Below are 215,144 nucleotides of genomic sequence, written 5' to 3'. Positions count from 1 at the left end.
AACTCATACCGACCTGGGGAGTCATAATGCCAGGTCAGTTTTCCTGTATAGGGAATACGGTAAATAATCAAAACCTCAAAAACAAAGAGTGGAATCGCACTTTTGTTTGCAATTTCACAGCACTTGGATTATTTTCCCCATTTTCCGGTATAATATGGGGCAGAATGAATGGTGTCATTCAAAAGTACAACTCATCCCACAAAAAAATAAGCCCTCATGTAGGTATATTGACTGAAAAATTATGGCTCTGGGAAGAAGGGGAGGAAAAAATGAAAAACAAAATAATTACCCAGGGGTGAAAGAGTTAATATGGCTCTTAGCTGCGTGTAGGGAAAGTTGCTGGAGAACGACTCGTTTTGTAATAGAAGCATCTAGGCAGGGGTTATTGCCTTGCAGTCCTTGCTGCTGCAATGTAAACCTATATCTATTCTTTTCCCAATTAATAGCACTCGTAACTGCATTTAGTGTAGAGAGAGTAGCTTTCATGGCAGCTTTCCAGATTAGGTCAGTGACTTCATGTCCACCACCTTGTCTTCGACTTCCACACTGTGGTTGTCCTCCTGACTTGTTGACTAAGGCTACTTTCACACATCAGTTTTTTGCCATCAGGTTCAATCCGGAAAAAAACGGGTAAAACGGATCCGGTACCGCATCCGTTTTTTCCCCATAGACTTGCATTGTTACCGGATTGTACCGGATGGCTTTGCGTTGCATCCGTTTTTTTCCGGATGCGGCAAAATTAGTTAAAGCGGCGGCCGGAGGCAACGTAGCTTGCAACGTTTTTTTGTCCGGCAAAAAAACCGCATCGCGCCGGATCCGGCGTGATACGGCGTGTTTTACAATAGAAGCCTATGGACGCCGGATCCGGCGTAATGCGGTAAAAAACGGATGCGGCCGCCGGATCCGTTTTTCTAAACTGAGCATGCTCCAATGTAATTAACAAAACGGATCCAGCCAAAAAACGGACGAAAAGGATGCAAAAACGGATGCAAACCGTATCCACCGGATCCGTTTTTTAACGGATCCGGCATAACGGATCCGTTAAAAAAACGGATCCGGTGGATACGGTTTTCACTTTTTTTTCAGGATCCGTTGGATCAGGAAAAAAAAGGACTGTGCCTGAATACAGAAAACTGATGTGTGAAAGTAGCCTTAGTAAGATCACTTGATGGCAACTGTGTTTCATCATCATCTACCTCTTGCGACACCAATTGCAGTTCCCCACCACTGTCTTCTGACCATGACTGATTAAATATTTGGGCATCACTACATATAATCTCTTCATGTCCCTCTTGAAACCTGCAGGGAAAGAATCCATCAGAATCAATAAATGGAAATGGACACTCCAAGGAGCTCTTTACAAGTATTGGATTACTTGTCTCCTGGGACTCGCCAAAGTGGGAGGAAGGAGGATCAGAGTGAGGATTATGTGGTCCTGACTCTTGCCTATTGAAACTGGTCCATATGGAAAACAGGGTAGTGCTGAGAAATAGACTGGAAGCATTATCTGCAATCCAACCGATCACCTGTTCACACTGTTCTAGCTTCAAGAGTGGTGTCCTACACCCCTCCTGCAAAGTGGGGTAGGAAGCTATGTCTTATGGATGAGCATATTTGTTGTGCTGCCGCAGCAGGCGCAATTTCCCTGGCACACAACCTTGGCGTCTGCATGCACCATCAGCAGCACGTCCACTTCTCCATCCCTTACCGCACACTTAAGCATTTTAAGTTAGGTGTATGATATAAGCCTGCAAACTTTATAGTATTAATAGGGAAAGGAAAATATGTAGCCCTGAAAATTACTTGTTTTTAGGTTGCAGCAGAGGAAACCTTTCAAAGGACTGTAAGGCACTCAGCCTTGCCTATATGCCTCTAATCCAAAGGTTTCCCACCTAGATCAACTCTCCCTATGAATGGAGTTAACAGACGATGGTATTAAAGCTTATATACAGTCATATGAAAAAGTTTGGGCACCCCTATTAATGTTAACCTTTTTTCTTTATAACAATTTGGGTTTTTGCAACAGCTATTTCAGTTTCATATATCTAATAACTGATGGACTGAGTAATATTTCTGGATTGAAATGAGGTTTATTGTACTAACAGAAAATGTGCAATCCACATTTAAACAAAATTTGATCGGTGCAAAAGTATGGGCACCTCAACATAAAAGTGACATTAGTATTTTATAGATCCTCCTTTTGCAAAAATAACAGCCTCTAGTCGCTTCCTGTAGCTTTTAATGAGTTCCTGGAGCCTGGATGAAGGTATATTTGATCATTCCTGTTTACAAAACAATTCCAGTTCAGTTAAGTTTGATGGTCGCCGACCATGGACAGCACGCTTCAAATCATCCCACAGATGTTCAATGATATTCAGGTCTGGGGACTGGGTTGGCCATTCCAGAACATTGTAATTGTTCCTCTGCATGAATGCCTGAGTAGATTTGGAGCGGTGCTTTGGATCATTGTCTTGCTGAAATATCCATCCCCTGCGTAACTTCAACTTTGTCACTGATTCTTGCACATTATTGTCAAGAATCTGCTGATACTGAGTTGAATCCATGCGATCCTCAACTTTAACAAGATTCCCGGTGCCGGCATTGGTCACACAGCCCCAAAGCATGATGGAACCTCCACCAAATTTTACTGTGGGTAGCAAGTGCTTTTCTTTGAATGCCGTGTTTTTTGCCTCCATGCATAACGCCTTTTTGTATGACCAAACAACTCAATCTTTGTTTCATCAGTCCACAGGACCTTCTTCCAAAATGTAACTGGCTTGTCCAAATGTACTTTTGCATACCTCAGGCAACTCTGTTTGTGGCGTGCTTGTAGAAACGGCTTCTTTCGCATCACTTTCCCATACAGCTTCTCCTTGTGCAAAGTGTGCTGTATTGTTGACCGATGCACATTGACACCATCTGCAGCAAGATGATGCTGCAGGTCTTTGGAGGTGGTCTGTGGATTGTCCTTGACTGTTCTCACCATTCTTCTTCTCTGCCTTTCTGATATTTTTCTTGGCCTGCCACTTCTGGGCTTAACAAGAACTGTACCTGTGTTCTTCCATTTCCTTAGTATGTTCCTCACAGTGGAAACTGACAGTTTAAATCTCTGAGACAACTTTTTGTATCCTTCCCCTGAACAACTATGTTGAATAATCTTTGTTTTCAGATCATTTGAGAGTTGGTTAGAGGAGCCCATGATGCCACTCTTCATAGGAGATTCAAATAGGAGAACAACTTGCAAGTGGCCACCTTAACTACCTTTTCTCGTGATTGGATACACCTGCCTATGAAGTTCAAAGCTTAATCAGGTTACAAAACCAATTTAGTGCTTTAGTAAGTCAATAAAAAGTAGTTAGGAGTGTTCAAATCAAGAGATTGATAAGGGTGCCCATACTTTTGCACCGGTCAAATTTTATTTAAATGCGGATTGCACATTTTCTGTTAGTACAATAAACCTCATTTCAATCCAGAAATATTACTGAGTCCATCAGTTATTAGATATATGAAACTGAAATAGCTGTTGCAAAAGCCCTAATTGTTATAAAGAAAAAAGGTTAACATTAATAGGGGTGCCCAAACTTTTTCATATGACTGTAAGTAAAGCTGCATTTTTCAAATGGATCAAAGGCCTCACATCTCTTGTGCCACAGGATGGGTTGGAGAAGTTTCCCAATTTCATTAGCAAATGTCAGTCCAGGCCTTGTTCATTTTGATGAGTCAGCGTGTCAGCGTTTTCAGTTGACAGGCGGATGTGCCAAACAGTTACTATTTCACCGGCAGGACTAAAAACCTGCTCTGACAAACCACTAGCGCGAAGATAGGCCAACAAGCTCCAAGTCATATAGGGACAGTTCATGCCACGTTTCAAGCTTGGATACCCAATAGTTCTACGGCACAGAGGAATCACGGAGGATGCTGGAACGGTCAGCTAGGTACTCCATCACCATCTTCCAAAACCTTTCTCTACTTGACAGACTACCCTGCATATCAAGGCCTGGGCGATGGGAGGGTCTAATAAAACTATCCCAGACCTATAATATTATTCCCCTGCCTCTGTTAAACCTAGTGTGTGTCTCCCTCATCTCTCCTCCTTGGTTGTCCAAGGAACTAAAACCTCTGCTGCCAGCATTGTCAGATGGGAATTTTTGTATTAATTGTTCGACTATGGCCTTTTGGTATTTCACCATTTTACTAGCCCTCTATGTGCCCACAGGTAAAGTGTCCTGCAGATATATCCGCAGGACATTCCGCAGGAGCTCAAAGAAAACCGCAGCACAACTTTGTCTGTTTTAATGCTGCAGTTGTATTGCTACAGATTTTTCCGCAGGGAAATCCGCATTATTTCCGCTGTGGAAAAAAACGCACCATGGGCACAACACTTCCCAAATGCCACAGAAATGTCTGTGGACTCGCTGTACTGTGGATTTTTGAGAAATCCGTGGAATTTCCGCGAAAAAATCGTGGCAAATTTTCCATAGTGTGGGCACATAGCCTAAGGGGAGATGGAAAATTCTCCCTGTAGTGTGGTTCGAGAAGGGGTGAAGAACCAGTAATCATTGTTGGCCAAAATGCGAATAACATGAGGGTCACGTCAAAGGCAGAAGAACATAAAGTCAGCCATGTTTGCCAGACTCTCAACAAGCAAAACTTCTTTGTCAATTCTCCAATATTCATTTCCAGCAAATGCAACGTTGTGTAGAAATGCAATAAAAAAAGTTTTCACTATGTCACTATATTTGCCATAGTGAGTGTGTGTGTTTTTTTTTTAAATTGGATAATTGCAGACTGTCCTGTCCATACCGATAGTTAGAATTTGAAAAGTTGTTCCACATTTCGGAGGCTCTGCAGCCATAAAGATTATCTTCAATGTATAGCACAAGAGCACTGGCAGACGTCTACAGAGTCTGCACCTGTAGTAGATGTTTTGGGGAAGGGAAAGATCCTCGAAATGTCCTCAACAGGTGCAGACTCTGGATGTTGAATCAACGTCTCTGCCAGAGCTCCTGTGCTATGGAGTGAAGATAATCATTTGCGGTTATTGAGAGTAAACTCAGCCAGAGGAAGAAAAACCACCCAGTCCTCTTGATTAGAAGTAAAACATCTTAGATATTGTTCTAGTTCTTGGTTCATATTCACCATCTGACCAGTAGTCTTCGGATGATAACCTGAAGAGAATGAAAGCTTGATTCTTAACTTGGAGCAAAAGTTAGCCATAAACTGAAGCCCCCTATCGGAAGTTATGTTTTTAGGAACACCATGTGGCTTAACAATGTAGAGATAAACAATGAAGCTAAACTCTTAGCCATAGGCAGTCTTGGTACAAGAACCAAGTGAACCATCTTGGTGACACCACCTACAGTATAGTATTACCACCACCAGAATTAGGCAAATCCATGAAGAAATCCATGGATAAATAAGTCCAAGTTTGAAAGAGAACTTCATTAGGCAAAAGAAACCCTGCCGAGACCTGATGAAAGTCTTTAAACCTGGCGCAAACTCTGCACATACTCATGTTGTCTCTCCAGTAAAGGAGACAAACTCTAGCACAGCGCCACCTATTGGAAGTAGCGATCCTAAAAGTCACAAGTGGATTTTCAATAATCCTTTGCAATATGACTCAGGATATATAAGCCAGATCAGAATCCCAATTTGCAGACACGGTGTTTCGGGGTGCTTGCCCCTCGTCAGTGCAAAGTATGGGGGTGTCTGATCTGGCTCATGAGAAAGCTATGTGGGGACCACGGGGGAACACTATTCTCCTTAAGGAGACTTTGCAAGCCAGTCTGGCTGCCAGGTAAGGGGACTTATAGCTGCAATGCCCCTCTGGGAAATATTCAAATTGTCTCTCCAGTAAAGGAGACAAACTCTAGCACAGCGCCACCTATTGGAAGTAGCGATCCTAAAAGTCACAAGTGGATTTTCAATAATCCTTTGCAATATGACTCAGGATATATAAGCCAGATCAGAATCCCAATTTGCAGACACGGTGTTTCGGGGTGCTTGCCCCTCGTCAGTGCAAAGTATGGGGGTGTCTGATCTGGCTCATGAGAAAGCTATGTGGGGACCACGGGGGAACACTATTCTCCTTAAGGAGACTTTGCAAGCCAGTCTGGCTGCCAGGTAAGGGGACTTATAGCTGCAATGCCCCTCTGGGAAATATTCAAATTGTCTCTCCAGTAAAGGAGACAAACTCTAGCACAGCGCCACCTATTGGAAGTAGCGATCCTAAAAGTCACAAGTGGATTTTCAATAATCCTTTGCAATATGACTCAGGATATATAAGCCAGATCAGAATCCCAATTTGCAGACACGGTGTTTCGGGGTGCTTGCCCCTCGTCAGTGCAAAGTATGGGGGTGTCTGATCTGGCTCATGGCACACATACTCATGAACATCTTTTCAATCACTCTACCACCAAAAAGACTCAGAAACAGTTTTCCAGGGGGTAAGGTGGCAGAGGAACCAGGATGGCAGGCCAACACAGAGCCATACACTTCGTCAAGAAGGTCAGTACGAATAAAGGAAGGCACCAACTGTTAGTCAGGTGGCAAGCTCTCCGGTGCACCAACCTGAGCCTCCAAAATGCGCTGTCTGAGATCAATCCTAAAGCATCCACCATCACCCTTTCACTAAGAATTTTGACTAGATTTTTGTCCCTCAACTCTGGAACAAAATTATGTGATGAAACATTAGCCTTAGCATCCTTAGTTGTATGGAGAGATGTCACAGAAAAATCAAACCAAGCAAAGAAAACGGGCCCACTGGGCCTGTCTAGTATTCAAGTATTTAGTGGCGTCGAAAAACAGTAACCATCCTCCTTTTGTGAAAGTAAGGCACCCATCACCACAGAAAAGGCACCTACCTCAACCACAAAAGGCAAATCAACATCGGCTTGATTGCGGACTGGAGCTTTAGAAAAGCTGTCTTGAGAGTCGCAAAGCCATCAACAGCCTCAGAAGACGAAGAGGAAAAGTCATTCTTGGTAATGGTAACAGGTTTGACTATGACTGGAAGTTCTTAATACACTTACAATAATAATTAGCAAAACCTAAAAACCTCTATAAATCTTTAAGATTAGTAGGTTGAACAAAATAAAAAATGGCCATGGATCCATTTGAAAACCTTTATCAGAAACCAAATGACCTAAAAAACAAAATCTGAAGCACCTCAAATTGATACTTTTCTACTTTGGCACATAAATGGTTGTCACTGAAGCTCCTGCCGAACACATTTCCGAAGCTCCTCACAAGAACCTGAGAAAATCAAGATTTACTCGGGTTCTTAAAACCTGTGCTCAATGACGACATTGGGGGGAGCTACAACAATATAGAGTCAGTATGGGTAAATATACATGGGGAGGGCAATAATGGAAACCTGCTAACTGGAGTTTGCTATAAGCCTCCTAACATAGCTGAACAGGTAGAGGATGAAGTGCTGCAAGAAATGGAAACAGCAGTAAATAATAAAAATAATAATTAATAATAATAATAATAATAATAATAATAATAATCGGGTCCTTATTATGGGGGATTTTCATTACCCAGACATTCAGTGGGACGGAATCTTCGAGTTGTGCTAAAAGCTGTAAGTTGTTATCTACAATTCAAGACATCTTAAGGCCACGTCACACTAAGCAACATCGCTAGCAACATCGCTGCTAAGGAACAACTTTTGTGACGTAGCAGCGATGTTGCTAGCGATGTTGCTGTGTGTGACATCCAGCAACAACCTGGCCCCTGCTGTGAGGTCGTTGGTTGTTGCTGAATGTCCTGGGCCATTTTTTAGTTGTTGCTCTCCCGCTGTGAAGCCCACATTGCTGTGTATGACAGCGACAGAGCAACAACTAAATGTGCAGGCAGCAGGAGCCGGCGTCCGCCGCTCTAACGCTGTCAGTGCCGGGTCCCTGCTCTCTGCACACGTAGCCACAGTACACATCGGGTAATTAACCCGATGTGTACTCTGGCTAGGAGTGCAGGGAACAGGGAGCCAGCACTGGCAGTGTGAGAGCGGCGGACGCTGGTAACGAAGGTAAATATCGGGTAACCAAGGTAAGGGCTTCTTGGTTACTCGATGTTTACCGTGGTTACCAGCGTCCGCAGAAGCTGGCTCCTGCTGCCTGCACACGTAGCAGAGTACACATCGGGTAATTAACCCGATGTGTACTGTGACTAGGTGTGCAGGGAGCCAGCGCTAAGCGGTGTGCGCTGGTAACCAAGGTAAATATCGGGTTGGTTACCCGATATTTACCTTAGTTACCAAGCGCAGCATTGCTTCCACGCGGCGCTGGGGGCTCGTCACTGGTTGCTGGTGAGATCTGCCTGTGTGACAGCTCACCAGCAACCCGTGTAGCGACGCTCCAGCGATCCCTGCCAGGTCAGGTTGCTGGTGGGATCGCTGGAGCGTTGCTTAGTGTGACATCTCACCAGCGACCTCCTAGCAACTTACCAGCGATCCCTATCAGGTTGTATCGTTGTTGGGATCGCTGGTAAGTTGTTTAGTGTGACTGGGCCTTAATTCTCTCAGATGGTAGATAAGCCAACATGGGGAGATAATTTGCTGGATTTGGTCCTGTCAAATAGACCAGATATAATTTCATATAAGATATAGGCAGGCCTTATTGCCTTACACTCTTTTGAAATGTTTACTCTGCTGCAACATAAAAAGCAAAAGTACTTTTCAGGGCTACATATTTTCTTTTCCCCATTAATACCATAAAGTTTGCATGCATGTATCATACAGCTAAATTAAAATGGGTAAGCATGCGGTAAGGTACGGAGAAGTGGACGTGCTGCTGATGGTGCACACAGAGGACAAGGCAGTGGACCAGGAGAAAATATGCCTGCTGCGGCAGCACAACAAACACACTCATCCACAAGACCTACCTTCCTGACACATTTTGCAGAGGGGCACGGAACAGTATTCTTAAAGCCAGGACAGTTCAAACAGGTGGTAGGTTGGAAGGCAGATAATGCTTCCAGTCTATTTCCCAGCTCCAGCCTGTCTTCCACATGGACCAGTTTCAATAGGCAAGCGTCTGGACCACATAATCCTCACCCTGATCCATCTTGCTCCCACTAAGGTAAGTCCCAGGAAACAAGTAATCCCACACTCGGACACTTAGAGGAGCTCTTTACATTTTCATTTTTTAATTCTTCTGGCTTCTTGCCCTGCACATTTCAAGAGGGACATGAGGAGATCATGTGTAGTGATGCCCAAATATTTGAGCAGCCACAGTCAGAAGACCGCAGTGGGGAACTGCAATTAGTGTATCAAGAGGTAAATGATAATGAGACACAGTTGCCAACAAGTGATGTTGGTAGGTCAACAATTGTGGAGGCCAACCAGAGTGCGAGAGTGGAAGACGAGGTGGTGAACGATGAAGTCACAGACCTAACCTGGGAGAGTGCCATGAAGGCATCTCTCCCTACACTAAATGCAGTCAAGAGCAGTAATAGTAGGGAATAGAAAAGATGAAGGCGTTAAAAGGACTTTTGGATTTACGTTGCAGCGTCAAGGACTGTAAGGCAAAATTAGTCCTTCCCCAGCAACTTTCCCTACACTACATAAAGCTAAGCTATTAACCCCTTCACCCCAGGGCGATTTTCCATTTTTTTCTCCACTTCTTGCAAGAGCCGTTATTTCAGTCAATATAGGCATATTGTGGGACGAGGTGTATTTTTGAACAACTCCATTCATTCTGCCCCATATTCTACTGGAAATTGTAAACAATATTACAAGGGCGGGGAAATTACAAAAACAGTGCAATTCCACAATTTGTTTTTCAGGTCTTTTATTTATAGTGTTCCCTACACAGGAAAACTGACCTCGCAATATGATTCCTCACGTTAGTACAAGTTCATAGATACCAAACATGTATAATTTTACTTTTATCTAAGGGGTGAAGAAAAATTCAGAAGATTGTAAAAAAACAGAATGGCGCTTTTGTCACCATTTTCTGACACTTGTAGCGTTCTCATTTTTCGGGATCTGGGGCTCAATGATGGTTTAATTTTTGCACAGACGCGATTGTTTTGATCTCCTATTTTTGCATTTTACGGCAATGTTGAATTTTTTCCTGCTCCGCCGTGTACCGATCAGATTGATTGATTTAATATTATGACATATCGGGCATTTCTAAAAGTGGCGATACCAAATATGTGTATTTTTTATTGTTTTATTTTCAATGGAGCAAAAAGGGGGTGATTTGAACTTTTAAGTTTTTTGGTTTTTTTCATATTTTTTAAAACTTTTTTTTACAATTTTTATTGAATCTACTAGTTTCCCTAGGGGACTTTTTGCTTGCACAGTCCGATCTCTTCTGATCAGAGCGATGCTTCTGCAAAGGACTGAATTACACCGTGACTTTAAGGCTATGTGCACACTGGAAAATGGAATTTTCTCAAGAAAATTACGCAGGCACTGAAAGATTACTGCACCCGCGGTAAAAAACCGCGGCAAACCGCACCCGAAAACCGCATGCGGTTTGCCACGGTTTGCTGCGGTTTTACCGCGGTATTGTTCGCGGTATCGCCGCGGTTTTGCCGCGTGCGGGTTGGTACATGTGCTTTATTGCATTCAATGCAATAAAGCACATTGAAAAAAAAATAAAAAAAAATAATTTCCTTCTTAGATAGATAGATAAAGAGACAGAAGAATAGATAGAGGGATAGATAGACAGATAGATAGATAGATAGAGGACAGATGGCTGCATTTCCCACGGTCGGCAGTGAGTTCACATTACCGGCCGTGGGAAATGACCGGTAATTACCTCTGCTGTCTCGCTGCGAGGCTGCATTCATTCAGCGCTGTGTGTCAGTCGTTGCTGGATGTAAGCAGCGCAGGACCTGTGGATTATGCTGGAGCGGTGGATTACGCCGGAGCTTTGGTGCGGGAGGGGTTAATAAAATGGTGAACGAGGCTTGTTTGTGTTTTATTTAAAATAAAGGATTTTTCTGTGTGTTTTATTCACTACTTACGGGTTGATCATGTCAGCTGTCACATAGACGCTGCCATGATCAAGCCTGGAGTTAATGGCGGTGATCCGCCACCATTAACTCCTTGTATTACCCTGACTGCCACTGCTACACGGCAGCAGGAAGAGCCGGGGACACGCCGGTACTGCCGTATAATGCATGCGACAGTGCCGGGGCAGCTGCGGCTGATATTCTCGGCTGCGGGAGGTGGGAGTGAGGCGGGGGACATTAACCCTGCCCCTCTCCCTCCCCAGCCTGAGAATACCGGGCCGCCGCTGTGTGCTTACCTCGGCTGGACGGTAAATATACGGCGGAGCCCACGTGTTTTGTTTTCTATATTTCCGTTTGCTTTCTATGTGTGTTTTATGTGTCTGTGTTCTGTGTCTATGTGTTCTATGTCTGTGATGTGTCTGTGTCTGTGATGTGTGTGTGTGTTTACTCTCTGCTCTGCTTCCTCTTCCTGTAATGACATCAGTTCCCTGCAAAACCGCCGGCTGCGATGTACATTACCGGAGGTAAACCGCGAAATACCACAAGGAATAACGCAGGAAAACGCAGGGAACCGCACAGAATTTGCTGCCTGCGTTATTCCCTGCGGGATTTCACGATTACATGGCAGTCAATGGAGTGAAATCCCGCAGCGACGTGCGGAAAGAATTGACATGCAATTGTTTTTTCTGCGGGAATCCCGCAGCAAAACATGCAGCTGTCAAATTCCGCCTAGTGCGCACAGGATTTTTTTTGCCCATAGGTTTTGCTGGTGATTCACTGCAGAGATGTTATGAACATTTTCTGCAGCGAAACATGCAGCAAAACCGCAAAAAATCCGCGGCAAAATCCGGTAAGTGCGCACAGGGCCTTAAGAGACAACGCTCTCCTCTGATCTGTGTGCACTTGGATTAGTCCAACCCCCCTGCAGCTTACTGTATGTTGGTTTCGTCCACCTTTTTGTTCTTAAGTGTGGAGCAGGAAGGAAGAAAGAAGTGAGAAGTGGAGCACCCAGCCTGTGCACCTGATTGTGTGTGAGACTGTTCGGACCAGTGGAAGTGGGACTACACCTGCCTAGGACCCGGGAAAGGACGGAGACATTAACCTTAAGGGAGAGGACAACACCGCAAACTCCGCTCCGCTACACCGGGACCAGGCAGCAGTTCCCGCCTTTCTCATCCTCGCTGCAGCGCTGTGAGTATGACCCCGGTGTCCCCTGCGCTCCGGTATAGAGCAGCCCCGTTAGTGCGGTGTAGCAGTGCGTCCCGGTTACAGTAGAGGATTCTGTACACACTGTGTATACATACCTCCCAACTTTTAAAGAACGTAAAGAGGGACAAAGTTCACGCCGCAGCAAATTTTTAGGCCACGCCCATGGCCACGCCTCTTACCACACCCAGTCAGCAATGACAATCATTGTTTTAGAAACAATAATTAAAAAAATATACCGTATTTTTCGGATTATAAGACGCACTTTTCCTCCCAAAAATTTGGCAGGAAAATGAGGGGTGCATCTTAAGATCCAAATACAGCTTACCGGGGTGCTGTTTGTGCGGCGACCGGGTGCGTTCTGGTGGCTGGGTGCCTGTGGCTGCGTGCAGGCAGCCGGGTGCCCATTGGTGCCGTCTGCCTCTCTGTACGTGCGGGCGGGCGGATGTGCGTGCGGGCGGGCAGCCGGGTGCCCGTCGGTGCAGGCTGCCTCTCTATGCGTGCGGGCAGCCGGGTACCCGTCGGTGCCAGCTGCCTCTCTGTACGTGCATGCGGGCGGGCAGGCAGGCGGGTGCCCGTCGGTGCCAGCTGCCCCTCTGTACATACGTGCGGGTGGGCAGCCGGGTGACCGTTGGTGCCGGCTGGCTCTCCGTGCTTGCCGGGCGGCTGTGCGGCAGGTATCCCAGTGTGTCCGCGGTCCCAGTTTCAAATGATGGCACCGGGAGTCAGCGCATGCGCAGATGGATCTCTTGGATGAGCGCTCCATCTGCGCATGTGCTGCTCCAGGCGCCATCATTTGAAGCGGGACCGCGGACACACTGAGACACTTACTTAACCGGCCTGCTCCACCTGTCACCCGCCGCCATGGAGCCGCCGCGGCTCCCACCACGGACGCCGCTGTCACCACGGCCCCACTGCGGCTGACGCTACTAACCCGCTGCAGCTGCCAGCACAACCTCTGCCTCCTGTGACCACGCTTCACCACCACTGCTGGCCCCCTACGGTAAGAAAACACCGGATTATAAGACGGACCCCATTTTTTTACCTTTTTTTAGCTCTAAATTTGGGGTGTGTCTTATAATCCGGTGCGCCTTATAAAACGAAAAATAAGGTACATAGATTTATTTCTAAGTAGTAAATTAAAATATAAATGCAAACTTGGCCGTGTTACTTTTAAACTAGAATATTTTAAACCACAAAATTCTGTTTTAAAGCAGATCTTTCCCCTAAATCTGCCCCATGTACAAAACTGCAGACTTCATGACAGATCCGCTCTATTAGATAAAATATCTGTAATAATACTGTGCTTTTGGTTAATGGAAGGAATTAGTGAATACAGGCAACTTACTGTTCTGATTGTTCCAATTGTGGAGACACGGGGGTCAGTGGGTGCTCTCGTCCGCTGATCCAGCCGCCTTTAGAAAGACAGCATGGCCCAGGGCTCATCCCAACTGAACGCCTGACATCCTTAATCCCTCCCTCTCCTCCTCAGCTGTGATCCGACGAGAGGATAAGATCACAGTGTAAGGCTATGTGCGCATGCTGCGTTTTTTTGACGCTGCGTTTTTGTGCGTTTTTGGCCGCTAAAAACGCACAAAAACGCACCTGCATCAAAAAAACGCATAAAAAAAAGCATGCGTTTTTACCGTGATTTTGTGCGTTTATGGCTGCGTTTTGCTGCGTTTTTGATCTCTGCGTTTTGCTGCGTTTTTCCAATGCATTGAATGGGCGGAAAACGCAGAAAAACGCAGGAAAGAATTGACATGTCCATTTTTTTTTTTCAAGCTAAAAAACGCAGCTTATAAAAACAGTTGTGTGCGGACAGCAAAAATGAAAACTCGTAGACTTTGCTGGGGAAGCAAAGTCATGCAGTTTTGAGGCCAAAAACGCACACCCGAAAAACACGCAAAAACGCTGCGAAAAACGCACTGTGCGCACATAGCCTAATGGCTCACGCTCACAGCACAGCAGGAGCCGAGGGTCATTAGCATATCGCATCACATGTGATATGCCAGTGGGACCTCAGCTTGGTATGTGCACACGTTGCGTTCTGTGCAGTGCGGAAAAGAACACACCCTCTAGCAGACTGGACAAATGTAAACACTGCGTTTTGTAAAAAAAAAAAAATGCACCCAAAACTCATGCATTTTGGATGCATTTTCCATGCGTTTTAGATGCATTTTTGACAGTGCGTTCCCTCGTCAATTCAGCTCTGCTACATGCCCACTGACAGCAGACACAGACAGAGTTGCGAGATGAGAATGAACTCAGATGAACTTCACCCGACTTCATTGTCATCCCGCGGCTCTGTCTGTGTATCGCGTCCTGGTTAGCGGTCACCCTTGAAGGACGCACCGGTGACCGCAAATCCCCTGAGTGACTGAAGTGAGCAGCGCCATCAGCGGTGCCGTCACTCAGGATACCCGCGGCCAGCTGGAGTCCTCCACCTAAGACCGCAACTCACCTGTGACATCATCGCTGATCGCGCAGCTCACTTCAGTCACTCGGGCGACTTGCTGTCACGGAGGATCCAGCATTGGCCGCGGGTAACCTGAGTGATGTCATCGCTGATCGTGCGGCTCAGTTCAGTTGCTACGTGGAGCTGACAGAGAGCAATCGTGGTCTGTGGCCGCACCTGTCAGTTTCATGTAGCAGAGCTGGATGCGTCGCGGGACCTCATGTGGATTACGTCGGACCTGGAGGGGTATTTGGGGGTTTAATAAAATGGTGAAAGAGATTTTTTTTGTCTTTTATCCCAAATAAAGGATTTTTGGGTGTATGTGTTTATTTTCTTTAACTTACAGGTTAATCATGGTAGATATCTCGGGGAGACGCCTGCCATGATTAACCTAGGACTTAGTGGCAGCTATGGGCTGCCATTAATTCCTTATTACCCCGATTGCCACCACACCATGGCAATTCGGGATGAGCTGGGTAGAGTCCCAGGACTGTCGCATCTAATGGATGCGACAATTCCGGCCGGCTGCTGGCTGATATTGTTAGGCTGGGGGGCTCCCCATAACATGGAGCTCCCCATCCTGAGAATACCAGCCTTCAGCCGTGTGGCTTTACCCTGGCTGGTATCAAAATTGGGGGGGACAGTTTTTTTAAGTTTATTTATTTTACTGCATGATATAGACCCGCCCACCGGCGGCTGTGATTGGTTGCAGTGACACAGCTGTCACTTAGTGTGGGGGCATGTCTAACTGCAACCAATCTTAGGCGCTGGTGGGCGAGGAAAGCAGGGAATATGAAATTGAATAATGAGCGGCCGGCATTTTCAAAAGAGGAAAAGCCGCCAGAGCAGTGTGACAGCTGTGCAGCGCCTCGCCGATGATCGGTGAGTATGAGAGAGGGAGAGAGACTGACCGACGGACAGAGAGACAGAGATAGAGACAGAGAGAGATACCGACCGACGGACAGAGAGTGAGAGACAGAGCGACCAACTGACAGAGAAAGAGACCAACCGACAGACAGAGGAAGATTGACCGACATCGACAGAGAGAGACTGAAAAGACCTGCGTTTTGTTTGTCAAAAAAGCATGCGGAACGCAACAAAAATACAGTCCAAGTGCATTTTGGTTGCGTTTTGACCCATATCATTGATTTCAATGGGTGGAGAACGCAGCTACAACGCACAAAAGAAGTGACATGCTGCTTTTTTTTCCGCAGCGATTTTTGGCATCCAAAACGCTGCGTTTCCAAATGCAGCGTGCGCATTGAATTTTCGGACTTCTCATAGACTTTGCTGGGGAAGCAGAACACATGCAATTTGGCACTGAAATGCTGCAGTTCAAAACGCAGCGTTAACGTGGGGAAAAAACGTAATGTGCGCACATAGTTGTAGTTCGCCGATGCATCACGACGAGGAAGGAATCCTTGCGGCGAACTGCAAGACCCAGGAGGCCGGCGATGAAACGGAAGGTAAGGTGAGCATAACATGTGTACCCTCCGTTCCATCGCCGGCCTCCTGGGTCCTGTAGTTCGCCGCTCCAGGCTGTGTATCGGTAACCATCAGCGACAAAGCAGGAACTTCCGCTGTCAGATGCTACTCAAACGCAGCGCGCTGACCAATCAGAGGCTCCTGCCTTTGACGTCAGCGCTCTGGGTGCGGAAGTTCCTCCCTCGTCGTCATGGTTACCCGATACACAGCCCATGCTAGCGAACAGCAAGTCCCAGCAGGCCGGCGATGGAACGGAAGGTAAGGTGAGCATATAATGTGTGCGTGTGCGTGTGTTTGTGTGAGTTTGTGCATGTGTAGAATGGCACAACAGGGGACCAGGATGGGACATTTAACAAGTTGTCAAACAAATTGTCTGCATTGCAATGATTTCCTATACATACACATTACTGGGGCCTGTGGAGCCTACATACTGACAGTGGTGGCCTGTGGGGCATACATACTGGCCCTAGGGATGCTTAGCGCACAGGCTTTGCAGCGGTGGAAGATGCTGAGGGCCCAAGCTGGCAGCACTGAAGGGTGCTTAAGGCATAAGCTGGCAGCACTGCGGGGGAGCGCTGAGGGCACATGCTGGCAGCACTGCGGGGGGCACTGAGGGCACATGCTGGCAGCACTGCGGGGGGCACTGAGGGTACAGGCTGGTGGGGCACTGAGGGCACAGGCTGGCGTGGTGCTGGGGGGCGCTGAGGGCACAGGCTGGCGTGGTGCTGGGGGGCGCTGAGGGCACAGGCTGGCAGCATTGCAGCACCAGAGCCTGAGAGCTCCTCTGGCTGCTTTCTCTGAGTCCCCTGTTTGTCTGCTTTTTCTATTGCAGGCACAGGGGGGACCTGAGAAGACAAGTGCTGGACTCTCCCCTGCTCTCCCCTCCTGCAAGCACACTGCTCTCCCCTCCTGCAAGCACACTGCTCCCCCCTCCTGCAGGCACAGTGCTCTCTCCCTGCTGTAGGCACACTGCTCTCTCCCTGCTGCAGGCACACTGCTCTCTCCCTGCTGCAGGCACACTGCTCTCTCCCTGCTGCAGGCACACTGCTCTCTCCCTGCTGCAGGCACACTGCTCTCTCCCTCCTGCAGGCACACTGCTCTCTCCCTCCTGCAGGCACACTGCTCTCTCCCTCCTGCAGGCACACTGCTCTCTCCCTCTTGCACGCACACTGCTTTCTCCCTGCTGCAGGCATACTGCTCTCTTCCTGCTGCAAGTGTGACGCCCTGGGCAAGCCAGGGGTCACAGGTCATCACACCACCACACCCTACATCCCAGTTAGGAACACCAAAGCTACTAAAATCCTTGTTGCCTTCCTCCAGGGGCTGGTGTTCACACCAGGGGGTGGGCCAGGCGGTTGGCTCCGCCCACCGAGGAGTTCACAGCCCTGGAGGCGGGAGGAACCAGGCAGATAGGGTTTGGACAAGAAGGAGTAAACAGTGGAGTGGTAGAGGAGCTAAGTGAAGTAAAAGTGAAGTAGTAGTGGAGCAAAGAAGAAAAGGAGTAAAAGTGAGAGTAGAAAAGCCTGAAGTTAGTCCAGCTGTGTGCAGGACAGAGTCAGCAAGGTCAGCAACGGCGGTGACAGTCTGGAGGGGGACTGCTCGGAGGTTGCTGGAAGGACCGCGGACGGGTAGTGGCCCGGCGGTCTGGAGCAGTATACGAAGAACAGTCAGTACCAGGGCAGGGGCCTCTCGGACCCCGGCAAGGCTAGGAGTCGCCATAATTTGCCAAATCCGTCAGTGAAGGGGACGTCTGTCTCCAAACAACCAAGTCCCGATTGAAGGCAACAGTCCGACCGTAACGGAGAGACACCGCCACCGCCAGGGCACCAGTCTCTCAGGGCCAGCGCCTGCGGGCAAAGTAGGGCTCCTCCGGCCCATATCCAAGCCGGGGAGCGGGTTACCGGTGGGAACCCATCGCTACCAACAAAGAAACATTAGGTGCAGGACAAAGGGACACCACCGTCACCTACTGGGAGAGCAAGTGCAGCCGTCCGTGGGAACCGTCTTTCCAGCCGTGTGGTTTACCGAAAAACTGTGTCAACATCTCAGGCTGAGTGAGTACCACAGTGCCGCAAGGCACAGCGCTGCCCCCGCGTCCCTGCGCCCACCAAGCCCTGCATCTCCCACCTCATCACTGGGCCCCGGGATCACCAACCCCTACCCACGGAGGGGCAACACAACAACTGGCTGCTCCATACCATCCTTCCCGGGATCCCCATACAGAGCAGCGGTGGTGCCAACAAATCACCACAACCGTGGGTGGCGTCACGGACAATAAACAATCCCCACACCCAACAACCCCCTTTCACTCACGGGCGAGGAGCGCCGCTCGAGTCCCCGGGATCCGGCCCATCGCTCGAGCCACCGAGCAGCGGCAGCAGCAGGCCGCAGCGGCAGCCGGACCCGAGCAGCAGTGGGAGAGTGCGGCGTCCCCTCCTCCGCCCGCGACACAAGCACTCTGCACTCTCCCTGCAGCACGCACACTGCTCTCTCCCTGCAGCACGCACACTGCTCTCTCCCTGCAGCACGCACACTGCACTCTCCCTGCTGCAGGCACACTGCACTCTCCTTGCTGCAGGCACACTGCACTCTCCCTGCTGCAGGCACACTGCACTCTCCCTGCTGCAGGCACACTGCACTCTCCCTGCTGCAGGCACACTGCTCTCTCCCTGCTGCACGCACACTGCTCTCTCCCTGCTGCACGCACACTGCTCTCTCCCTGCTGCACGCACACTGCTCTCTCCCTGCTGCAAGCCAGGACGTCACAAACACTACACTAACACACCCCACACTCCCGGTCAGGCACACCAAAGTCAGACAAAAACCCTTGTTGCCTTCCTCCAGGGGCTGATGTCCACACCAGGGGGTGGGCCAGGCAGTTGGTCCCGCCCACCGAGGAGTTCACAGTCCTGGAGGCGGGAAAAGCAGGCAGTTGAGTTGAGGAGTGGAGAGATTAGGTTTTGAAGTGAAAGTGGAAAGAGGGAAGTGGCAGTAGAGAAGCCTGAAGTTGGTCCGGGTGTGTGGCCCGGATGGATCAGCAAAATTGGCAGACGGTGGTGACCGTCTGCAGGAGTGGCCTATTGGAGCTAGCCGTAAGGACCGTGGACGGGCGGTGGCCCGGCGGTACCGGACCGGTACGTAAAGAGAAGCCAGCACCATCCGGCAGGGGCTTACGGACCCCGACAAGGCTAGGAGTCGCCGTGAATTTGTCAAATCCGTTAGCGAAGGGAACCTCGGGTTTCCCAGCAGCCAAGTCCCGACAGAAGGCAACCGTCCAACCGAGGGAAACACAGTCACCGCCAAGGCTAAAGTTCCCAGGGCCAGAGCCTGCGGGCAAAAGGGGCTCCTTCAGCCCATATCCAAGCTGGGGAGCGGGTTACCGGTGGGAACCCATTGGAACCGTACACACTACATAGGTGCAGGGAAAGGCAGTCACCATCAACCTGCCGGGAGGAGAAACACCGCAGCCGTCTGTGGGACCCGTCCATCCAGCCGTTTGTTTTACCGGAGACTCTGTGTACATCATTGGCTGAGTGAGTACCACCGTGCCGTGCGGCACAGCGCTGCCCCCGCGACCCTGCACCTCGCCAGGCCCCGTAACCCGCCTGCAATCCATCCCTACCCCATCACCGGGCCCCGGGACAACCAACCCCCTACTCACGGAGGGGAGAACTAACATCCAGGCTGCTCCCTGTCATCGCACCCGGGATCCCCGTTCAGAGCAGCGGTGGTGTCACCAATCTCACCACAACTGTGGGTGGCGTCACGGACAATATCAAATCCCTACAATCAAATCCCCCCTTTTCACTCACGGACGAGGAACGCCGCTCGAGTCCCCGGGATCCGGCCCACCGCTCGAGCCACCACCGTGCAGCAGCAGCAGCCGGACCTGAGCAGTGGGAGAGCGCAGCGTCCCCTCCTCCGCCCGCGACACAGGCACACTGCTCTCTCCCTGCTGCAGGCACACTGCTCTCTCCCTCCTGCAGGCACACTGCTCTCTCCCTCCTGCAGGCACACTGCTCTCTCCCTCCTGCAGGCACTCTGCACTCTCCCTGCTGCAGGCACACTGCACTCTCCCTGCTGCAGGCACACTGCTCTCTCCCTGCTGCAGGCACACTGCTCTCTCCCTGCTGCAGGCACACTGCTCTCTCCCTCCTGCAGGCACACTGCTCTCTCCCTCCTGCAGGCACACTGCTCTCTCCCTCCTGCAGGCACTCTGCACTCTCCCTGCTGCAGGCACACTGCACTCTCCCTGCTGCAGGCACACTGCTCTCTCCCTGCTGCAGGCACACTGCTCTCTCCCTGCTGCAGGCACACTGCTCTCTCCCTCCTGCAGGCACACTGCTCTCTCCCTCCTGCAGGCACACTGCTCTCTCCCTCCTGCAGGCACACTGCTCTTTCCCTGCTGCAGGCACACTGCTCTCTCCCTGCTGCTGGTGCACTTACCTGAGTTGCAGAACTGACGGTTTAGAAGCAGCCGCTGTGCAGATGAGTCTGTCACAGTCACATGTGAGCATCCTGGGTAGAGGGGGCAGGCAGAGGGGGCGTGGCCAGCTTCGAGAGCAGCAGGAGGGGTCAAGGAAGGCATCCAGGAGTGTGTGTGTCCAGCATAGAGAGGGGGCGTGGACGACCACAAAGGGGCATGGCCAGGAGCATAGATGCCAAGGAAGGCATCCAGAAAGTGTGGCAGGCATCCGGAGGGGGCGTGGTCGGCAGAGTGCAGGGGCGTGGCAGCTGTGTCTCACTGCACTGCAGGATACAGAGCTTCCCGGGGGTGAGAACGGGACTAAACTATATAATCGGGGCTGTCCCGCTATATCCGGGACGGTTGGGAGGTATGGTGTATACTGTCCGGGCTCAGCGCTTTCTCCAGTATCTGCAGCGCAGCTTGTGTGACCCGTCCCCAGTCTCCTTCCTTATACCTGTTAGGCGCACGCTGCAGTTTTTGTCACGTTTTTGTCTCATTTTTTTGGTGCAGTTTTGTTGTCAGAACGTTCTCACTTTTGATTTCCCAGCAAAGTCTATGAGGAGTCAGATTTGCTGTGCGCACATTGCAGTCTATTTGTCAGCAGTTGTTTTTTATAAAAGTGTGTGACAAAAAAGAAGCTGCATGTTCATTCTTGCACTTTTCTCAACGTTTGTCATCCATTGAAAAACAGATGGCAAAACACATGGTTACAAATTGTTTGCTTACAAACTTATTTCCAGAAAGACAAAATCAATGCTGGAGTGATTTTGGGGTCTCGTCCTCGCTCTATCTAGCTTCTTCTTAGCTGGCATCTGTGATTGGTTACAGACAGAAGCACATCATGCTGCTGAGTGACAGCTGTCTGACTGCAATCAATCACAGACACCGGTGGGCGGGTCTATATCTTACAGTAAAATAAACAATTTAAAAAAAATGGCGTGTGATCCCCCACCACCCAATTTTGATACCCAGACAAGATAAAGCCCCACAGCTGGAGGCTGGTATTCTCGGACTGGGGAGGGCTATGGTTATTAGGCTCTCCCCAGCTAAAAACATCAGCCAGCAGCCATCCGAAATTGCCGCATCCATTAGATGCAACAGTCCTGGCACTTTATTCAGCTGTTCCCGATTGCTCTGGTGTGGTGGCAATCGGGGTAATAAGGAGTTAATGGCAGCCCACAGCAGCCACTAAGTCCTAGATTAGTCATAGCAGGCATCTATGAGACACCCCTCATCACAAATCTGTAGTGAAAGTAAATAAATACAAACACCTAAAAAATCCTTTATTTGAATTAAAAGACAAAAAAGCACCCTCTTTCACCACTTTAGTAACCCCCCCCCATACACCCCTCCAGGTCTGACGTAATCCACATGAGGTCCCACGACGCTTCCAGCATTGCTGCATCTGACGCTCATAGCAAGCTCAATAGAAAAAGACTGCCCGCTGTGAACTCCACGCAGCAAGTGAAGTGAGCCACGTGATAAGTGGAGAAGTCACTCAGGTGATTTCTGGTCACAGCTGGAGTCCTCCACCTGTGACCACAAATCGGGCCGTCACGACTGAAGTGAGCCGCGTGATCAGCGGTCATGTCACTCTGATCAGTGATCCACCTGCGGTTCACTTCAGTCGCGGACTCCCGGACACAAACTCCCAGTGTGACTGCCAATCACCAGAGTGACGTCACCACTTATCGCGCAGCTCACTTCACTTGCTGCGTGAAGCTCACAGCGGGCAGTCCTGTTCTAGGACTCTCGCTGTAACAGGACAGGAATGTAGTTGAGCTGAATCGCCGTGTGACATCGTATGGATTACATTGGACCTGGAGGGGTGTTTAGGGGGGGTTTAATAAAGTGGTGAAAGGGTGTGCTTTTTTGTGTTTTCTATCAAATTAAGGATTTTTTGGGTGTTTGTGTTTATTTACCTTCACTTACAGATTAGTGATGGGGGGTGTCTCATAGATGCCTGTCATCACTAAGCTAGGGCTTAGTAGCAGCTGTGGGCTGTTATTAACTCCTTATTACCCCAATTGTTACCGCACCAGGGCAATGGGAAAAGCCGGTCCCAGCGGCAGATTTGGCATATTCTTATAGATGTGTCACTTGTAAAACATTAAAGATCCCTCATTACTACTGTGCCATCACTGCTTAGGTCCCCCACCAGTCTCTGTATTTCCTGGTCAACTTGGTCAGTATATAACAAACGTGATCTCTGCAGTCTGTCATTGCCTAAAGTATTGATCAAAATAACCAGTGATTGGGAGCGGAGGAGATGCCTAAAGCGGGCTTTACACGCTAAGATATATCTAACGAGATGTTGGCGGGGTCACGTCGTAAGTGACGCACATCCGGCATCGTTAGTGATATCGTAGCGTGTGACAGCTATGAACAAGCAGAAATATTCACCTTCTTGTTCATCGTAGACACGTCGCTCAATTTCTAAAAATCGAACGTCCGGTTGTTCAATGTTCCCGAGGCAGCACACATCGCTCCATGTGACACCCCGGGAACGATGAACTGCAGCTTACCTGCGGCCACCACCAATGCGGAAGGAAGGAGGTGGGCGGGATGTTTACGTCCCGCTCATCTCCACCCCTCCGCTTCTATTGGGCGGCCGCTGTGTGACGTCGCTGTGACGCCGAACGTCCCTCCCCATTCAGGAAGTGGATGTTCGCCGCCCACAGTGAGGTCGTTTGGAAGGTAAGTACATGTGACAGGGGGTTACAGCATTGTGCGACACGGGCAAGAAATTGCCCGTGCCGCACAAACGATGGGGGCAGGTGCGATCGCAAATGCGATTGCACGACATATTGAAATGTGTGTTGTTTAAAGTTTTCCAAAAGCCACCTGTGAGACACACCAAACGTGGAAGAAGGTGCTCTGTTCAGATGAAACCAAATCGAACTTTTTCGGCACAATGCCAAACGATATGTTTGGCGTAAAGCAACACAGCTCATCACCCTGAACACACCATCCCTACTGTCAAATATGGTGGTGGCAGCATCATTATTTGGGCCTGCTTTTCTTCAGCAGGGACAGGGAAGATGGTTAAATTTGATGGGAAGATGGATAGAGCCAAACACAGGACCATTGTTGAAGAAAACCTGTTGGAGTCTGCAAAAGACCCGAGACTGGGACGGAGATTTGTCTTCCAACAAGACAATGATCCCAAACCTAAAGCAGAATCCGCAATGGAATGGTTCACAAATAAACGTATCGAGGTGTTAGAATGGCCAAGCAAGTCAAAGTCCAGACCTGAATCCAATCGAGAATCTGTGTAAAGAGCTGAAAACTACTGTTCACAAACGCTCTCCATCCCACCTCACTCAGCTCAAGCTATTTGCAAAGGAAGAATGGGCAAGAATTTCAGTCTCGCGATGTGCAAAACTGATAGACACATACCCCAATCGACTTGCAGCTGTAATTGCAGCAAAAGGTGGCGCTACAAAGTATTAACTTAAAGGGGATGAATAATATTGCACACCCCAATTTTCAATTATTTATATTTTACAAAAGTTTAAAATAAGCAATACATTTCGTTCAACTTCACAACTGTATCGCACTTGTTGTTGATTCTTCATCATAACATTAAAATTTTTATCTTTATGTTTGAAGCCTGAAATGTGGGAAAAGGTTGAAAAATTCAAGAAAGCCGAATACTTTTGCAAGGCACTGTAGGTGCAATATTGGGCCTTGCGCAAACTGTCCCTAATTTAAGTTATTATTTTTAATTGATCCTTTTTTTTATTTTTTTACACAAAAAAACCCCAACAGACAGTGATGTGTATCAGCGCTCAACGGCTGCAGGATTCAGGCACAGATATGGTAGGAAAGAGAAAATCACGTTATATTCCAACAATAAGTGTCCTTGGAACTGAGCTCAAGTCACAGACATGGGGCTGTAAGGACAAAACTGGATGTGCCAAGACGAAACACAATAATATACATGAGGGTCCACTCCGTACATGTCGTACACACATGGCTCCGCTCTGTTTTAAAATATGTTTATTAAGGATTTTAACATATTTGGGGGGGGGAGAAAATAATGCAAATAGATTAATGCATATAACACTGTATATCATGCAATTATAATAAAATAATCTTGACAAGTTGTATTGATTGAATAGGAAGGTGGGGAAGGGGATAAAAGAAGGGATAAGGGAGAGGAAATTGAGTTCATTTATTTGGATAACTGGAATCAAGGGGAAGGATAAGAAAGGAAGGAGGGAAAAGGAGAACAAAATATTAACTTTTGTCAAATCAGTGAACAAGAAACTAAAATTATGTACATATAAACTTTAACTATTTGAAATGACCAAAAGTAGTTAAATGATAATACACATTTTCAAATGTAACATTTGTTATCATAAAATATGATTTATAAATAATGGACATAGGCGAGCTCTTTTGAGGCACAAGGGTTATCTGTCAGGAGGCTCCCGCTTGAAATGTATCCCAGGGGTACCAAGTTTTGTAATATCGAGTATATTGGTTGTTGACAATGGCATGGTGGTTTTCATAATTCCTAAGGCGACCTTTTCGATGACTTGGGCAATTGTGGGGGGGGGGAATATTTCTCCAGTTTGCTGCTATACTATTCTTAGTTGTAAGAAGTATATGCACTATTATAGGTCTAAAAATCGGATCAATTAATTTAGCGTCTAGGGAAAGAAGAGCCAATTGTGGTGTGATCACAATGTTTCATCAAGAAATTTGCTTGATCAAATTTGATAAACCAATCCATAAGTCTTTCAGAATTGGGCAACCCCAAAAAAGATGTGTGACACCCCTGGACTACTCATGTCGTTACAGGGTACTGCACGTTCTTTTTCTCCAGTGCAGGACTCAACCCCCCATGGTTCTGGGTCCCTATCTTGCAGTACTGCCTCCACCAGCATTCACAAATCCTAGTGACACCTTGCACCACACCCTGTCAGGCACACCAGTGAGCTGCTAAGCTGGACTAAAGCCGCCCACCTAGAGGTCAGGCAGGAAGGTGGGAGGTGAGAAGTCAGTTCAGTGGGAGCCCTCGAGCAGTGAGAAGCTCGAGGAAGCTGGGAGTTGGAGCTCCTAGAGGAGAAGCAGCCTAGGTCGCAGACGGTGGTCTGCACCCGGAGGAGTCGGAGACCCAGTCGTGGGAGATTGTGACAGGGTGCTGGGCTAATCTTGATAGCCAGCAGCCACAGTTCAATAGCCGGGCTGGGACCGAAGGCACATCGGAATACACGGACCCTAGGTCGGGGAGAAGCTTCAAGCAACCCGGCAATTAACCTGCAGAGGAAAGGGCCTATATGGACTGTTAAGCTCAGAGATCGGGAGCACTAGCGCAACGAGGGGGATAGGGCTTTCCAAGCAAAGCAGCCCACTGAAATTCCAAGCGTGGGCTCCAGAGAGCAAGCTCCTTTTGCTAGCCACAGCAGGGAGGGGGGCCCGGAAAGCTCCAGGCTGACTGGCTACAAAGGACAATCTGAAATAAGGTGCCAGGAGTTAGGCCACAGACCAACAGGCAGTGTTGCAGGGGACGGGACCCAGGAGAGCTCCCCTCGGAAGACAGCGGCATTCAGAGTCTTGGTTTACTACGTTGTTAGTGTCTCAGTTCTTCTGAGTGAGTACCTAATTAACCCCTGCAACCGGGGCCCTGCGAGCCCCTGCATTCCCAAGGCACCATCCAGAATCCTGGGGTCATCCCCTACCAGTGGAGGGTCACGTCATCCGGCTGCCCCACTCCATCGCCCCGGGTACTCCCAACGGCAGCGGCGGTACTCCCCATCACGGGTGGCGTCACGAACTACCTAAATTCCTCTGTAAATAACCCCTCAGTTTGTACCGCCACGACCCCGAGCCCCCCCCCCCCGGGTCCGGAGACCCTCGAGCCACCCGAGCGGCGACGTCCGGATATGAGCGGTCTGACTGCTTCTCGGGCGGGACGCGCCCAGAACATAAGAGATCTCCAGAACCACCACAATTTCTCCAGCAGGTTGGAGAAATGGTATGGTTAACTTGGTGAAGCCTTAATGGGGAGAAGTACCATCTCGTAAGAAGTTTGGTATGTGTTTCCAAGAGGGATGAGCAAATACTTGCTGAATGTGACACTTTCAAAGCATCTTGCCATTCCTCTTCTAGGAATTGTTTATTTAGGTATTTTTCCCAATCGAGAAAAGGCTTTGTTTTCTCTAGGCTATAATCTCCTATACTATATATATATATATATATATATATATATATATATATATATATATAATGTGTTAGGTCCAGAAATGTTTAATTTGAAGGTTTGAACAAAAATATATATCTGATAGAAATTGAAGGAATTGTACACATTTCTTTACAAACACTCCACATTTTAGGAGGTCAAAAGTAATTGGACAAATAAACCAAACCCAAACAAAATATTTTTATTTTCAATATTTTGTTGCGAATCCTTTGGAGGCAATCACTGCCTTAAGTCTGGAACCCATGGACATCACCAAACGCTGGGTTTCCTCCTTCTTAATGCTTTGCCAGGCCTTTACAGCCGCAGCCTTCAGGTCTTGCTTGTTTGTGGGTCTTTCCGTCTTATGTCTGGATTTGAGCAAGTGAAATGCATGCTCAATTAGGTTAAGATCTGGTGATTGACTTGGCCATTGCAGAAGGTTCCACTTTTTTGCACTCATGAGCTCCTGGGTAGCTTTGGCTGTATGCTTGGGGTCATTGTCCATCTGTACTATGAAGCGCCGTCCGATCAACTTTGCGGCATTTGGCTGAATCTGGGCTGAAAGTATATCCCGGTACACTTCAGAATTCATCCGGCTACTCTTGTCTGCTCTTATGTCATCAATAAACACAAGTGACCCAGTGCCATTGAAAGCCATGCATGCCCATGCCATCACGTTGCCTCCACCATGTTTTACAGAGGATGTGGTGTGCCTTGGATCATGTGCCGTTCCCTTTCTTCTCCAAACTTTTTTCTTCCCATCATTCTGGTACAGGTTGATCTTTGTCTCATCTGTCCATAGAATACTTTTCCAGAACTGAGCTGGCTTCATGAGGTATTTTTCAGCAAATTTAACTCTGGCCTGTCTATTTTTGGAATTGATGAATGGTTTGCATCTAGATGTGAACCCTTTGTATTTACTTTCATGGAGTCTTCTCTTTACTGTTGACTTAGAAACAGATACACCTACTTCACTGAGAGTGTTCTGGACTTCAGTTGATGTTGTGAACTGGTTCTTCTTCACCAAAGAAAGTATGCGGCGATCATCTACCATTGTTGTCATCCGTGGACGCCCAGGCCTTTTTGAGTTCCCAAGCTCACCAGTCAATTCCTTTTTTCTCAGAATGTACCCGACTGTTGATTTTGCTACTCCAAGCATGTCTGCTATCTCTCTGATGGATTTTTTCTTTTTTTTCAGCCTCAGGATGTTCTGCTTCACCTCAATTGAGAGTTCCTTAGACCACATGTTGTCTGGTCACAGCAACAGCTTCCAAATGCAAAACCACACACCTGTAATCAACCCCAGACCTTTTAACTACTTCATTGATTACAGGTTAACGAGGGAGACGCCTTCAGAGTTAATTGCAGACATTAGAGTCCCTTGTCCAATTACTTTTGGTCCCTTGAAAAAGAGGAGGCTATGCATTACAGAGCTATGATTCCTAAACCCTTTCTCCGATTTGGATGTGAAAACTCTCATATTGCAGCTGGGAGTGTGCACTTTCAGCCCATATTATATATATAATTGTAATTCTGAACATGTTTTTGTAAACAGCTAAAATAACGAAACTTGTGTCACTGTCCAAATATTTCTGGTTCTAACTAATATATATATATTGATATAGCGCTTCACTACTCCAGGCTTTACCATCCTTGGGATTACAGAATAAAGGTTCTATTAGACATGGTAGGGGATTTCTATTAAGTAATTTCCGGATGGAATCTCTGAGGAGGAGTAAAGTTTCGAAGTTTGTGTCAGAGATTTTATGTCTAATTTTCAGTTCCAAAAATGAAATAAAGTCGGAGCCATCATGTAAGTCACTTAACAATCTTCATTTCGAATTTTGCCATGAAACTGGGACTACAATTTTGGACAGAATTGCTACATGGCTCCGCTCCGTACACCTCATACACACACGGCTCCGCTCTGTACACCTCGTACACACGCGGCTTCTCTCCGTACGCCTCATACACACGCGGCTCCGCTATGTACACCTCGTACACACGCGGCTTCTCTCCGTACGCCTCATACACACGCGGCTCCGCTATGTACACCTCGTACACACGCGGCTTCTCTCCGTACGCCTCATACACACACGGCTCCGCTCTGTACACCTCGTACACACGCGGCTTCTCTCCGTACGCCTCATACACACGCGGCTCCGCTATGTACACCTCGTACACACGCGGCTTCTCTCCGTACGCCTCATACACACGCGGCTCCGCTATGTACACCTCGTACACACGCGGCTTCTCTCCGTACGCTTCGTAGACACGCAGCTTTGCTCAGCATGCCTCATACACACGCGGCTCCGCTCGGTGCGCCTCGTACACATACAGCTCCAATACGTATGCCTTGTAGACACACAGCTCTGGTCAGTACACTTTGACCACACATGGCTCCGCTCTGTATACGTTGTACACATATGGCTCCGCTCTCCACAATTCGCACATGTACGAATCCGGCTTTGCTCCCCACACATTGTACAAACACGGTTTAACTCCACACACATTGTATATGTGCCACCCCGGTGTTGATCTGGGATCGTCGTGGCTCGAGGGGTCCGGACCTGGTTTTGCAGACTCTCCGATCCGTAAAAGGGTTTTTTGTGACACCACCTGCGGGTTGCGGTAATGGGAGTACCGCCGCTGCTGGAGAGAGGACCGGGGCAGATGGTGTGAAGCAGCAAGGTGTCAGTCCCTCTGCAGGTAGGGAAGGCCCCGGGCTCAGGGGTTTGGGTAGATTTGGGAGGACAGGGTGCAGGGACCAGGGTACTCACTGTGGATAGTCGTGGTGTTTTTATGAGGTGGAGAAAGGAGACACACACACTGTAGGTAAACCAAAGTCTCTGAGTACAGCTGCCGCTGCCATGAGCTCGTCCAGGTACCCGATCCCACCGGTGTCACTTAGTGATTCGGAGCCTGCCTCCGTGCACAATTTGTTGTCTGTTGATGGTCCCCGTGGCTTGCAGCTGTTGGGGGCCCGGCTTACGATGTGTAGTGTAGCCATGCTCCTAAGGGCTGGCACTTGGGACCTCAGTGGGTTGCTGTGTCTGGAAAAACCCTGTCTCCTTCGTTGTGCTGACGCCCTCAGTCTCTGAGCGTTCAGGGAAGTCCTTGAAGATCCTCTCCCTCTCAGGTGAATTGTCAGGACGTTGAATCGGATCCTGACCTAGGGTCCTGTACCCCGTCGTGCTCGGTACCGGTCAGTTCTGTTGGGCCCTTCTGGTGCCGACAGTCCCTCCAAGACTACGTCCGTCACACCCCTGTCCAACGTCCCTGCAACCGGTCCCCGACTCCTCTGGTCCCGGATCACTGCTTGCGACCCAATCTGTTTTTCTTAGCTCCCAGGAGCTAACTCTCTCAGCTCCTCACTCTCTGGAGCTCACTTCTCCACTCCCCGTTTCTCCACTTTCAGTCTGCCCAGTCCTCCAAGTGGCTGGCCCATTTTCCAGCTAGTCCAACCCCCCTGGTGTGTCTGACAGTAACTGATGTGAGGTGATTGGGTTTTGTGATGCACCCTGGGTAAGGATGCAGTTCCCTGTAACACCCTGATGTATTCAGGGGCGCTACATATACTCATCGTTCCCCTCTGCACAGGGCATACACACACGGCTCTGCTCCGTACACATCATTCACACATGGCTCTGCAATATATACGTCAAACACACGGCTCTGCTCGGTACACATCATTCACACACGGCTCTGCAATATATACGTCATACACACACGGCTCTGCAATATATACGTCATACACACACGGCTCTGCTGCATTCACACTGTAAACCCCTCCTGACCCCACACATAACCTTCCCCTCATCCAGCACCATGACACCCAGCACAGCAGAGTCCTGCATACACTGAGGAGCTGATCATGTGACCCCTGACTCCTCCCCTCCATGTGACATCATCACAGGTCCTGGAAGCACAGAGCAGCCATATATCTAGTGTGCGGCTCTGCAGGTGGAGGTGTGTGGAGATTCCCCATTACTGGGGCAGGCGGCGTTAACCCCTTCAGCTCTGAGACTTTCTTGGTGTTTTTCTCTCGCTGATTTCTATGAATTGTGAGGTTTTTGTTCCTTTTCCTCCGATAGATACAAACGCCCCAACTATGAGAGGCCGGAAGTGAGGAAACCCGTCTGCCCTCAGTCCTCGGCCCCTTTCTGCCCTCAGTCCTCGGCCCCTTTCTGCCCTCAGTCCTCGGCCCCTTTCTGCCCTCAGTCCTCGGCCCCTTTCTGCCCTCAGTCCTCGGCCCCTTTGTGCCCTCAGTCCTCGGCCCCTTTCTGCCCTCGGTCCTCGGCCCCTTTCTGCCCTCGGTCCTCGGCTCCTTTCTGCCCTCGGTCCTCGGCCCCTTTCTGCCCTCAGTCCCCGGCCCCTTTCTGTTCCCCAGAATGTTCTCATCATATGTTTCCCCTTATTCTCTCCAGTAATTGCATTATTACAGTGGATTCTCTAAGATGTTACATCGTCATCTTCTCCCCATTCAGGTCCCTACAATATCGGATCCTCTCAGTGGAGATCTTCTATAGAAGAGAATTCTCCTGATTGCCCCGTGAAGGATGGATATGGACAGGGACAAGATGGCGGAGAGGATATTATACCTCACCCTAGAGATCCTCTTCCGGCTTACTGGAGAGGTGAGAGATTCTGATGACGTCACATTACATCATTCTTATCTATGGGAATAACAGATGGACAGAACTGGAGAGGTGAGGACTCTGGAAATGTCTGGAGTGAGATTTCTTACTGTGTCTCTCCATAACCAGGATTACACAGTAGTGAAGAAGACCTCTAGTGAGCGCTGTCAGGCCCCTGTGTCTGAGGGATGGGGAAGACCCCTGAGCCCAATTACGGGGCCTCCACCTCAACCCCCGATACATGAGGACATCAATGACCAGAAGATCCTAGAACTCGCCTACAAGATGATTGAGCTGCTGACTGGAGAGGTGACACTGCTGGGAATGCTGGGACATTATACAGTAACGCTATGAAGGGATCGGGGGTGACGGTATCATTGTATGTGTCAGGTTCCTATAAGGTGTCAGGACGTCACCGTCTATTTCTCCATGGAGGAGTGGGAGTATTTAGAAGGACATAAAGATCTGTACAAGGACGTCATGTTGGAGGTTCCCCGGCCCCTCACATCACCAGGTAATAGACAGGACTAAATACACACGGCCTATAATTATCTGTATGTAAGGAATGAATTCAGCCCCTGTATGTGTCTCCTCCAGGTCTATCCAGTAAGAGGACAACACCAGAGAGATGTCCCTGTCCTCTTCTCCCACAGGACTGTAAACAAGAAGATCCCGATGTTCCTCAGGATCATCAGGTAGATGGAGAGAAGGTGCCATGAAATCTCCCTATGATGTGTAGACGGCTGTGAAGGTCTTGTGCTCAGTCTTGTTTTATCTTTCAGTATTACAGTTGAAACCGGAGGTTTACGTACAATATCTAAAAAGACACATCTGCATGTTTTTCTCACTATCTGACATGAAATTAGAATAAACCTTTCCCATTTTAGGTCAATTAGGAACCAAAAATATTTATATTTGCCAAATGCTTGAATCATGAGAGAAAGTGACTTTTTTAAGGCATTTTTATTACTTTCTGCAAAGGAAAAGTTTCCATACACTAAGGGGTACTTTGCACACTACGACATCGCAGGTGCGATGTCGGTGGGGTCAAATTGAAAGTGCCGCACATCCGGCATTGCAGGCGACATCGTAGTGTGTAAAGCCTAGATGATACGATTAACGAGCGCAAAAGCGTCGTAATCGTATCATCGGTGTAGCGTCGGCGTAATCCATAATTACGCTGACGCGACGATCCGGTGTTGTTCCTCGCTCCAGCAGCAGCACACATTGCTGTGTGTGAAGCCGCAGGAGCGAGGAACATCTACCGGCGTCACCGCGGCTCCCGTAGGATATGCGGAAGGGAGAAGGTGGGCGGGATGTTTACATCCCGCTCATCTCCGCCCCTCCGCTCCTATTGGCCGCCTGCCGTGTGATGTCGCAGTGACGCCGTACGACCCGCCCCCTTTAATAAGGAGACGGGTCGCCAGCCAGAGCGACGTCCCAGGACAGGTGAGTCAATGTGAAGCTGCCGTAGCGATAATGTTCGCTACGGCAGCTATCACAAGGATATCGCAGCTGCGACGAGGGCGGGGACTATCGCGCTCGGCATCGCAGCATCGGCTTGCGATGTCGCAGCGTGCAAAGTACCCCTTAGAGTACTATGTCTTTAAACAATATGGGACAGCCTATATGATGATGTCATGTCTTTGGAAACTCCTGATAGGTTTTTTGGCAACATCTGAGGTAATTAGAGACACACCTGTGGATGTATTTTAATGCACACTTGAAACACACTGCTTCTTTGTGTACCATAATGGGAAAGTCAAAAGAAATCAGCCAAGATCTCAGGAAGAGAATTGTGGACTTGCACAAGTCTGATTCATCCTTGGGTGCAATTTTCAAATACCTGAAGGTCCCTCGTTCATCTCTACAAACCATTACATACAAGTACAAACAAGATGAGAATGTCCAGCCATCATACCGCTCAGGAAGGAGATGAGTTCTGTGTAACAGAGCTGAACGTGTTTTGGTCAGACATGTGCATATCAACCCAAGAACAAAAGCAAAAGCCCTTGTGAAGATACTGGCGGAAGCTGGTAAGATTGTGTCATTATTCACAGTGAAACGAGTATTGTATCATCATGGGTTGAAAAGCCACTCTGCCAGGAAGAAGCCATTACTCCAAAAGAAACATAAAAAATCCAGATTAATGTTTGCAAATGCACAAAGGAACAAAGACCTTAATTTTTGGAGACCTGTCCTGTAGTCCGACGAAACTAAAAGTGAACTGTTTGGCCATAATGATCATTGTTATATTTGGTGCAAAAAGGGAAAAGCTTTGAAGCCTAAGAACACCATCCCAACTGTGACACACGGGGGTGGCAGCTTCATTTTTTGGGGTTGTTTTTTTGCAGGAGAGACTGATGCACTTCATAAAATTGAGGAAAGAAGATTGAGGCAATACTGAAGCAACATCTCAAGACATCAGCCAGGAACTTAAAGCTTGGGCGGAAACGGGTCTTCCAAATAGACAATAACTTGAAGCATACTGCCAAACTGGTTACAAAGTGTCTTAAGAATAACAAAGTCAATGTTTTGGAGTGGCCATCTAAAGCCCTGATCTCAATGCTATTGAAAATTTATGGGCAAAGCTGAAAAGGCCAGTGCGAGCAAGGCAACCTACAAACATGGCTCATATACCAGCTCTGTCAGGAGGAATGGGATTAAATTCCAACCAACTATTTTGAAAATATTGTGGAAGGAGATCCAAGATGTTTCACCCAAGTCATACCGTGTAAGGGCAATGCCACCAAATACTAATGACATGGAGGAAAACTTCACTTATAGAGAGTGAAGGGAAAAACCTGCAGATGTGTCTTTATAGAGAGCGGAGGGAAACTAAGGGTTTTGATAGAATATGTTTTATACTTGTGTAATGAGAGCGGTGGAGATGGCAGGATTAGAGCTGATCATAGATGTGACTTCTCCATCTTTCTGTGACTTTTACAATATTTGTTTCAGGGTGAAGATCTGACCCATATTAATACTACAGAGACATATGTGAGGGATGAAGAGTGGTTTAAAGTGGAAATTCCTACATATGACTATCCAGGTGAGTAGTGACCACTAAATGCAGAGAAGTCACAGATTTTTCTCAGTCACCAGCTGTGGCTGCTTTATCAGGGTTGTAGTCCGGCCATATCAAATGGTCATCATTCTGCTGCTAGACCCCGACATGCTCTTCCACCCAACACTGTCCCCATTATTTTGGGCATTGGATGCCCTTATGTTGGAGTCAGATCTGTATCAGCCAGATCTTAAGCCTGCTTTACACGCTGCAATATATCTTACAATGTGTCGGTGGGGTCACGTCGTAAGTGACGCATATCCAGCATCGTAAGGTACATTGCAGTGTGTGACAGGTACGTGCGATTGCGATTGAACGTTAAAACGTTCATCGCATACACATCGTACCTGTCTCTAGAATTGCACGTCAGATTGTTCATCGTACCCGGAGTAGCACACATCGCAGTGTGTGACACCCCGGGAACGATGAACAGATCTTACCTACGTCCTGCGGCTCCCGGCCCACAATGCGGAAGGAAGGAGGTGGGCGGGATGTTAACGTCCCGCTCAGCTCCACCCCTCCGCTTCTATTGGCCGGCTGCCGCGTGACGTTGATGTGACGCCGAACGTCCCTCCCACTCCAGGAAGTGGATGTTCGCTGCCCACATCGAGGTCGTATGGACGGGTAAGTACATGTGACGGGGGGTTACTCGTATGTGTGGCACGTTCAACAAATTGAACGTGCCACACATACAATGGGGGCGTTGCAAATCGCATACGCTATCGTATGCGAAATTGCAACGTGTAAAGCAGGCTTAACAGGTAGGATCCACCCTATCCTCTGAAAGTAGAAGAGGTTGACCCTTAGCTGCCCAGATCTCTAATCTGCAAAGCCAATTGACAGCGTATGTAGAATGTGCAGACAACATATAAAATCATGGGAAGAAAAAGCTAATCTGTATGGTGGACCCCTAAGAGAAAGCGGAGGGTAATGATGCTGGTGACCTCCTAGATTCTTAGTTTGGTGCCGTGTTCGCCAGGTGAATAAAGATTGATTGCTCTCAGTGGGAGAAACAAAATAATAATCTTGCAGTTGATGAAGAGACCTTCAGTGCTGGCCAAAAGTATTGGCACCCCTGCAATTCTGTCAGATAATTTTCAGTTTCTTCTTGAAAATGATTGCAATCACAAATTCTTTAGTATTATTATCTTCATTTAATTTATCTTCAATGAAAAAAAGAAAAAAAAAATTGTCATAAAGCCAAATTGGATATAATTCCACACCAAACATAAAAAAGAGGGTGGACAAAAGTATTGGCACTGTTTGAAAAATCATGTGATGCTTCTCTAATTTGTGTAATTAACAGCACCTGTAACTTACCTGTGGCACCTAATAGGTGTTGGCAATAACTAAATCACACTTGCAGCCAGTTGACATAGATTAAAGTTGACTCAACCTCTGTCCTGTGTCCTTTTGTGTACCACATTGAGCATGGAGAAAAGAAAGAAGACCAAAGAACTGTCTGAGGACTTGAGAATCCAAATTGTGAGGAAGCATGAGCAATCTCAAGGCTATAAGTCCATCTCCAAAGACCTGAAAGTTCCTGTGTTTACAGTGCGCAGTGTCATCAAGAAGCTTAAAGCCCATGGCACTGTGGCTAACCTCCCTAGATGTGGAAGGAAAAGAAAAATTGACGAGAGATTTCAACGCAAGATTGTGCGGATGGTGGATAAAGAACCTCGACTAACATCCAAACAAGTTCAAGCTGCCCTGCAGTCCGAGGGTACAACAGTGTCAACCCGTACTATCCGTCGGCGTCTGAATGAAAAGGGACTGTATGGTAGGATACCCAGGAAGACCCCACTTTTTACCCCAAGACCTAAAAAAGCCAGGCTGGAGTTTGCCAAAACTTACCTGAGAAAGCCTAAAACGTTTTGGAAGAATGTTCTCTGGTCAGAGGAGACAAAAGTAGAGCTTTTTGGGAAAAGCCATCAACATAGAGTTTGCAGGAAAAAAAAAAAGAGGCTTTCAAAGAAAAGAACACGGTCCCTACAGTCAAACATGGCAGAGGTTCGCTGATGTTTTGGGGTTGCTTTGCTGCCTCTGGCATTGGACTGCTTGACCGTGTGCATGGCATTATGAAGTCTGAAGACTACCAACAAATTTTGTAGCATAATGTAGGGCCCAGTGTGAGAAAGCTGGGTCTCCCTCAGAGGTCATGGGTCTTCCAGCAGGACAATGACCCAAAATACACTTCAAAAAGCACTAGAAAATGGTTTAATAGAAAGCACTGGAGACTACTAAAGTGGCCAGCAATGAGTCCAGACCTGAACCCCATAGAACACCTGTGGAGAGATCTCAAAATGGCAGTTTGGAGAAGGCACCCTTCAAATCTCAGGGACGTGGAGCAGTTTGCCAAAGAAGAATGGTCTAAAATTCCAGCAGAGCATTGTAAGAAACTGATTGATGGTTACCGGAAGTGGTTGTTCGCAGTTATTTTGGCTAAAGGTTGTGCAACCAAGTATTAGGCTAAAGGCCGCTTTACACACTGCGATATCGGTCCCGATATCGCTAGCGTGGGTACCCGCCCCCATCTGTTGTGCGACACGGGCAAATCGCTGCCCGTGCCGCACTACATCGCCCAGACCCGTCACACATACTTACCTGCTGGGCGACGTCGCTGTGACCGGCGAACCGCCTACTTTCTAAGGGGACGGTCCATGCGGCATCACAGCGACGTCACTGAGCGGCCGCCCAATAGCAGCAGAGGGGCGGAGATGAGCGGGACGTAACATCCTACCCACCTCCTTCCTTCCGCATAGCGGCCGGGAGGCAGGTAAGGAGAGCTTCCTCGTTCCTGCGGCATCACACGTAGCGATGTGTGCTGCCGCAGGAACGAGGAACAACTTCGTTACTGCTGCAGTAACGATATTTGAGAATGGACCCCCATGTCACCGATGAGTGATTTTGCACGTTTTTGCGACGATGTGATAAGGCCTTAATTTAGGTTGATGCCATTCAGTCATGCATCCCTCTTAAACTGTCTGCAGTCCAAATTATGAGTCCCTCGTGGTAGCATGCATTCCACTCTCTTTCACCCACACCAGAGACGTGCTCAGATATGAATAGAAAGTAAGACTGCTTTATTCCGGAAGTTGTACAAATATATATAACCGGGCTTATTGGCTAGGTGCCAAGAATACGTAACACGTCTCCTATTGGATAAAGTAGAACAGCTTATTCTGTGATATACATTTTACTGTAATGTGCTTGGTTCCTCATTTCTATTAAGCAATGTCAGCATGATTCACTTGTCACAAGAATAGCCCAGACTGTCTGAGTCTTATGTCCAAATGCAGAACTAGGTGGGGTACACAGTCTGAGTCTTATGCCAAGAGATATGTGTGGTACAGTTCAAACACCATCTTAAATCCTGTTCTTTATGGATATCTCCATGTAACTCTTATATACTCATAATAATTCATAATCTTGTCCATAACAGTCCCCCCTTTCGAGATAGCCAAAAAGTCTTTCCTTACTTTTCCAGGTCTATTGATCTGTCCTAATGCCGATGGTTACCTCACTCACATACGAGATACCCCATCCCTTGTGGATGAATCTCCCCACCCAACAGACTATGCATAGGAAGCCAGATCCTGACCGTATTCTCTAGACTGTCCTCATGGCTATGTTCCGCTGGCACACGTTATTCAGGAAGGGGGAACGTGTCAGTAGTCCTCTAATTGGCTAATATTTATCAGGGTTGGTTTCTCTGAGTCTCATGCTCCTCAGTCCTCAGGCGGTAATGGTGGGACATCAACGGTGAGATGTACAGTCGTCTTCCGGTCCACATGCTTAGATATCATCGTCCTGGCACAAAGTATCGGGTAGAAGAGGGAAGACAGCCATCTCCTGGTCTCAGGCAGGTCCGACATCTCTTTGTTGTGGAATGCATGGATCTTCGTCCGAAAGAAAAAGAGTGAGAGAAGAGAGAAGAGAGAGCGAGAGAAAAATCTAGATCTGGTTGGATCTGGAGGAGAAAACTCAAAACGTATATTAGGCAAATGTTTAAACAAACAACAACAAGCTTAGTTGAAGTATCTGGGGGTACTTCTAAACAGGATTTCATAGGGTCACAACCTAGTGGTCCCTGCTGGGGTGTGTCTGACACTGAACAATTCAAGGGGAAGACTCTCATGCCCTTGCCTTCTACACTGCCCCATTCTCCCAACCTTCCCTCTATTCTGTGGCTGGTATAGGGTGTGTAGAGTCAGTTCTGTGTCTAAGGCCTGCCATATCTCTTTGGCTGGCAGTGAAAGCAGGTCACTAGCCACTTTCCATGGTCTCCGGGAGCCCACAGCTGCACCCTATCTCAGTCCTCTTCTTCTTCTGAGACTTGCTCTTGTAGGGTCAGGACAATGTTTTCTCAAGACTTTCCATCTATCCTCTTTTCTTCACATCGGGGTCATTCAAAAAGCACAGATTGACTGACTGTTTCTTTGGTGAGTGGTCTTGGGGCTTCTTTGGATGTTCTGTCAGTGAGGGCACTTCTTACTGCTTCCCTTGACTCCTCCAATGTAGGCCTCAACCCTGCTCACCGCGACTGTCTGGCAATAGCAAAGCTTCCATCCGTTCTTCTATGGCCTCATGGCGGTTTACAGTTCCATTGGCAGTGATCAAGTCTCTTGTCCTCCATACAGAGTAGATGCTGGCTGCCATCTTGCAGGCTTCAGCGAGAGCACATACATCTGCTTCTTCACAGACAGGCATGCGGGTAGCGACTGCTCTATCAGCACAGCGTCTTCTGCTACCAGCACCATACCCATGTGGAACCGTCTTCTTGATGCACATCTTGATCCATCCGCAAAGGGGTTAAGTCAGGGTCCAAAGGTGTATCCGTCACTGTATCGTATCCAGAGTTTCAGCTATGCCAGAGTCGACTACCTCTTCCACCAAGGTGTCAGAGGTGGGACACTCCCCCCTTGGAAGAGGGAGAAGTTCAGCAGGATTAAGGACCGCACACCGGGAGTTGGTGACTTTGTCAGGGAGCAGTGATGTCATACGGGCACTGATCTTCAACTGGTGCTTTAGGTAGGTGTTCAATCTGGCTGAGTAGTGTTCAAAGGGCTGCTGTCTTCCTCCATGGCAAACATGTAGAATGACTTCTGGGCTGGAGATAACGTGATGATACTCCTCAGGTGACTGTGACTGTAACTCAGGTGTTACCAGCTGTAGTTGTTTGCATATGGGCTCTCGGAGACCTGATACAAAGGACTATACCTAGGTTTGTAAGAAAGAACAATGAGTGTAACTTGGGGTCAGGAGAACACTGAAATTCTAAAAACTAAGATCCCCTAAAACCCTGGGGATAGAGAAGAGCACAAGAGTGTTTGGAAACTAGCAAGCAGCACCCCCTGACTACATATACACAACTAGGAAAAAACAGTGGAGCTTATCTACTCTACCTCTCCTGTGCTGACCCTGTAACTGGGGGCCCTGCACTCTCCCTCATCCCGACGGTAGACCTGATGGTGGTCAGGGTCGGGCCTCCAGCGTATCCCTCTCTCCTGTCAGACCCTGCAAACTAAGACACAAAGGATTACTGGGTGCTGCCAACGAAAACCCTAATATATGTCAGCTCCTGATGATCAATGTCCCCTTGGGACCACATGAACCTCCACCCTCTCTATCAGGCAGGATAACATACAAGTGAGAATATCTCAAACCAGGCTAAGCATCAACTGCCATAGGCAGAAAAATATTCACTGTCCACCAGGACTAATAGTGAGCAGTCTATATGGTCTACTAAACTGTATACTAGATACAGCAAAAACAAACATGCAAAAGTGAAGGGAAAAGTTTCCACAGGACTATCAGCAATAACCTCTGCTAAGGTTCATGAGTGGGAACACAATGGGGAACAACTGCATATATGACCAAAAACGGAGTGTGTGTTTCAGGTCCCTGTCTCCCCCCTCTGCAGTCCCTGCTATGTCAGCAATAAACAGAGCAGTGGCTGTGGCTGCTGAAACAAAAATGGGGAACTGGGTGTCGGCTGGACTAAAATGGCATCAAAAGATGAACTATGTAGTGTCTGAGTTAAAATGTCCACTGAAAATAATTACCGATAAGAAACAGCCGCTAAAAGAGGAAGTAGGTGTTGGCCAAAAATGGCGTCTGAAGAGTCCTGGGAGGGAGTGACATGTATTATGACATCTACATTCAGGAGGTATTCAATCTGTCACTGGGAATATGGATTATATAGGGACCCCTGGGCTGACCCTGTAACTAGGGACCCTGTGCTTGCCCTCATCTCGACGGTAGACCTAATGGTGGTCAGGGCCGAGCCTCCAGCGTATCCCTATCTCCTGTCAGACCCTGATAACTATCCCCATACCATACCCCACCCAGGGCTGGGCAAAACACTGAGTGACAGAAATCTACATTCAGAACAGGAAATAGTGGGGTGGGCTTACGTGGACACAGTGCTCCACAGACAGCACACAAGTCCACCCTATTATTCAGCTTATGTTTCTTATTTTCACAGACAGGTAAAATACACATAGTGTAGTTGCTAGATTCAGAATTACTCATCAATTCTCATCTAATCTCCCCCCTTGGGACAAATTCTCCATTTCAACCTACGTACATTCACAGGACACTGAAATAGAAACTAACACTTCCCTTTTTTTTTTTTCCTTTCAATTTCAACCCTACGGTGTTATACACCAAAAACTGCGTACATTATACAAAAAACATCTTCCAGTGTCACTTGGGTGATAAGGTACATGCACCCTCACTGTAAACCCGCAAACCTGGCTCCATTACTGGCCAGAAAGAATCCCCAGCTTTAATTTGGGTGAAAACATCTTCCAGGAAAAACTATATATGAGATATTATGTCAGGGAGAGAATTCACGATATACATACACCTCCATGAGAACGGTCTATCGAATACTCAATAATTCCGATTAAGGCCAAAGTTTAGGGGTCTTCCCCAATGTATTCAATTCTAGGTAAGAATACATTGACATCCACTAAAACAAGACCAGTGAGTACGCATACAACGTTCAACTCACTGCTTAGCAGGAAAACCGTACCAGGTAACAGTCTAACAGTTAGGGCTCTTTCACCCACTTTTTCCTTAACACTGCACCTGTACATAGACAACCCCCCCTTTCAAATCTTCTATCCCCGAAGATCAGGTCCAAGGTATCAAACATCAATTATTGATGACACGTCACTCATAGGTGTATATATCTCAGTGTTCCTTCACAAGGACTGCAGCCTCTTGAGGCTTCCATGTCACATATTTAGGGCGTTTTTGTCTGGGACTATCGGAATAATGGTGCGATGCCATGTGTGGCCTGACGTCCTCAAATAAGGACAGCAACTGTGGTTTACCTCTACTAGGGACAGTGTTGGTGGTGGGGTGGACATTGTTAAATCATTGTCATCTTCCTGCCCCCCCTCGGTGTCTTCTGTTGCTCCAGCAACAAATAGGCCAATGGCCTTGGGACTTAAGATGGCTGGAAAAGGGAACTAGGTGCGGCCCGACCTGAAATGGCGTCTGGGCAGGCTAGGGAGGGCGTTTGGTGGGCAGGGGGACAAACTACACAAGTCCAACCCTCTGGGGACGACTTATAAGGAGGGGGGCGTTGCTTCCTAATGGGCTTGGCCACTTCCTGAGGTGCCATTTTCTGATCTGGTGCAATATATAAATATCTACTATCTCCATCCCATTCCTCTTTCCATGCCAATTTTCTAACATCTTTTGACGTTCTATACCATGCCTCAGCATCCATAAGGAGATCTTTACCTTTCAAAATCCCTCGCTTATTTAACAAAACATCTTTCCATTCTTGCTCCTCTAATCTCCCTCGTGATAGTGATCCCTGAAGGAGCAACTTCATGTTTTTAATATACTTTTTACCTTTTTGCTCGCTTACTAATTCATCTACCGTTAACTTGACAGGTGTGGACTGATTAGACCCCATGCTTACAGGGTACACGACCTAAAACTAACACGTCAACCTGGATGTCTGGTCTGTGCCGTAGTGCACTTTCTCTCCTGGACCAGCAACTATACACATCCACAGAATACACAGAATTTCTACCTCAGTCCACAAACCACAACACAAACGGGTTGTCCTACCAGGAAGAAGTGTCACGTGGGTGATAGAAACTAAATTCACCCTCACTATCTCTTACTTCATGTTTTTAGTAACCTCTGTTCACACTATATACACCTTCTTTGAACGGTCCGTCCAGAACATCAATAATACTGTTTAAAACCAAAGTCAAGGGATTCTGCCAATGTTCCTCCTAGGGATTCTGCCAATGTTCCTCCTACCTAGGATCGCGGAGAACACATCAAATTCCACCAGATACAGTCAGGGTCTCACCAATCTGCCAAAACCAATCCCCCTATCGTCTCCTCTCCCTGGAAGACGCACCAGGATACAGTCAGGGTCTTACCATGACTCTGTACCTGGCCTTTAGATTTATCAATTACTGACTGTCGACCGGACACGTCACACACCAGTGTATCTCGTCTATATACATAAACAGTATAAACAGCATACTTTTCCAAGTTTCTCATTCACTCAAAGAAGAAACAGCTTCAATATATCAAAGTACATTCTCGTGACACTACTTCCTCTTTTTCCGTGAACCAGTAAGTACGAACAAAGCACATAGAACTTCCTCTTTTTCAGGCAGCCAGCAAGTACTCCGCTTGCTGCAAATAAACAGACATTTCAACAGGTAAACACAAGTAAACACAATGACATAACAATAAGGACACTATATACACCATCCAGGTGGCTGATCTCACCTGCAGATATAACCATATATATCCATATATCCAGCGTATATAACAACTTCCTCATTTTCCCCTGCAGTTAAGTCAGAGAAAAATAACATAGAACTTCTGCTTTTCTCCAAAGAGCAGACAAAACCGCAAACCACATTACATTTCATGTGAATTACAATTACATTACATTACATTTATATAGACAGCTTAAGGTGAACCTGACCACCTTGGTGTGGGATCTCTTAGGACGGCTTATCTCATGCGAGATGGCGGTCATTAGGTGTCTAGACTGGGACAGCCCAACCCCCCCTTCGAAATGCAAGTACACGCAGGAGGTTTGCAAGGTGAGATCATACAAATTTTCTCACCTGCAGCTGGAGTGTGCATCTCCATCTCCTCGTGCAGTTGCATTCGAATCAAGGTGTTAGCACGGCTGTCCGCCATCCAGAGCTCCGTCCTAAGGTACGTTGGGCGCCAAATAATAAGTCCTTAATTTAGGTTGATGCCATTCAGTCATGCATCCCTCTTAAACTGTCTGCAGTCCAAATTATGAGTCACTCGTGGTAGCATGCATTCCACTCTCTTTCACCCACACCAGAGACGTGCTCAGATATGAATAGAAAGTAAGACTGCTTTATTCCGGAAGTTGTACAAATATATATAACCGGGCTTATTGGCTAGGTGCCAAGAATACGTAACACGTCTCCTATTGGATAAAGTAGAACAGCTTATTCTGTGATATACATTTTACTGTAATGTGCTTGGTTCCTCATTTCTATTAAGCAATGTCAGCATGATTCACTTGTCACAAGAATAGCCCAGACTGTCTGAGTCTTATGTCCAAATGCAGAACTAGGTGGGGTACACAGTCTGAGTCTTATGCCAAGAGATATGTGTGGTACAGTTCAAACACCATCTTAAATCCTGTTCTTTATGGATATCTCAATGTAACTCTTATATACTCATAATAATTCATAATCTTGTCCATAACAGATGCAAAATCGCTCATCGGTGTCACACGCAACAAGATCGCTAATGCGGCTGGATGTGCATCACAAATTCCGTGACCCCAACGACTCTGCATTAGCGATATCGTAGCGTGTAAAGCCCCCTTTTGGGTGCCAATACTTTTGTCTGGCCCATTTTGAAGTTTTGTGTGAAATGATCAATGATTTGATTTTTGTTTCATTCTCTTTTGTGTTTTTTCATTGCAAGCAAAATAAATGAAGATAATACCAAACAATTTGTGATTGCAATCATTTTCAAGAAGAAACTGAGTATTATCTGACAGAATTGCAGGGGTGCCAATTCTTTTGGCCAGCATTGTAAGTAGTCTGGAAAGCTTGCTTTGTAACATCATTTATTTTATCTTTATTCCCCATTAATACCGTATTTTTCCGCTTTATAAGACGCACTTTTCCTCCCAAAAATTTGGGAGGAAAATGGGGGGTGCATCTTATAATCCGAATATAGCAGTACCTGGGGGTCCTGTCCGTGCGGCGATCGGGTGGCCGGGTGCCTGTGGCTGCGTTCAAGCGGTCGGGTACCTGTGCTTGCGTGCGGTGGCAGCCGGGTACCTGTGGCTGCAGGCGGCGGTTGGGTGCTGTGTGCGGCCGGCGGTCGGGTGCTGTGTGCGGGCATCAGTCGGGTCCTGTGTGCGGCCGGCGGTCGGGTGCTGTGTGCGGCCGGAGGTCGGGTGCTGTGTGCGGGCATCAGTCGGGTCATGTGTGCGGCCGGCGATCGGATGCTGTGTGCGGCCGGCGGTCGGGTGCTGTGCGCGGCCGGCGGTCGGGTGCTGTGCGCGGTCGGGTGCTGTGTGCGGGCATCGGCCGGGTGCTGTGTGCGGGCATCGGCCGGGTGCTGTGTGCGGCCGGCGGCTGTGTGCGGCTGGGTGCTGTGTGCGGCCGGCGGTCGGGTGCTGTGTGCGGGCGGCAGACGGCTGCCACCCGCACGCAAGCACAGGTACCCGGCCGCTTGCACGCAGGGTGGGCGGGCAGCCTGCTGGCTGCCACTCTGTGCAGGGCGGGCGGCTGTGCAGCAAGTTACCCAGTTTGTCCGCGGTCCCAGTTTCAAATGATGGCGCCGGGAGCGGGCGCGTGCGCAGATGGAGCTCTTGGATGATAGCTCCATCTGCTCATGCGCCGCTCCAGGAGCCATCATTTGAACCGGGACCGTGGACACTCACTGCACCGACCTGCTGCACGACTCACCCGCCGCCGCCGCTACTGCTGCTGCTGCCACTGGGCCCCGCGGCTCCTGCCACCACTGACCCCCCCCCCCCCGACTCCTGCCACCCCGGAAGCCACGGCACCTGCCACCACGGACGCCACAGCACCTGCCACCACGGACCCCGCTGCCACTGACCCACCGTGCCTGCCAGCACAACCTCTGGCTCCTGTGACCCCGCTTCACCACCACTGCTTCCCCCCTCCGGTAAGAGAACACCGGAGCATAAGACGGACACCATTTTTTTTTTTTACCTTTTTATATGTCTAAGTTTGGGGTGCGTCTTATAATCCGGTGCGTCTTATAAAGCGAAAAATACGGTAAGTATCATAACTACAAGATTCATATTGTTTCTCCCACTGAGAGCAATGAATCCATCTTTCTAGAATCTCGGCATCTTATTGATGGATCTTCCTTCTCTCCCTTCTGCTGAATGTGCTGATAGGGGCGTTTTTATCCAAAGTTCAGCACAGGGTAACTGTAACATATGAGGGAGGTTAGAATTATCTCACAGTGGGTACATGTTTTCCAAAATTTATTAGAAAAAAACCTAGAGTAATTAACACATAAAGTTCTGATATTTTTACCTTCAAGAGCCTGAAAGATATTTTCTCTGAATTCTACAAATGTCCAATTATATAACAACTTGTACTGGAGCCGTTCATTGTGGAGTCCGAGAGGCAGAAAATAAATGTCTAATATTTCTTCAAGAATCTCATCTGACAGAAAATATTGGCCCCTACAATAGTTTGGATTGCCGAGAGCTCCCGAGCCACATACTCTAATTACTCCAGATGTGGTGTCACCTCTAATTACTAAATCACTGACGGTGAAGGCTGTCGGGGTGGAGGGTGATCATTTTACTAGATGTGTTATTGTTTATGTCATGAAACAGCCCTCTGTTTCCCCCTTTATTGTCAGGACAATTACACAATTGAAAGACAAATAAGTAAATGAGGCTGCTGTAATTCTCCTATTATGCCGATAATTGAGGTGCTCCCAGAGAGAGTAACGTGTGTGTGTGTGTATATATCACCGGTTCCAGCTCATGGAATAATATATACTTCGCTATCGTGATGGTCAAGCTACACAAACATACTAGCAAAATACTCGCTTCCGACACTAATTATTTATAGGTACATTGGACACTTGTTACAGATAGTGTAAGGTGTATTCAGGTTCTTTGTTTATATAGCACAAGAGAAGCGAAGCTGTTAAATTTTATATATTTAATCTGAAAGAGCAGGCAGTGTTTATAAAATATACAAGATTTTACAAAGGGGAACAAGACAATTACATAAAATAAAAAGGGTAATCAAGAAACTTACTCAGACTCGTGCCACAGGTAAGAATCCAATCTAAGGCCCGTTTCACTGACGTTTTTCACTGGCGTGGAAAACACGCACATGTCCCTGCGTGTGCCGTGAATCACGGCACACGTGGGTTGTCTAAGTGCAATCCGGGCTCCGTTCTCCGTGGCCCGTGATTGCACTTAGTAATCAACTCACCTGTGCGCGCTCCCGCTCTCCATGGTGCTGATCGCTCTTGCGGTGCAGCATCCGGCCGGCGCTGACCCCCGCAGCAGCTGCTTCCGGGTCGGCTGTGTCACGCATAATGAATATGCGCGACAATAATGAGCCGGCTCAGAAGCAGCAGGGAGAACGGGCTGCAGAGGACATCGCTGGACGCTGGGTGAGTTAAAATGTTTTTTATTTTAAAAGCACGCTTTTTTCTGGCACGTGTTTCACGGACCACACCACTGCGTGGTCCGTGGAACATCAGTGATGCCAGAAAAAAATGGACATGTCTCCGTGCGGCAATCACGCACACGCGGGTACGCCGCACGGAGACACGTGCAGTGAAAAATCACTGACGTGTGAGCAGACCCATTCATTATAATGGGTCTGCGTATGTCAGTGATTCTGGTACGTTTAAAAAAAAAAAAGCACAAACGTACCAGAATCACTGACATGTGAAAGAGGCCTTAGGGACAGAGAGACTTAGAGGAAAAATGGACAGAGCCACAGCATATCTGTGCTTATCTGTGCCCTCCACGAACTGAACAACCCAAATATGTGGCAGTTATCTTGTATTACCTCAGGTCACCAGCTCCTTGATGACCTCATATGGGGATGTCTGTAAGACCTTTAGAAAATTATGGAATTCCAGTTTTTCGGCATATCTTTGCCCCTTGGGTTTAAAAGCGAAGATTATTAGCGTCATGTTTCCGATCATTAATTTACTTGTTCATAGAAAGGAAACATGACATACCTAGCATCACCTAACTGACTAATATTCATTTGCTGGGATTCCAGACATCGCCCAGCTGAGCAAATTAGTGTTTTGCGTTTGCCGTTTCATTAGGATTTCAAAACTATAATTTTCTTATCTTTAACATTAATGCTGTACATAAAATCTTAGTTCATAGTTTTTTACCAAGGAGACCAAAGAGATTTGAATTTCTTGCTCTTATCTACCTCTGGTTGTAAATGCCTCTTTGCCTCATTCCAATGCATCTCAGATGTTGACCAAATAAAGTTTTGGAGTTTCCCTTAACTACAAAGGGGAGGGGGCAGCTATATGTAGTTATAGAATACTAGATTTGGTTTGGTTATGAGACAATTTAACATTTTTCATGACAGTCTATAGCAGGGGTGGCCAATTAATTTTCCCATGGGGCCGCATGAGAAGTTGGGATGGTTTTGGAGGGCCGGACTAATATAATTAACACGGTTCTACACTAATATATATATATATATATATATATATAGATATATATATATATAGATATATATATATATATATATATATATATATATCTCACTATATACTACACCTGTAATAAACTGCACCACTACATCACTATATACTACACCTGTATTATACTACACCCCTATATACACCTGTATTATACTACACCACTATATACTACACCTGTATTATACTACACTCCTATATACTACACCTGTATTATACTACACCACTACACCCCTATATACACCTGTATTATACTACACCCCTATATACACCTGTATTATACTACACCCCTATATACACCTGTATTATACTACACCCCTATATACACCTGTATTATACTACACCCCTATATACACCTGTAATATACTACATCACCATATACTACACCTGTAAGAAACTGCACCACTACATCACTATATACTACACCTGTGATAACCTACATCACTTACACCCCTATATACTACACTTGTATTATACTACACCACTACACCCCTATATACACCTGTATTATAATACACCCATATATACACCTGTATTATACTACACCACTATATACTACACCTGTATTATACTACACTCCTATATACTACATCTGTATTATACAACAGCACTACACCCCTATATACACCTGTATTATACAGGTGTATATAGGGGTGTAGTATAATACAGGTGTATATAGGGGAGTAGTGCTGTAGTATAATACAGGTGTATATAGGGGTGTAGTGGTGTAGTATAATACAGGTGTTCATAGGGGTGTAGTATTATACTACACCACTACACCCCCCCATATACCACACCTGTAAAACTACATTCCCATATACTAAACCACTACACCCCAAATATTTGTCAACAGTTTACCCCCTCCTCCCCCGCAGGTTACTAGTAACCACTCACCTGTCTCTTCTTATTGTCCCCTCCTCAGGCTCCTCCGTACGAGCCCCCCGCTGAGCGGCGTCTCTTTCACATGCCCAGGCTGCGCCAATGCTGTTTTCCTAGGAGCCCCTGCCGCTGCTTCTCTCCGTACAGGCCCTACCGCTGCAGCTTCTTCTCCTGCCGGGCGGGAACTTTTCAAATGACACACGCACGCCATACTGACGATATGAGGGCGCGCGTGTGTCACAGAGAAAAGTGCCGGACAGGGAACAGAGGACAGATTCCTGCGTTCCGCTGCCTGCACTGACTGTGCGGAGCTGCAGGATCTGTTCTCTGTTTCCTACCCGGCACGCAGCGTGTGATGAGGGCAATCTGACCACGGGACTCCTGGAGCCTGGAGCTCCGGACAACAGGTCAGATTGGCCTCATCACTGACCGGCCAGCAAGGACGCCCTGAGACAGGCGGGCCGGTCACAGAGAGTAGGCAGGCCGGATGTGGCCCGCAGGCCGTCCCTTGCCCAGGTCTGGTCTATAGTCACAGTTATTCTCTATAGTAGTTAGTACCAAAGCCGCTCTTATTTCATGGCTTTCCACTGCAGCCAGTTTTCTGCTCCTATCCAGGCCCCATTTCTCCAATCTGACATCTGTCACTTTACATGATGACACCTTTTGTAATGCTTATTCTTATCCCAACATTTCTGAGATTTGTTTCTGTGGCATATTCTACTTTACCTTAGCTGTAAAGTTAGGTTGATTTGTTTTCCGTTTATTTAAAAAAAAAAACAAAAAAAAAAACCTGAACTTCACCAAAAATGTAAAAGAATTAGAAGTGTTCAAACATTTCATTTAGATGATCTTAAAACAAATAGTGATCTAAGCAGTCTCTGGAAATTATTATGGAGTGGATGTTGTAGAGTGAAAATTGCAAATATGCCATTTTAGTGTCCAACACATAGTCATACTAGGATATAGACACAAAGGTAAAAAAGATTTCAGCTCACCCACAGGAAGTCTTTTGTCCAGATCCTATATCATTAGACGGTGCAAGTCCATGTTCAAAGAAGCAGTTCCAATAACAGATAAAAAGGGTTATTCCAGCATCACGTCCCATAAATAAAAAACAACTATTTCTTCATATTAAAAACCCAAAAGATGTTGGTAGGACATCCAAAGGGTTAAAATCTGTGCCTTACGCGTTTCAAACCATATAATGGTTCTTAATAAAAAGTCTAAGGTTTAAGTTGTTTCTTTTTTATTTATGGGACATGATGCTGGAATAACCTTTTTTTTGCTACAGGATATAGACACGTATTGGCACACACAGCACAAGACTCAGTAAATGGAACAGGACCTCACAACTAGCAACAGGTCTCTGAGGATAGACCACGTTGTTTAGGCACCTACCTTAGGGGAAGGATGCCTTAAATACATTGTATCTCTCAGTCATAAGCTGAGAGGCACTTTGGGATTAGAGCACGCAAGCCCTTTAAGAATAGGTGTGCACACACACACGCCTTAGGCCTGTTCCTAGGAAACCTGCGTAACATGTGCAGGCCCTGGGAGACTGCAACAGGGCCCGAGGACACGGAAGCGTCTGTTGGACAGCCGGGAAGGTAAGTGTGCCGGTGTCCCTGCCGGTGAAAATGGGCGGTACAGTGCAGGGACACCGATAACAACGTTACAGTACCCCCCTTATGCCCCTGTTCTCCACACTTGAAAGGAATCTCTGCAGGAGAAGTAATATTCTCCTTGGGCTCCCATGACCTCTCCTCAGGACCAAACCCCATGTAATCGACCAAAAAAGGTGTTTTGCCTTTCACCCTTTTCATGGCTAGAATGTTTTTTACATCGACATCTTCTTAGCTGGCTGGTGAAGGCAGGGTACCAGGATTTCTGAAATATTGGCTCAGGATAACAGGCTTGAGGAGAGACACGTGGAAGGAATCAGGGATCCGAAAGGATGCCCAAAGGTTCAGCTTGTAAGACACAGCGTTGATCTTTTGAAGCACATCGAAGGATTAATAAAATTGAGACCCAACTTGTAGGAGGGCATCTTGGCCTATCTGACCTATCTAGAAGAGAGCCACACTTTAGGTTTGGGATGGAACGTAGGAGAGTTAAGGCTTCTCTTATCCACATGCCTTTGCATCCTGATGGAGAACTGCTGCAGGAAGGCCATGGTCTCCGCTGAGACTTCGGAGAACCCCTTAAAAAGAATATTGGCTGCAGGGTTGCTGGAGACATCGGCAGGTCAGTAAGAAAGTCCATAGATGTGTTGCCAAGGAGCAGAAAGCACAGGTAGAGGTAGCAGCTGCCTAGCCATAATCTTCTTAGGGGTCTTATTGCAGGGACATGAGGGACAGGCTGAGACAAATTCCATGATGTCTTTACACAGTGTTGGCCAAAATTAGTGCTGCGAGATGAGCAGAGTTGCCTTCTTGTAACCGGCCAGCTTAGAGGAATGACCCCACTGCAACACATGCTTGCTGTCCACCTTCACCATGAACATCTTACCGGGTGGTACCCGAGACACGCTTACTGGAGTTACCGTGAGCATCTTGCATGGTTCAATAATGTGTTGAGCCTCTTCCTCATGGTTGGTCCACAGAAAGTACCTGGAGAGTGCATCTGGCTTGACTTTCTTTTCAGCCAGCCCAAAATGTAGAACAATGTCAAACTGGGCGAAGAACAATGATCATCGTCATCGGCGTGCATTCAGCTTCTGAGCCGACTGTTAGTAGGCCAAGTTTTTGAGGTCAGTGTAGAAGACATTAGAATGCACAGGTCCTGCCTGTAGATATTGCCACAACTCCAGAGCCATCTTGATTGCCAAAAATTCTCAGTCGCCAATTGAGTAAATGCGCTGACGAGCAGAGAACACCTTGGAGAAGAAGCAGCAGGTTACCCTCTTACCGGAAGCTGACTTCTCCATGAGGATCTCACCGGCCCCGAAAGACGAAGCATCCACTTCCAAGAAGAACTGTCTGTTAATATCCTGCTTGTAGTGCCAGAGCCGATGAGAAGGCCAGCTTGAGGGCAATAAATGCACTCTGCTTGAGAAGTCCACATCTTGGGAGTTGCCCTTTCCGGGTCAGGGCCGTGATAGGGAGAATTCCTTTATGAATTGAATGTAATAATTGGAAAAACCCAGGAATCGCTGAATCGCCTTCACTCCCTTAGGACAAGGCCACTTCTGCACCACTGACACCTCCAGATCCATCTTCAAACTGGTGTCAGAGTTTACGTAGCCCAGGGAGGGTAGGGAAGTCTGTTCAAAAAGGCAATTCTCGAATTTGGCGTATAAACAATTCTCCCTGACATTCTGTCTGTAGAACCTGTCAAATATTCCTCCTGATCGTTGGCAGATCAGGAGATAATACAAGAATATTCTCCAGGTCATTCATAAATTCCTGGAAACCCGTAAGAGCATTGCTGAGCCCGAGTAGCATTACCCAATACTCAAAGTGGCTGTCATAGGTATTAAATGCAGTCTTCCGTTTGTCACCCGACCATATATGGACAAGGTTGTATGCAGCATGGAGGTCAAGCTTGAAGAAGATCCTGGAACCTCGGAGACGGTCGAACATTTGCGGCATAAATGGATACATATCAAGGGAAGCAGCGGGAACTGCCGATCATGGCACGCTCAGTCTCTGGAAGTAGGAGCAAGGCACAATGATTTCCTCTGATGGCTCACCTCTGTGGAGCGTTCTTGGAACCTGATATTGATGTGGATAGCCAGAAATACCAGGTCATCTAAGCAAAAAGGCACATCACAGCCAGTCAGTTAGTCCTTGATTTTTTGGGACATATACACCCACAATGCATCAATCAGAACTACATAATTCCAACCTAGTTTGGAGGACAAGGTGCAGAAATGGATGACTTACTGGCCTAAGGTGAGAATTCCCTGGCAAAGCCTAAGGAGCAAAGATGCTGCAAAGGAGACTCAACCTGGTTCATTGAATACCTAGCGGAATTACCCCTGGAAGGTTTGCGGGTCCAAGACAATAGGATCACTTCTTTCCCATAATGGATTGATCTAAGCAAGGGACTCGACAGTTGTGTGTGACATCATAAAGGCCACTTTAACCCAGTCCGAAATTAACTGATGAAAAAGCTCAAAGTGCAAGAAGCACTGATTTATGAATCCCCTGTATTGCTTGGGGCCGCTGTCAAACCGCAGAGGAGCAGACAGACGAGGACCAAAGCTTGGAGCTGAATATGCTGCCAGGGTGGTAACTACAGCCGGGACAAGATTGGGTGGAGACATTGGTGTCGAAGCTTGCAAGCGGGTGTCGAGGCTTGCAAGCAGATGTCTACGATTGCAAGTAGGTCAGGATCCGGTCTTGCTATTCCCACTGACACATCATCTCTTGCTGCATACTGGTGAGCTAAGTAGTTCTAGAGCCAGCGGGATCCGTAGCCTGGGCAAACATATGGTCGCGAGCAGGAGTGGGCCCACTCAGCCACAGCACCAGATCAATCAGGAGAGGCGTATCTAAGCGACTTCCTCAACACCACTAGATAGAGCCACTGATGATCAGGATAGCCTTGTACTGGAATGTAGCCACCAGGTGCTACTCCAGGGAGTCCCGGGACTGCAACAGCTGACCCCAGAGGTCATGGATTGGATACTGACGGTCACTCATGTGGTCAGGTGCAGACTGGATAGCTGGTGTAAGAAGGTGCAGTGAACACAGCTGATAAAACAGGTGCAGCAGGTATGGTAAGCACAGCTGGTTTAGATAGATGCAGCAGATACAGTTTGCACAGCAGATACAAGGATACAGACATGTTAGCACACACAGCATAAGACTCAGCAAATCGAACAAGACCTGACAAATAGCAATGCATATCTAAAGATAGACCATGATATGATGCTGGGGGCAAACTGGTGAAGGGCCTTGCAAAATGGGGACACCCAGTTGATTTTTTGGAGCAGGATACTCTTCCAGAGGCGAACCACTACATCCAACATTGGCATTGCTGTACAAGGTGTGGGATAGAAGGAAGGAGTTGCTGGGAATATCAGGAGCGACAGAATACTAGCCCCTATGGAATAATCATGGATTGGCAGAACTGCAGAAACTCCCGAGTTGGAGAATGTGGGCGAGTAGGGGTGTGCACCTGCTGTCTTAGATTCTTCAAAATAATACACTTAAAAGTTTTGACCAGCTTCAAGCTGAGTTTTGGATACTACACAGTTCCTTTTACCAATATTTTCAACTCCGGCATGCCTATGAGACACATCGTATGGACATTAGTATAGAGTGGAATCACACTCTTACTGACTTGCTAACATCTGACCGCTCCCACGGTATTATTTCTAGTTTGTATACAGTGATGTTATCTAGATACCTCGACAAATTTCCCTTGCAGGCTAGAGAAATATGAGAGAGGGACTTAGGCCCTATGACAGAAGAACAATGGGATGAGGTCCTGTCTCAGATTCCAAGCCTTGCTGTGTATGAAGGTCAACGATTGTCACAGTTATTCTTACTGCATAGAGTTTATAGGACACCTAGTCTATTACATAAGATGGAGTTCCAGATGGATGATCGTTGTCGTAGATGTAGGTGGGAGAATGCTAACCTGTTACACATTGAAGACAACTGGAGGGCAGTATAGAGCTGATTGGGCAAGTTTTTAATATTCGTCTACAGGCAAGACCTGTTACATGTATTCTGGGATTACTGGAGGGGGGGTTGACGAGTTCGCCGGTGATGATCGGTATTGCGTGTCTCTTGTATCAGGCCAGGAAACTGTTGGCCTACCGTTAGCTGGATCCAGCTCCCCCAGCCATTGGGGATGTTAGGGAAAGAGTAAATGCTATATTTCGACTGAAGGGGAGAATACCTTAGAAGAAATGAATACTCCGGACCTTCCCTCCTCGGCACTACTGCAAGATAGTGTGGGGGACCAGGTCCTTCTCCTCATAACCGGTTGATAAATTTACTGGGATAGGGTGAACTGCTTGTTGCTAGAACACATATGGTTGCTAACGAAATTGGTTAAATTTATGTTATGGGTAGGGCATTGGGAAATATGTACCTTGTGACTTATAATGTTGTGGGACATGCACTACGGGTGCACTGTTTATTATGTAAGTTGTGTGTTGTTTTTGACTATGGTTGATAAATATAAATGAACCTGATTTAAAAAAAAAAACCAAAACGATAAACCACGTTGCCCAGACACCTCTTGTAGTGGGAGGATGCCTTCAATTCCTAGTGCCTCTCAACCATAATTTGTGAGTGATGCATCACTGCGTTAGGGCACGCTGGCCCTTTAAGAATTGGTGCACACGCTCCCTAAGGACAATCCCAGCAGACCTGCCTGGCGTGCCCAGGTCCTGGGAGACGGCGTAAGCCACCGATGGGTGGCTGGGAGGGTAAGGCTGCCGATGTGCCCACCGGAGAAAGGGTATTACAAGCTATTTTTATAAATTTTATATATCATTTAAAAATTATTTTTTATTCTTGGCAGATAACTGTACCAGGACATTAGAGGCACAACTGACATCTTTAATTTTTAAATCAGATGACCTTGATTTCACACAAGATATAACTGAAACGAATGCCACGATTCCAGAAATACCATCATCTCTTCACATCAAAAATCTATCATCTGATTCTTTTAAACTCGTCTTACCTTTTGATTCATCACAACCTATTAAGAAAAAAAAATGTCACAAAAGAAGCAATAAAAAGCGAAGTGTTCTTACAGTGAAGAGGCCATTTTCAACTTCAGAATATCAAAAAATCCATACAAAATCTCACACAGGAGAGAATACATTTTCTTCAGAGTCTGTTAGTTACCAGAGAACTTATAGAGGGGAGAAGCCTTTTTCATGTTCAGAATGTGGGAAATGTTTTGAACGTAAATCAAATTTTGTTACACATCAAAGAATTCACACGGGGGAGAGACCTTTTTCATGTTCAGAATGTGGGAAATGTTTTAACCAAAAATCACAACTTGTTACACATCAGAGAACTCACACGGAGGAGAAGCCATATTCATGTTCAGAATGTGGAAAATGTTTTAACAGAAAATCATGTCTTGTTATACATCAGAGAACTCACACGGGGGAGAATCCATATCCATGTTCAGAATGTGGAAAATGTTTTAACTATAAATCATGTCTTGTTATACATCAGAGAACTCACACAGGGGAGATGCCATATCCGTGTTCAGAATGCGGGAAATGTTTTAACAAAAAATCACATCGTGATACACATCAGAGAACTCACACGAAGGAGAAGCCATATTCATGTTCAGAATGTGGGAAATGTTTTAACAGAAAATCAAATCTTGCTACACATCAGAGAACTCACAGAGGGGAGAAGCCATTTTTATGTTTAGAATGTGGGAAATGTTTTGAACGTAAATCAAATTTTGTTAAACATCAGAGAATTCACACGGGGGAGAAACCTTTTTCATGTTCAGAATGTGGGAAATGTTTTAACCAAAAATCACATCTTGTTATACATCAGAGAACTCACACAGGGGAGAAGCCAAATCTATGTTCAGAATGTGGAAAATGTTTTAACGAAAAATCACATCTTGTTATACATCAGAGAACTCACACGGGGGAGAAGCCATATCCATGTTCAGAATGTGGAAAATCTTTTAACGAAAAATCACATCGTGTTATACATCAGAGAACTCACACAGGGGAGAAGCCTTTTTCATGTTCAGAATGTGGGAAATGTTTTGCAAGTCATTCAAGTTTCGGTAAACACAAAAGAAGTCACACAGGGGAAAAACCCTTTTTGTGTTCACAATGAGAGAAATATTTTACATACAAACGTCAATCATTTTAAACAAAACTCACAAGGGTAAAAGCCATTATCATTCCAAGAAGATGAGAAATGTTTTACTTGAAAATTGTAAATTGTTGACTAAGAAAAATTCACATTAGGAGAAACCATATATTTCACAAACTGAATGAGAAAACACAAAAGAGAGAGTAAAGGTAAAGGCAAATTAGTAAACAAGAAAGGGAAAGCATGTTAGAAGTTACATTAGAATTAAAATATATACAGTTACTAATAGACGTCTGTTTTCTAAAAATCTAATAAAAGCAATATTCCATATGCATGGAATATTTCATATTGTTTTATATTTATATATTCACTATATGGACAAGAGTATCGCACCCCTCTCCCAAACTGCCCAACATCCTTCTACTTTCTTCTTCCTAACTCCAAGTCTCAGCGATCTGCTATTCATTACGGTTAGGCGGGCTTTGCACGATGCGACATCGGTAACAATGTGTTACCGATGCTGCAGCGATAGTCCCGCCCCCGTCGCACGTGCAATATCTAGTGAAAGCTGCCGTAGCGATTATTATCGCTACGGCAGTTTCACATGCACTTACCTGCCGTGCGACGTCCCTCTGGCCGGCGACCCGCCTCCTTCCTAAGGGGGCGGGTCGTGCGGCGTCACAGCGACGTCACACGGCAGGCAGCCAATTGAAGTGGAGGGGCGGAGATGAGCAGGATGTAAACATCCCGCCCACCTCCGTCCTTCTCATTGCAGCCGGCGGCAGGTAAGGTGAAGTTCCTCGCTCCTGCGGCTTCATACACAGCGATGTGCGCTGCCGCAGGAGCGAGGAACAACATCGCACCTGTCGCTGCACCGGCATTATGGAAATGTCGGAGGCTGCAGCGATGATACGATAACGACGCTTTTGCGCTCGTTCATCGTATCATCTAGGATTTACACACTACGACATCGCAAGTGACGCCGGATGTGCGTCACTTTCGATTTGACCCCACCGACATCGCACCTGCGATGTCGTAGTGTGCAAAGCCGCCCTTACTTTCAGCGCACAATCTCCATGTCTGAACAATGTCTGTAACTTCTCTATACAACAATAATAAACATGTTCATATTACAAATTACTATTTACATCTACGATCCATTTTTTTCTTTGTGGGAACATCTGGTGTGATCGAGTTTTTTTAAATCATTTTCCACTTAGTTTATAAGGTTTTTTTTTCATCATCATTGGGAACTGACTCCCTTCTCTATATCACCCCCCAATACACATATTATAGGTTCTACAGGAATTTGATTTTAAATACTTACTAAATTGTCCCAATAACCTGACACCCAAAACATAGTTTACAATAAAGTCTGAGTATCTAAACTAATGTTCTTCATTTTTTCTTCCTCCATTTCCTTTTTGCTGGAGCAGAGGTCGCCCAACCTGGTCCCTCATTATGGCATTAAATATCTTGGATACAATACTCTTATTCTGCAATTTCTCACTAATAAAGCTTTAACTGTTTGCTAATTTTTCCAATAGTATATCCATTATTCCTCTGTAAGGCCTGACATAACAATTTAAGCTTAGGCTCTTGCCCTTTTTCTTTAGACAATATGAACTTCTCGTCCTTTTCCTTCGTTTCTTAGGCTATTTTCTTCTCCACACGAGGTCCTTGATTACATTTTCCATGATTTTAAATACTTTTTTAAAATACAAATGATTAAACATTTTGGAGCCTCTCCTTTTAGAATAATCAGGCACATCTTTTTCCTAATCACTTTATGTAAAAAAAAATCAAAAGGTTTTCCATCTCTTAAGGCCCTGTCACACACAGAGATAAATCTGCGGCAGATCTGTGGCAGATCTGTGGTTGCAGTGAAATTGTGGACAATCAGTGCCAGGTTTGTGGCTGTGTACAAATGGAACAATAATATGTCCATGATTTCACTGCAACCACAGATCTGCCAAAGATTTATCTCTGTGTGTGACAGGGCCTTTACTCTCCATCCAGCTGTTGACATCTTTGTTAGAATGGTTTCTGCTGACGTTGAAGAATTGAGTAAGCAACCGAACTTGTGCTCAAATATTTCTATATCAGAGAGAGGTTAGCTCTCAAATAATTTCAATCTTGGTAGGAGGTTGTCTGTAAACAGCTAACAAAAAGGGGAATATTGTTTGGTGGCCTAAAGAAATGTGCAAGGAACAAGCGTGCATACTACTCAATGACTAAAAATGTCACAAAGTACTATTATGTAACCCCGTATCTTCCTTCCAACATGAATTCCAGCTCATTTTGAGGAAAAACTTAGAAAATTATATCTGTAAAAAGAACATGGAAGCCTTACTTGAAAAAAATCCTAGGATGCCAACTTTATCTTTTTTCAAAATTACATAAGGACACTAACCCCTTCCCAACCAATGACGTACCTATAAGTCATTGGTTGTGTATTGCCCTTTAAAGGGGGCTAACTTGGCGAGCCCGCATTATTCCCCACACATGTCTGCTGATCAGATCAGGGGACTAGTAAAATCAATCAAAAATGTTAAAAAAAGTTTTAAAATATATAAAAAAAAAAAATTCAAATCATCCCCTTTTTGCCCTATTCAAAATAAAATAAAAACAAATATGTGTACCACTGCGTTCAGAAATATCTGATCTATCAAAATATAAAATGAATTAATCTGATCTTTTCACGGCGTAGCAAGTAAAAAATTCTAAATGCCAAAATCACGTTTTTTTTGGTCCTTACAATATTGCATTAAATTCAATAGCAGGAGATAAAAAGGTTGCATCTACGTAAAAATGGTACAATTATAAAACGCCAGTTCAAGATGCAAAGAATAAGCCATAACTGAGCTCCAGATCCCGAAAAATGAGCACATTACGGGTCTCAGAAAATGGTGCAATAATTATTTTTCACCACTTAGATAAAAGTAAAACTATACAGCTTTGGTATCTACAAACTCGTGCTGACCTGAGGCATCATACTGATGTCAGTTTTTCAAAATAATGAACACTGTAAATAAAAAAAAATATGCAATTGCAGTTTTTTTGCAATTTCACTACACTTGGAAATGTTTTCCCGTTTTACAGTACAATATGGGGCAGAGTGAATGGTGTTTTTCAAAATTACAACTCATCCAGCAAAAAAAAAGCCCTCATATGGCCACATTGATGAAAAAATTAAAAAAGATATGGCTCTAGGAAGAAGGGGAGGAAAAAACGAAACAGAAAATCGCCTGGTGTGAAGGGTTTAACTCCTTCAGGGAGACCAATGGTATCAAGTAATGAAGGCATATACAAATTTATTTGTGCATTTCCAATCTCTGACAATGCTGATGGAACCTGTATCAAGTGATCAGCATGAAGATCTTCTGAACTGACCCATGAATTATCCTCAGTACCTTAACCCTTCAACTTGACCAAATAGTGCATATGGCACCTGATTCGCCTGGATCCCAGAGCTTACTTCACTTCGTACCCCTGATTCAGATCCCCCTAAATAATGTCACAACCACCAGGAGTCCTGATAAATCTCCTCAGTAGGGAAGAATGGAACTAGCTGTTAATCTTGCAAGCTTACAGGGAGTTGAAGCTTATCCCTTACTGGATTTAAAACGTTAGTAATCAAGTAAGGACTTTCAAATTTGGGAGCAAATTTCCTAGAGGCTAGTGTGAGCAGTAAATTTGTGGCGGACAACCACATAATCTCCTCCACCCTAAAGACAGGAGCCATTCTGCATCTGTGGTGTGGTCCTTTTTTGGCTCGATCATTAGCAATGAAAAGAACCCTGGAAAGAAAATTTCACTTCCTCTGGCACAGAGAACGCCAATCCAGAAACATTCCCAAACACTGGATGAAAACCCCTACAATAAAAAAAAAGACAAGGTTCCTGTCACCATAGAAGTACGATTTATTTCAAGCAAATTCAGCAAGGGGCAAAAACTCCACCAAGTCTACCTGATTTGATGAAACAAAACACCTCAAAATATATTGCTCTGTCTCTTAGTACATCCTCTCAGTCTATCCATTAATCTCATGATAGTAGCCCAAGGAAAATGACAACTTAATACCCAACCTGGAGCCAAACCTACGCCAAAAACTAGTCAAGAACTTTACCTCTGTATTGTAATTAATATTTTTGGGAACACCATGTAGACCATGTATATGAGAAATCAATATTGTAGCTAAACTCTTAGCAGTAGGCAACTTAGGAAGTGGGACCAAATGAACCATCTTCCTGAAACAGTCCACCACCACCCATACAACGGTATTGCCACCAAAACTAGGCAAATCACTGAAAAATCTGTGGACAAGTGGGTCCAAGGCTGTCATGTAATCTCGTTAAGCAGGAATTAACCTGCAGGGGACTGATGAGAAGTTTTAACCCTGGCACCCTGCATTTATGAACATTCCCATCCAAATCCTTCTGAGCATTTTACCACCAAAAGGACCTAAAAAGAGATCTCTAAGTGACAGAAGAACCCGAATGCCCAGCCAAAACAGAATTATGAAGAAGAGAAGATGCTCAAGAAGATCCGTGTTAAAAAATGGCGGAACATACAGTTTATTTACAGACATATCCTCTGGCGCACTGTCCTGCGCGTCCTGATACCCAGATAACCCACCACCTTCCCCTATCTAAGAATTTTAACAGGATTTTTGTCTCTCTACTTTGGACAATACTGCGAGGCAAAGAATCAGCATTAATATTTTTAGATTTGGGTAAATAGGTCATTGAGAAATTGTCATGTCCCCACCGGAGTCCGCTCCTGTGACTTCTGCTCCGATCGCCAGGCGATGCCGTGTTCCCACCATGGATAGTGCTGGTGATGGGAGAGGAGTCGGTGCCCGTGGATCTGCTAAGCACAGGCTCCGCTCATCCACTAGGCTGGGTTTCCCTGGAACCTTCAGTACCACTGGCTGACTGTAGGTGGCGTGTGTCTTCCAGCTGAAGTTGCCATCATTCACCTGCAGCCAATGGGAAGACACCACACCCTTCTTATTTCCCCTCCTGTCATGTGACCACTACCAGAGACAGTTTGTATTCCTGGTTCCTGTGCTGTTTGTATTTTGATTCCTGTACGCTGACCTTGCTTGTGTTCTAACTACCCTTCTGCCTGTCGTTTATGTACCTCGCTGCCCCATCCGGATTTGACCTCTGCTTCGTTTGCTGATTACATCCTTGCCTGCCGATTCTGTCCCCGTTCTGCAATTCCTGGTTTGACCCTGCCTGATGACTACTCTCCGGGCTGCAGCCCTCCACAAGTAGTGATCACCTTGGGCCCTGTGTAATACCAAATCCCTGTATAGGGGTTAAAGGGTTTCAGGGTTCTAGGGGTCCTGCTTGGTGAGTGGCTTCCCTCTAGCCTGTCCATTACAGCCTGTCTGAGTCTGTGGATTCAGGCAGGTGTTACAGAAATCAAACCGAGCAAAGAAAAGAGTCTATCGGGCCTGTCTGTTGTTGATATTTAGCAGCATCAATATACAGTAGGTTTTTAATGATTGATAAAGACTGTTACTTTATGCCTAGCCCACTCCAACTAGTGTTTCCATCAAAGGCTCTCTTAACTACCAAAAGCTCATGGTCACCAATAACATAGTTAGATTCGGCTTGACAGAATGTCTGAGAATAAAAAGCACAGGGATGAAGGTAACCATTTTTTTCTGTGAAAGAACTGCCCCATCATTATAGCATTAAAGCGTCAATTTCAATCATAAAAGGCATCTCAATATCAGGTTGACTGAGAACAGGAGCTTTAGATAAGGCTGTCTTGTGGGCAGAAAAGACATTCTCTGCCTCAGCTGACCATAAAGAAAAGTCTGTCCTGTTCTTGGCCATGTCAGTTAAACCCTAGAATGCGCAACCATAGAAATCAACCATAGAAAACCAGTAACCTAGCAGGCCTGCGAGGCCCCAGGTATGCGTTCTAGGGTTAACGGTTTAGCTATGACCAAAAAAATCCTTAATGAACTTCCTGTAATAATGTGCAAAACCTTAAAATCTCTTCAAAGCTTTTAGGTTCATCACTTGAACCCAATCAAGGACAGCAGGCCACCTTAACAGTATCCATTTAAAACCGTGAAGCAGAAACTAAATGACCTAGAAATTGAAACACATTTCTCCAGCTTGGCAAATAACTGCTTGTAACAAAGATACTGAAGGACCTGCAGGACATGTCTCCAGTGTTCCTCCTGAGAACGTGAGTGGAACTCCCATGCCAACGTCCCAGAAATGTACAGCTTCCTGCTCCCAGCAGAGATGCTGCCACACTCACCCGCTCTGCGGTGCCTTAAGTTTTTACATTATCATCAATATTCTCTGAAAAAAGGCCAAGAAAGCAAAAAAATGTGTCGGGTTATGTAAAGATTTGAGCACAACTGTACAAATTGATAGAAAGCATATCCTATACAAATTACAATGAAAAATAAAAAAATAAATTAAAAAAAAATAATATATATATATATATATATATATTTTTTTTTATAAAGTCATATAACACTGAAATTACTACAGAATCTTAGTAACAGACATATACAATAGTGTCCAATTTCATTCTAGCGAGACAGTAAAATATTTTTTAATTCAATAAATATAAGATCTGATTTTATCTCCATGCCAGCCAGATATCTAGTGTCTAATTTCAATATCCACATGGCTTCTCGTCTGTGTAATAATTTTATCCTATCTCAACCTCTTTTTGGTTGGAATACTGTTTCAGGGCTCATTCACATGACCGTTCCGTTTGTCCTGGTCAGTTCCTGTTTTTTTGCGGTCTCATGGACAGGACCATCTTTTTAATGTCTTTTGTGTAGGATCGGATGGCACACGGAAGCACTTCAGTGTGCATCCGATCCTACAAAAAAACACATCGGATGCCGTATGTCCGTTCCATTATTAAGGAACATGTCCTATTCTGTTCCGTAATAACTGACCGTGACTCAATACAAGTCAATGGGCCCGCAAAATCTCCGGAAGCAGCACGGAAGCACTTCCATGTGACCTCCGTCGGGTGCCCCTGCAGTCTATGTCCTGCTCCCGCACCAGCCCCATGGCTGCCCGCACTTCAGTGTCAGCATATGCCCGCACTGCAGTGTCAGCATATGCCCGCACTGCAATATCAGCATCTGCCCGCACTGCAGTGTGTCAGCAGCTGCCTGCACTGCAGTGTGTCAGCAGCTGCCTGCACTGCAGTGTGTCAGCAGCTGCCTGCACAACAGTGTGCGAGCAGCCGTGGGGATGATGAGCGTTGCCGTTAGGAGGTTAGTAAAGTTCATTACATGCGGTGATGAAGTCCTGCACTCCTGACGTCAGCGCTCATCACTGACAGCTGCATTCTCACATCACCTCTCGCGGGCGGCCCGAGACTGTGACTAGCGGTGATGTCATGGGCCACCCGTGAAAGGTGATCTGAGAAGGTGGCGGGCATAGAAATCAGTGATCAGCGCTGACATCAGGAGTGCGGCGGCTTCCATCACCGCATGTATTGTACCTAGCTAACCTCCTGAAGTCAGCGCTCGTCATCCCCTGCAGTTGCCTGGGCTGACCTCTTGATGTTAGCTCAGGTCACTGCACTGCACTCCCAGTCAATGGGGAACATTATGTTCTTCATTGACTGGGACAGTGAGAATGGATCATCATGGGACCCCCTTATTGGATTATTCCGGACCCAGATTTGTTTTTCTTTTCAATAAATTGGTGAAAGAGGGAATGTGTTGGGGAGTTTTCTGCAAGTAAAAATTTGTTTGTCATCTATTTTTTTTTTATTACTGACTGGGTTAGTGATGTCGGGTATCTGATAGACGCCATGACATTAATAACCCCAGGGCTTGATGCCAGGTGACATTACACATCTGGTATCAACCCCATATATTACCCCATTTGCTACCGCACCAGGGCATTGGGATGAGCTGGGACAAAGCACCAGGATAGGCACATCTAATGGACGCGACACTTCTGGGGCGGCTGTGGCCTGCTATTCTTAGACTGGGGAGGGTCCAAGAACCACGGACCTCCCGAGTCTGAGAATACCATACCACAGCTGTCTGCTTTACCTTGGCTGCTGATCCAATTTGGGGGGGGGGGCAAACATTTTTTGTTTTAAATTATTTATGTAATTTTAAAATAACAGCGTGGGGTGCCCTCTGTTTTGGATTACCAGCCAAGATGAAGCTGTCAGCTGTGGTCTGCGAGCTGCAGCCATCTGCTTTATCCGCGCTGGCTACAAAAAATAGGGGGGACCCCATGTCTTTTATTTTAATTATTTATTTATTTTTTGGCTAAATACAAGGCTAAGCACCCTTTAGTGCCACATGAAAGGCACTAAAGGGTGCAAGATTACAAAATGCTGGGGAATGGGACATTATACAGTTAGGTCCAGAAATATTTGGACAGTGACACAAGTTTTGTTATTTTAGCTGTTTACAAAAACATGTTCAGAAATACAATTATATATATAATATGGGCTGAAAGTGCACACTCCCAGCTGCAATATGAGAGTTTTCACATTGAAATCGGAGAAAGGGTTTAGGAATCATAGCTCTGTAATGCATAGCCTCCTCTTTTTCAAGGGACCAAAAGTAATTGGACAAGGGACTCTAAGGGCTGCAATTAACTATGAAGGCGTCTCCCTTGTTAACCTGTAATCAATGAAGTAGTTAAAAGGTCTGGGGTTGATTACAGGTGTGTGGTTTTGCATTTGGAAGCTGTTGCTGTGACCAGACAACATGCGGTCTAAGGAACTCTCAATTGAGGTGAAGCAGAACATCCTGAGGCTGAAAAAAAAGAAAAAATCCATCAGAGAGATAGCAGACATGCTTGGAGTAGCAAAATCAACAGTCGGGTACATTCTGAGAAAAAAGGAATTGACTGGTGAGCTTGGGAACTCAAAAATGCCTGGGCGTCCACGGATGACAACAGTGGTGGATGATTGCCGCATACTTTCTTTGGTGAAGAAGAACCCATTCACAACATCAACTGAAGTCCAGAACACTCTCAGTGAAGTAGGTGTATCTGTCTCTAAGTCAACAGTAAAGAGAAGACTCCATGAAAGTAAATACAAAGGGTTCACATCTAGATGCAAACCATTCATCAATTCCAAAAATAGACAGGCCAGAGTTAAATTTGCTGAAAAACACCTCATGAAGCCAGCTCAGTTCTGGAAAAGTATTCTATGGACAGATGAGACAAAGATCAACCTGTACCAGAATGATGGGAAGAAAAAAGTTTGGAGAAGAAAGGGAACGGCACATGATCCAAGGCACACCACATCCTCTGTAAAACATGGTGGAGGCAACGTGATGGCATGGGCATGCATGGCTTTCAATGGCACTGGGTCACTTGTGTTTATTGATGACATAACAGCAGACAAGAGTAGCCGGATGAATTCTGAAGTGTACCGGGATATACTTTCAGCCCAGATTCAGCCAAATGCCGCAAAGTTGATCGGACGGCGCTTTATAGTACAGATGGACAATGACCCCAAGCATACAGCCAAAGCTACCCAGGAGTTCATGAGTGCAAAAAAGTGGAACATTCTGCAATGGCCAAGTCAATCACCAGATCTTAACCCAATTGAGCATGCATTTCACTTGCTCAAATCCAGACTTAAGACGGAAAGACCCACAAACAAGCAAGACCTGAAGGCTGCGGCTGTAAAGGCCTGGAAAAGCATTAAGAAGGAGGAAACCCAGCGTTTGGTGATGTCCATGGGTTCCAGACTTAAGGCAGTGATTGCCTCCAAAGGATTCGCAACAAAATATTGAAAATAAAAATATTTTTTTGGGGTTTGATTTATTTGTCCAATTACTTTTGACCTCCTAAAATGTGGAGTGTTTGTAAAGAAATGTGTACAATTCCTACAATTTCTATCAGATATTTTTGTTCAAACCTTCAAATTAAACGTTACAATCTGCACTTGAATTCTGTTGTAGAGGTTTCATTTCAAATCCAATGTGGTGGCATGCAGAGCCCAACCCGCGAAAATTGTGTCACTGTCCAAATATTTCTGGACCTAACTGTATGTGTCTTTCTCATCTATTATCTATCTATCTATCTATCCCTCTAGCTATCCCTCTGTCTATTCATTCATTCATTCATTCCTCTATTTATCCCTCTCGCTCTCTGTCTCTCTGTCCCTCTATTCATTCATTCATTCATTCATTCACTCTATTTATCCCTCTATCTCTCTCTCTGTCCCTCTATCTATCCCTCTATCTATCTATCTATCTATCCATCTATCTATCTTTATCTATCCATCTATTTACTGTATCTATCTAGCTGCTTCCGTGTTTTGCGGTCCGCAAAAAAAATGGAAGGCACATGGATGACACACGGATTACACACGGCCCGTATACGGAACGTAACGGATGTCACACGGATGCATCCGTGAAAAAACAGGACCGTTTTTTGTGGACCACAAAAACGGGACAGTCGTGTGAATGTAGCCTCAATCACAACTACTAGCCTACTTGCACAGCACTTGTGTCTCTTCCATATACACTGGTAAAGTGCTGCGATATGCCTGAGGGACTTCTTTTATTGCCGCCATCGTAGATGTGCTCTGCTATGCGCATTCTTAGTGTCCTAGTAGTGCTTCCTGCGTACTGAACATGGCATTTCTTACAGAAAACAAGGTAGGTAACAAATGTGCTAGCACAATCAATGAATGGATTGACAATACATGAATTGTTAATTTTAAAATTAGAAAATATTTTGGTGTTCAAAATAAGACTACACAGACCGCAAAGTTTTGTCTACATTTATGTGTTCCAATAACAGATAGACAGTTTTGAGATCCCATCTTCTTTCTGTTCGTATGGTCAGTAGGTGATAGGATGTTACCAAGAGTAACATCTCTCCTAGGAACAAATATACAGCCCTTGTCCAGTAGTTTTTAATGTTGGGTCTGTTTCAAGTATTGGAAGGCACTTCTGATTTAGTGCATGCTGGACTTTTAAGAGAAGGGAGGCGCGTTCATGGGAGACCTGTGCGGCGTGCACAGACTCCGGGAATCAGTGGCAGGTACAGAAGCCACCGTTAAGAAGGCGGGTGTGGCAGCATCTCTGCCGGGAGCAGGAAGCTGGACATTCCAGGGATGCTGCCATGGGAGTTATGGGGACACACTGATTACAAGCAAACAGGTCACAGGTGAGGATGTTACCTTTATTAGCTATTCAAATCCATTTGTGTCAACTTCTGTGCATGTTATCAGGCCAAAATCACCAGGGTATGTGAACTTTTGATCAGGGTCATTTGGATGTTTTTGGTTGTCATTATAATTTAACCCCTTCAGCCCCCGGGCATTTTGCGTTTTTCCGGGGTTCTTTTTTTCCTCTCTTTCTTCCGAGACCCATAACGTTTTTATTTTTCTGTCAATCTTGTTTTTTGCGGGAAGAGTTGAAGTTTTAAATGGAACCATAAGTAAGTTTTACCATATAATGTACTGGAACAGCAAAAGAATTCCAAGTGCGGAAAAATTGCAAAAAAAGTGTGATCGCACAATAGTTTTTTGGATATTTTATTCACCGTGTTCACTATATGGTACAACTGATATGTTGTTGTGATGCCTGAGGTCGGTGCAAGTTTGTAGATACCAAACATGAATAGGTTTACTTTTATCTAAGGGGTTAAAAAAAATTCACAAGCTTGTCCTAAAAAAGTGGCGCACGTTTTGCACCATTTTCCGAAACCCGTAGCGTTCTCATTTTTTGGGATCTATGGCTCAGTAATTAGCTTATTTTTTGCATCTCGAGATGACGTTTTTACCTGTAGCATTTTTGTGCAGATGCTACATTTTGATCGCCTGTTATTTCATTTTTGCAATTATTGCAAAAAACGTAATTTTAGCGTTTGGAATTTTTTTGCTGCTACGCCATTTACCAATCAGATTCATTGATTTTATATTTTTATAGATCGGCATTTCTGAACGCGGCGATACCAAGTTTGTGTATATTTTTTATTTTTTTAACCCTTTAATTTTCGGGGGGCTGATTTGAACTTTTAGGTTTTATTAAATTTTTTAAAACTTTTTTTAACTTTTTTTAATGTTACTAGTCCCCCTAGGGGGCTATAATGATCAGCAATCTGATCGCTCTGCCATATCTCCAGATCACAGCTACAGAGCTAAGATCTGCAGATATGCTGCTTTACTTTCAATGCCGGCAGTATTCCGGCATTGAGAGTAAATGACTCATGTTAGCTACAGGAGTAATCACATGACCCTGTGCTACCATGGCAACCACCAGAAGTCACGTTATCATGTCATGTGACTTCCAATGGGGGCGGGGTAAGTCAGCATAATGGCGGCGCGCATATACATCTCGCTGCCAGATTTTGGCAGCGAGATGTAAGGGGATAATAGTCGCGGGTGGAAGCGATTCCACCCGCGACTAGCAGGCACACATGTCAGCTGTTGAAAACCTGCGGCCTGACCACGGCAGGGGGCAGGAAATAACCGCACACGATTCATGACGTACCCAGTACATTATGGGTCGCTAAGGGGTTAAAAAGAGAAAACACAGAAGTCTGACAATAAAGGGCTTCACCCAACCACTAACCATGAGTGGAAAAAAAGATTTTGTGTTATCATTCATATTCTCTGTAAAAAGGCCAAGAAAGCAAAAAATCTGTCAGGGTATGTAAACTTTTGAGCACAACTGTATATTGTACAGTACAGTAAAAGTCATAGAAAAAAAATTAAATTGCACATCAGGCCCATTGTTTCAGTACCAGTAAGTTCAGTATGTATCCACAATCCCGCAGTGAGAGAGGGAAGTACAAATAGAAAAAAAATGATGTACCGTAAAAAATATGACAATCTTTATTCTATACAGGAAAAAACACACCCCGGATCTATTCTCCCTAAAATAAGTGCACAACTAAGCCAAAGATGGGTTAGGAATACTGCACAGGCAGATCACAGTACAAGCAATGTGCTGTACTGGATAGCAAAAAGAACACTACAGTACTGTACTGTAGCCACAAATGCAAATTGATAGACATACAGTATAGTATACAGTATATACTAACCTGTACAATGGAATACTGTAATGCATACAGTATACAGTACTTATGGACAGAAAGTTACCTCCAGGTTTACACAGAGCCGGGCCAGGACAGAATACGAAGTGTGTGCAGTGGGCATTTGCTTGTAAACCAGGTTACAAATTCGTAAAAAGCTTTGCTTGTTTTGAAAAATGCTCATAAAATGAGTTACTTGTAATCCACGTTTCCACTGTACTGTGTTGGTGTATCACAAAAAAAATCCAATAAATTACACTTAAGTTTGCGGGTGTAATGTGACAAAAATATGAAAAAGTTTATGGGTGATGAATACTTTTTCAATGCACTGTGTATGTGTGTGTGTGTGTGTGTATATATATATATATATATATATAATGTGTTTGTGTGTGTATATATATATAATTTTATATAATTTGTATATACTTTTCCTAGGCATTACATAAAATGTCTAGGTATTATAAAGAATGACAAGAACTGCTCAGGGCAAAGTCTGATATAATGTCCAGATTGGAAAAGTCTTTAGTAACAAACAGTCAAAAAAACTAATGAAAGAAGAAATCCTAAATGAACAACAGGATATCTTTACTTCACAAAGAAGCAGAAGTGTCATTCCTGACTATTAGTCTTTAGTAACAAACAGTCAAAAACATGAAAGAAGAAATGCAAAATGAACAACAGGATATCTTTGCTGGGAAAAAAAGAAATCAGAAGTGTCATTCCTGACTATTTGTTGCAGCACGGGAGGCTAGAATGGCATTCTAATGCTAAGGGCAACTGAGCCAGTTTCACAGATCTGTTGCTGCCTGCTCTGTCCACCTACTTTTGGATGCTAAGGGCAACTGAGCCCGTTTCACAGATCTGCTGCTGCCTGCTTCCCAGATCTGCTGCTGCCTGCTCTGTCCATCTACTTTTGAGAAGACCTTGGCTATGAATCATTTGTTCAGTATAATAACAAAATGATCTTTCCTTTGAATGCTTTATGTATTGCTTCTCCACATACACCTAAATGAAATATTAACGGAATGTATAACCAAAACAGATTATGCTTAGGGCTAAGTAGAATGTTTTAGTTCATGAATACGTAACTGACATTCATGAATAGAAGAGATACTTATCTGTAGTTTCAAATAGGTAACTAACATTCTTGAATAGAAGAGATGAGTTATCTGTAGTCTCAAATAAGTAACTGACGTTGTTCTATTCATAGACTCTCGTCTATGTCTAGACACACTTAAATGTTTTGCTAACAAATGTTGCTAAGACTGTTCAAACAAGGAATGAACTATGCCCAAGCTAGCTGGTTGGTTATTAGATAATGTGGATGTGCTGAGTAAGCTGTATATATATGTTATGTTTTGAATACAAGGGTTAGAAGAGCACTGTGCTTCTCCCAAATAGAGATACATCTCTGTGTGCTCATGTCACCTGATTCATATACATCTGCGTAGTTCGGATTCAGAATCCTCCTCTGAGACCCTGAGAGTAGGGATGGGCGAATCCGAACTGTAAAGTTTGGGGTCCGTACCGAACACATGGTGTTTGTGCACACAACCCCGGACACGAGCTTTCTGGGATGTTCGTGTTACAGTTCGGGTCCAGGGGCTGTTAAAAAAAGCATGTTATTAAAAAAACATTCTGATCATACTTACAGGTTTCGCGACGCGTCCTGCAGGCTCTGCCTCCCAGCGCTTCTGCTTCCGCATCCAACCGATCATTGCTGTTCCCCCCTGGTAAGCACCTCTGGCTAAAATGACCTGTCGTGACCGTGATTTCTTACCCATGTGACCAATCACGTGTGAATGTTGTATTACCTCATTGGCTACAGACTGGTCATGTGAGTATGACGTCATCAAAGGTCCTGGTGCACCGTGATGTGAGTGTCATCGCATCACGGCGCATAATCTCCCGACGGCAGTGGGTCAGCTGCATGTATTTCCACAGCTGAGGCGCTGCTGTCAGGAGAGTGGGGTGATGCAATGCGAGATGCAAATTCAATCATCCCCTCACTGTCAGCCTGTGCTTTATCGCTCTGTCCAAAGCGGTGTAGCAGATCTGACATGGCTCTCTGTGCTTCTCACTGTGTATAGACTGTGTGCACAGAGTGATGAAGCTGACATGGCTGTCCCTGTGGATTACGTCGTACTAAGGATTTTTTATAATAAAGATGGAATCTCTAAATTGTTTTTTGTTTTATTTCTAATAAAAAAAATTGTCTGTGTTGTGTTTTTTTTTACTGTTTCCTAGAAATTCATGATGGCCATGTCTAATTTGGTGTAACACCATGAATTTCAGGCTTAGTACCATCTGAGAATACAAAGCTGGTATTAACCCCCTTATTACCCAGTGAGCCACCGCCATCACGGCCGCTGGACGAGCCGGGTAAAGTACCTGGAAATGGCGCTAAGAAACAATGCGCCATTTCCAGGGGTGGCTGCGGGCTGCCGAGAATCCCAGCCCCCAGCTGCCTGGCTTTACCTGACTGGCAATCAAAATACAGTGGGAGCCCACGCATTTTTTTTTAAATAATTTTTTTAAATAAAAAAAAATGGGCTTCCCTGTATTTTAATCGCCAACCAAGGTAATGCCAGGCAGATGGGGGTGGCAGCCCCTAGCTGTCTGCTTTATCTGCGCTGAGAATCAAAAATACCGCGGAGCACTACGTTATTTTTTTAATGATTTATTTATTTTTACAGTACTGTGATGTCAGGCAATCAAAATACAGGGAAGCCCATTTTTTTTTAGTTATTTAAATAACTAATTAAAAAAAAATGCGTGGGCTCCCGCTGCATTTTTTGTATTGCTAGCTAAGGGTAATCCAAGCAGCTACTGACTGCTAACCCCCACTGCTTGGTGTTACCTTCACTGGCAATGGAAAATCCAGGGAAGCCTTTTTTTTTCCTTATGCCAAATAACTAAAAAAAAAAAATGACGTGGGCTTCGCCATATTTTTGTATGCTAGCCAGGTACAGCAGGCAGGTACGAGCTGCCCCCAACCTCCAGCTGCCTATTTGTACCCGGCTGGGAACCAAAAATATAGGAAAGCCCTTTTTTTAATTATTTCATGAATTTCATGAAATAATTAAAAAAACAACATGTGCTTCGCCCCATTTTTGTGTCCAGCCAGGTACAACTAGGCAGCTGGGGATTGGATTCCGCAGCACAGGTTGGCCAAAGCTTTTTGCCCCCCCTCGCTGCGAATTTCAGTCCACAGCCAACCCAGAAAATGGCGCGTTTATAGAAGCGCCATCTTCTGGCGCTGTATCCAACTCTCCAGCGGCCCTGATGCCGGATGACATGCTGGGTAATAAGGGGTTAATACCAGCTTTGTTTAACCAGCTAGTATTATGCCAGAGATTCTTAATGTCAGGAAAGTTTGACCTGGCCATTAAGAATCTCCAATAAAGGGTTAAAAAAAAGACACCACACAGAGGAAAAAATACTTTATTAGAAATAAATACACACACACTTTATTAGAAATAAATACACAGACGCACTTAGAGAATCCATCTTTATTACTCCCTCACCCCTCCACGATCCTGGTCTTCTGTCTTTTTTCTTCTTCAACCCATGCAGCTCTGCTATGTCAGACAGCACAGGGGAGGAAGAACGCTTCTGCTCCCCTGTGCTGTGTAATCACTCAATAAGTGAACAGAGGCTGCGGGTTGGTAAGCAATGATGTCACCGCTGCCCCTGTACCGGTGGGTTACTATAGCAACAGTGATCTCTTATCCCCTGATTCCGGTTGCTGCAATTCATTGGCTGTGGCAGCCAATCCCTACATGTGAGCTGACTCTGTAAAAAGTGCCGACATGCAGGGACGGGGAGCCGAGCATGTGCCCGAGCATCTCGCCGGTACACGGCGCTCACCGAGTATACCGAATACTGAGATGCTTTGGCGAGCACCGAGTACCGGCGAGATGCACTGACAGGACCTAGCATGACATCATAGTCATGTGACCAGTCTGCCAATGAGATAATACAAAATTCACACGTGACTGGTCATATGCTATGACATCACGGGAGGTCCTTTGGTTACCGGGCGGCACAGCGATGATCGTACTCAGAAGGAGAAGCGGTGGGAGACAGAGTGCAGGACGCGTCGCGGGACCTGTAAGTATAATGACAATATTTATTATTAACTACATTCTTTATTTTACAGCCCCCCCGCCCCATCACATAACTGTAAAGTCCAAGTTCGGGGTTCGAACGCAAGTTCGCGTTATATCAGAACCCAAACGCGAACTTCACCAAACGTTCGGGCAAGTCTCCCGAACACCGAACATGGGGCGGGTTCGCCCATCCCTACCTGAGAGAGAACCGGAGGTCTCCCCCAACACTTTTGGACGGAACCTGAGGTCCCTCATAAAATGTAAGATCTACAGGGAGGGAAAACAGTATACCTCTTGGAACAGTGTCTGGGAGGCTGTGGTGGCTGCTGCACGCAATGTTGATCGTAAACAGATCAAGCTACTGACAGAATCTATGGATGGTAGGCTGTTGAGTATCATCATAAAGAAAGGTGGCTATATTGGTCACTAATTTTTTGGGGTTTTGTTTTTGCATGTCAGAAATGTTTATTTCTAAATTTTGTGCAGTTATATTGGTTTACCTGGTGAAAATAAACAAGTGAGAAGGGAATATATTTGGTTTTTATTAAGTTGCCTAATAATTCTGCACAGTAATAGTTACCTGCACAAACAGATATCCTCCTAAAAAAGAACCCACTCCAATTTCCAAAAATATTAAGCTTTGATATTTATGAGTCTTTTGGGTTGATTCAGAACATAGCTGTTGATCAATAATAAAAAATCCTCTAAAATACAACTTGCCTAATAATTCTGCACAGTATATTTACGACTTTGGCTTTGTGATCTTTTTTGTTTCTATGGTAACGAATGTTACATCACATGAAAACCGTATGTGTCTAATATATGTTTTCAAAATTTTATGTTTGTTGATTATGACAACAGTGTTCTACACACGCGGAAAAAGAAAATGGCGACGTCTAATGCGATATTCACAGCAACTGAGAGCAGAGAAGTGATAAAATTCTTGTTTCTGCAAGGAACGGCCTCAGAAGACATTCGTGGTGATTTGTCGCAGACACTGGGGTATCAATGCTCTTCATATTCCACAGTTAGGAACTGGGTTGCCAAATTTAAAACGGGCCACTTCAGCACCAATGATGAGGAACGTCCTGGACGACCAAGAGTGGTTGTTGTTCCGGAGATAGTCAATGCTGTGCATAACCTCATACTGGAGAATCCACGAATTTCAGCTAAAGCAATAGCAGACATCATGGAGATTTCCCATGAACGTGTTTGTGTCATTATCCATGAACATTTGGACATGAGGAAGCGATCTGCAAAGTGGGTCCCCCTAATGTTTGACAAGAGATCAGAGAAGCATGCGAGAGAAAACTACCCGATCCATTTGTCATCATTTCCGGACAAATAACAACTTCCTGGATCGACTGGTCACTATGGATGAGACCTGGATTTATTTGTATGACCCTGAAAACAAGAAGCAGTGAAAAGAGTAGAAGCACAGTGGTTCTCCTCATCCAAAGAAGTTCAGGGTGCATAAATCAGCCACTAAGGTGATGGCGTCTGGTTCTGGGATAAGGAGGGCGTGCTGCTAATGGACTACTTTCAAAAGGGTTCTACCATCAATGCAAGGTATTACATTGAACTTTTGGACCTATTGAAGGCATCTCTGAAGGGCAAAAGGTGCGGTAAGCTGTTCAAAGGAATCTTGTTCCTGCAAGACAACGCCTCAGCTCACACTGCTCAAGTGACCACAGTAAAACTGGCAGAGCTGGGCTTCCAGTTGGTTGACCACCCACCTTATTCACCAGATCTAGCTCCCTCTGACTATCATCTGTTTCCAAACCTGAAGAAACACCTCAAGGGTAACAAATTTCACACCATTTCTGATGTCATGGCTGCTACGGATGCCTGGTTTGAGGCAGTAACGAAATCCTTCTTTTACAGAACTTGGAATACCGATGTAAGAAGTGTGTTGACATCACTGGAGAGTATGTGTAATAAATGTAAAGTTTCATCATCCTCTCTCGTTTCTTTCTGGGTAAAGCCAAAGACTTATCAGCCGCCCCTTGTATATATAAAAATGTCGACGGAAATGGGGACGCTGGTACTTGCCAGGCCTCAAACTAAGTAACGTCTGTGATCTAACGAGGGCAGCCACAATGAGTTCAGCATGACCGTCGACATGTATGGGACTGTGCATGTGTATATATACAGTCATATGAAAAAGTTTGGGCACCCCTATTAATGTTAACCTTTTTTCCTTATAACAATTTGGGTTTTGGCAACAGCTATTTCAGTTTCATATATCTAATAACTGACGGACTGAGTAATATTTCTGGATTGAAATGAGGTTTATTGTACTAACAGAAAATGTGCAATCCGCATTTAAACAAAATTTGACCAGTGCAAAAGTATGGGCACCCTTATCAATTTCTTGATTTGAACACTCCTAACTACTTTTTAGTAACTTACTAAAGCACTAAATTGGTTTTGTAACCTCATTGAGCTTTGAACTTCATGTGTATCCAATCATGAGAAAAGGTATTTAAGGTGGCCACTTGCAAGTTGTTCTCCAATTTGAATCTCCTATGAAGAGTGGCATCATGGGCTCCTCAAAACAACTCTCAAATGATCTGAAAACAAAGATTATTCAACATAGTTGTTCGGGGGAAGGATACAAAAAGTTGTCTCAGAGATTTAAACTGTCAGTTTCCACTGTGAGGAACATAGTAAGGAAATGGAAGAACACAGGTACAGTTCTTGTTAAGCCCAGAAGTTGGTATGCCAAGCATAATATCAGAAAGGCAGAGAAGAAGAATGGTGAGAACAGTCAAAGACAATTCACAGACCACCTCCAAAGACCTGCAGCATCATCTTGCTGCAGATGGTGTCAGTGTGCATCGGTCAACAATAGAGTGCACGTTGCACAAGAAGCTGTATGGGAGAGGGATGTGAAAGAAGCCATTTCTGCAAGCACGCCACAAACAGAGTCGCCTGAGGTATGCAAAAGCACATTTGGACAAGCCAGTTATATTTTGGAAGAAGGTCCTGTGGACTGATGAAACAAAGATCGAGTTGTTTGGTCATACAAAAAGGCGCTATGCATGGAGGCAAAAAAACACGGCATTCCAAGAAAAGCACTTGCTACCCACAGTAAAATTTGGAGGAGGTTCCATCATGCTTTGGGGCTGTGTGGCCAATGCCGGCACCGGGAATCTTGTTAAAGTTGAGGGTCGCATGGATTCAACTCAGTATCAGCAGATTCTTGACAATAATGTGCAAGAATCAGTGACTAAGTTGAAGTTACGCAGGGGATGGATATTTCAGCAAGACAATGATCCAAAACACCGCTCCAAATCTACTCAGGCATTCATTAAGAGGAACAATTACAATGTTCTGGAATGGCCATCCCAGTCCCCAGACCTGAAAATCATTGAACATCTGTGGGATGGAGGAGGTTCCATCATGCTTTGGGGCTGTGTGGCCAATGCCGGCACCGGGAATCTTGTTAAAGTTGAGGGTCGCATGGATTCAACTCAGTATCAGCAGATTCTTGACAATAATGTGCAAGAATCAGTGACTAAGTTGAAGTTACGCAGGGGATGGATATTTCAGCAAGACAATGATCCAAAACACCGCTCCAAATCTACTCAGGCATTCATTAAGAGGAACAATTACAATGTTCTGGAATGGCCATCCCAGTCCCCAGACCTGAAAATCATTGAACATCTGTGGGATGATTTGAAGCGGGCTGTCCATGCTCGGCGACCATCAAACTTAACTGAACTGGAATTGGTTTGTAAACAGGAATGGTCAAATATACCTTCATCCAGGATGCAGGAACAACTCATTAAAAGTTACAGGGAGCGACTAGAGGCTGTGATTTTTTGCAAAAGGAGGATCTACAAAATATTAATGTCACTTTTATGTTGAGGTGCCCATACTTTTGCACCGGTCAAATTTTGTTTAAACGCGGATTGCACATTTTCTGTTAGTACAATAAACCTCATTTCAATCCAGAAATATTACTCAGTCCATCAGTTATTAGACATATGAAACTGAAATAGCTGTTGCAAAAACCCAAATTGTTAGAAAGAAAAAAGGTTAACATTAACAGGGGTGCCCAACCTTTTTCATATGACTGTATATATATATATATATATACACATAAACTGTGGAAGGGGAGTCGGAACCATGGCAGGTATCCTTTGGTCAGATCGCGTTTTAACCCAGTCTCATCAAAAGGATTGAATATAGTGAGCGCTTTCCCCGGGCAGTGTGTTGTTCTCCGTGCTTCTGTTGCTTTGATCCTGTAAGGGTGTTTTCACACATCTGGCATTTCACCGGTTTGCCATATCCGACACACTCCAGTACAGTGCAATACAGTACAATGGCATCGCGGCAAGCTCCGGTCACATGCTCCAGTCACATGTCAGCATGTGACTGGAGCTTGCCGCGATGTCATTGTACTGTATTTCACTGTACTGGAGTGTTCCGGATCCTGCTCTCCATGATGTACTGGTCCCGTTAGACCACACCGGATAGCACCTGGGGTAGGAAGATGAAATGAACAAGCAGCTGTCCAGTATCACAGAATCCACAGGACGATTGGTCTCACCGCACCGTTCACTTTTCGGTTTGAATATGTAGTATGCACGCTTGTTCACTGCTGTGAAGCTTGCAATTGCACGCGGAGGGTTGAGGATAATATCCCTAGGGCAGAATGAGGTGGATACCGTCACCACCCAGGGCGTAGGTAAATTTGACCGGAAAATGCGCTGGATTATCCGCTGAATTGAATTAGAATCGGCTCATTTGAATCGTCTTGAGAAGTCGTGTGGATAACGTTGGACCTGAGTTTTTTGAGTTAATAAAGTGGTCAAAGAGGTTTTTTTTTTTAATTATTATTTAAATAAAATATTTTTTGTATTTGTTGTTTTTTTTACAGGGTTGGTAATGGGGGGAGGTCTCAGAGACACCTCTCCATTACCAAACCGGAGCTTGATGGCAGCTGTGATTTTTGACAAATCACAGCTGACATCAAACCCTTATATCACCCGAACATCTAATGGATGCACCAATTGTGGGGCGGATGTGGGCTGCTATTTTTAGACTAGGGAGGGCCCAATAACCATGGACCTTCGTAGCCTGAGTATTCCAGTCCCCAGCTGTTTCCTCCACCTGTGCTGGGTATCACAATTAGGCGGGAGACTGCACGTCATTTCTTTTTTCTTCACTGCGTCTGCCAATGACAGTAAGGCCAGTAGTAAAGATGGAAACAGCATTACAGTGATTGGCAGGCAATCCTCGCATGTTTAGTGGCTGAAAATCAGGCGCCAAATATGTGGAGAGGGAACTCGAAACTCATGAGGTGAATACCAAAAGACTCGATGACTAACGGATAGCCTGAGTACCTTAATAATCATGCGAGTAATGAATAGCGCGGAATATATCCAATCATCACAACTTGACATCTATCATTTATCATTGTAGGACATATGTTACAGACCCGGCATTCCTTCATTGTCAGGAGGTCAAGGCCGTAACACGTCGTACACTTGGTGCTGCGCTCCGTACACACTGTACACGCACGGCGCCATACTGTATATGTCGTACACACGTGGCTCCGCTTCATACATACATACATGGCTGCAGTCATACACGCACTGCTCTGCTCACGGCACACGCACGCAGCTCCGTACACTTCATACAGACACGTCTCCGCTCCGTACACCTCGTACACACACGGCTCCGCTCCGTACACCTAGTACACACACGGCTCCGCTCCGTACACCTTGTACACACACGGCTCCGCTCCGCACACCTCGTACACACACGGCTCCGCTCCGCACACCTCGTACACACACGGCTCCGCTCCGTACACCTCGTACACACACGGCTCCGCTCCGTACACCTCGTACACACACGGCTCCGCTCCGCACACCTCGTACACACACGGCTCCGCTCCGCACACCTCGTACACACACGGCTCCGCTCCGCACACCTCGTACACACACGGCTCCGCTCCGCACACCTCGTACACACACGGCTCCGCTCCGCACACCTCGTACAGACACGGCTCCGCTCCGTACACCTCGTACACACACGGCTCCGCTCCGTACACCATGTACAGACACGGCTCCGCTCCGTACACCTCGTACAGACACGGCTCCGCTCCGTACACCTCGTACAGACACGGCTCCGCTCCGTACACCTCGTACACACACGGCTCCGCTCCGTACACCTCCTACACACACGGCTCCGCTCCGTACACCTCCCACACACACGGCTCCGCTCCGTACACCTCCTACACACACGGCTCCGCTCCGTACACCTCCTACACACACGGCTCCGCTCCGTACACCTCCTACACGCACGGCTCCGCTCCGTACACCTCCTACACACACGGCTCCGCTCCGTACACCTCCTACACACACGGCTCCGCTCCGTACACCTCCTACACACACGGCTCCGCTCCGTACACCTCGTACACACACGGCTCCGCTCTGTACACCTCGTACACACACGGATCCGCTCCGTACACCTCGTACACACACGGATCCGCTCCGTACACCTCGTACACACACGGATCTGCTCCGTACACCTCGTACACACACGGCTCCGCTCCGCACACCTCGTACAGACACGGCTCCTCTCCGCACACCTCGTACACACACGGCTCCGCTCCGCACACCTCGTACAGACACGGCTCCGCTCCGCACACCTCGTACACACACGGCTCCGCTCCGCACACCTCGTACACACACGGCTCCGCTCCGTACACCTCGTACACACACGGCTCCGCTCCATCCACACTGTAACCCCCCCCTGACCCCACACATAAACTTCCCCTCATCCAGCACCATGACAACCAGCACAGCAGAGTCCTGCATACACTGAGGAGCTGATCATGTGACCCCTGACTCCTCCCCTCCATGTGACATCATCACAGGTCCTGGAAGCACAGAGCAGCCATATATCTAGTGTGCGGCTCTGCAGGAGGAGGTGTGTGGAGATTCCCCATTACTGGGCTCAGGCTCCATACACATTAGATGCTGGGGGAGAACAATCGCTCTATAGAAGAGAATTCTCCTGATTGCCCCGTGAAGGATGGATATGGACAGGGACAAGATGGCGGAGAGGATATTACACCTCACCCTAGAGATCCTCTTCCGGCTTACTGGAGAGGTGAGAGATTCTGATGACGTCACATTACACCATTCTTATCTATGGGAATAACAGATGCACAGAACTGGAGAGGTGAGGACTCTGGAAATGTCTGGAGTGAGATTTCTTACTGTGTCTCTCCATAACCAGGATTACACAGTAGTGAAGAAGACCTCTAGTGAGCGCTGTCAGGCCCCTGTGTCTGAGGGAAGACCCCTGAGCCCAATCACGGGGCCTCCACCTCACCCCCCGATACATGAGGACATCAATGACCAGAGGATCCTAGAACTCACCTACAAGATGATTGAGCTGCTGACTGGAGAGGTGACACTGCTGGGAATGCTGGGACATTATACAGTAACGCTATGAAGGGATCGGGGTGACTGTATCATTGTATGTGTCAGGTTCCTATAAGGTGTCAGGACGTCACCGTCTATTTCTCCATGGAGGAATGGGAGTATTTAGAAGGACACAGAGATCTGTACAAGGACGTCATGATGGAGGATCCCCAGCCCCTCACATCACCAGGTAATAGACAGGACTAAATACACACGGCCTATAATTATCTGTATGTAAGGAATGAATTCAGTCCCTGTATGTGTCTCCTCCAGCTCTATCCAGTAAGAGGACAACACCAGAGAGATGTCCCCGTCCTCTTCTTCCACAGGACTGTAAACAAGAAGACCCCGATGTTCCTCAGGATCATCAGGTAGATGAAGAGAAGGGGCCATGAAATCTCCCTATGATGTGTAGACGGCTGTGAAGGTCTTGTGCTCAGTCTTGTTATATCCACCAGTATTACAGTTGAAACCAGAAGTTTCCCTCCGCTCTCTATAAAGACACATCTGCAGGTTTTTCTCACTATCTGACATGAAATCAGAATTAACCTTTCCCATTTTAGGTCAATTAGAAACCAAAATTATTTATATTTGCCAAATGTGAAAATAATGGGGGAGAAAATGTTTTAAGGCATTTTTATTACTTTCTGCAACAGCGAACGTTTCCATACACTACATCTGTACCGATATCGCTAGCGAGCGTACCCGCCCCCGTCGGTTGTGCGTCACGGGCAAATTGCTGCCCGTGGCGCACAACATCGCTCGCCCGTCACACTACGTTCGGCGTCATAGCGAAGTCACTAATCGGCCACCCAAATAGAAGCGGAGGGGCGGAGATGAGCGGGACGAACATCCCACCTCCTTCCTTCCTCATTGTGGGCGGCCACAGGTAAGGTGAGGTTCCTCGTTCCTGCGGTGTCACGCATAGCGATGTCTGCTGCCACAGGAATGACGAACAACCTGCGTCCAGCAGCAGCAACGATATTTGGGAAATGGACAGCGTGTCAGCGATCTACGATAAGGTGAGTATTTTTGATCGTTAGCGGTCGCTAACGAGAACGGATGTGCGTCACGAATTCCGTGAAACCAACGACATCTCGTTAGCGATGTCATTGCGTGTAAAGCGGCCTTAAGAGTACTATGCCTTTAAACAATATGGGACAGCACATATGACGATGTCATGTCTTTGGAAGCTTCCTATAGGTTTACTGGCAACATCTGAGTTAATTAGAGACACACCTGTGGATGTATTTAATTCACACATGAAACACACTGCTTCTTTGTATAGGCATCATGGAAAAATCAAAAGAAATCAGCCAAGATCTAAGTAAGAGAATTGTGGACTTGCACAAGTCTGGTTCAACCTTGGGTGCAATTCCCAGAAACCTGAATGTGCCTCGTTCATCTGTACAAACAATACACAAGTACAAACAAGATGGGAATGTCTAGCCATCATGCCACTCAGGAAGGAGACCGGTTCTGTGTACCAGAGATGAACGTGCTTTGGTCAAACATGCGCATATCCACCCAAGAACAAAAGCAAAAGGCCTTGTGAAGATGCTGGCAGAAGCTGGTAAGATTGTGTCATAATCCATAGTGAAATGAGTAATGTATCATCATGGGCTGAAAGGCCACTCTTTCGGGAGGACGGCATTCAAAAGAAGCATAAAAAAAGCCAGATTAATGTTTGCAGATGCAGACAGGAACAAGGAGCTTACTTTTTGGAGGCGTCCTGTGGTCTGACAAAACTAAAATTGAACTGTTTGGTCATAATGACCATCATTACATATGAAGGAAAAAGGGAAAAGCTTTGAAGCCTAAGAACATCATCCCAACTGTGACACACAGGGGTGGCAGCATCATGTTGCGGGGTTGTTTTGCTGGGACTGAGGCACTTCACAAAATAGATGGCATCATGAGGAAAGAAAACTATGAGGCAATACTGAAGAACATCTCAAGACATCAGCAAGGAACTTAAAGCTTTAGCAGAAATGGGTCTTCCAAATGGATAATGAACCGAACCATACTGCCAAACTGGTTACAAAGTGGCTGAAGGATAACAAAGTCAATGTTTCGGAGTGGCCATCACAAAACCCTGATCGCCGTTGCGAGCGGTGACCTACAAAGATGGCTCAGTTAGACCAGTTCTGTCAGGAGGAATGGGCACAAATTCCTACCAGCTATGATGAGAAGCTTGTGGAAGGAGATTCAAGACGTTTTACCCAAGTCATTCAGTTTAACCCCTTCACCCCCCCGGGCAATGTTTCATTTTCCCATTTTTAGGGGTTTTTTTTGCTCCCCTTTTTCCGAGAGCTGTAACTTTTTATTTTTCCATCAATCTTGCCATATTAGGGCTTATTTTTTGTGGGACGTGTTGTACATTTGAATGAAACCATTAGTTTTACCATATAGTGTACTGGAAAATGCCAAAAAAAGTGCGACTGCCCAATTGTTTTTGGGGTATTTTATTCACTGTGTTCACTATATAGTAAAACTGATGTGTCAGTATGATGCCTGAGTTCCGTGAAAGTTCATAAAAACACCAAACATGTATAGATTTACTTTTATCTAAAGGGCTATAAAAATTCAGAAGTTTGTCCAAAAAAAGGAGCACTTTTTGCGCCATTTTTCGCGATCCACAGCGTTCTAATTTTTCAGGATATAAGGCTCTGTAATAGCTTAGTTTTTGTGTCTCGAGTTGGCATTTTTAACGGTACCATTTTTGTGCAGATGTTATGTTTTGATCGCCTGTTATCGCATCTTGCGCAAAATATGTGGAGACCAAATAATGTAATTTTGGCGTTTGGATTTTTTTGCTGCTACGCCATTTATCAATCAGATTATTAATTTTATGTTTGATAGATCGGGCAATTCTGAACTCTGCGATACCAAATATATGTGTAATTTTTTTTTTTTTAAACTTATAATTTTTATTAATATTGGACAATCACCAAAATTATCACAAAAATTTAGAATGTGCTTTTGATTGCATTATCACATATGGGTGCCTACAATCTTAAACATTAAGCCCCAAAGGGTCCATTAAATCAAGCAACTTTGAATACATTCACTACAAATGCCTCTAGTGCTATTCAGTAAAGACATGTATTCAGCAACCCCCAATGCTTTTACAACTAGCACCGATAGGTCCAGTGGCTTGACTAACCAACCACTGTAATCTGTTTTACCGATTATCAAAATTATCAAAAGGAGAAGAAAAATAACAATCAAACATAAAACAAACATAATATATCATCTTACTGTCTATACGGTACATATACTCACCACCGTCCCACTCCATGTCTACGGTTGTTTACCTTACTTATCACTTACAGGAATACCCAGAATATGCCATCCACTGCCCCCAGTTAACTTCAAATTGTTTCAAAGTTCCCAATCTGCCCGCCACCGTATGTTCGTGTGTATTTTTTTTTTTTTTAACCCTTTAATTTTCAATGGAGCGAATGGGGGTGGGGGGTGATTTGAACTTTTTGGTTTTTATATTTTTTTTTTTTATTTTTTTTATTTTATTTTATTATGCTAGGGGACTATAAGGATCAGCAGTCTGATCGCTTGTTCCTTTCCGTAGATCACAGCTAAACAGCTGAGATCTGCAGAAAAGCTGTTCTCTCACACACGGCCCCCTGCCAGGTAAGTGAATGCTTACCGCGTGCTGTTTCATCTCACTGTCACATTTTGACAGCAAGATGCAAAAGGTTAACAGGTGCGAGTGGGTCCCGGACCCACTCATGCCTCATAGCCGCACATGTCAGCTGTTCAAATCAGCTGACATGGGCATCAATCACTGCCAGACGCCGGCAGGGATTAACCTAACATGATCCATGACATACCCAGTATGTCATGTGTCATGAAGAGGTTGAGGGCAATACCAAATACTAATGAAAACTTTTGACTTTGCAGAAAGTAATTAAAATGTCTTAAAACATTTTCACTCTCTCATTATTCTGGCATGTGGCAAATAGAAATAATTTTGGTTCCTAATTGACCTAAAACGGGACAGGTTTATTCTGATTTCATGTCAGATAGTAAGAAAAACCTGCAGATGTGTCTGTATAGAGAGCGGAGGGAAAAACCTGCAGATGTGTCTGTATAGAGAGTGGAGGGAAACGTCTGGTTTCAATTGAATACATTTTATACTTGTGTAATGAGAGCGGTGGAGATGGCAGGATTAGAGCTGATCATAGATGGGACTTCTCCATCTGTCTGTGACTTTTACAATATTTGTTTCAGGGGGAAGATCTGACCCATATTAATACTACAGAGACACATGTGAGGGGTGATGAGCGGAGTAAAGAGATTCCTACAGATGACCGCCCAGGTGAGTAGTGATCACTAAATGCAGAGAAGTCACAGATTCTTCTCAGTCACCGGCTGTGGCTGCTTTATCAGGGTTGTAGTCCGGCCATATCAAATGGTCACCATTCTGCTGCTAGACCACCACATGCTCCTCCACCCAAAACTGTCCCCATTATTTTGGGCATTGGACGCTCTTTTGTTGGAGTGAGATCTGTTTCAGCCAGATCTTACAGGTAGTATCCAACCTATCCACTGAAATTTGAAGATGTTAACCCTTAGTTGTCCAGATCTCTAATCTGCAAATCCAAATGACAGCGTACGTAGAATGTGCAGACAACTTAGAAAATCATGGGAAGAATAATCTAATCTGTATGGTGGACCCCTAAAAGAAAGTGGAGGGTAAAGATGCTGGTGATGTCCTAGATTCTTAGTTTGGTGCCGTGTTCGCCGGTTGAATAAGGATTAATTGCTCTTAGTGGGAGAAACTAAATAATAATCTTGTAGTTGATGAAGAGACCTCAGTAGTCTGGAAAGCTTGCTTTGTAACATCATTTATTTTATCTTTATTCGCCATTAATAAGTATCATAACTACAAAATTCTCATTGTTTGTACCACTGAGAGCAATGAATCCATCTTCCTAGAATCTCGGCATCTTATTGAGGGATCTTCCTTCTCTCCCTTGTGCTGAATGTGCTGATAGGGGCATTTTTAGCCAAAGTTCGTCACAGGGTAACTGTAACATATGAGGGAGGTTAGAATTACCCCACAGTGGGTACATGGAGGCTGGGCAGCCCACCCACATGATTTCCAAAATTTATTAGAAAAAAAAAAACTATAGTAATTAACACACAAAGTTCTGATATTTTTACCTTCAAGAACCTGAATGATATTTTCTCTGAATTGTACAAATGTCCATTATATAAGAACTTGTACTGGAGGCGTCCATTGTTGAGTCCGAGAGGCAGAAAGTAAATGTCTAATATTTCTTCAAGAAACTCATCTGACAGAAAATATTGGCCCCTACAATAGTTTGGATTGTCGAGAGCCACCGAGCCACATTCTCTAATTACTCCAGATGTGTCACCTCTAGTTACTAAATCACTGACCGTGAAGGCTGTCGGGGCGGAGGGTGATCATTTTACTAGATGTGTTATTGTTTATGTCATGAAACAGCCCTCTGGCGCTCCATTATCGTCAGGACAATTACACAATTGAAAGACATAAGTAACTGATGCTGCGGCTATTCTTCTATGATGCCAATATTTGAGGTGCTCCCAGAGAGAGTAACGTGTGTGTATATATCACTGGTTCCAGCTCATGGAATATATATATACGTCGCTATCGTGATGGTCAAGCTACACAAAAACACAAGCAAAATAGTCACTGCCGCCAGCAATTGTTTATAGGTAGATTGGACACCCGTTACAGATAACATAAGGCGTATTTAGGTTCTTGGTTTATATAGCACAAGAGAAGCGAAGCTGTTAAATTTTTTATATTTAATCCGAAAGAGCAGGCAGTGTTTATAAAATATACAAGATTTTACAAAAGGGAACAAAACAATTACATAAAATAAAAAGGATAATCAAGAAACTTACTCAGACTTGTGCCACAGGTATGACTTCCAAGCTTATGGAGAGAGGGACTTAGAGGATAAACGGACAGAGCCACAGCTTATCTGTGTCCTCCATGAACTGAACAACCCAAAAATGTGACAGTTATCTTTTATTACCTTAGGTCACCAGCCCCTTGATAACCTCATATGGAGTGGTCTATAAGATCTTCAGAAAATTATGGAATTCCAGTTTTCAGCATATCTTTACCCCTTGGGATTACAGGCGAAGGATATTAGCGTCATGTTTCCCATCATGAATTTACCTGTTCATAGATAGGAAACATGACATACCTCGCATCACCTAACTGGCTAATATCCAGTTGCTGGAATTCCAGCCATCGCACAGCTGAGCAAATTGGTGTTTTGCGTTTGCCGTTTCATTAGGATTTCAAACCTATAATTTTCTTATCTTTAATATTAATGCAGTACATAAAATTTTAGTTCATAGTTTTTTTACTAAGGAGACCAAAGAGATTTGAATTTCTTGCTCTTATCTACCTCTGGTCATAAATGCCTCTTTGCCTCATTCCTATGCATCCCAGATGTTAACCAAATAAAGTTTTGGAGTTTCCCTTAATTACAAAGGGGAGGGGGCAGCTATATGTAGTGATAGCATGCTAGATTTGGTTTGGTTATGAGACAATTTAACATTTTTCATGAGTCTATAAGTTTTTCTCCACAGTAGTTAGTACCAAAGCCGCTTTTATTTCATTGCTTTCCACTGCAGCCAGTTAGAAGTGTTCAAACATTTCATTTAGATACTCTTAAAACAAATAAAATATATCTTTGTACCGTGTTAGCCAGTAGAGATATATCTTTTCAGTTAGCCATTAAAAGGTATCAACCACTGAGGACTCTCAGTTCTTTTAAACAATTTTTTTTAAAACAAATAGTGATCTATGCAGTCTCTGGAAATTATCACGGAGTGGATGTTGTAGAGTGAAAATTGCAAATATGCCATTTTAGTGCCCAACACATAGTCATACTAGGATATAGGGACAAAGATTTTAGCTCACCCACAGGAAGTCTTTTGTCCAGATCCTAAATCATTAGACGGTGCAAGGAGGTCAGCTCCATGTTCAAAGAAGCACCGTTCCAATAGCAGATAAAAAGGGTTATTCCAGCGTCACGTCCCATAAATAAAAAACAACTTCATTTCTTCATATTAAAAACCAACAAGATGTTAGTAGGGCATCCAAAGGGTTAAAATCTGCATCTTGTGCTTTTCAAACCATATAATGGTTCTTAATCATAGGTTTAATTTGTTTTTTTATTTATCAACACAGAAACCAGCCAGATATCCCCCCGGGAAGGGCCCAGCCAAGGGGTGACTCTTTTTAGGAGACCACCATAACCAGCATATTAAGTGGCCCTTTTAGTCAATATCCAACTTTTTGACAAGTTTAAAGATATGACAAGGGAAATACCAAGGCCAGGTATCCACCACAGACAGCTGTTTCGGGGTATTGCCCCTCATCAGTGTGGAGTAGGATTCTGGCTGGGTGGGAGCAATGCCTAGTAGACCAACAAAACAATCACTGATCTCGGGGAGACCAGCCAGAGAAAACACTGCCAGCAGCCAGCGAGGGCGCTCAAGACAGTGAAATCCTAGGTACATTGCCCCCTGGGAAATATGCAAATCAAAAAGGTCCGTGGAGCCTCTGTTAGGAGTCTCAACACAGAAACCAGCCAGATATCCCTCCGGGAAGGGCTCGGCTGGTTTCTGTGTTGAGACTCCAAACAGAGGCTCCACGGACCTTTTTGATTTGCATATTTCCCAGGGGGCAATGTACCTAGGATTTCACTGTCTTGCGTGCCCTCGCTGGCTGCTGGCAGTGTTTTCTCTGGCTGGTCTCCCCGAGATCAGTGATTGTTTGTTTTTTTTTATTTATGGGACGTGATGCTGGAATAACCCTTTTTATCTGCTATAGGATATAGACACGTATTGTAACACAAGGCGCAAGACTCCGCAAATGAAACGGGACCTTACAACTAGCAACAGGTCTCTGAGGATAGATCACGTTGTTTAGACACCTACCTTAGTGGGAGGATGCCTTAAATACATTGTATCTCTCAGTTATAAGCTGAGAGGCACTTCCGGATTAGAGCATGCTGGCCCTTTAAGAATCGGTGTGCACACACGCGCCTTAGGCATGCTCCTAGGAAACCTGCGTGTCATGTGGAGTTCCTGGGAGATTGCAGCAGGGACAAGGGACACGGAAGCGGAAAAGTCCCTGCCGGTGAAAATGGGCGGGACACTGCAGAGACGCCGGTAACAGCGTTACAGTACCCCCCTTATGCCCCCGTTTTCCACACCTGAAAGGAATCTCTACAGGAGAAGAGGGGCAGTAATATTCTCCTTGGGCTCCTATGACCTCTCCTCAGGACCAAACCCCATCTAATCTACCAAAACAAGCGTTTTACCTTTCACCTTTTTCATGGCTAGAATGTTGTTTTTTTACATCAAGACATCTTCTGAGCTGGCTGGTGAAGGCAGAGTACCAAGATTTCTGAAGTACTGGATCAGGATAACAGGTTTTAGGAGAAACACGTGGAAGGAGTCGTGGATCCGAAAGGATGCCCAAAGCTTCAGCTTATAGGATACAGCGTTGATCTTTTGAAGCACATCGAAGGATTAACAAAACGGGGACCCAACTTGTAGGAGGTCGTCTTGAGGTAGACATATCTAAAAAGAGCCACACTTGAGGTCTGGGATGGAACGTAGGAGAGTTAAGGCTTCTCTTATCCGCATGCCTTTGCATCCTGATGGAGGACTGCTGCAGGAAGGCCATGGTCTCCGCTGAGACTTCAGAGAACCCCTTAACAAGAGTATCGGCCACAGGGTAGCTTGAGATGATAACCCTAAGGAGAGGGATTTTGGACTGCTGTCCATATACTATGAAGAATAGAGAGTTAGCGTAGGACTCACGTGATTTTTTTTAATAGGAGACCTCCCTCCCCCCGCCCCACCCTCATGCTAGAAGCTTGACCCAATCGATGTGGTTCTCGTTGAGTAAGTGCCACAGGAAATTTGTCAGGATCTGGTTCACTTGCTCTAATTGGCTGAGAGACTTCATATGGTAGGCAGATGAAGTCCAAGGTGACTTCTAGCAGCTTACAGGTAGCCCTCCAGAATCAAGATGTCAATTGGAAGATTCTATCGGACACAATTAGGCCGTGCACGTGGAAGATGTGCTGGATAAAGTACTCAGGGAGCACAGAAGCAGAAGGAAGACCGGACAAAGGAGTGAAGTGGGTCATTTTAGAGAACCTGTCTACTACTACCCACATGATGGAGTAGCAAGAGGACATCGGCAGGTCAGTAATTATGTCCATAGATGTGTTGCCAAGGAGCAGAAAGCACAGGTAGAAGTAGCAGCTGCCTAGCCAGAATCTTCTTAGGGGTCTTTGTTACATCTCGTGGCTCTCCTGAGGCAAGGACTGAGGCAGTCTCCCATTCCTTGCCTGCCACGAGCACTCCTGCTCAGCAGCGCCGAAGGTCTGCCAGACTGCGCAGTGTGCAGGAGATACCTTCTCAGAGAGGCAGCAGAAGGGTGACACCTAGTGGTTCTCCTGTTACAAGGAGTGAAGCGGTCTCCCATTCCTGGCCTACCGCAGACTCTCCTGCTCAGCGGCCCCGAAGGTCTGCGAGGCTGCGCAATGTGCAGAGGTTTACTGCTCAGGGAAGCAGTGAGATTCCCGTTATCTCTGCACATTGTGAGACCGAGGATCCCGCCTCTATTTCCCAGAGGCAGGAGGGTGAGCATGTGCAATGCGTGGTGGGTCCTGATTCGCTCACTGACGTCACACGGCTTGATGACAAGGCTGGTGACGTGGTGAATCCTGACTGGCCAGGCTGGGACGTCGTGGACCCTGATTGGGTCAAGTCCGTCATCTCCGCCTCGCGCCCGCCCTCGGGTGGAGCTGCACCTCCTTAAAAGCTCCCCCTGCCATCATGGCGGCGCGCGACCGTCCTTCTATGTTTGGATGTCTGGCAGCGTGCTGCCACGCCACTGCTCAGGCATTACTGTCTCTTGTGGGCTTGGCCCTTGCTGCTCCGGCAGTACCTCGTTTGCAGGCCGTGTTCCTGCCTTGCTGCTCCGGCAGTACCCCCGTCAACAGGCTGTGTTCCTGTCCCAGGTGAGCTCCTCAAGTCTCCATTGGACTCACCTGGTTATTGAAAGCACACGTGCGTGGGCACCTCTGTGCTACCCTCGTGCCATATTCTCGTGACTTCCACTGGCACACGTGCGTGGGCACCTCTGTGCTTCCCCGTGCAACAGGTACACCGAGCCGTGAGATCTGTGCCATACAACCCTCAGGGGTTAGGGCAGATCGGTGTACATAGATCGTCTGTGACATTCCAGACGATTGCTAGCAGCAACCCGCTCACTCTTCACCCACCATAGCGGCGGTCCCTTACACCGCACAGTGGACCTTGACCGGCGGAAGCAGTCCATTTCCCATCTTGGCACGCTTCCCCGGGTCCCCCTCGTAACATTACGGTCGCGCCAAAGGTCTGGCTATGGCTGAAGAGCAGCAGCAGTTGCTGCGTTATGTGCAGCAGTTGGAGTCACGATTGATAGCAGTGGAGCAGTCTTCCTCCGATAAGACTACTCTGACGACAGTCGCCACCCAGGCGGCTACCCAGGCTGTGCTATTGGGCGGAAGGTCTCCTCGCCTTGCGCTTCCAGAGCGCTTTAGCGGCAACAGCTCTGAGTGCCGTGGGTTTATAAACCACGTTACCACCTACTTAGAGCTGTCCGCGACTCTTTACGCTACCGAGAAGGCGAAGGTAGCCTTCGTCCAGTCCCTGCTCACAGGGAGAGCGCTGAAGTGGTCCACGCCGTTGTGGGAGCGCGGAGATCGTGTGGTGAATAACTTAGCAGCTTATCTTGGGGCCATGAGAATGGTGTTCCTCGGGCCTCAAGTCACCCACGATTCCGCGCTGCGCCTCCTACGACTTCGGCAAGGGTCTGCTTCAGTCGGGGACTTTGCTGTACACTTTAGGACACTGGCCACAGAGCTGGACTGGCCGGATAAGGTCCTTGTCCCTGTGTTTTGGGAGGGCCTGGCAGGGTTTGTCAAAGACGCACTGGCCACACGTGAGGTGCCTGCCACTTTAGAGTCCTTGATTCAGGTTGCCTCTCGCATAGACATCCGCCAGGCGGAGCGAAGGCTCGAGGTCTCTTCAGCACCCACGTCTTCTCGGCCTAAAAAGCGTCTGACTCCCGTCTTCCATCAGACAGGTCCCCCAGCCAGTCCTGTAGGCGACTCCGTGGAGTCAATGGAGGTGTCCAAGGTGGTCTCCTCTGCCCTAGGTTCTCGGTCTTGTGTCATCTGCTTTTCCTGTGGGCAGAGGGGACACATAGCTACCCTATGTCCCAAACCGTCGGGAAAAGACAGCGTCTAGTTTCTATCAGAGGGGGGACTCTAGACGCTACTTCTCCCTCTAGGTTGACTATCAGCGCCCAGTTGCAGTTCGGCACTACTCTCTTCTCTGCCCTGGCTTGCTTGGACTCAGGCGCTGAAGGCAATTTCATCTCGACCTCCCTGGCAACCCGATACTCAGTTCCCCTGGTTCTGTTGCCCAAGCCACTCAGGGTCCGGGTAGTCGACGGGTCCATACTACTCGATCCTATCACCCAGATCACCATCCCTCTCAGGATGGATGTACCACCGGGACACCATGAGCAGGTGTCCTTCCTGGTGCTTCCAGGGGGGACGGATGAGATCCTACTGGGTCTTCCCTGGTTGAGACAGCATGCTCCTATACTCAACTGGGCAACAGGGGAGATCTCATCCTGGGCAGGATCCTGTAGAGAGCACCTCGTGACTACCGAACCACCCGCTACCATTAGGTCGGTTGGGTCCTCAGGGAATACTGAGGGGCCGGGTTTACCGACACCTTATGAGGCCTACAGGGATGTCTTTTCCAAAAGGGCCGCAGATACTCTTCCTCCCCACCGGCCATATGATTGCCGAATAGACCTGAAGCCAGGCTCCGAGCCCCCTAGGGGCAGAGAGCCTCCGTCTCTGGCGCAGAGAGTGGATACAATGTCCAAATATATTCAGGACAGCCTGGCGAAGGGGTTCATTCGCAAGTCTATTTCACCGGCTGGTGCAGGGTTCTTTTTTGTGCAGAAGAAGGAAGGGGATCTGCGCCCCTGTATCGATTACAGGGGATTAAATGCAATCACAATCAAGAACAAATACCCTTTGCCCCTCATTACTGAGCTATTTGATCGATTCCGCGGGGCAAAGGTCTTCACAAAGCTGGATCTACGCGGGGCGTATAATCTAGTGCGAGTCCGAGAGGGCGATGAGTGGAAGACCGCCTTTAACACCAGGGACGGTCACTACGAGTATCTAGTAATGCCCTTCGGACTCTGCAATGCCCCCGCCGTATTTCAAGACTTTGTGAATGACATTTTCCGGGATTTGTATCTTTCCGTGGTTGCATACCTGGATGACATTCTTATCTTCTCCCCCGATCTTACCACCCATCGGAGGGATGTCATCCGAGTACTTAAGAGGCTCCGCACCCATTCGTTATATGCTAAGCTGGAAAAGTGCGTTTTTGAACAGGAATCCTTGCCGTTCCTGGGGTACATAGTGTCCAATCAGGGGTTAGCAATGGATCCGGGGAAGTTGGAGACAGTGATGAACTGGCCTGAGCCCCGCTCGCTGAAGGCGATCCAGCGATTCTTGGGGTTTATCAATTATTATCGCCAGTTCATTCCCAACTTCTCGACGGTGGCAGCACCCATCATTGCCCTTACCCGCAAGGGCGCTAATCCCAAAGCATGGACACGGGAAACGGTAGAGGCATTTCACACTCTCAAAACTCACTTCTCCAGAGCTCCCATCCTTCATCGTCCAGACATCTCCAAACCCTTCCTACTGGAGGTAGACGCCTCTTCGGTCGGTGCAGGTGCAGTCCTGTACCAGAAAAACGAACGAGGAAGGAAACATCCGTGTTTCTTTTTCTCCAAGACCTTTTCTCCGGCCGAGAGGAACTACTCCATAGGGGATAGGGAGTTACTGGCGATGAAACTAGCATTCCAGGAATGGCGGCATCTCCTGGAGGGTGCGAAGCATCCATTTGAGGTTTTTTCTGACCACAAAAACCTCACATACCTCCAGACAGCACAACGCCTGAACCCAAGGCAGGCCCGTTGGTCTTTATTCTTCTCCCGGTTCCGCTTTATTATCCGCCACCTGGCCGGTGAGAAGAACGTACGGGCCGATGCCTTGTCACGTTGTATCGTTGTGTTGGAGGAGGACGAGGAGGAGCCTCGTCTTATACTACCCCCGGACAGCTTGAGGATGGTCACTCCCACTTCTTTGGACCAGGTGCCACCTGGCAAAACCCTCGTTCCCCCTGAACTACGGAACGAGGTGCTATCGTGGGCCCATGCCTCCAAGGTCGGGGGTCACTTCGGGGTCAAAAGGACCAGAGACCTGGTGACCAGGCATTATTGGTGGCCGAGACTACCCCAGGACATACAGGCTCCCACATATTCCTGTATGTCGTGTGCTCGGAATAAGCCGTCCTGGCAGAGACCGGCAGGTCTTCTTCACCCACTGCCAGTGCCGGATCGTCCCTGGGAAGTGGTAGGGATGGACTTCCTGGGAGATCTGCCCAAGTCAGCAGGGCACAGGGTCGTATGGGTCATCACGGACCATTTCTCTAAAATGGTCCACTTGGTGCCTCTCCCACGACTCCCGACGTCACGTGCTCTCGCCACCTTGTTCATTCGGCATGTATTTAGGTTGCATGGCATGCCTGACAAGGTGGTGAGCGACCGGGGTCCCCAGTTCGCGTCTCGCTTCTGGAGAGAGCTCTGTAAGCTCCTGCAGATAGAGCTGAACATCTCCTCCGCATACCATCCCGAGACCAATGGACTAGTGGAGAGGACTAATCAGACCTTGGTAACTTACCTCCGCCATTTTATATCCGCGCACCACGACAACTGGGCTAACCTCCTTCCTTGGGCCGAATTTGCCATTAACAATTCGGTCCATGAATCCTCTGGCCAGACTCCGTTCCTACTCAATAACGGACAACATCCCAGAATCCCGGTTCCGATGCCCATTACGTCACCCGATACTAGAGTGGAGGATTGGGCGACCAAGGCCCGGGAGATCTGGGATGACACCCAAGAGGCTCTTAAAAGGGCCAAAGACCGGATGGTGACAACGGCTGATGTTCGCCGCCGCCCTGCACCATCCTTCGCCCCTGGTGACCTAGTATGGCTGTCCTCTAAGAATGTTAACCTACGGGTACAGGCAGCCAAATTCGCCCCTAGGTATCTGGGTCCGTTTAAAGTACTACAGCAGGTAAACCCAGTGGCATATCGACTCCAGCTCCCTCCACGCTGGGCTATAGCCAACACCTTTCACGTGTCCCTCCTGAAACCCGTACGACTTAATAAATTCTCGGGGTCCCTGCCGGCTCAAACCGACTCCCCGTCCGACGACCCTGAGGTGGCAAAACTTGTGGAGACAAAAGTCATACAGGGCAAGAGGTACTACCTCGTGGAGTGGGCCGGCCGTGGTCCAGAGCATAGATCCTTGGAGTTGGAGGATCATATCCGCGCCCCGGGTTTGATAGCGGCCTTCGAGCACGGACAGGGGGGGGGGGGCCTAGACGGGGGGGTAATGTTACATCTCGTGGCTCTCCTGAGGCAAGGACTGAGGCAGTCTCCCATTCCTTGCCTGCCACGAGCACTCCTGCTCAGCAGCGCCGAAGGTCTGCCAGACTGCGCAGTGTGCAGGAGATACCTTCTCAGAGAGGCAGCAGAAGGGTGACACCTAGTGGTTCTCCTGTTACAAGGAGTGAAGCGGTCTCCCATTCCTGGCCTACCGCAGACTCTCCTGCTCAGCGGCCCCGAAGGTCTGCGAGGCTGCGCAATGTGCAGAGGTTTACTGCTCAGGGAAGCAGTGAGATTCCCGTTATCTCTGCACATTGTGAGACCGAGGATCCCGCCTCTATTTCCCAGAGGCAGGAGGGTGAGCATGTGCAATGCGTGGTGGGTCCTGATTCGCTCACTGACGTCACACGGCTTGATGACAAGGCTGGTGACGTGGTGAATCCTGACTGGCCAGGCTGGGACGTCGTGGACCCTGATTGGGTCAAGTCCGTCATCTCCGCCTCGCGCCCGCCCTCGGGTGGAGCTGCACCTCCTTAAAAGCTCCCCCTGCCATCATGGCGGCGCGCGACCGTCCTTCTATGTTTGGATGTCTGGCAGCGTGCTGCCACGCCACTGCTCAGGCATTACTGTCTCTTGTGGGCTTGGCCCTTGCTGCTCCGGCAGTACCTCGTTTGCAGGCCGTGTTCCTGCCTTGCTGCTCCGGCAGTACCCCCGTCAACAGGCCGTGTTCCTGTCCCAGGTGAGCTCCTCAAGTCTCCATTGGACTCACCTGGTTATTGAAAGCACACGTGCGTGGGCACCTCTGTGCTACCCTCGTGCCATATTCTCGTGACTTCCACTGGCACACGTGCGTGGGCACCTCTGTGCTTCCCCGTGCAACAGGTACACCGAGCCGTGAGATCTGTGCCATACAACCCTCAGGGGTTAGGGCAGATCGGTGTACATAGATCGTCTGTGACATTCCAGACGATCGCTAGCAGCAACCCGCTCACTCTTCACCCACCATAGCGGCGGTCCCTTACACCGCACAGTGGACCTTGACCGGCGGAAGCAGTCCATTTCCCATCTTGGCACGCTTCCCCGGGTCCCCCTCGTAACAGGTCTTATTACGGGGAGACGAGGGACAGGCTGAGACAAATTCCATGATGTCTTTACACAATGTTGGCCAAAATTAGTGCTGCGAGATGAGCAGAGTTGCCTTCTTGTAATCGGCCAGCTTAGAGGAATGACACCACTGCAACACAAGCTTGCTGTCCGCCTTCGCCACGAATGTCTTTCCGGGTGGTACCCGAGACATGCTTCTGAAGTTACCGTGAGCATCTTGCATGGCTCAATAATGTGTTGAGGCTCATCCTCATGGTTGGTCCACAGAAAGTATCTGCAGAGTGTATCTGGCTAGACTTTCTTTTCAGCTGGACTAAAATGTTGAACAATGTCAAACTGGGCGAAGAACAGCCATCATCGTCATCGCCTTGCATTCAGCTTCTGAGCCGACTGTAAAGGGGGCTTTACACGGTAGCGATATCGGTAACGATCGGTACCAATATCGCTAGCGTGCGTACCCGCCCCCATCGTTTGTGCGACATGGGCATATCGCTGCCCGTCGTGTACAAAATCGCGCTCCCCTGTCACACGGCTTACCTGCCCTGCGACGTCTCTCTGGCCGGCGATCTGCCTTCTTTCTAAGGGGGCGGGTCGTTCATCGTCACAGCGACGTCACACGGCAGGCGTCCAATAGAAGCGGAGGGGCGGAGATGAGCGGGACGTAACATCCCGCCCACCTCCTTCCTTCCGCATAGCCAGTGGAGGCAGGTAAGGAGATATTGCTCGCTCCTGCGGTGTCACACATAGTGATGTGTGGTGCCGCAGGAACGAGGAACAACATCGCTAATTAGAAATAAACGATTTTTGGTTTTAGCACGACCTCTCCATGGCAAACAGTTTTTGCCACTTTTGCGATCGTTTTAGATCGCACAAAACTGTTACACGCTACGATATCGTTAATGACGCCGGATGTGCGTCACAAACAACATGACCCCGACGATAAAACATTAACGATATCATAGCGTGTAAAGCCCCCTTTAGTAGGCCAAGTTTTTGAGGTCAATGTAGAAGAATGCACAGCTCCTGCCTGTAGATATTGCCACGGCTCCAGAGCTATCTTGATTGCAAACAATTCTCAGTCGCCAATTGAGTATTTCGCTGTCGAGCAGCGAAGGCCTTGGAGAAGAAGCAGCAGGTTACCCTCTTACGGGAAGCTGACTACTCCATAAGGATCGCACCGGCCCTGAAGGACGAGGAATCCACTTCCAAGAAGAACTTTCTGTTAATATCCTGCTTGTAGCACTAGAGCCGATGAGAAGGCCAGCTTGAGGGCAATAAATGCACTCTGCTTGAGAAGTCCACATCTTGAGAGTTGCCCCTTTCCGGGTCAGGGCCGTGATAGAGAGAATTGCTTTATGAATTTAATGTAATAATTGGAAAAACCCAGGAATCACTGAATCGCCTTCACTCCCTTAGGACAAGGCCACTTCAGAACCACCGACACCTTTTCCGGATCCATCTTCAAACTGGTGTCAGAGTTTACGTAGCCCAGGAAGGGTAGGTAAGTCTGTTCAAAAAGGCAATTCTCAAATTTGTCGTATATAAATGATTCTCCCTCAGCTTCTGTAGAACCTGTCAAATATTCCTCCTGAGCGTTGGCAGATCGGGAGATAATACAAGAATATTTTCCAGGTACACCACGACACATGAGTAAAGCAGATCTCGGAAGATATCATTGACAAATTCCTGGAAACCCGTAAGAGCATTGCTGAGCCCAAGTAGCATACTCAATACTCAAAGTGGCTGTCACAGGTATTAAATGCAGTCTTCCATTTGTCACCCGACCATATATGGACAAGGTTGTATGCAGCATGGAGGTCAAGCTTGGAGAAGATCCTGGAACCTCGGAGACGGTTGAACAATTCTGGTATAAGTGAATACATATTCTTGATAATGATTTGGTTGAGACCTCTATAATCTATAGAGTGCTGCAGGTAACCATCCTTTTTCTTTACAAAGAATAACCCAGCCCCGGCCGTTGAGAAGAACTTCTAGATAAATCCCCCCTGCCAGCTTCTCCTTGATATTTTTTGGATATGGCTTGGGCCTCTGCCTGGGACAAAGGGTAGATATGGCTGCAGGGAGGTGGGGAACCAAGAAGTAGGTTGATCGGGCAACAATATGGCCTACGTAGAGGTAGAGTCTCAGCCTCATTCTTGTCCGTATAGGCCCAGTAGGCAGATGGTATACCTGGAACATTTGAGGACATCACTGGTGGTTGTGCATTATGGACTAGAACAAGACATTTTTCTTGACAGGACTGATCCCATCTGAGTAGATTTTTGGATCTCAAGTTCAAGACCAGCTTGATAATCTGAAGCAACGGCAGACCCAGTAGTTGTGGGTGTGACAGTCCTGCAAACACGTAAAATGTGATCTTTTATGAGTACAGCATTCCCATCCAGAGTTCAACTTGCTCAGTGACAAACAGTATAGCTTCGGACAGAGATTTTCCACCCACAGATGGAAATGCTATGGGAGCTTGAAGTGGCTGGATGAAAATCTGTTACTGATTCCAATGGCCAGTTGTATGACGTTTTCAGCGGAACTGGAATCAAGATAGGCTGACTCAATGAACTAGGTGCTGCCACAGGATACAGACACGGATATGGATAAGGACGAAGGGGACTTGCTCTCATCTAGGGTATCCTTATCTATATACCATAGGCTTGGAAATTTCCCAGCTTCAAAAGGACAGAAAAAGATCAGGTGTGTAAGATCTCTGCAGTAGAAGCATCCCTCTGTGGTATGATGCTTTGCCAAGTTCACACGATCTACCTCCATGTGCTCAAGGGAAGTAACGGGAATTGCCGATCACGGCATGCTCGGTCTCTGGAAGTAGGAGCCAGGTGCAATGATTTCCTGTCATGGCTCACCTCTGTGGAGCATTCTCAGAACCTGAGATCGATGTGGATAGCCAGAGATACCAGGTACACCGCGACACATGAGTAAAGCAGATCTCTGAAGATATAATTGACAAATTCCTGGAAACCCGTAAGAGCATTGCTGAGCCCAAGTAGCATTACCCAGTAGCTAAAGTAGCATTACTCAGCACTACCAGGTCATCTTGGGAGAAAGGCACATCACAACCAGCCAGTTAGTCCTTGATTTTTTTGGACATATACTCCCAGAATGCATCCATCAGCACCACATAATTCCAGCCTAATTTGGAAGACAAGGTGCAGAAATTGATGACATAGTGACCTAAGGTGAGAAATCCCTGGAAAAGCCTAAGGAGCAAAGAAGCTGCAGAGGAAACTCAACCCGGTTCATTGAATACCTTGCAGAATGCCCCCTGGAAGGTTTGTGGGTCCAAGACAACAGGATCACTTCTCTCACATAATGGATTGATCTAACCAAGGACTCGACAGTTGTGTGACGTGACTTGGAGCTGGATATGCTGCCAGGGTGGCCACTATAGTCCGGGCAAGATTGGGTGGAGACGTTGGTGTCGAAGCTTCCAAGCGGATGCCTACGATTGCAAGTAGGTCAGGATCCGGTCTTGCTATTCCCATTGACACATCATCTTTTGCTGCAAACTAGTGAGCTAGGTAGTTATGGAGCCAGCAGGATCTGTAGCCTGGGCAAACATATGCTCGGAAGTGGACCCACTCAGCCACAGCACCGGATCAATCAGGAGGGGCGTATCTAAGCGACTTCCTCAACTCCACTAGAGCCACTGATGATCAGGATAGCCTTGTACTGGAAGGTAGCTGCCAGGTGCTACTCCACTGAGTCCCGGTACTGTAGCAGTTGACCCCAGGGGTCATGGATTGGATACTGATGGTCACTGATGTGGTCAGGTGCAGACCAGATGGCTGGCATAAGAAGGTGCAGCGGACTTAGCAGGTATGGTAAGCAGAGTTGGTTTAGATAGATGCAGCAGGTACAGTGTGCACAGCAGATGCAAGAATACAGACATGTTAGCACACACATGTAAAAACAAAAACGGAAATAGAAATCCATTATACTATAGCCATAAATGCAAAACTACCACGCCAAATTTATCAAACCTACATTAAGTTAGCATCTTTAACTAATTAACAATAAAAGTCAAAATTGTACAAAATTAATACATTTATTCACATAATTCACAAAAATTCTTTAACCTGACATGATTTTAATGAAACTGAATAGGATAACTGAAGTGAGCACTAATATATATATTATGAGTGCAAGCCAAAAATTACATACTATATACGGATAAGGCTGCACATCAAACTTAGATAATAGTATAATGCCTCAAGCATATGGACAAATATTGGAATATACAATGAAAAATGCTACTTGCTAATTTGAACATGTGAATAATGAATTGCATACCTGCCATGAATATTAGGAAAAAGGAGATATTTAGCAATCGCATTGATCAATGTAACTGAGCCCCAAGGCCTCGTCAAGGCATATCTCTATATTGGGGTCCCTAGCTCTGTGACCCTAACTGTGTGTCATCTCATTGCAATTAAAAACTGCTATGGGTGGAGAGGGGTAACTAAGGACTTTCTTATATAGGAGATGGGAAAAAACATGGCCGAAAGGGGCGGAGCTGTGTTCACATTCAGAAAAAAACTACATATAACTGAATAGGATAACTGAAGTGAGCACTAATATATATATTATGAGTGCAAGCCAAAAATTACATACTATATACGGATAAGGCTGCACATCAAACTTAGATAATAGTATAATGCCTCAAGCATATGGACAAATATTGGAATATACAATGAAAAATGCTACTTGCTAATTTGAACATGTGAATAATGAATTGCATACCTGCCATGAATATTAGGAAAAAGGAGATATTTAGCAATCGCATTGATCAATGTAACTGAGCCCCAAGGCCTCGTCAAGGCATATCTCTATATTGGGGTCCCTAGCTCTGTGACCCTAACTGTGTGTCATCTCATTGCAATTAAAAACTGCTATGGGTGGAGAGGGGTAACTAAGGACTTTCTTATATAGGAGATGGGAAAAAACATGGCCGAAAGGGGCGGAGCTGTGTTCACATTCAGAAAAAAACTACATATAACTGAATAGGATAACTGAAGTGAGCACTAATATATATATTATGAGTGCAAGCCAAAAATTACATACTATATACGGATAAGGCTGCACATCAAACTTAGATAATAGTATAATGCCTCAAGCATATGGACAAATATTGGAATATACAATGAAAAATGCTACTTGCTAATTTGAACATGTGAATAATGAATTGCATACCTGCCATGAATATTAGGAAAAAGGAGATATTTAGCAATCGCATTGATCAATGTAACTGAGCCCCAAGGCCTCGTCAAGGCATATCTCTATATTGGGGTCCCTAGCTCTGTGACCCTAACTGTGTGTCATCTCATTGCAATTAAAAACTGCTATGGGTGGAGAGGGGTAACTAAGGACTTTCTTATATAGGAGATGGGAAAAAACATGGCCGAAAGGGGCGGAGCTGTGTTCACATTCAGAAAAAAACTACATATAACTGAATAGGATAACTGAAGTGAGCACTAATATATATATTATGAGTGCAAGCCAAAAATTACATACTATATACGGATAAGGCTGCACATCAAACTTAGATAATAGTATAATGCCTCAAGCATATGGACAAATATTGGAATATACAATGAAAAATGCTACTTGCTAATTTGAACATGTGAATAATGAATTGCATACCTGCCATGAATATTAGGAAAAAGGAGATATTTAGCAATCGCATTGATCAATGTAACTGAGCCCCAAGGCCTCGTCAAGGCATATCTCTATATTGGGGTCCCTAGCTCTGTGACCCTCATAATATATATATTAGTGCTCACTTCAGTTATCCTATTCAGTTATATGTAGTTTTTTTCTGAATGTGAACACAGCTCCGCCCCTTTCGGCCATGTTTTTTCCCATCTCCTATATAAGAAAGTCCTTAGTTACCCCTCTCCACCCATAGCAGTTTTTAATTGCAATGAGATGACACACAGTTAGGGTCACAGAGCTAGGGACCCCAATATAGAGATATGCCTTGACGAGGCCTTGGGGCTCAGTTACATTGATCAATGCGATTGCTAAATATCTCCTTTTTCCTAATATTCATGGCAGGTATGCAATTCATTATTCACATGTTCAAATTAGCAAGTAGCATTTTTCATTGTATATTCCAATATTTGTCCATATGCTTGAGGCATTATACTATTATCTAAGTTTGATGTGCAGCCTTATCCGTATATAGTATGTAATTTTTGGCTTGCACTCATAATATATATATTAGTGCTCACTTCAGTTATCCTATTCAGTTATATGTAGTTTTTTTCTGAATGTGAACACAGCTCCGCCCCTTTCGGCCATGTTTTTTCCCATCTCCTATATAAGAAAGTCCTTAGTTACCCCTCTCCACCCATAGCAGTTTTTAATTGCAATGAGATGACACACAGTTAGGGTCACAGAGCTAGGGACCCCAATATAGAGATATGCCTTGACGAGGCCTTGGGGCTCAGTTACATTGATCAATGCGATTGCTAAATATCTCCTTTTTCCTAATATTCATGGCAGGTATGCAATTCATTATTCACATGTTCAAATTAGCAAGTAGCATTTTTCATTGTATATTCCAATATTTGTCCATATGCTTGAGGCATTATACTATTATCTAAGTTTGATGTGCAGCCTTATCCGTATATAGTATGATTTTAATGAAAGTCAGGACACACAATCTAAAATTTACCCGTTAAAAACACAGACAAAAAACCTGGGGCATTGTGGTTAATAGAAAAAGTCAACAGAAGTGGTCAGAAATCAGAATCGTAGTCATTAAATCTGATATACATAATGTTGGAACACAAATATACAAACTCCTAGTCTCTAAAAAAACAAGATTTAAAAACGTGTTTTAAATAATTGAATTTAAAGTGACAATACCATTTAAAGTGCGTATATATTTATCCAAAATAATGGAAAAATGAATCACATGCAGCGGCATTCAGTTGCTAACATGAAATATAATGAATGTCAAAATACACAATAAAGTACTAATGCAACCTTAAGGAGTCAGAGATAGAATCACAGTACACAATAAAGTGCTAATACAACTAAAATGTCACTGCATTTGAATGTAATAGCTGTCTGATATGTCATTGCACATGACTATGATGAAATGCAATGCCAGTATAAACATCCCCATCATTCAATTCAGAACCCGTAATTATACAAAGTAAACAATTGACTATCATTGATGTTACCATACCTAACAGGAAGGCCAGTAATGCCAAGGTTTGGAGACTGGAGTTATACCAAGTGGTACTGACCACTACGTGTGAAACCACACTGCCCAGCAACTGAATGCACGTTTCACACTTGCTTTGTCAGGAGGTGCACACACAGCTGTTGTGAATATCATCAGAGATGGTGCTGTTCCCAAGAATGTTTCTGGGCTCCCTCTGGTGGCTAGTGCTGGTAGTGAGTCTGATTATGCATCTGTCGCTCAGACAGGTGCAGGAGATGATTGCTGTTCCAGGAATACTATGGAATCCAGCCTGGGGGAATATAGGAAGGCAGTTTCTGTCTAGCCTTTGCCAGTGATAATTGTTTCTGCCCCATGAGAAAATGTCCTGAATGTTGTCCTCCAGCCTTGAGGCTTTTGCCTTTCCCTGTAGGTTCTGTTTTTTGCAGTTTTTTCTGCTCCTTTTTGCATTCTCAGGAATGATTTCTACAACATTTTTTTTGTTCCTTTGCATCGGTTTTGTTTCCATGTCATCCTGGTCTGCAGCTATGCTTGATAAGTATTTTTGTTTTTTCCTTCTGAAATTTAATTAGTTCTCATGCACTTTTTTGTTTCTTGCATGTGAATAAGAGCTCTCCCTGCACTTTGTTTGGAGGGCAATTTATTCCCAGCAAGAAAGGGAGTTTTGCTCCCTGTATGATATAGAGTTTCTATTTGCACAACAGTTCCTGATCTAGAAGGAGGAAAGATTGTGTGATCTTTAAAAGGAATTTTTGATTATCAGGTGTTGGTAATTTTTTTAGGGTGTTTAGTGGCTGCAACCAGCAAATCTATCCTATCCTTTTTATATCTAGCTAGCAGGGCCTCACTTTGCTTAACCCTATACTTTCCATCTGTGTGTTTTGTGTTTTTCATATATCATCGTCGTTATATGTTGGGGGCTTGTCTTTTTCCTTTGAGGCTATTCTGAGGCAAGTCAGGATTCCTCATTTCATCTTTTTTTTTTTTTTTTTTAACTTCGTTTTATTAACAATTTCAAACATGGTACAACTGACATTTGCCATATAAAGATAGCTCAGTATATAGAAAGTAATATTTAAATATAACAATGAACAGTCATATAAAGTCCATAATATCTTTAGCACTTAACATAGAACAATGTTATTATCCAAACTTCTTATCATTTGCATATATATCTAATTTTATATTGAGCATAAGAACAGCTCTATCAGCATGACCATATTTTGAAAACAAGATAGAAAAAGGAAGAGAAAAAGGAGAAAAGAAAGAACAACAACAACAACAGCCACATTGCATTATTATATCTCAATATACCATTGGACAGTGTTTCATATCCCAACATCTAGCGGGAACCACCATTATTCGCATAATCTCCCTCAAACCTCCGCAAGTGTGTCTGGAGAAGAATTCCACAAACCCCAGATTTTGTTAAATTTTCCCGGGCACCCCCTATTATAATATACCACCCGTTCATAGACTATGGTTGCATTGACTAGTTTAACCCAGGACCGCACAGCTGGATTTGAATCTCCCATCCACCTCAGAGCTATTAATTTCCTAGCCAGAAACAATGCCTCTCTGAGGAATATTGTCATGTAATGATCCCAGGACTCTTCCTCCACCACCCCAAACAGGCATATCAAAGGGTCACACAAAACAGGAATCGACACAATCGATGTCAGCAGAGATGTCACTCCTCGCCAGTACGAAGATATATTGGGACAGCTCCAAATCATATGTATGAAATTTGCCCCTGAGAGATGACACCTCGGGCACTCCGATGTACGAGAACGGCCCATACTAAATAATCGAGTTGGAGTAAGGTATGCCTGGTGGACAATGTAGCATTGAATCAACTTATTATTAACTGATGGGGATACCGCAGTCGGAGATTCCAATATTTCTTCCCATTCCTCTCCCTGTAGAGAGGGAATTAGAGATTTCCATCTATCCTAAGCTGGCAAGGGGTCCGACTCCACCCCCACCGACAACAGGTAAGTATATATAGCTGAGATGAGGCCTCGAGGTCCTTGTGATTTTAGAATACCTATCATAGGAAGTGATGATATCAATTTCCTCACTCCAATTTTCTGTATGTGGGATTGAATCGCTGTGCGAATCTGCAGGTATCTAAAAAACTGTGATCTTGGAACATTATATTCAATCTGGACTTGTTCAAAGGACTTGAAGGTTGTGGTTCCCGGGACAAAAAGATCACCTAATGCACTGACGCTGTGAGTGGCCCAGAATTGCGCCGAGGGGTGATCTCTCAGAGTATGGAAGTGGCTATTCCCCCATAATGGGAGTTCCGCCACCACCCCTTCGAAGTGTACCACCCTCTTGGCTTGTCGCCAGACTAATCTTGCCAACCTGAGGAGGGGTAATTGCCGTGGTGTTCTCAGTCCATCTGATTCCAGAAAACCCACTAAACAATCAGTCCCAGCCGCGTGTGCCAAGTGACTCTCAGAGTTTGGCAGCTGACATCCAGGCATCCAAGTCTCTAGTGCCCTAAGCTGTCCCGCGAGGTAGTAGAGGAAGAACTCCGGTAAAGCCATCCCTCCCAGTCTTTTGGATCTCTGTAAAATGAATAACCGAAGTTTGGGTCTGGATTTCCCCCATATGAAAGAGGTAGTAAGCGAGTTCAACATTGAGAAGAAGGATTTGGGTACTGATACTGCACTATGTTGTAGTGTGTAACTAAGCTTTGGAAGTAATATCATTTTGATTAAATTTATTCTGCCAACCACTGACAGGGGTAGCTTGCTTCACAAGTTATATTTAAGTTTAACGTGCTCCAGAAGTGGTGTTATACTCGTCTGTAGGTCTAGTGTATGGTCTTTCTGTATGTGTATTCCCAGGTATTTAAAGCTAGTTACCACTTGCAAAGGTGACCTACCCTCCATTGAAATTCCAGACCCGTTCATTAATGGCATCAAAGCCGACTTATCCCAGTTGATGCGTAGTCCCGAAAACTCCCCAAATTTGTCTATAGTATCTATAACCACCGGTAGAGTCTCTTGCACTCGATCTAAGAAGACAACCATGTCATCCGCATACAATCCTATTTGATCTGTGCGGTCGGCTATAGTGATTCCAGTGATCTGTGGATGAGAGTGGATTCTAATTGCCAAAGCTTCAATAACTAGTGCAAACAATGCTGGAGACAGAGGGCATCCCTGTCTTGTGCCCCGGTTCAATGAGAAGGGTGTAGACATAGCACCGTTGACTAGTATCCTGGCTGTCGGGGACCTATACAACATATGAATCCAGTTACTGAATTTAGGCCCAAAGGCGAATCTCTGGAGGCAGGCAAATAAAAATGGCCATTCTACCGAGTCAAATGCCTTGGCCGCGTCCAGCGAGGCCAAGGCCTACTCGTTCTCCTGGACCAGTGTACTATATTGCGCTATGGACTGGACCCGTCTTATATTTATAGAGGTGTTTTTCCCAGGCATAAATCCGGTTTGATCTGGGTGAACTATACTCAATATGACTGAATTAAGCCTGGACGCCAGTATTTTGGTAAAGATCTTGTAATCCACATTAACTAGGGATATAGGACGGTATGAACCGCAGTCTAGTGGGTCTTTACCCTCCTTCCTCAGCACGACTATATGTGCTTCGTATAAGGAGGCAGGTAGAGAGTCGCCGGCTGAAAAATGTGAGAAAACCTCTAAAAGAATCGGGGCCAATACGTCACAATATTTACTATAGAATTCTATGGGAAGGCCATCTGGACCTGGAGATTTCCCCCTAGCCATATCCGAGATGGCAGTAATCACTTCATCCAGTGTGATGTCCGCCTCCAGAGACTCCCGTTGTGATCCACTCAAAGTGGGAAACTCCAAATCTGACAAATATATCATGCAACTTTGAACTCCATGAGGATTTCTAGATGTGTATAGGGTTTTATAGTATTTACAAAAGCAGTCTAAAATATCCTCAGGGGATGTAGCTATTGAGCCATCCATCCTCCGTATACCCAATATTGTATTTGAAGTGTTGTGTTGCCTAACCATATATGCCAATAATTCACTGGATTGATTTCCAAGCTCAAAATATGATTGTCGGGTAAAGAACAATTTGCGTTTCGACTTGGTCTCAGAGTGCTGCATATATAACCTATATGATTGCATCCAGGCCGCCCTATTTCCATCGGTTGGGGCCGATATATATATTGCCTCTGAGTCCCTAAGTCTCCCCTCTACTATATCATCCTCAGTTTTAGTCACTCTTTTAAGATATGTTATGGTTGAAGACAAACACCCTCTAAGGTAGGCTTTAAGAGTGTCCCACACCAAGTTAATATTCCAGGGTTTAGGGTGGGATTCCAGGAAATCCTCTATTTGGGTCAGAGTTCTATCACTTTGATCTATTAGTTTCACTGGGCTGTGATCTGATATGCCCCTGACCCCGTGTATCACGTCATCCACCCAGGTTGCGATATTGCTCGACCCAAAAATATAATCCAGTCGGGACAGCGTGCGTCTAGTAGAAGAATGACATGTATATTCTTGGGTGTTAGGATGCCGGAGTCGCCAAAGGTCAATCCACCCTCCTCCCTCCGCGCATTGCTGCAAATCAGTCAAGTGTGTGGCCGAATGTTGTCCCCCTCCATCCATCCGAAACCTGTCCTGCTCCTCATTCATCACAAGATTAAAATCCCCCATACATAACACATACGCATCTGGATAATTGAGGGCAAAGCTCAGTGCTTGCTTAAGAATGGAAATGCGAGCTGGCGGGGGGTTGTAAATACATAATAGCACATAATCTCTAGAGTTTATAGACGCATATATAAACACAAATCGCCCCTCCGGGTCACGCCTCACCACCTTCACTTCCCAACGGATATGTCTATGGACCAATAGAGAAACACCCCTGGAGTAGCTGGTGTGGAACGCATGTGCCGACCATTGTACCCACGGTTTGTTTACTAGTCTGACTGTGTCCCATGTGAGGTGAGTCTCTACCAGTACCACCAGTTGGGCTTTGACTTGCTTAATTTGGGAGAATACCTTAATACGTTTTTTGGGCGACTTAAGGCCTCTGACATTCCAGGTCATAAATATTAGCTCCGACCCCATATTACATACATCTTTTTATAGAACCAGGATCCCAGGTATAAGACGCTTTCTGCCCTGCAAGTAAGTGTGGTTAACCCTCCAACAGTAATAAGCCTGTCCCTGCAAAGAAATAAAGTTAATGCAATTGCAGCTGTAAACCTAAAGAACCAATATCGAACTTCAGGACCTTTCCGATAAGTCCTGTAAAATATTTCAAACATCAATGGGGATACCACCACTGAATACAGTGTCCTGGTATAGGTGGTATAAGGGTGCACAAGATAGGGCTCCCATTTCACAAGAGCCAATTCCTGGCCAATTCCTCCATCACTCGAGGCACGGGGAAGTCCCATCTGTCTCCAAAGGGGGTTTCAAGCAACCATGGAAGAAGAGGGTCGCCAGGGGGTACAAAAAATGTCACCTAGGAAAGTAATCTCATTGCTTCTGCCCCTTAGGTTTCGGGTGTACCTGTAGCCAGTCCTCAGCCTCAGCAGGTGTAGGAAAAAACAGAGGCGACCCTTCATGCACTATGCGGAGCCGGGCAGGATACAGCATAGAGTAGATGATGTTCCACTCCCTTAATTTCTTCTTCACCTCCATGAAGTGGGCCCTCTGTTTCTGGAGGTCCACCGAAAAGTCCGGAAAGATCGAGAGCGCAGCATTATTGAACTTGAGTGGGCTCTTCTGTCGGGCCAGACGGAGTGCTGTGTCTCTATCTCTGCAGTTGAGCATCCTTGATAAAAAGGGACGTGGTGGCGCGCCTGGAATAGGAGGCCTAGTTGGAACTCTGTGCGCCCTCTCCACCGCAAATGTCGAGGAGAACTCATCTCCGAGATTACATTTCAGCCACTCCTCCAGGAATTATTCCGGATGCTGACCTTCCGAGCGCTCTGGCAGTCCTATGATTCGTATATTGTTTCGACGCATGCGGTTCTCCAGATCGTCTGCTTTCTGGCGCCATGCATTTGCCGATCCGGCCATTGTGGTCATTTTTGTTTTGAGTGTTACAGTTTGATCCTCAAGTTCACACACTCGCGTCTCGACTTCCGCTGTTTGGGCCCTCAAGGATTGCATGTCCTGACGCAGGAGGCCCACCTCTGAATGTACCTGCTCAATTTTCCCTGTGAGGGAGCTGTTGCTTGTAGAAATTGCTTGTAGAAGCTGGTCATACACCTGCCTCAGGGTTAAATCACCTTTATCCTCTGACCCGTCATCCAATAGTGCCTGACCGTTTGGGGTGGCATTTCTCTTGGCTTTAGGGGCATCTGCCTGACCACCCCTTGCGAACTCCTTAAGTTTGTCAATAGCTCCACTTTGTTTAGGGGGACTCATATTGATACACTGGGGATTTGCTGATTCTGCACCCCTCTCTTATCGTGCCTCCGTGCGTCTGAATCTGTGCCTTTATAATGTATATTTAGTAATATGTCTGTCTCCACTTCCTCACCACGTCCAGAGAGCCGGAAAACAGCCACTTATATGGTGAATAATAAGAATGAAGGGAGTCCCAGGGCAGCACAGCACTCAGGGTGTATTTATCAGGATGATGCAGGCCTGCGCAGCGTGTGGACTTCAATATGTGCCACTTATTTGTTTTCATGTGTCAGGAAGAATCTGCAGGGCCTCTTTTGCAAGGCACACACTCCAGACCCTCCAGCACTCTATGGGTTAAAGTCTCCCACACAGCCACCGGCCCCTGCTGCTCACTGACTGCCAGTTACACAGCTAAGGGATTAACTCCCTGTGCTCACCACTCCCGGGTCTTCACCTCTGGCCATAAATCTGTCACTCCTCACTGCTCTCCGGAGTCATGCTCTGCTGCTCACTGTGAAAATGCATGCTGTAGGGAAGATGGCTGCTGCTGTACACTCTCCAGCCTCAGGAGATCCAGCAATGCCGTGCAGGAGTCAGAGAATAGCTCCAGTGGGAATCACCAGCCTCCAGATGGTGTCTCCTGTCACAGCAGCAGGTCAGTGAGTAAATGGATCAGGTAACCGGGTGTAAATGGCCAGGATAAGATCAGGATTATAGGAGCTCTCTTCCCATGCGTCTTCTCTGGTCGGCTACATCGCCCCGCCCCCCTCATTTCATCTTTGAGGTTAGTTAGTACTCCGGTGGTGACAAAGCTTCTAGGTTGCTTAGGAATGCTTCACCGCTACTTTTAGTTGTGTTTGTGCAGTTAGTGGATTGCAGCCAGTTAAGTTTCCAACTACACTTGTGCATTATCTTCCATCATTTTCTATGTTTTTTTTTGCAAGAATCTTTGCAGTCTCCTGACCATAACACACAGCATAAGACTCAGCAAATCGAACAAGACCTGACAACTAGCAATTAATCTCTAAGGATGGACCATGTTATGACGCTGGGGGAAAACTGGTGAAGGGCCTTGCAAAATGCGGACACCCAGTGGTTTTCTTGGACGCAGGATACTTGCCCAGAGGAGGACCACTACATCCGACATTGGCATTGCTATACAAGGTGTGGGATAGAGGGGAGGAGTTGCTGGGAATATCAGGAGCGACAGAATACTGGCCCCTATGAAATAATCATGGATTTTCAGAACTGCAGAAACTCCTGGGTTGGAGAATGTGGGCGAGTAGGGGTGTGCACCTGGTGTCTCAGATTCTTCAAAATAACACACTTTAAAATTGTGACCAGCTTCAAGCTTGAAGTGACTTTTTGTGCACAGTTCCTTTTACCAATATTTGCAACTCCGGCATGCCTATAAGACTCAGACACGTCATGTGGACATTAGTATAGAGCGTAATCACGCACTTACTGACATCTGACCCCTCCCACGGTATTATTTCTAGGTTGTATACAGTGATGTTATCCAGATACCTCAACAAATTCCCCTTGCAGGCTAGAGAAAAGTGGGAGAGGGACTTAGGCCCTATGACAGAAGAACAATGGGATGAGGTCCTGTCTCAGACTCCAAGCCTTGCTGTGTCTGAAGGCCAACGATTGTCGCAGTTATTCTTACTGCATATAGTTTATATTACACCTAGTCTATTACATAAGATGGTGATCCAGACGGATGATCGTTGTCCTAGGTGCGGGCGGGAGAATGCTAACCTGTTACACATTGAAGACAACTGGGGGGCAGTATAGAGCTGATTGGGCAAGTTTTTAATATATGTCTACAGCCAAGACCTGTTACATGTATTCTGGGATTCCTGGAGGGGGGGGTGGACTTGAGTTCGCCGGTGATGAGCTGAATTGTGCATCTCTTGTATCAGGCCAGTAAACTGTTGGCCTACCGTTGGCTGGATCTAGCTCCCCCGGCCATCGGGGATGTTAGGGAAAGAGTTAATGCTATCCTTCGGCTGAAGAGGGGAGTATACCTTAAAATAAATGCATTAAAGAAGTTCTATAAGATCTGGGGAGTGTGGTTGAATACCCCGAACCTTCCCTCCTTGGCACTACTGCAAGATGGTGTGATGGACCAGGTCCTTCTCCTCATAACCGGTTGATAAATTTACTGAAATAGGGTGAACTGTGTGTTGCTGGAACACATATGGTTGCTAACAATATTGGTTAAATTTATATTATGGGTAGGGAATTGGGAAATAATATGTACTGTACCTTGTGACTTATAATGTTGTGGGACATGGAATACAAGTGCACTGTTTATTATGTAACTTGTTGTGTGTTTTTGTTTTTGACTATGGTTGATAGATAAAAATGAACCTGATTTAAAAAAAAAACAAAAACCAAAAAAACGATAGACCGCGTTGCCCAGACACCTCCCATAGTGAGAGGATGCCTTAAATTCTAGGTGGCTCTCAGCCATAGTTCGTGAGTGATGCATCACCGCGTTAGGGCACGCTGATCCTTTATAGGTGCGTACGGACCCTAAGGACAATCCCAGCAGACCTGCCTGGCGTGCGCAGGTCCTGGGAGACGGCGTAAGCCACCATTGGGTGGCCGGAAGGGTAAGTGTGCTGATGTGCCCACCGGGGAAACAGTGCAAGGATGCCGGTAGCGGCGTTACAAGCTATTTTATAAATGATATCCTTACATTTGTATATATCATTAAAAATTATTTTTTATTCTTTGCAGATAACTGTATCAGGACATTAGAGGCACAACTGTCATCTTTAATTTTTAAATCAGATGAAATTGATTTCACACAAGATATAATTGAAATGAATGCCACGATTCCAGAAATGCCATCATCTCTTCACATCAAAAATCTAGCATCTGATTCTTTTAAACAATTCTTACCTTCTGATTCATCACAACCTATTAAGAAAAAAAGTCACAAAATAAGCAATAAAACTCGAAGTGCTCTTACAGTAAAGAAGCCATTTTCAACTTCAGAATATCAAAAACTCCATACAAAATCTCACACAGGAGAGAATACTTTTTCTTCAGAGTCTGTTATGTACCAGAGAACTCATACAGGGGTGAAGCCTTTTTCATGTTCAGAATGTGGGAAATGTTTTGAACGTATATCAAATTTTGTTACACATCAGAGAACTCACACAGGGGAGATGCCATATCCATGTTCGGAATGTGGGAAATGTTTTAACGAAAAATCACATTGTGATACACATCAGAGAACTCACACGAAGGAGACGCCATATTCATGTTCAGAATGTGGGAAATGTTTTACCAGAAAATCAAATCTTGCTATGCATCAGAGAACTCACAGAGGGGTGAAACCATTTTTATGTTCAGAATGTGGGAAATGTTTTGACCGTAAATCTAATTTTGTTACACATCAGAGAATTCACACAGGGGAGAAACCATATTCCTGTTCAGAATGTGGAAAATGTTTTAACAGAAAATCATGTCTTGTTATACATCATAGAACTCACACAGGGGAGAATCCATTTCCATGTTCAGAATGTGGAAAATGTTTTAACGAAAAATCAGATCTTGTTATACATCAGAGAACTCACACGAAGGAGAACCCATATTCATGTTCAGAATGTGGGAAATGTTTTAACAGAAAATCAAATCTTGCTATGCATCAGAGAACTCACAGAGGGGTGAAGCCATTTTTATGTTCAGAATGTGGGAAATGTTTTGAACGTAAATCTAATTTTGTTACACATCAGAGAATTCACACGGGGGAGAAACCATATTCCTGTTCAGAATGTGGAAAATGTTTTAACAGAAAATCATGTCTTGTTATACATCAGAGAACTCACACAGGGGAGAATCCATTTCCATGTTCAGAATGTGGAAAATGTTTTAAAGAAAAATCACATCTTGGTATACATCAGAGAACTCACACGGGGGAAAAGCCATATCCATGTTCAGAATGTGGAAAATGTTTTAAAGAAAAATCACATCTTGTTATACATCAGAGAACTCACACGGGGGAGAAACCATATCCATGTTCAGAATGTGGAAAATGTTTTAAAGAGAAATCACATCTTGTTATACATCAGAGAACTCATACAGGGGAGAAGCCTTTTTCATGTTCAGAATGTGGGAAATGTTTTGCAAGTCATTCAAATTTTGGTAAACACAAAAGAAGTCACACAGGGGAAAAACCCTTCTTGTGTTCACAATGAGGGAAATGTTTTACATACAAACGTCCTCATAATAAACAAAACTTACAAGGGTAGAAGCCATTTTCATACCAAGAAGCTGAGAAACTTGAAAATTATAATTTGTTGCCCACTAAGAAAAATTCACATTAGGAGAAACCATAAATTTGACAAACTGAATGAGAAAACACAAAAGAGAGAGTAAACGTAAAGGCAAATAAGTAAACCAGAAAGGGAAAACATGTTAGAAGTTACATTAGGATTAAAATATATACAGTTACTAATGGACGTCTGTTTTCTAAAAATCAAATAAAAAGCAATATTCCATGTGCATCGACTATTTCATATTGTTATATATTTAAATATTCACTATATGGATAGGAGTATTGCACCCCTCTCCTAAAATACCCAACATCCTTCTACCCTTTTCTTCCTAACTCCTAATCTCAGCGATCTGCCATTCATTAGTTACTTTCAGCGCACAATCTCCATGTCTGAACAATGTCTGTAACTTCTCTATACTACAATAATAAACATGTTCATATTACAAAATTGCTATTTACATCTATGATCCATTCCTTCTCCTCGTGTTTTTTCTTAAATTATTTTCCACTAAGTTTATACGTTTTTTTTTTCATACTATATCTTTTATATTTTATCTTTTATATTTTTTCATATTTTTCATTTTATATCTAGATTTCCTGGTCAGTATATCTTACATCATACTTGATAACCAACAGTGGAACAAAGGAACAACTTTGATTATGCCTACAAAATATAATGGTACCGTAACAAATGTCACTCCTCAAATGAAAGATCTTGGACCCACTGTGAAAATCTGCCAAATTAATATTGAAGGTATCAGCCACTCAAAATTTGTTTTCCTCCACAAGTTCCTCACTGATAACAAAATAGATGTACTTGTTCTTCAGGAAACGCATGTTGAAAATGAAGATCAACTCTTAGTTCGTGGCTCCATCTATGGCTTTGATCTAATTGGTGCTAGATATGACTCTCATTACAGTGTAGCCACATATGGGAAAGGTAACATTGAAAACGCAATGCTTGTATCTACATCTGTTGAAAATGACATCCATGAAGTTGTGAGCAAAGTTGGCGATATCACAATTGTTAATATTTACAAGCCTGCAGTATAAAGGCCCACCGAAATAATTCATGTTTACCCACACCCTACTGTATACATAAGAGATTTTAATAGCCACCACGAGCTCTGGCAATATGTTAGCAACGATGATATTGGCAAGCATCTGGTAAACTGGTCTGAAGCGCATAACATATTCCTCGTTTTTGATGCAAAGGACTTTCCAACTTTCCAGTCAGCAGCCTGGCAGAGAGAATACAATCCTTACTTACAATGCCTACAAGTAGTCTTCAACCCCCTGCAGATTTAGCAGGTTTGATAAGATGCAAATAAGTTAGAGCCTGCAAACTTCAAACAAGAGCAGGATTTATTAACAGATGCATAAATCTTACAAACCAACAAGTTATGTTGCTCATTTAAATTTTAATAAATTTTCAACATAAAAGTGTGGGTCAATTATTATTCAACCCCTAGGTTTAATATTTTGTGGAATAACCCTTGTTTGCAATTACAGCTAATAATCGTCTTTTATAAGACCTGATCAGGCCGGCACAGGTCTCTGGACTTATCTTGGCTTACTCCTCCATGCAGATCTTCTCCAAGTTATCTAGGTTCTTTGGGTGTCTCATGTGGACTTTAATCTTGAGCTCCTTCCACAAGTTTTCAATTGGGTTAAGGTCAGGAGACTGACTAGGCCACTGCAACACCTTGATTTTGTCCCTCTTGAACCAGGCCTTGGTTTTCTTGGCTGTGTGCTTTGGGTCGTTGTCTTGTTGGAAGATGAAATGACGACCCATCTTAAGATCCTTGATGGAGGAGCGGAGGTTCTTGGCCAAAATCTCCAGGTAGGCCGTGCTATCCATCTTCCCATGGATGCGGACCAGATGGCCAGGCCCCTTGGCTGAGAAACAACCCCACAGCATGATGCTGCCACCACCATGCTTGACTGTAGGGATGGTATTCTTGGGGTCGTATGCAGTGCCATCCAGTCTACAAACGTCACGTGTGTGGTTGGCACCAAAGATCTCGATCTTGGTCTCATCAGTCCAGAGAACCTTGAACCAGTCTGTCTCAGAGTCCTCCAAGTGATCATGAGCAAACTGTAGACGAGCCTTGACATGACGCTTTGAAAGTAAAGGTACCTTACAGGCTCGTCTGGAACGGAGACCATTGCGGTGGAGTACGTTACTTATGGTATTGACTGAAACCAATGTCCCCACTGCCATGAGATCTTCCCGGAGCTCCTTCCTTGTTGTCCTTGGGTTAGCCTTGACTCTTCGGACAAGCCTGGCCTCGGCACGTGAGGAAACTTTCAAAGGCTGTCCAGGCCGTGGAAGGCTAACAGTAGTTCCATAAGCCTTCCACTTCCGGATGATGCTCCCAACAGTGGAGACAGGTAGGCCCAACTCCTTGGAAAGGGTTTTGTACCCCTTGCCAGCCTTGTGACCCTCCACAATCTTGTCTCTGATGGCCTTGGAATGCTCCTTTGTCTTTCCCATGTTGACCATGTATGAGTGCTGTTCACAAGTTTGGGGAGGGTCTTAATTAGTCAGAAAAGGCTGGAAAAAGAGATAATTAATCCAAACATGTGAAGCTCATTGTTCTTTGTGCCTGAAATACTTCTTAATACTTTAGGGGAACCAAACAGAATTCTGGTGGTTTGAGGGGTTGAATAATAAATGACCCTCTGAATAACCTTTTCACAATTTAAAAAAAAAAAAATAAAAAAGAAATAACATTCTTTTTTGCTGCAGTGCATTTCACACTTCCAGGCTGATCTACAGTCCAAATGTCACAATGCCAAGTTAATTCCGAATGTGTAAACCTGCTAAATCTGCAGGGGGTTGAAGACTACTTGTAGGCACTGTATGTTTTGTCTCACGTAATAGAAACAATCAACCTTTATCTACATCTCGATGTGTTGTCAAACATTTGCCTCGTAGCCAGCATCGCCCTGTTATCACCATTGGTGTATCTATTCCTCTTGTAACTTCATATCCGCGTCCTCGATGGAACCTTACCAAAGCCAACTGAAAGAAGTTTGCAGATCATCTTGATAAGTGTATCTGCTGGATATTTCCAATCAGTAAAAGCTATGAAAGGTTTTCTAAAGCAGTTATTACAGCTGCAAAGAAATCAATACCACGTGGCTTTCGCAAAGAATATATCCCAGGATGGTCTTATGAATGTTAACAACTGTACAGACAATTCCTTGAGAGTGAAAATAGTGAAATCGGTGAGGAATTGTTGAACAAACTGAATGTAGCACGTTGTATTAGATGGATGGAAACCGTTGATAATTTGGACTTTAAAAGGTCCAGTAGAAAAGCATGGTCTCTTCTAAGAAAACTAGAAGGAAATCGTAAAGTAAAAGAGAAAACGAATGCTATAACTCCAAATCAAATCACAGCACACATTGTGAACATCTCAAGAAGCCCAAGAGACCGAGCTCACACCATAGAAGTTAAAAAATAAGTTTAAACTACTAAAATCATCAGTGGCACCAACTGAACAACACTCTCGTGCTTTTACAACCTATGACATTGAAATTGCCTTTGCTGAAACTAAAATTAACAAAGCTCCCGGCTCTGATGGGATCCATCCTGAATTTCTCAAAAACTGTGGACCTTATGCAAAAAAATGGATGGCAAAGTTCTTCTCAGATATTATGGATAATGCTCAAGTCCCTAGTAAATTAAAACATGCCAAAATAATTGCATTGTTAAAACCTGGGAAGTCTGAAGATAATCCATCAAGCTATAGACCCATTGCCTTATTGAGTTGCTTATATAAGCTCTTAGAATGCTTAATATATAACAAGTGTATACATATATGAGAAACGGGTTTCAGCCGCGCTAAAAACCACTGTTACCAGGGTGTTAATTAAAGATCTCTTTTATTACAGTATTCCAACGCGTTTCAGAGACATGAGCCGTCTCCTTCTTCAGGGAAAAAGAGAAAATGTACACACAGTATGCAGACCGGTTGGTTATATAGGAGTCCATTTCGCCACGTTGGCATCCGTGACGTCAATGCTCTCATGGTAACGGAATGACTCATGAGCACGTGAAGACTGCAGAGGAGGTGTATTATCAACTAGCAAAAACATACAGAGCATCTAAACTTTTTAAATAAACATGAAATGAATGTGAAAATAATAATAAAATTGAAATAAAAGTAAAAAATATATATATAAACTGTTTGATTTTTTCAAAGCGCGTCAATATGATGACGGACGTAAATAAGTGTTTAACGCGGTACTGGAACCCAAAAAGGAGGGGTACCTCACTGGGTTCAGACACAAGGTGGTTTGTAATCATCCGTTACTCCATAGCTGACTACTTGTTGGAGAAGGGAGAATTAAGCGGCTACTAATAGTGCCACAGTAAGGGGTTCGAAAGTATAAAAATAGTGATGTGCAGGTCACCTGCATTTGTCAGCTAGTTGATAATACACCTCCTCTGTAGTCTTCACGTGCTCATGAGTCATTCCGTTACCATGAGAGCATTGACGTCACAGATGCCAACGTGGCGAAATGGACTCCTATATAACCAACCGGTCTGCATACTGTGTGTACATTTTCTCTTTTTCCCTGAAGAAGGAGACGGCTCATGTCTCTGAAACGCGTTGGAATACTGTAATAAAAGAGATCTTTAATTAACACCCTGGTAACAGTGGTTATTAGCGCGGCTGAAACCCGTTTCTCATATATGTATACACATATATACAGTTTTTTCACTACATCCATTACGGGGCCGCTGCTTTGAACCACGCTGACACTCACATGCTCTACAAGGGGTTGTGACTGGCACAACCTCATCAGGTGAGTGTTTTCATCTTTATCTTTTACATGGTTATTACCGGGTAAGACCCTATTGCGCCTTTTGTCTCCCCTTCTCCAGCAGTCTAATATATAACAAGATCAGTTTAAAGATTTTCGACTCAATACCTATAGAGCAAGCTGGCTTCAGACCTGCTCGAAACTGTAGTGACCAAGTTTTAGCTTTGACAACTCTCATTGAAGCTGAATTCCAGAAGAACAAGAAAGTTTCAGTGGCATTTATCGATCTCTCTGCCGCATATGATACTGTGTGGAGGGAAGGACTTTTATATAAATTTTTGAAGGTGTTTCCATGCAAGAAAATGATGTATCTCTTGAACAATATGATTGCAAATCGAACCTTTTCATCTAATTATGGGCGATTCAACCATTTTTAAGAAATCTTTAAACAACGGACTGGCCCAGGGATCAGTGTTGGCACCTCTCCTGTATGCTCTGTACCTAGCTGATATTCCTACAACAGTGTCACGGTAATTTGGATATGCCGATGACTGGGCACTTGCTACGGTAAGCAAAACAATGGAGGAAGCAGAGGATGTTCTTACAAAAGATCTTAGTGTAATGGTAAAAGTACTTTCGACAATGGAGATTAAAGACCAACCCATCAAAAATGGAAGTTTGTTGCTTTCATTTACACAATGCAAGTGCTAAGACTAAACTTAAAGTACAATTTGAAGGCCAATCTGTTCAACACAATTTCAATCCTAAGTACTTAGGAATCCTTGATAGAAGTCTAACTTTTAAATCCCATTTGGAAAAGTGGCGCAGAAACTGAAAGCACGTAACAATATTATTCAGAAACTCTTTGGATCCTCCTGGGGCTCGGCAACATCTGTTTTGAGAACATCTACTCTTGCCCTGGTGTATTCTGCTGCAGAATACTGTGCTCCAGTATGGTTAAACAGCTGTCATGTAAATCTAATTGACTCTCAGCTGAACAACTCTACGCGTATAATATCTGATGCTAATAGACCTACACCTGTTCACTGGTTAACTGTCCTGAGTCATATCGCACCCACAAATCTAAGAAGACAAAAGCTCCTACTTAAAGAATACACTAAAATAGTGAATAATAAAAAACTTCCAATACATCAAAATATCAGAGAGGTTACAATACAACGATTGAAATCAAGACACCCACCCATCCGAACTGCAATCACCTTGCATGAGCAAAACTTCAATTTAGGGCTCCGCCACACATCCGTGAAAACCACGTCCGTGTAAAACGGGCCGTTTTTCGGGTCCGTTTTCCGTTTTTTAGGTCCGTTTTTATGGTATGTGTGGCCTGCGTGTGTATCCCGTATGCTAGCCGTATGTGCGTGTGGAATGTCCGTGTGTGCGTGAGTGAAATAACTGACATGTGTTTGTGTTGTCCGTGTGAAATGTACGTGTGTGATGCAAAATGTCGTTACTACATGTCGGAAGACAGAGTAGCGGGATGAGAATGAACTCGGGTGAACTTCACCCGACTTCATTGTCATGCCGCGGCTCTGTCTTTGTGCCGTGTACTGATTAGCGGTCACCTGTGAAGGATTCACCGGTGACCACTAATCCCCCGAGTGACTGAAGTGTCCCCCCCTCTCTCATACTCACCGTTCCCCGATCCCCGGCGCTGCACGGCGTTCACACTGTTCCGGCGACTTTTTCTAATTTGAAAAAGCCGGCCGCCCATTAATCAATCTCGTATTCCCTGCTTTACCCGCCCACCGGCGGCTGTGATTGGTTGCAGTGAGACACGCCCACCACGCTGAGTGACAGGTGTCACACTGCACCCAATCACAGCCGCCGGTGGGCGGGTCTATACTGTGCATTAAAATAAATAAATAAATAATTAAAAAAACCGGCGTGCGGTCCCCCCCCATTTTAATACCAGCCAGATAAAGCCATACGGCTGAAGGCTGGTATTCTCAGGATGGGGAGCTCCACGTTATGGGGGGCCCCCCACCCTAACAATATCAGTCAGCAGCCGCCCAGAATTGCCGCATACATTATATGCGACAGTTCTGGGGCTGTACCCGGCTCTTCCCGATTTACCCTGGTGCGTTGGCAAATCGGGGTAATAAGGAGTTATTGGCAGCCCATAGCTGCCAATAAGTCCTAGATTAATCATGTCAGGCGTCTATGAGACACCCTCCATGATTAATCTGTAAGTGACAGTAAAAAAACACACACACACCTGAAAAAATCCTTTATTAGAAATAAAAAACACAAACAAATTCCCTCATTACCAATTTATTAACCCCGACAAACCCTCCATGTCCGGCGTACTCCACGGACCTCCAGCGTCGCGTCTAGCTCTGCTGCATGCAGGTGACAGGAGCAGCAGAAGACACCGCCGCTCCGGTCACCTCCACGCAGCTAATGAGATGAGTAGCGCGATCAGCTGCTGTCACTGAGGTTACCCGCGGCCACCGCTGGATCCAGCGTTGGCCGCGAGTTACCTGACTGACAGCAGCTGATCGCGCTACTCACCTCATTAGCTGTGTGGAGGTGACCGGAGCGGCGGTGTCTTCTGCTGCTCCTGTCACCTGCATGCAGCAGAGCTGGACGCGACGCTGGAGGTCCGTGGAGTACGCCGGACATGGAGGGTTTGTCGGGGTTAATAAATTGGTAATGAGGGAATTTGTTTGTGTTTTTTATTTCTAATAAAGGATTTTTTGGGTGTGTGTTTTTTTTACTGTAACTTACAGATTAATCATGGAAGGTGTCTCATAGACGCCTGACATGATTAATCTAGGACTTATTGGCAGCTATGGGCTGCCAATAACTCCTTATTACCCCGATTTGCCAACGCACCAGGGTAAATCGGGAAGAGCCGGGTACAGCCCCAGAACTGTCGCATATAATGTATGCGGCAATTCTGGGCGGCTGCTGACTGATATTGTTAGGGTGGGGGGCCCCCCATAACGTGGGGCTCCCCATCCTGAGAATACCAGCCTTCAGCCGTATGGCTTTATCTGGCTGGTATTAAAATGGGGGGGGACCGCACGCCGTTTTTTTTAATTATTTATTTATTTATTTTACTGCACAGTATAGACACGCCCACCGGCTGCTGTGATTGGGTGCAGTGTGACACCTGTCACTCAGCGTGGTGGGCGTGTCTCACTGCAACCAATCACAGCCGCCGGTGGGCGGGTAAAGCAGGGAATACGAGATTGATTAATGGGCGGCCGGCTTTTTCAAAAGAGGAAAAGCCGCCGGAGTTTTTATAACAGCCGTGCAGCGCCGCGCTGGAGATCGGGGAATGGTAAGTATGAGAGAGGGGGGAACTGACCGACAGACAGCTAGAGGGACAGACAGACATAGAGACCGACCGACGGACTGAGGGAGAGAACGAAACATAAAAAGAAAAAAGACTGACATGACATGAAAAAAGCACAAAACATACAGGGAACAAACAGAGATGCGTCCGTGTCACTCGGACGTGCGCACAGACCCATTGACTTTCATTGGGTCCGTGCTGCGTGTTGCGTGAATAAAACGGACATGCTGGCGTGAGACACGGCCCACAAAACGCATCACGGAGACGGACTAACGGACATAACCAAAAACGCAAGTGTAACCGCTGAGATATAGTAACATTGGTGCACGTTTGGCCGTGTCTCCAGTATACACGGAAACGGACCAAACACGCACGTGTTTCACGGATGTGTGTTTCAAGCCTTAGAGGAGAAATGTCGAGAACTTTGGGTCAGTGTAGTAGACGGTGATCCCCAAATGTTCCCTAACTTACAAAACCCTCCACCAGGCTTTAATCTACCAAGGAAAACATGGGTTACTCTAAATCGTATCAGAACAAACTTTGGCGTCCGTACAGATTTTATGTATAAGTGGGGAAAATTTGACTCTCCGACCTGTGACTGTGGAGCAGATCGACAAACTATCCAGCACATTGTTGAGGAGTACCCCCTGAGATCCTACCATGGTGACAAGAATGATTTCTATACTGTAAATGATAATGCTATTGCATGCATAAAAAATCTTGATATTCGACTTTGATTTTTATCCTTTTTATATTTTTCAAACATTGTCTATTGTCTGGTGTTTATTTTTATATGATGGTAAGGTATACGTTCATACGAATAAATAAAGATAACTTCCTGGATAGACTGGTCACTATGGATGAGATCTGGTTTTATTTGTACGACCCTGAAAACAAGAAGCAGTCAAAAGAGTGGAGGCGCAGTGGTTCTCCCCATCCAAAGAAGTTTAAGGTGCAAAAATCAGCCACTAAGGTGATGGCGTCTGTGTTTTGGGATAAGGAGGGTGTGGTGCTAGTGGACTACCTTCAAAACGGTTCTACCATCAATGCAAGCTATTACATTGAACCTTTGGATCAATTGAAGGCAGCTCTGAAGGCCAAAAGGTGCTGTCCAAAGAAATCTTAGAACCGCAAGACAACGCCTCCGATCACAAGTGACCACAGCAAAACTGGCAGAGCTGGGCTTCCAGTTGGTTGACCACCCACCTTATTCACCAGATCTAGCTCCCTCCAACTATCATCTGTTTCCAAACCTGACAAAACATCTCAAGCGTTCCAAATATCACAACATTTCTGATGCCATGGCTGCTACGAATCCCTGGTTTGAGGCACAACCGAAATCCTTCTTTTACAGAACTTGGAATACCGATGTAGGAAGTGTGTTGACATCACTGGACAGTATGTGGAATAAATGTAAAGTTTCATCATCCTATCTCGTTTCTTTCTGGGTAAAGCCAAAGACTTATCAGCCGCCCCTTGTATTTATAAAAATGTAGACGGAACTTGGGACGCTGGTACTTGCCAGGAGCTCAAACTAAGTAACGTCTGCGATCCAACGAGGGCAGGCACAATGAGTTCAGCTTGCCGTCGACATGTATGTCATGGTGTATGTGTGTATATATATATAGATATATATATATATATCTATATATCTATATATATATATACAGTGTGTCCACCCATATCCTGTCCACCACCATTAACTTGAGAACGGCGGCAGCTATAGGAATAGAAGTGGTGTCTAGGTATAGTAAAGTAGCCATGTGCTACGCAATGAATCAGCTACAGCGCCACCTGGTGGAAAAGAACGGAGTTAGTATTTTTACACTCAAAAACGGAATGAGAGAGAAAAAAAGTGAATTAAAAAATTGTAGGGCATCATCAATTCAATACGAATCAACACCTTGCATACAGAAATGCTATGATATGAAAACCATGACCCCCCCAAAACATTGAATTCTGGTCACGCAAATGGCGCTCATTTAACTTTGATGCTCAAACTGGCCACCGTCAGCTGCACTGCACATCTGGACTCTGGACAGCATACTGTATCTTGCTGCACGTTGTGCAATATTGTAAGTGACACGTTTGTACAAGCATCTGTGATACGTCGTCGTAGATCCTGCAATGTTGGTGGAAGGGTCGCATACACCTGCTGTTTGATGTGACCTCACAGAAAGAAGTCCAAAGGGGTCAGGTCAGGTGAGCGTGGAGGCCACTCCATGAAGCCACCATACCCAATGACTTGTAGGAAGGTCTCCATGAGGTATTGCTTCACGTCCGCAGTCTTGTGAGTTTTACACATTCTTATCATAGCATTTCTGTATGCAAGGTGTCGATTCGTATTGAATTGATGATGCCCTACAATTTTTTAATTCACTTTTTTTCTCTATCTCGTTCCGTTTTCGAGACAAAAATGCTAACTCAGTTGTTTTCCACCAGGTGGCGCTATAGGTGGTTTCATTGCGTAGAGAATGGCTACTTTACTATACCTAGACACCCCTTCTATTCCTATAGCTACAGCCATTCTCAAGTTAATGGCGGTGGACAGGATATGGGTGGACACACTGTATACGTATATATATATATATACTAGAAGGTGGCCCGATTCTAACGTATCGGGTAGTCTAGAATGTGTATGTAGGTTAGCAGATTGAATAATAAGTTAATGAATGGACTGGATGGGTTAGGTTTAATTTAGCATTCTTATAATTTTTTATTGGTTTTAAAATGACAAACAGAAGGAACATTTTTAATAGATGCGTCTAATGTTTAATGATGTCTATGGCTCGTAATGAAAGAAGGCCATGAACAGTGTAAAGTTAAATAAAAATATTTTTGTACACCACATTTTGTGTGAAGACCTTTTTTTCACTATCTGTAAGTAACTTTACTTGCAAAGGGGTGTCAACAACTTGCACTTTGACGTTGGATCTCATTGTCACTCTTGAAAACGCAACGCAACGTCCATGGCCAAAAACTGGTTCAGGTAGATATATGCCAACACGGTGTAGAGTTTGCCCTTGTGACTTGTGTGTGTGTGTGTTTTCAGTGTATACATGTGGAGGACGGAGTGCGGGGGGGTGGAGCCAAGTGGGGTAATGTGTGCGGGGGGTGGAGACGAGCGGTGGGTATGTGTCGGCTGGGTTGCCGGTGTGGGCCCCTGGGGGTGCAGCACTCACCGGGGAGTTGGGGTTCCGTATGGGTGCGGGGAAAAGTGTTGGGCGTCGTCCTGTCGGCCCGTAGGCTCTTTAGCGCGCGCAGTGTGGCAACGGTTGTCACTGTAATGACGTTGTAACGCCTGCCTGGATCCACAGACTCAGATGGGCTGTAAAGGGGAGGCTAGAGGGAAGCCACTCACCAAGTAGGACACCCAGAACCCTGAAACCCTTTAACCCCTATACAGGGATTTGAAATTACACAGGACCCTGGAGATCACTACCCGTGGAAGGCTGCAGTCCGATGAGAGTAGTAGTCAGGCAGGGTCAAACCAGGAATTGCGAAACAGGGACAGAATCGGCAGGCAGTGACGTAGTCAGCAAATGTAGCAGTGGTCAGATCTGGGTCGGGCAGCAAGGTACAAACACAGTAGGCAGAAGGGTAGTCAAAAACACGCAGAAGTCAACACAGGAATCACCAACAGAATAGGACGATAGGACGTAAGAGGAGCCAGGAAAATCAGAACTATATCTGGCAGTGATCATGTGACAGAAGGGGAAATAAGAAGGGTGTCTTCCCATTGGCTGTAGCTGAACGCTGGCAACTTCAGCTGGAAGACACATGCCACCCACAGTCAGCCAGCGGTACTGCAGATCCCAAGCTAACCCAGCCCAGTGGATGATCGTAGCCTGCGCCCACTGGTGCCGCTGGCATCAACTCCTCTCCCATCACCAGCACCATCCACGGCAGGAACACGGCGTCGCCTGGCGATCGGAGCAGAAGTCGCTGGAGCAGACTCCGGTGGTGATGTAACAGACGTCATTTTGGAGCAAGACAGACAGAATAAGGCAATTATATATATATATATATATACCCTATATATACCCTATATATATATATATATATATATAGATATATATATATATATATATATATATATGAAAAAATTCCAGCCGCACTGTGAAAAACCAAAATAAATTCTACCTTATACATAAATGGAGGTATTTAGAATATTATAATGGCCATTGCAATACCAGCCCAGCGCCCATTCATGGCAACCTCCTTTGCTGGGTCCTACACTACACTGAAACTTCTCTGGGTTTTAAAAACCTACAAGATCAGCTGGTAAACAAAAAGGAGGCTAATGAAGCAGCTAGGAGCTGGGGTGCAAATCCAGCAAAACAGAGCACCCCTCCCTGTTATACGTACTATGCTATAGAAAAAAACACAGAATGAAACAGGGGTTCCCTTGCTGGTTTCCCACGCCGGTACTAACCTGACTTCAATCTGCACTGGCAGCACTCTTACAATGTGGACAGGTGCGAACTGGATGGTGTGTAAATATAGGAAAAAATTCCAGCCGCACACTGTGAAAAACCAATATATATATATACAGTATATATATACACACACACACAATACAGGCCAAAAGTTTGGACACACATTCTCATTCAAAGAGTTTTCTTTATTTGCATGGCTCTGAAAATTGTCGATTCACATTGAAGGCATGAAAACTATGAATTAACATATATGGAATGAAATACTTAAAAAAGTGTGAAACAACTGATAATATGTCTTATATTCTAGGTTCTTCAAAGTAGCCACCTTTTGCTTTGATTACTGCTTTGCACACTCTTGGCATTCTCTTGATGAGCTTCAAGAGGTAGTCACCGGAAATGGTTTTCACTTCACAGGTGTGCCCTGTCAGGTTTAATAAGTGGGATTTCTTGCCTTGTAAATGGAGTTGGGACCATCAGTTGTGTTGTACAGAAGTCTGGTGGATACACAGCTCATAGTCCTACTCAATAGACTGTTAGAATTTGTATTATGGCAAGAAAAAAGCAGCTGAGTAAAGAAAATGGCCATCATTACTTTAAGAAATGAAAGTCAGTCAGTCCGAAAAGTCCCCAAGCGCAGTGCCAAAAACCACCAAACGCTACAAAGAAACTGGCTCACATGAGGACCGCCCCAGGAAAGGAAGACCGAGAGTCACCTCTGCTGCAGAGGATAAGTTTACCCGAGTCACCAGCCTCAGAAATCGCAGGTTAACAGCAGCTCAGATTAGAGAACAGGTCTATGCCACATACTTCTAGCAGCAGACACGTCTCTAGAACAACTGTTAAGAGGATACTTTGTGCAGCAGGCCTTCAAGGTAAAATAGCTGCTAGGAAACCACTGCAAAAGACAGGCAACAAGCAGAAGAGGCATGTTTGGGCTAAAGAACACAAGGAATGGGCATTAAACCAGTGGAAATCTGTGCTTTGGTCTGATTAGTCCAAATTTGAGATTTTTGGATCCAACCACCGTGTCTTTGTGCAACGCAGAAAAGGTGAACGGATGTACTCTACATGCCTGGTTTCCACCGTGAAGCATGGAGGAGGAGGTTTGATGGTGTGAGGGTGCTTTGCTGGTGACACTGTTGGGGATTTATTCAAAATTGAAGGCATACTGAACCAGCATGGCTACCACAGCATCTTGCAGCGGCATGCTATTCCATCCGGTTTGCGTGTAGTTGGGCCATTATTTATTTTCAACAGGACAATGACCCCAAACACACCTCCATGCTGTGTAAGGGCTATTTGACTAAGAAGGAGAGTGATGGGGTGCTACGCCAGATGACCTGGCCTCCACAGTCACTAGACCTGAACTCATCCGAGATGGTTTGGGGTGAGCTGGACCGCAGAGTGAAGGCAAAAGGGCCAACAAGTGCTAAGCATCTCTGGGAACTCCTTCAAGATTGTTGGAAGACCATTTCCGGTGACTACCTCTTGAAGCTCATCAAGAGAATGCCAAGAATGTGCTAAGCAGTAATCAAAGCAAAAGGTGGCTACTTTGAAGAACCTAGAATATAAGACATATTTTCAGTTGTTTCACACGTTTTTGTTAAGTATTTCATTCCACATATGTTAATTCATAGTTTTGATGCCTTCAATGTGAATCTACAATTTTCAGAGGCATGAAATAAAGAAAACTCTTTGAATGAGAAGGTGTGTCCAAACTTTTGGAATTTTGGTCTGTAATATATTTATTATATATATATATATATATAATAAAAATGTGTATATATTGTGATTGAAAAACGGTATGGTGGTGAATGGCTGATATAGTCCTACTAGCAAATGCACTGATAAGCAGCAGGGAAGTAGGTCAAACCTGACATGAACCTTCCCTGCTAGTCCGGGTTTTGGGGGCAACACCCAAGCCGCACAGCTGCAAGATTAGCATAGCATAAATAGACAGCTAAAACTTCTCACTGGAGTGGGTGGTTGGACTGGAAAGCTGAAGCCGATTCTGTAGGATTGATATACCTGAATGGACTGGCACCTCCTTGGCCTTTGCTATGCTGTTTAACTGTCACGGTCGTCTCTCTATTTTTGGAGACTAGTAACGGATTTAGGGTTGGCATCCATCATTTTCATCTGGGACACTATAATTAAACGTGTTTTTCATCCTTTCAGTACTTTATGAGTTAATATCAGTTTTATTTCCAGCAGTTCCTAGGTTAGTGTTTCTGCCTCAGCTGCATTGTAGCCATGCCCCTTCAGGTTTAAAAAGAGGTGTTACCCAGCAATCATTGCTGAACATACAAATTCATTTGTTCTCTGGCCCCTTGGTGGAAGGACCTGTGAAGGAGTTTTCCAGAAGCCGGTCTTTTGTGTTGCTGTTTTTTCCATGTTTGTCTTCCCTACCCTCTTATCTTATTAGTGCAGCGGTGGCTTTAGTGAACCTCACTTGCCTCTCACTCGTTTGGGCATCTATAAGGTCTTCCCAGGGTCTCAGGGTTCTGTTTGTCGACACTTGCGGAGACTGTATAAGAACTGGCTAGGAGAGTAGGGACAGCTATACGTGATCATAAGAGGTGTCCCATCTACCCTCTCACTAGCGTCAGGGCCCACTGTTGTTATTGTGCCCCCCCCTTCCCTGGTTGTGGTGTTGTTTTGGTGTTTTTTCATTGTGCGTCAGACTCCTTTTTGTCTGACCGAGCTCGCCATGTTTGTAGCGTGACATTATCTTCAGCCCTACAATTTTCACTGTCTCACTATGGGTCATGTTGAAGTGCTTACACAATTGAAGCAGACCCTGTCTCAGGAGTTCTCGGATATGCGGTCTCAGGTTGTGCAGCAACTGCAACAAATTGCAGGTTTTCTGGTCTTGGCGCATGCCCAGGTGCAACCAGAAACCAATATAGCCCTCCCAGATAAACTTGTCCCTTCCACCAGAAAATTTATCACTTTCAGGGAAGCCTGTAAGTTGTACTTCAGGCTTCGCCTCCATACTTCTGAGAGTGAGGAACAGCGAGTGGAGATTGTTGTCTCCCTGTTGTGGGGAGATTCCCAATGCTGGGCCTTCTCTCTACCTACCGACTCCCAGTCTTTGCGATTGGTAGATGAATTTTTCATGGCTATGGCCTTGGTGTATAGAGATCCTGATGGCGTCATGCTAGCGGAGTCTAAAATCCGAAAGCTCCAGCAATAGGCATGCCCAGTGGAGGAGTATTGCTCGGAGTTCCGGAGGTGGGCCACTGGCACCCAGTGGAATGACCCAACGCTTAAGAGTCATCTCTGTCAAGGGTTGTCAGATAGGCTTAGGGACTCTGGTGCAATACTCCGCCCTGGAGTCCACCATGGCCCTCGCTATCGGAGTGGATCAACGCCTCAGTGAGAGACCCTCTAAGACTCTATCCCCTGTCATTCTCCCTAGGAAACATTTCCCACTGGTTCAAGCTGATGAACCCGTGCAGTTGGGGGGAGCCTGCCCTCTGACTGAGTCACTTGCGGTTCGTCGTGGGTCTGGGTCCTGCTTCTACTGTGGGGATAAGGGTCATTACATCGGAGCCTGTCCAGTAAGACCTAAGCCAAGTCCATCCGGCAATAAGCCACGTCATCCTGGTCGGGTGGAGGGACACAAACAGGCCGTGTACCTCTCCTCTATTTATACATCTCAGTTCACAATTACAGCAGAGATGGTTATTGGTGGAAAAACAGAGACAATCTCTGTGCTGGAGGACAGTGGAGTCAGTGCCAATTTGGTGGACTGTTGCTTTGCTCAGACTCGGGGTTTGACGCATAGTACACTGATGAGATCCATTTCAGCTATCGACTCAGGTCCTCTCAGCCAGGGAGAGTTCACCAATACTGTGCCTATTACCAACCTGTGAGTGGGCTCAGTACATTGGGAACGTCTGTCCTGTTATGTCTTTGGAGGTTCTGTCCACTCTCATCGTGTTGGGTTTTCCCTGCTTGAAGAGACATAACACTGTGATTGACTGGCAGTCAGGGGAAGTAGTCAGTTGAGGCAGTTTCTGTGAAACTATGTGCCTGTGTGCTACCATCTCTGCGGTATTTATTAAGAAAACTCCACCCTGTCCACCAGTAGTGACCACCAAAGTGTCTAAGGGTGCGCTACCCCCACCTCAGGGGAAGATTCAGTCTCACTGTGGCCGCGGTAGAGTTGATCGAAGGAGTGTAGTCATTCCCTCTAAGTGTGCGTTACCAGAGAGTAAGGTGTTGAGTGGATGGAGAGATTCCTCTGTTGTAGGTTCAGTCAGGAATTTTTTCTCTGTTATCAGTTGGATATAATCGTTCAGCTCCGGACCTGTATAGGAATGACTGTGTGGGTGTCCACTAAAAACACCAGGTGGAAGTGTGCATCTGACGCTATAGGCTTGAAGATTTAACGGTCTCATTAGAGTAACGGACATTGATAACCCTATGGCCATACGGCTGGGGCTACCCCCAGCACTTAACACCCATGACGTAGTCCACAGGACCTTGCTTCGGAAATGTGTTGTCTCCACCTGGCAAATGGAGGGGCCTGTTCACATTTGAGGTGAACGATATTTCCAGTCTTGTGAGTTCTAAGGCCTCTCATTAAAGGAGGGGTATTGTCACGGTCGTCTCTCTATTTTTGGAGACTAGTGACAGATTTAGGGTTAGTATTCCTCATTTAAATCTGGGAATCTATAATTAAACATGTTTTCATTCCTTTCAGTACTTCATGAGTTAATGTCAGTTTTGTTTCCAGCAGTTCCTAGCTGAGTGTTTTCAGCTGCTTTGTAGCCACGCCCCTTCAGGTGTAAATAGAAGTGTTACCCAGCAATCATTGCTGAAGATACAAATTCATTTGTTCTCTGGCCCCTTGGTGGAAGGATCTGTGAAGGAGTTTTCCAGAAGCCGGACTTGATCCAGCAGGAGTTGTTTTTCCCGTTTGTCTCACCTACCCTCTTGTCTTATAAGTGCAGCGGGGGGTTTAGTGACCCTCACCTGCCTCTCACTAGTCAGGGCATCTATAGCTTTTTCCAGTGTTTCAAGGTGCTGCTCAGCAACAGTTGTGGCGACTGTACAGGGACTGGCTAGGAAAGTAGAGACAGCTACAGGTGAGAATAGATGTCCCATCTACCCTCTCACTAGCGCCAGGGTCCACCGTTGTTATTGTGTGTCTCCCCTTGTTTGTGGTGTTGTTTTGGTGTTTTTTTCGTTGTGCATCAGACTTTTGGTCTGAACGTGCTGGCTAGGCTTGTAGTGTGACAATGACAAGCTGGACTTTTCTTATGCATGCCTGTCTGAAGTAAGACTGTGTTTTTCTGTTTTGTTACCAGTTTGACTAAAACACTGAGTGTTGCACTTGAAACGTGTGTGCCTATTTACTGCGTCCCTGCCATTAACTACAAGAGCTGATTTTCTACATTATATATATATATATATACAGTATATATGTATCTTTTTTTTTTTTTTTTTTAATTTTGGTTTTATAGTTGTGTGAAACAAGTCCAGTTTCTGATGACCAGGATGTCATCGCAACTAAATCCAATGCAGTTAGTTTTGTCACACGATCCTTACTCCATAATGTCATCTGACATTAATTGCAAACGAATAGCGGCATCATCAGAGAATAGAACAGATTTTTTTAGGGTAACAGCAGCACACTGTGTAAGGTTACAATCCCCACATACATGCCTCTAATACATTATGCCTACTCTAGCAGCTTGCCCTACAATAAATGCAGCTACGAGCGGTATTATTTGAGAATAGATTTAATTTTTTTAGGTATCAGCAGCACATTGTGTAAGGCTACAATCCCTGCCATCATGCCTCTAAAACAATTGGTTTGGCGGATGTGGGCTGCTATTTTTAGACTGGGGAGGGCCCAATAACCATGGACCTTTGTAGCCTGAGTATACAAGTCCCCAGCTGTTTCCTCCACCTGTGCTGGGTATCACAAATAGGCGGGAGACCACACGTCATTTTTTTTTTGCTTCACTGCGCCTGCCAATCACAGTAAGGCTAGTAGCAAAGATGGCAATAGCAATACAGTGATTGGCAGGCAATCCTCGCATGTTTAGTGGCTGAAAATAAGGCGCCAAATATGTGGGGAGGGAACTCGAAACTCATGAGGCGAATACCAAAAGACTCGACGACTAATGGATATCCTGAGTATCTTAATAATCATGCGAGTAATGAATAGTGCTGAATATATCCACTCATCACGACTTGGCATATATCATTATACCACACGTTTCAGACCCAGGCATTCCTTCAGTGTCAGGAGAAGTGCACACAAAGGGAGGTATTCAGCTCACCCCTCTTCACTCCTGATCACACCTACGACGCACGGAAACACCCTGACCTGGGTGTAGAGTGCAAGAACAATATAGAAAAAAAAATTTTTCCAGCGTCTCCAGGAGATAAAATAATAGTTGCTTTATTGAAAGTATAAAATCTTCTTACCATAGAATAAAAGGACATATAGAGGCTTGTAGAGGGCAGCACTTTCCTATGCGTTTCACCCCAAAGGGGCTTAATCATGGAACGCGTAAAAGGTCTCCAAACAGACATTTAAATGCAAAGCACATCAAAATAGCAGGTGATTCAATTAGGTGAAAAACACACCCATTACATTTGACATGAACAAAGCCAGTTGCAAAACAAATAACAAAAACTAAAACTACATAAGGGTATTTTTCCACCACCCTTCAGGCCCATTATATCAGGCATTGGCTCCCTTGGAAAAAAACTGGGTGCTTGGATTAATCATTTCTTGCAACCTTTGGTTGCAAACACCAAATCTTTAGACACCAAGACACCAAATCTTTAATAAATAACTTAAATTCTATCCCATGGCATGATGGCTATACACTGTGTTCCAAATTATTATGCAAAAAATATTTTTTCATATTTTCCTAACTTAACTTTAAGAATTGCAGTCATTGTTGTTTTCCAGTCATCTACTATTCGAGTATAATTGAAATGTTTTTGATCAAACTGCCTATGAAAACAGTATATTTTTAAAAAGAATAAACACTCAAAATGCACTCAAAATGCATGTTCCAAATTATTATGCACAGCAGAGTTTTTAACCTTTTTATTTTTATTTTGAAAAACAAAATGGTCAATTGTGAAATTCTAAGCATTGTCAGCTTATTACAAAATGAAATCAAACAGTTTTCAAGTCAAAACTTAATTGTAGGTGATGTTTCATTTGCACATAGGACCCCTTGTTCGAAAGAAGCTTCTGAACTCTCTCGTCCATTGAATGTCAGTTTTTGGATGGTTTATGCTTCAATTGTTTTGCATGTGGTCAGAATACCCTCCCAGAGCTGTTGCTTAGATGTGAACTGCCTCCCGCCATCATAGACACTCCTTTTGATGATGCTCCAGAGGTTCTCAATGGGGTTGAGGTCAGGGGATGATGGTGGCCACACCATAAGTTTGTCCTCTTTTATGCCCATAGCAGCCAGAGATGCAGATGTGTTATTTGCAGCATGAGACGGTGCATTATCATGCATGAAAATGATCTTGCTGCGGAATGCACGGTTCTTCCTCCTGAACCATGGAAGGAAGTGCTGTTTTAGAAACTCCACATAGATTATGGAATTCATCTTTACCCCTTCAGGGGGCTGACAATCTCTCTCCCCATGATTCCAGCCCAAAACATTACTCCACCTCCTCCTTGTTGGCGCCTTAGCCGTGTTTTCATGGGGTGTCCATCAACCAGCCATCCTCCACTCTATCCATCCGGACCATCGAGCGTTGCACGGCACTCATCGGTGAACAAAACAGTTTGGAAGTCAGTCTTCATGTATCGTTTGGCCCAGTGGAGCTGTTTCTGCTTGTGTGCAGTGGATAGTGGTGGTCGACAGGATGGCTTACGCACAGCTGCAAACCTCTGAAGGACCCTGCATCTTGTTCGGGGGACGTTGGAGGCACCAGCAGCTTCAAAAACTTGTCCGCTGCTATGACAAGGCATTTTAGCAGCTGCTCTTTTAACCTGACGCAATTGCCTGTTGGAAAGAGTCCTCAATTTTTCCTTATCAGCACGCACACGTGTGTGCTGTGAATCAGCTACATACTTCTTGATTGTGCTATGATCCAGATGAAGTGTCTTGGCAATGTTGATTGTAGTCATGCCTTGACCTAAAAACTCTACAATTTGTTGCTTCTCAGCAACCGACACATCCTTTTTCTTTCCCATTTTGGCAAAAAATGTAGGCTGCTTAATAATGTGGAACAGCCTTCTTAAGTAGTCTTGCCTTTATTTGGGCACACCTTCCAAACTAATGTGCACAGGTATCTGCAACTGCTTTCAGTGATATAAAGAGCCCTGACACACATCACCATCAATGAGTTTAAATGACAAACAAAAAATTTCTGACCTTATCACTTCTAAACTCTTTTTGCATAATAATTTGGAACACAGTGTATGTGGCTGACTTGTGACATTGTCAGCCTATATCCTTCTATACCACATCATGTAGCCATTGATTGTCTACAGGTGTTTCTCAGAAAGCATAGCTCTTATCCCATACAAACTCAAAACTTCATTATTACAGCTATCAATTTTTTGTTGTGGATAATTCTTTCGGTCTAATATAGCGCAATAAGGATATTTGCTGATATTAATTATTTGAACTTTATTGAATAGGCACTCCTATTATTACAACGCGTTTCAGCAGAATTGCTTTCATCAGGTATAATAGGAGCAGTATTATTATCTATCAATTTTTTGTTGACACACAACTATTTTTCTTTTGATGGGGAATTTTTTCTACAAAATTGTGGCGTTAGCATGGGAGGAAAATTTCCCCCCTCCCTTGCTAACATTGTGGTCGCCATTTTTGAAGAATTATATATTTTTGATGACAATAATAATTTTTCGGAGCATATAATTTTTTACACACGTTACATTGATGATTTACTATTTATTTGGAAAGGAGATGGTGCCACAGCACACTCCTTCATAAATCATCTTAACCAAAATTCCTTTCATCTTAAATTTACTTTTCAAATCCATCCGTCTGTTATCAACTATTTGGATATGACTCTGATTGGCGACCACAATAAGATTGACATTCTTCCCTATCATAAAGAAACTGATTCCAACTCCATTTTGTTAGCTAGCTCATGTCACCCCCCCCCCCCACATGGTGAAAAACATTCCCATTGGAGAATTGACCAGGCTAAAACGGAATTGCTCCAGGCCTGATCTTCTCCCACTTGAAACTAGCAAAGCTCTTGCCAGACTAAAGGATAGGGGATACTCCAACTGGTGTCTGAACAGAGCCCAAAAAATAGTGGAAAAAAATAGATAGACGGGACCTTTTTGAAAATCACTATAAAAACAAACATAAAACTAATTACCAAATAACTTAAATAACTTTTTCCACCAACTTTTCCCCACAATTCCAGGATCTCGTAAAAATAATTCAAAAACATTTACCCCTTCTATCGCAAGACAATTTACTAAGTCATATTTTAGAAAAAAATAAAATTAATTTTGTGGCGAAAAGAGCACCTAATCTAGCCAATATCCTGTCACCTAGTTTGGTAGTTAGTAACAACAAAAAAAGTAACTCCAAAAATTGGCTGTCCTGTACTGTTTTTTTTGGCTGTGGGCACAATTTTTGCATCTCGTGCAAACATGCCAGAAAATGCAAATCATTCACCTCCTTGTATACTGGTTCATCCTACAACATTAGAGATTTTATTAATTGCAACACCCCTAATGTTGTATATCTTATTGAATATACCTCCTGCTCAATTCAATACGTAGGTTGTTCGTCCTGTCCCCTTAAACAGCGGATACGCAGACACATATCTGATACTTTAAATCCCTCTGCAGTGAATGTCTCAGCGGTCTCGAGGCACTTTATCACTATTCATAATAGGTGCCTCGATTCTCTTACATTCACTGGCATTGAAAAGGTCTACAAGCCAAGCAGGGGAGGGGACCATCGCAGAAAGATTCTCAATAGAGAATCTTTATGGATTTACAAATTGGGCACCAGAATACCGCATGGTATGAACAAGAGGAGAGATCTAATTATGCAGTACTCTTAGGTACCTCTCTCTCTATACTTTATGCCTCTATAGTTCTCTTATATTATCTCTGCTGCAATAATATTGCGATCTTTTTTCTTCCCCTTCCCTTTTTTTTTTTTCTCTTCAGCATCTCACCGGGACATTTTCCCAGTATAACACATGTAAAAACTTTACACGATGATTCCATGTGTCCTCTGCAAAACATGGAATTTTTTTTTGTGCAATCAAATTTCAACATTTGATAACAACTCTTGCACATTCTGTCTTCAAACTATAAAATTTATGACTAGGATGCTACCAAAGTATACTATGGCTTTCTTTATATACCCACATGGTAGTTTTTAACGGCTTCACATGCATTTGTATTTTTGTGGTTTGAAAAACCTTTAACAATCTTTTTCTTTTTCTTGTTCGTTTTTTACTCTTTGGTGATCTGTTTGTAATCAAATTCTTTCACATGTTGGTCTCCATGTATTTGTTATTTGTTTTGCAACTGGCTTTGTTCATGTCAAATGTAATGGGTGTGTTTTTCACCTAATTGAATCACCTGCCATTTTGATGTGCTTTGCATTTAAATGTCTGTTTGGAGACCTTTTACGCATTCCATGATTAAGCCCCTTTGGGGTGAAACGCGTAGGAAAGTGCTCCCCTCTACAAGCCTCTATATGTCGTTTTACTCTATGGTAAGAAGATTTTATACTTTCAATAAAGGAACTATTATTTTATCTCCTGGAGACGCTGGAAATTTTTTTTTTCTATATTGTTCAGTGTCAGGAGGTCAAAGCCCTAACACGTCGTACACTTGGTGCTGCGCTCTGTACACACTGTACACGCACGGCTCCATACTGTATATGTCGTACACGCACGGCTCCATACTGTATATGTCGTACACGCACGGCTCCATACTGTATATGTCGTACACGCACGGCTCCATACTGTATATGTCGTACACGCACGGCTCCATACTGTATATGTCGTACACGCACGGCTCCATACTGTATATGTCGTACACGCACGGCTCCATACTGTATATGTCGTACACGCACGGCTCCATACTGTATATGTCGTACACGCACGGCTCCATACTGTATATGTCGTACACGCAAGGCTCCATACTGTATATGTCGTACACGCAAGGCTCCATACTGTATATGTCGTACACGCACGGCTCCATACTGTATATGTCGTACACGCACAGCTCCATACTGTATATGTCGTACACGCACAGCTCCATACTGTATATGTCGTACACGCAAGGCTCCATACTGTATATGTCGTACACGCACGGCTGCATACTGTATATGTCGTACACGCACGGCTCCATACTGTATATGTCGTACACGCACGGCTCCATACTGTATATGTCGTACACGCACGGCTCCATACTGTATATGTCGTACACGCACGGCTGCATACTGTATATGTCGTACACGCACGGCTCCATACTGTATATGTCGTACACGCACAGCTCCATACTGTATATGTCGTACACGCACGGCTGCATACTGTATATGTCGTACACGCACGGCTCCATACTGTATATGTCGTACACGCACGGCTCCATACTGTATATGTCGTACACGCACGGCTCCATACTGTATATGTCGTACACGCACGGCTCCATACTGTATATGTCGTACACGCACGGCTCCATACTGTATATGTCGTACACGCACGGCTCCATACTGTATATGTCGTACACGCACGGCTCCATACTGTATATGTCGTACACGCACGGCTCCATACTGTATATGTCGTACACGCACGGCTCCATACTGTATATGTCGTACACGCACGGCTCCATACTGTATATGTCGTACACGCACGGCTCCATACTGTATATGTCGTACACGCACGGCTGCATACTGTATATGTCGTACACGCACGGCTCCATACTGTATATGTCGTACACGCACGGCTCCATACTGTATATGTCGTACACGCACGGCTCCATACTGTATATGTCGTACACGCACGGCTGCATACTGTATATGTCGTACACGCACGGCTCCATACTGTATATGTCGTACACGCACGGCTGCATACTGTATATGTCGTACACGCACAGCTCCATACTGTATATGTCGTACACGCACGGCTCCATACTGTATATGTCGTACACGCACGGCTCCATACTGTATATGTCGTACACGCACGGCTCCATACTGTATATGTCGTACACGCACGGCTCCATACTGTATATGTCGTACACGCACGGCTCCATACTGTATATGTCGTACACGCACGGCTCCATACTGTATATGTCGTACACGCACGGCTCCATACTGTATATGTCGTACACGCACGGCTCCATACTGTATATGTCGTACACGCACGGCTCCATACTGTATATGTCGTACACGCACAGCTCCATACTGTATATGTCGTACACGCACGGCTGCATACTGTATATGTCGTACACGCACGGCTGCATACTGTATATGTCGTACACGCACAGCTCCATACTGTATATGTCGTACACGCACAGCTCCATACTGTATATGTCGTACACGCACGGCTCCATACTGTATATGTCGTACACGCACGGCTGCATACTGTATATGTCGTACACGCACGGCTCCATATTGTATATGTCGTACACGCACAGCTCCATACTGTATATGTCGTACACGCACGGCTGCATACTGTATATGTCGTACACGCACAGCTCCATACTGTATATGTCGTACACGCACGGCTCCATACTGTATATGTCGTACACGCACGGCTGCATACTGTATATGTCGTACACGCACAGCTCCATACTGTATATGTCGTACACGCACGGCTCCATACTGTATATGTCGTACACGCACGGCTCCATACTGTATATGTCGTACACGCACGGCTCCATACTGTATATGTCGTACACGCACGGCTCCATACTGTATATGTCGTACACGCACGGCTCCATACTGTATATGTCGTACACGCACAGCTCCATACTGTATATGTCGTACACGCACGGCTCCATACTGTATATGTCGTACACGCACGGCTCCATACTGTATATGTCGTACACGCACAGCTCCATACTGTATATGTCGTACACGCACGGCTGCATACTGTATATGTCGTACACGCACGGCTGCATACTGTATATGTCGTACACGCACAGCTCCATACTGTATATGTCGTACAAGCACAGCTCCATACTGTATATGTCGTACACACAAGGCTCCATACTGTATATGTCGTACACGCACGGCTGCATACTGTATATGTCGTACACGCACGGCTCCATACTGTATATGTCGTACACGCACAGCTCCATACTGTATATGTCGTACACGCACGGCTGCATACTGTATATGTCGTACACGCACGGCTCCATACTGTATATGTCGTACACGCACAGCTCCATACTGTATATGTCGTACACGCAAGGCTCCGCTTCATACATACATGGCTGCACTCTGTATACGTCATACACATGTGGCTCCATACACAACGTACACACATGGCTCCGCCCCGTACACGTCGTACACACACGGCTCCGCACTGAGGACATTATACAGTCACGGCTCTGCTACATCCAAATTGTAATTTCCTCCTGACCCTGCACATAACCTTCCCCTCATCCAGCACCAACCAGCACAGCAGAGTCCTGCATACACTGAGGAGCTGATCATGTGACCCCTGACTCCTCCCCTCCATGTGACGTCATCACAGGTCCTGGAAGCACAGAGCAGCCATATATCTAGTGTGCGGCTCTGCAGGTGGAGGTGTGTGGAGATTCCCCATTACTGGGCTCAGGCTCCATACACATTAGATGCTGGGGGAGAACAATCGCTCTATAGAAGAGAATTCTCCTGATTGCCCCGTGAAGGATGGATATGAACAGGGACAAGATGGCGGAGAGGATATTACACCTCACCCTAGAGATCCTCTTCCGGCTTACTGGAGAGGTGAGAGATTCTGATGACGTCACATTACATCATTCTTATCTATGGGAATAACAGATGGACAGAACTGGAGAGGTGAGGACTCTGGAAATGTCTGGAGTGAGATTTCTTACTGTGTCTCTCCATAACCAGGATTACACAGTAGTGAAGAAGACCTCTAGTGAGCGCTGTCAGGCCCCTGTGTCTGAGGGATGGGGAAGACCCCTGAGCCCAATCACGGGGCCTCCACCTCACCCCCCGATACATGAGGACATCAATGACCAGAAGATCCTAGAACTCACCTACAAGATGATTGAGCTGCTGACTGGAGAGGTGACACTGCTGGGAATGCTGGGACTTTATACAGTAACGCTATGAAGGGATCGGGGGTGACGGTATCATTGTATGTGTCAGGTTCCTATAAGGTGTCAGGACGTCACCGTCTATTTCTCCATGGAGGAGTGGGAGTATTTAGAAGGACACAAAGATCTGTACAAGGACGTCATGATGGAGGTTCCCCAGCCCCTCACATCACCAGGTAATAGACAGGACTAAATACACACGGCCTATAATTATCTGTATGTAAGGAATGAATTCAGTCAATATGTGTCTCCTCCAGGTTTATCCAGTAAGAGGACAACACCAGAGAGATGTCCCCGTCCTCTTCTCCCACAGGACTGTAAACAAGAAGACCCCGATGTTCCTCAGGATCATCAGGTAGATGGAGAGAAGGTGCCATGAAATCTCCCTATGATGTGTAGACGGCTGTGAAGGTCTTGTGCACAGTCTTGTTTTATCCACTAGTATTACAGTTGAAACCAGACATTTCCCTCCGCTCTCTATAAAGACACATCTGCAGGTTTTTCTCACTATCTGACATGAAATCAGAGTAAACCTTTCCTGTTTTAGGTCAATTAGAAACCAAAATTATTTATATTTGCTAAATGTGAGAATAATGGGGGAAAAAATGTTTTAAGGCATTTTTATTACTTTCTGCAACATCAAACGTTTCCATACACTAAAGGCTGCTTTACACCAGACAATCTATCGTGCGATAGATCGTCGGGGTCACGGTTATTGTGACGCACATCCGGCATTGCTGGCGATGCCGGCCTGTGTGACACCTCCTAGCGACGCAGTATCGCTCACAAATCGTGAGTCGGGTACTGCTCGCTAGGTTCCATAATATCGTTTAATTTAGTTGACCATCGTTTCCGTGGTAGCACACGCCGCTCCGTGTGACACCACGGGAACGATGAGCAGCTCACCTGTCTCTCGTGGCCGCCGCCGGCTCTATGTGGAAGGAAGGAGGTGGGCGGGATGTTTACGTCCCGCTCATCTCCGCCCCTCCGCTTCTATTGGCCGGCGGCCGTGTGACGTCGCTGTGACGCCGAACGTCCCTCCCACTCCAGGAAGTGGACGTTCGCCGCCCACAGCGAGGTCGCACGAGAGGTAACTATGTGTGACGGGGGTTACTAACTTTGTGCGACACGGGCAGCGATTTGCCCGTGACGCAAAAAGGACGAGGGCGGGTACGATCGATTGTGAAATCGCACAATCGGTCGTACCGTGTAAAGCAGCCTTAAGAGTACTATGGTTTTAAACAATATGGGACAGCACATATCTTTGGAAGCTTCCGATAGGTTTATTGGCGACATCTGAGTTAATTAGAGACACACCTGTGGATGTATTTAATGCACACCTGAAACACACTGCTTTTTTGTGTAGCATCAGGTTAAAATCAAAAGAAATCAGCCAAGATCTAAGGAAGAGAATTGTGGACTTGCACAAGTCTGGTTCATCCTTGCTGCAATTTCCAGAAACCTGAAGGGGCCTCATTCATCTGTACAAACAATTATACACAAGTACAAACAAGATGGGAATGTCTAGCCATCATACCGCTCAGGAAGGAGATGGGTTCTGTGTACCAGAGATGAACGCCCTTTGGTCAAACATGCACATATCCACCCAAGAACAAAAGCAAAAGGCCTTGTGAAGATGCTGGCAGAAGCTGGTAAGATTGTGTCATAATCCACAGTGAAATGAGTAATGTATCATCATGGGCTGAAAGGCCACTCTTTCAGGAGTAAGCCATCACTTCAAATGAAGCATAAAAAAAGCCAGATTAATGTTTGCAAATGCACAAAGGAACATAGACCTTAATTTTTGGAGACGTCCTGTGGTCTGACAAAACTAAAATTAAACTGTTTGGTCATAATGATCATCGTTACACATGGAGGAAAAAGGGAGAAGCTTTGAAGCCTAAGAACATCATCCCAACTGTAAAACACGGGCGGTGGCAGCATTGTGTTGTGGGGTTGTTTTGCTGCAAGAGGGACTGGTGCACTTCACAAAATAGATGGCATCATGAGGAAGATTATGAGGCAATACTGAAGAACGTCTGAAGACATCAGCCAGGAACTTAAAGCTTGAGCAGAAATGGGTCTTCCAAATGGACAATGAACCGAACCATACTGCCAAAATGGTTACAAAGTGGCTGAAGGATAACAAAGTCAATGTTTCGGAGTGGCCATCACAAAACTCTGATCTCAGTCCTATTGAAAATTTATGGGCAAAGCTAAATAGGCCGTTGCGAGCGGTGACCTACAAACATGGCTCAGTTACACCAGTTCTGTCTAGAGGAATGGGTCAAATTCCTACCAGCTATGGTGAGAAGCTTGTGGAAGGAGATTCAACACATTTCACCCAAGTCATACAGTTTAACCCCTTCACCCCCGGGTGATGTTCCATTTTCCCATTTTTGGGGATTTTTTTGCTCTCCTTTTTCCGAGAGCCGTAACTTTTTATTTTTACGTCAGTCTTGCCTTATTAGGTTTTTTTTTTTTTTTTTTTTTGCAGGATGTGTTGTACTTATGAATGAAACCATTAGTTTTACCATATAGTGTACTAGAAAATGGCAAAAAAAAGTGCGACTGCCCAATTGTTTTTGGGGTATTTTATTCATTGTGTTCACTATATAGTAAAACTGATGTGTCAGTATGATGCCTGAGTTCGGTGCAATTTTGTAGAAACACCAAACATGTGTAGGTTTACTTTTATCTAAAAGTCTAAATAATTCACAAAAAAAGGAGCACTTTTTTCGCCATTTTCCGCGATCCACAGCGTTCTAATTTTTCAGGATATGGGGCTCAGTAATGGCTTAGTTTTTGTGTCTCGAGCTGGCATTTTCAACAGTACCATTTTTGCGCAGATGTTATGTTTTGATTGCCTGTTATCGCATCTTGGGCAAAATATGCAGCAACCAAAAAACATAATTTTGGCGTTTGTATTTTTTTGCCGCTACACCCTTTATCGATCAGAATATTCATTTTATGTTTGATAGATCAGGCATTTCTGAATTCGGCGATACCAAATATGTGTGTATTTGGTTTTTTTACCCTTTTAATTTTCAATGGGGCGAATGGGGGGGTGATTTGAACTTTTAGGTTTTTGTAATTTTTTTTATTTTATTGGTCCCCCTAGGGGACTATAAGGATCAGCAGTCTGATTGCTTGTTCCTTTCTGTAGATCACAGCTACACAGCTGAGATCTGCAGAAAAGCTACACTCCTCTGACACACGACCCTCTGCCAGGTATAATAGCAAGTGACTCATGATAGCGACAGGAGTCATCACAGGACCTTGTGTTACCATGACAACCATCTGATCCGCCACGTGACGTCCGATAGCACCAGGTAAGTGAATACTTACCGCGTGCTGTTTCATCTCACTGTCACATTTTGACAGCAAGATGCAAGGGGTTAACAGGTGCAAGTGGGTTCCGGACCACTCATGCCTCATAGCCACACATGTCAGCTGTTCAAATCAGCTGACATGTGCATCGATCACTGCAGGACAGAAGGGATTAACCTAATATGATCCATGACATACTCAGTATGTCATGTGTCGAGAAGAGGTTAAGGGCAATACCAAATACTAATGAAAACTTTTGACTTTGCAGAAAGTAATAAAAATGTCTTATAACATTTTCACTCTCTCATTATTCTGGCATGTGGCAAATAGAAATAATTTTGGTTCCTAATTGACCTAAAACGGGAAAGTTTTATTCTGATTTCATGTCAGATAGTGAGAAAAACCTGCAGATGTGTCTGTATAGAGAGCGGAGGGAAAAACCTGCAGATGTGTCTGTATAGAGAGTGGAGGGAAACGTGTGGTTTCGATTAAATACATTTTACACTTGTGTAATGAGAGCGGTGGAGATGGCAGGATTAGAGCTGATCATAGATGGGACTTCTCCATCTGTCTGTGACTTTTACAATATTTGTTTCAGGGGGAAGATCTGCCCCATATTATTACTACAGAGACATATGTGAGGGGTGATGAGCGGAGTAAGGAGGAGATTCCTACAGATAACCGCCCAGGTGAGTAGTGACCACTAAATGCAGAGAAGTCACAGATTCTTCTCAGTCACCGGCTGTGGCTGCTTTATCAGGGTTGTAGTCCGGCCATATCAAATGGTCACCATTTTGCTGCTAGACCACCACATGCTCCTCCACCCAAAACTGTCCCCAATATTTTGGGCATTGGACGCCCTTCTGTTGGAGTGAGATCTGTTTCAGCTAGATCTTACAGGTAGGATCCATCCTATCCCCTGAAATTAGAAGATGTTAACTCTTAGCTGACCAGATCTCTAATCTGCAAAGCCAAGTGACAGTGTTTGTAGAGTGTGCAGATAACTTAGAAAATCATGGGGAGAAGAATCTAATCTGTATGGTGGACCCCTAAGAGAAAGCGGAGGGTAATGATGCTGGTGATGTCCTAGATTTTTAGTTTCGTGTCGTGTTCACCAGTTGAATAAAGATTGATTGCTCTCAGTGGGAGAAACAAAATAATAATCTTGCAGTTGATGAAGAGACCTAAGTAGTCTGGAAAGCTTGCTTTGTAACATCATTTATTTTATTTTTGTTCGCCATTAATAAGTATCATAACTACAAGATTCTTATTGTTTCTCCCACTGAGAGCAATGAATCCATCTTCCTAGAATCTCCACATCTTATTGATGGATCTTCCTTCTCTCCCTTCTGCTGAATGTGTTGATAGGGACGTTTTTATCCAAAGTTCGTCACAGGGTAACTGTAATATATGAGGGAGGGTAGAATTATCCCACTGGGTACATGGAGGCCGGGCAGCCCACCCACATGAGTTTCAAAATTTAATTAGGTAAAGAAAAGGAAAGTAATTCTGATATTTTTACCTTCAAGAGCCTGAACGATATTTTCTCTGAATTCCACAAATGTCCATTATTAAGAACTTGTACTGGAGCCGTCCATTGTAGAGTCCGAGAGGCAGAAAATAAATGTCTAATATTATTTCAAGAATCTCCTCTGACAGAAAATATTGACCCCTACAATAGTTTGGATTGTTGAGAGCCCCCGAGCCACATACTGTAATTACTCCAGATGTGTCACCTCTAGTTACTAAATCACTGACGGTGAAGGCTGTCGGGGTGGAGGGCGATCATTTACTAGATGTGTTATTGTCTATGTCATGAAACAGCCCTCTGTCGCCCCCTTATTGTCAGGACAATTACACAATTGAAAGACAAATAAGTAAATGAGGATGCTGGAATTCTTCTATTATGCCGATAATTGAGGTGCTCCCAGAGAGAGTAACGTGTGTGTGTATATATCACCGGTTCCATTTCATGGAATATATATATACTTCGCTATTGTGATGGTCAAAGTACACAGAAACACAAGCAAAATAATCGCTGCCACCACCATTTGTTTATAGGTAGAATGGACACCCGTTACAGATAGCATAACGCATATTCAGGTTCTTGGTTTATATAGCACAAGAGAAGCGAAGCTGTTAAATTTTATATATTTAATCCAAAAGAGCAGGCAGTGTTTATAAAATATACAAGATTTTACAAAAGGGAACAAGACAATTACATAAAATAAAAAGGATAATCAAGAATCTTACTCAGACTCATGCCACAGGTATGACTTCCAAACGTAGGGAGAGAGAGACTTAGAGGACAAATAGACAGAACCACAGCTTATCTGTGCCCTACATGAACCGAACAACCAAAAAATGTGGCAGGTATCTCTTCATTACCTCAGGTCACCAGCCACTTGATGACCTCATATGGGATGGTCTGTAAGACCTTCAGAAAATTATGGAATTCCAATTTTCAGCATACCTTTGCCCCTTGGGTTTACAGGCAAAGGATATTAGCGTCATGTTTTACATCATGAATTTACCTGTTCATAGATAGGAAACATGACATACCTGGCATCACCCAACTGGCTAATATGCATTTGCTGGGATTTTAGCCAATGCCCTGCTAAACAAATTGGTCTTTTGCGTTTTCCGTTTCATTAGGATTTCAAAACTATTATTTTCTTATCTTTAATATTAATTCTTTAAATAAAATCTTAGTTCATATTTTTACCCAGGAGACCAAAGAGATTTGAATTTCTTGCTCTTATCTACCTCTGGTCGTAAATGCCTCTTTGCCACATTCCTATGCTTCCCAAATGTTGACCATAAGTTTTGGAGTTTTCCTTAATTACAAAGGGGAGGTGGAAGCTATATGTAGTGATAGAGCTGGATTTGGTTTGATTATAAGAGAATTGAACATTTTTCATGCACTTTATTTCAGATGGTTTACCATCGCTGTGCAGAGTGAAGCTCTGTGCACAGCTTTCGCAGCCGCCAGTCAATCAGAGGCCAGTAGCTGAAGTGTATGACTTCACCTGCTGCCTCTGATCGGCTGGCAGCTGGCCGTGGAATAGTTGTGTACAGAGCTTGACTCTGCGCAGCGTGTCTGAAGTAAAGTTCTAAATGACTGCGGCACCAGGGGCACTATCACCAAGGAGGCTGCAGGCCGCAAAAAGAGGACACAAGGGAACGGAGGACAGCCAGGTAAGAAGGGCGGTGATGTATTCGGCGGCCCCCAAGTTCTGGTGACCGCAATTTCATGGCTCCCGCCATTTAAATCCACACCTACACATAGCGTTCTCTGCTGAGTGCTGAGTCAGGGCAAGTTAATCTGGGCGAAGCTAGCACGCCGTCTGCTGAGCTCCCGTCCCACAGATGAAGACATGAGCCGAAGCACCAACATCCCGCCGAGCTGTAGGTCTCCCCCAAATCCCAGCGCTGCCTGTATAGCCCGAGAACTATCTGTCCCCCCAACCCCAGTGCTGCCTGTATACCCCCCAGGTCTGTCTGTACCTCCCAACCCCAGTGCTGTCTGTATATCCCCAGAACTGTCTGTATATCCCCAGAACTGTCTGTCCCCCTCCAACCCCAGTGATGCTTGTATACCCCCCAGAACTGTCTGTCCCCCCAACCCCAGTGCTGCCTTTACACCCCCCAGAACTGTCTGTCCCCCCAACCCCAGTGCTGCCTGTATACCTCCAGAACTTTCTACCTCCACAGAGCTGTCTGTACCCCCAGACCCTAATACTGCCTGTATAGCCCCAGAACTGTATGTCCCCCCCAAACCGCGCACTTCCTGTATACCTCCCCCGAACTGTCTGCCCCCCCCCAACCCCAGCACTCTCTGTATACCTCAGAACTGTGTGTCCCCTGACCCCAGTGTTGTATACACCCCAAGAACTGTCTGTCCCCTCAGCCCCTGTGCTGTATATCCTCCCAGAACTCTGTTCCCTAATCTCAGTGCTGTATACACCCCTCAGAACTGTCTGTCCCACCCCCCCACCCCAGTGCTGTATACCCCCCTGAGCTGTGTGTGTGTGTGTGTGTGTGTGTGTGTGTATGTGTGTGAAGAATGGCACAATAGGCAAGGATACTACAGGGCATTGCTACAAGAGGACCAGAAAAGGAGACATTAATAGATGAAGAGCACAACTATTGGCACATTTGTAAAAGGGGACAATGATGGACACATTACTACAGGGTGGAGACAAGGATGGGACACATTACTACAAGATGAGGACCAGGATGGGGCACATTACTACAAGGAGACCAGGATGGTGCACATTACTACCAGGGGACCGGGATGGTGCACATTACTACCAGGGTACCAGGATGGGCACATTACTACCAGGGGAGCAGGATGGTGCACATTACTACAAGGAGACCAGGAAGGTGCACATTACTACAAGGAGACCTCCTGCTCTCTGGCCTCCCTTCCAACACTCTTGCACCCCTCCAATCTATCCTAAACTCTGCGGCCCGCTTAATCCACCTCTCCCCTCGCTACTCCCCAGCCTTGCCACTCTGCCAATCCCTTCACTGGCTTCCCATCACCCAACGACTCCAGTTCAAAATACTAACCATGACATACAAAGCCATGCACAACCTGTCTCCTCCCTACATCTGTGACCTAGTCTCTCGGTACCTACCTGCACGCAACCTCAGATTCTCACAAGATCTCCTTCTCTGCTCCTCCCTTATCTCCTCTTCCCACAATTGCGTACAAGATTTCTCCCGTGCATCCCCCATACTCTGGAACGCTCTACCTCAGCACATCAGACTCTCCCCTACCGTAGAAAGCTTCAAGAGGAACCTCAAGACCCACCTCTTCCAACAAGCCTACAACCTACAATAGCCCTCAGTCCAGTAGACCACTGCGCAACCAGCTCTGTTCTCACCTATCGTACCATCACCCATTCCCTGTAGACTGTGAGCCCTCGCGGGCAGGGTCCTCTCTCCTCCTGTACCAGTCTGTTATGTACTGTTAATCATTGTTGTACGTATACCCTTTCACTTGTAAAGCGCCATGGAATAAATGGCGCTATAATAATAAATAATAATAATAATAATAATTACTACGAGGAGACCAGGATGGTGCACATTACTACAAGGAGGCTAGGGTGGTGCACATTACTACAAGGATGCCAGGATGGTGCACATTACTACAAGGAGAACAGGATGGTGCACATTACTACAAGGAGTACAGGATGGTGCACATTACTACAAGGAGAACAGGATGGTGCACATTACTACAAGGAGAACAGGATGGTGCACATTACTACAAGGAGACCAGGATGGTGCACATTACTACAAGGCGACCAGGATGGTGCACATTACTACAAGGAGACCAGGATGGTGCACATTACTACAAGGAGACCAGGATGGTGCACATTACTACAAGGAGACCAAGATGGTGCACATTACTACAAAAAGACCAGGATGATGCACATTACTACAAGGAGACCAGGATGGGCACATTACTACAAGGAGACCAGGATGGGCACATTACTACATGAAGACCAGGATGGGACACATGCCTACAGTAAGGGGATCAGAATGGGGCACATTACTATAGGTGCGAGACCAGAAGGGGCACATTACTACAGGACGGAGTAATTTCCTACAAGGAGGGAAACAGGATGGGGTACATTATTAAAAGATGAGAACCGGGATGGAAAAATTACTACAAGATGTTGACCAAAATTACTGAATGGTCCTATTTGTAACATTACTTACAAGAAGGGGACAAAATGTAAAAAAAAAAATAATTAAAAGATGTATGGCGGATCCTACACCCGAGAGAGAGGGATTATACTTTCTATTCGTCCCTCCACAATACATTTAGTAGAATGGATAACTTTTTTATTTCGCATCATCTTCTAGGTTGGGGACCTGCTGCTTCAGTTGGCACTATGACCTGGTCTGATCATGCACCCATTTTTCTCTCCTTCCAACCACCGTGTGCAGGTGTCAAACAATGGAGTTGGCGTCTAAACCCCAATTTATTGCAAGATGAGACTACGGTTGAGGCAGTCAAAAAAACAATTGAGGAATTTCTTCGTGTTCACGATAAAGATGAGACCCCACGCCCTGTTCAATTGAAAGCTATGAAATGTGTCATTCGTGGCGTTTTAATAAGGGAAGGGTCACGACTAAAAAAAAGAGCGGCTCACATCACTGAGTTGATAGCTCAAATTCAGGGTCTAGAGAGAAACACAAACAGAATCTAACAGATGTAACTATGATCAACAGAATAAGATTAGAGAAGATCTGAAGAAATTGGTGGATCAGAGTTATCTTTCACATAGGGAAAAGATGCGCAGCTTCTTTTATGAATTGCGAACAAATGTGGAGGTCCAGTAGCAAGACACATACATCCAAGAGCTCCCAACACATATATTCCAAAGATTCGGAATGCTAAGGGGGAGGATGTCCATAAATCTAATTGGATTGCCCAAACTTTTAAAGACTACTACGAGTCTTTATATAATATCAGAGGACAATACGCAGACATGTGCCAGTCACGGAAACAGGCAAAAATTGATCAATACATTGAGCAAACAGCACTCCCCACTCTATCGAGTACTATTAGTAAGGATATAGACCAACATATTACAGTAGAAGAAATAGAGGAGGTAATTAAATTAACCCCACCCAATAAATGTCCTGGCCCTGACGGCTTTACGGCTAAATTCTATAAACTATTGTCGCCATTTTTATCGCCTTTCTTGGTAAGAAGTGTTTAATGATGTCTCACTCTCAAAGCCGTTCCCTAATCAAACACTGGAAGCACATATTTCTCTCATTCCGAAACCAGGGAAAGACCCAAATCTTTGCTCAAATTATAGACCCATTTCGCTTATTAACCTCGATGTCAAATTGTTTTCTAAAATAATAGCTATGAGATTGGCGACTCACCTACCATACTTAATCCATGATGACCAAGTGGGATTTATCCCAGCACGGGAAGCCCGAGACAATACTATAAAGACTTTATTACTTATGTCTCATGCCAAGTCAAGTCATAACCCATCCTGTATTTTATCAATTGACGCCGAAAAGGCATTTGACCGAGTAGACTGGTCATTTCTTCATAGTGCCTTAAAACAGATAAACATTGGTCCTAATTTACTTAATAAAATTATGGCCTTATACCATAACCCGTCAGCTAGGGTCAGATGTAATGGGATACACTCGGGCTCCTTCGGTATCACTAATAGCACCAGGCAGGGATGCCCACTATCACCACTATTGTATGCCATTGTAATGGAACACCTAGCAGTTGCGCTAAGGAGCAATCCAGACATCCATGGCATTTCGATAGGCCAACATAAACATAAATTGTCCCTATACGCGGATGATCTTTTGTTATATGTCACAAATCCAAGGGTGTCCCTGCCGGTGATCATGAGAGAGTTCGACAGGTATGGCTTTGTGAGCAATTTTAAGGTCAATTTTACTAAGTCAGAAATATTAAATTTTAATCTACTGACAACAGAACAACAGGCCCTACAAAACCTTTTTCCATTCAATTGGTGTTCTTCCTCCATGCAATATCTGGGAGTAAGACTGACACTAGACCCCTCACAACTCTTTCGACTCAATTATCAACCTTTACTCTCCCGAATAATGAAAGACCTTCAGAAATACAGGGGGTTGAAACTATCATGGTTTGGCAAAATTAATGTTATTAAAATGGACATCCTCCCCAAGCTACTCTAATTTTTCCAAGCTGTGCCGATAGTGTTACCAAATAGTTTTTTTAAGCAACTTAATACGGCATGTTTTAAACTGAAGTGGGGAAATACAAAATAAAGACTTGCACGGAAGCTCCTCTGTAAACATAAAAGTAGAGGAGAGGCAGGTTTACCAGACTTCAGGAACTATCACAGAGCAGCTGTCCTCGTCAGAATCATAGATTGGTTCCATTGTGCGAATGTAAAGCAGTGAGTCTCTCTTGAGAATGATCTTTCATCAGTTAAATTATCTTCACTCCCTTGAGTCTCCAAAAAGTCCCGTCAACAGCTCATACTACATGCTTCACTGACACGAGATCTACTTAGAATTTGGGATAACCTTATAACGAAACAAGCTCTCTCGGATGTCCCGGGTCCCATGACACCAATATTTGACAAGCCTGACTTGCCACCGGGAGTGGGGGTAGAGACGTTTTTAATGTGGACAGTTAGTCATAAAACAAGACTTACTCATGTGTGGTCTACCTTCCAGTCATTCCCTACTTTATCAAGCCTGAGATGCTCCCTCCCGGACCAGCATATACCCTGGTTTACGTATTTACAGCTCCGATCCTTTCTACATACCCTCTGGCCGTCTCAGGTGACTTGTTTGGAACTAACGCCTTTTGATTCTCTGCTGATCAGGATACACCTCCCCGGCATTCCATCTCTCAGCTCTACTCAATCCTTACTCAGCAAAATGATGGGACTAAGCCGTGGTTTGAAAGAGAATGGGAAAAGGAACTAGGAATGGTATTTACCACTGACCAATGGCAAAAAGCTTTTTTTTGTACACACAAGCACCCCTTGACCTGTAAAGTCCTGGAACAAAATTATAAACTTATCACCAGATGGTACAGATGTCCAACAGACTTACACAAAATATACCCCTCAGTCTCAGATTCCTGCTGGAGATGTGGTTCAGCCTCTGGTAACATGCTACATATATGGTGGGATTGCCCATCTATTCAGCAACTGTGGAATAAAATCTTTCATGTTTATTCACATGTCTCTGGTGAGAAGGTACCTAGAACCCCACAAATTGGCCTGCTGTCCATGATTCCAGGGTCTATAAAAGTAGTTAAGGTCTTTTGAAACAGTGCATGACAGCTGCACACTCAATAATTCCAAGAAAGTGGTGGTCATCCAATGCCCCTACCTTAGGAGACTGGTTTGCTGAAATGGATTTCTTAGGCAGAATGGAGAGATTGTCTTCCCACAGTGAGATGCACCCAAAACGATACTATATGGTATGGCAGAGCTGGATTTTGTTTTGGGATTCAGCCCAATTTGCACATTTTGGATAGAGTTCTATGCCTGGTAAAGGTACATCTTGGTTTGGGACATATTGTTTAACATGAGATTCTTAGGATCCTCCTCCCCTCCCCCTTCTGCCTTCTCCCTCCCCTTCTTCCTTTATCTATTTTTCTCTCCTTAATATCTTTACTCTGCTTTTTTCTTTGTCTCTTTTCTCTTTCTTTTGTGTTTCTTAATTGCTTACATGGTTCAGTAATCAGACTCGTATGTTTCTACAAAATATGTAGATGTTTGGTTTTCTTAATTGAATGAAATATGGTTTTGTTTGACCAGATGTTAAGTCATATGACGGATTGGAGAAGAGTCTTTATTTATCTATGTGATTGTTTATACTTTTGTAATATGCAATAAAATCTTGATTGATGAAAAATAATAATTAAAAATAAAGCATGATTTTTTTCACCATTAAAAATGCTTTTTTATATATAAACAAAAAAGTGCACGTTTGAATTAATAAACAAGCAAAATCTGTTCAAAAACAGTGATCCAAAGTTGTAAAGAGAAATAAATGGTACCATTAAAAATGTCACTTGGCCCTGCAAAGAATGCAGCCTCCCAAATTAGTTTTTGCATTTGGATGCTCTCAAAACACAGTGATCTAAGCAGTCTCTGGAAATTTGCGTGGAGTGGATGTTGTAGAGTGAAAATTGCAAAAATGCCCTTTTACTGTACAACGCATAGTCATACTAGGATATAGACACAAAGATAAAAAAGATTTCAGCTCACCCACAGGAAGTCTTTTGTCCGGATCCTATATCATTAGACGGTGCAAGGAGGTCAGCTCCATGTTCAAAGAAGCACAGTTCCAATAGCAGATAAAAAGGGTTATGCCAGCGTCACGTCCCATAAATAAAAAACAACTTTATTTCTTCATATTAAAAACCAACAAGATGTTAGTAGGTCATCCAAAGGGTTAAAATCTGCGTCTTATGCATTTCAAACCATATAATGGTTCTTAATCATAGGTCTAAGGTTTAAGTTGTTTTGTATTTATGGGATGTGATGCTGGAATAGCCTTTTATAGGATATAAACCCTTATTGGTATACACAGCACAAGACTCAGCAAACGGAATGGGACCTCACAACTAGCAACAAGTTTCAGAGGATAGACCACGTTGTTTAGGCACCTACCTTAGGGGAAAAATGCATTAAATACATTGAATCTCTGAAGTCATAACCTGAGACGCACTTCCAGATTAGAGCATGCTGGCCCTTTAAGAATAGGTGTGCACACACCCCACGCCCTAGGCCTGCTCCTAGGAAACCTGCGGGACATGTGCAAGCCCTGGGAGACTACAGCAGGGAACAGAGACACGGAAGTTTTACCTTTCACCTTTTTCATGTCTAGAATGTTTTTATACATCAAGATATCTCCTGAGCTGACTGGTGAAGGCAGGGTACCAGGATTTCTGAAGTAGTGGCTCTGGACAACAGGCTTGAAGAGAGACACCTGGAAGGAGTCGGGGATCCAAAAGGATGCTCAAAGCTTCAGCTTATAGAACACAGCATTGATCTTTTGAAGCACATCGAAGGATTAATAAAGACCCAACCTGTAAGAGGGCATCTTGTGGTGGACAAATCTAGAAGAGAGACACACTGTAGGTCTGGGATGGAATATAGGTGAATTCAGGCTTCTCTTATCCGCATGCCTTTGCAACCTGATGGAGGACTGCTCCAGGAAGGCCATGGTCTCTGCCAAGAACCCCTTAACAAGAATATCGGCTACAGGGTTGCTGGAGGTGATAACCACAGGGAAAGGGATTTTGGGCTGCTGTCCATGTACTATGAGGAATGGAGAGTTAGGGGAGGACTCACATCATTTTTATAGGAGAACTCCCCCCATGATAGAAGCTTGACCCAATTGAGGTGATGCTCGTTGATGAAGTGCCATGGGAAATTTGTCAGGATCTGGTTCACTCGCTCCTAGTGGCTGATGGACTTCTCATCTGCCTACCATATGTGGTCTAAGGTGACATCTAGCAGCTTACAGGCATCCCTCCAAAACCGAGATGTGAATTGGAAGATTCTATTGGACACAATAAGGCCGTGCAAGTGGAACATGTGCTGGATAAAGTACTCAGGGAGCACAGGAACAAAAGGAAGACAGGACAAAGGAGTGAAGTGGGCCATTTTAGAGAACCTGTCTACTACTACCCAGATGATGAAGTAACCAGAAGACACCAGCAGGTCGATGATTGAGTCCATATGTATGTTTTGCCAAGGATTGACAGCATTGGTAGAAGTAGAAGTAGTAGTCGCCTAGCCAGAATCTTCTTAGGGGTCTTTTTGTGGGGACACAAGGGACAGGCTGAGACAAATTTCACAATGTCTTTACACAGTGTTGGCCTGCGAGATGAGCAGAGTTTCCTTCTTTTGACCAGCCAGATTAGAGGAGTGACCTTACTGCAACACATGCTTCCTGTCCACCTCCATGAACATCTTTCTGGGTGGTTCCCGAGACACATTTACTGGAGTTACTGTGAGCATCTTAAAGGGCTCAATAATGTGTTGAGGATCTTCCTCATAATTGATCCACAGAAATTACCTGGAGAGTGCATCTGGCTTGAATTTCTTTTTAGCTGGCCTAAAATGTAGAACAAAGTCAAACTGGGCAAAGAACAGCGAGCATTGTCCTCTGCGTGCATTCAGCTTCTGAGCCAATTGTAAGTGGGCCACATTTTTGAGGTCAGTGTAGAAGACAATGGAATGCACAGTTCCTGCCCATAGGTATTGCCACAATTACAGAGCCATCTTGATCGCCAACAATTCTCAGTCGTCAATCACGTAGTTTTGCTCACGAGCAAAGAAGCCCTTGGAGAAGAAGCAGCAGGTTACCCTCTTACCTCTTACATGACTTCTCCATGAGGATCGCACGAAGGACGAAGCATCCACTTCCAAGAAGAACTTTCCGTTAATCTCCTGCTTGTAGCACTGGAGCCGATGAGAAGGCCAGCTTGAGGGCAATAAATGCACTGTGCTTGAGAATTCCACATCTTGGGATTTGCCCCCTTCTTGGTCAGGGCCATCATAGGGAGAATTGCTTTAAGAATTGATTGTAATAATTGGCAAAACCCAGGAATCGCTTAATTACCTTCACTCCCTCAGAACAAGGCCACTTCAGAACCACTGACACCTTCTCTGGAACCATCTTCAAACTGGTGTCAGAGTTTATGTAGCCCAGGCAAGGAAGGGAACTCCGTTCAAAAAGACAATTCTCGAATTTGGCATATAAACAATTTTCTCACAGCCTCTGTAGAACCTGTCAAACATTCCTCCTGCATGTTGGCAGACCGGGAGATAATACAAGAATATCGCCCATGTACACCCCTACACATAAGTAAAGCATATCTCGGAAGATATCATTCAGAAATTCCTGGAAACCCCAAGAGCATTACTGAGCCTGAGTGGCATTACCCAATACTCAAAGTGCCTGTCACAGGTATTAAATGCAGTCTTCTATTTGTCACCTGACCATATATAGACAAGATGATATGCTCCATGGAGGTCACGCTTGGAGAAGACCCTGAAACCTCGGAGACGGTCGAACAGTTCCGGTATAAGTAAATACATATTCTTGATCATGATTTGGTTGAGACCTCTATAATCTATAGAGTGCTTCAGATAACTATACTTTTTCTTTACAAAGAAGACCCAGCTCCAGCTGTTGAGAAGGACTTCTGGGTAAATATCCTTGCCAGATTCTCCTTGATTTATTCAGACATAGCTTGGGTCTTAGCCTGGGAGAAAGGATAAACACGACTGCAGGGAGGTGAGAAAACAAGAAGTGGGTTGATCGGGCAACAATATGGCCTACATGGAGGTAGAGTCTCAGCCTCATTCGAGGACGTCTGCATAGGCCCAGTAGGAAGATAGCAGACCTTGAAGATTTCAGGGCATCACTGATGGTTGTGCAGGATGGACTAGAACGAGACATTTTTCTTGACAGGACGGACCCCATCTGAGCAGATCTCTGGATCTCCAGTCCAAGATTGGCTTGTTAATCTGAAGCCATGTCAGACCCATTAGCAGTGGGCGCAACAGCCCTGTAAGCATACAAGAGGCGATCTTTTATAAGTGCAGCATTCCCACCCAGACCTCAACTTGCTCAGTCACGAACAGTATAGCCTCAGATAGAGGTTTTTCATCCACAGATGACAATGCTATGGGAGCTTGAAGTGGTTGGATGGGAATCTGAAACTGATTCAAAAGGGTCAATTGTATGAAGTTCGCAGTGAAATTGGAATTCAGATAGGCTGACTCAATGAACTAGGTGCTGCCACAGGATATGGACACGGATATGGATAAGGACAAAAGGGACTAACTCTCACCTAGGTTATCCTCCTCTATGTACCATAGGCTTGGAAATTTCCCAGCTTCAATGGACAGAAAAGGATCAGGTGAGTAGGATCTCTGCAGTAGAAGCATCCCTCTTTGGTGTGTTGGTCTACTAGTTGAGGCTTTGCCAGGTTCACACGATCTATCTACATGTGGTCAGAGGAAGCAGCGGGAACTGATGATCACGGTATGCTCAGTCTCTGGACGTAGGAGCCAGGCACAATGATCTCCTCTCATGGTTCGCCTCTATGGAGCATTCTTGGAACCTGAGATCGATGCAGATAGCCAGAGATACCAGGTCATCTATGAAAGAAGGCACATCACGGACAGCCAGTTAGTCCTTGATTTTTCTGGACAGACACTGCCAGAATGCATCCACCAGCGCCATATTATTCCAGCCTAATTTGGCAGACAAGGTGTAGAATTGGATGACATAGTGGCCTAAGGTGAGAATTCCCTGGCAAAGTCTAAGAAGCAAAGATGCTGCTGAGGAGACTCAACCCGGTTCATTGAATACCTTGCGGAATGTCCCCTGGAAGGTTTGCAGGTCCAAGACAACACGATTACTTCTCTCCCACAATAGATTGATCTATGTAAGAGACTCGATGGTCATGTGTGACATCATAAAAGCCACTTTGACCGTGTCCGACATTAACTGATGATACAAAAGTTCAAGATGCAAGGAGCACTGATTTATGAATCCCCTGCATTGCTTGGGACCGCTGTCAAACCACAGAGGAGCAGACAGACGAGGACCAAAGCTTTGAGCTGGATATGCTGCCAGGGTGGCAACTACAGCCGGGACAAGATCAGGTAGAGGTGTTGGTGTCGAGGCTTGCAAGCAGGTGTCAACGCTTGCAAGTGGATGTCTACGATTGCAAGTAGGTCAGGATCCGGTCTTGCTATTCCTGATGACACATCATCTCTTGCTGCATACTGGTGAGCTGAGGAATTGTGGAGCCAGCGGGATCCATAGCCTGGGCAAATGTATGCTCGTGAGCGGGAGTAGGCCACTCGGCCACAGCACTAGGTCAACCAGGAGGGGCGTAACTAAGAGACTACCTCAAAATAACTATAGCATCTGATGGTCAGGATAGGCTTGTGTTGGAAGCTAGCCACCATGTGCTACTCCAGGGAGTCCCGGTACTGCAACAGCTGACCCCAGGAGTCATGGATTGGATACTGACAGTCACTAAAGTGGTCAGTTGCATACCGGATGGCTGGTGTAAGAAGGTGCAGCGGAAACAACTGATACAACAGGTTCAGGATGTATGGTAAGAACCGCTGGTATAGATGCAGTAGGTACACTGAGCACAGCAGATACAAGGATACAGACACGTTTTAGCACACACAGCACAAGACTAAGCAAATCAAACAAGACCTGACAACTAAGGATAGAACACGTTGACCAGACACCTCCCATAGTCGGATGATGCCTTAAATTCTTAGTGCCTCTCAGCCATAGGTTGAGAGGCATCACCGGGTTAGGGCACACTGGCCTTTAAGAATAGGTGCGTATGTCCTGAGAGACGGCGGAAGCCACCATTGGGTGACTGGAAGGGTAAGTGTGCCGACGTCCCTGCTGGGGAAAGGTTACAGGGACACTGGTCGCGGCATTACAACCTATTTTATAAATTATATCCTTACATTTGTATATATCATTAAAAATTATTTTTTATTCTTGGCAGATAACTGTACCAGGACATTAGAGGCACAACTGACGTCTTTAATTTTTAAATCAGATGACCTTGATTTCACACAAGATATAAATGAAATGAATGCCATGATTACAGAAATGCCATCATCTCTTCACATGAAAAATCTATCATCTGATTCTTTTAAACAAGTCTTACCTTCTGATTCATCACAACCTATTAAGAAAAAAGAATGTCACAAAAAAAGCAATAAAAAGCGAAGTGCGCTTACAGTAAAGAAGCCATTTTTAACTTCAGAATATCAAAAAATCCATACAAAATCTCACACAGGAGAGAATACATTTTCTTCAGAGTCTGTTAGCTACCAGAGAATACACACTGTGAAGAAATCTTTTTCATGTTCACAATGTGGGAAATGTTTTGAACATAAATCAAATTTTGTTACACATCAGAGAACTCACACGGGGGAGAAGCCTTTTTCATGTTCAGAATGTGGGAAATGTTTTACCCAAAAGTCACATCTTGTTATACATCAGAGAATTCACACGGAGGAGAAGCCATATTCATGTTCAGAATGTGGGAAATGTTTTAACCATAAATCACGTCTTGTTATTCATCAGAGAACTCACACGGGTGAGAAGCCATATCCATGTTCAGAATGTGGAAAATGTTTTAACGAAAAATCACATCGTGATAAACATCAGAGAACTCACACGGAGGGGAAACCATATTTATGTTTAGAATGTGGGAAAGGTTTTAACAAAAAATCACATCTTGATGCACATCAGAGAACTCACACAGGGGAGAAGCCATATTCATGTTCAGAATGTGAGAAATGTTATAACAACAATTCGCATCTTGTTACACATCAGAGAACTCACACAGGGGAGAAGCCATTTTCATGTTCAGAATGTGGGAAATGTTTTCAACGTAAATCAAATTTTGTTACACATCAAAGAACTCACACGGGGGAGAAGCCTTTTTCATGTTCAGAATGTGGTAAATGTTTTATCCAAAAATCGCAGCTTGTTACACATCAGAGAATGCACACGGAGGAGAAGCCATATTCATGTTCAGAATGTGGGAAATGTTTTAAAAGAAAATCACGTCTTGTTATACATCAGAGAACTCACACAGGGGAGAAGCCATATCTATGTTCAGATTGTGGAAAATGTTTTAACGATAAATCACATCGTGATACACATCAGAGAGCTCACACGGAGGGGAAACCATATTTATGTTTAGAATGTAGGAAATGTTTTAACAAAAAATCAAATCTTGTTACACATCAGAGAACACACACAGGGGAGAAGCCATATTCATGTTCAGAATGTGGGAAATGTTTTAACAGAAAATCAAGTCTTGTTTCACATCAGAGAACGCACACGGGAGAGAAGCCTTTTTCATGTTCAGAATGTGGGAAATGTTTTAACAGAAAATCAAGTCTTGTTACACATCAGAGAACGCACACGGGGGACAAGCCTTTTTCATGTTCAGAATGTGGGAAATGTTTTGCAAATCCTTCAAATTTTGCTAAACACAAAACAATTCACACAGGGGAGAAAACCTTCTTGGGTTCAGAATGAGGGTAATATTTTACATACAAACGTCATAATTTTAAACAAAACTCACAAGGGTAGAAGCCATTATCATAGCTAGAAGGAGACAAATATTTTACTTGAAAATTATAATTTCTTGACCACTAAGAAAAAATCGCATTAAGAGAAACCATATATTTGACAAACTGAGCAAGAAAACACCAAAGAGACAATAAAGGTAAATGCAAGTAAGTAAACAACAAAGGGAAGGCATGTTAGAAGGTACATTAGAATTAAAATATTTACAGTTACTAATAGACATCTGTTTTCTAAAAATCTAAAAAAAGCTATACTCCATGTGCATCGAATATTTCTTCATATTGTTATATATTTATATCTTTGCTATATGGACAAGAGTATTACAACTCTCCCCCCAAAAAATACCCAACATTCCTCCTCCCTCTTCTTCCTAACTCCCAATCTCAGCGATCTGCCATTCATTAAAGTTACTTTCAGCGCACAATCTCCATGTCTGAACAATGTCTGTAATTTCTCTGTACTACAATAATAAACATGTTCGTATTACAAATTACTATTTCCATCTACAATCCATTCCTTCTTTGTGGGAACATCTGGTGTGATCGTGTTTTAAAAATAATTTTTGACTAAGTTTAGTATTTTTCTCATCATCATTATCATCATCAATGGGAACTGACTGACTTCTCTACTCCCCAATACACATATTACAGTTTCTAAGTGGATTTTGATTTTAAATACATAATTAATTGAACCAATAACTTTTTTTCAATAAAGTTTGAGTATCTAAACATATGTTCTCATTTCTTCTTTCTCCATTTCCTTTTTGCTGGAGCAGATGTCGCCCAACCTGTTCCCTCATTGTGGCATTAAATATCTGGGATATAATAGTCTTAGTACTGCAATTTCTCACTAAAAAAGCATTAACCGTTCTCTAATTTTTCCAAAAATCCAGATTTTGGAGCCTTTCATTTTAGAATTATAGGGTAAATATTTTTCCTAATCACTTATCTAAAAAAATCAAAAAGTTTTCCATCTCTTTCCCCTCCGTTCAGCTGTTGATATCTTTGTTAACCCCTTAGTGACGGAGCTAATTTTCACCTTAATGACCAGACCAAATTTTGCAATTCTGACCAGTGTCACTTCATGAGGTTATAACTCTGGAACGCTTCAACGGATCCTGGTAATTTTGAGATTGTTTTTTCGTCACATATTGGACTTCATGTTAGTACCAAATTTAGGACAATATTTTTTGCGTTTATTTATGAAAAAAAATGAATTTTGGCAAAAATTTTGAAAATTTAGCAATTTTCAACTTTTGAATTTTTATACCGTTAAACCAGAGATTTCTGTGACACAAAATAGTTAATAAATAACATTTCCCACTTGTCTACTTTACATCAGCACAATTTTGGAAACAAAATTTTTTTTGTTAGGAAGTTAGAGGGGTTCAAAGTTTATCAGCGATTTCTCATTTTTACATCAAAATTTACAAAACCATTTTTTTTAGGGACCACATCACATTTGAAGTGACTTTGAGAGGCCTAGATGATAGAAAATACCCAAAAGTGACACCATTCTAAAAACTGAACCCCCCAAAGTACTCAAAACCACATTAAATAAGTTTATTAACCCTTCAGGTGCTTCACATGAACAAAAGCAGTGTGGAATGAAAAAAAGCAAAAATAAAATTTTACCTAAAAATGTTGCTGTAACCCAAATTTATTCACTTTTAGAGGAAATAACACAACAAAATGGACCCCAAAACTTGTTCCCCACTTTCTTATGAGCGCGTCGATACCCCACATGTGGTCAGAAACCTCTGTTTGGACAAATGGGAGGGCTCGGAACAGAAGGAGCAATATTTGAATTTTGGAAAGCAAATTTGGCTGAAATAGATTGCGGGCACCATGTTGCATTTACAGGTCCGCTAAGGTACCTAAACAGAAGAAACCCCTCACAAGTGACACCATTTTGGAAACTAGACCCCTCAAGGCTTCTATCTAGGGGTATAGTAAGCATTTTAGATCCACAGGTACTTCACAGATTTTGTTAACGTTACGTTGTCATATTGAAAATTTTAATACATTTTCTCAAAAATGTTGCTTTAGCATCAATTTTCTCACTTTTTCAAGAGGTAATTTCAAAAATTTGACCTCAAGGTTTGTTAACCACTTTTTTATGAGCGCGGTGATACCTCACATGTGGTCTGAAACCTTTGTTTGGACAAATGGGAGGGCTTGGAACGAAAGGAGCAATATTTGAATTTTGGAAAGGAAATTTGGCTGAAAAAGATTGCGGGCACCATGTCACATTTGGAGGTCCCCTAAGGTACCTAAACAGCAGAAACCCCGCACAAGTGACCCCATTTTGGAAACTAGGCCCCTCAAGGAATTTATCTAGATGTTTGGTGAGTACCCTGAACCCCCAGGTGCTTCACAGAATTTTATAACGTTGAGCCATGAAAATAAAAAAATAAAATTTTACCACAAAATTGTTATTTCAACCAGGTAGCTTTTTTTTTCACAAGGGTAACAGGAAAAAAATCACCATGAAATTTATTGTGCAATTTCACCTGAGTTTGGCGATACCTTATATGTGGTGGAAATCAACTGTTTGGGCGCATGACAGGGCTCGGAAGGGAAGGAGTGCCATTTGACTGCAAAATTGGCTGGAATCAATAGCGTACACTATGTTGCATTAGGAGAGCCCCTGAGGTGCCTAAACAGTGGAGGTCCCCCACAAGTGGCCCCATTTTGGAAAATAGACCCCTGAAGGAATTTATCTAGATGTTTGGTGAGTACCCTGAACCCTCAGGTGCTTCACAGAAGTTTATAATGTTCAGCTGTGAAAATAAAATAATACATTTTTACCACAAAATTGTTACTTCAACCAGGTAGCTTTTTTTTTCACAAGTGTAAAAGGAAAAAATTCAGCATAAAATTTATTGTGCAATTTCTCCTCAGTATGCTGATACCTTATGTGTGATGAAAATCAACTGTTTGGGTGCACAGCAGGGCTCGGGAGGGAAGGAGCGCCATTTGACTGCACAATTGGCTGGAATCATTGGCGGACGCTATGTTGCATTTGTAAAGCCCCTAAGGTGCCTAAACAGTGGCGGTCCCCCACAAGTGACTCCATTCTGGAAACAAGACACCTCAAGGCTTTTATCTAGGTGTATAGTGAGCAGTTTGAATCCAAGAGTACTTCACAGAATTTGATAAGCTTAGGTTGCCATATTGAAAATTTTCATTTTTTTCACAAAAATGTTGCTTTAGCATCATATTTGTTACTTTTTCAAGAGGCAACAACAAATCGTGGACCCCACAGCTTGTTATCCAATGTCGTATGAGCACAGGGATACCCCACATGTGGCCAAAAACCTCTGTTTGGATAAATGGGAGGGCTTGGAATGGAAGGAGCACCATTTGAATTCTGGAAAAGTTGAAATAAATTGCGGGCACCATGTCACATTAGCAGGGCCCCTTGGGTACCTATACAGCAGAAACCCCCCACAAGTGACCCCATTTTGGAACCTGGATTTTATTCAGGAGTATAGTAAGCATTTTGAATCCACAGGTACTTCACAAAAATGTTGCTGTAGCAACAAATTTCTCACTTTTAGGCTATGTGGCCATGATCCAGCGACACGGCGCCTAGTACACAGTGTAAGCCTTCCTGCAGAGATGTGAGTGTTGTCCACGGGAGAACGCAGCTGCCCATGCCCACGATTTGGGTTCAGGCTGCTGTGGAGCTCTATGCTACCTGCAGAGAACACTCTTGTCTCCGCAGCATAAATTGACATGCTGAGGCTCAGGAAGCTGCGCCACAGGTCGGTTTATGCTGCGGAGAAAAGAAGCCCAGTGGGCATGAGATTTCTAAAAATCCTTCCACTGTGCTTCTACTGCACAATGCAGCGCTATGGATGCAGGGAAAACACTCTGCTCCCAAAACGCTGCAAACCCTGATTGTGGGCACATAGCCTAAAATGCTACAATGGATGAATGGATAGATGTCAAACATATATAACGTCCCACCCCCCTGCATATTCTAAGCTGGCGCCCTTTAGTGCCTTTCATGTGGCACTAAAGGGTGCCTAGCCTTGCATTTAGCCCCCCAAAAAATTAATAATTAAAATAAACGACGTGGGGTCCCCCCTATTTTTGATAGCCAGCTAGGGTAAAGCAGACAGCTGTAGCCTGCAAACCACAGCTGACAGCTTCACCTTAGCTGGTGATCAATTTGGAGGGCTCCCCAGGCGTTTTTTAAAAAAACAAAACAAAAAAACAAAAACGTGGGGTCCCCCCCAAATTAGATCACCAGCCAAGGTGAAGCGGACAGCTGGGGTCTAGTATTCTCAGGGTGGGAAGAGCCATGGTTATTGGACTCTTCCCAGCCTAAAAATAGCAGGCCGCAGCCGCCCCAGAAGTGGCACATCCATTAGATGCGCCAATCCTGGCCCTTCGCTCCAGCTCATCCCGCGCCCTGGTGCGGTGGCAAACGGGGTAATATACGGGGTTGATACCAGCTGTAATGTCACCTGGCATCAAGCCCTGGGGTTAGTGATGTCACGGCATCTAAACAGATACCCGACATCACTAACCCAGTCAAGTAATAGAAAAAAATAAAGACAAAAAAAAAAATTTATTTGAAAAAAAAACTCCCCGAAACATTCCTCTTTCACCAATTTATTGAAAATAAATAAATTTCGGTCACTGTAATCCATTTTGGAGGTCCCTCAGCGACTCTGGACCTTCTAGAATATGGGTGCCCACGATTTGGGTTCAGGCTGCTGTGGAGCTCTATGCTACCTGCAGAGAACACTCTTGTCTCCGCAGCATAAGTTGACATGCTGAGGCTCAGGAAGCTGCGCCACAGGTCGGTTTATGCTGCGGAGAAAAGAAGCCCAGTGGGCATGAGATTTCTAAAAATCCTTCCACTGTGCTTCTACTGCACAATGCAGCGCTATGGATGCAGGGAAAACACTCTGCTCCCAAAACGCTGCAAACCCTGATTGTGGGCACATAGCCTAAAATGCTACAATGGATGAATGGATAGATGTCAAACATATATAACGTCCCACCCCCCTGCATATTCTAAGCTGGCGCCCTTTAGTGCCTTTCATGTGGCACTAAAGGGTGCCTAGCCTTGCATTTAGCCCCCCAAAAAATTAATAATTAAAATAAACGACGTGGGGTCCCCCCTATTTTTGATAGCCAGCTAGGGTAAAGCAGACAGCTGTAGCCTGCAAACCACAGCTGACAGCTGCACCTTAGCTGGTGATCAATTTGGAGGGCTCCCCAGGCGTTTTTTAAAAAAAAAAAAAAAAAACAAAAAAAAACGTGGGGTCCCCCCCAAATTAGATCACCAGCCAAGGTGAAGCGGACAGCTGGGGTCTGGTATTCTCAGGGTGGGAAGAGCCATGGTTATTGGACTCTTCCCAGCCTAAAAATAGCAGGCCACAGCCGCCCCAGAAGTGGCGCATCCATTAGATGCGCCAATCCTGGCCCTTCGCTCCAGCTCATCCCGCGCCCTGGTGCGGTGGCAAACGGGGTAATATATGGGGTTGATACCAGCTGTAATGTCGCCTGGCATCAAGCCCTGGGGTTAGTGATGTCACGACATCTAAACAGATACCCGACATCACTAACCCAGTCAAGTAATAGAAAAAAATAAAGACAAAAAAAAAATTTATTTGAAAAAAAAAACTCCCCGAAACATTCCTCTTTCACCAATTTATTGAAAATAAATAAATTTCGGTCGCTGTAATCCATTTTGGAGGTCCCTCGGCGACTCTGGACCTTCTAGAATATGGGGGGCACGTTCAGGGAACATATCCCCCATTTTCTGGAAGCGCAAGCTCTCCATGAGCAGTGTGGGTGCAGTAATCTGAGAATACTGCACTCACACTGCCCTGGTCCAACTTAGGGCAGAGTGACCTGCAGTAACCTCATTCCAGAATATGAGGGGCACGCTCACAGAACGTACCCCCCATTTTCTGGAACAGCAGTCTCTCCATGTGAGGAGTGTGGCTGCAGATCACTGCACTCACTCTCCCCCGGTCCACAGTGGAGCAGCCTGTGCAGCAGCGACGTCAGCGTCCCTCGGCGACTCTGGACCTTCTAGAATATGGGGGGCACGTTCAGGGAACGTATCCCCCATTTTCTGGAAGCGCAAGCTCTCCATGAGCAGTGTGGGTGCAGTAATCTGAGAATACTGCACTCACACTGCCCCGGTCCAACTTAGGGCAGAGTGACCTGCAGTAACCTCATTCCAGAATATGAGGGGCACGCTCACAGAACGTACCCCCCATTTTCTGGAACAGCAGTCTCTCCATGTGAGGAGTGTGGCTGCAGATCACTGCACTCACTCTCCCCCGGTCCACAGTGGAGCACCCTGTGCAGCAGCGACGTCAGCGTCCCTCGGCGACTCTGGACCTTCTAGAATATGGGGGGCACGTTCAGGGAACGTATCCCCCATTTTCTGGAAGCGCAAGCTCTCCATGAGCAGTGTGAGTGCAGTAATCTGAGAATACTGCACTCACACTGCCCCGGTCCAACTTAGGGCAGAGTGACCTGCAGTAACCTCATTCTAGAATATGAGGGGCACGCTCACAGAACGTACCCCCCATTTTCTGGAACAGCAGCCTCTCCATGTGAGGAGTGTGGCTGCAGATCACTGCACTCACCCTCCCCCGGTCCACAGTGCAGCAGCCTGTGCAGCAGCGACGTCAGCGTCCCTCCTTGCAGGGATCCAGCTGACAGCCGCTGTCTGCGCATGCGCCGCCAGCTTTCAAGAAGGAGGCGGCGTGATCGCGGGGACGGAGCACCAGCAGCCAGGTAACGTAAAACTGGGGGCTGGGGAGGGGGTGACGGCGGGACCTGGGGACAACTTTCTGCCACATGTGACGTGTCACATGCGGCAGAAAGAGCAGGATGAATGCGGCCGCGCGCTGTGCGCCGCAATCTTGCATGCTCCGGAGGGGGGGGGAGGGGGAGTGCTCTAGAGAACCGGAGGGGGCTCCGGTAAACCAGAGGGCTCCGGTGGACTGGAGGAGGGGTCAGGGGTAGGACATTTCCCTCCGATCTGAAATGTTTCATCATTTCAGATCAGAGGGAAATGAATGCACTGGCAGCGGCAGCAGCAGTTTTCAGCGCGCGTCGGCGCCATCTTGCAAGCTCTGGAGAACCGGAGGGGGCTCCAGGGGACCAGAGATCTCCGGTGTACCGGAGGAGGGATCAGGGGGAGGACATTTCCCTCCGATCTGAAATGTTTGATCATTTCAGATCGGAGGGAAATGAATGCAGAGCCGGCGGCGGCGGCAGTTTTCGCCGCGCGTCGGCGCCATTTTGGATGTCCTGTGGGGGTGGTGGGGGGGGTTGATTTCTCCGGTACCGGGGGCTTTGGGGGCACTAGGGGCTTATATTTCTTTATCATCTGACATGTTTGATCATGTCAGATGAGACAGAAATCAGTATTATTTGCCATTTTTTTTTTTTATGTGACCGGCGGTATACGGTGTATACCGGCGATCACATTATCAGGGTCCAAAAAAAACACCCCGATTCATAATCTTGGGGGTCTCAGCTACCTCCGGTAGCTGAAACCCTCGAGATTTTTCGTCACCCTACAAGCTTTTTCCGGCCTGACGTCTCAAGACGTCGGAACAGAATAAGTACCCTGTTTTTCCGACGTCTTGAGACGTTAGGCCGTCGCTATGGGGTTAAAATAGTTTCTGCTGATGATGAAGAATTGAGTAAACAACTGAACTGGTACTGAAATATTTCTATATCAGAGAGAGGTTAGCTCTAAAAGAACTTCGATCTTGATAGGATGTCATCTTTAAACCGCTGACAAAAAGGGGAACATTGTTGTGTGGCCTATAAAAATGTACGAAGAACAAGCTTTCAAACTTCTCAATGACTAAAATGTCACAAAGTACTATTATGTAACCCCGTAACTTCCTTCCAACATGAATTGCAGCTCATTTTGGGGGAAAACTTAGAATATTATACCTGTAAAAAGAACATGGAATCCTTACTTGAAAAAATCCTAGGATGTCAAGTTTATCTTCTTTCAAAATTACATAAGGACACTTTAACCCCTTCCCGACCAATGATGTACCTATAAGTCATTTGTTGTGTATGGCCCTCTCTTTGTGAGCCAGCACTATTCCCCACACATGTCTGCTGGTCCGATCTTGGGGACTAATAAAATCAATAAAAAAATGTAAATAAAAAGTTTTTAAAAAATAAAAAAAACTTAAAGTTCAAATCACCCCCCTTTTGCCCCACTTAATATAAAATAAAAACAAATGTGTATCACTGCATTCAGAAATATCTGATCAAAATATAAAATCAAGGGGCGTGACCTGGACATGGAGCCGGCAAGACACACACTGTAGGAGCTCCTCAGTAACGGCTGCAAACACCACCACCCACCAGCTATCAAGAGCAAACACCGAGCTCAGATGAGAGGGAAAGCAGGTCTCCGGTCACAGACGCCTGCCAGAGGGACTCCCAGCCGTGGGGGGCAAGGTATTGTGCCATACCTGACTGAGGCCCAGCGTCCTCCCAGGCCTGTAATGGCGACCGGGACACGTGCTGCTGCGACCCGGATGTCACAGCCTGAGCGTTCTCCTGCTTCCCCCGCCCGCTCTGCACAGCAACCCGGAGAGGGGCTGCAGACTGACCCGGCATCGCAGGCTCCTGGATGGATGGCTCCTGGGGAAAACACTGGAGACCGGCCTGTGGTGACTGATAGGGGAGGGGTGAGCAGTGGGAAGTTGGCTGCAGGGCGCGCTTCTCCCCCTGGGGCTTCAAAGAGCAGAGGATCTCCTGCCTCTCTTCCTGGCTGCTCCAACTCACCAGGTACCCTGCGGTCGTCCCCTGTCCCACAGCACTCAAATACCCCAGCAGCTGGCTCAGGAGAGGCTATGGAGCAGAGCTTGCTCGCCCTCCCCTGCCATGGAGGGGAGAACACAGCTACTCCCTTGCAACACTATGGGGAAGACCAAGGCTCAGAAATGTCAGCTTTAAGGCTTCAAATCAATGCTATGCTAACCAAAATGGATATGGAGGGATACAGTCAGGGCCAGAAATATTTGGACAGTGACACAAGTTTTGTTATTTTAGCTGTTTACAAAAACATGTTCAGAAATACAATTATATATATAATATGGGCTGAAAGTGCACACTCCCAGCTGCAATATGAGAGTTTTCACATCCAAATCGGAGAAAGGGTTTAGGAATCATAGCTCTGTAATGCATAGCCTCCTCTTTTTAAAGGGACCAAAAGTAATTGGACAAGGGACTCTAAGTGCTGCAATTAACTCTGAAGGCGTCTCCCTCGTTAACCTGTAATCAATGAAGTAGTTAAAAGGTCTGGGGTTGATTACAGGTGTGTGGTTTTGCATTTGGAAGCTATTGCTGTGACCAGACAACATGCGGTCTAAGGAACTCTCAATTGAGGTGAAGCAGAACATCCTGAGGCTGAAAAAAAAGAAAAAATCCATCAGAGAGATAGCAGACATGCTTGGAGTAGCAAAATCAACAGTCGGGTACATTCTGAGAAAAAAAAGGAATTGACTGGTGAGCTTGGGAACTCAAAAAGGCCTGGGTGTCCACGGATGACAACAATGGTGAATGATCGCCGCATACTTTCTTTGGTGAAGAAGAACCCGTTCACAACATCAACTGAAGTCCAGAACACTCTCAGTGAAGTAGGTGTATCTGTCTCTAAGTCAACAGTAAAGAGAAGACTCCATGAAAGTAAATACAAAGGGTTCACATCTAGATGCAAACCATTCATCAATTCCAAAAATAGACAGGCCAGAGTTAAATTTGCTGAAAAACACCTCATGAAGCCAGCTCAGTTCTGGAAAAGTATTCTATGGACAGATGAGACAAAGATCAACCTGTACCAGAATGATGGGAAGAAAAAAGTTTGGAGAAGAAAGGGAACGGCACATGATCCAAGGCACACCACATCCTCTGTAAAACATGGTGGAGGCAACGTGATGGCATGGGCATGCATGGCTTTCAATGGCACTGGGTCACTTGTGTTTATTGATGACATAACAGCAGACAAGAGTAGCCGGATGAATTCTGAAGTGTACCGGGATATACTTTCAGCTCAGATTCAGCCAAATGCCGCAAAGTTGATCGGACGGCGCTTCATAGTACAGATGGACAATGACCCCAAGCATACAGCCAAAGCTACCCAGGAGTTCATGAGTGCTAAAAAGTGGAACATTCTGCAATGGCCAAGTCAATCACCAGATCTTAACCCAATTGAGCATGCATTTCACTTGCTCAAATCCAGACTTAAGACGGAAAGACCCACAAACAAGCAAGACCTGAAGGCTGCGTAAAGGCCTGGCAAAGCATTAAGAAGGAGGAAACCCAGCGTTTGGTGATGTCCATGGGTTCCAGACTTAAGGCAGTGATTGCCTCCAAAGGATTCGCAACAAAATATTGAAAATAAAAATATTTTGTTTGGGTTTGGTTTATTTGTCCAATTACTTTTGACCTCCTAAAATGTGGAGTGTTTGTAAAAAAATGTGTACAATTCCTACAATTTCTATCAGATATTTTTGTTCAAACCTTCAAATTAAACGTTACAATCTGCACTTGAATTCTGTTGTAGAGGTTTCATTTCAAATCCAATGTGGTGGCATGCAGAGCCCAACTTGCGAAAATTGTGTCACTGTCCAAATATTTCTGGACCTAACTGTACATTGCCCGTTTGGAGGCTGTGTGTAAAACTGAAATTCGCTCCTTGAAGGAGGATATGTCATCACTGACTAACTCCGTTCGGGCCCTTGAATCGTCCACCCAGGATTTATACTCTCAGCAAAGCTCACAACAACAGCTTATAGATCAGCAGGCTCAACAGATCCACCTCTTGTTTGACATGATTGAAGATGCTGAAAACCGCAACAGGCGAAATAATGTGCGCATTCGTGGTTTGCCGGAGTCAGTCGGGCCTCAAGATCTGACCTCTACACTGCAGAGGATGTTTAACTCCTTGTTGGAACGTCCCCTTGAAACACGCATTGAGATGGACAGAGCACACCGTGCACTGGGGCCGAGAAACCCGGACCCAGAGAGGCCAAGGGACATTATTTGCAGGGTACACTTCTTCCAGGTCAAGGAGAATATTATGAGAAAAGTAAGAGATAAGAGATAAAGGTACCCTGGATTTTAAAGGAACTACCATACAACTTCTAGCGGATCTTTCCCGATCAACACTTGCAAAAAGAAGAGCCCTGAGAGCCCTACTGGAGGTTCTACTTAACAACAATATTGCTTATTCCTGGGGCTATCCTTTTCAACTACAAGTCAGGAAAGGTCCCAACCTGATCATCTTGAGGTCTCCGGCTGACCTGCCAGATTTTCTTTTGGCTCTGGATCTCCCTGGGATAAAATTACTGGACTGGCCGTATACTACACCTCCACCCCAGAGAATGGTCCGTCGTGGAGGTCCCTTCCCACCTGATCAACACCGTACTCAGCGACCAAGATCCCAGAAGTCGCCGAGATCCTCATCGGCGGAGACCTGAACTCTCGGGACTACTTGGTTATACATGTAGTTTGAAGGAGGAATGAGGGCTGTTATGGCCTACTCTGATCCCTTACCAATATTGCCCTTTCTCCGTCTGGTTTTTTTTTGTTTGTTTTTTTTGTTTTTTGTTTTTTTTCTCCCCCTCCTCTCCTTTCCTCTCCCCCCTCACCCCCCCTCCCCTGGGCATCACTAATTCTAATAATGTTGGGATTCTCTGCCTCCCCTCCCAGCATGCTCCAATGCTGGGTTGGGACGCCTGAACCCCCATGGGTATCTATGCTTCTCCTAAAAGCCTCACAAGTTGTGAGCCAGGAGACGAGAGTTTATCTCTCTTGCTGCATTCCTCACCTTGTTGCTGTGATTAATTATATTGAACTTGAGCTGTTAGCTGTTATATATGTTACTTTCATTTTGGTCGGGTGACTGACCATCTGTGGTTTCCTTTTCTTCTACCCCTTTTCGGTATTAACTAGTTAGGTGGTGTAGCAGCCGTCCTTCAGGCCACATAGTTTTCAGTCACCTCCCACATTAGGGTGTGTTCCTAGAACACTAGTTACGAGTATTTTCTCAGTTTAATTGCCTTCTGAGCTAGGACTCAGGAGGCTAAGTAAAGACAGGTTTTGATACTTGTCTTTATTATTCTGGTTCCTCTCTCCATTCTACTACTTTCTCTCCTCCCTTTCCTTTAATTTCAGTTTCTTTCTTCTCCCTCCCCTTCTCCCTACTCTTCTCTCGGGTGCCCAGAAGATAGGGCTTCTAAGATGGCGAACCTCAACCTATGCTCGTTAAATGTTAGAGGATTTAATGTACCAGAGAAGAGATCCAAGATCCTCTATAACATGCATAAAAAAAGAATCCATATTCTATTGCTTCAGGAGACTCATTTTAAAACGGACCACACTCCCACATTTAAGCATAGGTATTATACTTCCTGGTTTCATAGTACCAATTCAGTTGCAAAATCCAAGGGAGTTAGCATCGCTCTACATAAATCTCTCCCAGCCCAGGTCTTAGCAGTTAAGTCTGACCCAGAGGGGCGATTTATTTTTATCAAACTTAAGATCTGTACCAAATTATTTACTATTGCCAATTTCTATCTCCCCAACCAGGACCCGGCCAGGACTTGCCAAAAGTACCTGAACACCCTCTCTGACTTCGCTGAAGGCTCCTTGATTCTTGGAGGAGATTTCAATCTTATCCTTGATCGAGCTGTTGACTCCTCCTCGGGTAGGTCTTCTGTTCCTGCAGTGAAACTGCGAGGTCTCAGAAGTAAATTACTAGACTTGAGGCTCATCGACGTCTGGCGTACCCTACACCCTAAAACACGGGACTACACTTTCTATTCTCCTGTCCATGATATGTACAGTAGAATAGACCTTTTTTTCATTAGCCACCACCTACTCACACATGACCCGGCCTGTACTATAGACCCTATGGTGTGGTCCGATCATGCTTCGGTGTCACTTTCTTTCCTCTTGACTGACTTGCGCCCTGGGGAGTGGGTATGGTCCTTGAACCCGCACTTATTAAAAGATCAGACATGTCAGTCAGCCATCAGGAAGACCATCACGGACTTCTTCGAATTTCACGCCAATGACCCAACACCCTTACCGCTACAATGGGAGGCCCTGAAGGGGATGATCCGGGGGACTTTTATTCAACAGGGAACCAGACTTAAGAGGGATAGAGCTTGCAAAATAGATAGCTTACTGACTTCCATCCATCACCTAGAACAGGCCCATAAACGGACCCATGACCCTCAGATTTTAACAGACTTGCTCAAGGCTAGACTAGATCTGGGGTCCCTCTTAAATGCAGCGTCTGCCCGTCACCGAGACAGAGGTAGGAGATTTATGTACGAATTCTCTAACAAGCCAGGCAGAGCTCTGGCTAGGTTTCTTAATCCTCGGCTGCCCTCTACATTTATCCCCACCATTAAATCACCATCTGGCCATTCAGCATATAAACCTCATGAAATTTCAGATGTATTCCGAGACTATTATGATGGGTTGTACAACCTAGGCGGCCCAGTGGCGGACATGTCCCCAACAAATTTCCAAGCGGAAGTGGACGAGTATGTCGATGGTACCCCTCTCCCCCCACTGAACCATGAGGACTCTCTCATGCTAGATGACCCTTTTAGCGAACAGGAGGTCACTGAGGTTATTAGGGGTCTAGCCAATGGTAGGAGTCCTGGTCCGGATGGCTTCCTGGCCAATTTCTATAAGCAATTCGCCTTGGAACTGACGCCCTTCCTGACCAGGACCTTTAACGCTATATCCTCAGCTTGCCCCTTTGCTGCGCAAACTCTTGCGGCTACCATAACGGTGATTCCCAAGCCTGGATAGGACGCATCGCTATGCTCCAACTACCGCCCTATCTCTCTTATAGGGGTAGATGTCAAGATCTTCACCAAACTAATAGCTAACCGGTTGTCCCCGCTGTTGCCTGCCTCAATCCATACTGACCAAACAGGGTTTGTCCGGGGTAGAGAGGCGCGCGATAACACTATTAAAACTCTACTTTTGACCTCCCACATGTACAGACAAGGTACTCCAGCCTGCCTGCTATCGATCGATGCCGAGAAGGCATTCGATCGTCTTAACTGGACCTTCCTACACTCATCCCTCAGACAGCTGGGAATCGGTCAAACTATGTTGGAGAGAATCTTTGCCCTGTATCATAAGCCCTCGGCACGAGTTCGAGCCAATAATACTCTATCTTCTCCCCTGCAAATATCTAATGGCACTAGACAGGGGTGCCCTCTTTCACCCCTTCTATATGTGATAGCCATTGTTACGGTTGCTGCGAGCACTGGAGACTATGTCCAGATTTCTTGCTACTGCACATGTGCGAGCGCTGGAGACTATGTCCAGATTTCTTGCTACTGCACATGTGCGAGCGCTGGAGACTAAGTCCAGATTTCTTGCTACTGCACATGTGCGAGCGCTGGAGACTAAGTCCAGATTTCGTGCTACTGCACATGTGCGAGCGCTGGAGACTAAGTCCAGATTTCGTGCTACTGCACATGTGCGAGCGCTGGAGACTAAGTCCAATCTTGGAGCCATTGCACATGTGTGGGTGACATCATCGCTGACACGAGGTCACATGTCTCTGACACCTTCTATGCCGATTGGTCGCTGGTCATGTGCTTGTGACGTCTTGCTCGGTGATAGGCCAGCATGACGTCACTCCTGTCGTTCTGGCAGCGGATTGGCTCTGGTGTCCTCCATCTTGGATGAGGCACAGAGTCTATATAAGACCCTGACACACGCCGCATGGTGCTCAGTCCTCTTGGTTCATGCATATGAGTAGACGCTCTGTGCGCGTTCCTCTAGGCATTCCTCTGTCTATGCTAGGTGAGCGCTACCGGCAGGGTAGCGTTCTTATACCTTACAGCTTCGGCTGCTGTCCGTATCCTTACCTCTTAGGGGAGCGGACATAGGCAGGTGCCTGAGGCACATGGTCTGGCTGGGCCTTGTGATTCTACTCGTAGGTGGACGTTGCCGCTAGGGTAACGTTCCTTATACTGCGTCTGGCAGTTGTTCGTATCCTCGCACACTAGGGGAGCGAACAGAGGTAGGAGCTTTGTGCGGCTTACGCTGCTGTTCGTCTCTTTTGCACCACTAGAAGAGCGGACCTAGGCAGGTGCCATATCTAGTGGTTCGTGTCCTCGCACACTAGTGGAGCGAACGCAGGTAGGAGCTTTGTGCGGCTTACGCTGCTGTTCGTCTCTTTTGCACCACTAGAAGAGCGGACCTAGGTAGGTGCCATTTCGCACACATTGCCTTTGTCTCTGTGATTGTTAACAGAGATCATTCCACACACCCTCCAAGTAAGGGAGGAATTGCTTTACTTACTTATTATATCCTTCTGTGAGTTAACAGAGGTATTGCACTCTGCCATAGTCTGCAGCAAAGTCTTTGCACGGTGGACCCTGACTGTCTGATACTCCTTTCGGTTATTATCAGACAGCCCCCCGTAACATTAGGACTGAGCCAAGGGTCTGGCAGTTATGGCAGAATATCAGCAGTTACACCGTTACATACAAGTACTTGAGTCACGGCTCAAGAGTATAGAGGATAAACCTCAGACCATGGTGACATCTGCACATGATCCTCGACTTGCTCTGCCAAACAGATATTCTGGCGATGCCAGATCATGTCGTGGTTTCATTAGTCAGTGTCAGATACACCTAGAGGTCAACTCTTCTCGCTTCTCTACGGAGAGGTCCAGAGTAGGCTTTATCATCTCATTACTTCAGGACAAAGCCTTAGAATGGGCGACTCCCCTATGGGAGCGCTCTGATGTGGTTACTCTGAGACATCAATTCTTTCTTGATGCTCTTAAGGCGGTATTCATGGGTCCGCAGGTTACCCATGATGCGGCCCTGAGACTGTTAGATCTATCTCAGGGTTCGTTATCCACTAGTTCTTATGCCATTGCTTTTAGAACTCTGGTGGCAGAACTAGATTGGCCAGAGAAGGTGTTGATTCCTATCTTCTGGAGAGGGTTGGCAGGCTATGTCAAGGATGCCCTTGCTACTCGTGAGGTCCCTGCTTCTCTGGAGGACTTGATCACAGTTGCAACGAGGATCGATGTACGCCATAAGGAACGTAGACTCGAGGTCTCTTCCTCACGCCCTAAGCATCGGGCTATTCCAGTTGTTGAGGGTCCACTACCATCTTCCTCAGCATCTGAAACATCTCCCACTCCTATGGAGTTAGGTCATACGTTCTCCAGACTACGCAAGTCTGGTCCTCCTATATGTTACGTATGTCGTCAGGCTGGGCACTATGCCAACAAGTGTCCTAGTCGTCAGGGAAACTCCCTGGCCTAGTAACCATTAGAGGGGGGTTACTAGAGACGTCTTCTGCACCCTCTAAGTGTTGTATCCCAGGTCAGCTCTCGTTATCTGAGAATACATGGCCTATTATGGCTTTTGTGGATTCCGGAGCTGACGGGATTTTTGTGTCCTCAGGATTTGTAAAGGGACACAATATTCCCTCTATCATGTTAGAGGCGCCTATTCCTGTCCGTGTTGTTAATGGAACTATGTTGTCTGACTCCATTACATTGAGGACAGTTCCCTTGCGCCTTTCCCTGTCTCAGGGTCACATAGAGGAGATTTCTTTTCTTGTTTTGCCTGAGAGTATAGACGACGTCCTTCTGGGTCTTCCATGGCTTCGGACTCATGCTCCTCACATTGACTGGGAGTCTGACAGCATTATTAGTTGGGGTTCGAAATGTCAGTCCCGATGTCTTCCCTTACCACCTAAGGTCGTTGCGGTTGCATCAACTGATCTCTCTCCCATACCTACACCCTATTTGGATTTCGCTGACGTGTTCTCCAAACAGGGTGCTGAGGTTCTTCCACCCCATAGGCCGTATGACTGTGCCATAGACCTTATCCCAGGTTCGGTTCCACCTAAAGGCAGGGTTTACCCCCTGTCGATACCTGAGTCGGAGGCCATGTCGACCTATATAAGAGAGAGTTTAGAGAAGGGGTTCATTCGTAAGTCTGTCTCTCCCGCGGGAGCTGGGTTTTTCTTTGTTCGGAAGAAAGAGGGTGATTTGCGTCCCTGCATAGATTACAGGGGTCTCAACGCAATCACAATAAAGAACAAATACCCATTACCTTTAATTTCGGAGCTCTTTGACAGACTGAGAGGAGCTCAAGTTTTTACGAAGTTGGATCTGCGGGGTGCGTATAACTTGGTACGAATTCGAAAGGGTGACGAATGGAAGACCGCTTTTAACACCCGAGACGGTCACTATGAATACCTCGTCATGCCTTTTGGGTTATGTAATGCACCCGCAGTATTTCAGGACTTCGTAAACGATGTGTTCAGGGATTTACTGTTATCCTCAGTAGTGGTGTATCTGGACGACATCCTGATTTTTTCTCCTGATCTGGAGACTCATCGTCAGGATGTCGTTCGTGTCCTTTCCCGTTTAAGGGAGCACTCATTGTTTGCTAAACTCGAGAAATGTGTATTCGAGCAGTCCTCATTGCCTTTTTTGGGTTACATTATCTCACAAGAGGGTCTGGCTATGGATCCTGCGAAGCTCTCTGCTGTCCTGCAATGGTCCGAACCTCATTCCTTGAAGGCGGTGCAACGCTTCTTAGGATTCATAAATTATTACAGGCAGTTCATACCCCATTTTTCTACTTTGGTGGCCCCTTTGGTGGCCTTGACTAAGAAAGGTGCTAATCCCAAAGCCTGGTCTACTGAGACATCTCAGGCTTTTGAGGCAGTAAAAAGACACTTTTCAACTGCTCCCGTTCTTCAAAGACCCGATGAGAATAAGCCCTTCCTCTTAGAGGTTGATGCCTCTTCAGTGGGTGCTGGTGCGGTCTTGTATCAAAAGAACGGTGCAGGTAGAAAAAGGCCGTGTTTCTTCTTTGCTAAAACCTTTTCACCGGCAGAGAGAAACTATACCATTGGGGATAGGGAACTGCTCGCCTTGAGATTAGCCTTGGAGGAGTGGCGTCACTTGCTGGAAGGAGCGAAACATCCTTTCCAGGTCTATACAGACCATAAGAATCTGACGTACTTACAAACCGCTCAGCGTCTGAATCCTCGCCAAGCCCGCTGGTCCTTGTTTTTCTCCCGCTTTCACTTCTCCATCAACTATCTGTCTGGGAGTAAGAATAACAAGGCAGACGCCCTGTCTCGCTCTATGCTTTCTACCCAGGAAGAGATTGACGAACCTCGTCTTATCCTTCCCTCCAGGGTTTTTCATACGCTCTCCCCTGTGACGTTAGACCAAATCCCACCGGGCAAGACCTTTGTTCCGCCTGATCGACAGAATGATATACTGTCATGGGCCCACACCTCAAAGGTGGGTGGGCATTTTGGTATTAGGCGGACACGAGAGTTACTGGAGAGGTGGTATTGGTGGCCACACTTAGCCAGCCACGTCAAGAGATATGTCGGTTCCTGCTACTCGTGTGCTCGCAACCGTCCATTACGGCAGAGACCGGCTGGGCTCTTGCATCCTTTACCAGTGCCAGATAGACCATGGGAGGTGGTAGGCATGGACTTTGTGGGTGATCTTCCATGTTCACAGGGACATAGATTTGTGTGGGTCATTACGGACCATTTCTCCCGGATGGTTCATCTCGTACCGTTATCGAGAATCCCATCTTCCAGGGTACTAGCCAAACTATTCCTCAAGCATGTCTTTAGGCTTCACGGGATGCCAGATCGTATCATTTGTGATAGAGGCCCGCAATTTACTTCCCGTTTCTGGCGAGATCTTTGTAGCCTTCTGCAAATTGAGTTGAATCTCTCTTCGGCATACCATCCGGAGACTAATGGTTTGGTTGAACGTACCAATCAATCTATGATTATATACCTTCGACACTTTGTTGCTGAGAACCACGATAACTGGTCCTCCCTCCTACCCTGGGCAGAATTTGCCCTTAACAATTCGCTGGCTGAGGCCACTGGGCAGACACCGTTCGTACTCAATAATGGGCAACACCCTAGGGTACCGGTACCGTTTCCCGCTGCTGCACCTCCTCCTCTTGTGGCCGACTGGGCAACTAATGCCAGAGAGGTTTGGGATCGGACTCAAGAGTCGATCCAAGCAGCTAAGGACCGTATGAAGACGGTGTCCGATAGGTTTCGTCGCCCGGCTCCTGTCTTTTCTCCAGGGGACTTTGTGTGGCTCTCTGCAAAACACGTGAGACTTAGAGTGAGCTCTGTCAAATTTGCTCCTCGCTTCCTGGGTCCTTATGAGGTTCTTCGACAGGTAAATCCTGTAGTCTATCAATTGAAGTTACCTGTCCATCTTAGGATTCATGACAAATTCCATGTCTCACTGCTAAAGCCGGCTATTTTACCTCACGCTCGTGAAGTGCACTCTCCTGCCTCTGATTCCTCTCGCTCTAGCTATGAGGTACGAGCCATAGTTGGTTCTAAGATGGTTAGAGGGCGCAGGTTCTTCTTGATAGATTGGGAGGGCTATGGCCCGGAACATCGCTCTTGGGAGCCTGAGGAGGCTGTCCATGCTCCCGACTTAGTTGCCGATTACCTGCGTCACCGGGAGGGGGGCCCTTGAGGGGGAGGTACTGTTACGGTTGCTGCGAGCACTGGAGACTATGTCCAGATTTCTTGCTACTGCACATGTGCGAGCGCTGGAGACTATGTCCAGATTTCTTGCTACTGCACATGTGCGAGCGCTGGAGACTAAGTCCAGATTTCTTGCTACTGCACATGTGCGAGCGCTGGAGACTAAGTCCAGATTTCGTGCTCCTGCACATGTGCGAGCGCTGGAGACTAAGTCCAGATTTCGTGCTACTGCACATGTGCGAGCGCTGGAGACTAAGTCCAATCTTGGAGCCATTGCACATGTGTGGGTGACATCATCGCTGACACGAGGTCACATGTCTCTGACACCTTCTATGCCGATTGGTCGCTGGTCATGTGCTTGTGACGTCTTGCTCGGTGATAGGCCAGCATGACGTCACTCCTGTCGTTCTGGCAGCGGATTGGCTCTGGTGTCCTCCATCTTGGATGAGGCACAGAGTCTATATAAGACCCTGACACACGCCGCATGGTGCTCAGTCCTCTTGGTTCATGCATATGAGTAGACGCTCTGTGCGCGTTCCTCTAGGCATTCCTCTGTCTATGCTAGGTGAGCGCTACCGGCAGGGTAGCGTTCTTATACCTTACAGCTTCGGCTGCTGTCCGTATCCTTACCTCTTAGGGGAGTGGACATAGGCAGGTGCCTGAGGCACATGGTCTGGCTGGGCCTTGTGATTCTACTCGTAGGTGGACGTTGCCGCTAGGGTAACGTTCCTTATACTGCGTCTGGCAGTTGTTCGTATCCTCGCACACTAGGGGAGCGAACAGAGGTAGGAGCTTTGTGCGGCTTACGCTGCTGTTCGTCTCTTTTGCACCACTAGAAGAGCGGACCTAGGCAGGTGCCATATCTAGTGGTTCGTGTCCTCGCACACTAGTGGAGCGAACGCAGGTAGGAGCTTTGTGCGGCTTACGCTGCTGTTCGTCTCTTTTGCACCACTAGAAGAGCGGACCTAGGTAGGTGCCATTTCGCACACATTGCCTTTGTCTCTGTGATTGTTAACAGAGATCATTCCACACACCCTCCAAGTAAGGGAGGAATTGCTTTACTTACTTATTATATCCTTCTGTGAGTTAACAGAGGTATTGCACTCTGCCATAGTCTGCAGCAAAGTCTTTGCACGGTGGACCCTGACTGTCTGATACTCCTTTCGGTTATTATCAGACAGCCCCCCGTAACAGCCATGGAGCATTTGGCTATATCCCTTCGAAACTCCCCCGATATAAAGGGCTTTGATATAGGTCAGAAATATTATAAACTTGCCTTATACGCTGATGACCTCCTTCTATATCTAACAAACCCGGAAATCGCCTTTCCAGTTTTCATCCAGGAATTTCAACGCTTTGGCATGGTTTCTAACTTCAAAGTAAACTACTCAAAGACAGAGGCCCTTAATATTACTCTTCCTACCACACAAGTCAATAGACTAAAATCCGCCTTCCCATTTAAGTGGGAGACCCAATCTATCAAATATCTTGGGATATTTGTTTCGGCCAATCCGGATGAGTTGTTTAAGGCTAATTACTCCCCACTGCTTACTAGAACTCTTGCAGATCTTAATAGATATAACCGGGGCCGACTTTCCTGGTTTTGCCGGATCAATGCCCTCAAGATGGACATACTCCCGAGGTTCCTTTATTTATTCCAAACAGTCCCGGTAAAAGTTGCTAAACAGTATTTTAGACAGCTCCAGAGGGCGTGTAGCAGATTTGTCTGGGGGACGGGGAGACCGCGGATTCGATACGCCACACTGGTGAGACCCAAATCCAGGGGAGGCGCTGGTTTACCTGACTTCGAAAAATATTATCAGAGTGTCCTCCTCACGAGGGTCTTAGATTGGAGATTTAACGATCTCAATAAACAATGGGTGGGCGTTGAGTCACATCTCTCCCCGTTCCCTTTGGCACAGCTTCTATGGGCCCCCCTTCAACAGAGACCGGCGGTCTCGGGGTTTCAACCTCTGACTCAGGCGCTCATGCTTTTCTGGGACAGACATCTGGAGACATTAAACTTATCCCACAGACCGGGGAGTATGAGCCCACATTTTAATAATTTAGACTTTCCCCCTGCGTTGAAGAGATCTACCTTCTTATGTTGGGACTCCACAGACGGAGCTACACTGGGACAGGTGGCTAAGAAATTATCTGGAACGGCGTCTTTTGGGGCTTTGCAGGAGTCATGCCCGGAGAGGAGATTATCCTGGCTGGAATATACTCAATTGACCACATTTCTAAAAAAGAAATTCCCGGGAAACGCTCTATTATCCAAACCTACACACTTTGAGACCCTAATTTCATTAAAAGCCGAGCCGCAGCATGCCATCGCATTGATCTACAACCTCTTATGTACAGCCCAGTATAAAGGGACCCCAACGTATCTGGAGGCCTGGCAAAGAGAGCTCCAGATTACGCTGTCGGAACAAGATCATCTCAAAATCTTTACACTCTCTCATAAAATGTCCATTTCCTGTAGTGCACAGGAGAAAAAATTTAAAATTCTTACACGCTGGTACAGATGCCCTGACGTACTGCATAAGATCTTCCCCACAGTACCAGATACCTGCTGGAGATGCGGAGTCGAAATTGGTACTAAGAAACATATATGGTGGGATTGCTCCTTGATAAGGTCATTCTGGGATTCAATCTTTGAAGTGTACTTTCAACTATCGGGTATTCGAGTAATCCCCACTCCTCAAATAGTCTTACTGTCCCTAATTCCTGGATCTCCCTCTGTGACCAAAAGAGGTATCCTGCGCTTTTTTCTCATCGCTGCTCGTATGATTATTCCAAGACATTGGAAGACAACTACCACCCCCTCTATGAGGGAATTTTTGGAGGAGATAAATGGATTGGAGCGTATGGAATCCCTGATGGCAGATGATAGTGACAAATGGGATGCACATGCTGGCACGTGGACTTTCTGGCTCATTTTCCGAGAGACTCCAGAATATTCGTCTTGGCACAGATAAGGGGCTATACCGTGGTCGTTTATCCCCCAGGTTCCTTTAACTGATATTTGTAATCTTTACGAAGATTCGTATATTTGTGCGTATGAGTTCTCTGGACGCCCGACTTACTCCTATCTATCTATCTATTCCCCCCCCCCTCATACCCTCTTCTCTTTCCTATACCTATCTCTTTCTTCCTTCTTCTCTCTTTCTGATCTTCACTCAGTCTTTATAGTTAAAATAGTTTCCATAATACTGTTTTGAGAAGTCTTACCATGACACGGTATAATCTGAATTGATTTGCTTTCTCTGTTTTTTCTGTTTTCTTTTCTTATCATTCCTATCTTGGTAAAAGTATTCACAATACAGTGTTATTTGCCTGATCCACATGTTTGAATTAACTTTAACCGATGTACATTTACATCTTATATGTGGTATGAACGATACTTTGTTCACTTTGCCTTAAACTTAATAAAATTATTTACTGGAAAAAATATAAAATCAATTAATCTGATCAGTTCACGGCGTAGCAAGAAAAAAATTCTAAACTCCAAAATCAAATTTTTTTTTTGTAAATGAAATTTTGTTCATTTGAAAAAGGCAGCTACAAATCATGAAACATTTATGGACATCTATGAACAATTAGCAAGAAGAGAAACAATACTGTCGTTATTATATAAAAATTTTAACAAATGTCTCTATTATTCACACAAAATATCCATATCCAAATATTAGATGACTTCCACATGAACAATTCTGTGGTAAATTTTCAGAGCTTTATACAAAAACCACATTATTAGACAAATAGAAAAAGAAAAAAAAGGGAAGGTGAAGAAAAGAAAAACGGAAGGGAAAGTGTAGAAAAAGAGGCAAAGGGAGAAAAACAAAAAGGGAAACAAGTAGAGTCTCGTCTGGATGACTACCCCAATCCAAGACAACACAAGACCTTCTGAAAAAGAGTTCTACTAACAAGAGGTCGGTCAAGCTTTCTGACCTGTATGAGTTCAGCGACTCAACCATGTCAGGGGAGTCCTGGAACATAATCCAGAGCGACCACGTATCAAAATACCTTGTCAGTCCTACCAGAGGCCTGGCCTATTAAATCTTCCATCTTGAATATGTTGTTAATTTCCAACACCAGTTCAGCACATGACGGAGACTTTTCCTGTCTCCAGTACCTCGGGATCAGCCGCGGACAATATATGTCTAAGTAAGCCCTTCTTGTACCTGGCGACAGAGAACTCCCCTAGGAAAAGCATTGCCAGCTCTGGTGTGGATGCCACAGGAAATAAAGATAGTTTGTTGGCTAGATTAATGACTCCATCCCAAAAAAGTTTTATTTGCGGACATGACCACCACAAGTGCAGATATGTGCTCTTCTCCTTTAGGCATCTCCAGCATATATCCGAGGCCAGAGGAAACACGGGGCACCTGTACCATCTAGACAGTACCTTGTAATTCCTCTCCTGTGACACCATACAAGGGGAGGATTTATGAGTAAACTGATATTTTGGCACAGTCCTCCGCAGAGAAGCTTCTGCCTAAGTCCCATTCCCATCTAGTCAAGAAGGGAGAATTATCGCTGGGTTGCCCCAGGCATGCCCTCCCAAAGCATCTTATACAGTAGCAATACGGTATGGTCTGGAGGGTCCTGTCAGAGACACAGGTTCTCAAATGCGGTATGTGGGTGAAAAACAGCTTGGCACGCCAGGGATCTAATAAAACTACCTATTTGCCTATGAAGGAACCAAGCGTCCATGGAGGCTTTCCCCCATAGGAAAAAAGTCTTGTAAAGTTCTAATACCTGTTTGTGATATGAAGTCAGATATAAATCGGGTGCTCGGCCCCTGGCTTGTGTAGGAGAAGCTGCCTGTGTACACTTGCTGGGAATGATGGTTATCGTATATAGTTGTTAACACTAGAACTATCGGCGGGGGTCATTTTGACCCTTTTCCTATTTCTTTTTCCTATAATTTCTAAAATTTTAACAAAAGAGTTCTGAGTTTTTGTGACTTTTATTTATTCATGGTAGTGTATATTTTAGGACACAAAAATGAATTGTAACTTTTTCAGGGGCACGGAACCCGGGGGGGAACCCTCAACCCGATGAAACGTATTTACAGACTGGTAGAAAGATTGAGCACAAATGGTCAGACAACCTCTGAAAAATCTCTGCTGTGAAGCCATCAGGGCCTGGGCTCTTCACCGTTTTCATATCTTTTATCACCTCCTCCACCTCTTCCAGTGTAAAGCCTTCCTCCAGATTAGATAGGATATCCTCCAAGCGGCTGGGCAACCTATATCATTGGATATACGTTTTAATTTTGTCCTGTAGTTGGGGCAAGGGTAGGGCGTTATAGTGTCCTTTAATACTGTATAGGGATTTGTAATAATCACTAAAACCCTCAAGTATGTCTTGTGTGCTATGAACCTTCTTACCGTCCATAGTAGTTATGAAGGGAATGTACGTATTTGCGGCTTGCAGATGCAGCGCTCTAGGGAGTATTTTACCACTCTCATTACCCAATAGATAAAACCGACTCTCTATCTTTCCCCTTAAATGTGTCGCCCTGGGCAAGCCAGGGGACACAGGTCACACACCACCACACCCTACATCCCAGTTAGGAACACCAAAGCTAACCAAAAATCCTTGTTGCCTTCCTCCAGAGGCTGATGATTCACACCAGGGGGTGGGCCAGGCGGTTGGCCCCGCCCACCGAGGAGGACACAGCTCTGGAGGCGGGAGAAACCAGGCAGATAGAGTTTGGAGGAGGAAGTGGAAGGAGTGGAGAGTAGCCCAGGCAGGGCTTGAGTAAACAGCTAAGAGGAGTTAAGGAAGTGAAAGTAGAAAGAAGTGAAGTGGTAAAGGAGGAAAGCAAGAGTGGTGACAGAAAGAAAGCCTGAAGTAGTCCAGCTTTGTGCAGGACAGGTCAGCAAGGTCAGCAACGGCGGTGACTGTCTGGAGGGGGACCGTTTGGAAGTTCCTGGAAGGACCGCGGACGGGTAGTGGCCCGGCGGTCTGGAGCAGTGTTCCGAAGGACAGTCAGCACCAGGGCAGGGGCCTCTCGGACACCGGCAAGGCTAGGAGTCGCCATAATTTGCCAAATCCGTCAGTGAAGGGGACGTAGATCCCCCAACAACCAAGTCCCGATTGAAGGCAACAGCCCAACCAGTGTAAGGGAGACACCGCCACCGCCAAGGCACCAGTTTCTCAGGGCCAGCGCCTGCGGGCAAAGAGTAGAGCTCCTCCGGTCCAGCTTGAAGCCGGGGAGCGGGTTACCGGTGGGGACCCATCGCTACCAACAAGTAAACAAAGGTGCAAGGAAGAGGGACATCACCGTCACCTACTGGGAGAGCAAGTGCAGCCGTCCGTGGGAACCGTCTTTCCAGCCATATGGTTTACCGTAAAAACTGTGTCAACGTCTCAGGCTGAGTGAGTACCACAGTGCCGCAAGGCACAGCGCTGCCCCCGCGTCCCTGCGCCCACCAGGCCCTGCACCTCCCTCACCATCACCGGGCCCCGGGATCACCAACCCCTACCCACGGAGGGGCAACACAACACCTGGCTGCTCCGCACCACCATCCCCGGGATCCCCGTATAGAGCAGCGGTGGTGAAATCACCACAACCGTGGGTGGCGTCACGGACAATAAACTATTCCCACACCCAACAACCCCCTTTCACTCATGGGCGAGGAGTGCCGCTCGAGAAACCCCCGGGATCCAGCCCACCGCTCGAGCCACCACTGAGCAGCAGCCGCCGGATCCGAGCAGAAGGGGTGAGCGTAGTGTGCTGACACCCTCCTCCCCGCCCGCGACATAAACATCTCAGTATCTGGTCCAAAATAGAGCTTAATTTGTGATGGAGCGTTGAGAGCTGTGCGAGTGTGTCAGGGAGGGGATTTGTTTTTTGTTGAGAGTTTAATAAGGTGATCCATTAGAAAGTGAAAATATCTCTGCTGCTCTTTCCTTATTGAGACGTGCGCCATGAGCTATCAATACTCCTCTTAGTATGCCCTTCAAGACCTCCTATTTAAATTGTGGACTCGTAGGGTCTCGAGCATGATCCAAGGCAAAATCTTGAATCGTATGTTTTATAGCCACCACACATGCAGGATCCTGTAGTAAGTTTTCATTGAACTCTAGAACGCATACCTGGGGCCTCGCAGGCCTGCTAGGTTACTTGTTTTCTATGGTTGATTTCTATGATTGCGCGTTCTAGGGTTAAGCGCCATGAATAACTGGTCTCGACTGGTGATCTAATTGCATAGAGAAGTATATGGGGGCATGATCTGACCATAAAATCGTGTCAATGTCCGCTTCTACCTGGTGATCCAGCAGACCATGGGGGATGAGGAAACAATCAATTCTGCTGTATAGTGAGTGAACATGACATGGGAATAAAATGTGTAGTCCCTCGTCTCTGGGTGCAAGACCCTCTAGACATGCACCAGTCTCAGATTATATAACTTTTTTTTTAAATACTGCAATGAAAGATGAAACCAGGAATGATGACTTACCTGTGGAGACGTCAACCCCCGAGTTCAGGTCAAAATTAAAGTTTCCCCCCGAGACCACTGGGAAGGGACCGGCAAAGTCATTCAGAAGCCTCTTGCACATGGACCCAAATCTCCTCTGGCCCTTGTTGGGAATATAGATATTAGCAATCATAAAGGTACGTGCCTTGCACAATACCTGTAATAACACATATCTGCCCAAGGGGTCTATCAAGGATTTGAGACCTGTAGGTGTGAAGTTCTTATGGAAAGCCACTGAGACCCACTTAGATTTAGCCTCGGGATTTATTCTATGAAACCATGTTGGATTATACCCCATAGCACACCCCGGAGTAGAGCCGGTTCTGAAGTGGGTTTTCTGTAGCAACAATACCAAAACCCTCTTTTTATGGCTTGTATATGTGATTTGTCTCCTCTTTTCTGGTTGGTTAAACCCCTTCACATTGAAGGAGCAAAATTTTAGCCTACCCATATTCCGGTATTTTGGAATTAATAATAAAATCCCCACCTCTCCAATCTTTCTCCACTTTCTGAATTCCCCACACTTGCGAGCTAGAGAAGGAACCTTCATGTTTACATGCATAATGTTTTGATTGGGGATGATTTACATACTTTTTATTTATATTTTTATATGTTCCCCTATACATATACAGAATAGTTGAATGGTTCTGCCTATATATTTTTTATGGCACGGGCATTCTATAAAACATATGACTTCTTTTGTGTGGCATGTAATGAAGTCTTCTACAGTAATTTTTTCTTTCCCCTTGATAAAATATTTTCTTTTTTCATTTTTAGTACTGCAACAAATTGCACATTTTTTGCATGGAAAATAGTCTTTAATATTAATAATTTTGGCTACATCACATTTTTACCTCTTTGTTTTACTACCGTTTTACTACCGTGGGAGCTATTTAGTTGCCAATATTTTTAGCTTTCATATAAATGAATTTAGGCTTAATTGGTAACAAGTACCCCATTACCTTAAGGTCCAGTCACACTAAGCAACTTACCAGCGATCCCAACAACGATAGGGATCGCTGGTAAGTTGCTAGGAGGTTGCTGGTGAGCTGTCACACTGCGACGCTCCAGCGATCCCACCAGCAACCTGACCTGGCAGGGATCGCTGGAGCGTGGCTACACGAGTTGCTGGTGAGCTCACCAGCAACCAGTGACCAGCCCCCAGTCTCCTAGTTACAGCACACATCAGGTTAATTAACCCGATGTGTGCTGCAGCTAAATGTGCACAGAGCAGGGAGCAGCGCACACTGAGCGCTGGCTCCTTGCTCTCCTAGTTACAGCACACATCGGGTTAATTGCCTGATGTGTGCTGCAGCTAAATGTGCACAGAGCAGGGAGCAGCGCACAATGCTTAGCGCTGGCTCCTTGCTCTCCTAGTTACAGCACACATCGGGTTAATTGCCTGATGTGTGCTGCAGCTAAATGTGCACAGAGCAGGGAGCAGCGCACACTGAGCGCTGGCTCCTTGCTCTCCTAGTTACAGCACACATCGGGTTAATTACCTGATGTGTGCTGCAGCTACATGTGCACAGAGCAGGAGCCGGCAGCACAGGCAGTGAGAGCGGAGGAGGCTGGTATCAAAGGTAAATATCGGGTAACCAAGGACAGGGCTTCTTGGTTACCCGATGTTTACATTAGTTACCAGCCTCCGCAGAAGCTGGCTCCCTGCTCACTGCACATTAGTTGTTGCTGTCTCGCTGTCACACACAGCGATCTGTGCTTCACAGCAGGACAGCAACAACTAAAAAATGGCCCAGGACATTCAGCAACAACCAACGACCTCACAGCAGGGGCCAGGTTGTTGCTGGATGTCACACACAGCAACATCGCTAGCAACGTCACAAAAGTTGTTCGTTACCAGCGATGTTGCTAGCGATGTTGCTTAGTGTGACGGGGCCTTTATCCTCTTGCAATAGACTCCAGTATTTATTTATGATATTCTTCAATATTTTTGATTGTGCAGTATATTGGAGGGTAATTGGTATATTTACTTCTTCATTTTGCATACCACTATTTTTCACCTGTTTATGTTGGTTCTGAAGTAATTCTATTCTCGGAATGTCCCCAATTTCCTTCTGAACTCTATATAGAAAGTCTTTCTCATATCCTTTTTCCAAAAATTTGTTTGAAAGTTTTTCTGCCTCTACCTCATAATCTCCCATATTACTACAGTTCCTATGTGCCCTCATAAATTGACTTTTAGGCACATTAAGGAGCCAACTCGGGAAATGGCAACTGGTTAAAGAGATATAACTATTACTATCTGTAGGTTTGCTAAATGTACGGGTTTGTATTACACCCTCCTCAATAAAAATCTGAAGATCTAAAAAAAATTGATTTTTTACTTTATTACAGATGGGGTAAAATGCAAGTGGAATTCATTATTATTAATTTTCTGTAGAAATACTGTTAAGGAGCTGAGCTGAAAATGTCATCAATGAAGCGTTGCCAGAGGACCAGGGTCCGCCTGAGCCTGCCATCAGGAAATATGTGCATTTCTTCCCATTTTCCCATATACAAATTTGCATAGCTTGGCGCGAACCTGGTCCCCATAGCTGTGCCCCACTGCTGGGTGTAGTAGTTCACCCCATCACGGAAGTAGTTATGGGTTAAAATAAAATTAATACAATTTCCCAAAAATTGTATGTGGTCCTCTGGGTACAATTGAGACTGGGTTAGAAAATGTTTAGAGGCCTCACAACCTTCGTTGTGTTCATTAACTGTATGTAAGGAGGTTACATCTATAGATCCCATAATATAATGTTCCTCCCACTTAATTTCCTGTAAGAGTTGTAATACATGCGTACTATCTCTAAGGTACGCTGGTAGTGATGGTACACACTTTTGGAGATGGGTGTCTATATATTTGCATAAATTAGTAGTTAAACAGCCTATGCCCAAAAGTATAGGATGTCCAGGAGGGTCTTGAAAGGACTTATGGATCTTAGGTATGTGGTAAAATATGGCTGCCCTTTAATGTTAATTTTTAATAAATAATGCCTCATCTTTATTTAGAATCCCTTTCTTCAATCTGTATTTTACTAGTAAGGAGAGCTCTTCTTTAAACCTATTAGTGTTTTTAATCAGTTTATAAGTTTTTGTGTCCCCCAAGAGATGGTTGGTTCCTGTTCATATTTATTTTGATCTAAAATCACTATTCCCCCTCCCTTATCGGCTGGTCGTATAATGATTTATTTATTATTCTGTAGTTCCCTAATAGCATGTCTCTCTTTAGGGGTTAAATTATCCCGTATTTTTGGTTGATTATATTTAGTTACATGTCTAATATCATTAATGACGCATTTTTGGAATGTTTTAAATGCATCGGAGTATTCATTGATTGGGTGTAAGTTGGATTTACATTTTAGTGTAGTATGTTAAAAGGAACCTGTCAGGTCTAATATGCACCCAGAACCACGAGCAGTTCTGTGTACATATTGCTAATCCCTGCCTAACCGTCCCCGTATACACTAGAATAGATAAAGAGATCTTTAGAAAAAGTATTTCTAAAGATCTTTTACCGTATGCTAATGAGCGAGGGGACTAGTCCCCTGGGCGTTAGTTCCTTGCCAGTCGCCCCCATTAGCATGTTAGTACGCCCTAGTGGGTGTGCTATCATGCTAATGAATACGCAGCATCACAGGATGATCTCACTCACCTCTCCGCCGCCCGACGCTGGATTCCGGCTCATTGTGCATGACCCCGGAATTTGGGTCATGCGCACTATGAAGCCGGGTGTATGAGTCCTGGCTTAAAACTGAAGTAGTGTGCATGACCCAAATTCCGGGGTCATGCACACTGAGCCAAAATCCCCCGTTGGACGCGATGGCGGCGGATAGGTTGAATGAGATCATCCTGTGACGCTGCGCATTCATTAGCACGATAGCACGCCCAGAGGGGCGTACTAACATGCTAATGGGGGTGACTGGCAAGGGGAACTAACACCCAGGGGACTAGTCCCCTCGCTCATTAGCATACGGTAAAAAGATCTTTAGAAATACTTTTTCTAAAGATCTCTATCTATGCTAGTGTATACAGGGACAGTTAGGCAGGGAATGGCAATATGCACCCAGAACTGCTCGTGGTTCTGGTTGCATATTACACCTGACAGGTTCCCTTTAATAAGTAGCCGATAACTGCATGTTTGAGACGTTAATAGTTTGATTTACACCAGAATTTTTCATAAAATGTTTTTTGAGAGCCAGTGTTCGCATAATTTACTTCAAACCAATAAAAGCTTGACCTCTTTGTATGTCATTTTTATCCAACTTAACCTGTTATATTTCATTTTATTAATTGCTAATTTCTAGGAGGCTTGGTACCGGCCGGAGCAGCCCCTAGGTTGTATTACTTTATTGTATTATTATTAGCATTATATTTTAAGAACATTTACATAGTTTTAAAAATAAAAATACGTAAATAGCACGTTCCAACCAATTATTGGTCTGACTAAAATCTCCCTTGGTTCAATTTACTTTATTTAAACGTAGGTTTTTATTACTATTTATTTTTTCATTTATCTCTAGTATTTGGAGGGTTTTTTGCTATTACCTTGCTGCTAAAAAAGTAATTAGGAGTACAAGCGCTTATATATAGTTTTTACTATTAATAGTTTAATCTTTGCCTTCCGGGCCCCATGCCATCCAGGTGGAGACATCGGCAGACGAGGGGTCTTTGGCCAATCTGGAAGATCCATCATAGGTCGCTCAAAGGTACCCAGGAGATTTGCCAAGTTCCCAATTCTGCGAAATGTTGCAGATTTCCCATCCTTGCATGCCACCAGCTGAAAGGGGAATCCCCACCTGTATTGCATATCCCTCTCCTTCAGTTGTGTTAGGACAGGTTTTAAGGCTCTTCCTAATTGAAGAGTATGCCTGGCCAAGTCTGGAAGTAGTAGTATGTGTGAGTCTGTATATTCAGTTGTGCCTTTCTGGTGTACAGCAGCGACAATGGCGTACTTAATTTTGAAAAAATGGACCCGGCGGCATATTACATCACTTTGACGTGCATCTGCTGGGGGCTTTGGGCTCAGAGCCCTATGAACACAGTCCAGCTAAATAGAATTTAATTCTTTGTCACTCTTTGTGGAGAAATAAATGTTGCAATGTTGCATCCAAGCCACGAGAGCCACAGACTCTGGGAGACCTCTCACTCGTATATTATTTTGCCTGTTGCAATATGTCTTCCAAACCAGATGAGAGGTCTTCTAACATGTTTGTATGGCTTTCAATAGCTTTCCTGTGGACTTGCAGCTTTAGCAGAACTGACTTCTGTGTCTTTTATATTTCTTCCACCCTGGATGTAAACTCTGTTTTAGGCCTGTTTCACATGTCAGTGAAAAACACAGACGTTTTTCACTGACGTGTTAAAAATGCATATGTCCCTCCATGTGCCATGATTCACGGTACACGCGGGTTGTCCATGTGAAATCCGGGCTCCGTGATTGCACATGGAGATAAACTCACCTGTCTCCGTTCCTGCTCTCCTTGGTGCTGAAGAGTCCCACAATGCAGCATCCAGCCGCTGTGTCTCTCACCTCTGCAGTTACCTCTGGGTCGGCTGTGTCATGCATAATGAATATGCATGACAGTAATTAGCTGGGCAGGAAGCAGCAACCAGCAGAGGCTGAACAGAGCATCGCTGGAAAGGGTGAGTTAAAAATGTTTTTTATTTTCAATATCTGTGTTTTTCTGGTACGTGTTTCACGGATCACACCATAGTGTGGTCCGTGGGACATCAGTGATGCCAGAAAAAAAACGGACTTGTCTCCGTGCGTCAATCACGGACACGTGTGTACGCTGCATGGAGACACGGTCAGTGAAAAATCACTGATGTGTGAGCAGAGCCATTGATTATGGGACTATAATGGGTATGTCAGTGATTCTGGTACGTATAAAAACTAGCACATACGTAACAGAATCACTGACGTCTGATAGAGGCCTTAAGGGCACACAACTCCTTTTTTTTTTTTTTTAAAACATCTTTTTTTTTATTTAAATTTTTAAACATAACAGAAAGGGAAGCAATAACTTGTTCAAAGAATTAGACAGTGTACATGAGATTGATATGCTCAACATTCGAGCAGTGTACCTTGCAGATTACTATAGTGGTAGTTACAACCTTTTTAATTTAAGCTATAAGAAAAAAAGGAAAAGAAGACATGTACACAAAGAAACAATGAACAATGAGTGAGAATGTGAACCCCTCCACAATTATGCCTCTGTGATGGTATCAGCCACCGATTCCATATAATGCACATTAAGTAATTGCTGATGTCCCTAAAGCCCCTAATGTCCCCCCCAGGTCTTCCAGACAGTACCATTCCGTATGGCGAAAAGGACTGACTATTTTCAGAATTTCCTGAGGACTATGGTGGAACCCTATAAACTGTTTCCACAGCGGAAAAACTTTCCCTGCTGATTTTTCTTTGCTCCTTTCAGCTTCTAGCAATTCCAGCCCTAATAATTGTTTCATTTGAGATATTATTGATCCCATTGATGGAATATTTGGTTTAAGCCACTCGCTAAAAAGTTTTCGTAAAGCCACAATTAAAAATGTGTGAATATTTCTAGGGATCTTCACTTTGTCTAACCCAAGTTGAGATTCAGATTCAGGGGGACGAAGCTGATGGAAGAGCAAAGCCTGTGGCGATTGTGGAAGTTTTGTTCCCCAACATGCCTGGATCTGGTCTCTTATTTGCTTCCAGTAAGTTACTACTTCTGTGCATTCCCACACCCCGTGCCAAAGGTTTGTAAAGGGCACCCTACATTTAGGACATGCTGTAATTCTGTCAGGGCAACTAAGGGAAGGCGGGATGTTAAATCCATACAGCGCTGTGTGCATGAGTTTAAAATAAGTCTCCCTCCATCTCTCACACAAGATGGATTTTCTCACCAGTCCCCAGCCTTGCAGTATTGTCTCCGCTATCTCCTCGTCTCCAGTCCACCTCTCCCATGTCCTGAACAGTTTACTCTGTCTTGCTTTCAAAAATTTGTGTCTTATGTTACCATACAGTGAGGAAATGCTCAACATCTGGGTGCATTGGCCAATAATTTCATCTAGGGCATGAGAGGTAGCTTTCTTTTCTAACTGTCTGAGTCTGGATTGACAGAAAGACCGGAGCTGCAGGACCTGCATGAAATGCTTACTATGTATCTGGAATTTGACCATGATTTCTTGTGGAGACATCCATTTTTTATCCTCTAAACTCATAATACTCCCCGCCTTCCGTAAATGGTCACTTGTCTGTCCAATTACCATCCTGATCTCTGCTCCCTGGGGAAATTCGGGGTGGCCAAATATTGGCATATGTTTAGAGATCAAGAAGGGGAGTTGGAAAGCTTTCCTTACTATTTTCCAGCACATTATAGTGTCCCTTAGTAGAAAGGAGGATTTTACCGACTGTGGCAGTTTGGCTTGTTAAGTTTGGATAAGAGCAGTTAGGTCCCAAGGGGTGGCTAACTGTCATTCTAGATGTGTGTTTGAGTAACAACTCGTGTTGTGCATCCAATCCACCACATGCCTGAACAAAGAGGCGATATTGTAAGCCCATATGTTTGGGAAATTAACCCCTCCTTCATTTCTTAATAGCATCAATTTTTCTACAGCGATTCTGGGTCTTTTACCTGTCCAAATAAAGTGTGTAAAGGCCTTCTTCAATTTGTTTATGTCTGAGTGTTTTAAAAACAGGGGTAGGGTTTGCAAGGGGTATAGGAGTCTGGCAAAGCTAATGATTTTGATCAAATGACATCTACCCAGAAGGGATATTGATAAGTGATGCCACCTTTGCAATTCCTCCAATATTTTACCTATCGGGGGGGTATAGTTTAGTGAGTATAATTGATCTGGTCGCCTCCCTATCTTTATACCCAAATACGATATATGTGACTTTGAGACACGGAGCTCCAAACCCAGCTTCCTCCAGTGCTCCAGGGGTGTTTTTTCTCCTAGTTCTAAAAGTTCGCTTTTGTTCATATGGATCTTGTAGCCCGAGTATTCCCCAAATTTCTGAATAAAATAAAAAATATCTCTTAACTGTGCTAGTGGTCGTGACAGGAACAATATGATGTCATCTGCAAAAAGAGCAATTTTGACTATATCCTTGCCTACTTTAATTCCGTCAAATAGATCAGTCTCCTCCATATATCTAGCAAAGGGTTCCATGGCCAGGTTATATAGCAATGGTGACATTGGACAGCCCTGTCTGGTCCCTTTTGTGTAGGTGAAAAGGAGCAGAGAGGAATCCAGGAGTATGTATTCTGGCTGTAGGGCTTTTGTATACCCCATCCAAGTATGTTCTAAATTTGCCTTTTAAATTGAAAGTGTCCAGCGTCACCCCCAACCATTCCCAACTGACATTATCAAATGCTTTCTCTGCATCTAGAGTTAGGAGAGCTGGTCTGTCACCTGAGTGTTGCTGTCGTCCCACCACATCCAACACTGTCAAAACTTTCCTTATGTTCTTAACTGCAGACCTCCCTTTAACAAACCCCACCTGAGCCAGTTTCACCAACTGAGGAAGCACCCCTGCCAAACGCTCAGCCATTATTTTAGAAATAATTTTTTGGTCTAGGTCAATTTGTGAAAGAGGTCTATAGGAGCCTGCCTCTAGGGGGTCCTTTCCTTGTTACGGTATTACTTTGATGTACGTCTCTTTGGATCTGACTGGAATGTCCCCCGTTGTCAAAATGTTGTTGTAATAAGTAGTCAATGTCGGGGAAATCTGTTCTTTAAGTGCCTTATAAAACTCCCCACTATACCCATCAGGACCGGGTGCCTTCCCATTCTGAAGATGACTAATAGTTTGCTTTACCTCCTCTTCCTTAATATCCGCATTACTTACATCAAACTGCTCCTGTGTAAGTTTTGGGAGAGATAAATGTTGGAGGAAGGATCTGCCTTCTGTTATGTTGGTGTGTGAGGATTTATATAGGTCTTTATAAAAGTCTTGTAGTATGGCATTTATGTTTTTGGGTTCGTAAGTTACCTTTCCTTGTCTATCTTTTATTCTGACTATGGGAGATGTTTGAGAGTGCCCCTTCTCTAATCTCGCCAATAATTTACCCGCCTTGTTACCATATCTGAGTAATTCAACTTATTGTTTAGTTCGATACATCTGCTCTCTTCTGTCTAACCACATCTCAAATTCTTGTTTGACCAGTTTCCAATGTTCTCTATTTTGAGCTGAGGGATTCTGCAAGAACTCCGTGTAAGCATATCTGAGCTTTGCACTTGATTCGGAATACCCCTCCTTCACCTTTTTCTTGAGGGAAGAGACATACATTAAAATTCTGCCTCTCAGCACAGTCTTTGCCGTATTCCAAAACAGAGCAGTTTGATCTACGTGTTCTCTGTTGTCAAATATAAACTCCTCCCACCAGCAGCGCAATTTGTCATTAAATCCCTCATCCTTCGTAAGCAAGGCTGGAAACCTCCATATAAATTCTGTCCCCCTAGCCATCTTGTCCGTCAGTTCCATACCCACTGGGGCATGGTCTGATATGACCAAATCATATATTTCAACCGATTTCAGTCTATTCAATAAACTCTCAGAGGTCAAAAGATAATCCATCCTTGACCAGGATTGGTGGACATGGGGAAAAATGAGTAAACTGTCTAGCGTCAGGATGTAGGCAGCGCCAGACATCTCTCAACCCAGTCTGGTTAAGAAGAGAAGAGAGTGCATTTTCTTCTCTATGAGGGGCCCTGCTCTGGCTCCTTCTGTCCTCATCTATTTTATGTACTGTGTTAAAGTCACCACCGGTGATTATCAGAGGTGAATTGTCAAGAATAATCTTCCTTTCTATATCTTCAAAGAAGGATTTATTTGAACTATTAGGACCATAGATGTTTTGTATAGAATAGGTTTCTCCCCCATGATCTATAATGACCCGGACCCATCTCCCCTGATCGTCACACTCCTGGGACAATAGCTGAAAAGCAAAATTCCGGTGGAATAAGATCACTACCCCTGCATGTCTCCCCTGTGCTGCTGAACCCACTACAGTCCCAACCCAGAATCTTTTAGGCCTGAAAAAATCCTCTTCTCCCAAATGAGTTTCCTGAAGAAGGACGATATCTGGGGAGAATCGTTTGAGGTGTCTCAATACCTTAGATCTTTTATTCGGGGACCTCAGGCCTTTTACATTCCAGGAAATGATAATCATAAGGGTCCCTGTGGAATCTATTTACTGCCTTTTACTTGTCACTTGTGGAGGTGTTGCACAGCACTCTGAGTCTCTCAGTGACTCTTAAAAGAAAGAAGATGTTAGAAGAAGAAACAAAAAACTAGAAAAACACAGCAAAGCAATCAACACTTAGTCAACAGTAACTTTAAATTCGTAGTGCACTGTAGTGTGTTCCCAACTCTACACACCACCAAAAGTGCTCTGGACTTCACTTTTTTTCTGAAGATGAGTGTGCTTGGTTACACAATCATAATAAAGAAGCTCATCTTGCACCATAGAAAATAGATACAAAAGAATACCAGGGTGCCGTCTATATCTCTTACTTACACCAACCCAATTTGACCAAGTCGGTTATTTCGTTACTTCCCTCGCCGAACCACAGGATACATCCCCAAGGAAGGAGGGCATAGATGGTGTGGACAAGCATCCCCCGGCTCGGCGAGTCACCCATGTCCCAAGGCAGCCCATAATCCTCCCCCACTAGATCCCTGCCAACCTTTGCTCACAAATATAGTTTGCTCAATAACTTGATATCCCCACCAAGACACTGCGGCATAACTCCAGTCTATTAAAAGGAAGAGTAGGTAAGAGGATGAATCAAGGCGTCAGACAGACTGTCACTGAGGTTTTTCATCTTCTGTGGTCCGTAGATCTCTGAGATTTCGGTGACTGTTGCCGTTTGTCCCCCTTCCGATTTCTTCTTCTCTCTGCAATTTTTGCCGATTGTAATATTTTTTCCATGTCTCTTTCTGCATCCCTTGCCGAGTTGTAAACAATACTGTTGCCATCCTTTTGAAAAATCCTCAGCAGGGCCGGATACTGAAGCGTAAAACTTCTTTTGGCTTGAAATAGGGAGACACAAATCTTGCTAAAGGCTCTTCTTCGCTTGGCCACGTCTGCAGAGTAATCCTCGAATAAGAGGAGTCTCATACCTCTTATGATCAGTGGTTGAGTTTGCTGTCTATAAGCCCTTATGATGTCAAATTTATCGTTATAGTCTAGAAATTTCATAATCACTTGGCGTGGTCTTATTGCCTGATCTCCGGATTCTCGATTATGGGAGCGCAGGTCTGGGCCCACCCTGTGAGCTCTTTCAACTCTACATCCTGTTGATTCCCAAGGCTGTCGGCAGATCACTTTCACACAAGCGTTGGAGTTCGGCAGTCGGGACCGCTTCAGATAGCCCCACTAATCTTAGATTGCTGCGTCTGGATCTATTTTCGAGATCTTCAACTTTGTCTGTTAGTCGTTTTGTCTCTGCAACAGTTTCTTCCAGCTGTGAAAACATTTGTTTATTTTCCTCCTCTAGAGATGACACCCTCTGCTGCAGCTCCTCTATCTGTCCTTTATGTTTGTTTAGTTCCCCCCGGAAGTTATGGAGGGCATTCTGGATAGCTTGCTCCAAGGTTTTCTGAATCTCTGGCATGATGTTGGCTGTGACCTCCGCCGCCATATTTTTGTAGTCTATCGTTTGCGGTTGCTGGGCATCCTCCCTGCTGCCATCATTAGAATTGTTTGTTGAGTCATCACTGAAGGCACTGTGGAGCAATTGAGATACATCTGCAAGGACTTGTTCCTCCAAAGGGCTTGATGCCATGTCTCCCTCCCCTTTGCTGCCTGCTCTGACCTCTGCTTGGCGATAATGGTCTGATTTTTGCACGCTACGTAGAAGGTAGCGATCCATAGGTCGCTGGTCCGCTGGCTGGGAGAAAAGTTCCTCTTTATCAGGAGGGGAATACCCAGTTGAAAATTGAGGATCCTGTTTTAGGATTTATTTATTTACTTCCAGTCCTCTCAGAAACCAACAACCATTACATTGGGTGCAGTTCTTTATGTTGGCCACTGGGGGAGAGTGTTATTTGAGATTTTTTTATTTTTCAAAGTGAGGTGCTATGACTGCCTAAGTCCACCAGATGTCGCCCTTTTCCCCAAACAGCAATTCACTGAGCAATGGCTGGCGTTTGAAAGCAGAACTGTTTCCCGCCCAAATATGGTCGTGGTGATCAAAGGAGCCTGGAGCAGTCTAGCAGGCACCTTCTCCACTCCTCCACTCCTCTGCTGCCACTTTTCTGCAAGTCTGTCCTCTGAGAGTCCCTGGTCTCGCTCCCTGCCTCAGATCTTCCTCCCTGCTACAGGTGGCAGGCTTTCCTCCTCCGCCCAGGTGAGCACACTGGCTTGCCCACAGGGAAGGAGATCACCAGCAGGGGGTCACTCCAGCGCCTCAGAATCACGGCCTGTCCCTGTTAAAACTTTAAACTTAATACATCTAGTTATTAAAATAGGACATGTTATATATGTTCACAGTTCTATTTATGTTGGAGGGCATAGCTTATCGATAAAGTTCTTATAAGGAATAAATATTAAGATATCCATAAGTGCTGACATAGTATGGTATATTTATCCATCTGGAAGCTTCTAGTGATTACATCATGTGTAACTGCGTTCAGCTGAAATACCCTATATAGTTTGGACAGTTGTCATATAACATGACACGATGGAGGGGTGTTACGAACTGGCGCCGCCATAGCCGCAAGCAGCCTGCTGCGGTTCCTGTTGCGCCCAGGCGCCGGCTGCCGTTCTTGGCCGTGCCTCGGGTCATCCAGTTGGCTGTTCCTTCCACCACGTCTAAGTGTGGAGAGGCGGCTAGTTCGCATACGTGCGCCGATTTACCCCAGCCAGAGTTTAAGCCCGGTGCTTTGCCTAGTGAGCATGCTCAGCCTGATTGTGTTATGTCTGAGACCAAAGCCTGCTTTACACGGTACGACCGATTGTGCGATTTCACAATCGATCGTACCCGCCCCCGTCCTTTTTCGCTGCCCGTGTCGCACAAAGGTAGTAACCCCCGTCACACATACTTACCTCTCGTGCGACCTCGCTGTGGGCGGCGAACGTCCACTTCCTGGAGTGGGAGGGACGTTCGGCGTCACAGCGACGTCACACGGCCGCCGGCCAATAGAAGCGGAGGGGCGGAGATGAGCAGGATGTAAACATCCCGCCCACCTCCTTCCTTCCACATAGAGACGGCGGCGGCCGCGGGAGGCAGGTGAGCTGCTCATCGTTCCCGTGGTGTCACACGGAGCGACGTGTGCTACCACGGAAACGATGGTCAACTAAAGTAACCGATATTATGGAACCTAACGAGCAGTACCCGACTCACGATTTGTGAGCGATACTGCGTCGCTAGGAGGTGTCACACAGGCCGGCATCGCCAGCGATGCCGGATGTGCGTCACAAAAACCGTGACCCCGACGATCTATCGCACGATAGATTGCCTGGTGTAAAGCAGCCTTAAGTCCTCAGTTCAGGCTACTGAGCATGCTCCCACAATTAACCCTAACAGCCTCTTTGCACAGGTACTTGGACTTCGTGCTGTGTCTAAGTGCTGGGATGTGCCTACTGAGCATGCTCAAACTGATAGTCCGCTTTCTGAGCCTGTTGCTCAGGCTACTGGGCATGCTCAGGCACTTAGTGCACCAGAGGCTAGGTCCGGTAAGGACCTCACTGAGCATGTCCGTGAGGTGGCAGGCCCTGATAGGGCAGAGGGTGTCAGGTGTCCTGATGACGTGGCAACTCCGGACTGGCTCGCAGAGGCCCGCCCCTATGATCTGGCACCTCAGTATTGGTCGTCAGACGATGACTGGTGAAGTGTTTGGGGTGTGGCTGCCATGAAGTCATCAATGACGTGGCGGTTCCGGATAAGTCGCATGTGACGTCACTGATGACCTGGCACTCTGCTATTGGACCTTGGTGGTTCCACCCTGGGTTTGGGGCGGACCCAGGTTATAAAAGGGGCTGGAGACAACATGGAGGGGCGCAGTCTTCACTTTTGCTCAGTCAGAGCACACCTCCATGTTAGAGCCTCATTGCGGCATAAGCCTATGTTGGGAAGCGGTAGGTAGGGTTAGGCGAACGGTGCCTGTCACGCCAAGATTCGTGGCTCGGCACATCAGGGTCAGGCGCCGTGCTTCCCTCCTGCCGTTCCAGTCTTGCTATAGCAGCCCAGTGGCGTTAACTGGCCTGCGGTTGCTGTGCTTCCTGTCCGATTGTGCCCCCTACGCACACGGACAACGCACCTGCTGCGCCACCTGTCCGATTGTGCCTCCTACGCACACGGACAACGCACCTGCTGCGCCACCTGTCCGATTGTGCCCCCTACGCACACGGACAACGCACCTGCTGCGCCACCTGTCCGGTTGTGCCCCCTACGCGCACGGACAGCGTACCCCAGGACCCCTGTGAAGTTAACAGGGTGTTCCTTATCCTCCTCGGCTTCCCGGTCAACGCTACTGGTGTACCCATCTGGCCTGACGTGTCCTACACACACGTGGCCAGTCGAGAGGTGGCCAGAAACGCTAATCGGAGGACCGCTCGGCCTGACGTGTCCTACACACGTGGCCGACAGGGCGCTTTCGTGGCGGTCTTCTGGTCAACGCTACCTGGTTACCACCCGGCCTGACGTGTTTCCTGCACACGTGGTTGGTGTAGCACTAGGTGCACCAAAACGCTAATCGGGTTGTCGTCCGGTCTGACGTGTCCCAACACACGTGACCGGTTCCCAGAGTTGCTGGGTTATCTCAGAGCCATCCAGCTCTATAGTCTCCGCCTAACCCTCAGGTGCCAGCAGCTCCTTTGTCATCTGGAGCACAGTGGGCCCCGACTGGCGATTAGGATATATACCCCCTGGTCCTAATCTGCCGGTCCCCCCGTAACAAGGGGGCTCTCTCTCACTCCTGCTCCGAGAGTCAATTCACACATGTCGAGGCTGCAGCGTCCGGCCACCCGATCCAAGAAGGAAGACATGCCTGTCAGGCCTGCAACGTGATTCTATTTGGGAACCAAGGTGACATGGATGAAGATTTCTATTGATTTGTATGGACTCATTGAACAATTTACATAAGCTAATGAAGAATATGATTTTTCCTTTCTGTAACTGATTCTGGCAATCATTTTTATCAGATATAAACTACATTTATTTTTTACACATTTTGTAGTCCATTTTTCATGCGTCTTATCACGTATTTGAAGAAAAATATATTTAAGAGTATATTTTTAACATTTGGAGAGCCAGCCATTCGTGATTTTTTTTTCCATTTTTTGTACTTCTTCCTTCACTTTGCATAAGGGTGGACAGAGACGGATGCCTTTTGCAAAGGATCAGGAATTGACAATTTATAAAAATCACGCAGAACCTAGAAAATATGGATAAGTCAAGCCGCATGAATGTTTTAAATGAACTTCAAAGAGTTACAAAGCCACAGAAGTTAACCTTTGACGTGTCTTTGAGCAAGAAAGAATAAGTCAGTCCATAAGAAGTATTGGGCGTGCTGAACAAGGTGAATCATGTCTCAGAGGATCATCAATCAGATCATCTGATCATTTCAGGTAAGAAAATGGATTTTATCTCTTCTTATGTTAAGCAAAGTAAACTTCAGTTCACATACTCAGATATTTCTAATGTAGAGCAGCTTTGGGTATGCCTTTTTGGGGAGTGTGAACTTGAGAATTCACGTGTAGAATGTGCAATGTCTTTTAATAGAGAGAAACAGAAAATCAGAAATGTCTGTCATTTAGTCTATGAATTTCACAAGTTAGTGTTAGAAAAATGTAAAAATGGTGGAAATGGACAACCTGAATTGTCAGGAAAGTCAGTGATAGAGAAATCCAAAGACTGCTTAGAACCTGAAATGTCAGTAGGTGATATTGTGAATTCTGACTGTAATCAAGATGGCCGTAGATATATGCCATGTCTTCGGGACTTTGGAGAAGAAGCTGGAAATGACATAGAGAAGTCAGAAGGGGGAGGAGCCAGAGTAGGAGAGGTGCAAAAAGTTGTCAGAAAAGGAAATGACAAAGTGGAGCTAGAAGAGGGGGAGGAGTCAGAGAGCATGGCGGAGGTCAGTTTCTAAAAATAGAACAGGCTAAGTTAGAACTTAAACTTAGGAAGAATCTATTGGACTTATGCAAATTAATTCCCGCATCCTAAATTTACGATCCTAAAATACATATATGCAGAAATTCAGAAATATTTGAAAGTTCCGTTCAAAAATTAAATTTAACCAATAGTGAGAAGACTCAAATATTTGATATGTGGTTACCCCAGCAATTTTTCAGACAGCTAGCATTAAAAAAAAGTCCTCTGACAATGAGACTTTTGATTGTCCAACTGAGGATGACATCACAAGGCTGAGAAATCTCATTTTTTGTGAACGGAATGAAGCGAGTCCAAATTATGAAATGTTGAAGGAATTACAAATTGAACAGAATGAAAGTACGTTCTCATTTATGTCCGTTTTTGAACGTTTATATAGGGCGTTCATTCCAAATGTCAGACTGAATGGAATGATACATTTATTCGTCAAGAAATTTAATTTCCTTGATAATACAGCCTTACTGTGGCATTAAAGAAAAAGTCCCTATTCGAATGTACGACATTTATCGATTTTGTTAGAAATCACCAAAAGCAATCAAAACAGAAATTAATTAATTCTGTAAAAGCAAAAAAGGTGGCATTTTATGACAAACCAACAGTGTCTCCCAGATCCAAATATTACTGTGACAAAATGTATGAAATTCGCAGGAAATTGCATGTAAATTACAAGTCATACACCCCCCCTCTTTCCTTGTCACCTTCAATGAAAGAGAAAATTGTCACAAAATCTGATACTGACAATCTCAGACAAGCGATTTTTAAAAGCCCTGAAAGACAGAAACAGGTGTCTTGTGCAAATCCTCTCCCCTTGTCACTATTGAAAGAAAAAATGTCGTCCAGAGAATTTGACAGCCAGCGACAGATGGGTGGTTTTTCGGAGAGAGACATTTTTTCTCATTTAAGGAAAAAAATTGAGTTACAAAATAATTTCAATTCCAATATTCTGGAAATTACTGTAATAGATCGAATCTTGCAAAAATTGAGGTTTGGTTTTTAGCTGGGTAAAAGGGGATTTCTGGATAAATTAATTTTGCTATTTGATAATCATAATTATTCATATACAGTGAATCTATGCATTACATATATATATATATAAATATATATATATATATATATTTAAAAGTAGTGATAGTATAATCAAAGTTGTATTTTCATTTAGTTAAATGATAGTTTAAATTTTATAAATTAATAATTTGATCTCTGTATATGAATAATAATATTTAAAAAAAATAATAACAAGAAAAAGTATAACTTATTTTTAAGCGTTTCATTTTTATCATAAATATAATAATTTTATTATTTTATTTCCCTCAGAATTTATCAGTAAAGCAGATTGATGCAGTATTAACTTTTTATTTATAAATTTGTTCTTATCCTCAATCAGGTAACATATATCTTATATTTGCATAAGGCTAATCGTTAAAGCATGCATAATGATAATTATTTTTCTCAGGTAGCAATCATCAAGAGGAAGATCAGTTGTTTTTAACGTTTCTTTCAGGAATATGAATATACATATGTTTTCCTTGGTGCTATTTAAGGTGTAATCTGAGTTTTGGAATGGAGTACTTAAACTGTTTGCTGTGTTGGAATGGAATGTTCTTTGTATGTAACCAGAGCATGTGACACTTGATTTACTGAGCTAATAATAAATGTCTGTCTGTCCTATGGCCAAATGTACAGTATGTGACTATTAAAAGGACCTGTTACTCATGAGTATGAAATAAATTGGAATCATATTTTTTGAAATGCGCATAGGAAAATTGGAAAAACAGGGATATGTGTCTGTCAATGTTTTCTATGTGGATGTATATGTTAAAGAACCATGACAGTCTTGTGTACATAGACGTGTTTATGAATGATTGACTGTCTGAGCAGCTGCCGATGTAAATTACTTGTTTAGAGGTCTTTGAAGCTTCCAAAAGAAAAAAAAATAATTTTTGCTTTTAACTTCAAGGAGAGATATATATATATATATATATATATGTATGTATATTATTTAGAATAAATAAGTTATAGTACATAAGTATTAATAATGAAGGAATTTATACAGAATATATCTTATTCATAGACATATTTCTTTAGTATAGATGTGTTAGGATCCTTATTAAAGGTTTATTCTGAAGAATCATATTCTAGAATAAGTATTTTAATGTTTTGATTTTTATACAGTTTTGTATTTGTTTTACTTATTTTATTTTATTGATATACAGATTGGTAATCATTTTCTTTTCAAATATGAAAGAAATATTTATAATATAGTTTTGAAGATATACAACATCCATTTAATTTAATTTAATCTTGACATATTAATTTTTATAACATCATATTTCATGATATTAAAAGGAAAAGGTTGGGTTTTAATTACATATTTATATTTGATTAATATATGTGTCTACATAATACTTTAATAATTAATATTAATCAGGTACAAAGGAAAAAAATTGGGAATAAAAAAAATATATATTTGAAGTATGGAAATCATACAAGATATTTGTAATATTATGGTTATGTGTTAAGCCTGCTTTACACGTTGCAATTAGTTGTACAATCGCATTTGCGATGTGACACGCCCAGGTTGCATACGGGATCTTATGAGATTGCACGTAGGTCGTTCATTTGCTGTCACACGTGCGTTAGTAGTCTATGTTAAATTGATCAATTTTATGTGCGATCCTTTAGATCATGTGTTCTGTGACGTATGCATTGGGCACGTTTTTTTTATTTTTTTTATTTATTGACTTGACAAGCGTGTGTAATGTGTAGGGATGCGTTTTTACTATGTCATCTGCCATTCAGCTCTGCTACATGGCCGCTAACAGCAGACACAGACAGCCATGTAGCAGAGCTGAATGGCAGATGACAGCAGACACAGAAAGAGCCGCACTGTCAGAATGAACTCGGGTGACCCTCACCCGACTTCATTGTCATGCTGCGGCTCTGTCTGTGTCGCGTCCTGATTAGCGGTGGATGCAGCGGTGGCCGCGGGTAACCTCAGTGACTGCTCAGCTGATCGCGCTACTCACCGCCGCTCCTCTCACCTCCACGCAGAAACTGAGGTGAGTAGCGCGATCAGCTGAGCAGTCACTGAGGTTACCCGCGGCCACCGCTGCATCCAGTGACAGCGGGTAATCTCAGTGACAGCTCAGCTGATCGCGCTATTGCCTTCATTAGCTGCGTGGAGGTGACAGGAGCGGCGGTGTATTCTGCAGCTCCGGTCACCTCCATGCAGCTGCGCTGGAAGCGACGCTGGAGCATCCTGGATTACGCCGGACATGGAGGGCTTTTTTGGGCTGATTAAAGTGGTTAACCAGGGTATATGTTTGTGTTTTTTATTTCTAATAAATAATTGTTCAGGTGTGTGTGTTTATTTACTGTAATTTACAGATTAATCATGGAAGGTGTCTCATAGACGCCTGACATGATTAATCTAGGACTTATTGGCAGCTATGGGCTGCCAATAACTCCTTATTACCCCGATTTGCCAACGCACCAGGTCAAATCGGGAAGAGCCGGGTACAGTCCCAGAACTGTCGCATCTAATGTATGCAGCAATTCTGGGCGGCTGTTGGCTGATATTGTTAGGCTGGGGGGCTCTCCATAACGTGCAGCTCCCCATCCTGAGAATACCAGCCTTCAGCCGTATGGCTTTATCTGGCTGGTTTTAAAATTGGGGGGGACCGCACGCCGTTTTTTTTAATTATTTAATTATTTATTTCACTACACAGTATAGACACGCCCACAGGCTGCTGTGATTGGGTGCAGTGTAACACCTGTCACTCAGCGTGGGGGCGTGTCTCACTGTAACCAATCATAGGCGCCGGTGGGCGGGGATAGCAGGGAATACGAGATTGTTTAATGGGCGGCCGGCTTTTTCAAAACAGTAAAAGCCGCCGGAGCAGTGTGAATGCCGTGCAGCGCCGGGGATAGGGGATCGGTGAGTATATGAGAGAGGAGGATAGACTGACATGGACAGAGAGTGAGGGACAGAGATAGTGACCGACTGACAGAGATTAGTGAATGACAGACATTGTGAGGCGCTTCAGAACGCAGCTTTTCAGCTGCGCTCTGAAGCGGACCTTTTTTAAGCTGCGGTGCAGAGCGCACACCTGCGCACATAGCATCAGACACCAAAATCGTATGAAGGATGTCACACGTTACAATTGACTAGGTTCATACAACAAAACGCTCAATTCTAGACAAAGATACGATGTGTTTGCGATCAACGGTTTTGCGTTCAATCCTGATCGCACGTAGATGTCACACGCAGATACCTCACAAACGATGCCGGATGTGCGTCACTTACAACTTGACCCCAACGACGGATTGTGAGATATATTGAAGCGTGTAAAGCGGGCTTTATTAAGGACATAAGTGTCATATACATAGAAGGCCTTATTTTTTATTCCAATTTTTATTTTTTATTTTTATTCCAATTTTCATTTTTCCTTTTATTCTTATTTTTATTTTTGATTATTTTTATTTAATATTCACATTTTTAATCAAAATTTTAATCGTACAATTTTTATTTTTTCCTTCAAATTTTAAATATCTCAATTGAGAAAACACTTCAATATTTAGTTAAGTAATATCTAAAATAAGAATATTACTTTATTAAATATGAATCATATTAAAAGGGAAAGTTCCAATTTTTGGAAGAAAAGAACACTTCATTCATCAATGTATTCAATTATTTACTTCCTAGTAATACATTATTCTTATATTAGTATGTTAACATAATAAGGATGAAATATTGGTTATAGTTGCACATTTTCTTATATAGTAGGTTATTTAATAAATAATAGACAAATCAAATAAATTAAATTAGAGTAATAAAGATGGAAGATCGAGGTACATCTAGGTTTACCTTCCTATATTTACAAATAATATATATTATATTTTTAATCAAGAATAATCATTTATAATGAATAATATTGTGTTTTGATGGAATCATCCAGTCTTCTCTAAAAGGTTATTTGCTTTGGTTTATAATTTTACAAATGATCTAACTAAATAAGCCACATTGTTGCCTTTCATATTTATAATATGGTACATGTTATAGGTACATATTATATTATTTTATATTACATTTTGGTTACATTGAACACATTGCCACCTATCGGTTTGGAAAGGTAATTACACCAATGACAAAAAAGATTATTACATGAAATACTATCGTCTATACCATTATGCAGTATTATTACATCATTCTAAGTATCAATTATATTAATATTTCTACGATAATAATAATGACATGGTATTATAGTATTAGAGTTATGATTAGAGATGAGCGAACTGGTCCCGGTTCGGCTCGAGGCCGGTTCGCCGAACGGGGGTCCCGTTCGAGTTCGGTTCGTCGAACGTTCGACGAACCGAACTCGAACGTATAGGCTAGAATGGGAGGCAATCACAAACACATAAAAATGCATTATAAATGTACACAAAGAGTTAATAAACATTGCCATAACACTTACCGGTCCTCGCGATCCCTTCTGCACTCTGTCTCCTGCCGCTATTCCATCCGATGATCGCTGAATCCTCCCGGTGACCTGCACTGCCAGCAGTGATGCAGGACCTATCGTGACGTCAAAATAGCCATGTGACCAGTCACGTGGCTATTATCTCATTGGCTACAGACTGGTCACATGACTATGACACGTCATGTAGGACCTGCGAGTGCATCTCTCCGGTACACGGTGCACATATGTGTATCGCCGTGTACCGGCGACATGCTCTAGCACACGGTCGACTCCCCGTTCCGTTAGGGACCGGCTGACACAGCCGGTCATTAATGGAGATCACCGTTGCCATAGCAACGCAGTTAGCGGTGACGTCACCGCTAACCACGGCTCCGAGAGCACCGTTGCTATGGTAACGCGTCTGTCAGCGTTACCGCTAGCAGCCAGCACTGATCACTCACGGAGTGAAGGCTGCACGCTGCTTCCCGATTGTAGTGATGATTGTAGTGAGGATGGAGGTTCCCCAGCCCCAAGTGATGAGCTGGTGAACTTCATCCTTCCTCACTACAATCGTCACTACTACTACACTAGTGATGATTGTAGTGAGGATGGAGGTTCCCCAGCCCCAAGTGATGAGCTGGTGAACCTCATCCTTCCTCACTACAATCGTCACTACTACTACACTAGTGATGATTGTAGTGAGGATGGAGGTTCCCCAGCCCCAAGTGATGAGCTGGTGAATCTCATCCTTCCTCACTACAATCGTCACTACTACTACACTAGTGATGATTGTAGTGAGGATGGAGGTTCCCCAGCCCCAAGTGATGAGCTGGTGCACCTCATCCTCACTACAATCGTCACTACTACTACACTAGAAAGAAAGAAGACAGAAGAGCAGGATCGTGGAGGGCTGACAGGGGGTAATAAAGATGGAGTCTCTAATGTGTCTGTGTATTTATTTCTATTAAAGTATTTTTTCTCTGTGTGGTGTCTTTTTTTTAACCCTTTATTGGAGATTCTTAATGGCCGGGTCAAACGTGCCTGACATTAAGAATCTCTGGCTTAATACTGGCTGGTAAAACAAAGCCAGTATTAACTCATGATTACCCAACAAGCCACCCGGCTCCAGGGCTGTTGGAAGAGTTGGATACAGCGCCAGATGATGGCGCTTCTATGAGAGCGCCATTTTCTGGGACGGCTGCGGACTGAAATCCGCAGCAGAGGCGCCCACAAACCTCGGGCTAACCTGTGCTGCGGATTCCAATCCCCAGCTGCCTAGTTGTACCCGGCTGGACACAAAAATAGGGCGAAGCCCACGTCATTTGTTTTTTAATTATTTCATGAAATAAGTGAAATAATTAAAAAAAACGGGCTTCCCTATATTTTTGGTTCCCAGCCGGGTACAAATAGGCAACTGGGGGTTGGAGGCAGCCCGTGGCTGCCAGCTGTACCTGGCTAGCATACAAAAATATGGCGAAGCCCACGTCATTTTTTTGGTGGGCAAAAAAATTCTGCATACAGTCCTGGATGGAGTATGCTGAGCCTTGTAGTTCTGCAGCTGCTGTCTGCTCTTCTCCATACAGACAGACAGCAGCTGCAGAACTACAAGGCTCAGCATAGTCCATCCAGGACTGTATGCAGAAGTTTTTTGCCCCCTGAAAAAATTATGTGGGCTTCGCCATATTTTTGTATGCTAGCCAGGTACAGCAGGCAGGTACGGCTGCCCCCAACCCCCAGTTGCCTATTTGTACCCGGCTGGGAACCAAAAATAAAGGGAAGCCCTTTTTTTATTATTTCATGAATTTCATGAAATAATTAGAAAACAAATGACGTAGGCTTCGCCCCATTTTTGTGTCCAGCCAGGTACAACTAGGCAGCTGGGGATTGGAATCCGCAGCACAGGTTGGCCTGAGCTTTCTGGGCCCCACTGCTGCGAATTGCAGTCTGCAGCCGCCTCAGAAAATGGCATTTTCATAGAAGCGCCATATTCTGGCGCTGTATCCAACTCTTCCAGCACCTGCCTGCTATACCTGGCTAGCATACAAAAATATGGTGAAGCTCACGTCCTTTTTTTGTAGTTTTTTGGCAAAAAAAATAAAAAATGCTTCCCTGGATTTTCCATTGCCAGTGAAGGTAACACCAAGCAGTGGGGGTTAGCAGCCAGTAGCTGCTTGGATTACCCTTAGCTAGCAATACAAAAAATGCAGCGGGAGCCCATATTTATTTTTTTTAATTATTTATATAAATAACTAAAAATAAAATGGGCTTCCCTGTATTTTGATTGCTGGACATCACAGTGCTGTAAAAATAAATCTTTAAAAAAATGACGTAGCGCTCCGCGGTATTTTTGATTCTCAGCGCAGATAAAGCAGACAGCTATGGGTTGCCACCCCCATCTGCCTGCCGTTACCTTGGTTGGCAATCAAAATACAGGGAAGCCCATTAATTTTTTCTATTTAAAAAATAGTTAAAAAAAAAAAATGACGTTGGGTCCCCCCATTTTTGATAGCCAGCTAGGGTAAAGCAGACGGCTGTAGCCTGAAATCCAGCTGGCAGCTTTACCGTGGTTGGGGATCCAATGTGGAGGTCCCCTCAGGCTCTTTTTTATAATTATTTTATAAATATTAATAATTACACAAAAAAAGTAGGGTCCCCTCCAAATTGGATCACCAGCCAAGGTAAAGCAGACAGCTGTGGTCTGGTATTCTCAGGGTGGGAAGGTCCATAGTTATTGGGCCTTCACAGCCTAAAAATAGCAGGCCGCAGGCACCCCAGACGTGGCGCATCCACTAGATGCGCCAATCCTGGCGCTTCACCCCAGCTCATCCCGTGCCCTGGTGCAGTGGCAAACGGGGTAATAAATCGGGTTGATACTAGCTGTAAAGTCACCTGAGATCAAGCCCAGCAGTTTGTGATGTCATGGCGTCTATTAGATACCCAGCATCATAAACTGTCAGTACTAACAAAAACAAAAAATCGACAAAAGAAATTTATTTGAAAAAACAGTCCCCAAAACATTTCCTCTTTCACCAATTTATTGTAAGAAAAAAAATAAAGGGGTCCCACGACGACTCTGGACCGTCTAGAATATGGGGGGGAGACACTCAGGGAACGTATCCCCCATTTTCTAGGAGTGCGGACCCTTCATGTGAGGAGTGTGGGTGCAATGAATCTGCACTCACTCTCCCCGGGTCCACAGCAGCAGAGTCCATGTCGTAATGGTTGCTACCAAAGCTGCAATGCCCTGCTCATGAGGTAAGGGCATGCCTAATCAGGAGAACTACTGTAGAGGAAGCTCTGCTCACTGGTATATAGGTGCTCAGAGGTAATAATAGATAAAATTAGTGAGTAACCTCGGCACTCTAAATCTCCCAGACTAAGTCAGTAAGTCCCAATGGATAGTAATGTAAAATCACTCTTTATTGGTCCGTATTAAGAACATTTTTTTTTTCATAAGCATATATGTTTTTGTCCAAAACAAGTTACAATTGACGTTTCGGCCTGATCCTTCGTCAGATTGGACTTATCTTCATGTAATCATGAAAAATGACAATAATCAGTATCACATAAGAGTGAGAGAACAATAACATAAACTCGAACAATGTAGAGGTACAATTGGCATGCAGCAAAAAAAATGCAACACAGCAAGAAATGAAACACATGATACAAATGTCATAATACAGTACAAGGACAATATAGTAATGACAAATATGGGGTCAGAGTAGACTTAGACAGCTCTGGTACGAAAGAGATGTCAATCATAAAGTAACATGTGCAGTAGGTGTAGAGCTACAGTATGCATGGCAGAGCTAATGGGTAGACCGACCATAGAAAAAGAACGGAGAAAAAGTGGAGAAAAAGTGGAGAATAAGTGGAGAATAAGTGGAGAATAAGTGGAGAAAAAGTGGAGAAAAAGTGGAGAAAAAAATGGAGAAAAAGTGGAGAAAAAAATGGAGAAAAAGTGGAGAAAAAGTGGAGAATAAGTGGAGAAAAAGTGGAGAAAAAGTGGAGAATAAGTGGAGAAAAAGTGGAGAATAAGTGGAGAAAAAGTGGAGAAAAAGTGGAGAATAAATGGAGAAAAAGTGGAGAAAAAGTGGAGAAAAAGTGGAGAAAAAAATGGAGAAAAAGTGGAGAAAAAGTGGAGAATAAATGGAGAAAAAGTGGAGAAAAAAATGGAGAAAAAGTGGAGAAAAAGTGGAGAATAAGTGGAGAAAAAGTGGAGAAAAAGTGGAGAAAAAGTGGAGAAAAAGTGGAGAAAAAAATGGAGAAAAAGTGGAGAAAAAGTGGAGAATAAATGGAGAAAAAGTGGAGAAAAAGTGGAGAAAAAAATGGAGAAAAAATGGAGAAAAAGTGGAGAATAAATGGAGAAAAAGTGGAGAAAAAGTGGAGAAAAAAATGGAGAAAAAGTGGAGAAAAAGTGGAGAATAAGTGGAGAATAAATGGAGAAAAAGTGGAGAAAAAGTGGAGAAAAAGTGGAGAATAAGTGGAGAATAAGTGGAGAAAAAGTGGAGAAAAAGTGGAGAAAAAGTGGAGAAAAAGTGGAGAAAAAGTGGAGAAAAAGTGGAGAAAAAAATGGAGAAAAAGTGGAGAAAAAGTGGAGAATAAATGGAGAAAAAGTGGAGAAAA

At 45.0% G+C, this 215,144-nt stretch overlaps 1 protein-coding gene across 5 annotated transcripts; it reads left to right on the top strand.

Annotated features, from left to right (window-relative positions):
• Window positions 1-31,389: 31,389 nt before the first annotated feature.
• On the top strand, window positions 31,390-162,550 carry LOC142312294 (uncharacterized). Of its 5 annotated transcripts, XM_075351225.1 has the most exons (6): window positions 31,390-31,718; window positions 31,800-31,923; window positions 32,007-32,104; window positions 85,695-85,782; window positions 113,491-114,825; window positions 160,675-162,550. In XM_075351225.1, the coding sequence occupies exons 1-6, from the start codon at window positions 31,464-31,466 to the stop codon at window positions 161,811-161,813; spliced, it is 3,039 nt and encodes a 1,012-aa protein (XP_075207340.1). In that variant the 5' UTR covers window positions 31,390-31,463; the 3' UTR covers window positions 161,814-162,550. The 5 variants fall into 5 exon arrangements, with proteins under 5 accessions (XP_075207340.1, XP_075207336.1, XP_075207339.1 ...); XM_075351221.1 differs by lacking the exons at window positions 32,007-32,104; window positions 85,695-85,782; window positions 113,491-114,825 and adding exons at window positions 142,118-142,215; window positions 145,789-145,879 and having other exon boundaries at window positions 160,261-162,550; XM_075351224.1 differs by lacking the exons at window positions 31,390-31,718; window positions 31,800-31,923; window positions 160,675-162,550 and adding an exon at window positions 98,554-98,638 and having other exon boundaries at window positions 32,064-32,104; window positions 113,491-115,461.
• The last annotated feature ends 52,594 nt before the right edge of the window (window positions 162,551-215,144 follow it).

The sequence above is a fragment of the Anomaloglossus baeobatrachus genome, chromosome 5 (assembly GCF_048569485.1).
Source record: "Anomaloglossus baeobatrachus isolate aAnoBae1 chromosome 5, aAnoBae1.hap1, whole genome shotgun sequence".
In the NCBI taxonomy this organism is placed as follows: domain Eukaryota; kingdom Metazoa; phylum Chordata; class Amphibia; order Anura; family Aromobatidae; genus Anomaloglossus; species Anomaloglossus baeobatrachus.
This window is presented reverse-complemented; position numbering and strand designations above follow the sequence as displayed.

Bases quoted from the DNA above. Each gene is read 5' to 3' on its own strand.
- LOC142312294 (XM_075351225.1), top strand. From the start codon at position 31,464: ATGGACAGAACTGGAGAGGTGAGGACTCTGGAAATGTCTGGAGTGAGA. The intron at 31,924-32,006 runs GTAATAGACAGG...TGTCTCCTCCAG, and splicing joins CCGGCCCCTCACATCACCAG to GTCTATCCAGTAAGAGGACA. The intron at 32,105-85,694 runs GTAGATGGAGAG...TATTTGTTTCAG, and splicing joins ATGTTCCTCAGGATCATCAG to GGGGAAGATCTGACCCATAT.